The sequence below is a fragment of the Paramisgurnus dabryanus genome, chromosome 5 (genome assembly GCF_030506205.2).
Source record: "Paramisgurnus dabryanus chromosome 5, PD_genome_1.1, whole genome shotgun sequence".
NCBI classification, from domain to species: Eukaryota; Metazoa; Chordata; class Actinopteri; order Cypriniformes; family Cobitidae; genus Paramisgurnus; species Paramisgurnus dabryanus.
This window is the reverse complement of record NC_133341.1, coordinates 33,009,016-33,242,400: the sequence shown is the minus strand read 5'-3', so window position 1 is coordinate 33,242,400 and position 233,385 is coordinate 33,009,016. Positions and strand designations below refer to the sequence as shown.

The window sequence follows — 233,385 nt, the reverse complement described above, 5'->3', positions numbered from 1 at the left end:
TTCTTTAGCGTTACGAGATGTTTCGTGCAATGTTTTTATTGAGTAAATGTTAAAGTGTTGCATGACTTTGATCTTTATGTTTAATTACTGTAAGTTATATAAGGCAATATTTACACTTCACCCAACCAATATCTGTCAGAGTTTTTGTATCTCAGCCTGACGGGAATAACCCAATTAGTCACCCTTGGTTTAAAGCAAACAAGTGTGTCATTGACTAACCAACTATCATTTGCAGACGCCCTCCTTTTCCTTCATTTAAACAAAGAGTGTACACATTCAGCCCAGGCTTTACATTCATTCAGCTGGAAATTACAGTACAAGACAGATGTCAATGTATTTTTACTTCACAGAACACAGTACAGGTCATACAGAGACCCATCTTTCAGATTCCTCATTATTCAATTCGTTTTAGATTCTTCAGTCCAACTCATGAACATATGAAGAGTTTCGTTACAAAAATTTTTCAGAAATCTCGCTTTTTGGTTGTGCATTCCAATTAATATCAATTCAACTGCAGTTGGTTTGTCATGACTTAAACCTTCATAACTTCAAAAATACAGCTAAGTAGCACCATAAAACAAAAGAATAACATGATAACATAATAATAAACATGTTTTGACAAAAATTTTAAAAACGGAGTTATCTTGTTTTGCAACGAAACACTTTAATATATAAGTTTGTTCAAATGATTTATTAAACTTTGGATTTTGAAAATAATTCATATTTAATAATTTATTTGGTTGAAGTGAAAATAACAATCTCTACATTTAATTTCTACTTGATTGACTTGATCATTGTCTTGAATAAAATCTGTGAATTGGTCAGGAAGAAGGACTGGACAAACATCAGTATCAGGTATGAATTAAAGGCACAATATGTCATTTTCACCACTAGAGGTCGCTCAACAACGGCTGCAGCTTGATGACGCTGTTAAATAATTTTGACTCACAAATAATGTTGCTGGAAGATGTATTGAAATAAAGTTTTATAAACTCACATTGTGGCTTGATGGAAACAACAATAGAAAGGCGTGTAAGATGTTTTCAGTACTTGACTACTTTTGCATATAGTGCTGCGCAGATTGATCTGTGCATAACATCAAAGTATCACAATAGCTATAAAAAAATATTGCTTTTGTATCTCTCCCACGATAATTTGATGTCATACGGCGATCAATCTGCGCAGTGCCACATGCATGAATTCTGTGTTTTAGTTTGTTTCATTTACAGAAATCTGTATGGTAATATTAGAATATTAAAATATGATTGTAGGGTAACTCAGAAATGAAATACAAACCACAGACATTACATTTTGGTATAAAACGGCTTAAACTGAGACTAATCACACACTTACGTTTATATGTATTTGTTCATCTGATGCAAAGTATAAATATTCATTTCTGGACTGCATGGTGGAGTTCTGATTCTCACGGGATATTTTCAAGGTACATTAAATCCATTTATATTCTAACATTTTCACCTGAGGAAAACGATGCTCCAGGCGTTCAATGGTGTCCTATGGGAGATGTTTGAATCTAGAAGACTGCAGTATTTATAACCTCTTATCACAGCAGTTATCTGACATCACAGGTGCAAAGACACACGTCCGCCATCGCTGTGGCATGAGACCCCTGAGGGGAACCCTGCTGACATCACTCTGACACGGCCAACTCTGATTGGCTGAGGCACGCTTGTCAATTTTAGAAAATGCCCAGAAGCTCCCTCGACTAACTCGCTCAGATGTCTAGATGTCTTTCTCACTTCTCGAGGAATTACTGTCATACTTTTCTTCACCTCTGAGCTTCATACCCTCCCGATGAACTATGGGAGAGAAAATAAATGACAGCTAAAGGATTGTTAGCACACACTAGATTTTGACCTTTGACCTTTGAAAGTGATGCTGCTGACCCGCTGGCTTGTAGATCTCAGTGTAAATTCTAATAATAGTTGCTGATACTATATGGGGTGTGAAAATGTTTATTTTTGGAATGAGCTCTGTGTCATGTTTTCATAAATATATGAGGTTTAGATTTATTCGGTCTGATCCCTGGCAATAAAATCAACTAAGCATCACTGCTGATGTCTGCGAGCCCCCATGAATTGAATTGAGATGATGAGGTGTAATATTTCAAATGTGATCCTGTTGTGTCCTCATAACCTCTGTATGTTATTTTGAGATGGATGTTTTGGCTCGTGGTCAGTAAACTGTAGTTAAGAGAAAGGTTTACGTGCCGTAGGGCTGATGATGATGATGAGACCTCAGTGACCTTCATCAAACACACTCACATCCTTATTTCTCTGGAGACCACAGTTAGTGCATTTTCATAACTTTACTCAAATCTGTGTTGTTTACAATGTTTTCATTTTCTCACAAAGATATTTAATTATAGAGTTATTAACATTATTAACAAAAAATAAAACATTAAACATTATTTTTTCCATAGATGTGAAAAAGGAAATTGTTAGTTGTGTGGTCATATTTTACCCCAAAATTTAATAAATAAATAAATAAAATGTTTGAATTTAGAGTTCAAGGTGAAATGTGACCTGGATATTGTGTCTTCATGCTTTAGAGGAGTTTTGTGAGATTGACAGATACAGAAAACATCATCTGCTGACATTTTTTTATTGTCAAAAAAAGTGCATTTACAATGTCATATTCCTTTATTTAACAAACCTTTTTTACATGCATCAGCAAGAAAACACATAACACATGTAAATAGAGTCATCTTCTGTGTTTGCATTATATAAAAAAAGAACCAATAAAATTCCCAATAAAACCAATAAAAAAAGAAAAAAATAAGAAAACACATAACAATTTAGAGAAAGAAACAAACAAATAAAAAACAACAGAAGAAAAGGAACATACACACAAAATATAAGATATAAATAAATAAAGAGGGCACATAACCATTAAATTATAAATAATGTATATTATTTAACGTTTAGGGTTTATCTGCTGACGATATGAATGACAATTATATATTTTAATAATCATTTATAGATGTTTACCAGTTTGACTCTGTTATTTAAACACTGTCTTCAATGATACTGAGTTGTGAATTCATTTTTTATTTCAATTTGTGAAATCTTTCTGAATAGGAAAAGTGGACTTTTTTAGTTAAGATTGTAATGAGAAGTGTGTAATGTGAAACCAGACAGACACACTCATGGCACACTTGTGAGAAATACAAACAGATATCAGAGAGATTTTGGGTTATTTTGGGAAGCACTTTTACCTAATACTGTTGAATAATATTCCTGCTTACAGTATATATCAGTGACTGTTTTTCAGTATTGTACAGCATGCATCTTGCTAATGGATTCATAAGGTAAAGGGTTATTATTGGTCATTTTAGCACCTGCTGCACAACATTGTGGTTTTGTCAGGGACATATTTCAATTTTCCTGCACACAGAGCGCGATTATTTAAGTTGATGACAACAAAATTTGTGTGCATGTGCAAAACTAGACATTTGTGTTTGTGATGTGTGTTTCTTATTAAGCAGTTTGCGTGCAGAGAATACAGAAGTTGTCCTTCATTGATCAGCAGACTCTAAAAAAATGCTGGGTTGTTTTAACCCATTGTTGGGTCAAATATGAACATCTTCTGGGTTAATTTAACCCTAACCCTAATGCTTGGCTCATTCATTTTTGACCCAATGCTGGGTTAAAAATAACCCAGCATTTCTAAAAAATGCTGGGTTGTTTTTAACCCATGCTGGGTAAATATTGGACAGAACACGCTGCATTGTTGGTTGTCATTTTAACCAGTGGTGTGTACCTAGCATGCATGGGTTCAAATCAACCCAGCATGTTTTCGAGCGAGTAGTTCTTTTCAAGAGGTTTTGATGTGGTTTCACTGCTACACGTCTTTGGAATGCAGAGAGGATTTAGTGTGTTTGAAGCCTGATTTGAATGTGAAGACCCGAGGCGTCTGATGTCTTGCTCATGACCTCTATGGGTTAACTCGAGCCTCCAGCAAGTCATGCCCTAATGTCGCTCCTAGCGACAGTCACCTTTCCCATGGAGCTACACCACAATCCAACTACTGATGACCCCAGAAACTGACTCAAAGTCTTTTAAACGTCTGATCCTGTGCTTGCATGGAAATATATATGACTCTTTAATGCTCTCTTTAGGTTGTTTTCTTAAGGGTTAGATTCACTTTCTGGGCTTGCTTAAAAACTATGACGTGTTCATCTGAATGTGGCTCTGTGATTTATGAGGGCTTTAACACTTCTAACATAAATATCAATGAGTTAAGAGACAGTTTGTCATTTGGAGATGTTGGTGTATTTTACTACAAATTACTCTGGCAAAGAATGCCTGAAATAATTGTTTATTTACATAAAGATAATTATTTAGTGTTTTCTTATTGATTGTGATATTCATTTTTTCCAGTACATAGACCGGATGAGAAGTGCTCTTTAGATTTTAATTTGTCTGTATTCTGCATGGAGACATTTAGATGTCGTATCTTTTCTTTATCAGTTCAGCCACGTGTGAAGTAATTGTGTTTCAGCTCAATAAAACACCGAGCGGCACACATCGTGTTAGTTTACATAGCTTTAGCATCAATCTGTAAACTGTGTCGTGAGACATCTATCCATTTATTTGTTCTCTTGTTATGAAACTCCGGTTGGAAGAGTTGACCCTGCGTCTATAAAACTATAATCAGAGATTACACGCCGAGCTGCTTGTTGACTTTTCCCCGTGGGATGTTTGCTTTAGCACAATATGAAGCTATCATAACTTTAACAACCAGAGTTTTAATTTCACGTATCTGTCAGATCTACAGAGCACACAGAGAACAAGAGGGTTCGATTTTCCTAGTATAATAGTTCACAGCATTGAGACTTAATATAGCATGTGATTGTTTTGATATGTTTATACTATTGAATATAACCATATACAAAAATAAGATTTTTTACATGCAAAACTCACTGCCAACATTAGAAAGACTTTCACATATTCAATGACATTTTATTTAACCTTTTTATTATTTATTAGTAAATGTATCATTTTTCAAAGATACAGATCTATTTTTACAATCTATGGTTCTAACTCAAATGTGTACATATTTTGCAAGTTGGCTAATTTGTGTAAAGTGAAACATGATTTTTAAGAAAAAAAATCAATAATAAACCTTTTGTCACTCACAAGGACAAAAGCAAAGCGTACAAAACCGTATAAATTTAATGGTACGGATTCATACAAATTATCCACCTCATAAAAGACATTGGCATGAGATTGGATTGGATCTGTCTCAGACACACAGACATTGTCTTTATTTACAGATCTTGGCAGAAGTGTTTCATCTTTCATCCGCTTTGGCACAGAGCGGGCAGCCAATCACAAACTCTCTCAGTGTTGGCATCAGATCCCATCATATAGTCACTTTAAAATGAAGGACCGCCGGGAGTTCACACAGAGCTCCTTTCACTGCTCTGAAGGTCAAACAACATTTTCTTTTGCCTTGTGGCAATGTGAAAATTGTTGAAGGCAGATTTGTCTTTGAGGCTTTGAGAGTGAATGCTGGAACAAAAGCCTGTATGGAAGTCGCCTGCTTTTCAAATTGCTTTACATTAAGAATAAAGATTTTAACAAAGCTTTAAGAAATACCCATTCTGCATTGCCTGTGCTACAGACAAATCATTTGTAATCCTGTCTGTGAAACCCAGTCTATCACTGCATCCAAAACCACCTTCCATACTAGTAGGCGAAAAGCAGTAAGCAAGGCGACTACTATGTCCGAATTCATAAACAGTATAGGCAAAAAATACCCTGATACTTCCGGCAAGCTTTTGAAGTGTGCATTCGATGGTCCCAAATGAAATAATTATTGAAAATTTTTACTGAAAACAAGACAAAAATACTAATAAGAAAGTCATTTTGCCGTGCTATCCCTTCATCAATAGACAAGTTTTTATTTCTGCGAGTGATGCCCGGCCAAGATGGTGACAGCAGGCTCCGCCAACTAAAAGCTCTTCACAAACCTATGGGTGACGTCCATATTTTTAACAGTCTATGGTTTAAACGCTGCTGAAAACGCCAGGCGGACTGCGAGTGTAGGCGCTTGCCAGCTTTTTTCAGCTGACTGCTTTGGTTGCGATGATACTTCTGCTTTGTTTATCAATCGTCGAGCAATGCACTGGTTGGTTGTTGTGATATTTGTCCTGCCCCTCCTCCACTGTGATTGGACGGCCAAGTGAGAAGTGACATTGACGAACATTAGTGTTTCACCCAAAGCTGAATATTTTTCAACTCTCAGCACAGACAAAATGCGCCAGCGGCTGCCGTTTTGAAGTAGCGCAGGGCTTCCATTGGAAAAAATTGAAAACATACTTTGCTAACTCCATCATGTGTTTCCATCTCAGATGCCAACACAGGTCACTGACAAACATGCAGATCCTGAATGTGTTATGGACCCGTGTCAGACATCTTGAATATTTATGAAATCTTCTCTCAGTCTGATGAATGATGTCTTTAATGTAATTATTGTGTAATGTCATTGGGTGGGTTGGGTTTCAGCCTCATGTCCACACTAAAGCCTGTCTGCGTTTAAAACAATAAAATCATCAACAAGTGGAACAAAAGGCCAAGTGGCAATTCCTCATTACTGTGATCATATTTCCATGGCAAATAATTTGTAGCGGTATACCGATAGACGTGATTAACCATTTCCCTTTGTCCTTTCTTAAAAAAGCCTTTTTTTTTTCAATATGATCACAGTATTGTCTGCATGCGTCTGAACTGTGTTACTCGGGAATGCTGAGATCAGAAGTGCGTCTGTCCCAGTGCTTGGGATCCCATGTGCATGGTTTTTATTTTAGGCCAGTATTAAGTCCGTCTGCCTGGATGAACCACACCTCGCCTCTTTAATGAATTTAAACGCTTTCCCGGCTGTGCCCACAACATCCGACCAATCTATTGTCTGTTTCTGCTCCGACATTTATATTTAGCATCATAACTGAAGCATATGTGAGACAGACAAATATTCCCAAATATTCCCTGTAGGGTTAGCACATTTGTGTAAATCCTTTAAAATGTGGTCCCACAAGCAAAACCCCCCGATCACACACACACCAGATTATTATTTGCTGTGGAAAAACTTTTGTTAAAGCGATCATATGCCACATTTACTCTCTGATCCAACAGTGATTTTTATCAAAGATGTCTGCCACATATAAGATGAAGAAGTTATTTGTATGCATGGTTATCTAAATGCTCATAAGTAACCCTGAAACATCAGATCTGCGCTTCAGGCCCTGCAATCAAAATTGGTGTCACAAACTGCGAGTCAGTCTCATTCAGGCTGCGAGCGATTGATGAAAAACAAGAGGGTGGAGACACATCAGAGACATCAGCAGCTGTGGGCCGACATCGAGGGTCTTCACCCTCTCCTCAATGAAAAGTGCGGGGCTGAATGGATCTGTTCACGCTTTAATCTGAGAGACATTCAGTGATCAAGCAGACACCCGACAGAGTCGTGTCCTGAATGACGGGTGGTGATAGGACACACGCATGGATACGTAAAAATACAAAACCAGAGGAATATAAGATTATAACATTAGATGTTGGTTTATTTTTTTTATAGGATAATTGTTGATGTAGGGGTGGTTGATAAACCAGTAGGTATGATAAACCGGTAGAGAGTTTGGACTTCTCTATCTAGGGTACACGCTTACGTCACGTTGCTGTGTGCATGGTCACAAAAACTCATGAAACTTAACGTTCGCTGCTCGTTGAGCTCATAAGCATTTGTGCCGCTTTATTGCTCTTAAATATGTCAAATTTGCATCAAAATGGCAGTCTTTGCAATCCTCATAAACACGGCCATTTAGGTCTTAAGAGAAAGAAAATAACTGAATAAGAAATTGCATGTTTAATAGTATAGACACTTTGGTCTTAAAGGGGAAATTACCTAATATTGCTCCTGTCTGTCATTAATGTTAATCAAACTTTTTGTTCATTACTTTTCTCTTCATTATATCAGATCAGCGTACAAAACGCAGCATACTGTATCTATTATTAATGACAAATGTGCTCATTCTGAAATCTAAATGAATAATCATACTTTAAGTACTGCATGGTGTGCATCTTGACTTAATCACTTTTGTACCTTTAATAGCAAGAAATAGGCCTATGTATTTTTTATATCTATTTATCTTCAGTGAGCTTGACTTTTGTTTGTTTGTTTGCTTTTTTTTAGGCAGAAAAATAACTGTGTCATGATATATATCATTATAGAAAATGACTCATATCATGATATAATATTTTGATATGATATTTATAATATGTGCTGTGGATGGCATAAATCAGATCATTTGGTTTTGAAATAGTTCATATTTCCTACGCTGAAGGCAAATCCTAGCACGGATTTACAAGAAAAATCTGAAAGAGATGAAGCATCATACAAAAGTTTCCCAAATAAAAAATAATGAGAAGCTTTTTAGAAGAAACAATGCAGATATTAAAGAGATCTCATTTGTAAAATTGTGTATGAAACAGTGGATGTGGGTCTTTAGAGCATTTATAGGAGGATTATTACAGAAATCATATCTGAACTGTCATAGTTTTGTTTTCCCCAAATAATTGTTTGGCCATGACTATAAAGTAAAAAATCTTTAATGCAAATAAAATAAAAACAGTTGATGCCATAAAGAGCAAATAAAAATGGATGACAGCGCAGAATTTTTGACCTCAGAACTTCATATGAAGATCTTGTATTTTGAATAAATTTGAGCACAATTTGTTTAGATTCAACATTTACATTAAACAATGTATATATATTCATATAGCAGACACTTTTGATTGATTATATATATAACCTACAGCATTTAACTAATTTATGCTTTATACACATGCATGCACACAGACACACAGATGCACACATAGTTAAAGTAAACAGTGTAAAGTCAGGCATTTATCACAGTATTCTTCAGTATGATGTTAGAGATGCAGACGCAGCTGCAGAGAGTCATTATACATCAGATGCTGCTCATCTGTTAAGATGTGATGACAGATCATTGTCTCTTTCTTCTCATTTCTCGCCTGAATCACAATAACTGTGGATCAGTGTGAACTCATTCTGGCCTCAGGCACGACATTAGACCTCAATAACGCACCTGCCAACGACAACACACAATCTGTGTGCAAACACAAGAGGAAACACACATAAAAAACAATACCCCCCATAACACACACACACATGCACACACACTATCCACGATCTCTATCCATCCATCCATCCATCCATCCATCTAGCAGTTTTGATTTTTTATTTAATTTACTTTTTGTTGAAATGTTAAGACCAGGACTCCAGTCATCATATTTATCTGTGTATGTTCAGAAAGATTCTCATTGTTTTAAAGATGGTTTAGTGCAGGTGTGACCCATGGATGAAAGCTTGATAAAGTACAAATCATTTACAAAGAAATGCATTTATATTGACTTTTATGAAAATCCCAGACAAGTGCAAGTACAAATATATTTTAAAAATATGTTTTCAGTTGTCTGTAACAAATAAAGTTATAGTGATGATAAACGCTTTAAAATAATGAATATTAATTTGAAGAGAGTCTTCATCTTTCACATCAGTCAGTCATGGACTCTTTGTGTCTCGCTGTTCAATAGCGCCATCTACAATCCTGTGTTTCCATGAAAACTAGTTTGAGGTTTTAACTGCTTTATTTTATAGTCTGTTATTTGATCAGATCATCATCATCATCATCATTTTCTAATTCCACACTTATTGTATAGGATCCTGTAGGAAACCATCAATCTCCAGTCATCTTTAACACTGACACACATCACAAACACTTGCTTCTTATCATCCCTGCTGATGAAATGTTTCATCATATTGACTTTGTGTTTGTGATGAGAGGCAGATTTGTGACTGAACACTTCGATGACAATCTGTTATTACGATTCAGAAACATACTTCTGTCACATTTGAAGATGTTGTCAAATTAGGCACTTCATTCATTTCTTTATTGTTTCGTTAGTTTAAGTCACAAAGAGTATTTCTTCAGATTTAAACACATTTATTTATTGATTTTAGTGGTTAAAATCAAATGTCTGGGTGACAGAGCCGCCCAACTGAGAAAAGTTGTCAAATTTAAGCACACTTTTAAAAGTGACAGAACATTAATTATAAAGAAGGTTGAAACTTTACATCCTTTAAAGGGGCCATGGCATGAAAATCTGACTTTTTCTATCTTTCAGTGCTATGATTGGGTCGCCAGTGCTTATATCAACCTAGAAAATGTGAAAAAGATCAACCCAGTAACTTAGTTTTGGTAAACCTTTCTCTACAAGCACATGAAAAAATAGGTCGTTGAAATTTGGCTCTCCTTATGATGTCATAAGGAGCTCTTATTATAATAATACCACCCCTTAATCTGCACTATCCAATGACAGCGCTGCCATTTAGTGCAGAGAAAAATAGAAAATAATTCACAGCACAATTGAGTTTCAATTGCAACAAACTGCTCATTTGCATTTTAAAGGACACACCCAAAACACCACATTTTTGCACACATGTACAAAGTGTCAATTTTAACATCCTTAAATAATTTTTTTATATGGTATTTTGAGCCTCACATATGTGCTCTGGGGACACCAAAGATTTATTTGACATCTTAAAAAAGTCTTGTGCCATGGCCCCTTTAAAACTAAGATTAACCCATATACATGGTGTTTACATTTCTTATGTGTCAGTGAAGGGACGTCTGATATAAACACTGATCTGATCTCTCTGTGCAGCAGTTATAAGGAAAACTTCCGTTCCAGCTGTGAGCTTGATCAGATTCCCATCAGAAATTCCTGACATTCTTTGGGAATGTTGCTGGAGTTCTCTGGAGGTGAAGTATGTGGATTGTCTGCATGTTTGGTTGTCCGGCGCAGACCCCCTTCAGGTTCTGGGGACCGCCCGTCTCTTTCTCTCCTGTGCTCAGTCTTTCTCTCATGCATCTTCTGATCGGTGGTTGCCGGGGCGGCGGTCAGATATTCAGTTCTCCAGTAATGAACGTCTCTGAGCTGGACGTGAACGTCTGGATCAGACTGAACTCCGACAGGATTCCTGCTTACGAGTTCGTGTAGAGGTCAAAGGTGAAGTGTGAAACTCACTTTAAAGAGTCTGGTTGTCCTCATTATCCTGTGACTGATGTAATGAAGAAAATACTTGAACTCTACCCGTGGTTTGAGAAACATAAACATAACATTTCACAATTGAAGTATTTTATCTCTGCTGACAGTTTGTTAAGGTGTTTAATGATTTTATAATGCATACCTATATTGTTGCCTCCTGTATAAGGGTTTTCGGGGAGCTCTTAGGCCACAGTGTGTCTTGTTGCAGCAATGCTGAAGTTGGAGAACAGGAAGAATTAGCCCGACTCTCTAACCCATCAGACTTTTATTCATTTCCTCAGACTTCGCTTCGGTTCAGGAGCGGTTAGGAATATCAATAGCCGACGGAGAGGTGTGGAAAGTTCAATCACTCAATTGAAGTGGAAAGATCAGCGAAAACTTATTAACAACGATTCGTGGAAGAAAAACTGTTGCGAATTCTTATGAGATCGGCCAACCTTTCCCAAATCCGCACAAAGGCCACGTGGCGATAGCAAACTCATTGTTCATTTAAGGCACTTGTGAGTAAACCTAACAAAGGTCATATCCCTGAAGAACCAAGACATTAAATCTGCTCTATGTATTGATTGGTTTGTTATTAGTTGGGGAGAGTGGAGAAGAATCCATCTGTGTAGAAGAAGACCTGAGGTCTCTGTAATAAAAGGAGGATTTGGATCCTGTCGAAGAGGAATAACTGTTGACTCTTGATATAAAACTCTGTGGCTTGAAGTCATTTAGCAAAGATGAGTGAGATGAACACTGAATAACACAGATGAGAGGAAAGAGAAATTCAGATTTATCTTATGAGTTTCTATTTATGCATTTGGCAGACACTTTTATCCAAAGCAACTTCAGTGCACTTCAAGCTATACATTTTCATTGTGTTCCCTGGGTTCAAACCCATGACCTTTTGTGTTGCAAACTCAATGCTCTACCTTCATGATGTCATTGAAGAACCATTTTTGGGAAAGAAAGGTGATTTAAGCAATTTTGAGCGTGGCATGGTTGTTGGTGCTGGATGGGCCGGTCTGAGTATTTCACAATCTGCTCATTTACTGGGATTTTCACACACAACCATTTCTAGGGTTTACAAAGAATGGTGTGAAAAGGGAAAAACAGCCAGTATGCAGCAGTCCTGTGGGTGCCTTGTTGATGCTAGAGGTCAGAGGAGAATGGGCCGACTGATTCAAGCTGATAGAAGAGCAACTTTGACTGAAATAACCACTCGTTACAACCGAGGTATGCAGCAAAGCATTTGTGAAGCCACAACACGCACAACCTTGAGGCGGATGGGCTACAACAGCAGAAGACCCCACCGGGTACCACTAATCTCCACTACATCTCCAATACATATTTTTTGTAACTGGTCACCATTTCTGATCACTCTCTGCTATTTGATGATATCATGTAAATGTACAGTATTTATTCCCATTTTCTCATCCACCAGGCATTGCTTAGAAAAGTTATAGCACAACTATCCTGACTCATTCAAGGTGTATTTTATGTTAAAATATTTACTCAAAACATTGTTTTTTTAGTATTCTGACCAGCTGACATCACAACATCGGCTCAACCAATAGTGTGAGCTTAATGTGACCAATATCCAGAATATTGAGAACAGGTTATTGTGAAATGACATTTATGCAGTGGCTTAGTAATTGTACACTTTATATTTAAGTAAACACAACTTGAAAAAAATACATGATTGGAAAATTCCAGGTGAGATAGGAAGGTTGTTTGTTTGTAAGAGAGCATGATTTGGTGGTGGTATCAACATGCACATGGTTTACATTTCCCCAAATCCCACATGGATTCTTCTCAGAGAGCACGGGTCAATTTGTGAAGATACTGCAGGGGACAAAACAAATTCACAATATATGTTGCTGGGATTATTGTAATCTTGGATAAAGAAAACAGATTCTTGTTCAAACAGAAGTAATGCGGATAGAAGATAAAAATCAAGAATATATTGTAATACCAAAGCCAAGAAAGAGTAGTTTTAAACATAATTGTATGCAGCTATTCATCATTGTTCTCACAAAATAAGCTACAGTAACAAAGACATTGAAGAAACATCTGAACATCTGATAGTCGATGTCTTTATGAAGCCACATCTTTAACATTTCAACTCTGATCTTCTGACCTTCTCATCCTCAACTACAGCTTCTGCTTAATTCAATTCAAGTGAAAAGTCTGCGTAAATATTATCATAAACTTCTTCACCTTCCTACAGCGACAGACACGGCTGTGTTCACATGAGATGATGTGTCTGAGGATTTCTCTACATAATAAAAACAATGCAGGATTCATTCAGTCAACACACACTTATAATTCAACAGCAAACGCATGCGTGGCGTTAAATGATGATTTTTGTAGGGTTCATCACTTTGAGTTTCACAGCCTTATAGAAATAAATGATTATTTGTTCCGTGTATACATTTGTATGTATACGAGTTTTCTGATAAGAAATGCATGTTTTAATAGATTGATGCCTAAGTTGCAATAAGGTTAACTACAGTATGTATTTTAATATTTCTTAATTCCAATTTCATAAGAAATTGAACCTTTTTAGCTAGTTCACCTTTTCTTTTCAGAGAGATAAAATGTTGTATTGGACCATGTCTGTTGTCTGTGCAGTCTCTACTGTGTCTCTGATGGTTTAATAAAAGGTGAGATCTCTATGTTCATGTCATGTGACTCTCTCACCTCTCATAACCGATCACCGCGCTGGGGGCCCAGACAACAATCCCAAGATTCCATGTGCTTTTGTCCGGAAATCACAGACACAAACTGGGGGTCCGACGCTGAGCTGTGGAATTTAGATGAAAGACTTTGTCTGGTCCAGCAGGTGGCTGTGCTTACGTTTCATCAAAAGATGATTGCTTCTGTTTGCCCGTTGTTTTTGAGTCCACCAGTATAAGATGCCAAGTTTACAGGTTCACCAAGTTTAAAGGTCAATGTTGTGACTTATAAATTATAAATTATTAATATAGAAAATGTACAGTTCTCCTGGTGCCACACAATATACTCCTCAATTTATGGTGAAAAATGATAGCATATTGATGAACACAGTACAGTAAATGCTATTTTACTCTATCATGCACTTAGGAAGTAAATGCATGAATTACTGCATCATTTGTCTCCATCATATTTTTATTATTATCATGAGTATTTTATTTTATAATGCATTTACATATTTTGATGTTTTATGAAGGACTTTTATTTTGGTGTGTGATTCCTACTGGATATATTTTTTAGGTTAAATTTCAATAAAAGTCAATATGTGTCTTTGATAAGATTAAGAGTAATTTATGTTCAGATGTCTCTCACATTACATTCGTTCACATGACTTTAGATCTAAGAGAGATGTTTCATGTGAGTGTTTGTCCAATGGGATTTCTCTACAGATATTTTGTCCTCTCTGTCTAGGGTCCCTGGGTCCAAATATCTTAGCTTGATCTGCACCAGGAGAACAATGAGCTCATAACCGTTTTACTGAAGTAGCTCTAGAAGAAAGATTGAAAAGAGAGTCGGTTTTCTTACGCTAAAGCTCTGATGAGAACTCTATAAAGCGCTTGCCAACGTAGTCGGTTTCAATCCAAGTTTACTCCCTGCCAAAATCCCTCAGTCATTCCAAGTTTTTCATTTCTGAGCTTCCAGACCCGTAACCGTTCCCCACTTTTGAGCTCACGTGAGACGAGGGACCCTGGACTTATCAAACGGGCTTTTGTTCTCTCTGGCTTGGCCTGGGTCTCCGAGGATGAGAGATACAGTTAATATCCAGGGAAGTGGTCCTAATCGCCCCGTGCTATTACTGCACCTAATATCAGATGGGATGACAGACTTATTGATTTCAGAGACCCAGGTGGACACAGGTGACTTCTCCCCTCCATTGCTCTGATTTGATCTCCATCTCATCGGTTTCATGGCACGTCGGGCCCAACTCAAGCCATTACCTCCAGGACTGAGCTTTATCTCTCAATTGGACCTATTATTTGCATTAAACCTTTTAAAGGTGCTCTCTTTGGACGTAAAATAGTGATGATTGTCTTGAACTCAGTTCAATACAATACAAATCTCTTGAATATGACTGCATGTGTAGCACTAGTCACCCACAAATCTTGTGTTATCAACATCAGCTATAGCGTGTGCAGTTTAAGGGACTCGGCACGCTAAGTGTTGGCAAGCTCTCTCTTAAGCTATGTTAGCCTGCTGTCTGTCACCGGTGTTGAGATTGCCGGTAGGAACTTAATCATACGCCATTGTGCTTTCCTGTGATCTATAAAGAAACCCCATTGAGTTTTCTGTCAGTGCTCAGTTTGATATTGTGTCCATCATAATATTGATTCAGTAGGAAATGTAATGGCACATTGATTTCTTGCTGAAGGTGGTGAATGATAGACACACGTCCGTTCTGTATTCCGGTGTGACTCCATCAAACCTCTAAACGCTCGTTCTTAAGGCCGTTGAGGGAAAATATTTTTGATTGTTTTATGGCTGTTCAGAGAAGGGTATGGTTGCTATAATATTGATCTTCTAACCAACTTGGACAAAATGTGAAAACTGCTCAATCAGACTTCACCGGGAGAGACTCACTAAACTTTAATTACTTTAAAGTATTCTTTTTTACTTTGATAAGAAATATAGTTCATATTGAAATCTCAGACATTGTTGAAATCTCAGACATTACATCACATTACTGTAATACAAAAGGATATTTAAGACATGAAGATGTATTTATTTTCAGTATAAAAAATCTTTCGTTACCTGTAAACAACATTTTTGGTTTATATGTTGTTCTTGTGGTGAAATGTTCTTGACAGGTTTTATGATATGAAAACATATCATATCAAATAAATAAATAGTCATCCCTTGTCTTCATGAAATATTTAATACAGCGAGTATCTAAATAATAATCAGAGCATCTTTATGATTGACAGAATCTTTTAATATGAGTTCAGTTCAACTCTGACAGCTGATTGTATGATGACATGTACAGTATATAGCATAAGATTTGCAGTGTGATGTTAGAAGTCAACATGGACAGAGAGCGAATAAACACAGCTGCTTATCTTTTGATCTTCATACTTATTCTACAGCCGTATTTAGGTTTATTTGCCCTATTTTGTCATGTGAGCTTTTTGAAAGATAAACTGAGATCCAACATTCATACATAACAAAGAATCTCTTTATTACAGATTATAACTACAACACGTGTCTTTTAGATTGGGGAGCTATAAAAAATAATATCAACATTACCAAATTTCATCATTCTTTGGCAGACAGTTTTTGCATATATGTAATTGTACACTGTTATAATTTCAGTATTGTTTAAATGATTTTTCAAAGGCCCTAAACACATCACCTTTGAGAGGACAGGATCTTCATAAGTAGATTATTGCAGATGTTAGGGATCTGGGACAGTTACAAGTTTAAAACCCAGATAAATTTATAAACAGAAGACTGAAGACATTTGGTCTTTCGTGGTTTTTTTTAAAGACACATCTTAAAAAAAGGTATTTCTCTGATGTTGTCCAATTGCGCCTCCTAATGGAGATATTGTGTTTTTCATGGGATTTGAATTATTCCATGAAATATTTACATTTCTATGTCTCTTCCTAAATTGTCTACTTTTTGGTCCAGTCGTTTTTTTTTTATAATCACATTAAGAGAACCAAGTGTCTTGCCAAATTTACACTTTTCATACCAAAACAATTATCATAATCGACTGATAACATTTCAGAAATACACACAAAAGCACACACAAAGACAAATCAATAAAATGTATATTTTTCACCATCTGCTGTGATGTTATTCAGCTATTGTAATATATTACAATAGAGTATAATCCCAATAATAATAAATACTAAATAATAATAAAAAAAAGTTTTTATTTTATGTTAATCTTTTGTGTTCCCTGCTGAAAAAAACAATAAAACCATTACAGAAAATTCTAATGGTTTTATTGGGAATTTTATTGGTTCTATTGAAATATGGCCCAAAACACACTACAGTGTATTGTTTTTTGTTGGTCTCTAATGGTATGTATTGGTTCTATTGGTTCTTGGTTCTAATGGAATATGGCCCAAAACAAACTACAATGTAGTGGTTTGAATGGTAAAAGCTAATGGTTCCTATTGGTATTTTAATGGAAACCATTAGAAATTTCTGTAATGGTTTTATTGTTTTTTTCAGCAGGGTTGTGTTGAAAATGAGATTGTGATACTTGTTGTACCTTACATTTTAAATTCTGCATATCCAACAAGCACTTAAATAGAGCCTTTTTTAAATTGAAGTTAAAAATCAAATTTAATCTGGAAATAAACAGAAAGTATCAGGATTTTGTTAAATTAAATTAAGGGAAACATTTTACAGAGCGAATGCCTGTCAGTCAGCTGTAATGAGGGCGTGTTTGTTTACATTCTCTTTGCGCCACGCGACCTCAGCGTAATGACGTAAGAAGCGCGCTACGCTCCGGCTCGCGGAAGAGATGAAGCGCTTTAGCTTTCAGTGAAGCCGACAGAAATGAAGCGTTAAACGGTAAGAAAGCGATTTATTATATCGTGTTTGTGTGTGAAAACTGGGCATATTGATCTCTCTTATAAACAGCAGTGTTTGTGTCACTGTTTAAATCATTAAATATTCTTGATATGTGCTGATGCTAACTAGCCGTATAGCAGTTAGCCTGAATTCTGACAGTACACTGCTATAAAAGATAATAAAAGTCTAGATTTGAAACATAATACAGTTCGGTTCTGTTCTTATGATTTTTACTTGATTGTCCACAGGAAAGATTTTAGAGTCATTATTTATGTCACTGTTTTTTTTCTTTTAGTGCTTATCTGAATCTAGTAAAATACATCTCATAAATTCATTAAACAGAAACTTTCAGAATATTTTTGTCATTTAGCGTTTTGTTACATCATGTAACATAAACAATATTACCTATAATATTTTGTCTTAATTGTTACAGTGGTTATTTTGTGCGAGGGATGCACATTACTGTATTTGTTTTTTGCCCATTTCTTATATTATGTAAATCAGTAACATACAGAGACTTATCTATCCTATCTATTTTAGAGCTTTTCCAGGTAACCATGGAGACAGGGGCGAACTCATTCCATGTGGAGTTCCCAGATTTTTCCTGCTCGCTCCTAAAGAAATTAAACCAGCAGCGGCAGAGGGGTCAGCTATGTGACCTCATCGTGTCTATAGGTGGTCATCAGTTTCGGGCTCATCGGGCGGTGTTGGCTGCCAGCTCGCCGTACTTCTGCGATCAGGTCCTGTTGAAGAACAGTGCCCGCGTGGTGCTGCCGGACGTCATGCATCCGTGTGTCTTTGAGCAGCTCCTCCTGTCCTGCTATACGGGAGCGCTTTCTGTGCCGTCTGGAGAGGTCGTGGCCTTCCTCACGGCCGCTAGCTTCCTGCAGATGTGGCATGTGGTGGATAGATGTACTGAGCTGCTCGAGGTGGGGAATAAAAAAAACAGCGGTGGACGTTTTGAACACAGGTCATCTCCAAAAGATGAGGATTACACCACAGATAATGAGGACGATGGTCAGACTGCGGATCAAGGAGAGGATATAGCTGAAGATGGGATTTCAGTTCCGGTGCAAAGCGCAAGCTGCTCTTCTCCGGATAATCTGAGCAGCGAGTCGGATGCTACGGAAAACCAGTGCACAAGACCTGCATACATTCCACCGAGCATTATGGGACGCAGGAAGAAAGTGCACGTTAAAACTGAGAGGTCAGGACGAGAGGCCTGCGCTGGACTGTTTGCCAGCGAGCCCACGGTAAGCGATTCGGATCAGAACTGTCCAAACGCGGTAGCGGATTGTTTCGATGAGAAGTTGGTGAGCCGTCTCGAGGAGTGCCTGGATAGTAATTGCTCATACGAGGAACCCTTGGACTTCTACGGCACCTCCACAGAGGGCTTTTCACAGAGTGCGGATGAGATCTCCAACCCGGCATCCAAGGATAAACCGCAGCTAGATGTTGCTAAAGATGAGGAGGTCTCTGTTAACGTTGACAGCGGTCTAAAGGAACAGACGTGTCACTCGGGGTTCACTTCTGTGATGTATAAGCTCTATCCGTGTCAATGCGGCAAGAGTTTTACGCACAAAAGCCAGAGGGACCGTCACATGAGCATGCACCTCGGGTTGCGGCCGTTTGGTTGCGCCGTTTGCGGAAAGAGTTTTAAGATGAAGCATCATTTGGTCGGTCACATGAAGATCCACACGGGCATCAAACCCTACGAATGCAGCATGTGCTCGAAACGTTTCATGTGGAGAGACAGCTTTAACCGTCACACCTCCACTTGCGCAAAGGCCCACCAGACACGACGGGCCAGACTCGAATCTGAGTCCCAGATCTGCTAGTGCTCAGTTGGGAAACCCTGTCATGATAATGTCCATTATCAGAGCATCAGACGAGCACTGTATACAGCCACAGAGAATGAGTTTCTTTGCTTTTTATTTAAAACAAACTTCTTTTTTTTCAATTGAGGTCTCTGTGGAGTTACAATGATATCAGTGCCACAGGATTTATTTATGCCTTCATCTGAACTGGCTTCTGTTTTGGCACTGGCAACACATTCAGTTGTTCAGCTGTAGCGAGTGTTTTAAATCGGATTGTTTCTGCCATAAAGCTTCTAAGCCATTCTAATCCATTTATGCTCCAAAAGTCAACAGATTTATTAGGATTTCATTGGCATTCTTTCAGCAAATGGTATTAAAAGTTCTTGTAGTGATATTCATTTTGTCCACAAAAATGATTTATATTGTGCCATAATTGTAAAATAGTAAGAATGTTTATTTAAAAAAGTGAGTCTCACAAAACATGTCCAAAGATTTCACCCTAAAAATTTAGCAACAAAATAGTATTTTAATTAAAAAGTAAGAATGAAGCCCTTTGGATTAGCATTGTTTTATTAAATATATTACAATGAATCAGATTTTGCCTCAATATTTTCTCAGTATTGTAATGTCGAGATGTTTTATTTCTTTATATATTTAATAATACCATGCAGTGTAAAAACTTTACCATTTTAATGTATTTTTTTTTCAGTACAGTAATGTGAGGGGTTTCCTAACTGTTATACGTTTTTCTGCATATATATATTTGGGGGAAAATTGGACCTTGACAAGCTTTGTGAAATGTAATCATTTTTATAACATTTGATCTGAATTGGATTTCAGAGAGAGTAACACCTGTAAATATCATTCACCAGTGAAGTGAAACTTCATAAAACAGTGATTTATTTAAGAGTATAAAAGAAAAGCAGCTTGATGTTTAATTTGATCAATGTTATGTACAGTATGTGCCATGAATGAATGGTTGTTTTAATTGATCTGTTATCACAGTGATACAATTAACCACAAACCTCTTTTACAACATTACCTCAGATGTTTGTGAATTTTGTAGTTTTTGGATATGTTAAAAAAGGTGCATAGACCTAGTTTGAGTTTAGATCATTCTTAATTAAAATACATGCTCATTTTAATATAAATGTATATAAATGAAAGTGCTATAAGCTACAGCACTCTAAAATGTGATTTTTTTGCATTTTTAATAATCGCCTCAACAGCTGACAATCAGGTAGATAGATACAGTATGAATGAGGTTTTGCCTCAAAATTTGGTCAGACTTTACCTCACTAAAGGCATCAATGCTGTAATAGAATTACTATGATTTATTTTTGTTCGATTAAACAAGATTATACATTAAAGGGTGGTTTCCCGGACAGGAATTATCTTAAACCAGGACTATAGGCGTTAGTTTAATTGGGAAATATAACTAGTTTTAACCCACATGCCTTACTATAACATTACTTGTGTGCATTTTGAGGCAAAACAAAGGGCACTGATGCATTTTAAGACATGTCAGTGCAAGTTGTTTTCAGTTTGGACAGCTCTTACATTTATTTTAGTCTTTGACTACACTAATCCCTGTCCAGAAAACCACCCTATGAAATGTATTATTATTTAGGCATGCATTATGTTGTTTGCTTTTATTAACAAAGTTTTATAGAATTATATATTCTGGCTTTAAGTATGTAATTTGCTTAAATGTTTTAATACAGATTGGTTAAGTAGTATAACTGTAATTAATTACTGTAACATTTCAGGTCTGGGATGGAAAATCTTTGTGATTTTTTTTTTAATCAGCAGGTGAAGTTTTAGGATGTGGCTTTATTCATCACTACCTCAACTGGACTCATAAATCTGTGGATCAGAAAGCCTTTCTGACTGGACTACACCGTTCCTCGCTTACAGTAAAACCCTGTTGTGTTTTCTTCTTATAGAAGAACTGTGAGATGTTGTACAAAGATGTGTTTAGCAATAAATGTTTTATTTGTACTGGAGTTCTTGTTGGGTTGCACAAACAATAATTGTCCATCAAGTGAATGTATTTTGTTTGTTTTAAATGATATTTTAGTGCTTTCACCACTAGATGGCAGCCTCAATTTATATAAGATTAATAACGAATAAAAAACAACTGAAAAATCAATGCACTGCCATTGTGCCATGAATCTGCATTAAACGAAATAAATGCAATTTATAATAATGCAATTAATTTAAATACAATATATGTATACAATATATTTATAATAATGTAATAAAATAAGATAAAATATATTTATAACAATGCAATTAATTTAAATAAAATATATTAGTCTTGATTACTAGTCAACTCTACATTAATAATTAGTGAAAATGCAAGAAAGAATTTGTCAACCTTATTAAATAATATGTCTACATTTTAAAGAACAACAACCAATATTACATTCTGTAAAAACATTTTTTTTAATGTTATTATTTATATGATTTATTTATGAAAACGTATGGAAAGGTTTTATTATTATAATAATATTGAAGAAATGAAAGCGTGTGACATCCAGTCAGATGCACCTGCGCGTCCACTTCAAAATTCACATAGAACCGCTGACCCGCTGCAATTGGCTGCCGCTTCTTCCGTGGGCGGGGTTTGTGTCCGAAGAGGCGTATGATTAGTCAGTTTTCCTGTCCGTCAGATCAAAGGAACCTACCTGACACTTCCTGTCCCTTAAATGTTTCGCTTTATGTCAGCGTGACATTTGTGTATCTCTGCCATGTTTGTGTACATCTTTCGCGTATATGTTTATATTTATAAGACCTCACGCGCTGGATTATTTATCTGACGCACGATACACTGGATTATATGGGCAGCCGAGCTTCTTTAATGGATTATGAAATGATTGTTGCGTCTCCTCATTGATTTACATCAAACAGAAAGGTAGGCGAACTCTGTGTCTCAGTTTAGTGATGGGGATGTGTTTGTGGTTTGTATCGATAAGCCTGTGAAGTATTGATTAGATGTGGGGTGTGTGTCTGCACGTCATTAATAAGAGTTGGTAAAGGTGAAAGGTTAGAGCCCTGTGCGCGTGCACAGAGCGATTGTTACATGTTGCGCGTGAGCGAGCTGCTACTTCCTTTATGAACTGTATAGTGTTTCAGTGTGTTTGTTCATATTTGAGGTCTCTCTCTCTCTCTCTCTCTCTCTCTCTCTCTCTCTCTCTCTCTCTCTCTCTCTCTCTCTCTCTCTCTCTCTCTCTCTCTCTCTCTCTCTCTCTCTCTCTCTCTCTCTCTCTCTCTCGGGGCATACAGTATGCAACAAATCATAATATAAGCTAAAAACTGCACAGAATGTAATAATAATGCATAGAGAGTTTGTGTTGTTTAATATTACTATTCTTATATATAATACACTGAAAAACTTCTTTGTGTCTGGTTTAAAAAAGGCCATGTGTCCTCGAAACTTAAATTTCTTTCTATAACAAGGTGTTCATTCCTAATGGCAGAGAGCCAGAGCATTCCTTAATCCAGGAACAGGTGTAGTATTCATCTTATGGGCACGCTAGTGTTGTTTTACTCACTGTAATGCTTCACAAACTCAATTCATACAGGTGATCACGAATAGTGCAGACATAAATAGTTTAGTCATGAGTTGTAAGTTTCAGTTTTGTCTTCACTTTGTCATTCATCACATCCGTAAAATGCATTACTCAGAATTTTTTCCCCATTCACTCGTTCTCATGTTCTTCTGAACCTTTGTGACTTCTGAGGAAGACGAACAGGAAGATTTTTCTCATGTTAAAACCTGGACTGTTCTTTACAGAGCTAACGAATTTATGATTTGTATGACTCTTACATTTTTATTTCGCCCCTCTTGATGACTTTCTTTATTAAAATTAATTTATTGCTTGCTGGTATCAATTAAAAACATTATTATCTGACTGACAATCTTGCTCTATTTCAGTGATATTCTAGAAATGAGATCGTGTTTGCTTGCTGCTGCAGTCGCTACTTCCTTCTGTCGAGGTTTTTTGCCATTTTGGAGACATTATGGGTCAGTTTCCTGGACAGATTTGAGAAATAATCAAGGACTAGGCCTTAGTTATTTTATGACATTTAAGTAGTAATTACAAATAGGGCTGTCACGATTAAGAAATTTGGCTGACGGTTAATTGTTTAATAATAATCAATTCTTAATAAAATGGTCGGTTGCATAAACATAGTCGTGACTTGACAAAACTTTTTTGACTAACTTTTAACTTAAAGGTTTATGCAACCGGCCACTGGTCTATATGTAGACTTGTGTTTGGTAGCACAATGAGGGCAGATGAGGGTTTTTTCTCTACCAGGCACAGCCATCTGACATTACAGGAGCATTGATGGGGAAACTTCTCTTCTATAAGGTCATGCCCAGAGGCTATAATTTTATTTTTATCTCCCACACTCCCTCATAAAGTGGCTTCATCTACTATCAATTCTGAACTTCAATGTCTTCATGAGTCATTAATCTGTATGTGTTTCAATCTTTAAATGCTTCACAAATGTATTAAGTATCGGTCAGTCTTTACCATAGTAATTTGAAGCTGGTTGCCTGAAGCCATTTATTGGCAACTGGTCTGTAAAATAACTGTAGTAAAGTACTTAAGGGTTAGGGTTAGGCCAGGGCTGTCAGGTCATCTGGTGTGAAGTCATTGAAGGCTGGATTGTGGATTCATAGGTACCCCGTGAGCCGATGATGAGCCCTGTGTTTTCACGTTGGCAGGATCTCATCTGTACAGAAAATGTCCAGGTCATATTTCACCATAAATTTAAATAAAAATATTTCAAGTAAAAAAGAGTGCAGCATAATTTAAGAGAATTATAACTTGCTTTTGTATGTTTCCTGGTAACAGGTTTCTCTTCCAAAATGCAAATGATTCAATAATGAAATGGTTTAAATATTAAGAAGTACATATGGAGTAAATATGAAATGTGTTAAATTTCAAATGTTGATCTCTAGGTCTTCAGCTGTTGAATTAATGAGGTTGTATTTTTGTTTATATACACACTTCTGTTTAGGCGACTTGCTTTTTTAGGTGCTGCAAATGTCAGCCGAGAGGAGATCGGTATAGATGACGTTCTTGCCCCCCAGGGCCACACAGTGTGAAAATATACACAGCGTCAAAGCACAGATCGAACGTGTGTGAAACATTAGATTATGACCCAGTTATCACAATGCAGACATTTGATATGAGATCACCTGATGATTTCTGCTATTTCATTTTAATTGCAACCCTTATGAAGCCCGTCTAGAAGTCATTTAATATCACATTAACAGTGTATTTATTTATCACAGTATAGTCATTTCAACAACAGAAAAGGATTTATATGTTGGTAATAATGGCAATTTTTGGATTAAATGAAATATCTTTTCTCTTTATGGAATTTGATAATGGCAATAAGATTGAATCACACGTCTGGATTTGTTTTATGTAAAACTTTATGAAGCTGATAGTTTAATCTTTAAATTCTGATTGGACGAGTCATTTTCAAAGCAGTTTTAAAATAGCCGATACATACGCACACCTGTGACTGGACATCAATTATATATTACTAGTGTAGGTCATGATGTTACTGAGCAACCATAAACAACTAAGTTGTCTAGCAAACTCCCCTTTACAACAAGTTATTTGTGGACAATGTATAGATTGAAAGATACAAGTAAATGTATAGATTGATATATGGTCATTAAAAACAAAGAGTTTCACCTCAGTGTTCTCCTGTATTTCCCTTTGATGGTTTATCTGAAGTGTTGGGTGACATCAGATCTGCTGAGTGTGCTTGTGGACCGCAGTGATGTCATGGATTGAATCTCTGATGAGCTCTGTTCTGCATCTGAATCCCTCATGACTGAACACCATAATAAGCATGAGGTGTATTTATAACCGGTTGTTCACACCTTGAGGTTTGACTGGAAAAAGTGAGAGAGCTGAACCTCAGCTTCAATTTTTGAAGCGTCTCAGTACGTTTACATGCAAACAAATAATCCGTTTGTAATCATATTGATGGCTCAATCATATTAAAAAGCCTTCATGTAAACACCTTAATCAATTAAATTGACTGAGGACGATCGGATGCAAATTTGTATCATATTGAAGGGGGTGGTGTAGTCCGATCTGTGATCCGATCAGCAGGAGAAAAGTGCGCATGTAAACACGTGAATCATATTATTTTCTCAATCGGATGCAAAAATACATTGTGCACATGCGCAGAACATTTGTGCTTAAGTTCACGTCTTATTATTCCTCTTATGTCACATGATCCTCGTTACAAAATTGCAATAGCAAAGCAATGGCATCACGCATTATAAAGGTAACGTTAATGAGGTCACACGCTGTACGTTCTGCAGTGTTTAATGTGTACTTTTGAAACATTAGGTTACTTAAAGCAAGAAAATAGTGTTGTGCCTTTTGAAAAGTGTGTTTTCATTACCTATATCTGAAAACTTCTGAGAACAACTTTCTCCAACTTAGTTTTGACTTTTATTCAGAGATAAAGCGTGAACTCGACGAGAGATGCCGTCCGCAGTGTAGCATTGCCAACCAGTTGTTTTTAGTCTGCGGGTTAAAGATTAAATGATTTTGTTGATTAGTTATTGATTTTTGGCCTGTGAACAGTCATTGGGATGTTTTTGGGTTAGTTTTGAATGTCCATTCGCATGGTTTTGATTTTTACATATTCCTATTCATAAATATAAAAATCGCGGGCATTGGCCTTTCTTACTCACTCATATTAAATAAATTTAAATTCAAATAAAATTTTCATGACTTTCAGAGAATTACACAATATTAAACAAGACTACATTTTAAAACCCTAAAATGAATAACATTGCTGGATTCATTTAAAATTTTTCTAATATTTAATTTGTTTGACAGAGGCATTTTCTCCTATGCAATAACAATTACATCAAAACACAACATAAATTCACAAAAGATGTTAATTTTATTAATTCTCTGTAATTCACGTCTTTTAAAATTCATGCACTTGCGAGGAACAGCCCTTCATCCAGTGATCTTGAACCCAGTTTTCATCAGCGACCGTAAACGTCAAATCTCGCGTTTGTTATGAATTTAAATTCAAATATTGCGCCTCAAGAAGCTTTACAATTTCTTTACGGCAGTGATATCAAACACTCATTGACTCTTGCGTGCTACGTCACAGATTTACAACATTATTGTCTTTCAGTCGATGTACTTTTGAAATTTGAATAAGTTATTGTGATTACACTTGTCTATAATCTTAATGCTTTTTATTTCTTACAATACATGATTTTAATAAACTGTTTTAGGTAGGACTGTATAGACCGTTTCAAAGGGGGGAACATGAGGTGACGCGATAAGCATCTGGTCTGAACTTTACTTCCGGTTTCTGTTTGTTTAATGGTCTGATTAGTAGCTGAAACTGAACTCTTAAACAAATACCTCGTCGAAAATAACAAATGTTTTGGTTTCAAATTCCTAGGTAATCTATGTGTTGTTTATTTTGCTTGTTATATAAATAAACTACTTTAAAAGGACTTTTTTGTTATTTATTCTTCGCGGAGTTTACCGGAAGTTACGTGACGACCACGAAAGCTGCGTGTTTATGTTGTAACTGCTGAAATTGTCTATTAGCGGCTTAAAAGATTCTTTAAATGCTATATTGTAACAAAAATGTTACACTTTTAAACGTTTCTGTCCGTTATGTTGCATAATATAAAATGAATACATTTTTTATAAAAAAAATTATTTTTTGATTTTAAAGGGTTTGGGGTAGGGTGGTAACATTATTGCTAAAATGGTCAAAGAGAAATAATACTGCAATCTTAAATTTTTTTAAAGTTTTGTAGCTGTAAAACGTAATAATGCTATGAGTGAATGTTGCAAATAAGTCTACATTGTAAGCTTCAGCATCTATTTAAACGTACAAAATACGTTTTGTGTTTTTGAATGTTACATATTAATACTAGGTTGCTTGCTTTACATGAAGTGAGAAATATCTGAAAATGTGTCGCCTGGTTGTTACACAACAATATTCTGCTTCTGTGATCAATGTGATCCTGCGAGCTTTTCATGAGATCTCAGAGGAATCTTCTCTTCAGCAAACACTACACTATGACCTTCTGTCTTTATTCTGTCAACTGTGTTACGCTGCTGAATGTTTGATAAATTAAGAACTGTGGCCTTTGGTATAATGCATCCTAAATGGAAGTACACACCACATACAGTTTTCATTCAAATACAATTTTTATTTGATGGAGGATTGATTGTGATACAGTAAGGATGCAGTTGATCATATCAATGCCAATTGTACTTTTATAATCACATTTCGTACCATGGTCTAATCGCATTGTTTACTAATGTGTGCATACAATGACAATAAAGATTGATTTGATGATTCCTCCAAGTAACTTTGAATGCCATGTTAATATGGTATTATAATCATCCACTACCTTGGTACAATAAAAGTACCTTAGCAGTACTGTTACTGTTATGGTACTGCCAAAGTCCTGGTTTTCTTGTGACTTTAATATTTTCAGTAAACACTTAAAGACCCTGTGTGTGGGGGTTTATTTTGCATTATTCCCCAGCTGACTGCAGAGTAAATCTGACATCCAGGACAAAGTATATACATTAAGAAGTATAGCAGGACATCTCTGATTCAGTCCGCCACATTGTGTTCAGGGTTTGGTTTCCATGGGTGACCATCAAAGGCCATTCAGAAAGTCACAGCAGCAGGCAGCCGCCCCACATTCCAAGTGGTTTGCTGTTGCCATGACGACTCCGTCTCAGTGCAGGGGATTGTGGGAGTGATGAGGGATGAGGATTGTGTTGCCATGTATGATTCCTGAAATATAATAAAAGCGCTGGCTACCATCAAAATCTAAACTTTTGCAAATATTTCCATTTGAGTGTGGTCACTTTTTCCAAATGTTTCCCGTCATGAAGTGCGTGAATTACGTTTTCAACACCTCATACCAATATTTATCTGGTTTAAATCTTTAGCCTGCTTTCCTCTATGTGCTGAATATACTTCTTGTAGGGATTTGTACATTTGTGATGTACTGATACATGGATATCATAATATCATAAAGACATGGGATGTTGTGCATGGCAACGTGCTAAAAGATATTCACAGGATCTTCGTATGTTAGATTTAATGTTTTCCTGCCCACATGGTGATGATTACATCATCAGACAACCTGTTCAGCAGCAGTTACTACAGTTTGATGATAAGATCATTTCTTTACAATAACATGCACTTAAAACTGTACACTAAGAGCATATACACTACTGTACTGAGAGAGAGAGAGAGAGAGATTTCCATCTGCCTCCTCATGCACCTGCCCTGTCCTCTTCCTCCTTCACTCTTGCCCCTTCTTTTATTTTCATTCTCTGAATACCATCATCATACCGGGGGCAGGTGGAGCTGAACATCTAGACTCCCATACAGGATCCCTAAGACTTGAGCATGTCTTAAAAAAAAACATAATTAATACCAAACCAATTTAATCTTTTAATTGAGATTTAAAATCTCTTTTACCAGAGTGACCTGGCAAAGAAAGGCAGCAACAAATAACAAGAGTAAACAAATATACAACAAAACATAAAAAACACACTCAAAAATCACAACAACAATTTATAAAAACATAAAACACATAATTTGTTAAAAGCAGTTCAAACTCATTTAATGATGGAAGCGTGGTAAGCGTCAGGGTATTCAGTAAGTTATTCCAAGAAGCAGCAGCATTATATATAAAATATTTTTTCTCTATCTTTGCTCGAACCCTGGGAACGTTAAGATGCAACAAATCATTTGAATGAAGTTTGTAGCATTCTTTGAAAAGCTAAGAGATAAGTAATGTAAGACCGCAAATCGACTTATAATGTATGTATATGTATATTATGTAAAGCAATTCAGTCTGAATTGTGAGGATGAAGATAAGTTTGAGAAATAAAGGGCCCTATGAATTCCATTGGATTCCATTTTGTTCCATTTAAATTTTTCTCCATTCTGTAAATTAATAAATTAAGTTTAAGTAATCAAAATGATTAAACTTCTTCTACAATTCAACAATAGTATATTAATGGTTTGCTTTCAAAAGTACATTTTGGTAGTGTTTTAATATTTGGCTAATGTTTACAGAATTTCATAGTAAAATCCAACATTGAATTTTTTGTCAGACAAAGTGCTGTCAAATTTAATGAACAGTACAAATTAAACTTGCCTGATGGCCATTTAAAACATTATAGTCAGTAGAGCTGCAACTATCGACTATTTTTTCAACCGATTAATCTATCGATTATTTTTTCGATTAATCGAATAGTCTAATGATTTTTTTATACATATAATTCCCCAACAAATAATAAATGTAACATCTGTCATTAACGCTAACATTTTATTTAAGCATTTTCTTAATTAAACAAACACACAAACCAAAATTTTTAACATGAAAAATAAAGTGGCACTGAGGCATTATTCACCTTAAACAATAAAATAGGCATATATTAATATTTTAAACATTAGTTTATGATTAGTACATGCATTAACTCAGCATTAGTTCAGACTGAAGTAAAAATAAGTTCATTGTGATTCATGAACCCTTATATAAGATGTAATGGTTATATTATTACTGTTAATATTATTACTATTAGTAGTACTGCATTCTCATTTAACTTTAACATTTAACTTTTCTTAAGTTCCGGGTAAAAAACAAGTTCAGTTAGTATGATCTTCTAATATTTTATAAACAGCGTTTACGCCGCTGTTACTTTAAATAAACGCATGTCAGGAATACCTTACAAGACGAGCTTCTGTAATATCTGCGCACATATTCGCAAAAAAGACGTTCATTGGGAACTCCGCACTGCCAGCTGGCTTTCAGTGCACGCGGGCACATGCCTATCAGTTCTCAATGTGACAGTAACTTATTATTTCATAACTTCTTAATATAAAAACATGTCCTGCTCTTTATTTACTGTTTCAACATACTGCCCAGAAGCGATGCAATGTCACGTCTGTCAGGCGTCTCGCAGCTCGTATTAAACGAAGATGTAAACGCAGCTGTATTAAGCACAATATGTATTGATTCTATTGTTTATAGAGTAAGTATAAAAACTTACTGTAATAGTTCAAATTCTTACGCTGACGTCTCGTCATTTTGAGGTCGGAGAGCTCCAGGTTTTCTTCTTTTAAGATGATCATACACAGGTGTTGCGCTGCTGTGGTATGCCATTTCAGTTTTACACAGTATGTGTTTTATTTGGTCTCTGCTTAAAGTATTCCCACACTTTTGATCGCGTTCTGTCTGTTTGGTATAACACTTGTATCACCCGGTCGGAGCTGAAGCCGCCTTCATTTCAAAATGTAAACAGTGCGACGCATCGACGCATTTCCGGCAAATCGACGTAATTACGTAATCGACGTAATCGACTACGTCGACGCGTCGTTCCAGCCCTAATAGTCAGCCTGTGCATTTAACTCTGTGTTATGTGAGCAGGGTCTTAAATTTTAATATTTTTTATTTACGTTTTTTTTTTTTTTTTTGAAGACTGTGGTAGAGCCCGATCGATAAAGGATTTTGAAGGCTGATACCGATACAAATGTTTGTTGGTTTTCAAATCCGATATTCCGATTTATCGACCAATTTTTTTTTTTCAGAAACGCGCAACAAAACAATAACAGATTTCCCTAACATTAGTTATTTGTAGTTATTTATGAGTTTTAACTTAAATAAGATGATAATGCATTTTAAAAAGAAACTTGTTTCTTTTATTGTCTCGTGACCAACTCACCATGAACTCACCTAACCGTTGTTCTCTCTGCCCAACTCTGGCTGGATCAGCAGGTTGCAGGATGTGTGACGCGTTATACACGAGTGTTGTCAACAGGGAGGTTGTAGAGTGCCTCTTGTGGACAAACTATACAACGGCAACAGTCATGACATGGTTGAAGGCTGTTTCGTCCGTTCTTTCGTTTAAATATTTATTTATCGGACATTATGAATGCTGATACCGATAGTGTGGAAAATGTCTAATATCGCCCTGCCGATATATCGGTCGGGCTCTACTTTGTAGTCTCAGATGGTCTCATCGCCATGTTTTTCTCTCTTCAGAATGAATGTTTATAGTTGACGGTGCGTAATCGTGACCGTGTAGTGAAATGTTTCCAAACATGTCTATCATTTTATTTGCCAGTTAAGAATATCATGGCAACAAAGTCAAACTGATATTCGCAAATAAAGTATAATGGCTTGTAAAAAATAGTTTGTAGAAAATGTGCCGAGTAATTCCATTTTCTTGATTCCGTGATTCCAGCCATGTTTTCTGCATCCAAGAAATCATAAGGCTCTAGAAATATGAAGCAAGAAATCACTCTAACTAGTCCTTCTCATGCACTTTACTTTATTAATATACCTCTAGTCTAACTCTACAGTTGCTAAGCAACATGCCAACCTACTAGTGTATTAAAAGCAGAATGTTATAGAAATGTGCATTAGATCTTCATATCCAGCAGCTATAACACACACGCACACACACAGACAGACACATGCAGTGCAGGATGCAGCTGTGCCATTGCAAGTTTGTTCTAGTTTTAAGATCCTCTATCACTGATCTGTGTCGTATTAAAGTTTCATTTTGATGAGTCCAGGAAACGCTTGTCTTTCTGTAGCCGGGCAGGACAGTAAACTTATGAGAAAGATGAGTTCATTGTAAGGCATTAAATGAAAAGACAGAAAATAAATGTATTATTCAATCACTCTATTCTCACCCTTTTAATATCATTCACTGTATTTGGTGTGCAGTGTTTTAGTAAAGAGATGAGAGAGACAACATGTTACTGAGTCAGGTTCGGTGTGGAAAGAGTTTCATGGTACTGTGGGTCGGCCCATTTAATTACAGCACTACAGTACATAGCTGTTAGAATGAGAGAGTCAGATGAAGATTTAACAAAAGAGAGTAAGGATGAATAAAAGAAAAGAGAAAGAATAATAAGCAATGGAGGAAGCTCTTGTCACAGGCACTTTTACATTTCAGACAAGGATCTGTGCTGCTTACAGCAAAGACTTGCAGGACAGCATAGAGACTATTTTCCTGTCTTATATTGATTTAATGACCTGAACTCATTTTCAGTATATTTGTGTGATATAATTAGCATCTTTACTCTGTGGGAGAGTATCAGAAAAAATTTCTTAGTGGATCATCAGGAGATCAAACTTTACTCTATTAAAGTGCATTGGGTATTGCACACCTACCGACTTGAGTTATTTATTTTGTTATATAATAATAAATCATTTTCTTTTCTAATGCAGAAGAAAAACTAACATGTGTCTGTCATTGGAAGTGTATATGATATTAAGTTTTCACACCTGCCCTGAGCACAGATGGTGTCTCAAACCGAGGATGGCACAGAAACTGCTTTAACGCCTTGAAGAGCTGCAGTGATAATCTTATCATAAGACTGATATATGAGATTATTAACATTGATTCATGAGATGCTCAGAATGACACATATTAAGGTGTGTTTTTGAGCTGCATTGTTTTTGTTGCAGTCAATTGTGTGAAATGCAAACGCTCTCAAATTCAGCTGACTCGACATTGGGATTCACTCTGATTGGTTGATGTTTTGGCTCACATACTGTACAGACTTACAGATTATTAGTTATTATTTACTTTAAAGAGGAAATATTTCAGATTTAGGTCTGTATTTGTTAAACACGTTGACTTTGTGCACATCATTTTGTGTCAGATTTGCTCATTCTGAAGCTCATTAAATGCTTTTGGGTACTCTTGTCAGGTCAGATGATGTTTTACACAAACCTCAAACTCAATTAAGCAAAATGACTTTAGTTTTCAAATTAGCTTTTTTTACGTGTGGTTGTGCTGGTAATATTATTTTTATTAACAAGTAACAAGCTGTATTAAAAAGTAAAAGAAAATAGAAGCAGGTTTACTCTTGGTTTTAGACATTTAGACCTGAAGACTGTGTTTAAGACTGTATTAAAATAACTTGATGATCTTTCTGTCTTATACCCATGTGTGTAAAAATAATCTTGATCTAAACTGAAAATGAAAGTAAACTATATATAGAGAGTATTAATATAATTGAAATGATGTAAACATTAGAGATGCACCGATACCGATACTGGTATCGGGTATCGGCCTCGATACCACATTTTCTAAAGTACTCGTACTCGTTAAAAGTCCCCCGATACCAGGGATCGATACCACGGTCTGAGAAATGTCAATGTTGAGCGGCGTGTAAGGGGTTAATGCCTCTTGTGTTGTCCAAAGAGGCAGAGTTTACAACAAACTGGAAAACTAGTCCCTTGTTTTTTTGTTAAATTATATGAATAAAGCTGTTACCTGTAAATTTAAATCATGTTTTTTATTAAGTACTCGGTATCGGTATCGGCAAGTACTGAAATGCAAGTACTCATACTCATACTCGTATTCCAAAAAAGTGGTATCGGTGCATCCCTAGTAAACATTGAACAGTAGGTTTTGAATAAAGCAGGTTTTTCAGCTTCAGGAATCAGATTCAAAGTTTCCTCTGTTATGATAAAACACTGTACTGTCACTGTTGTTTATAACTTCTGTAAATGCTGACACCTGCTGGTGTTTTACTTTACATTTTACATTGCATGCTGAATTGGCCAAAACCATGCACTGTAAAAAAGGCAGCATCAAATCAACATATATTTTTACATGTAATTTAACAAATTAAGTTAAACAATTTCAACTTGTTTTTATAAGTTATGTCAACTAATCACAACTGTATAGCTCAACTTATGCTCCTGTATTGTTCAGTGGTAGAGCATTGCGATCAAGCTAAAAAATGTATACCTTGTAATGTCAGTCACTGTAAGTCACTTTGGATAAAAGCGTCTGCCAAATGCGTACATGAAATGAAATCGCACTTTTTTTTTACTGTAGTTGTATGTGTTTGTATGTGTATAGTTCATATGTGTGTTTTTGTTAATATTTGGCAAATGTGTATTAACTAATTGATGGCTTAACCCCTTAACTGGCGCAACCCTTTTTTTGAGGTGGTGGGGGGGTTTTCTTCTTAAAATTATACATGTATGTTTGTGTATTTATATACCGTATACACACAATTATTATACACGGTACACTCACATATATTATGTAAACAATTTTTTTATTCTGCAAACGATTAGTCGCGACTAGAAGACACTTTAACGTTTTTCACTGAAGAAAATATTAAATAAAAAAAGTTATAGCAGTTTACATTTACTGTAATAAATAAAAAAATCAATAAAGGATAGATTGTATACATTAAATTATCACAAAAAAATAAGGTTTTTGTTACACTTTTAATGGTTTTACCAACAACAGCCACTAGGTGTCAACGGTTTGCTGCATTCTCTTGTCACAAATAAATAAATTACTGTCACTGCATTATTATTAAGTTAACTCGTCAATTAAGAGAAAACGCTTCCCTGTCAATTACAAGTTTTTCTGGGAATCCGTATTTCTGCCATTATACACCAGACGATGCTCTTACCCAACTTATACAACCTGGAAGAAACCCCTCACGCCAAACAGTTCAAACTCAGTGTATGTTATGATCATCGCTCCAAATCGGATTTCTATCAGAAGTCTTTCACAAAAACTCAAGTATCTCAACTTTTACCTCAAAATGTGGTATTTTTTTAAGAAACCTACCCATATTTGGGAGGTGATAAAAAGAGAACAAATGAAGCTAGGATGAACAGGGTTTTTTGTATAAAAGCAATAAAAAGAGTCTTTTCTTTTTCCTTTTGATTAATTGTATGTTTATATATTTAAAGAAAAAAAAACATTCTGGAAATTAAACTTTTGTGAAAAACATAAAAAATGCTAATTAAAACGCTGGCAGGGAAGAGTTAATCACGAGGCAAAACCCTCACTATAGATCCAATAGTTTGAGGCCAGATGTTTATATTTTATGCTGAAAGAGCCAACATATTACTTTACTAATTGATCAGTTTGATAATGTTTGTCAGAATATCATTGATTTGGGTCTGTAAGCTCCTTTTAATAACTGTAAAGTTTCTCCTTATAATTGTGTGGTCCAAATATTCCTGTAGGTCTATTGGTAGAGTATTGTTGCGTTAGCAGTGTAAAAGTCAGGGGTTCAATCCCCATGAAACATACATAATGATAATGTATTGTGTGCAGTATGTAAAGTCACTTTGGATAAAAGTTCTTCCTATCCTAATATATAAATGTAAACACACATAGATGGACAGTGATTCACATGTTTTAGTTTGGCCACTAGAGGTCAATGCAGGTCTAAATGTTTTCTGATGTTCTTGATCACATGAGTTATAAACTTTTCTTTAAAGTGTTCATGCGTGTAATGTCCTAGCCAAGAGGATTTCTGGTATCACTTTATTTTGATGCTCCCCTTTTGACAGGAACGTTGCATGTTAACAAACTCTCATTAAAGTGTTGATATACTGTCTGCTTAAGATCACTTTATTGTGATGATCCACTAACAGTTATTATACTGATTATATGATTGTAAATAAATGATAACCCTTAACCTACCTGTAACAATCTACTAGTACTTAGCTTATGCTGTAATGGAAAATTTGCTGACATAACTAAATGTCTTAAAATTGTTTTACCAGATTTCTGAATGACCATTTTTTTTTAGTTTAGTAGTAATAAATGATGTGTGTGAACTGATCGAGCAGAGGAATCCTCTTTTCCATGATGTGTTTTTATAAGGAGGACTTACTCCGTGTTAAAGGGAGTTTGGGGCTTCAGGGATGAGGTTGGACCGTGTTTGACAGCTGGTAATCCTGGTTATTTATTGAGGTTTCTTATGTTGGGAAATGTTTATTTGATGAAAGTGTCAGCTCTTGGCAACAGTCAGTACCACATCATGAGATCTGAACATTTAGTTGGTCTGTCTGAGGAAAACATTGCTTCCTCAAACAGTGATGTGTCTTTCATATTAAATACATTTAGACTGAAACAAGGTCATATTAATAAGAAATGGACAGTCTTAGATTTAAAGCTGTAAGAGACATTTTATTGTAAAAGTCAAAATCTTTCCAGTCCGGTATGGATTTTTCCTACACTCCTAATACATCGGTCGGGAAACTGTACATACAGTACCAGTCAAAACATTGGACACACTTGACTTGAATGTTTATTGTGATATTAAAAATGTTTGAGCTGTACTTTAATGCTTGAACTGAATGATTTGGACCATTCAGTAAAGAAAATCCACTACAATCCAGCATGCATGGGAAACGACACTCTTTACAAAGTGTCTCTTGACTGAGCTGCAAATATAATGAGGGGCTTCAATTTAAAATATTTGAGTGTCCTGGCAAAGAACCCTGCAGGATTCATCTCATGAAGTATAACATAACTGTTACTGATTGTCATTTCTTCTCTCTTTCTCTCGTGCAGGTATGGATGAAAGGTCATATATGGGGTCTGGCTAAGGGTCACTGTTGGCCTGGCGTCTGAACCCCATCGGCTCAGCCTCCAGCATGTACCGTCGAAATGGCCTATCAGATGGCACCAGCATTAAGTCTGCATCCTCTGAGGTATCCTTTATCTCATCTATTTTAAGAAATAGTTTCTGTAAAAAGTAATATTTTGCTATAATATTTTAATAGAATGTAGGGATAATGTCGATTCACACACATGCACAGAGTTACTGGTCTCTCTTGACAGTTCTGCAGTCTGCAGTGGAAAATAGCATTGCTTTAATAAGTGTGGTACTGTGATTGACCGGCAGTACAGATGAGGTAATTCCTCTGAGAACTGGGAACCCTCCTGGCTGTGTCCTTGTTCCTGTCTTCTTTCATTACATTCCCAGCAGCACCATCTGTGCAAAAATACTGTGCATCAGACACAAATGGCGTGCATCCGACGAAAAATGGCGTGCATCCGACGAAAAATGCCGTGCATCCGACGAAAAATGCCGTGCATCAGACGAAAAATGCCGTGCATCAGACAAAAAATGCAGTGCATCAGACACAAATGGTGTGCATCAGACGAAAAATGCCGTGCATCAGACGAAAAATGCAGTGCATCAGACACAAATGGTGTGCATCAGACGAAAAATGGCGTGCATCAGACAAAAAATGGCGTGCATCAGACGAAAAATGGCGTGCATCAGACGAAAAATGGCGTGCATCAGACGAAAAATGGCGTGCATCAGACGAAAAATGGCGTGCATCAGACGAAAAATGGCGTGCATCAGACGAAAAATGGCGTGCATCAGACAAAAAATGGCGTGCATCAGACAAAAAATGGCGTGCATCAGACAAAAAATGGCGTGCATCAAATTATTAATACCATAGTGTTTTAATTGTTACTTCAATGGTTACGTTATTAATAGGACACGATACAGTATACCATCACAAATTATTATAAGGTTCTTCTGTGTATATTGTTGAATGTCTGAAAATCCATGACAGTACCACATCACCACATTACATCATGATAATAACATAGTATTTTTTAGATGTAAATCTAGTACTAATGTAAGTACATACCTTGCTGTATCTTAATGCACATTATTGTACACAAACACACACACCAGTCAGATCTCTGCTTATTGACGTCCACATGTGCTAATATCAAACCTCCGGTCCTGATTCTTTCATCATATCTGGTATAAATCAAAAACTCATCATGACAGCCTTCAGACCGAAGTACTTTTCCATGGAAAAAACTGTTCTGCTTTCGATGGCAGGCATTATCCATACTGTTATTGCTTGTGGTCGAGGTTCACACCAGAATACACAGATGACAGAAGAATGAGAGAACCAGCTTGTAATTTATTGAATTAATCCAAGATGATTACCAAAGAGAAAAGAAACAGAATATCTGTCATGAAACACTGTAGAATAAACAACGTAGGATTGAATTTGTCACTGTTTCTTACTTAAATATTTCCTGCTTCATATTGCTTTTGTATCACATTCAGGACAGTAAGAGTTTGGTGTCGGTGGACGGGCAGAACGCTGACTACGCCAAGAGCTACGATGCTGTCGTGTTTGATGTGCTAAAAGTGACCCCAGAGGAGTTTGCAGTGAGTAAAACTGTCAGTGTGAAAATGATCTGTCCTCAGGTGGAAAACTGGGGTGGTCTTTCGTTCTAGATGGTTTGTTGTGTCCTGTAATGATACAGCTCATTATAAATCTACTGTTCAGTGGAGACCTATCAGTTTGGAAACTCCATCATGTGCATACTTGATGTCTACGGCCTGCGTACTTCCTGAAATGCAACCTTATAAATAAGGTGAAATGCTCTAAGGATTATTTCACTTTCATAAAAAATTAATTTAGCCTTGTGATGTGCCAGCGTGATCTTGCATTTTACTTAATCACATCGAAAGGTCATGCATGACGTATAATAAGTGTGAGATAGGTATTTGCATTCTTTAATCCTTTACACGTTTCTAGTCTTCTGTTCAGTTTTACTGACCTGGCCACTTGATGTCTATGACCTTTTTTCATATCTCTCTCTTTTGCACTGTGCAAAATGAGCGGTAAAACTCGGAAACACATTCTGTTTTTGTCGAGAGTGCCCTGCACGCACAAGCGTGATGCCTACCTTCCATAGCAATGAATGAAAACATGTTATTCGCTTTGTGTCACTGCGCACCCACCAGCACCAGCGGGCACACTGGCACGGAGCAGAGCGAGACCTTCAGCCTATGTGCCGGGGCTAAGCCTGGGCACACCACTACAATAAATATTAAAGTAGTCAGAGTTTTCCTATAATATTCAAGAATGTAATGTTTCCTGAGGCTTTGTTATGCAGTAGAAACACTGATTGCATGATTTTGAGTTTGTTAGCACAGCTTGATGTGTAACAAGGTTTTATTATTACATCTCAACTGTAACTAAAGGCTTGAAGGACCCTGGCGAAGTGAGATTTCTCAACTCTTTCACCACAGTGAATTTTTATGATAGATGGCTTTCATTCAGCTTCCATAAATCAAATCCATAAGTCAGATCTGGAAAATGATCTCACTACGGTGATTAGACATTGTGGTCATTTTCTTTTCCATTCTTTTTCAGAGCCAAATTACCCTGATGGACGCCCCTGTTTTTAAGGCCATACAGCCTGAGGTAAGATATTAAAGTTTTTGTCATTTCACATTATTAGATTGTGCTTTGTTGTTTATCGACTGGTGAACACCTGGTGCTGAATGCTTGTTGGTCAATACAGTGTTCCTGCTTTATAAAAAACAACAACATGTTAACAGGTATGACTGTCCAGATAGATATGGTTTATATACTGAAAATTATGTGTGCACTTTTTAATTTTTGTAATTATTTCTTATGGGGAATAGGAAAGGCCTTATCCCAGGCCAGGTTATGAATAATGTTACTCAATAATGTTACGTCTATAACCCGGGCTCCCTGCCTGCATCCCTGTAGTTCCCTGCTTCGAAGGTCTAAGCTGAAATGCCCTTCTCGGATGCCCCTTTATACATCCTGGTCCTTTCGTCATCCCACCTATAACTTATCATCTCCCTATTTATGAGAATGAGTTTTATTCGCCAGGTGTGCACAAGCACACAAGGAATTAATTGTGGTTTTCAGGAGCTCTTGGTTCATACATCCATATGAAATGCAAACAGAAAGAACATTTTAAAAGTAAAACTAAGAAAGTAAGTAATAACAGATAAGTAAGATAAAATGAATACAGTAATAATACCAATGTGCTTCAGATGTAGTCACACTAAGACGTTCCCCATGGTGACGCAGCATCTCGTTCTCATGTTTGTTAAAACTAGTTCCTAATTAAACTAAGGTCTGGTCCTGGTTTAAGATAATCCCTGTTTGGGGAACCACCGTATAATATTTTAGTGCACTGTACTTTTTAAAGGTATTATTATTGTTTTAAAATTGTGGTTACACAATAGCAGTCTCTTTTGTGCTACAGCCATCTTCACTATCATATTACAGTAGTTTTATATTAGTGTCTGTATCTTATTTTAAGGCGTCATCTTATCCACTCTCTGTGTGTTAGTATGAAAACAGTGTTTCTGTCTATGTAGATTTGTTATTATTTCAGTTGCTAGACACCAATAAGAGAAACATTATCTGTTTTTCCACCCATTGTTTTGTGTGTGGCCTTCATTAAACATAAAATCACAATGCAGACTTTGTAAACAGTGTTTTTGTGTTAACTTTATAAGCAGGATTGCATCATTGTCTGTCCCTATGGAGTGAAAGTGTCTTTGTTGTTAGGATTGTGTTTATAATGCTGGAAGTGTAAAGCAGTCCTCTGTGTTCTCGCGCATTATTTACGATACTATAGCAAAGTCTGCAGTTAATTTTATTCTGCTGTTGTGTCGATGAGCTCATGTTTAGACAGTCAGTTATTCCGAAGGCCTTCAGAGGAACGGTTTTAAAATATGACAGTCTTTCATTAGTGATGTTTATATCCTCTTTACAGAAAAGAATAACAGTTCTGTATTAATGCAATCTTTTCCTGGATGAGTGATGCAGCAAGCGGTCCGGGTTCTCCTCAGACCGCAAGGAAACTTTCTGGCTTGCGATGAGACCACCTGCGTCCTACTTTCCTTTACTGCACTGATGTTGTTACAGTATTAACACAAATTACCTTCAATGTTTTTAAACGTACAGTACTTATTACTACCGTACTTCAGTCTATAAGTGTGTCCCGCGGCGTCTGTGCCTCCTCAAACTATGTGGCTTGTTGAGAAGAGATTTGTTTTATTTATGCCTGGTGTATAATAAATCAAGTAGTCATGATGACCTGTATTAAAGGATGAACTGAGTCATATCTACAGACCAGAATATAATGAAGCCCATTGTAACGATACCATGTATTGTTTCATTCAGAAGGTGGCAAACATCTTATCGACACATTGTGTCAAGAATACAAGATTGTAAACACAGGGTGATGTGTTAGATGTAGGGTTGCCAACTTTCTCACTTTGAATTACGGGAAAAAAAGATGGCCTGCCATAGCAGTATATGGTTTTGTGTACACAATGTATTGTTTTAAGCCATTAGTCAAAATGAGAGCTAATCTCCTAATTAAATATGATTATAAAACGGCCTCGTTCTTCATTCTAATTTGGTTGAAACACGTTCTAAGCCGTGATAAAATACCCCGGTAACCCCATGGTTCGAACCGCATTTCAGAAGTATCACTGTGCCACTGTTGCTACGTACTGATTTATGAACACCACAGTCTTTAATCATATTGTTAATTTTCTACAATTGCATGGTTAAGCTTCGCGGGGCTTATTGCTTTTATAAAACGATTACTTCATATGCATAGCAGGATTTCATAAAATAAAACACAAATAAGTTGTTATTATATTAGTACAAATATTACTCTTTCGCATAACAAAGTAGTTCCTCAGAATCAAGTGTGACTTAAACAGAGCGCAGTTCTCAACCAACACAGACGCAGCAAAGACACAATGAAAATATGATTAAAGACTGTAGTGTTTATTAATATAATTCAACATTCATCTAATTTATACATTAACATTTATATTGTGCAACTGTTGAAGTGATGATCAAAAATGCTTGGAAGCATGCTTAACTTTAACTCTTTCCCTGTCAGCATTTTTTTTTTTTAAGTTGCCCCCCAGTTTTAGGTAACCCATGGCATCTTGGGGCTTATTGCTTAAATTTATATCTCTTGCCTTGGCAACATACGGTAAGCTTATTAATAGTTTGTTAAAGGGGACATTTCACAAGACTTTTTAATGATGTAAAATAAATCTTTGTTGTCCCCAGAGTACATATGTGAAGTTTTAGCTCAAAATACCCCACAGATAATTTATTATAAGATGTTAAAATTGCCACTTTGTTGGTGTGAGCAGATATGTGCCATTTTGGGTGTGTCCTTTAAAATGCAAATGAGCTGATCTCTGCACTAAATGCCAGTGCCGTGATTGGATAGTCCATATTAAGGGGCGGTGTTATAATAATAATAATAATAATTCGAGAGGAAGCAAATTTCAATGAGCTATTTTGTCACTTGCTTGCAGAGAATGGTTTAACAAAACTAAGTTACTGGGTTCTTTATTAACATTTCTAGGTTAATAGACGCACTGGGGACCCAATTATAGCACTTAAACATGGAAAAAGTCAGATTTTCATGATATGTCCCCTTTAATTTACAGCAGGTACCATTACCTTTACTATATGTCTAAAACAAAACCCTTGTGACTCCCACACTACGGGTAAAAAAACGTAATCCCCTTCATGTTAATCTTATGTGTGACAAACTAAAACTAACATAGATTCTGTAAGCTGTAGTTTTGCAGAGTCAACATCAAAAACTTAAATTTAAAACAGACTTACTAGCTGTGAATCAGAAGCGCCAGAATTTCCTAGCAAAGTTGGAAATGCCTTGTGGCAGGTCTGGATCAGCGATCTCTTCAGAATTGAGACGGGGCTTTATAACAAGCCGATCTAATACATGCACAAACCGCTAAATAACCAACTATATAATAAATATATATAAATAACAGATTTATTAACATTTCTTAAACATATACTGATTGTTCTTAGGGGGGTCTGTGATTAAATGACAAGTGTTGTGATCGGCACGCTGTTGTTGCTTGTTCAGCTTCATGTGGCACCACAAGAACTGACAGGTAGATGACATTAAAATACTGCGAGAGCATTTTGATAGCAGTCTCCCCTGTATGATTTCTCGAATCGCGGGATCGTCATCTGCCTCTCGATTCTTGTGGCGCCACATAAAGTCGAATAAGCCTGTTGTATCAGTCATTGATTAAATCAGTTCAGCAGTCAAAAAACGAGACGCTGGAGGTCCCGTCCGGGACAAATCGATTAGCATCAAAATACGGGACGTCCCGGCTAATACGGCACAGTTGGCAACCCTAGTTAAATGAGAAGAATAATGTGAAGCAGTCACTTTTGATCGTGCATGCTTTATTTTGATCATTGAGTTACATGTGGTGATGATGACGGATAAATCCACACAGAGGTTCAGTTTCACACAGTCAAGTGGTGTCGTCTATAATAAGAGCTGAAGCTCAGTGTATATTTAAACATTTTGGCTGATTATTCACACATGGCACGTTATCTGACAGTCATTAAACACTGTTTGGATTGTGACTTTCTGTTGTAATGTCTGCTTCCACATTTTCAGACATTCGATCTTCTGGATGTTTGAAAATGTGCAAGAGAAACACATTTTATTATTCAGTATCATATACAAAGACTTGACGTGTGTATGAATATACTTTACAGTACAATACAGTACAGTTAATTTCTCAATAAATACTTTAAACGATAAACTAATGTGTATGTGAATAGATGTGTTTGACTCCTATAAGTTACATCTGGAGTCCAGTGAAAACTCAGCTGATTCTCTCAGAGCTGTGTTTATATTTAAACATAAATACATTTGGTGTTTTCTCTTTTCAAATAACAGAGAATTATGATCCCTAACAAAGAGTTTGTAAATTAAGTTGCTCAGAATTCAGTCCATAAAGTTTCAGGAATTCATCATTCAAATTCACATGTGTGGAAATCCATTAAGACTTTAATGTCCTAAATGTCGATGTGTTTCTGAACTAAACAGAAACATTTTAATGTAAACATCAGATAGCAAATAAGTAACATCCACATCTCATCTGCTGTCAAACATCTATAAACGCTCATCTCACATCTTGGTGTATCTAAAAATACACCTCACACCTAAAGAATAAAGTAATGAATGTAAAGAATAAAACACATTTTCCATTCGCTTGTCTATTTTTCCGCTCTCATGTATGACTGAATCTGTAAATGTTTGTGGGTTTTAAGTGTAATTGCAGTTTATTGAGCTGTTTAGACAGAAATAGGTTCATATAATGATGCTGGAAAACACATAAGCAGTCTTGGCAGAAGAAATTTGTTACGTTAAAACAAAAGAAACAATCGCGCCTAAAATCTGTAAGGTTTGCACACCTGTGTGTTTTTTTTTAACCAATTTATGACAATAATCAAAAGTATGAAACAACACATATAAGTATACTGTACAAATCCCTAAAATGTTATCGAAAAAAGAAAAAGCCCTCTTTGATTAAATTACAGCTCTCAACTTAAAGAGGTGCATTCTGGGATTTTACAAAAGCTTCCAGATCATTTTCATGTTATTCTCATGGATGTAGATGTGGGTAAATCACAATAGTTTCAGGGCCTTTTTACTCCTGGTCACTTCATGTGTTGTCTCTGATCGGGTAGCTATCTAATATGTTAAAACTGTTCCATTTACATTCGGCCACATAAATGCGTAAACCGACATCAATCCGATCTTCTATTTCCATGCAAAATGCAATTACACACTTCATTACTCCACCCAGAGCCGATCCTGGGCTTCTGGGGGCCCTAAGCAACTTTGTGAGGGGGCCCTGTCATCGTATTCATTAAAAAACATTCACTGTCTCTGCTTAAATCTAGCTATAAACAAAATGTTAACTAAAACTCGTATTATCTTATAGCTGTACATTTTTGCCACATGTACATTACTGTGACACTCATCAAAATACTTCCTATTTATAATATTGACACATGTTTTCTGAAAGCCCTTAATTTTTTACATTAGTACTTAGAAAACAAGAAGAGATGTAGATTATCAGGGAAATTTAAAATTATGAATAAAATAAAACCAAAATAGCTATCAGATAAACGGCATGCTCAGACTCCACAGATAAACTACATAAATACATAAATCATTCTCTAAATATGCAAACATTAGACCTAATGTGCATTGTTTTAAAATCCTAACAGGAATCACACAACATCTTGCATGATTAATTGTGTTTTTTTTAAACGTATGAAAGATTTTGTTTATTAATGTGTACAAGCATTTCTAATAAAACCGACTGGACTAAAACTTTGTCTATGGATTTGGACTGCAGTGTTTGCTATAAATCCATTGCATGGTTAGTCAAGACTAAATAGGAATTTTGTGTTGTTAATCTTTTTACCTCACCTTCATGGCACTTGTCTTTCCTGCTCCGGGTGGAGAGCTTTAAAATCCGAATGAAGACTCATGTTTATAGGCGTGTCAACCGCATGCGGAGCTGCAAAGATGGACTGACATCCGTAATTAAATGTAATCGTGAGATCAGACTGCTTGTTATAATTTCGAATGGCTCTCGCGGCACAAGGGGGCCCCCTAGTGGTGCTGGGCCCTACACAGCTCATGTAGCCTGCGTATTGGGTGGATCGGCTCTGACTCCACCTTTAGAAACTTACGACGATGTTTATGCAGCATAAAAGCAATTTGACAATCTCTCAAAGTTTTTTTCTCTGTTAAATATATGGAGTTTGTCATTGGACTGTTTTATTGGTTCTAGAAAGTTTTTTCCCCACTGTCGTCTGCCAAAAAAAGCAACCAGCGTGTCATTTTTGTTTGTTTGCCTCTCTTCTGACTAACGTGGGAGTGGCGTGCTTACATTTTGGGAGGAGTAAAGCACTGACATATGTGGCTTTATCAACCAGATGGATTTACACTTTGTCTGAAATGCGTCTTGAAATGCATCTTGATTTATATCCGTCTCACAAACGTTGGCATTTACACTTGGTCTTTTTACAATCGGATAGCTATCAGGTCAGAGAAAATGCATGAAGTGACCAGGTGTAAGAAGGCTCTCCGTGATTGTGATTGTTAGTGATTTTTTTGTAAAGCAGTCATCCAGCTGGCCACTTGAAATGTCTCATTTCTGTCCTGAAACATTTTACATCGTCCCTTAGAGCTACGTGACCTCTGATTCTGCCAAATGATTTCCTGCTGATGCAAATCACCTCCAGCTGCATCTGCTTTGACTGTCTTTACGGTCTCATTTACGTCTGTTAGGTCTTGGCAAACGTGTGTTTGTGTGTGTGTGTGTGTGTGTGCGTGTGCCCTGGCTCATAATGAACACGAGTCTAAATTCAGTGAAATTACAGTATACATTACAGGAGGTTGATGTAATGTCTGACCATCTCATAACCTCTGATCATCAATAATCTGGTGAATATAAGCAGATATCTTTCTACATTTTTGTTAATATAACCTTCATTACTAAAATTACATTTTGTAATTACAACAAATGGTCACCTGTCAGTAACAATCTGTAAATGTCTTTATCTATATAAAGTGATCTACATACATGCGTATGGTGTAGCGTCTGGGTTTGCATGTGCATATGGGCCCGGGCAGATTGGGGCCACATCCATAAAAGGATGATGTCATTGGTGCTGGTACTACTACAGGCATATATGGAGAGGTTTATTGATGGTGCAATATTTAAGTTGTCTGCACTGATTTCCTTTGTCCTTGCACGAAATTGGACATGAGCTTTTTTGAATTTCTCTCTGCTCTAATCATTTACCCAGGTGGCTCAATGTTCTAAGATATTATTGTTAAAGCCCATTAGGATGATACCCGCTTCACTGATGATCACCCTGTCTGGGTAACAACTGGCTTGACAAAGTGCTGTGTGTCAACTTTAGTGCCGGCATTCTGAAAATGAGTGTTAAAAACTGACCTTTAACCTCTTACATGCTTTCTTTAATTGGTTGGGTGCATTCCTGTTGTCCAAGCTCTTAAACTCACCTGTATGTCCTTGGGCTCCTCCTAGATCTTTTTGTTTGTACTTTTTATCCATTTTGTTGAAATGCAGTCTCAATATTAAGATTTCTGGTTTTAATTGTGGTGAATATGCAGGTGTTCCCTTTCAATACGGTTCACTTCGCATTGCGTCAGTTAGCTGACGCTATGGGGGGGAAACTCCTGTTTACTCCGTGACTGAAGCCTATTGGTTAACGTCTGTACAAAGTACAGACCAATGACGTTTGAACCCGCGCGCGGGAGGAACGCGTCCTTATATAAGCGCGGTTCAATCGTCAGGAGTTCATATTATTTCTCCTTCAGCGCGAACCTCTCGCTGCTCCGAAGAAAAAGAAGAAGCCTTACCTCGCCGTTGACAAAAGCCCTGCAGCGGAGTCCAGGCCTAGCGTCTTCCCCTGCCGTTTTCCGGCTGAGAACCGAAGATAGCAGAGTCCAGGTCTAGCGTCTTCCCCTGCCGCTTTCCGGCCGAGAACCGAAGATAGCCTTCGCTTGCCGTGGTACGAGCCCTGTGCAGCGGACACACGCCTGACGAGGTCTCCCCTGCGGCCGCCCGGTAAGATCAATACTTTTAATATAAAGCTATAAGCTAAAAGAGCAGACGCTGTTGTAATAGCGTCCAGCACAGCGGCTCGGTGAGCCTCTCTGCTATGAATTTCCTCCGAGCGCGTTACCGGTCTGGCACCTCCCACGCCGGGACCGCGCTTATGCTTTGGTTGTCTTATCCATGTTTCGTGCTCCCCCTGCTGTTCCTCTCTCGCCGGGATGAACACACGGCGAGCCATGAGACTAGATGGATGCATAGACAAGCACACACGGACTAACTCCCCCTGTGTTCTGTCACACCGCAACCGTTCATGCTTACAGAGTCCCTTCGCTCCTCTCACATTCAGTGGCGAGATCTCTGGCACATATATTAATCCCCCGAGTGCATCGGGTGATACCGTCACGACGCATGGCTGTTCTGTCTGTGTTGCTGCTCCCCTCTGCCGTTCCTCTCTTGTTGAGATGAACAAGCGGGGAACCGTAGACCTGGATAGATGCATACGACAAGCAAACACGGGCGGTCTGTCATAGCACAGCCACTCGTGCTCCACGCTCGCGGAGTCCCTCGCTCCTTTCCCCACAGTGGTGAGGTCTCTTAACGGCTTAGCTAGCACGCGGTATTACGGCTCGCTGCCTCTAAATGCAGCTGTCCAGTGTTCAACGATTACAGAGCTTCATGCCCCTCCCCTCCTGGAGCGGCGCGATCTCATTCGTCTGCTCGATAGGGCCGATTCGCCGCTATTGGAGCACCAAGAACACTCATTATAAGAGAGCTTCATGCCCCTCCCCTCCTGGAGTGGCACGATCTCATTCGTCTGCTCGATAGGGCCGATTCGCCGCTATTGGAGCACCAAGAACACTCATTATAAGAGAGCTTCATGCCCCTCCCCTCCTGGAGCGGCACGATCTCATTCGTCTGCTCGATAAGGCGGACACGCCTCTATTGGAGCGCTAAAACACTTATTATAGAGCTTTACTGGCCTGAGCCGATCTCACTTCAGATAGCTCATTCTTCGTCTGCCTGGTAATTTCTCTCTGGTTTAGACGGAATCAGAGGCAGAACGAATTTGTTTATAATATACTGAGGCCCGAATACCTCCCTTTATTCAGTCCCGTCCCATATCAGTGCGCTGAATATTGGTACATTCTTATATATATATACCCGGTTTTTCTGCCCTTTTAATAAACGGCAAAACCGCGGGCCTCACGGCAGACTTCCTCTCTGCGATGGGTTCAGTCTGACATTAAACCACCTAGACATACTACCCTGCTCCGTGAGCCGTTCGGTCACCGTCACTACTGAGGCTTGTGCACCTGAACGGCTGAGCTCTGGTCTCCGCAGCATAGCTGCATCAACAGAGAACGAAACTGTCTGGGAAAAAGGGGTTATGTCGCGCCTCGGCTGGACTGCCCTGAAATGTTTTCTGTGTGCTGTTTATCCAAACATACTGTGTAATACTGTCGGCTATGCGACCTCACTATAGTGGCGAACGGTATTTAATTCCTCTAAAAAGAGTAATTTCCGTGCTTACTATACTGTGTATTGACACCCACGGTTGTACGGTGTCTCTAAACACTTTATCGCCTTACTGACAAGCAATCAGTAATACGCACACACGGCCCGCTGTCCATAATTCTATCGACGCTAGCCGAAAAAACCCCGGTTTGGCCATATACTGTGTATTGACACCCCACGACTGTACGGTGTCTCTAACACCTTTCTGCCAAATTCGCTCGCAGCCCACCTCAGTTTCTCCGCTACGATGCTGATGGCGCAAACGAGCACGGTCTTACGGCTGTTATTCTCTCTTCCTAGAGAAAGGACAGCCCCAGACTTTTGCATGGCTCCAAGCGTTTGAATCGCGCCCTCTCCGGACGGCCACTCAAAGGCTTACAGCCAAGCGGTTTATGACGTTTTTCGGCCATATAGCTGATTTATATTAGCGGATCCGAAGACGCTCACACCTCCGCTCCAATACTCGGAGATATTAAGGGTAATATCAACCTCAAGTGAGCTTGCTACCCGCCACAATAAGTTTCAAAGCTTAAAGCGCGCGCACAGTCAGACGCGCGCGGCATCTCGTTTAAGACGGGCACACGTACCCCTCTAACGAGCCTCAGAAAGCTGAATATCGTGGCATTCTGTTCATAAGTCCACTTCAGTTTGACTAAGCAAAGGTCCCGCCCCGAGCTGACGGCCGGGAAGCTTGCTTAAGTTACACACTGCTGCATGAAGTGCTGTCATTACGAGCTAGCCCAGCATTTGCTGTGGGTTGAACACGCTTTACGACGGCAATCAGCCTTCGGCGCGTGGAACGCCGTTTGTCTCATATAAATCACCTTGTACTGTGAATACGGTACATTAAGAGGATGATTTAGCACTGCAGCACTCTCGACCGTGTTATTGTGATAATGCGGTCGGGCAATCTACGGTGGTTTCATTATTTACCGAACCAGACTGAGATCTCGCCCCCTGAACAAGCTGACGAGTCATCTCCTTTATAAACTCATTGCATCGCTTTATAAGCTATGTTCAATCAGAGTGATACGCATCTCATGCTTAAACTACCAATATTAACCCATTACGATGGGCGTGCGGAGATGGCATCCGTGGGACACGACCTACATTACGTGCCTTATGACACATTGACACAAGCTGCTAGGACCCCTTTCACGAGGCGTCCTTATGCACAGTCTGATCCATTCTGTCTAGTGACATTTGAAAGTCAATACCCCCCGCGAATCGTGGGTGGAACACTTTTCTCCTCACTACAGAGGCACGGCGGCTCTCTCCCCTACCTATATCTATGTGGCCGTGATAACAGCGAACCACGCTTTTACGACCGACCATTCATTTAATTCACAAGCCTGTCATCTCTCAGATGCGGACGGTGCCCGAGGCACAGCGCTCTGGAACTGTCCAAGGTCCTGGATGACAGATACGTCTGACGTACATCAGACGATCAGCTGTTCATCTGCGTCACAGATCACTCACTAGAGCACCTGTCAATACAGGCTATTTATGGATCGTTGACGTTATCACCTCCCGTGACAATTATGCTCACTTGTCTTAGAGCATGGGCATGGTCTTAGAGGTTTCTCATTTGACAATTGTGACACGGCCGGCTGGTCCCCGCCGTCCACGTTGTCAGTTTACAGCTTCGACATCCCTGCTTCGCGCACTACTGAGGTTTGTTGCATTAAAGGTGCGCCCATTAGCTCACCTGTATGCACGATATGGTTTTTAATTATATGCGTCCACCGTGCGCTTAGAGAAGCTCACATGCACACGCTATAACATTTTGGTATACAATAAGATGCGCTTGGTAAAGCTCACCTGTATACACAGCTGTGTTATGCTTTGTGACACATACATTGTTGTTCATCTGTGTACGTTCACGGTGCGTTGGGTGCCCACCGTTACGTTCATCAATCATATCTGTACACATTCACGGCGCGTTCTGTGCACTGATTTATCTATACGCATTCACGGTGCACTGAAGAGTTCACCCGTGTGCGCACAATTTATTATCAGAACACATGACGGCGCGCTCGAGAATCTTGCCGGCCTGTGCATTATAACACTCTGATATGCATTCACGATGTATTCAAGTGTTCACCTGTGCCCGTGCAATTTATAGTCAATACACATTTATGGCGCGCTTGGAAAGCTCACCGATCTGTGCACTATAATACTACATACATGCATCCCGATGCGCTCGAGGGTGCACCTGGGTTCACACTATTGTGGTATCTGTATAATCCCACGCTACGAACCGTTCTGCCGCATATTATAGTCAGATCGGCCGTTCGTGAGCTTCGCAGATCACTCACTACGTATGTCTGTTGCTAACAGTGGTTATTTAGATGGATCGTTGAAACCATCGCACTGGCTCACGCCCCTCTATGAGCTATGTCCTATATAGAGCCCACTCTGTGCGAGTTTGGCTTCTTCATGAACTTGGTCTACAGGGGTATCTATATCTATATTTGATATCTGCTACGCGGCCGGCTGGTCTTCGCCGTCTACGTTGTCAGATTGTACAGCTTAGACGTCCCTGCCCTACGAGCGCAGGTTCTCTCGGCTCAATCATGCACGCTCATGCGTTTTATGTGTACACCACGGTGCGCTCAGCGAGCTCACCAACGTGACTCTGAATTTACTTATCTCGCACAGCCGCGGCGCGCTCGGTACCTCGCCGTCTTGTGCTATGTTATGTGCCCCCGGTGCGTTTAAAACCCCACCGTGTGCGCGTCAACAATTTATATGGTGCTTACACATTTGCTTTTAAAGCTGTGAATATGCCGGGTATAGGGCCACACGCAGTGTCTCTCCGGTAAGGCACTTCAGTACGTTGTGTATGCACGGCGTGATGGGATTACGTTCCCCCATAGCGTCAGCTAACTGACGCAATGCGAAGTGAACCGTATTGAAAGGGAACGCTTAGGTTACTCACGTAACCCCGGTTCCCTGAAATAACGGGAACGAAGCATTGCGTCTCTTGCCGTGCTACAAACGTCTACGCAGCGAGTGTTATTCGGCTGCGCGCTTCAGTCGAATAATATGAACTCCTGACGATTGAACCGCGCTTATATAAGGACGCGTTCCTCCCGCGCGCGGGTTCAAACGTCATTGGTCTGTACTTTGTACAGACGTTAACCAATAGGCTTCAGTCACGGAGTAAACAGGAGTTTCCCCCCCATAGCGTCAGCTAACTGACGCAATGCTTCGTTCCCGTTATTTCAGGGAACCGGGGTTACGTGAGTAACCTAAGCGTTTTTTGTTAGTTTGCTTATATTCTAGTCCAAATGTTTATCTTTGGTTTTTCCCATGAGCAGTTTGTGATTGTGAAGCACATGATTGATTGACATTGAAGACAAGTGTTATTATGTTCTCATGCACAATATTGGATGTGATTCACTACATTTGTTCTTATGCTGATGAGTCTGGATTATTCAGAATAAAAGTCATTATTTAGAATATTTGGATTGATTCACGTCCAGACCATCTCCATATAAGGACTTCTTGCAAAAACTGAACCTTAGCCGATGATCACGCTGTATATAAACGTGTTTATGAAGATACTTTGGTGTTAGTGGTTTGAGCGGTAAACAACGTTTTATTTTTTGGGAATATTGTTACAGTAACATGAGGTAAAATACTTGATGACAGTCCAACCTGTTGAATGGATTGTATCCATATCCATAACAGACTTGTTTTCATTGAATACGATGAATGTCAATTGTTTTTTATCCTTTGTGATGGTAAACAAACAGTCTGTGTGTCATGTCTGGTCTTTCTGTACTAGAGAGTGTTGAAGAGATAAATAATAATATTTACAGAAGAGTCTTTGAATCTTTAGGTCAACAAAAAGTCCAAAGGGATCTGTTACTCTATTAAAGGGGACATATCATGAAAATGTGACTTTTTCCATGTTTAAGTGCTATAATTGGGTCTCCAGTGTTTCTATCAACTTAACAAAAATTTGTAAAAGATCAACCCAGTAACTTAAACCATTTTGGTAAACCATTCTCTGCAAGCATGTGAAAAAATAGCTGAAATTTGGCTCCCCTTGTGATGTCACAAGGAGATAATACCGCCCCTTAATCTTCACTATCCAACCACGGTACTGCCATTTAGTGCAGAAATCATCTTATTTGCATTTAACCTCCTAAGACCCAAGCTTTGGTTTGTCTTTTTTCACATTTCTTCCAGCTATTTTGGGGTTAGGAAGAACCAATAAGTATAATAACCAAGTATTTGTCTTTGAACATAAAGCAGTGTAATCGTCCACGTTTGTGTACAAGAGGTTTCAGTTACACAGAATTATTATACACAAGTATTATGGTGCAAACAACAAAAAATTGACAATAATAAAAGTGGCAATTTGAACATGTTATAATAAATGATCTACAGTATGTGGTATTTTGAACTTCACATACGCACTCTGGGGACACCAAAGATGCATTGGACGTCTTTAAAATGTCTTGTGAAATGTCCCTTCAACCTACATCACTTGTTTTATTGTGATTCATTTTGATTTAAGATTTATATTTCAGAAACATTTGTTCAACTTCATCATCAGCATTTTCATTTGAACGTTTTTTAATCATAAATATTTGTCTGTTGTTTTATAGGAGCTTGCAAGCTGTGGCTGGAACAAAAAGGAGAAGCACAGTTTGGCTCCAAATGTTGTTGCCATCACACGACGTTTTAACCAGGTGAGAATAGTCTGTCTCTCTCAATGTCTGTCTGTCTGTCTATCTGCATGTCTGTCTGTCTCTGTCTGTCTTTCTGTGTTTGTCCCTCTCAATGTCTGTCTCTCTCCATGTCTGTCAGTCTGTATGTCCGTCCGTCCGTCTGTCTCTGTCTGTCTGTCTGTCTCTCTCTCTCTCTCTCAATGTCTGTCTTTATGTCTGTCTTGCTGTCATTCTCAATGTCTGTCTGTCTGTCTTTCTCAATGTCTGTCTTTATGTCTGTCTTTCTGTCATTCTCAATGTCTGTTTGTCTGTCTGTCTGTCTGTCAGTCTGTGTGTCTGCATCTGTCTGACTTGGTCTTTCTTTCAGTCTGTCTGTGCTAATAATGTAATATTTTGTTCTCAAAGAAAAAACGCTTTTATACTACATTTTTTTATTTTAGTATTGTTTTGCCTTGATATCTAATATCTAAGGATTCCTTAAATGGTTAACTTTATGCAAATATGCATAAGTTATGTTTTGGTTAATGCTTTAAACAATAGCAGATAATTTGCCAATGCATTGAGAACAGTTCAGTACAGTCAAGATAAATGCTCTGAAGACTCTTAATATTTTATGCAATGTTACAGTTATAGCAGTATCGCCAGGTTTGTCAGTCACACATCGGTTATCTAATGAGAAACTGATCCGTCCCATCCCTATAGTATGCATCACGTGTCTAGATGTCGCTTTGTGCAACATTACAGTCTAGATCAGGGATTCCCAAAGTGTGGTACGCGCACCCCCAGGGGTACGCGAGCTGCCACCAGGGGGTGCGCGAGAGGAAAAATGTAATGGTGGTCTGTTTCTTTAAGTGGGATTTTTCCATACAATAAATACATTAAAAAATGAACAGTAAACATTTCCTTTGTAATCGCTTTTATTTTAAATAAAAAACTATAATTAATTAGTTTTTGATAGAAACGTAGAAGACAGCTGCTGTCTTTTTCTACGCACTGCTCTTCTGTTATGCACTGCAGCCGCTATATGCGTGCCAACTCGTTTCATTCATTCCATATATATTATAAATATGCTTAACTGACTGAAATCAGGGAAACTGTCATGTGGGACGTCTTATGATAAAGTTGTTAGTCACGAAGGAGGAGAGGGACCAAGAGAGAAAGACTTTTTTATGGCAAAAATAGAAATAATGAAATGTGACGAGACATGGGCACAGGATCGCGAGCAATGTGTTTTCATGCATGGTAACGAGACCGCCAATGAATTATATAATAAAATACATAAATACTTACTGTAGAGAACTTATTAAAAGCTTTCATTTAATTTTGTTTGAAACTTGAGCTTTTATAATGAATCTGCAAACTATTATACACTGTTGTGCGAACAGTAAAGGCTTTCGTTAATGTTTTTGATGGGTCTGCACGTGACGCACTGGTAAACATGAGGAAACCTCTCAGGCACGTGCAGAGGGGGGGGGGCGGTGGGTGCCCAAGCACCTGCCCCTTTACCCCTGGATGATCAAAGTGCCCTTTTTGTCAAGGCATTTTTTTTGTAATTAAATGCCCTTTTGTGAAGGCCTGCCCAATCTAACTATTAGTAAAATTAATAAAAAATAATTTAGACGCAAATAAAATTAGTCACATGATGACGTATTGACCTTTCATTGGACAATCTCTTTAGGGACGATCACTAGCTAGCTCACAGCGTCAACAGCGCCCACTAGGGTTGTGACAATTAATCGGTCAAATGCGCGTTTTCTCAATGAATGAATTTGAATGAATTACGGTGAAATGCAGGCACATCCAAAAGCCAGGGGGCGCTCTCGCTTAGAAACACCATTTGTGCCACAGAAGAAGTAGTATACCAAACACTATTCCAGGAAATGTCTAAAGGAATATTTATATCGCTGTTCTTCAGATTGTTTCAGGTATTTTCATGATAATAAAGAATATTTTAAATGATTGTGTTTGACGAGTGTTGCTTTTTTAAATGCACGTTATAAACGAGTCAAACTCGTAGTGATTTTAGATTGATAAGGACTTCCTACTGATCACGGAGCCGTAGTACATGCACAAGCTGTGCATGAAACACTGAATCGGAGCCTTACGATTCAGAATCGATTTCAGACAGGTCTTTTTAATGGGAGCGCGATGCATCGATGCACATCCCTAGCGCCCACACATGCACGACACGGTGCGCAGTACAGGGAGGATCCCCCTCGAGCCGGCATTGAACCGAAGCGATGCTTGTTATATTGTTATTATTTTGCAAGAACAACGTGAGGAGAGCATGCACAGCTTTTGTTTATTGCTGTCTGTGTGTATTAACATCTCTAGAACTTTAGATGCAAACAGGGCTCTCAAGTCTCACGCATTCGGAGGGAGACACATGCATTTCAGCCAGTTTACACGCCAGTGACGCCACACCTTGCATTTCTCACGCTGAAAATAAAACATTCTTCCCATATAAAAACAATGGATTAAGCAAAGGCAGGGACGTTCTCTGCCGGGAGTTCATACAGGTAGCTGTCTCGAGTTTTTAGGTGTGCTCAACTTCACGCAGCAATGCAAGAACCGAAACGCATATGACATCAAAGTACCGCGAGAAATATTCGGGAAATCATACGGAGGAGTTTGATTTCAAATTGCTCTCGAGCTGTTCTAATGTCATCCACCTGTCACGCGGAGGTTGTTGGAAGAGCAAGATCCGATGAATACGGTAAAAAAAACTCTTAATTTTTGTATCATATTGAATGTACGATTCCTGGACTCGACTTTGATAAAAGACAATGTGAGCTGATGTTGGGTAATATAGCCATACTCGTGCTAAATTATTAACTCAGTCAAAAACTCTCCAACTTTGCAACCAGTTTTAGTTTACCTGAAAATAAAGAAAGTACTAGAGTCTTTATGAAATGAATGAAAGGAGAGATGAATGTCATTATTTTATTGCCCTGTCATCATCAAGGCATCAAAGTGTGCAAAAACACAACACAAACACGATTCAAAACTAAAATATGTAGGCTACTCTCTTTGTATACAAATTTCGAACAGGATTAGAATATAATTATATTTTAAATATGACAACAAAAACACAAGACTGTAAACGTAATAATATCTTAATGTCACAATGCAATAATATCATATAATTTTAAAACTGCATACTGTTGACACACACAAACACAAAATGAAATGCACTGTAAGTCGTTTTGGATAAAAGTGGCTGCCAAATGTATAAATATATAGATATAAAACTCAGTCTATATAGATTTTTCTGTCTCACTCTATTTGCAAGGAAAATAAAGAAAAACGTTAGACTTAAAATCATCTTTCTATTCTGTATTACTTTATTATTTGTTTCAGTTGTGTGCTTGCGTATCAGCGAGCAAAGTGCCCTTTTTATTCTTTGAGCACCTGCCCCTCCAATTGTCTCTGCACGGCCCTGAAACCTCTCATATGTCATCTATTAGCTGATGGCAGTAAGTGTACGTTTTTTACCATAGTAAACTCGAATGGCGTCTAAATATCACAGTGGTTAAACGCATACACGGGGGCGCGCATCATCTACGCTGAGCGTAGTTTCAGATGTTGCAATAGGCGTAAATATTTTTCACAATGTTGGACGTAGCTAAGCCCGACGTAGGACTATTACACCCAACTTCTTAACGTCCGGCTAGTGCAACCGGCCCTTGGTTATTTGCGCAAGATTAAACATGAGTATTTATGGTGAGAAAATAAAGCTTTTTTGGATTTTTTTTAAAATGGGGATTGGGGGTGCGCCAACCCGGTTGGGACATAGAAGGGGGTGCGCAGGAAAAAAAGTTTGGGAACCCCTGGTCTAGATTGTAGAATGACTTAAAAGGAAATCTGAAGTAATTAACTTATTTCATGTGTCCTAGTTTAAGTTATATAAGCATTATATATTAACAAACCAGACAGGAGATAGGCCACTTGAACATTTATAGCATATGTTTAATTGTTTAAGTATTCGGTCAAGCATACTGTATGTGGAAACACCGTAAGAGGATTGCGTTCCCTGCAGCAAGTTTTCCTTTAAAGAAAATGGCATTGACCCACTTCAACACAGAATTCCTCTCTCTTGGCTGCTGATATCCCTGCTTTTATGACATCATTATGGCAAACTTGATGAGCTGGCACACGAGCCATCGGAAAGACGGACCACATTTTCAACTGCGTGTGTGATGCTTTAAACAAAGTCTCTGTCATTCTATATACATATGATGTAGATCGTTTGGAGGAACCCCAAGCACTAGATGTTTTGCTGAAAGATTTGTTGAAAACATCTGTAAAAATCCATGTAAGAAAAGAGTAGAAAATCTAAAAAGCACAAGTGAGGCTCTTATAGGCAAGAATATTTTGACAGGAACAATACTGTATGTCAAATCATTTCCAGACATTTATTCGTTGTGAACGTTGATCTACATTTAAAAACCCCAGTCAATGAGCTGAACTATATATGTCAGGGCTAGTCAACTGGCGGCCTTCCAATCATCTTTATCCGGCCCGCCGGTCATCTTTGTCTGATTTGAAATCAGCTTAAAAGTCACCTTTTCACTATACATGACGAATAACGGCCGAAAGGAGAGTCTGAAAGGATTTGCTTGGGATCCCATCCATCTGCAGATGTGTAATTTTCAGATCCGGTTTGAGCTTTTGATGCATTAAAAAAAACTTTTATGACTACACCGCATATGACAAAACACTGTGTGCAAGGTAAAATTATTAATCCTTTTTTCTTTAATTTTATCAACATTTGAATCCTTTAAAAATGATTGATTACTGATAAAGTAAATTATTAATTATTCTTAAATGAAAAGCTCTTGCACTGGAATGAGCTTCTCTCCCATGTTGTCAGGGATTTACGATTAAACTGAAATTACATTACTACTGCCTCTAGGGGGCCAACTCCGACAGTCGTGTCCTAATGTAGTGTACAATGGAAAGGTGGTTTAGTCTTTATAACTTCAAAATATTAAAAAAGAAATCATGAAGTGCAATTTCAGTCATTAGGATAAGACTGAATATATTTTGTGAATACTTGAAATATAAAAATTTATAAAAGTTAAAGAGTTATAAACAAAAGGAGTTTAAGAGCTCTGCATTACAGTTGATGCTATACAAAAATAAGGGTATAAAAAGTTACAAAAACAACATGAGTTATAACATATATATATAATAATATGTATAAAATTTAAAAATAGGGGTAAAAGTTTGGCTCGCATCATATTTACATATTTTATTCTGGCCCTCATAAAAGAGTAGTTGAAGACCCCTGATATGCAGCAAGTCATTGTGACCACACACACTTTATCACTACGACAAACCCTTCACGGCATTGTTACCACAGTTAGGTCCCCATCCCAGGATGAATCCCGGAATCCGTCCAGTGTTTACGCAGAAGAAACTCTGGCAGTTTTCCTGGGATCAATTCTCTGTGTGAAAGAGGTTTAAGTCCCTAACAGTCATAAAGACCTTAGCTTTGTCTCCGGTAGTTATGTATAATACATTTGTTGTGTTGTCATGTGTTTTTTGTCCTGTAGTAAATAATGTCTGCATTGATTAGTGAAGTCAGGTGAGCGGATACGCTACACAAAAACATTGTGGTCTGTCAGCATGGCAACCGAGCAGAAACTGTAGAGCTGAATGCCAGGTGATTATTTAGAGAAGGGGAACGGGAGCTTTATAGGGGAGACGATGAGCTCACCCCTCTTTCATGAAGGGGGTCGCAGCTCTGGGATTTGGTGAAATCCACTTTACAACCACTTAGGAAAAAGAGCCAATATCATCTCAGAGCCAAGACGTTTAAATGCTTGCACCTTGAGTCTCTGCAGCAGGTTTCTATAGGAGATTTGTGGAGAAGTGTAAATGATTTGATAGTGATGTCATCGCACACTTGGATTATCAAGTAAAGCTGTCTTCAGTTTTATCTTCAAACACTATGATACGTCTGACTGCTGTAGTTTAAAGTTTGTTTTTAAATTTTACTAAATGTATGATAATGTTTTTATGAAGAGAAAGAAGCGATGCAGGTAAATGGCTTTGAAAGGCGCTCTGTTTCCCTTTATACAGTAATGCTTTTATGGTTCTCCAAACCCGCATGACTTTATTCCTTCTGTGGAAATGAGGGAGATGTCAGACTGAAGGTCTAATCCGTTTTTCCATGCAATGAAAGTAAATGTATCCCAAAAGACAAAACGGCAGCACGACATTAAATCATTAAAGGAGATGAGGGGTGTTGTCCTCGAACTTTTCTGATCCAGCTTTAAACTCTGGATTTAAATAAAACTTTTCCGAACATAGATGGCACTATAATGTCTATCTTTATACAATATAGGATGCGATGTTTGAGGATTCAGGGCTAGCAAAATCGCTAGCCTGACATCCTAGGGCTATTGTGCCTCAGTCGGGCAACCAAAATGCATTTCCACCTTGCCCGTTGGACTATCTTGACTTATAGGGAGGAAAATTTGCATTCTCTCACAGATTTGGTTGGGTATTATGGTGTATGTAATTCAGGCATTCGTGTTTGAACCCACGCTCACGTTTACTTTCACTTTTCATTTTCGAATTTGCAAAGCCGCAAACTGTACAGGAGGCAAGCAGTGTTGATTTGTCATTGACGATCTGGATCTGTTGCGCGAAATTTGCTCCAACGTCGTCCTGTTAGTCATTAATATCCTCGCGTAAAAAATTATATTAGTTGACCTAAGTTGGACGATTAAATTCTTAATTTTCTTGTTTTGCCCAAACCCTGATGTCTGTGTTCTGTTTCTCCTCATACTGAAGGTCAATCTGTTTTAATCATTCATGAGTTTTTGTTTAAAAAACTGACTTTGTAAAGTGTTTCAAATCACTTCTTATCTTTACTTGTTGTGTACTTACCCAGTGTTATGTTTACTCGTGTCTTTATGTGCTGTTAAGGATGAATGTCAGGGGGCAAATTTATTTTTAAAGTTTATGCCTCGTGTTCTTCATAATGTGCTGTCAGGTCCTGTGGGTCGATGGAAAACGCTTTGTTTGCTCAGTGGGTTCGGTTCATAAATTTCTCATTTACAGACATGTTAACTGGTCCTCGGGGAGCTCTGAGCTCATATTTACAGGTAGTGAAATTGTGTTTATTTAGTCTTTTTTTCCCCCATTTTAACGTGTTAGTTGTATTTTTTTTGCAGATTTACTAATGCTGCATTCCAGACAACTCAGATTTAGGATATTTCCCACCTCAGAACTGGAAATAATGTCTGAATTAAGTAACATTAAAATTATTTTGTAACCCTAAAACATGAATGTTACAAATTATGTAATAATCAAAGTATAGTAACATTAAAAGAGTGCCGTTACAAACATCATTTCCGGGTCTTTTTGTTTTCATATTCACCCACTGATGATCAATTGAGAGGCGTGTTACTATTATAACTTGTTATTGTATCTTAACTGGTTGACCTTAATATTAGCAGCACAAAAGTTATTTTCAAGGGAACACATACTGATAAAATGTATCACCAGAATACAAATGATTTTAAATAAAATTTCTGCCAAATGCATAGATGTAAAGTAAATTAATAGTGCGGTTTGTGAAGGGCAAGCACTTTTATTTTGTTACTGTACATATTACAGTTAAAGGCTTTTTGGAAAGGCGTTATTCACCAGCTATTGTCATATCAGTCCCTTCAGAAAAGATTATGCGATCGCATGATTTAAAGCCTAATCAGCCAAAGTTTGAATATTTATGCGAGAGAAGCATTTTTTACAAATTGTCCACACTTTCGTCGCATAAATTACAGATTTCCGCGTGCAAAATATGCAGGGCTTGCATGATTTCATAATCCCCGCATTTTTGTAGCAAAAAGTCCTGTTGCCATGGGCACGCTATGAAGTGACGTAATTACGTGACGTGAACATCATTCAAAAGCTGCAAACAGTTTTTGCAAGTTCCCGCAGTTTCATTGCATAAAATTGCATGAATATGCCGCAATTTTGCCACATTTTTCTGGAAGGACTGTCATATACTGTACAGTATGCAGTACATGATGTTATTATTTCCAAATTTAACATAAATATACTTTTACCAATACATCTACTTCCTTAACATTTGTATGTGACATGAGAAACGTCTGTTTGTTTAATGTATTAAACCAGCCATTAAACCCACATCTTTTGGTCAGCGCTTAACATAACGTTCATGAACAAAAACAGATGTTAGACTGTATGTTGATGTATTTGTTTATTGTAATGTGGAATTGAAGTTTATTGATGTTGAATTCTTTTTAAACAGCTGTTTAGATAAATTAAGAAAGCAGGAAAGTATTGAAGGATTGTTGACGTCAGCTGAAAAGAAAATGAAATGTATACAGTTACTGTTGCTGTGTTAAATATACTTGACCTAATCATCAGAAACATTGTAAGATATCTTAATATAATGATTTTGTATTTTGAGATTATTCAGTCATATTCACATTTAGTCAAGCAGTGTATACATTTTCTGATAATGATGACATATAACCGAAGTAACTTTTGAGGAAATTTGCTGGCTTATCTGATTCTCGTTGTCTTGTACTTCCCAGATGGAGAAGTTTAAAACCGTTTGCAAGAGTCACAATCTGTCAGACTTCATCTGCTTATCTGTTTTTTATTTGGACATCAACTTGCGTCTGAGTCCCATCCGTATGCCCAGCGTTTGCTGTTCTATTATAATCAAACCACAGTAGATCATTTTTCATTGCATAACTTCATCTGACTTGAGGAAAAGTTTTTTTCTTTTCGTTTTTGTCCTTCACAAATGGATTTTCCATGATGCATAGTTTTGACTCCAGTTTGGAAAATCAAGAGTTTAAATGATGTGGACCTGACCTCCGCTGACCTCTGCTTTCCCCTCTCTCATTCCCTATTGAATCTGGAGCTCATATTTCAATCATTTTGATCATTTTTTCAGACGTCCAGAAGCTTTATTATCTGTGGATAGTCTTAGAATTGCTTTACAAGTAATTGAGCATTTCAATGATTTATACACTTCAAGTTCACATGTCTAGCTCAAAAGTTAACTAGTATATTCTTGTCTTAGTTATATTTGTATTGAAAAGCCAACTCAACTTTATTGTCACTACACAAAGTACTTCAGTGTAATGGAGGAGGGTTGATAATAAAATACTTAAGGACATCAGAAGAAAGTCAAGTTGTTTGAGAGATTCACAGAAATGATGAAAATGTTTATTTGGAAAGTAAATAATGTTGATTTTTATTTCATGTCTCTTAAGGTCAGCTTTTGGTTGGTACGAGAGATCCTCACCGCCCAGACGCTGAAGATTCGTGCTGAGATCCTGAGCCATTTTGTGAAAATCGCTAAGGTAATTTCTTTTCAATCTGTTTGGAAAATAACACACTTTATCTCTACAGACAACTATCACTATATCTGACTGATATTAAATAAACTTTATGTATTTGCAAAGATATATCTAAATTAGTTTTGGTGGATGCTTATCAGTACAATCAAATGGTGCACAACATTGAAGAAAAATGCAATGTGTAGTAATTTGCTTAAATGGGTCATAGCGTGAAAATCTTGTTCCATGTTTAAGTGCTATAATTGGGTCCCAAGTGCTTCTATCAACCTACAAAACATGAAATAAAACAGTAACTTAGTTTTGATAAATCATTCTCTGTAAGCATGTGAAAAAAGAGGTCTTTCAGATTTTGCCTGTTTTGTGAGGTAGGTAGCAAGGCCAATTACAATAATACCGCCCCTTAATTTGCATTATCCAACCACGGCACTGCCATTTAGTGCAGATGGAAAGAGAGAGAGAGAGAGAGAGAGAGAGAATAATTGATGGCACAATTGAGTTTCAATTGCAACAAACCATCATATCATCAGCTTATTTGCATTTTTAAGGACACACCCAAAACGGCACATTTTTGCTACTCTGGAGACCAGGGCCGGGTCTACGGGGGGGCTGGGGGGGCATTGCCCCCCCCAGATTTTCCTTCTGCCCCCCCAAAAATGTCCAGCCAACCTTAAAATAACGGAGTCTCTTTAAACAAAAAATATCTCCTTTAGGCAAGCGCTAGCGTTTACAGCTCCCGCCCACTATCGTCTGTTTAGCTTATTCAAGCCTTGGAGGTCTTTTCAGCAGTATTTAAGTCACAGGAAAGGTACTATTGTTCTCTATGACGGTAACTCAAAAATAAAACGCATATTTAGAATATATATCAGAAACAATGCAATTTAGTATTACATAAACGTAATAACCCAACACATATTAAATTAAAACTTTTTTTATAGTAAAACATGCCCAAAATAGCACCTTATCCTTTCTTAGACTCACCTCATTATTTATTCATTCAAACACAACAGCCAATGGCAAGTCTCCAGCGACATTTAATGTGTTTGTTTTAGACGTAGTTCTGTTATTAAAATTAGAATATGCAGTTTTGTTGTGGCATACTATATAGTAGATATAAATGATATAAGATGGTTATACAGTAAATATACAGTATTGTAACAGCTGAGCATCGCGTGCAGTTTTAAAATCACATTTTAGCGGTTTTGTCATCGTCAGCTCATCAGCTCGCGTTTGAGAAAAACTTCACACGCAAAAATCTACAGACTTTTAAGTTCAAGAGGAGCTTTCACTCCGCAAGGTCATCATAAGGTAAAACGTTGTATTTTATAATGTTGCGTATAATATCTGATTTTCTGTGTTATGAACAAAGCAGTGTGATTTATCTTTGGTCTCGTCGCAAATCACACTTACAGTATTTTAGGGCTTGTGCTTTTGTCTGGTGGTGTTATAGGCAAACAGGATAACCTTTGACGAATTTGTCATGCATGTCAAATTGCTTACATGATGCAACAATATATTATTTAAAGCGTTGTGCTTTGTTGTGATATTTGAGGTTGCTGCAGCAGCATGTATGATAGGGTCAGGAATTAATTACAACACAGCTTATCACATATATCACATTGAAAATACATTATTTTAAATCAGGAAAATGTTTGAGAAGTGGAAATAAAGTTCCAGTGTTTATTTAGAATATGTTGGGTAGGGTAGGTATAAGAATGGCTTTAATTTATCTATAAGTGAAATAATAGATTAAATGCAGTGTAAACATTAAAAAATATAGCTATATGTACAGCTTTGTATTCATATCACCTGCTTGCCTGATTTCATTAACTGTGACTTAATGTGTAAAACTACATTAAGTGTAATCATTATAACATTATAAATCATTAATCTAATTGCATCTACTTTTAAAATTTGAACGTGCAAAATGACATATAAATGGCCTTTTATTATAAGACATATGCAAAATAATATTTGATTGAAACATCCATAATTTTAGTGTATGAATCGTTTTAGTCGAGAAATGGCTGCCCACCCAAAAATCCTGACTGCCCCCCCAGTCCAGCAAGCCTAGTACCGGGCCTGCTGGAGACACCAAAGAGTTATTTTACATCTTAAAAAAATCTCATAATATGACCCCTTTAATAATGCAGCATACAATATGCAATACAGTAATGCTTTAAGTGACAGATTTACTAAACGGGGCATATTAGCATGAGAGGGCAATTTCAATAAAGCGCCATTGCAGGTGGAAATTTCTATAAAGTTAAAACAACTTTGTTTTGCAAGTCAGTTCAACCTACTTTTTTAAATTTTGCATAAAAAACTTATAAATTCAAGTTGAAATGTTTTAATTACATTTTTAAAGTTAAAGTAACATAAAAATGTATGTTGGTTTGTTAAAAATGCTACCAATTTTTTTACTGTGTGTGTTTGCTTTGTGTAATGATTATGTGTGTTTAAACATACACATGTATTTAAGAAACATTTACAAGTGTATATATATTTATTTATTTATATTTTTATTATATATAAACGTTTGTCTAAAACGTTTAACTATAAACTTCTGAAGTATTAAAACGGTTTCGATATTGAAAGCTATTGCAATGTGCATATTTAGTTTATTTTTGTAATTCCGATATGTTGTGCTAATCGAATGTACTGAAAACCATACTTTGAGCTTATCGCAATACAATTATGAAAATAATAATTCGTAAGGGATGCTTGTGAGAATGCAACTAAAATGAGATTTTAAACCTGAAATCTTTGAATGCATCATTTAGGAAAAGCTTTTACATCACATAAACACTGTTGATGTGTTGAATGCTGTTTTCATCAGATTTAAAGCTGAATCAGGACTTTTCCTTTCCTTCTAAAAACCTTGAAGTGCTCCTGATGCTTGTGGCTGGTCAATGTCTGTATCTGCTAACTACATTAGTTTAGATTGGATATTGAAAAATTATTATGTGATCCATTTTGAAATTTGGTGCTATTAAAATAGTTTGGCACAAAAAATTTTTTTTATATTTTATATGCAACATTTTTTTTCTCAGTTCTCCTCATATTTTCATGGCTGTATTTGAATAACTTTTTAGATATCCAAGCCAGTGTCATAATGTATGATACAGCGAACCATAAAATGTATTAAATTCACATCTGTATGGTTTGGAAACACTTGTCCTGCTATGGAAACATGTGAACCAGGGATTGTCAGCTCGTGGCCTACGGGCCAAATCTGGCACATGTCTGGTTCTTGTTCTTTTTTATGTGGCTCTGTGATTTATTCTGATGAAACTGCAGTGATGTCAAATACATCTGAGCTGTCTGTGCAAAACAACAGTTAGAGATCTGCTATTCATATTCAGCCTGAAACCTACCTGACCATAATTCATTGAGTTTCCCATCACTGTTTATATACACTTAGTCAAATATTATCTGTGATCTGAACTCGCTTAATAAGTGCCCAAGTTCAAAACAATATCAGGAAAATTAAACAAATAAAAGAGAGAAGGACAAACCCTAAAAGATCTGCCTGAATTGATTGGTGACATTGTGCTGGATGGAATAATGTGGGAGTAATGATGAAAGCAGGTGTTTGTTTCTCTTACTGAAGAACGCTGTTGTTTTTCGGAAGAAGATAATCTGACATCATCTAACGTAACTAACAGACAGTTTATTACACGTCTGTTTGTGTGGATCTTCTGCTTTTGCATAAATGAATACTGAATTTTATAATGAGATCTCATCTTGATTGGGTTAAATGGGATAAAAACACAAGCAGTTTCTCATTCTCAATTGAAATGCATTTTTGAGGTTCTGCACTGAAGTATTTAACCATGAGAAACATTTGTTTATTTTTCTGTAGAAACTTCTGGAGCTGAATAATCTTCATTCTCTGGTGTCGGTGGTGTCGGCTCTTCAGAGCGCTCCTATCTTCAGACTGAGCAAGACCTGGGCGGTACAACACACACACACACACACACACTTTACGTTAAATGCTTAAGTCAGTTTGAGAGAGTTTTGGTGATGCCGAGAGCCCTCAGATGTTTCCAGTGACATTGAACTTAGCAATAAAAAAACAAGAAAGTATTACATGACTAACGTTGCAGTCCATGTGTAGTGGTCTGTATATAATTTGGCTTTACTGTGGTAAACTGAGCTCTTGTGGGCACGGTTAGTCTTAAGAGAGCAGTAGAGCTGGTTTTATCCTCTCATACACCTGATCTCTCTGCTGCCAGCTCCTGCACAAATTTTCCTTCTCTGTCATGCCCAATAATTTTTGACATCTCATTACGGTTAAGCCTCCTGCGCACAGATCAGAGATTTCTTGTAAAGCTTAGAGGTTTTTAAAGTAACAACAAATGCTGAATGAAGAATATACAAGTCTCTAAAGTACTATAGGATTATGTTGTACTTAGAGAGATTTCTTTTAAAAAATCGTTAGCTGCTGGCATAAAAACATGATCTGAATCACAGATTGAATTACACTTGATATATTGGGCTTTCCAGACATTTACAGAAGACCGTTTTCTAAAACCATGTTTTGAATGAACTACACAAATGTTCTTTAGCAAGGAAAAGCTGTTAGCTGCATTAAATGATTGGGAAAGACAGAGTATTAAGTTTTTTGTCTCAGAGATACAAAACCGCCCCCAGATCTCAGATGGTTTAACGGGCAGAATATCTGCAGTGTCAGTACATCAGCTTTCCTGCACTGTATTTTTAGTAGACATTTTACTGGAAGTGTACAGAATGAAAGAATAGACCTGGAATCAGTGACCCTTATCACACAAGTTAAAAAAATAACTTGTACGACTACACCACAAGTGACATGTTGACCGGAAGAAACGTATTTCAGTGTTACAATCAAAACACTGTGTACAAGGTGAAAATTATTCATTCTTTTTGTATAACATTATCAGTAACACTTGAATCATTTAATTACTGAGAAGTAAATCATTAAGTATAAATATATTCGTAGATTAAAGTCTCTTGCTCTGGAATGAGCTTCTCTCCCATGTTGAAACAGATTTACGATTAAACTGAAATTTCCTAACGTCTCCCACTAGGGGGCGAACTCCGACAGTCATGTGCGAATGTAGTGTACAATGGAAAGGCAGTTTAGGCTATATATCTTTAAAATATTAAAAAAGTGCAATTTTTGTCATTAGGAGATAACTGACAATATGTTGTAAATACTTGAAATATATCAATTTATGAAAGTTAAAGAGTTATAAACAAAGAAGTTTAAGAGCTCTGCATTACAGTTAGTGCTATACAAAGATACATGTGTAAATTATTTACACTTGCACTTTTTGTGCAATGTTCATAGTTAAGCTATTAAAATTTGTCTCTTGCAATGTTAAACTGCATTTTTTTTTAAAATGATAATAAATAGGAGTTTTCAGTTATTAAAAGGCATTTTTGTATGTTTTTTTATATATGTGACCAGTCACGGAAAGTAGTGACACAAGTAACTGGGGCATTTTGAGTTATTTTCCAAGTTTCTAAGCTTTCCAACGATGTGTAACACATGGAAATCTGATAAGATTTGGAGAAGTTGTGGCCATTTGAATGTAACACATTCAAGAAAGAGAATGCTGAGAAATTTGAGAAGGAAAAAAGTTAACACTTTCCCTTTTCCGTGGCTGGAGAGACAAAAGGGCTCATTTACATCTCATTTAGCTAAGACATACCCCCTGTAAAGCCGTTTTGAGATAGGCTACAGATGTTCTAGCATCATATGTAGTATTTTATTACAGAAGTCCGAATGTACAACATGCAAAAATAAACAGGACTTTTACCTTTGTGGGGATCACAAGTTGAATCCAGTCTGTTTCAGATGTGTGAATCATCCAATGATTTTGGTCCACAAATGCGTATAATCCGTGAAATATAGATATATAGTCTATTGTTTACATCAGATTTCGCATGAACTTCTGGTAATACAATAAAATATACAATCTGAGGACTATTTACATCGTTACATGTAAGGGTATATCAGATAACACTCCTGCAAGACGTCAAAGTCTGCGAGAGCGAGTTGAAATTAAACTACTCCTTAGGATTTCTTAAGAGCTCTCGCGGTACTTTGACGTCATCCGACTGCGGCGCCCCATAAAGTCAGTGACGTGGCTGACGTACGATGCGGCTGACTGTTATTTGTTACGCCCCAGCTTCTTTTCTTTTTCTTTTGTTTTGTGCGCCCGAGCTTTACAGTCTGGGGAGACGCACACTATAAGTTTGAAAAAAATAAATAAAACTAAGCAAACTTGTCTGAGGAACAGGGCAGCCGCGTCACTACAGTCACGTGACTTCACGCTTGAGCCGGAAGAGAAGACAATGCTGAATAAAGTCGTAATTCTTGCTAATTTTGGACCAAACTGTATTTTCGATGCTTCACCACAATCTCACTGACCCACTGATGTCACATGGACTACTTTGATGATGTTTTTATTACCTTTCTGGACATGGAAACCGTACATAGATTTTCAATGGAGGAGACACAAAGCTCTCTGACTAAATCTAAAGTTAAAACATCTTAAACTGTGTTCCGAAGATGAACGGAGGTCTTCCGAGTTTAGAACGACATACGGGTAAGTCATTAATGACATTATTTTCAGTTTTGGGCGAACTATCCTTATTCAGTAGTCACGCTGTTCCCTTTGAGGGGGGAGGCGAAAACAAAAGCTTATACAGTATGTAAATATACACACAGACAGTGACGCCCCCTGCTGCACGCTAGAATCTCTGGAAAAACAAGCCGATTTCAACCGCAAAATGTACGCTTTTAAATATACATAAACTGCTATTTCAAACATGGAGAGGCTTTCTCGTGATCTCAACTAACAGATTCTGCCATAAAACGAAAAAACACAAATTTTGAAAAAAAAAAACTTTGTTTCTCATTTTCTGGAAACTTGTGCTGTCACTGGTTTCCGTGACGGGTCACATATATAAAAAAGTAACAAAAACAAAATAAGTTTTAACATATTTAATAATAATGATATATATAATGGGTAAAAGTAAAAAAGGAATATTTAAAAAAAATGCAGAACAGTTTGGCCCGCATCATATTTACATATTTAAAATCTGGCCATTGAAGAAGAGTTGTTGAAGACCTTTGCTTTATACTGTATGTTTTATCAAGCTGAAAGACTTTTTTGGGTGTCAAAAGTGCTGTTTTATGGACAATTACACCTTTAAAAACAGCTTTTAAACCAAGCAGACAAAACTTATATGAAATCAAACACTTCCAGTTTGCACCAGAATCTTAAATTGTGAAGACTTTTTGAAACACGTTCAGATCTCGAGTGTGTGGATCTGGATTATCTCTTATGAAGTCATACGGCTGTGTCTCCCATCAATATTTTGTTGTTTTGGACTTCATTTTTTGAAGTTAAGTATGTATCACATTTAAATCAATGCCTTTTTTGGATCTGAAAGTGCTTTGGCTTTTCAAGTTGGTTTTTCATCACAAGTAATCTGTGTTTTGTTGCATTGAGATGTTACAGTCTGTTAAATTATATGACAGTTTTTCTATTCACCGTGTCTTTGGTGTGTCCTCATTTATGTGTGCTTATGGAATTAAGAATTCCTCCTGTCAGTTTTTCCCAAGGTTAAACTATAATGTTTGGGATTTGATCAGTGGTTTGTGAGGCATGTATGTCATAAATTATTTATTCTAGGCCATTAATAAAGAATGAATTCTAAATCATTCTCCATTCGCTTTAATTATCTGGTCTTTCTCAGCCCAAATACTGATTTAATACAGTTTTTCCAAACGGCTTCATCTTGAGCGTCCAGATTTTAAAGCACTCAAGCGGTGACCTAACACATGATTGTATAAAATGATTGTTTAGTACTTTTTTTGCATGCCATCCATCAGAACAAATCTGACACCTGATGTTGGGTTGATAAAAAAGAAGAGTTTCATTTATAATGAAGATTTTGCAGTGATGATGGGCTTTTTAACAATCACACCGTTTTTAAGTTTCAGTTTAGAAATCTTTCAGTGAGTTTAAGTCATGCATGTGCTTCTTTTATTCCATTATGTTTACAGTCCATATCAGACCTCAGTCGTGTTTTCTTGTCTCAGATCGATGTGTGTTTACCCACAGTTTTCTGCAGTAGTCAGTTTATTTTCTCTCTTCATGTGGTATTTACTACTGCATACAGTATATACACGTTTTCAAGCTTTATACCCTAGGGACTCATAAACCAATGAGATGGCAGCTTTCTTGAGCTCACGAGTCATTATGAAGCAGACACATGTATGGAAAAGAGCCGTATTTACCGTATTCCCATTTCGCCTATAGATTTGTGGCTTGTACTGTGGAGCGAACTGGGTGGGCACATGGTGCAGTATAAACTATTAAACCCTTTTGGGGAAAGTAAGCAGGAATATATGATGTTTTGAAATCATTAGCGTTGTTTTTCTTCACTGATTCTTTAGGGTAAATCACACTAAATGAAGTCTTAATTGAACGTCTTGTATTTTTTGGTGCTGTTACTCCAAACAAACATGTTGACTTAAAGGATCTTTATTTCAGACCGAGTTTATTGTTGCATTTGTTTGCACATACGTGTGCACATAGCGATTCATGTACATTATTCTGTATGTTTCAGAGCAGGTTTATCTTATAGACCAGAGTTCTTCAACCTTTTTCAGGGTAGGGAGGGGAGGAGCAGGGACCCCCAGAACTTATATCGAATTAGGACTGTATTTATTATTATTTATAATAAATACTTTGTTATTATGGTGACGTTACAAAGAGACTTAATTTGTTTGTTTTTTTGTCATACTTGAATATATTTTATTGTGGGAACTTTATGGTTTTCATTTAAAGTTTTGTTTTGTATTCAGCATATTAATCCATTTTTGTTTGATACCTACTTTAATTTGCCCAAAAATATTATTTTGCATTCCAACAGTCTTTCGAGGACCCCCTGTAATACCACCACGGACCCCCACGGGGTCCCCAGACCCCCTGTTAAAGACCCATGTAATAGACCAATCGACCTGGACGTGCCAGTGTCCATTTATCTTACATCGAACCCTTTATGTGTGCGTGCGTGTACCAGGTCAAACCTCGTGCAACAGTTGCCTAAAAGTAACACCATTGGCTGGCTCTGTTAATTTAGCTTATTCATCCTCTCAGGTATGTTCTGTATGGTATTGGCTATCATGTAAATAACTGTTTATGTTACGTTAACATGTACGGACATCTATTCAGCCTGCTGTTTTGTGCCATTGTTTAGTTGAATAACTTCCCTTTTCCAGATAAAATATCTGTTCTTAAGCTTGGATTTTGTGAAATCATTTTCTAAATAAAAGCGACGTATAGTCCACTTCGACTTGTATATGTTTTTTTCCTCTTCAAAACGCATTTTTGACTGATGCGACTTGTACTCCCAAGCGACTTATAGACCGGAAAATACGGTATGTGTAATTACAGCTGTTCACTTCTGATGAGATATTAGTTTTAGTATGCGAGCAGGTTGGTTCATTCATTTGGGTTTCCTGTTAAAAATCCGTTGCATTTGGTCATTGGTGTGTTTCACCAGCTGTGCTTTATCCCCTCAGTGCTGCTTAAAATTGATTTGAAATCTGTGTCTGGGTTACTGATGTGTTGGGTTCAAGTCGTACCTCCGATCAGATGAGAGCGAACACTTGACAGCAGCTGTTTCCAGTTCAGAACCAACAGCTGAATCTATCAGTGAGGAGTGAAAGAGATGGACGGAGTTTCCAAAGCAAGATTGATTCAGATGTACAGTCGGAAAAGGAAAACGTCTTCCAAGTTTACACTTTCTCATGGATTTATCCACGAAATAAATGTGTTCCCTCTGGAGACCATCAAATCAGAAGCCAACAAACTTTTCACATTTGTTCAGATGTGTTCACAATGAAAACATGCTGTTTATGTGTGTCATGCTGTATTGAGCCCCGAGTCACTCACATTACTGTATTATACAGTATTAAAACATTTCATTCATTTCAGCAAACACATTTTTTATTTTAGTCTTTTTTTTTCATTTGAATATTTAAAATATTGCTTTCATAATTTTGCTTTCAGTAAAGCTGAACAAACGAGTGCTTTCTCATCTGTATGAATGTGTCGGATGATGTCATCTTAACTGAGATGATGTTTAATAGAGTAAAGTACAGTTTCAGTATACAGTAGGTCTGGGGTTTTCAAACTGGGGTCCGGGGACCTCCAGGGGGCCTCCAAGAGGTTCTAGGGGTCCCCAAAAACGTCCAGAGAAAAAGGGCAAAAACAATTGTACAATTATTTATTAGGTGTGTTTTTATCTCTTGTTTTACTACATATATCCCAAAATTGTTTATACTGTATTTGCTTGGTATCTTTCTAGTTTGTTTTCCTTTGATCTCACTCACTGGGTTTGTCAGGCTGTTATTCCTCATAAAGTTGCAATGAAACCAGGTTTATCATCAAAGTTGCTCAAGTACATATTTGTATTGAAAATGTTCAGCAAACTTCAGCTTTATACATCCAGAATTAGCCAATTTTTTTTTTTTTTTTTTTGTTATACATATTAAATAAGCAAATATATATTTTAAATTTAGGTAGGGGGTCCCTTGCAAAACGTTCATCATTATATTTGGGGCTCCTTAACGCATCATAATGTTTAAAACCCCGTGCTTTAGTTTATGATATATGATGTTCGGGACAATAACAGAGTTTGTTTTGTGTTTCTTCAGCTGATAAGCAGAAAGGATAAGGCCACATTTGAGAAGTTAGACTACCTGACCTCCAAAGAGGAGAACTACGCCAGGATGAGAGAGTACATCAGATCACTCAAGATGGTGTCCTGTATCCCTTACCTCGGTGAGTCTTCATACCATTTGGTTTTTTTGTCTCACAACTAGTGTTGTAGTACCCGAGACTTGAGAATTTTTTTCTTGTCTTGGTCTTGACTGTTTTTGCTCTTGGTCTCAGACTTAGTGGTCTTGCGGTTTTATTTCAAGACCACAACTGTGGGAGTTAAACTAAATTGCTGGTGCGTTGTCTGATTTATGTGTTAACATCATTAATGTAATTTTGATGTAAAACTTCTGGTTTTTAAAGGAATCATTGACTTATTTCATATTTGATTTCTTTTGTTAATGTTGTGCCAGTAAGACATGAATGAGGGTTTGTTAAAAAATAAATTTGTCCACAAAATTAAGGCCCAGAATATCCAAGATGTAATTCTTTCAAAACACAACTCAATGGAGTGCACAATGTAAACACACTTAAAACAGGAAAAATGCCTCAATATTAATACAGTAGGCCTACATGTTGTCCTATTTTACATTTTTAGTGAGTGTAGATATTAACAGAGCAGTCGCATTCATGCAAATGACTGAAGAATGAATAGCAAGTAATTTTTAACATCCCTTTGACTTATACACTGCAAAAAATGACTTTCTTACTTAGTATTTTTGTCTTGTTTTCAGTACAAATGTCTAAAAATTCTTAAATCAAGATGCATTTACTTGAGGAGCAAAATATAAATATAAATAAATGTGCTTTTTTTTAAACAATTCAAGAAAAACTTTCTGACCCCACTGGCAAATTTAAGCACAAATTTACTTTATATTTTTGTCTAAAACAACTTATTTTCTTGGCTCATTTTGCTCATGAAGCAAATGCATTTTGATATTAAGATTTTTTTTACATTTGTACTGAAAACAAGACTAATGCAGCTTTCACACAGGATGCGTTGCGCTGTGCTATGAAACGCATTCATTTCAATGGCTTTTCCTTGCGAGGACAATTTGTTGTTGCGTTGATTAAATCGCGAGCGCAGTGGATCACAGTTAAAAAAAAAAGTTCAAAATAGTTTAACTTTTGCACTCCATGACTCCCAGTGGCGAACGCAGCGCACACTGCGTCCTGTGTAAAAGGCGCATAAGTTAGAGTCATTTTTGTTCGTGTATAACTTGATTTAAATGCCAAAAGTTACATCATATTGTATAAAAAAACATTTGGTTAAAGATGGAGAAGAAGTGTTTCTAATTTCAGCTCATGAGGATTTATACTGAAGAGAGTTTAAAACGAGTCATGTAGTAAAACTGTAAACTCAGTAATTCTTGATGTGTGAATGTGCTGAGATGTTGAGAATTTGTTTTATGAACACACCGGGCCAAATTTGTGTAACGCTGTGTGATTTGTTCTGGATGTTTCAGTGTTTGTGGTTTATTAATTCCTCAGATGTGTTTTCCTCTCAGAGTTGGCTGGTATTTGGTGGTCTTTTTCCTGGTCAGTCTGGTCTGATGTGGTCTTGCATGCTGCTCTTCTTCACTATCTTCTGTTGTAATATCAGCAAATATCATAAACGTTTTTCCTTTCTTTGGGGAAGGGCGTACTGGAAAAGTCAATTGAAATTTCTGTAGTGAAGTGAGATTTTTTGTTTTTTCCCCACTTATGCTCTGCTTTATAGCTTTGGGTAAATCTTTTTATACCATAAGGACTTATAGAGATTTATAGAGCCCAGCATAACTGGATGCAGTGACGTTAAATGGTTGAAAATCCTGTAATCCTAATATACTCCGCTTTAGAGATTTTCATGGCATGCAATTGCAAACGGTGTGTAGATATTTAATAGTATCATCTTTATAATAACCGTTTTGAATTAGTGCCTGGAACATCTTGTGTGTTGTTTTTATTATCGAGACACATTTCAGATTGTTCCTGTGAATGCCTTGCCGTCGAACCCTGCACGAAACACTGAATTGAGTCGTAAGGTTTTCATTAACGCAGAGATTTTCAGTGAGTCCTGGAGACTCGGCGGTAAATTGAATCCAAACCTTCTCGCTTCTTACACTCATGTCCATGAACAGAAATAGTTGGAAACTGTGTCTCATATTCTTGGGCCTTTAGTCACTGACAGACGCTGTTCTCATTTAACTGAAATCAGGAGAACATGCAGGGGTGCCGTGTTAGACGTCCCATGCATTTGATTTGTTTACTCTTCAGGTGAAGTTACACGTGTGATTTCTTTATGATTGTATGAGAAGGCATTTTGCCAAGAACATTTGGGCAGTAGATCTTGAACAGAATGTGCTCAGATTTTTGTTTGTTAGCATGAAATGTTGGCCAGAAATGAAGTTTGTATTTTAAATTAGGAATTAAAGCACATGCCAGGTAACATATTTAGTTTGTGAACTCAATGCACCTGAAACGGTTTAATGCTTTGAGCATTTCCTTCCAAATACCTTTATAAATTGATCTGACCCAGCACGGCTGTCTTTCCAGTATTTACTCAGTTTTGTGTTCATGAAAGGCACTTTTGTGTTGTGTAATAGTCTGTGTCTGATCTTTATAACCTATCATTTTGAGTCAGGGTCTGAAGGGAGAATCAGTTTACAGTAAATAAAGACCGAATGATGACCTCTGTCTACCGACACAGACGATTTGATTTATTATTCCCTGAAACTGTACTACAGTGAGAGGAGCTCACCGGATCGGCAACACATCAGTCATAGGAATTGTTAAAGCAGCATGGACCTTATATTTTGTCCATATTTGGACAATTTTTTTCCCAGTTATTAACTTTACGATATATATATATATTTTTTATAACAAACATCTCTTGCACTGTTTTTCATTTATAATGAGATGCAAAAGATTGAGCTCCATTTAGCCCTTTAGAGCCTTGTGAAATTTCTGTCAGATCTTAAGCGTCTTTACGTAAACAGTAAAACATGCACGCCTGGACTTTATAACCCAATCTGAATCATTTGACAGTTTATCATCACACTGTAGCTGTACATAATTTATTGGAAAATTCTGGTAGACAGCACAACAACACTGTTACAGAAACACTCGCTCTTAGTTTATATGTACAAGAGGAATTCGGTTGAAAGGATCAGATTGAAATCATTCATACAAATATTAAATTCTTACACTATCATGTAGACAATAAAATAAAATACAACATGTTTTCACTTTGCAATGTCTCTCAAAGGTCTTGCTTTTGAAGTTCAATCCATCAATTTTGAACTTGAATTTGCTTCCCAAAATACAAACTAACATGTGAGGTGGTGCTTGGGTAATTTTTGCTGTATTTATTGATATATCAATGTACATTTTCATCCATTTGCAGTGAATATACGCTCCCTAGAATCTGACTTCAGATGTCTCTTTGTTGTCTACGTCTTAGGGCACCTTTGGGTGATTTGAACACAGCCTTTACATGAAGTCAATGCAATGTGAAAGAAATCAAACTAGAAGGTGTAAATGAGTGCTTTTTCTTTAAAGACCTCTTGAAATGAAAATGAGTTCACAGAGAAGTGATTCCCCTCCTCTCTTTACATGTAGCCTAATGCTGCATCCGAAATCTCATACTGTGACGGAATTAGTTATGAATTAAGTATCTACTCATCGACTGTTAAAGTATCTACTATATGGTATAAATATTGATAGTATAAATGAATTCGGATGCTCTACATCCACCATGTTGATGCATCATGTGACATACATCATCGTAACAAGTTAGTTGTTAACTGGAATAACATTAAAGGTGCAGTGTGTAATTTTTAAAAGGATCTCTTGAGAGAAATGTAAAAAACTATATTATCAGGGGTGTATAAAGACCTTTCTTAATGAACCATTATGTTTTATTACATTAGAATGAGATGTTTTTATCTACATATCTATATACACCGAGGGTCCCCTTACGTGAAAATCGCCATTTTGTGACGCCATGTTTCTACAAAAGCCCTTAACGGACAAACTTAATTTAAAAATTTACACACTGCACCTTTAAACTACCACAATTTAACCACAAGGGACAACTTTTTTATATATATATATATATGTATTTGCATTTAAATAAAGCCGAGTTACTGCTTTTGGACATTTCTTAAAGGAGTAGTCCACTTTAAAGATGTGGTCCACTGACTTTTCATAGTAAGAAAAAAAATACTATGGTATGTCAATGGGCCCCATCTTTAAAGTGGACTACTCCTTTAATAAAACAATGCCAACTTCTCTTCGGGGGCTCATGGGATAGTAAAGGGTCCATCAAATGAACACTTCAGGATTTTGCCGGAAGTAGTAGGTCTTCCGGGTACTTTTCGCATACTGTTTAATGGAATGCCATGTTTAATTTTTTTCTCACCTCGCCTACTGCTTTTTGCCCTACTATTTAGTATAGAAGTAGGCGGTTTCGGACACAGCCTCAATGTACTTGTACACTAATGGTAATAAAATCAGTGGCATTGGCCTAATTGCTGTCTGGTTGGTTTTGAGTAGCTCATGTTGACTAAATGCACCATCTTACGAGAAAAAATAATGTGTAAACACCTCTTACAATTGCTCAGGTCACATAATATATCATTAATGTAGGTACAGTTGGAGTGATATCTCATGCACATCACTGTTCAGCGTCTGTAGAGATCTTGGTTCTCCTGTCATGAGGAACCCAGCATTACTGGGTCTGTTTGAGTGTCCTTAAATTGTCCCTGTGATGTCCAGAGGCTTTGCAAACTCAAGTGTTGTGATGAAGTCATTGCACTTTCTTAGTTTTTGGTACATGTTACATTAAGAAAACATTAAGAAAAAATACTGAAAAAACATTGCACTTTATTAACTTTCTCAGCATCATCTTCTAATGGAAAGTGTTTGGATTTGGACGAATCATCATTGTGACTTTTTTCAGCGAGTATGATCCGCCACGAAACTCCGCCCAGTAAACTCCGTCCTGATAGCGACTGCGGTAATGTCCACCGCGGTACCACACGCCGTTCAGATTAGAGTGAGCACAAGCGTTGTACCACCATCCTCCCTTCTGATAGTGAGCGCAGTTACCTGTTGAAGAGAAAACACAAATGTTTGGTTTTGTAACGATGTACATTTAAACTCTGTTGTCATTGCTGTACGGCTGTGAATACCCGTGTATGCGTCGTGATCTCTGTCCAGGGTGGTGAACTGTTTCCCGTTGTGCCAAGTGAGAGAATCTCCAGCGTTGCCGTGGTAACGACCCACCCTCAGCTTGTAAAAGTCCGTCTCTGGCTCTAGGCGGAAACTGGCGTATTCGGCGAATGTCTTTCTGCCTGACCAGTCCTCAAGAGTCACCAGAAGCTTGTAGTTTGCTTGGTTGGTCAGCGAGTAGATGTTCTCCAGACCGAGCCAATATTCACCATCGATGTTCCCAAATCCTTGCTAATAGAGAAAACAAGTGTGATTATAAAATCTCTGCTTCCGGCTCTGATTCTGATTCAGATTTTTGAAAAACACCCAACATTCGCTTGTGTCTAAATTAACCTTTATCAGCTCTTTAACCCTGCCAAACACACAGACACAGACATGTGCTGGCTCTGCACTGTCTTTACATTAGACATCATTTATCATAAAGAGGAAGTTTATTTTGGCTACAGTATATCAAACACATCTGTTCATGTATTTAAATAGCTGTTAACAGACGGTCATTACACAAGATATCACGTCTGAAGACATGTCAACAAAGTAGAGTTAAATAATTCAACAGACCGGAGTCAATTATTCTGCTTATACTACGGTTACCTATGGAAGCCCATTTCCGCCACATATGAAAAATCATGCTCTGATAAATCATTATTATGAGATAAAAAGTCAAAATTATGACTTTAAAAGTTAAACTTTTATCTCACTTTTTTTATCTCATAATTACTTACTTATTCATTTAGCTGATGCTTTTATCCAAAGCGACAGAGGATTTGAGTCACAAGTCACAGTGGATTTGAACCCTGGTCTCTCACACCAAAGGCGAGTGTCTTATCCACTGCTCTATCACCACCCCATAATTTTGATTTATATCTCATAATTTAGAGTTTAAAGGTCGTAATTTTTACTTTTATCTCATAATATCGACTTTTAATACCATAATTATGATATACCAGATCTATTTATGATTATTTATTCTCTTATGTGGCGGAAATGGGCTTCCATAGTTGCCACACCACAAGACATTACATTTTTTATTTTAGTTATATATTGTTTGGCCAGTTTTTGCCTTTATTTAACTGTGAGTTTTAGGAGAGGACAGGAGAGTACAGGGAGGAGAGGGGGGTCTGGGATCGGCAAATGATCACGAGCCAGGAATCGAACTTGGGTTGCCGAAAGTGCGAAAGCACCACATGTTGGAGCGCTGCCCACTACCACATTGGCTCCGATAAGTGTTTTATTTAAAGGCATTACACAGATTTTTGTCCTTAAAATACCATTAATTTCTTATACATCTAAAGCCTCCGTTGCTAATTTCAAAACGTATTTGTTCAAATGAATTAAGTAAATTTATTATTTTGATATGAAAACTGTAATGCGTTCGAAAGACCTGGAACTAATTCACAGGTGTGTGTTTACTGAAAAATAATGCACACCCTTAAAATGTTTATCAGCCAATCAGAATGAAGCATTCAGCAGCCGTCTGTGCTATAATATATGATAACTCACCAGCTAAAACTTTACTTTTACTCTTCTGATCATTGCTTAAAGAAGAAATACTGTTGGCAAAATATACTGATCAGATTCTCAGCAATGTTTGAGTAAATCAAAACAGAAGCTATTTATTAAGTATTCCTTGTGGTCAGTTTTTACGATTTATATCCCCATTAAGTGGTTTTATAATCTTTTTGATAAACCCTCAGGAATCATCTTAAATATCATAATTATATGTTCATAAATATTTCATAAATACATAATTACACAATTTCATAAATTCTCTGTAAATATTATCATTCATTAACTTATTTTTATTCTTGGTAATTTTATCGTTTCCAAACTGTTGGGCTGAATGAATGTGTTGTTTCTTCTCGTTTCATCTGGCCTTGATTTTCATTCTGGCTCTGATGACATCAGTTGAGGGTTTTCATCAGACGATGTTTTTGTTGGTGTGCCTAAAACCAATAGAGCAAATTTCTGGAAAAGCCCTGGTCTTTGTTTGAAAATGTTTTCCAGCTTGTGCTGATATTTGAGTCTGATGTTCTGTGTGGGGTCAAAGGTTGTACGATGTCACAGTTTGGTAGGAAACAGATCGGTTTAGACGTATTGACAGAGATTCATCATCAATGCAGAATTTCACAGCATCGTGTGGGTCATTAGGTGAATTAACTATGACTAAGTTAGGCAGTAAGAACATTTTTGCTTTAATCTAGTGATAGTGAATCTAGAGAGCCAACATGGAGAGCCAGTTTGGTGTATCGCCTCTGTAACGTTAGGTACAGCACAGTGTCAGTCAATTTTGTTTTGTTGTGTTAAATAGAAAAGGAAATGTTCACAGATGACATACTGTAGATTATTATGTATTAGACCTGTAACTTTCCTTTTAACATCACTAAATACAGGCTGTGCACAAATAAATGTAAAATAAATTTGCTGTGTTGTAGGAAAAAAAATGATCAGACCTTATATGTTTCCCAGTTTCTAAAGAAGTTGACCGATCCGTCCATGCGTCTCTGGATGACGGTCCAGCCGCCAGGATCATGTCTCTGCTCGCACCAAACCTGCATTAGTTTGTTGATATTATCTGGTTTCAGCAGAAACATGCCGCTGTTACTGTGACCTTCTTCTTGAGCCTGCAGACAGTCTTTAAACGGTCCTGTATATAAACCAACAAAAAACATATTTAATACTGACAAACACCTGTTTACCTGTAAAACAAGACCTAGAATTAATTCAATAAATAGTTTCATCACTTTTGCATATTTCCTTATCTCTCACTAATCTGTTTAACTAGGATATTTTCATTATTGTCTTCATTTTCAATCCAATTCAACCTTTATTTCAGTTTGCCGAAGTTTATGAACCGTTTCATTAAAGCTGTAGATGTTATTGACCACAGTAAATGGACATATATTTAATAATGTTTGTGAACATTTACAATACACCTATACTAATGTAATCCTGTCTGTGAAATCCACACTCAAAAAAAAAAGTTTGTTCATTCAACTTAATTGAATAAAGGAAAACTTTTCTACAAAATTAGTTAATGCGTGTACAACAAGATCAGAATCAGTTCAATTAAACAAATTATCTTTTGTTGCACCAACTTTTCCACGCAATTATTTCTGGTCTGTTCAACAAGGAGAAAACAAGTTAATTTAAACAGAAAATGTCTTGTTAAACCAACTCTCAGTTTCTATATCATACTAATTAGCATAAGCACATGTTAGCATGCTGCTAATAATAATAATAATAACATGTAATAGATTGGATGAGCATCTGAGAAGAGACTGATCTCCAAACAGTCATTAACACATTAAGTCCTTATCGAGAGAAGTACATCACATCCACAACTTAACCACAAGCACCATTCTTCTGCACGATGGCACCAACGAATTTGAAAAAATATAACAAAAACCCTTCTAAATCAATCATATTAATGAACATTAAACACTATAAAGTCTTTCTCTTTACCTAAAAATGCACAAAATAACACTTAATTTTAAAAACGACTCTCCAAAGGCAGTTGCATGCAAAGCATGCTGGGAAATAAAGATCCATGGCCCAGTTAGTAATATCAACAAAAATCATTCATGTGCTCCCAACATAAAATTATTAAGTTAATGTAAGTTTTACAAATGTAAGTGGATTGAACATGATACAATTAAGTTGAGACAAAAAATAATAAAAAATGTGTTGTATTAACTTGTTTAATTTAAGTAAATTGGACAAAGTGCAAAACTATTTAAAAGGGTCAGTTTTCTGGACAGGTGTGCATCTTGAGACAAAACAATGGCACTGATATATTTTAAGATATGTTAATGCAAGCATTTAGTTTTGTTATTGTAGTAATAAGTCTCATAATCTAATGATAAGATGAGGGAGGAGCATCAAAGTTTGATTTCACTCATTGATTTACATACTCAGTCAGTATTAAAGATATCAAGGTTATATTTTCACAAAAATGTTCTTTACATTTATATAGGATGATTTTATGTAGAAAGCAGTAAATCACAAAATAATGAGGTGAAAAAACTTGAGGTGGGTGGGTTTTTGCAGGCAGAGTTACACATCACCCATCAGATGATGATGATGAAGGAGGCATATATCCACACGCGTGCAGTTGAGCACATTTATTTATCTAAAGAGCTTGAAATGGAGTGGATGAGTGATGCTGTACAGTCCAGGTACACTATGAAAGATTTCATTCAGATGTAGATGAACGTACATGGCATAAGGAGTGAGACGAGCTGGTTAAATTTGAAAAACATTGTGAAAGAGAGAATGAGTTATTGAGGAGATCCGCCTGGCCAAGACCTCTCAGAGTTTCCTGTGGCCCACAGCAGAGATGATTTTCTTATTTTTTCCACCAACACTATGAACAATGCTTTTGATTGGTTTCCAGTTTCAACATCTGCATTGTGCTCTTTATTGTGTTTGACATCTACCCATCGTGTTTAGGAGATTGTTGTAGTACTTTATGTCTTTTGCTATGTGCTTATCTACAATATATATTGTATGTGTAAACTGAATAGTTGGACGCAGCAACCACTTGCATCTAAAAGTGTTCGTGCTTAAAAGAAGAGAAACGTTTGCACGCATCCTTGCCCGCCTCATACCATTTAAGCGTGTTTCATGCACCGGTCTTATGCAATCGCTGCAGCTCCAAGATTTTATTTTCTCATCTGGACTTTAAACAGCCACGAGTTTCCAGCTCAGTGTTTGAGTCAATGTTGTTTTCATTATGACGCTATGCTCTCTGAATCTTTCTGGACAACGTCAAATTGCCCTTAGGAGATGGAAAGTCCTCTAGAAAAGACCGTACAGGCCCTCGCTGTGAAACCTGCTACCGAACGCTGTTTACACAATCTGTCCCGTTTCCTTGTAAAGCGTCTAATGAGTTTGTTAACAAGCTACGGCCCGAGGGCAGAATCACACTTTCAGATGGGATACTTGTAAGAAGTTATTGTTTTCATATTGTCTTTCCTCTAGGGGCAGTTTGTCTGCCAAATATCTGAATGTTTAAGGCTAATATACTGGGTGAAAGATGACCACAGACACAGATGGCACACAGCATCTAAATGCAGTGAGGCTCAATTTACTCTGTAAAACTGTAAGACACGAGCCATAAAACAAGACCAGTCTTTAGTAAAAGGAAGTATCAATTAAAGTGAAATAACATTCAGAGAGACAGGGCCAGTACTCGGGGAATAGACTCAGGGCTGTGATAAACCCTGGAGAGAGATATTGTTTTAGTTTCTTTGAACAGCAGCTGCTCAGTTCAGCCCTTCATAGATATTGATCTGTATTTAAAACCCCTTTGTCAAAGAGCTGATTGATAACTATTGTTGTGACACGTGCGCCATCACCATAACACACCCCTTACGGCATCGTTCCTGCTTTTTGGTCATGGGCGTGTCTGGGATGAATCCTGGAAATGTTAAATGTTATGGGAGTGATCATCAATTCCAGGACATGTTTGCGTTCACACAGAAGTCACAATTTTCTGCCAATTTTCTAGATCCACGGATTGTAGGCAACAGTTTACTTCCTGGGATTGGTGATGTAGTAAAGACCGAAATTATCATAATTCCGCCCACTTCGGACAAACAGCCTGTAAGTTAACTCCTGTTAGCATTGCATTGTGAGCGAATCTTTCAAACATGGTAAGGAGCGTCACAAACAAATTGTATAATACCAAATACACAAAATAACCTTGTTTTTAGCAATGAAATAGGTGCTCTTTAAGTTTAAAGTCTGGATGTAAACTGCACACATGTATCAGATTATAATGAGATGTGCAGATGTATTACCAGAGAAAACTCTCAAATTAATCAAAGTGATTCCAGGTTATAAAGAAATAAAGTTTAAACTCCCAAGAGATATCTCAGTTTTCACAGCTCTGTTCTGCTGAAACTCTTCAAATCTGATTTGACATTTCAGCGTTGATTAGGAGATTTTTCAAAACAGTCATGTATTATAGACCAAGACAAGTGCAAGAACTTTCTCTATTTGTGGGATAAAGTTGCTCATAAAAAGTTTTCCTACTGTAAAAGTGCAGTCACTGATGTGTAAAGAGCTTCTGTACCATAAATGCCGATGCATAGTTTTTTTTTTTTTTTTGCAACAATAAAGATTTTTTTTTTGGTAATGCTTTACAATAAAGTTGTATTTGTTAACATTAGTAAATGCATTAGCTTACATGAACTAACAATAAACAATACTTCTTGCATTTATTAATCTTTAGATCCTGTTAATTTAATAATTTTCTAATACATTTTTAAAATCTAAAGTTTTATCTGCTAACATTAGTCACCATGAACTAACATGAATAATACTGGCATAAACATTAACAAGGATTAATAAATGATGAAAATAATAATGCTTATTGTTACTTCACGTACGCTAATGCATTTACTAATCATAACAAATACAACTTTATTGTAAAGTGTTACCGTTTTTTTCTGGCGAGTCTTCTACTAAATGGTGTGAATGGGCGTATTGTAAAGTCTTAAGTTCAGTTGTTACAGTATGTGCTGTATTTATTGCGGTCGTGCTGTTTATTGAGGTATATATTCTGTTTAGCCTGCAGGAATCTGTTATAAGAAAGTAGTTTAGTAGCGTTTAAGTGTTTGGTGCAGACAGAAATCTTTTCTAATAGTTACCAGAGACTCAATTGAATGAGAAAGCAGGGATACACTCAAAAGGGATACATAAAACTTGGTTTTGCAAGTCAATTCAACCTACTATTTTAATAAGTTGACATAACTTATAAAAACAAGTTGAAATTGTTTAATTTAATTATGTTGTTTTGACAAAAATGCTGTATTTTTTGTTTACAGGGTGAATGTATTTGAGTGTGTGCATGTGCGTGCAATGCGTGTGTGGGTGTGTGTGCGCGCGCGTGTGGATGTGCGTGCATGCGTGCGTGTCTCTGCATACATGTTGTTGTTTTCCATTCTCAGTCATGTCTCAGTTATAGACATCCGCCCTGTAGCTCACACAACTAAACCAGACCCTTAAATTCAAACCACTAATTTATCTCTGTTTCACATTTGCACACTCCATCTCCCTAAATGGTTTCTGGAATCCCTTAGCTCAGATGCTAATCAAAAGGGTTTTCCTTCGAAGATTAATATGCACACAGTTCAGAAGAAATATTGCCAAATGATTATGCTGTAATGGACCAAAGGAGAGATTAACGGTCATATCCACATGTTTTCATGTTCAGCAAAACGTTTAAATTGTTTTCTTTGGAAGCACAGCGGAGCCTGATGATCTAACTTAACCGCTTTACATTATAACACACAGATTATTTATGATCCACAGTATGAACAAGACAGTTAAGCATGATGTAAATATCTTAAGAGTTTCAGGATGGTAGGCCATACCTGTCAATCCTGATGCATATACAATATACATCATGTGCCAATGGCGATTCAATACAGACACCTACTTGCTTTTTTTAAAGAAAGTGCTATAGGATATAATACAGGACACTTTAAAAGAAATGCAACTTGGTTTGCTTTTTGAAAAAAGACAAATGCATAAAGTAGCAAAAAGTAGCTTAGCATAGGGATGCACCGATACCGATACTGGTATCGGGTATCGGCCTCGATACCACATTTTCTAAAGTACTCGTACTCGTTAAAAGTCCCCCGATACCAGGGATCGATACCACGGTCTGAGAAATGTCTATGTTTGAGCGGCGTGTAAGGGGTTAATGCCTCTTGTGTTGTCCAAAGAGGCAGAGTTTACAACAAACTGGAAAACTAGTCCTTTGTTTTTTTGTTAAATTATATGACTAAAGCTGTTACCTGTAAATTTAAATCATGTTTTTTTATTAAGTACTCGGTATCGGCAAGTACTGAAATGCAAGTACTCGTACTCGTATTCCAAAAAAGTGGTATCGGTGCATCCCTAGCTTAGCATATTTGTTATATATACTAGTCAACATTTGAAGTGGATCCAAAAAATTAACCTAAGACAAGAACATGTTTTATTCAAAATTTTACGACAACTTTTATGAAAGGTTTTAGTGCTGCCTCACGATTGGTTGCGACTAATCGTTTACAGAATAAAAGTTTTTGTTTACATAATATATGTGTGTGTACTGTGTATAATAATTATGTATAAATACACACACGCGCATGTATATAATTAAAAAGCATTTGCATGTGTATATTAGGGCTGTCCCGGTTATGACATTTGACTGACGGTTAATTATCTAATAAATTGTGGCGATTATGACGATTAATTGCCTGTTTTAGGGCTTTTTTTTGTTTGTTCATGAAATAAAAATTTTACACATTGTTGTGAAAATTCTTCATAAGAAATAAACACAATAAAGTGTCTGAAAAATAACAAAAAAATGCAATTAAAACAAACTGACTATACCAGAATAGGCCTTAAATAGAGGCCAATCCTACTAAGGTCATATTAGTACTGGACCACATGTCTGTTCTGGCTGCAAAAAAAAAATTACTTATAAATTCCTAAGAATAGCATCTTTCACTTCCCTAAATTTGGAATTGCCGTTTTGGAAATGTATGTTTTACCTGGCAGTTTATACTTATCAAAGTTTTGCAGCATTTCTTTAAATGCAGTTTTTTCCACTGTATTGAATGGCTTTGCAATGTATCGGGTTACACTGTCAGTTAAGAAGCACCATCTGATACGGTCTCATTTATACAGGCCCTGCAGCTCCCCCTTGTGTTTTTAGAGAGATGTGCAATCATTGCGGTGATCTGAAATCAACGCAATGAGGTCAAATAATCGCAATGAGATGATTATTTAATCATTGTGACAGCCCTAGTGTATATACATGTTTATATTTATATATAATCTATATTGTTTATAAATATAAATATTTATTATATAAATATATATTTTTCTTAAAATTATACATTTATGTGTGTGTATTTATACAAACATAATTATTATACACCGTACACCCACATATATTATGTAAAAAAAAACTTTTATTCTGCAAACGATCATCGTGAGGCAGCACTAAAAGGTTTTGATCCACTTCAAATGCTGACTAGTATATATTAAGCAAAATTCATACTACTTTTTGGTAATGCATTTGACTTCTCAAAAAGTTGCCTTTTTTAAGTCTGAACCATTGAAGGACTCACCTGAAGGTTTATCTGTGGAGAAGCTGTGAGTTCCAGATGGCATGGTCGGTAAAGTCGGTGGGATGGCTTTAGAGTTTTGGTCGCTCTGGATTTCATTGTTCATATGGTTGGTATGGCGGTTGTAGGGTGGCGGGTGGAAGGGTCTGATCGCCGGGGCGTGTTGTATCGGAGGTGGTTGTGGTGGTGCTGGTCTGTGTTGGGGAATCTGGGGTGGCTGTGGCAGGTTTACAGGTGGCTGGTAGGGTCGCGTCTGTCGGACACCACCTCCACCACCGACAAAGCCTCCTCTCCGACAGTGTTCCTCGAGCTGCGTTATCAGGGCGCTCTGATTGCCGGCGAGAGACGATAAGTGATGGTATTTGTGTTCCAGGTCACGATAGCGCGCGGTCAACTGCTGCATTTCTGACGTGTGATTGAGCACTCGGTTCTCCAGCTGAGAAACCTCCAGAGCGTTGTCTCTCTTACGGATAATCTCGTGCAGCAGCTGCATGTAGAGCTGCGTGACGCGGGCGTTCATGTTGCGCGACTCCTTGCGCAGAAGCTTGACTTCGTTGATAATGCCGCCGTCCACCTCCACCAGCTGCTGCAGCGTCTCAATCTGACGCCTTTGTTTGTGAAGCTCTCCGTTCAGAAGTTCCAGCTCCTGTTTGTTCACGCGGTTCTCCAGCAGCTCTTCCGGTCCTTTAGAGTTCACGCAAATAGCACCTGTGGTCTTCTGCTGAGGGACGACGAAGGTGTAGGAACATTTATCACCCTGAGAGTCAGGAGAGCGTTTGGGTCGACCAGCGTACATGAACTCTTTTTCAAGTATATCATCTCTGCTTTCAAACTCCTGAGCGAAGGAGTCCGGATGAGACAGCGTGAGCGTCAGCAGGGACAGAAATAAGCCGTTCAAAGAGAGCGCAGCCATGATGTGTCCCTCTGAAAGAATATCAAACAGTATTTTAGCTCATTTGTCTCTGGAGTATTACATAATTGTTCGGAAAGTTCAACAGAAAAGACCCCAAGAGTTATTAAATGAAATCAACTGAGCCCTTTGCTAATAACACGTGCATTACATCATCCACATTTAAAACACAAGGCAGATTTTTTGGAAAACATTTAGGAAAACTGGTGTTTGTATACACTTTATTGACCTTTAATGTCATGCACACAAAGCTCTTTTAAACATTTGTCTACATGGGAATAGAAGATTGTTTCCTTCTTTAATATCACATCATTTTCCCATCCAGTGAATTTTGCATGAGTGACTCATAGATTTACACCCCACAACTGGAATGTGTTAAATTACGGATGGGAAAATCTGTCACACTTTGTGCTGTGTTATGTGTACAGCGTGTGTGTTTCCATAGCGATGGACGGATGGAGCGGTCCATGTTTCTCTTATTGTGTTCATTAGTGTGTAGTGAGTCCTAACACAACCATACACTTAACAAAGAGTCAAAAGCTGCACATACTGTTGAGGTCATAATGAAAATATACCACGGAAAATTCATATAACTGTTAATAACTGCAATCATTTCTCTCATCCTCATCTGTTATTAATATATGAGAAGTTCAGATGCAAAACCCAGGTGCGTCTGACATGTTTTCTGGTAAATGAGCGAGTGCTGCCTCACGATTAGTCGTGATTAATCGTTTGCAGAATAAAAGTTTTTGTTTACATAATATGTGGGTGTACTGTGTATAATAATTATGTATAAATACACATACACGCATGTATATAATTATACAAATATATATTTTTCTTAAAATTATACATGTATGTGTATATATTATGTAAACAAAAACTTTTATTCTGCAAACGATTAATCGCAACTAATCGTGAGGTAGCACTAAAATGAGCATTTTTATCAGACTTTTATAATGGATTCTGCCAACAAAAAGGTATTTCTAAATGACCTGAAGCCGGGGTTAATCGGATTTGAAGCAAAAGTATTTGATAAACGTATAATACATTCAGTTAATATTGACAGAGGTGGCATTTAGCAGTTTTTGCATCTGAGCTCCTCGGTTATTTTGCTTTATATCTACTTTATAATGCAACACATCTGACTCTGACATCACAAGCATTGTTTGTGCTCTTTCTCGTGCAAAAAACACGTGAGATTGTTTGATTTAATGTTTCTGACTTGTGGTTTTACCAAACACACAAACGGACATCCTGAGGCTTGAGTCATCGATGAAACAATTGTCCAGAATATTAACTCGATCAAGATTTCAAATTGTGCTTTTTGAACATGCTGAAGATGAGTCTTTGTTGCACTGAACTTGATTTATTGTAGAGTTTGATGGATTGAAGGATCAATGTGACTATGAGGATATGTAATTATCTCTGTAATGCTCACATTTCCTCTTACAAAAGAGCCTAATACGTACATAAGTACTCTCAACTCCCTCAAGATGTTTACATGTTTTTGTTCTGATCTGGGACACCATTGACTGCCAGTAGTAGGAGTAGGAAATACAATACGATTGTGAATGGTGCCCCAGATCTGTTTGGTTATTAACATGTTTCAAAACATCTTCATTTGTATGCAGCGAACAAAGAAATGTAAGCAGGTTTAAAATAACTTGAGGATCAGTAAATGATGACAGATTTGTCTTTTTTTATAAACTCTCCATGTGTTTGTCATTTTATTATAGCCATGTGTTAAATGTTTTAGCATGACATTTTGATCTATTTATGTAACTATACATGTAGTTTGATGGTGCAAAGCTTCCAGTCGAGTCTAAAAGTTGTTATTCCTGTAATTCTATCAAGATGTGAATGTAGCGTTACGTTGATGATGTCATCGTGAGCCGCTAGTGTCACATTTTTCTGGTTTTCGTCTCATTTTCTGGTTTATTTTACTGAGCGCTTTAACACAGTTTATTTTACTTTACAAAATGCATGTTTGTTTTTTGGAGAGCACCCTCGGAGGTGTCGTGTGGGCATAAATCCAACCTGTGGGATTCCTGTGGATGTCCGTGGGGAGGACATTCCGGATTACTTTTACATAAACAGCGATTGAATAATTGTTAACAGATCTATTGCATAACTATATGAAACATCACTGCAGTAATGCTTTAATAATCCTCATTGTTTATTTTTAAGACTTTTGTAAATTCAGACCAAACCTTATTCATTTAGGAGTTTATTGTATTTATTTGGGACGCGTGATACTGCGTCATGTCATTGCTGTTGTATAATTTAATGTTTAAAGTATAAAGGTCTGCATAGCATTTATACAGAAACATTACCAGTGAGAAACTTCTCATTTATGCGTTTATTTCTCATCTGTGTTTATGTAGAGTATATTGTCATGCATTTAAAATAAATTTGATTTTCAAATATAAATTTAAATGCATAATGTACATTTTCAGTATTTTTATTATAATTTATATAGTAAGTACAACAGACTATCAGATTGAACTTTTTTCTAATCATTTAATTGCATCCTCTGTGTGCTAACGTAGTTTAATCAGCAAATAATCCAAATAAGTCAAATATATAACATCAGCTGATGCCGGTATAAAGAGTACAACAGCAAAGAAAAGACTCTTACCAGGAGAAAGTCTTTGTGTTCCAGTCGTTCCTGCTGTCTCTCGCTCTTTCTCTCTCTTTTCTCTCTTTAATCTCTATCCAGGCAGATTGGATGCTGTGGTCCATGCAGACCGGAGGCATCACCCATCTGCCAAAGTCCCGTCTGTCCTGTCGTGTCCTGTCCTGTTCTCCGTCTCTCAGTGTCTCAGTTCTCCGTCTGTTTTTTAAGTTGTCTCATGTTGAAGCAGCATGTGTTCATATGAAACCCCTGCAAGTCATTCGGTATAAATGATCCTCTGTCTGCTAGCAGTTAAGTGTTCAATTAAAATGACACATTGATTTAGGGAACGACGTCCTTAACCCCCAGTCATGACCACTAGTCTCTCTCTCTTTTTCTCGCTCTCTCTCTCTTGTTCTCTCTCAGTATTGGTTTGTGGTAATGGTTTTGTTATTTGCTCCTCCTCTTCTCCTACTTTTGGCACAGATGACAGGACGGTCATCATTAAGGCTGTGATAAGATGCTTCACAGTAAAAGTGTGGCTCTGTGTAAGAGTTAGTCTCTGTTTCCATACGTTAGGGTTACTTTGCTTACAGAGTTTTAATATTTGGCAGTTTCTTCACGAATCACTTTTTGGTGTCTTCAATGTGTGTTATATTCAGAGTACCTATGAGCAATATGAATAATGATGCATGTCTATGCAAACACCTTACAAATAACATTCAGACATCCCAGCCCTCTCAAAGTCAACACAGAAGCTATAAAAACATTACAGCCGTTCTAGAGAGACGTAAACTCAGTGAAGGAAAAAGCTGCAAGAAATAAAGTTAAAGATGTCATCACATTTAAAAAGCCCCTGAGTTAAATAAAATGAAAGTTGAGGAAAAAAGCCCCTGAGTTAAGTTTATTTCTGGTTCTTTATTGGATTTCATGGTGATCGTGTTGGAGGTGATTGTAAATTTGCTGTTATGATTCAGACATTCATGTTTTCAGAAATATTGAGTATGTTCCTTGTCTTATCACTCTTTGGCGGCTTTGGATAAAAGCATCTGCCAAACGTATAAATATAAATGTGATGTTGAGAGCTTTAGTGTCGTGTGTGGGATAATTCAGATGTTTAGTGCTGGTGAAGGGTCAAAACCAGCAGAAACAAATGTGACCGAACCCTGAGGACCTCCCCCAAATACATGGCCTGTCAGGACAAACCTCCTCCTGCTTTACAAGAGATCTAAGGACCAGAAGATCATAGAGACGCTTTTGACCTTTTTTCAGAGCTTCACCATTGTGATAAATCGTTTTATTAGAAACACCACTTACATTTTGTTTTGCCTCTGTCGGATGTTTTCAGTTCAGTCTCTCAAATCTCCTCTTTTATTATGTTAGTAATAACAGCATCTTAATCTTCAATTAGAAAGATCACAGTCCCCTTAATACTCCCCTTGGACATCTTGACAATAACAGAAAAAAATCAAAGCTAGAAATGTTGTAACATTATGTGAAAGATTTATGTGAAATGTCTGTGGTTCAGATGTTCTCATTTGAGTCCCTAGTCGCTCTGTAACTCAATATAAATCTATTGTTGAAAAACAGCCTACAGTAAAATAAAATAAAAAACAATAAGTAGAATTTAATTAATCTTTATTTTGCAACTCTTTGCACTAATACTTTTTGAGTAAATTTCATGCATATACAAATAAGGTCCACATAACCAAGTTAAGTAAAATAACACTATAAAAGATTTGTGATATCTACTTAAACATTTTTGGTAACAGTATTATACATAACAGTTTAAAAGTAAAATTGCCTTTAAAAGTCTTTTAAAAAAATAAGTATTTTGTACTTCTTTGATGGAATCTTCCTGATTTAATCATGTAAAATGACCTTTTTTATTTATTTATTATTATTATTATATATATATATATATATATATATATATATATATATATATATATATATATATATATATATATATATATATATATATATATATATATATATATATATAATTATTAATGTAGTTTTAACACAAAATTATTAAGTTAATTTCCTTCTTACAAATAGTGCATGGAAAAGATTAATCGCGATTAATCGCATACAAAATAAAAGTTAATTATATATATTAATTATATATATATATATATATATATATATATACACATGTAAATGTTTCTTAAAAACGTACATGAATTTGTGTGTATTTATATAGTTACACACAGTACAGACACATATATTAGGCAAAAATGCACTTTTATTTTGTATGTGATTAATTGCGATTAATCTTTTCCCAGCACTTAAAATTAAGTTAAATTTACTTAATAATGTGCTCATTGAGATGTTCTAAAATTACTCACATTTTTATATTACTTTAACTCAAATCTTGGTTAAAAAAAATTAATTTTTAAAAATATATTTTACTCATTTTATTTGATTAAATCTACTAGGCACATCATTTTTACAGTGTAACCTAAATCTGCCTCACAGTTAAAGCGTTTTATTATGTAAAGTTTATTACAGAAATCCTGTGAAAGTCCTTTTGAAAGAGCATTTGGTTTAGAGACATCTGGACAACTGGAAAGTTTGACATCTGACAACAACTGGAAAGTTTGTCCAGTTTTCAACATTAATTGTAAAATATATCAATCAAGCATGTTCAAGAAAGTTCACAAAATTATTTTCAGCCAAAAATTAAAGAAACCTTTCATTTGTTTTTTGTTGAATTATGCATTTAGAATTTGGCCTTAATGTTACTAATAGAGCCCTTTTACATCAGCATTCTGGTGTATTTCCAAAAAAATGAGAGGGAGGGATTGTAGGAATTGATCAGATGATTAAAAGCGAGTGTCAGTTCTCAGAAAACATGCTAAACATGAGGGGAAGATCTCAATGATTCGCTGGAAAAACAAAAGGTTACATGATAACAGATAAGGAAGGATGTTTATTTTGAATGATGTTCACTAATGAATCATACACAGGAATCTTCAACAGGAAAGTCATTTTGACTTGACTAAAACATAAAGCAGAACATGCAAAGACACAACATACCATGTATTTAGTAAACGTTTTGTCTGTGTCTGTTCAGATGCTTCAGTACTTCAGTCTCTTTTAATGGGTGATGAGCAGAAGCTCAGGTCTTTTCCTCTGGTTTGATGCAATAATTTGGCCGCTCAGATTCTTCCATATTCTGTGTGTGGGATCATAGATTGGCAGATGATAATGTTTTTGTCCTCAGCTGTACAACAGGATGATGTAAGAGCAGACTTACAATAAATCAAAAATTACTGAGGAAATAACACAAAAACTGGCATCATTATAAAGAAGTGGGGGAGTCCTGTGTTTTAGGACAGGGGTCTGTTTAAGTATTCGTGTTATGTCAGTGTTAATGTTGGTGGTCCACAAGGAGCCACAGGGCTAAAGGGAGAAGTTTTTTCATGATCTGGTATTAGAAACTGGTGTATTATTGTTTGATCTATGCATCACTATCAAAAGTTTATTAAATGCATTGATATTTAGTCTGTTTTAGTAAACCTCTAACAGACAGTATTAAGCTACATTGGTTGGGAATTCATCATTGTTGTGGCCTGGTCTCCTACAGAAAAGCTATATGTTGCAATTATTCATGCATTTTCTATTCATGCATCACAAAGCAAATATTGTTCATGTTTTTGTTACCTTGTCACACTTTTTGCTGTCATGCAATGATGATGAGATGTGGATGAGTACATAATGAATTGTCATTTTTAGATTAACCCATCAAGACTGAGATGGCCTGCAGTGATAAATCTCTGATATTTATGCTGCCGTGTGTCCAGTCAATCTTTAAGTCTAATATAAACAGGTTCTTTTGAAGACACACAATGTGCCATGTTTATTCATCTTTTCTTCAGTGATCACACAGTGTCTCATCTCTCATGACATCACATAACTGGAGTCACTTATAGAGAGAGTCATCATGTGCTGTTTTACATAAACTTATTATAATGTCAACTTGTGCGCTTCCGTTCCACTCGCTTGTGATTCGCTGTCACATTTAGCAACTTTCCTTCCACCTAAAGTTTCTGCAGATTTATTATTAGATTTAATAAAAATGTTAGCTAATGTGATTTATGCTTTCTGTTACCAGTAAGAGTGAGAGTACTTTCAGCTTGGTTTACATTTATGCATTTGGTAAATGCTTTTAACCTAAACCATTTACAGTGTAATTGAGATATAGACGGAGTTCTGATGGATTTTGGGACTTTGAGATTGAGATGACTGTCGATGTCCCATCACCTGAATTCAGTGGTATGTGCATTGCTGGATAAAAACATTTGAAATTAAACTGTAAAAAAAAGGATTTGAGTTAAAATTTTGAGTGAATTCAAATTTTAAAGTATTAAAAATTTTTTTACACTTTTTTACAACTAATTTTTTTACGTTGAATTAACTCAAAATTTTAAGGCAACCAGGTAACTTAATTTTTTCAAGTTTAATCTTTTTACAGTGTTTAAATTTGATCTGTCTGCGATGTGAAAGTTTTGCATTGTTTCTAAACCTTTTTGAATTTTGCAATAGACAAGATTTTATTATTGGTGCATTGTGGTTTATAAACTGTAAGAATTTCAATTGTCATCATAGCTTAAGTTTCTTTTTTTCTATTATTTATTATTTCGAATAAAAATAAACTATAGACAAATAGTTATTCCTAAAACCTCATTCACACGGCACTTTGGTCCCAGAAAATACCTGCAAAATTGCCAGACAGATTTCTGTGTGAATGCAAACATGTCTTGTAAGGGACCTAGTAACATTCCTATAACATTCCCGGAAAACCCTCTGTGTAAACAAGTCGAGAAACAATGTCACGCATGTCATCGCAACAATGAAGTTATGGTTCATCCCTTTAAAATGAATCCATTTACCTTTTATAATCTCATCATAAACAAAAATAGACACAAGTTTTTTCTGTAGAGAGAAAGCAAACTTTTTTTAAGCAAACTTCAGACGCTGCAGAGAAAAAAAATACCAAGTGCAGGACTTTAAGCGCTTCACATGACTTTACAGTATCTGAGTGAATGCACGTACAGATTCCGGAAAATCATTGGCAGTGTGAATGAAACAAAAAATCGAATGATCCCGGACAAATCCCGGATGCATTTTCTGTGCATTTTCCGTAATGTCTGTATGAAAAGGATTAGAGAAGAAAGGAAAGTTTTTCAGCATCGTTCATTTAAGAAGATCTGAAGACAAACATTCATCTTTAAATATTTATTCTCATCTCATCAAAGACAACATTGTGCTCCTGTGTTTATGTTTTGACTGTCAGCTTGGCTGCTGTATTTCACCCAATAATTTGTTCTTTTTATGGTAAACACTGAATTATGCTGGGATTGTTTTATGAGCAGGGACCATCGTCCCCCCTCCATATGGTGAGAACATCATACTTGCTTTATTTTTATTGCTTTTCGACTGGAGTCTCGTGCTCCTGTTGCTTAAAGCTTCAGTGGTGTTAAATAAACTATAAAGAGGTGAAACTGGTGGCTGTAGTTTTACATCAATGCACCAGTATCCCCAACATTACTTTGGCTCAAGGGTTACTATGCCCAAATGTCCTTTAATGGTGAAAGAAACGTCCAAGCATGAAGTCACCTCATTAGCTAACGTGAACCCCAACAAACCGGCCATTATATTCATCTTCATCAACATCACCAAACACTGCAGCCCTTCATCATGAAGACACTTGAGAGATCGAACAGACTGCAGGCCGCTCAAACCTTTAAACAGGAATGAAATTGGCCCTTACATCATTTGTGTGCACATGCCAGGTTAATTCATTGCATGTGGATTATCTGGATTTGTTTATTTGTTTTCAGACCTGATGTGATACCTGACTGGGGTTTCTCTTTAGAAAATGAAAACATTCTTCATGAGTATTAGCACTTAAACTTAACAACAGATTAAAAAAAGGTTAATATTTAAGAGGTGGATTTGACAGCTATTGTGTATTGTGATTATACAATCCTTGAATATCCTAGATTATATGGGAATTATTTTCTGCCCACTTTGGGGTCCGAACACTACTAAAGTTGAAAAAATCTTAAAATCACCTCTGCTCCTCATTTCCTTCGGCTTTTATGAGCCACAACAGTTGTAACACTCATTGTGTCTTTCTGAACTTGTCAACACATCACATCAGAGACGTTTATACAGCTGCTGTCTCATCCTCACACCTGTGTAAATAGATGTGCTGACAAAAGAGCGTAGAGGAATAAAGCTTTGTTTGACCCTTTGAGCTTTAGGATGACTCGTTTACCCTAAAAGCGATGATTATAAGTTCAGACTTTGTCATACTTATCTGCTCTATTTGCAGATTTTTCTCGCTTTTACTTGTGTGCATTTTGAGGCAAAATAAGGACATTGATATATGTTAACTCTTTCCCTGCCATTGACGAGTTATCTTGTCAATTAAGAGAAAACATTTGCATAAAAATGTGTTTATCCATTATCCAATTTATGAAAAAAACTAAAGCCAAAATGTAATTTGCAAATTTTAAACTCTGTGTATTTTTCAATTTTCAAATTTCATCTTCTTGCTAAATACATTTAATTTTTAAAGACAAATACCCATATTTAGGAGTTCATAAGCTGAGAAAAAATCTAGATCTATTTTCCAGTTTTGTTTGTTTGTTTGAACGCAGAGGGTCTGTTCTTTCATTTGATATAATTGTATGTTTATATACTTTTTAAGTAAGGGATAATGTAGAGGCAGCCGGTAGTTATTGGGAAATAAGCCCCGACAGTGTGATCAGGACCCGACGCGAGGCGGAGGGTCTTGTATCACACTGAAGGGGCTTATTTCCCAATAACTACCGGCTGCCTCTACATTATCCCGCTTATTACACGGCTACGTACTTGTCACATAAGAAAAAAAACTGGACATGAATATGAATTTGAAACATTTTATTGGCATATTTGTTTTAAATTAACATTTTTATCCTTCCGCGAAACTTTGCACAGATGCATAAAATGATCGTAATACCTTATTAAGATCCTCTGCTTCATACTTGTCTGTCTCCATTTTTTCTCTTTTAGCCAGTCTTTGAGAAGTTTTAATGCCCATTCTGTATTTTTTTGTGTGTTGGCTTCGTAGCTGTCATGCTCTATTTTGTCAAGTTCAGTCTCAGTAAGCTCTCTGTGTCTTGTCGTGGTTGTCGAGTGTTTGTCACAAGATGGCGCCAAACAGACAGTAATCTTTATTGATCTTTATTGGCGCGGAGTGATTTTACTCGTGAAAGTAGTCCGGCTATGCGTTATTATTTTGGAGCGGTTATTATTTGAAAAGAACGAACCTGCAAATGTCTCAACTGACCAATCAGAATCAAGGATTCCAGAAAGCCGTGTAATAAATGTATAAGAAAGCATTTTGTGAAACTTTTGTGAAAATCACAAAAAATGGCGGGCAGAAAATGAGTTAAACGATTATTCTATTTTCATTGTAAAAAATCCAGATAATTTACTCACCCCATGTCATTCAAGATGTTTATGTCTTTCTTTGTTCAGTCAAGAAGAATTGAAGTTTTTTAAGGAAAACATTACAGGATTTTTTTAACTTTTCAAGTGGCAATGCGTGCGTCAGCCAATCAGATCACCTTATGCAAATAACCTAGGCAGAGCCAGCCAATTACTTTTATGGACGACCGGAGCATGTGTTGCGGCCACTTTGATTGGTTGTTGGCCACGCTTCAGACAAGCCTTCTGTCGATCCTTAACGCTTTCGCCCGTGTGAATGTACAGTTACAGTTTCAATGCAGCTTCAAAGGGCTTTAAAGGGACACTTCACCCATTTGCATTAAGCTTTGTATCGTTAGAACCCCAGTCATGTTTTTGAATGGTTGTGCATAATTTCCCCAGTTGATGCTGAGACAGGAGAAATACAGGTTTCAGTGTTGCACTTCCTTCTTTCAATGATGTAAAAATCATCATTTTCCATCATTGAAAGCAGGAAGTCTAATATCTTTGTTGAGGGAGTGAGACTACAAACACCCCTTTTCTCTGTCAAATAGGCACCAAATTCTAACTGTATGTTACATTTCGACTACAAATATGACATACTTTCAATAAAGATTAATTTTTCTATGGGTGAAATGCTCCTTTAAATGATCCCATATTACCTTATCCAGGTAAACCATCATAATTTTCTCATCTTGCACTAGCCATGTGACACGACAGTGCGACCTTACGTATTAAGCAATCACATTGAGAGGTCACGTGTTACATATGTGAAACGCACACTTGCAGATCATTTTAATCAATAAATGGATACAAAGACATTTATTAGTATCAATCCACATACAACAACGTCTGAACGCTCCACTTTCTCCACACTTGTAAACACTGGAGAGGTAGTTTCACATATGTCATGGGTGACCTTTCCACGTGATTATGTAATCTTCTTTATTTTTATTTCAGGGATTTTTAACCAGCATTCATTGTCAAAATTGTCACAATAGTTCTGAATTCATCCACCTGTCCTTTCATATATTCATGAGTCATCTGGGGTCTGGGAGTTGTGTGCATTGTTTCAAAGCTACCTTACAAAAAGAACCAAAGCTTTACATTATTCAGCAGTTTCTGTTCAATTCACAAGAAAATGTTGTCTTATGTTTGTTGTGCAGTGATCAAACTAAAGGACTCTGTTCTGGAGTATTCAGGGACAGACACAAACTAAACTAAACTAAACACAGTCATTTCTACCAGCTGTAGTCTAATCTGTGTATCATTAGAGAAATCAAACACAAATGTGGAGCACAATTAGACATTCATCTGTGGATCAGTGTGAGTTTATGTTGTCTGTCATTGTCTGACTTTTTCCACTGCAGGAATGATTGCATGAAAGATTATACGGATTAGACTTGATGAAGTTTAGATGTTGTCAACATGATGATTCACTTCAGCAAAATGTTTCATAGCTGTGAAATTACTGAAGATTTTATTATGCATAATCAACTTTTATTGAAAGTTTCTTAGAGACAGTCGTCACAATGACAGTTTTATAACTTTCACCAGTAAAGATTGCTCATGCATGCTGAAGTTAAGAACATTATTAGAGATGTGGGCTGCTATCACAACTGACATTCACGATGATGATGATGATGATGAGGAGGAGGATGTTTATTTTTTACTAATTCAGCCATGTCAATGTGATCAAACTGAAATGTTAAAGAAAACACTTCTGCATGAGTACAGATGGGAGGAAGGATTGTAAAACCGATTTCTTTTTAACGGTTTAGAAAAGTAAATTTAATGACAACAAATCCACCAGTCTTACGTGCTGGTGAGTGCAACTATATGTTTAATGTCTCTCACAGTCACATATATACATTCATACCGTACTGGTTGCAGGTAAATGTTGTAGGTATCTGGAATAAATGTAAACTCATACACATATTGGCCCAAGTCCGTCTGTTTGACTAGACACACGTGCTGGAAACAAACTTGGGCATGAAAGTTTATTGGATTGATTTACGGTTATAGGACAAAATCTGCCAAGCCGCAGTGCCCCTGCTCGGAAAGGTTGTTTATTTATTATGTTTTACTGTGGATGTGAAAAGCTGTAATGAGCTACTCGAGAGGTTAATCTGTTGTTCGACGAGCCACCGATCCGCGGTCTGGAACTCGTGCTGGTTTTGAGCGTGATGTTCGTGGTGACGTACTGCAGTCACATCCGGAGGTCATTATCTGAAGTTTTGCTGACTCTGCTGTGCTGTGGTGTCTTTGAGGTCGAATTAAAGATTATCAAGTAATTGTGATGGGGATAAATCCACTACAGATGTATTGACGGATGATTCTCATTGAAGAGAGAAAGATTTGTCACTTAAGTTCACTTAGAAATGATTTGACATAAGAGAGAGCAAATATTATTGGTTGCGGTCGGGTCAAGTGAACAGCTACTTGATTTTTTTTCTCTCACTGTTTTTTTTTTTTTGCAGGTAAACAAATGTTGGGAAATTATCGACCTCCGATATAAAATTTGTTAATTCTTACATATTTTGATAAGATGAATTAGAAAACAAAACAAGTTGCTGGTTGGCTAAAGTTTTTAAGATATTTCACGATAAAGATTTATTATTATCTGTACACAAGCTTTAAGGGAAATAATTTAACCATCCATTTGGCCTAAATGGTGGAAAACAAACAGCATGGCAAAGGATTCTTGCGTATTTAGTCTTTTCCAGTGCTTACTGATGACGTTTGCATTGTCGTTGCGTAATTTAGGTAGTTTTATCAGGCTCCAAAAGATTAAATCTCGTTGTTTATTATGCAAATCGGATTGATTATTACTTTTTAACAATTACAGAATTTGGGTGGATATCTGGTTATTCTGATTTAACCCTACTTTGTATTGCCTCTGTTCATTCGGCTACACATGTCGCTTTGAACTCACGCACCGGCCATTTATTAATATTTAATAATTATGCCCACGATCACAATCGAACCAGGCTTGGTCTCAAACTGACCGTCTTCTCCAATGATAGCTTTATATAATCGTGCCATAGTTTCCTATGCACACTTCGATAGAATAATATTGAAATAACCCAAGGTTGAGGCTCACCCGATTTAGAGCGATCAGACAACATTTATATGTTACTCTAAATGGAAATACACTATTAGCCTCCACGCATCTAATTTAACTTAAACTAATGCTAAGTGCTAGTCAGATCTCTAAAATCCTCAGCTGATGTGCCACTATGCACCAACGAATCTGGGATTTTAGTCCGGTACTAGCCTGATTTCAGTCATTGCGGTAGCGAGGATACATCGTAATTTACTAGTCATGTCAATATTTTTTATAGCAACACAGAATAGATCCAAACATAACAATTGATTAACCAGGTAGAAAGATCATAATTCAAAAGCCAATTCACAGATCAATTAAAAAATAAAACATAACAGAAATCAAATGAAAGAAAGGCAAGAAAGGATATCTGGCTACAGATTCTTCAAAGTAAAATAAAAAATACATGATGCTTTGTCAGACCCAACACCATGGGGTTCATTTCTAAATATAGAAAATCCCCCCGAACCCTTTACAAACCTTCCTTAAATATCCAGAGAGAACAAAGCTTTGTAATAATGATAGAAATTTGGTAGTGATTGTGAACTTAGGGGCTGTAACTATAGTGGGTGATTTTTCTGAGCTGAGAGAATGAGAGGGAGAGATGAGAAACAAATGTAAGTAATATTGGTGAGGTGTGGTGTTCTTGGAGGTAGTTGTGAATTCTTTGAGAAATATTTCAGATGTTGATTCAACAAGACTTGAATGTTTTTAGAAAATGGTTTCCTCTGGATTCAGCCATTTGGAGGTTGTACGCTACCTTTTGTCAGGATTTGGCACCACCCCACAAAGCTTTGAATATATTTGCTCGCAAGAGAGGTGGGTGTTTGATGATCACGATCCCTCGTGACTTCACGACAAAGTACAGTAGAACGGTGAAAATTGTACCAAATGAATGTTTCTAAATGTATCTTCACTTTGAGAGAAAAGATTGTTACCTAACTGTAATTGATTGGTCTTTTATTCCACACTACATTTGTTTTTGCCAGATCTTTGTATCATACAGTTAGATTTGGTGGCTTGCGAAAGAATCATTGCCTAACATTTCCAAAGAACAGTTGCATGTTTTTTCAGAATAAGCATGAAAATGTTTTAAAAAATCAATAAATGAATGGAAATGGGTTTAATAAATACTGAATAAAAAAATGAATTTAAAATGATTGGTGTGGCACCATTTTCACTGCTATATCACATTTTGCAGAGAAGTTATGAATTATTTCAATGCAATTTTGACTTAAAGCTATCTTGGACACTGAAGCCAATTCTTACTCAGGACTTAATTTTACTTTATTCCCAATTCTGCTCAAATTATTTCTGAGGCGTTCTCTTTGTAGTCCTGTGTTATCTGTTGAATATTCACACACGTATTGAGTGACATATGAGAGAGATTAGATTGAAATGATATAAAGTGAAGTCAGCGTGTAAGTGATTTATACATGAATCATTTTAAGATTTTGGTCTGTAGACTGTGACCTTCATCTGTGAGGATGATGAAACATTTCATTCATCATATGTACTTCATATTACACACTTGGTAGACAGATGACGTTTACCGCCCTACAAAAGGGGGTCTGCACGCCGAAAAGTTTGAGAACCGCTACACTGCACTACAGTCGTACTGTTATCTTGAAATCAGTCAATGTTTTTGTATGACGTGTGAGTTTGTGTGAGACACCTTTAGCATTAACACTTCCTCACACAATATATTCATACGTATAATCACGCACACTTACTTAAAAACAAAATTCCTGACTAAAATTCCTCATATTGTATTCATCTTTAAAGTCAGATGATCGTTCATGTGTATGTAATATTATGATACTGGTGTGTGGGCCGTTTATTCTCCGTCCCAGTAAACAGACACTTAGCAACATGATGAATACCATTCAGATTTCCCTGATAAATATAATAGTCAGTGGGATTTGAATGTGATGATATTTTGGCAGAAACCGTGGTTACCCTGGTGAGGTATTTCATTGTGGCTTTTCTTGTGTTCCTAACCATTTTTACACAGTGTACCCAGTATTTCTGCCTTTTAACAAAATAATAATAATCCTGCTCATTGAACCAATGAAAAGGTTCACCATACAATTGTCATATCATAGGCAGTTTAAAAAATAAAGTTTAAGATGAAACACTTTTACCCACACAGCATGGCATCTCTAGATCCATCTGTTTTGTGTCTTGTAAAGTTTTGTTTGATTACAGCCTCAAACCAAAAGATGACATCATTTCCTTTCCTTGTAAACATGTGTTGATCTGCTGATATTTGTATGACGGGACACACCGACGGGATCATTTCATTGTCTTATGTCAACTCAGGCTTTAAATTAAGAAAAGTGAATCGGTGATAAGAAATAAATATTTTGTGTCTGGATTATAAAAAGCACAAACCTGTTGTTTGATGAATACAGGAGTTTGTGTGATATCTGTGTTTTTATTGCACTGCATATCAATCGCACAAGTTTGTATTTAGCGTGATATTTATTTGCATTAGTTACCTGATATGCACTGTTAACCCCTTAGTTAAGTTTAGTGTTTGTGGGTTAAGTGCAAATGTATATAAAGTGTGTTTTGTATGCATGCCACAAACTGCAGATCATCATATGCATTTAAAACGTGTGTATCATATACACAAAAAGGTCATTTTTGCATATAAACAGCATGCCAAATACAAACACAAACTTATGCTATTTATACGCAGTACTAGGAGATTGTTTGAGTATTTTCTTTCTTCTGTATTAAAGCTGTCATTTTTATTTGATATTCTTTTATATGTATGGATGGCCACTATAGAATTTAGCTTAAAGATAAATTATCATGAAAAAGTTATGATTCTTACATTGTCATGTACAGTATGAATAGTCTGACTAGCAAATAGATTTTCATTAATTTTCAAATATTTTTGTTCTCGTTGTTTTCACTAGCGGTGCAAAAATCTATCATTTCACCTTTAAGCCTTTAAAATCTTTAACTTCATTGCATGACATGAATTCAGCGCATCAGAGCAAACGGACCCATGAGACTCCTCAGGGTTCAATCTGAGCTCAGCATGATCCCCATTAAAGTCAAAACATTGTCACTGTTTCTTCACATCATTAGCCAAGTACTGTAGATGCATCACTTCTGATTCAGATGGTTTATTAACGGTCAGTATTCATGAGATCTGTTTTGCAAAGACCAGGTTTGTCTTGGAAGATGTAAAAGCTTAAATCAAATCTCACCTCAAACACGGTTGTGTAATAATAGCAGCACACGTGTAGAGTTGAGATGATTTTTGCATTAGCAGGAGGAAATCTGATTTAATGCGACAGGTTGTTCAGCATGTGCTTTTAGATGATGTGTGTTGTGTAGAGGACTGATGTGCATTATGTAAGCTGGCACAGAGAGGCTCGTACCCAGGTTTTGTTTAGTCTGAACATCTGATCTGTAAGGATTTTCCTGGCGAAAGTAAAGGTGAACCTGACTAAGTAAACGCACACACACACACACACACACACACAATGTAGATGAAAAGTCTTTGTAAACACATACAGTACACAAACACTCCCACAAACACAGGAACAACACAAACTTGTTTTAGTAACTTGATGTTTGTTCGCATATTGTACAATAACATCCACATTTGAGAAGCAGCTGTGTTTTCATTATTGACTCATTCTGACTCAGTATTTGTGAATGTTTATTTGAGATTAGATTACAACAGTTAACTTTAGCCAAATAGCACCCAGAAATAAATATTCACCTTCATGTTGCTCCAAAAAACACAGACAGTATTCCTGTATGCTTTTAAATTAGGGCTGTCAAACGATTAATCACGATTAATTGTATACAAAATAAGTTTGGGTTTGCATTGTGTGTGCGTGCGTGCGTGCGTGCGTGCGTGCTTGTGTGTGTATGTGTGTGTATGTGTGTGTACTATATTTCATATATGTGTAATTTTTATGCACATTTAAATCAGAGGTAGACCGATTAATCGGCACCGATACTTCATTGGTAAAACAATCGACTATCAGCAAAAAATCCATGCCGATAGTTTTTCCGAGTGCATCACTTGCTTCATATCATTATAAAGTAATTAATTTGCTGAATTAGCAGAGAAACCACAGCAGGAACCTAAGTTTGTCGTCAAGGCTGACAGGACAATAATATTAGTAGTACCTCAAACAGTTACACAAAAATACATGCAGATAACCCAAATGTTTAATGTCATGATTATTACTATCGATTTGAATGAGTTTATATCCAGCTGGTTACATTTATCCATATTTTAAGTTAATAACTAGAAAACCCGAACTATATGCAGCTGTCGGCTACGTAAACCTATTTTTATTTATACATTTATTTCATTTAGCACATTTTCATGGTTCAGTACTGTTGTTTTATTACTTTTGTAATACATTTCAGCACTGTTTTGCTTTGAAAGTTATGTTTGTTTGTTTTATCCAGTATTTGTTTTGAAAACTATCGGTGGATTAATTGGTTATCTGCAATCAGTATCGGTAAAATCCACAATAGGTTGACCTCTAATATAAATACACACATACATGTATAAATAAAATAAAAATGGTCTCTTTTTATTTAGATATAATATAAAATATATACAAATAAAATATATATACACACACACATGTAAATGTTTCTTAAATACAGGGGGGGAAATAAGTATTTGACACATCAGTATTTTTATGAGTAAGGGGATTTCTAAGTGGGCTATTGGCACAAAATTAACAGCAGATGTAGCCATCAAGCAAAATATTGAATTCATACAAAGAAATCCGAACATTTAAGTATACAAGTTGAGTCATAATAAATAAAGTGAAAGGACACAGGGAATAAGTATTGAACAAATAAAGAGAACAAGGTGCAAAATGGCACAGAAACCCAGTAGATCATCTGCTGTATATACTTGAATGTTTGTGTATTTATATATACGTAATAATTACACACAGTACACACATATATTATGCAAACACAAACTTTTATTTTGTATTTAATTAATTGTTTGACAGCCCTGTTTTAAATGTGTAATATGAATGATTAATTGTGATGCATACATTATAACAGTGGACACTGGAGGGTTGACAGGCATGATTTTATTCATGCCATCTCTTGTGCTTTGTTGCTTGAATGGTTTAATAAACTAAAAGCAGCGTTTACTGAATCATTTATGAACTACCACTGATGTGGACAATTTATTGAAATGTCTCTCAACTGTTTACAATGAAGAAGATGCCTGATGCTTTAAAAAAACAACATGTCCATTTGTTGTGCTGAGTAATTCAGCCTGTATTTGATGTTTATTCAGAGCCCATAAATCTGACGTATATGTCTAGTTTACAATCCCTCGGGGTCAATTGTTCAAATAATCAGTTTGTAATTGTTAACAGGGCACCGATGTTGAGTTAGCGGTATTTTTCTGAGCATTGTTTTATATCTCGTCTGCTTAATGATTACATTAGATTGTACGAACTTCCTCGACGTCTGAACCCAGTCATGTGGTTTTAATACAAACATTGCTTTTTTTGGCCACATTTCTCTCTTTATAAATCACTGAAGCAGATCAACTCTGTGTAAGTAGAGGAATATCTGTACATTTTAATGATTTTATTCATCAGCATTATGATATTCATATCATACATATACAGTACATGCATCACATTACCAAACATGACTCAATCAAAGAATTCAGATTATAAATTAATTTAAGGCTATACCTTATACAAAAGCTACACCAGACTTCAAAAGATTTGTATTGTAGCAGACTCTTACAGTATGAAGCCTGGCATTATTAAGACATTTTCCTGTGTGATTCAACTGAAGCTTAGACGTTCTGCTTTAGATTTCCTATTCCTGCCACAGAAGAAAGTAAATCGGACAGGTTTGGAATAACATGAGGTTCAATGAACGATGATTATTTCCTTTTATGGGTAAACTATTGCTTTCACTAAAACTTATTTTAACATAATCCAATAAAAGCAACAGAAATTTTTTTATCAAAGCAGAGTACTTCAAAATAAAATGTCATATAGGAACAAACTCTTGATAGGTCAGTGAGCACGTGTTAAATATCATTTTTGGTTTTATGGTTATGAAAGCGTTAATAATATTGCTGACTGCATGATTTTGTGTTTTTTGGTTACAGCTGATCTCATGAAAAATGTGTTGCCACAGAAAGTATGACTTTCAAAACTTTATCACGGCATTTTATGTTAGTTACACGGCATATTAAAGGGCCCATATTATGCAAAATCCAAATGTGTGTGTGCAGGGTGTGAACACAACAACCAATGAAAAATCCACCCAATGCTTTTTTTAATCCCCATTAACTATAAAGCAGTTTCGATTTTCATGTTAATGTGACCTCACACTGATAAAGCCCCGCCCACGGCCACTGACTGTCGTGCATTTCCATATAGTTTACGCCCTCATTGAGTGACGCTATCAACCATATCTCATTAGGATGAAGTCTTTTTTCCATCTCACACTACTGTCTATCGTTCTCAAGTGAACCAGTACAGATTTAAAAGCCTATCTGAATTAAAAGCTGTACAATGAAAATCTTTTAGCTAATTCAGCGCATCAAAATGGAGGTTAAGGCACATTGCATTGTTGAATTTTTGTGTGCATGCAATCATATACCACAGTCCATGTTTCTGTGATTGTAGTTGGTCATTTGGGTATTCAGGGCATGCAGAAATGATTCAACATTATACATTTACATATGAGGACAAGTATGCACACCTTATCACTGAAGAGCACATGCAAGATATATCTACAAATGCATGGCTGACTCCTGAGATCTTTGAATGAGCAACACTTATCTCATGTCTCTGTGATTTATTTTTTTATCAGCTTGTTAAAACGCAGATAAGATAAGAAATTCATTTTCAGTTCAACTTTAAACACAGATGCATGCTGGGCTGAATCAAATTCTGAATTAATGTCTGCTGTCTGGATCTCATTACACATTTTATATATCATGTGCATCACAGCTTGTCTAATGCGACTCGTGCAAGCAGGTGTCATGTCATAAAGTCTACCACATAAACACAGAAGTTAAGAGCTCGGATGATACAGATTTTGGCATGTAGTGTAGTAGCGCTTTAATAGAATACAGAGAAATTGTGTAAAAACTCTGGTTCCTGTTTGTTTTTATTAAATGTTTATGGCACAACATTAGAGTCAGACAAATGTTTTGTTGCTCGTGTAAGAAGAGCCTGGCATTCTGCACAGGATTGTGGGTATTGTTTAAGTAATTTGTGTGAATGTTTTTTTGAGTTTTTTTTTTTTTGTTTTGCACACCACACAGGAATCTACCTGCTGGATATAATTTACATCGACTCCGCCTATCCCGCCTCTGACAGCATCATCGAGACACAGCAGCGGACTAATCAGATGAATAATATTCTCCGGGTGATCTCTGACCTCCAGATGTCGTGTACATACGGTCAGTTTATCCATGTGCTACTTTTGGCTAAAGTCTGGCATGGAGGCAATCCCAGAATGCATTGCTCAGGACAAAACTATGCTAACTATTAATCAAATTCATTCAGTAGAAAAATGAACAAACACATGCATGTATAATCTTTAACTTGGTATCCATTGCATTTTGTTTTTCAGACTTATCTATAGCAAAAGTCTTTCTTTAGCATATAGTTTTTAGTCTTATTAAACATGAACCCAGTATTGTATGTGTGCATGTGTTTTGTAAGTCAGACCTTTAGTGTGTTTTTCTCTAAATAAATAGTTTATTTGGTAAGGATCTTTATTTGGTTAAGACAGCAAGTCATCTGCAGGTTTTTAAACAGAATCCACATTAAATCTCTGAGTAACTAAAAGAGCTATTGTTAGTAAAACTAACTTTAAACCACACGATTAAAGTTATTTATTTAGGATCAAAATAAACCAATCTGTATGTAATAAAGTCTTCTTTTGGTTTGTATATACAGGTATGTAAACTAAACCTTTAAAAGTGACCAAATCTCTTAGTAATCTCCTTAATAAACAGTGATGCGACGAGCAGGCTGAAGAACTCGATGTGGATTTGCTTTACGTGTAGAAAGTCACACTACCTCACGAGATGATATCTGATGTTGATCTATCTGTACATGACTCTCATCCTTCTCTCCCCAGATCACCTCGTGGTCCTGCCCCATGTGCAGAATTACTTAATGTCTGTTCGCTACATTGAGGAACTTCAAAAGTTTGTAGAAGACGACAATTTCAAGTAAGTGGGGGTCTGGAGGTTTGAACGGCCCCTCAGGGGTCAAAGAGCTTAAACTAGTGTAGGAGTTGTAGTACATCTCTGCGTTAAAGGAAAGCTCCTATGATGAGTTTAGCAGGACGGTCGGTGGAGTAAAGGTGACCCGTCGGTCGTTCTGACAGCGTGAAGATTTAGGACTTGGGGAATAGGAAATTATTGCACGTGTTTTTTCTAGTCTGGACGACATGATGGGCGTCCCTAAGCATCTGACACTGAGAATTGATGGCTCATTTCTTTTATAAATCTGAGATGAGATTTTTGGGTGGTCAGCACAGCAAGCAGTGAAATCTTCATGTGATTTGGTGAAAGTTTAACCAACACAAGACATGTTGATTGTGCAATTAAATAGTGTGTTTTTATTAAAACCCCTATGTGATCTGAGCGTTGTTTAACCTCAGCAGGACACGCTGTAGCAACAATGAGAAATACTTTCACATAAATAGTCGTTCCACACCATAAATTCTTCCTTGTGGAGGTTCAGTCTCAACATTTTACTGCAGTTTGTAGGATTGTGAATGAAGTATGCCGTAAACTAATCAGATTTTTTTTGAACATCATAATCAGAAGCTCAGAAGAGAATGAAGTCACTGTGAACTTCTCATGTCGTCTCTGTCCACCTCATAACATCATTGACAGATGTGAAGTAAATGATACACTTAAGAGTTTATTATAGTAAGATTAAAGAGTCTTTGATTATTCTGAATTGAAATGTTTATACAGTAGAGTACTGTAAGTGATTATCTGTGGAAACACTGGCTTATGTTTTACTCTAGACACAGTTGAAGAGTTCAGACGCAAAACCCTCCCATACTGCAAAAATATACATTTTAAAATATAGAAAAATATATATGTGCTGAAATAAATGTGTTTACAAAAATATATTTTTATATAATTATAGTGTAATTATATTTTAAAGCAAATTAAATATATTTTCAACTGCAAAAATTATATTTTATACATACTTATATGTTTTATACTTGTATATAAAATAGATTTATTTATTTTTTGCCGTGTGGGTTGTAAAATTTCAAAGTATTTGATGCCCCTGAAATACATATTGAAATATATGTTAATATATGAAGGTTAAAACTAAATATATTTTCAAATTCAAAAATATATTTAAGTAAGCTTTACTTTGTACAAAATGTATTTAGCATATATTTAAAACATATTTTTGGCCAGAGAAATGGGCTCCGCCTGACATGTTTAGGTTCAGTAATTTTACTTTAAAGGCGGAGTGCACGATTTCTGAAAAACACTTTGGAAAAGGGAGTCGGGCCAACTACCAAACCACACTTGGGTGATTCTCCTGAAATTATGAGGTGTCATGAAACATTTTGATAAAAACGTAAATGCTATCAAAATAAGAAGCATACAGTTACAAACATCTCTTCATCTACTATTTTGCACATGATTTCAAGTGACATCAAACAAACCAATTTTGTTGTTTTTTCCACATTTAATGGAAAATTTTCATTACCGCAACGTGTCCATGGCTGGATTTGCGTTCTTTGACATGGAAAATTTATAATTAAAAAATCAAAGTTGTCCAAGACCAATTTTCTCATCCTCCGCAACAATTTTCAATCATTGTTTAAGCCCTCAAGGAACTAAATAAAAAAAATTGTTTTAAGGAACATAATTGACTGTGACACTCAAGATGGCTACCAGTTAAGCAGTTCTTATTTTATCTCCAGATAAAAGTTGAAATTTTGCACCTAGACAACTTTTTAGTTCTCATTACCGAAACATGAGTTTGTAAATGCATATATTTAATGTAATATCATGTTGCGGTAATAATCATTTTTGATAATGATAATCTAAAAAATGTAAATAATTTTTATATCCTCTAAAAATAATTGTTATAGTACGTTCAGACCTTAATCTTATATGTGCACAAAATTGGCTTCAAGGGCTTTTTAAGAAAAATCTGATGCTGTACATCTTCTGTGATTTCGTGAGAATCACCCACTTGTAGCCAATCAGCAGTAAGGTGTGGTGTGTCTATAAACATAATCGTTGCCTAGATATGTGTGGGGCGGGTCTATCAAAGGAAGGTCCAGATTCTATTGGGGTAGAGGCGTGTTTGTTTAGGTGATTTCAAATGTAAACATTGGCTTTCAGAGATTTTATTGCAAAACCCTCGAAGTGCAAATGTTTTCGGAAAAAAACTCCACTTTAAAAAAAAATCCACGCACTACTTTGGACAAGACATAGTAAACAAAAATCACTAAAGCTGCAATTAGAAACATTGCATCTCTGTTGTTTACCAGATTCTGCCAAAAAACAGGATTAATCAGATTTAAAGCAGATGAACGTATAATACAAGTCGAGTTACCGAGAGCACTTGGTCAATATCATTATCTCATTTTTAATGGTGGTGGTGTTTAGCGGGTTTTGCATCTGGGCTCTTCAGTTATAAAGTCACATATACTGTCTTAACCTGGGAAACTTGATATTGAGTTCATGTAAACACACGGATATCATCTCTGCCTGTGAGCATTGATTTGTGGAAGTAAACATTATGGGAAATAATCCAGTTTACAATCATTTTGTTTTGCTGATTTATTTATAAAGTTCAAACAAGGTTTAGTTTTTGCCTAAACGCATCTATCCGATCATGCTTGTTTTCTTGGCTTCTCATCAGCTTCACTTAATTAAAGAGATTTAACCAAATTTGTAGTGCAGTTTGTCCTGATGATGGATTATCAGTGAATGATCTCAGTTCTTCAGTCTCAGTTTTGTTTTGGCAACAGATGATATCCACATAGCACATCATGTTTTATACAGAGTCCCGTGGAGTTCAAAATACTTTGTTACCTAATCAGAGAAAAGACTGCGATGAAAAACGAGGCTTTACTAGATTTCCTACATTAAGCATGCCTGCAGTTTTGTTACTTATCGTGTATTTAATTTATTTATCACAGATTTATTTTCTTTCATTTGAAGATTAGGTTCATGGTTAGATTGTAGTAAGTAATCAGTCATCTGTGACAGGAGATATTTTTAAGTATCCGTGTGTAGGATCTCTAAACATCTGTAATTTGCGTTATTTGAGGTTTGCGCAGTCTGAATTCTCCAGGGTGTTTAAAGTGGGAGAGAGAGATAAAAACCATTGAAAGACCTCAGTGATTCTCGGCAGTTCTCGTGCGGTCTCCGTGGTGACGTTCCGTCTGTGAACCCATCACAACGCTGACCTCGTTACAACCTCGCGTGGCCTCGGAGGCACAGGGTGGACTTTTGAAGTTCATCCAGAGCTGACATCATCTCCTTCTTCTCTGACAAACCTCAGCCTCCCTCATCACCAGCGGCCGTTTTACTTCTGTCCCACTGCCAGACAAACATGAAAGAAGCAGGACTGCGGTTTGGTCGCAGGTTTTTGTGCATGGCACCATTACAGGTCTAGAAACGTCACGTGTGCACGTAATGGCTGCTTTTAATGGCTTTTAGATGAGCAGAGCTTTAATGTTAAATAAGGGATAACACACATCCAGACAGTTGTTTTATTCTCACCCTGAGGGGATTCATTTGCAATAACAACCAGCTGGATGTACATTATTCCACTTATTAAAGAGATAGTTCACCCAAAAATGACAATCCTGTCATCATTTATGCATCCTCATGTTGTTTTAAACCTGTTTGAGTTTCTTTATTCTGTTGAACACCAAGGGACATATTTTGATAAATGATGGGAAGCACGCAGCTGATGATACCCAGTGAGTATTTTTCCCTACTATGGAAGTCAATGGGTACAATCAGCTGAGTGATTCTCACAAAATTAGACTTATGAGGTGTCATGAAACATTTCAATAAAAAAGTAAATGCTATCAAAATAAGAAGCATACAGTTACAAACATTTCTTCATGTACTATTTTGCACATGATTTCAAGTGACATCATACAAACCAATTTTTTTCCCACATTTAAGAGGAACTTTTCATTACCGCAACGTGTCCATGGTTCTTTGACATGGGAATATTAATAATTAAAAAATCTAAAAAAATAAAAAGCTTCAGTGCATGTTATACTATAAATATTTACAGTAAAGAAACATGTGGTATTTGGTGATCATTGGTAAATGTAGAGACAATAATAAGGAATATAAATGTGTCCAAGACCAATTTTCTCAACCACCGCAAAAAAAAAAAAAAAAATGTTTTAAGGAACATAATTGACTGTGACACTCAAGATGGCTACCCGGTAAGCAGTTCTTATTTTTTCTCTCCAGATAAAAGTTAAAATTTAGTTTGTCATAGTACCTAGACGACTTTTTAGTTCTCATTACCGAAACATGAGTTCGTAAATGCTTATATTTAATGTAATATCAAGTTGCGGTAATGATCATTTTTGATAATGATAATCTAAAAAAATTTAAATAATTCTATAGGAAATATTTTTTAATATTTTAAATTCAGACCTTAATGTTATATGTGCGAAAAAAATTGGCTTCAAGGGCTTCTTAAAAAATTCTGATTTTGGACACCTGCTAAGTCTGGATTTTGTGAGAATCACCCATCTGTGTTCAATAGAAGAAACTCATACAATTTAAAACAACATAAAGGGAATTAAATGATGAGTAAAAGATCCCTTTAAATGGTAAATGTATATAAATAATTCATTTGATATATTCGTATTAGATCATTTATAAGAAATGCAAACCTTCTGTGATGAAAAAGCGATTATGTTCAGTAAGTTGCCTTTGGTTGAATCATTCGTGAATAAAATCCCCTATCTTAATAATTGCTTGTTTATACTGAATCTATTTGAAAGTATTTAGGTGCACGTGTCAATATGAGGTTGTGTTATTAATTACAGTTGGTTGTTATCTGGGACTAATGTTCCCACTGACCAATCAGAATCAAGCATTCCAAAGCATGATGTAATGATCTTTTGTTGTTTTCTATGTTGCATCCTGATACACACATCATGCATTGTTGTTATGGCTGCTTAATCCCAGCAGCTGTCTCACTGTCTGCATAAGCAGCTGTCTTAAACAGTGACATAAGCTGACTTTCCATCAAAAACGAGCCAATTTTCAACTAAAAATCCTTAAATTCGCAAAAAAAAAAAATGCTCATTTCATGTGGTTTTTTACTTATTAAAAAAAGTAATGGCAAATAATGGGAGATGGAGATGCATTTGCAGAATAAATTCTGACATAGTAAACATTAAACCCAGGTGACGGTTTAGATGGTCTAGTTGTATCAGTTGATGTTTTCTTTATCGTATATTGGGCTGGACGTCATCATAATGCCTTTGCTGTTAGTGCCTGCATCAAAAACTCTGCATTCCTTCTTCTGTGCACAGCATTCAGTTTAGCAATGACAAGCTGCACTGATAGTAAATTTATAACTTAATGCAGTGCTGTCTTCATTTTCTAAGCATGCCTTGTTTTATTTACTGTTGATTTACTAGATTACCAATGCCACTGTTATTCACTCGAACAACTTGGTGGAAATGCACATAATTCACATTTGTTTGTTTTTATTTTATTTGCGAATTTTGAAAAAGGTTTGGATGGAAACCTCATTATAGTGTCTGGTGTGACTCTAAAAGTCATTTCTGAGCCCCCAGTAAAACCAAAGGGAATAGGATAAATATGACCAAACAAGAAGCTTTGTAGTTAGTCATTTTGCTAAGCTTTGCAAGAGTTATTTAGTTTTTAGATGAGTTATTTTACAAGGGTTTGGATGAGTTATTTAGTTTTCAAACTTTCAACCCCTCAGCTGTTATGAATCTTTGGTCTCATTCATTAAGATTCTTGTTTTTGTGACCGTTTTGGGTTCGTGAAGACCTTAAGTGTTTGACAGAAGCAATGATTGATGTCTTTAATGTTCCTCTGGAGAATAAACACAAACACCACTTATCTGACTTCTAATAACTTCCCAAAAACACTGTCTCGTATAAGAGAAATCTCTCTTTTTTTCCTCCTTATAATTGTTAAAATAGTTATTTGGCTGTTTAGTCTTTGTTGTTCATGTTTTGTCATCTTTTTTATCTTTAGTGTGTTTACAGTAATAATCTGGTTGTCATTTACATGGGCAGATTTTGTCATTTTTGCAGATGTGTTTGGGTAAAGTCATCTGCAAGTATACAAATGATCTTAATTGGCAAATCTTTTTTAGTTGTAATTGTCAAAAAATGTGCAAGAGCTGCATTTAAAAAAAGCCAATGGAGAAAGAGTTCAGATCTCTTCATCAAACATCCAACAGATGGTGGAAATCAAAACCTTCACATCCAAAACCAATTTTTTGGTTTAATATACAGCGCATATTAGTGAGAAACTTGACTTTTGTATGGTGTGGTTAGTTTGACTGTTTCTTACTGTATCATATTTAACTACATTCATCTCAAACGTCTCCAGTATACTGCTGGCCAAACATGAGCTGCTTTTGAAATGTTGATTGCACCACCCTGAAGGTTTATGGTGTGTTTTTTGGTAACAATCTTGCGTGTTGTTTCCATTACAGACTGTCTTTGAAAATTGAACCTGGGAACAGTTCCCCGCGCATGGCCACGTCTAAAGAAGATCTTGCAGGTCTGTATGTATCACTATTTCTACACATTGCAGTTGCTGTTTGTATTATTTAAAAAAAAGAGGCTTTTTCTCTTGGGGTCCATCCAAGGTTTGCACTTAAATTAAAAGGGTCATTTTGTTTAGCTACGCCTTTCAGACTTTCACGTGCATGCGTTCTTCACGTGTAAAGTAAGATGCAGCACCGTGCTTTTATTCTGGCTCATTCCTGAACATCTTCACGAGTATTAAGGAAAAGATCCACACAAAATAAACTCTTCACAGTATGGGGTGTTTGAAGAAGTCCTTCAGAGCAGTTTAGGATGTAGCCCTGAATATTTTTCACCATGTGTGCTGTGGTTTAAAATGACTTACAGTGCAAACAGAGTCATTGTCAAGGTATCTTAACCCACGGGAGACATTCGGCTCTTCTGGACTTATGCACGGCCCGAAGTTATTGAAGGGCCTTTAGGGGCCGAGGGGGTCCGGATCTGTTTGACTCATTTAAAGGCCGAAGGGAACTGAAGTGGGCTGAGAAAACAAACAGTCAGTAACGACTCTCAGTGGATCCCTCATAATCCCAACACAACAAATCTGCACATCCCACCCCTCATGCTTATTTAATCCAGACAAACCAGCTGAACATCAGAAAACAACAGTGATGCTCTGAAGTTGTGCAACGCTTTTGAGCAATCCAATCGCCTCCTGGAGCTTCATCACTAGCTACGTTTATATGCAACCAAATAATCCGTACTGATGGCTCAATCATATTGAAAAGTCTTCCTTAATCTATCTTAATCAATACAATTGAGTTCGATCGGATGCAAATTTAGATTGTATTGAAAGTGATGGTGTAGTCCCATCTGTGATCCGATCAGCAGGAGAAAGTATGCATGTAAACGCATGAATCTTAGTATTTTCTCAATGGGATGCAAAAAATTTTGTGCTCAAGTTCACATCTTATATTTACCTCTTATTTACGTTGCAAATAAGTACAACTTTCTCCAACTCAACTTTGACTTTGTACATTTATCAAAGCGTGTCCTCAATGAGAGATGCTTTGCGCAGCGTGGCGTTGCCAAGTCCTCTGCTTTTTGTCAAACATCAGATTTGGGAAACTGTTTAAACTGTTTCAATAAGTTGATTTTTTTTGTGCGGGTTAAAGAAAAAAGGATTTTGTTCATTAGTTATTGGTATTTAGGCTGTGAATAGTCATTTGGATGTTTTTGAATGTCCATTGGGTTGGTTTTGATTTGTAAATCTGGCAATCCTGACTGTGCGCTCCTGAAGACATTTGGTTGGAAGGGCGCAAGTTCCATGGCGGGTTGCTATTATTATGACGGATTTACCAGGCGCACGCCAGGAGCGGTTCACAGCCGAGGAGACCGACGTTCTTGTAAGAGCAGTCAAAGACAGAGAAGTTGTTTTGTATGGGGATAGGAGAAACCCGCCCAAATCAGCGTAGGTTAAACAAGCGTGAGAGGAAATAGCCACAATTGTCTCATCAGCTGGCATCCCCAGGACGTTGCGCCAAGGGCTACAATGATGTCAGAAACGGGGGAATCCCAAGCTTGCCAGCATAAATCGGGCACGCCGAGTAACGGGAGGTGGATCTGCCTCTACACAGACCCCAGCAGAGGACATCGCTGCGTCCACCCTCACCGCTGAAAGGGTTTGGGGGCTTTGAAATCGGACCCAAGAAACGCAAGCAAGGTCCAACCCCAAAGTACTCTTACAAATCAAGTTCACATACATTAAGGTTTCTTATGAAAACATTTTAATCGTTATTTGCATGAGAATTTTTTAACACAGCCACACAATAAATAAAAACTATCACCACAATGCTCACCACTATGATTCCCCTTATCTCATGTGTTAATATTTTTTATTGTAACAATTTATGATTTGCAAAAATAACTGTTGGATCTGTGTAGATTAGATAAGCAAATTGTATGTGTGTTGTGCACGCTATACATTATGGTCAAGCATGCGCCCTTAAAATAGCATAATGAACCACGCGCAACGCGCCACTGACTTTAGACTAGTTTTTTTTGGTCAGTGGCGCAATTGTTTTTTGAAACTGCAAAATAGCATCAGGGATGGTTTGTGCTGGAAAACACCTTTTTTGGTGTGAACCGCACAGGGAGCGCAAGTTCATTCCCTAGTTTGCCGACGTGCGTCTGTGGAGGGAAAAACCCGCTGTGCGCCGGTGCAAAATACGAATGATACATGCGTCACTGACAAAGTCAATTGCACTGGGCGCAAGATAGGGCCCAAGCACTTAAACCAGCTGTTGCACTCGCATTTGCACGCAAATTCATACGCGATTTAACGCACCGGGTTTGTCACGTGCTGATTAACCGGTGGGAAAATTCTGTCACCGCAACAACCCTAGTTAATTCTTGACGGAAGTCTGAAGTGTGGCCGACAGCCAATCACTGTGGCCGCAACACATGCTCTGGTCTTGCATAAATGTAATTGGGTGGCTTGCGCTAGGTTATTTGTATAAGGCGATCTGATTGGCTGACGCATGCGTTGGCGCTTGAAAAGTTCAACTTCTGCCGCGAGCAACGGCAGTGATGCAACATTGATGGATCCACAATTTAGTTCAGCAATGCATGACGTCACCTATTAAAAGTAAATGAGAAGCTTTAACGCTTTTGGCTCATGTGAATTTACCGTTATTGTTGGCTCCTTACGCTAAATGTTAAATGCTCTCTCATTTGTTAGTTGCTTTAGATAAAAATTCATTTGCCTGAAATCTGATTTTGTCTGGGATGTTTATAAAACGTATTTCACATCCATTGATGCAGGAAAAAATTACCAGTTCTGTGTAAACTCAAATGCAGATCAACATTTACTATGAATAAATGTCTGCAAACTGGACTAAAAACCGAGATCAGGAAACTTCTCAAAATCGGTGCTGAACCTGAGTTCCTTCATCAGCTTATGTTCACATCAGAAATATCACAGTGTAATTCCCTGCAAACAGTTGTATACTTGCAAATTTCCCAAAAGTTTCCAAGGATTTTTACGCTATCCTCGATTTCTGCTTGTGAATTCTATAAATCTCTGGATGGTGAAAAAGACATCTCCCATCGTTCTTCTCTCCTTCATAGCATCTTCATGCTTCACCTTCATTATTGAAAATGCAACCTTTTACGTCTTACGGGAAAATCTTTTCAGAAAATCACTGGCAGTGTGAATGAACCAAAATCAAGACAAATCCTGGACACATTATCTGTGTATTTTAAAGGTGAAAAGGTCTTAAAGGGATAGTTCGGCCAAAAACAATATTAAACCCATGATTTACTCACCCCCAAGCTGTCCGAGTTGCATATGTCCATCGTTTTTCAAACAAACACATTTTCGGATATTTTATAAAATATTTTAGATCTTTCAGTTGATTAAATGTAATGTTACGGGGTACACCCATAGTCCACGACCTTCAAGTCCAAAAAAAGTGCGTCCATCCTTCACAAATTAAATCCAAACGGCTCCAGGATGATAAACAAAGGCCTTCTGATGGTAATCCGTGCGGTGTTGTTGTAGAAATATCCATATTTAAAGTTTTATTAACGTAATTAACTACCTTCCGGTAGCGCCGTCATCTTAGTCGCGTCCGCATTCAGGATGAGAGCTTACGCAGCCTACGGAGGCGACTCTGCTGCTGCTCTGTGCCCCCGCCCTCCGAATTTGTCATATGTCACTAAGAAAAGTGCGTACACTACGCTAATACTCTCTCCTGAATACAAAGGAGTCTAAGATGGCGGCGCTCTTTTTTTGGACTTGAAGGTCGTGGACTATGGTTGGACCCCGTAACATTACATTTAATCAACTGAAAGATCTAAAACATTTTATAAAATATCCGAAAATGTGTTTGTCTGAAAAACGATGGACATATGCAACTCGGACAGCTTGGGGGTGAGTAAATCATGGGTTTAATATCGTTTTTGGCCGAACTATCCCTTTAAGTAGCATTCTGGCCGACTACCTGCATGTATACCAAGCACATTTATATTGCAGCAGCTGCTTGACTTAAACATAAACTGGTAATGGCACTACATTGATCATGAACTGTTTACAGCCATAATTTAAACGTGTGTCATTTATTGGCTGTGAACAGAAGTTATGCGATTATTTGACTGTAACTTCAAAAACTAGTTTGTGTGTTTGTTGTCTTATGTCAGCCTTATAATGAACATATGGCTGTGCATTGTAAACACAGTACGGGCAACACTGTACACACATCGTAAAAGACTAGTTAAAGGTCTAGTCATGCGAAACGGCAAAGTGCAAAGCTTTTCCACGAATCAATCTGGGACACCGTCATGACTCTTTACGTTTCCATGTTCCTATAACTTCAGATATAGAGTCCAAAACCAAAGTCTGGATGTCATTTGTGAGATTTATGTGGTAACTTTCAGCCTCTCTCAGCATTTCAGGACAGGTTTAGTCTTTCAGTCGAGATTGCAGTGATGAGATCATTGGCCTTAACAGAACCTTTAGATTATTAAATAAAGATATTGTGTATATGACACATTTTTCCTCTATGAAACATTATAGTGGATGATCTGATTTAATGTAATATAATGATGGTCAGGTTCCATTTGGCTTTTAAACTTCATTCTTTCCTCCGACTCTTTCCTTTTCTCAAATGTCGTTGTGTGGTAGAAATCAATATTCAGCAAACACTACTGTTCAAAACTTAGGGTCATTTACTTACTCATTCTCTATTCATTTACACATTTTACAGTCTATAGCATAAATGTATCTATGGAAGTTATGTTGAAGGAAACATTCAAATTGAATCAAAACTTGCTTATATTTGATCATCGTCAGTGTAGTCATCCTTCCCATCTTTCAATTTATCAAAGTCATTTTATATAAATAATTTCTTGAGGTTTCATCCTTTTTTGTAAACATTTTATTCGGAGTTCACATTCACTCAAAAAAAGTGGTTTGTTCATTTAACTTACTTAAATTTATTTAATTAATTTGCACCAACTTAATAAATAAAAATTTTCGGTCATAAAAATATCTTGTATAATCTTAGTTCAGTTAGAAAAAAAACCTGTTTCCACCCCATTAGTTTTGGTCTGTTCAAGAAGGAAAAACTATTTAATTTAAACAAAGCATTTCTTGTTAAACCAACTTGATAAATGCCACTTTCTATTTCAATTTTGCATAAGCACATGTTAGCATGCTAATAATAATAACATATGATACATAGGATGAACATGTGAGAAGTGACTGATCTCCAGACAGTCATTAACACAGTTTGTGCTCATTGAGAGAAGTCCACAACTTTTCTGCAAGCCCCACTCTTTTGTACAATGGTAAACAAACATTAAAAAAAAATAACTCTTAAAAATCATTAAGATAAAAATGCATTAAATAACACTGTCGCATGCAAAGCATTCTGGGAAAGGGATATCCATGGCCCAGTTAGTAAAATCAACAAAAATATTTTTTTAAGTTAATGTAATAAAAAATAAGTTGGTTGAACATTAAAAATTGTGTTTTATTAACCTGTTTCAGTTTTGTGTGTGTGTGTGTGTGTGTGTGTGTGTGCGCGCGTGCGTGCGTGCGTGTGCGTGCGTGTGCGCGCGTGCGTGTGTGTGTGCGTGCGCGCGTGTGTGCTTGTGTGCGCGCGTGCGTGCGTGCGTGCGTGTTGATTCTGAGCTCTTATTGGCTGTTTTATCTTCATTATTCAGTGCAAGCCATCCATTTTGAAAACATTTTTAAATAATTGTTTTTGTAATGAAAGAAATGAATATGTTGGTGAAAAATGTTTTTAGAAATAAATCCAACTATTAAAGCAAACACCTTCAGATCAAAAGATTTATGAGAATCCTTTTACTAAAGTGTCCATAAACTTTTCAGAAAGGTTTTCCCTGTATGTAAATGAAATGCTTGTGGTCACATCGTCTGAGGGTTACATCAGCGTAAGAGTCAGGTGGATGAGATCTCAGTCTGTCTGTTATATAATCCACCATGTGAAGCACTGAACCAAACCGCAGGCCAAGATCACAACTTACAGCTGAGCAACACAGAAACATATAGTAAAACAAAACGTGTTAAGAACCGACTCCTATGTTTGTTTACTTGTAAAAGTACAGAGAAGGTGAACCCTAACATACTTCTCTCTCTCTCTGTCTCACAAAACACAGATGGACTTTACCAATACCTCACTTGGAAACTATTAATAGCTGGAAGCAAAAAGTGTCTTGTTTAAGTACAAGTGTGTTTGTAATGTTCAGACCTTAATCACACACAGACCAGATAGAGAGGGAGAGAGAAAGAGAGAGAGAGAGAGAGAGAGAGAGAGACAGACAGAAAGAGAGAGAGAGGGGATTTCTGTGAGCCACCCAACTTTATATCGCATTTCGTCCATCTTGACGAATCTTACAAATGACTTTAGTCTTTCTTTAAAGGCTTAATTACTTATTGAGGTTTGATGCTATTGTATTCACTTTAGAGAAAATAGGAAACAAATCCAGTGTTTAAACCACAAATCTAGTAAAGGATTAAACCACACTGTACACAAAATTATCAGAAGTAATTAATTTATATAATAAGAGCACTGAGAGATCATCTATTCTGGATACATAACCGAAGGTCTAAGATTCTGAAATATAACAGAATAAAATCATTTAAAACAACACGAGTTTGAGTAGATAATAACTTAATTGTCCTTCATTTGTGAATTTTCCTTGGAAATGTCGAGTTGTACTTTTAAAACATTTTGACATGTTAAATGTTTGTGGAAAATATTATAGAGAAATCTTATTCAATTAAAAACCCATCGGAAACAAAGCAGAAATTCTTTTTCAATGATTAAACTGTAATTTCCTCTTACATCACTGACAGATCATTGAGAGAAGATTCAGAAATGCATTGTACACTATAAAAAAATCTGTGGAAATGAGAGTATTACTGGCAGCTGTTTTCCAGTAACTTACTGTAGATTTTACATTGATGTTATTTAATGGCAACAGTTTGATCAAAGTTAAATGAACATGAAACATTTTCAGTCTTTATCTTCTACTTTATTACCCACAATGCACCCTGATTTTGAGGGTACTTTTTTATACACTCGCTCACTCACTATTTCCTTTTTTAAACTTGAGAGGAACACGTAACGATTAATTGATTGATACTTTATTTATCCCGAAGGAAATTTAAGGCACAATCTCCGCGACAGGACTCTCTGATGCATGATATTTGGGGCAGTGTCACTCATTTTTGTCCACTTTTTTATCATTTTTAGTTTTGTTAAAAGTTGTTGTGCAGTATTTTTGTGTTTAAAGTTAACTTCATCTAATCGCCTTTAAGGGACAATCCACTTTTTAAAAAATATTCTAATTTTCCAGCTCCCCTTGAGTTAAACACTTGATTTTTACCGTTTTGGGTTTCATTTTGCTGATCTTCGGGTCTGGCGCTAGCACTTTTAGGATAGCTTAGCATAATCCATTGATTCTGATTGGACCATTAGCATCACAATCAAAAATAACCAAAGAGTTTTGATATTTTTCCTATTTAAAACTTGTCTCTTCTGTAGTTATATCGTGTACTAAGACCGACGGAAAATTAGAAGTTGTGATTTTCTAGGCAGATATGGTGAGGACTATACTCTCATTCTGGCACAATAATCAAGGACTGCTGCTGTAACATGGCTGCAACAGGCGTAGTGATATTACGCAGCGCCCGAAAATAGTCCCCTGCTATTGAAAGGCCCTGTCCCAAATGGCAACACTTTCGTTCTCGTGGCCTTTAATTGTGCGTGCTCACTATGGGATGGAATGGTATGAAAATTTCATATCGTGATTATAGTGACCAAAGTTATCACGGTTATCAATAATATCATGGTTTTGTTCAAATAAGATGGAAATGTTCAAAAAATGATACACACACTGAAAACATTTGAACAAGTATTATACATGAAAATCACAATTTAATATTTCATGTCCCTGACATTATTTCTGTGGTAAAAATAAATAAATAAATCTGTCTAACAAGTTTAACGTGAATGAATACAATACATTATCCCTTAAATGCCTTCTTGTGCAAAAAAAACTATGTGTGATCCTGCTTCAAACTGATTCTGGCTGGACAGGATTTACCGCGAGTTTTCAAAATCACGGTAATCAAACACGATTCTAATGATAATTAAATTTTTAAACGGTAATACTAACAGTCAGGACACTTTACATTAATCGTGAAAACGGTTATCGTCCCATCCCTAGTGCTCGCTTAGTCTATAAGTCCGTAGGGTGTCCCATCTGTCATTTTTACGCTTTAAAGTGTGCTCATCAGCGCCCCCTTGATGCGGTCTCCGGTGAAGCCCGCACTGGAGCAGGCTTCACGCACTTTACCAACCCAGAAGTCCTTGCGAAAGAGCAATCAGACCAATCAGATGACGGATATGATGAGTTCACACTGACGGGCAACTTCTCTTCCTATTTCCAGCGTGACCCTCAAGTCTGTCCCAAACTACGACTCCGGTGCTCCCATGTGGACTCGCGTAAAGGGTCCCTAAAGTCTGCACGACATGATGTCATCAAAGTGTGGACTCTGACCGCAAGTCCGGTGTGTGCCATTTGGGACAGGGCCAAAGTTACTAAGGGGACTACTTTCAGGCGCTGCGTAATATCATTGTATTTACTTTTAAAATTTACTTTCCAGAAAATGTTCTTTAAATATATAAACTGTATATCAAGTGAAACAACAGGACTTTCAAACAAAAAAGGAAAAAAAATTCAACATAACTTCATTTGTTCTCTTTTTATTACCTCTCAAATATGGTATAGGTTTTTTCAAAAAATACCAAATTTGAGAAAAATATCCTTTGCAAAGGACTAAATGAAAACGTTAGTAACTTCATACATGAAGTTAGTTTTTCTATTTAGGTGTAGTTCAACACATTAACTATATACATGATACATTAAATCTACTGTGTTGTCTATATCTACTTTATCAGTATCTATTATCTAAAAAGGTCTGTGCTATCTTTCCTTAAAGGGGTCTTAGTGTGAAATTCAAACTTTTTTCATGTTTAAGTGCTATAATTGGGTCCTCAGTGCTTCTATCAACCTAGAAAATGTGATAAATATTAATCCAGTAACTTAGTTTGGGTAAGCCATTTTCTGCAAGCATGTGAAAAATTAGGTCGTTCAGATTTTGCCTGTTTTGTGAGATATCCAACCACAGCACTGACATTTAGTGCAGAGAAAGAGAGAGAGAAAAAATACTTGACCGCACAATTGAGTTTCAATTACAACAAACCACCATTATTGTGATCAGTGTTTGCACTTCATCGGCTCATTTGCATTTTAAACGACACACCCAAAAACGTCTCACTTTTGCTCAGACCTGCAAATTTGCAATTTTAACATGCTATAATAAATGATCTGTGGAGTGTTTTGAGCTAAAACTTCACATACGCACGCACTCTGGGGACACAAAACATTTATTTTACATCTTAAAAAAATCTCATAATATGACCCCTTTAAAATAAACAAACTGCTCCACCAATGATGCATGTTGATTTTTCTTATAGTGGATCATAGTTTTGTTCACTAATGCTTTGAAGAAGAGAAACTTTTCATTGTGCAACAGAAAATGTATGAGATGATGTGATGGTTGGACTGAAAACATGTGGACGCTGTTACTCTGGGAATCCTCTGTGTTTTCTCTCACAGGACACAATAATCATAGCAGTGTTGAATCTGTCTCCCTCAAGAGGACGAGAGAATGCTAACATTTATTTTATGATTTGATTTGTTAGCAGATCTCCAGCAACAGAGTTTATGTGTGTTTAGTTTTTCATTGAGCGTGTCATAGAGACTTATACAGTAAATCTCTCTCTCTCTCTCTCCCCTGCCCATCAGGTCCATCTGAGGTGTCTTTATCAGTGCGGTATAATCGACGGCCGACGTGTCCGGATGCTACAGTAGGGGTTCACATGCCCACCCCACCGCCCTCACGACACAGAAAGAGTCACAGTGTGGGCAACACGTGCGTTTCTTTATCATACAGTATATGAGGGGCCATTTCACCAAATCTGTGCCATTTGCATGTGGTTTATCTTTTTTCACACTAAATCTAATAACACAAATATTTTACTTTTCAAAATGAGTATCGGTCAATCTCAGTTTATTTTTAAACATTGAACATTACAATTGACATTCAGAGTCATCAATATCATAAAATATACAGAAAAGAAAATGAGAAAAGTGACTTTTGATCTCCACATGGCCTTCAGAAGATCCTGATGATGTCACTTCCTGGTCACATGACTAAAATGTGCATTTTATCTAAATATTATAACTTTTGAGAGTAAAAAAAAATATTTTAAGCAAATAATGCAAAAAATAAAGATATCTGAAGGTTTTTATATTAAAAGGTAAAGTATAGAGATACAGAGAAAGGATGGATACAAGGTGTTTTTTTCAGTGTTTTTATTAATGTTTTACATTTTATAGTTTAACTTTGGTGTTAGATAAATATGCAGGATGCTTTTCTTAACAATAAAATGTATTTTAAAGTTAGTTTTGTTTTTTTTGCATTTGTATACATATTATGACATTTAAAATAAGGAAAAAAATGGCTCCGACTCGGTGGAATGGCCCATTTATGCATTCAGGTTCTATAGCTGCAGGTGAAGATTTCTACTTGATATATCTGGATATTAAACATCAAGTGTGATTGACCTCATTCCTGTCTCTCAGTCTGATGATGTTTGGTGTGGTGGAGAGTAAAAGTGCCACATTTCCTATTGAGAAACCGCGTCACCTGTTGGATGATAGTGTCCTGGAGTCACAGAGTCCAGCCCGAAGCAATCCACACAACTCATCGGTGTCTAACGGCAGATCTTTAGGTATCATCACTAGCGTGACATGTGCCAAATATACAGTACAGTATGTACATTGTTATTGCTCTGGATTCTCATTGGTCTGACTATAATGATGTTTGTTTGTTTGTTTGTTTGTTTGTTTTCTCTTTGGCTTTATCAGGCAGCAGTCAGAGTTCATTTGGTGATGATGTTTCTCCAGGACTTCAGAGGTGAGTGTGTGGCTACATTATCAAATATCTGCACATGTTTAGCACTCACAACAGTTAAACAACCGTCTGAAAATGAATCGTTTTCCTGTCACTGCCAAACGTTTTTGTTATTCCATAAGATATCATTTAAAGCGCTCAGAGCTATTAAACATAATGAGATAATGATATTGATCGAATGCTCTCGGGACGTATTATACATTCATTAAATACTTTCACTTCAAATCTGTTTAATCCCAGCCTCGGGTCATTCAGAAATACCGTTTTGTTGGCAAAATCCATTAAACGCCACATTGATTTTTCAGCAAAGTCCTCTAAGTGCACAGAAGAAAAATTGGATTAAAAACAAAACAGAAACAGATTTCAATTGTTGGGCTGCAAGGTTTTTTTTACCTGATTAAATTAGGTTTACTAAATATATGAGGATATTTAGCGAATTTTTGAGACTTTTAAATTTATGTACAAAAGAATGATGAAGACGTTTTTGAGAGTTTTGACAAAAAGCATGCATGCACTTTGGCAGTACAATTTGTTAAATACCAATGAAACGACTTAAGTGACATATGTGTATTTCATTTACTGACTTTTCAGTTAATAACATTTTCATTGCCATTAAAGTGAAATTATAAACGCAAGAGCATGATGGAAAATCCTCATTTACAAGGGTTTTGCATCTGAGCTCTTTATTTTCTTTACACAATTTTATTAAAAAATGCCAACAATAGTCTTTACTAATGGATTGTATTTATTTCAGTTTCATTGTGTTTTTGTTTGATACCATAAGTGACATCTTCACTTATAAATGTAAACATCTATATCATATATGGTCATACCATGGCAAAATGCACATACAAACTACAAACCACAGTACATTAAGGCTGTTAAAGGAGTTCATCATTACAAATGCGTATGACTTCTGTGGGAAGTTATCTTATGTTTAAATGCCTGTTATGAATGCAGAAGGTTTGAAATCCAGAGCGTTATGTAAAGGATTTTTTTGTGCTTTAACATTTACAAGTCGTTTAAGAGTCTCTGTATAGCAGGACTCAATGTGGCACTTTGGACACTAAACTCATTGTGCAAACAGGGGGCGCATGTACGCCACTCTCGGCCCTAACTGGAGGCCTCCTCTTCACAACTCACCTCGAGGTCGCGTCCATGCCCACAGGTACAAACGTCTGACTGGGTCAAAAGTGTCAACCTCTTCATCCTCTGGGGCATCGGGTTCACCTGTCGCATGCAGTCTCTTTTCTTTAACGTTTTGAGTTTTCCTCTTTTTTCTTCTTTGAGCCAAAGATGAAACCTAAATGAAATCTTTTCTGGGTGAAGGGTTGCCTGATCGTTTTCTCAAACTCACACTTTCACCTCTTTCTCGGTGTGTGTGCGCAGGCGTGTGTGTGTGTGTGTGTGTGTGTGTAAGGTGAGAAGATGTGTCTCCTCTTCATCACATCCTCTGATCACATGTGGAAGCTGTGCTCTCTGTTTATTCATTCCATGATCAGAGAAACAACAATCTGTTTATCGCTTGGTTTTTATTAAACGGTTGTTTGGTTAAAGTTAATGTGAGTTTACTGTACAGTCCATCAGTAACCGAGTGGAGTGTAAGTCACAGAGGGTCCAGTGATGTCACCATCGAGGGTCCTTTAAAGAGAAAAACCCTGCTGAAGGAGGGACGAAAACCCAAGGTAAACATCAATGAAACTATAAATGCTAAAAGACTTTACATTAGTGTAACTATTATAATAAGTATCATGTTAATCTTTCTTCTGTGGGTGGGTGTGCAGATGTCTTCATGGACTCGATACTGGATCACACTTTCTGGATCCAGTCTGACCTTCTACGCATCTAAAGCTCTGAGAGTCACAGACAGAAAACATGTGAGGGCTTCAAACTTATTTTAAAGGTATATTCTGTATTGTAATGAATGTAACACTATATACATTTTCTCAAAACAGTACAAGTCATCACCGTGTAAGAAAGTGTCAATTCTGGACTGGATGGTGGTTCTGCCGGATGATCCGGAACAACCCAACATCTTTCAGCTGAATGATCCAGACAAAGGTAAATCTCTTATGTCGCTCTTAAAGGATACCCCGACTATAAACACATGTATGGCGTAAAGGGCTGTTTACATTATAACAATAACTATATCAGCACCAAAACCACCAGACAATAACTTTATGCTAATTCTCTCGCAAGGTGCATTACTCATGCAAATCATTTACCTCCAATGGCATTAACTAATTCTGCATATTTCCTTTGCATATTTAAATGCTGTTCTTGTTGCATATAAGCAACAGATGTCCTTCACACTGTGTTTTTTCATGTATGTATTTAAGAAACATTAACATGTGTATATATATTTATTTAGATTTTTATATATTCCATATTAAAATGATTTATTGCATTCTGCAGAAAAGGAGGAGTGGGGTTTATTGCGTTTTGGGAAGAAGGGAGAAAAGATGACAGAATAACACGGCGGATATCGGACTTTGCAGATAATTAAAAATTTACTTTTTAATACTGACCTGATACAATATTGATTTTTTAATGGCGTTTATCGCGTTTTGAAACCAAACTGTTGAAATGCACACAGACAGTAGGTGGCGCTGTGTGATCTTGACATCTGCATGCCTTTAAAAATACAAAACCATCAACGTTTATGAACCGGAGAGTAACAGAAATGATGAAGAATACAAATGAAAGATGATCATAATAAAGACGATCTGAGAAGTAAGAAGGTGAGAGGGGGTAGTAAAACATCAAATTAAAAAAAAACAGTAGATAATATAGTATTTTCTATAGTAAAGTACAGTAATAATTTGCAAAAAACATTACACGTCATCAACCCAGAAAGCATTACGTAATGGCGGCCTCCACAGGTTAAAAGGAGTATTACATGTTGGGATTTTTTGCGGATGTGTTTCAATGGATTTTAGTCATGGAAGGTAAATCTAAAGTATTAAAGCTGACATAACACACGCTGTTTCTGCATTTCTGATATTAATCTGGAGTACCTATGGAGTATGACATCCTTTATATCTCCGAAGAGTCTTTAGTTTAATCAGATTTATAAAAGAAAGATAAGCATTACCGAATCTTTCCGATAACGTACGAAAAAATGAAGAAGGAGGAGTTACTACCGCGGGAGGAGTGAGTACGAGTCATGCAACACTATTCAACACTGTTTTAACTTATGATTCACTAAATGTTCGTGTCATTTATATAATATGCATGCGCCTATTTCCAACATAAGACAGAAGTCTTACTTAACGCGTGCAACTCGTGACCCGGTTGGGAAAATCCAGCGCATCAAACACACACGCAAAACTCCGCTGCTACTCCGGATAATAAACTATATCCATTGTTTTCATCAGGCTGTATTTCTTTTCCTTACATCCAAAAACACACTTCTTCTTTCATGCCATTGTTGAGTTTTGAAATTAAACAAAGCTGTGTCACATGATATGATGTTTGCAAGTTCTAGCGTCTCCCGCTGATTGAAGAATGGGCGTGGTTTTCCGGGGGAAGTGCCCATATAAAGATGTGATGGGTATAGAAACCCCTGAAACGTCAGCTGGACCCGTTATCAAAAAAAACTTGTATGAACCCTGGCGAAGTGCATTCGGCACAGAAATACTCTGTAACACGCCCGACTTCCTTTTTGACACTTTGCCTACGTTTAGCATGAGGAAACAACTCTATAACTGTGTTAATATGTCAGAATGCTTGAAATACCATTGAACCATCCCTTTAAAACATACAAAGTCTTCAAAGTCGATGTTCAGCATCATCTGTGTGTTTGGCAGGAAATGTTTACAAGTTTCAGACTGGAGATCGGTTTTCTGCCATCATGTGGCACAGGAACCTACAGGAGGCGTGTCAGAGAAAACCACCTCAGGTTCACCTCACATTTCATTTCAAAAGTTACTCTTTATTTTGATTGACAGGTTGACAAGTCGCGCATAATGCTTTTTCTGCTCTTTAGATACCAGCAAATCTCATGTCGTTTGAGTAACCCGTGCATCCCGGAGATTATATTGTGCCAAAGGTCTACAAGAGGAAGAACTGAGCGTTTGGTTCAGATGAAGAATTAAGAAATAACAAAAACACTGAAGAATCAACTGAGCCAAACATCTCACGCCGTTCTCCTGAGCATCAGTGCCCGATCCATGAGCCACACACACACACACGTCTCAAAGATGTTTGTTACAGACTTACAGACACAGGAAATGAGGTCAGTGTGGTGGGAGGGGCTTTGGGAGGACACGCCCCCTCTGTGTTTTGTGGTCACTTCAGTGCTTTGTGCCAGTAGTGATGTGACAGAAGAGGTTTGAATCTGTGAGCCAAGAATATTGAATCCCTCCGAGCCGTGAACAAACAAACAACGCAACTCCTCCGAGAGTTTAGTCTGAAGCCATGAGCAGCTGAAGTTTAGCTGTGTGTTTTACATTCATGATGGATGAAGGTGGTCAACAACAGATGGTTGTGTGTGCTGAATGTTTGTTAGTCTGGGATTATTGTTTACATCCGAGATTCACTTTTAGCCCAAATGAAAGCTTGTTTTTGGCCCTTACGTTTTCAATTCAAACTTTTTTGATAAATGAAGGGTTTGACAAGAATACACCAGCTAAACTATTGGAAAACTGTTTATAATTATTAGAAAAAATACAAAAGTCTGCTATTTTTACTAATTGATCTTTAAGCCGTATACATTCAGCTCAGCTCGTATCACAAATATAAAAGTGGTTCTTTTGATTCAAGTAAATCTTCAGATCAGATCTGTGTTATATTACACCCCAAAATCAAAGAAATCAACGACCTTTTGCTTAAAAGTGACTATTAAGAGTTTTGTTGCCAAGTATGCTTATTTATTTATTCAATTCATATTACAACGAATAATCTCATTACTGTAATGTAAAATGATGTGTTATGTAAATTGTAAAGTATTTACACGTCATTGTATTATTTATTGTAAATGCTCATTTAGGAATCTGTTAAACAATTTTGAGAATAAAACTCAACAATAACGTTTGATCCAAATATAATTTCCAGATTTATGGAATTTAGATTTTGGGGTGCAATGTGATCTGGTAAGTTTCATCGTACTGCTGTCATTGATGTATAACAGCTCAGATGTTTGTGGACTTGACATATAATGTCGTCTGTCAGTTTTTATAAATGTTAAACATCTGAAACAGCATATGAAGTTTGAATGAACAGCATTGCTCATGTAAATGTATTTATCATACTGTAGTTTTTTCTGACTGATGGTTTTACTGAAGTTTGTGTCTTTATGTGTGTTTGTGTAATGAGCTCTTATAGAGATTCTGTACTGTATGTGCAACTGTAGATGAATGACAATCTGTGATACATTTAGCCAAAAATGAAAATTGTGTCTCACATCATGTCACATAGTGATGACAGAAATGTCATTTTTGGCTGAATTATTTCTTTAAAGTGAATTGGTATAAAATGCTCACAGTGCTGTAAGGATGGAAATATTTCTATTTCACAGTCTGACAGTGATTTAGTTATATGATAAGAGTATTATTTATCAGTTTTGTCTTGAATTAAGGGGAAAGTTTGTCTTTTATTTGTATATAACAACATACAGAAACAGTTGATTTAGTTTTTGCATTAAACCCAGAGACAAACATGTACAGGTGCACTGCATGCAAGTGTGTTTTATTTTCTGCTGTAAATGTGAGATTATAACTTGAATTGTCATGTACATATATTGCTAAATTATTTCTTGCCATTACGGTTAATCAGTAAATAATGTTGAGTCTACACTACAACCATTAAATGTCAGTGAAAGTAGCTTTATCTTGTAGTTTAATTTCTCATTTCATTCCTGCAGGACACACACATTGTTTTTTACATGATTATTATGATATCCAGAGGAGTTTGGGCTTTGTATTGGTGTACGGCGTCCTCTAGTGGCATTAACATGTCTGCTAAAACAATAACTAAAGATATGTGTGCATTATTTCTTCAAGTTGTTTTGCAGAATTTACTGACATGATTGAAAAGTGCAGATGAATGAACTGAAAATACTTTAAACACATTCAGCCGAAGTTTCTGGACTGCAGATCTTACTCTTTAGATCCATGTTAGGTTTCGTGTTTGTTTGTTTATTCATTTCTTTAAGATGACATCTTGTTTGCTAATAACACTTAATTTCTCACTTGACTTTTGATGATGTCTTTTTGCGTTTCAAGTCATAAGCACAGATTTTTTTCAAAGACCTGAAAGCTACATTTATTTTCTGTTTTATTGCCAAGTTCAAAATGGTAGAATCACGCACATCCAAATTAAATACGGGTGCAGGATCAAATAAATATTTAAGTAACAAAAGAAAGATCCGCACACGCATAATTGTGAATGAATCTGATACAGGATGAGAGTTGATATCTAACCTTTAACTAACCCATCATTTGAACTTTATCCTGCATGCATTCACATATAATAATCATATTTGTTGGTCTTTACTGACAACAAGACAACTGGTTTACCATTGACACCAACACTGAATGATGTATTATAATTAATGTAACCGTATATACAACAAAAAGAAATTGTTTCTAGGTTGCAGAAGTCAGATTCGTTTACCTTAACCTACGATTCTCTGTAAACTAGTTTTCCTTGAAAAAAACGTGCACATAACCTGGCTTGCTGGAACAACTAGTTATATGGAATGCTGGTGGAAAAAAACAACATCCTCCTTCTGTGTTTACTTCAGATGCCTATAATTCATTATGTTAGCATATAAGACGATGATTAAAACACTCAGAGAGCCTAAAAAACACAACACATTTATCTTCTTATTAAAGGAAATCACACAGAAGATCTGTGAGGAGGTCAGTAAAACACAAGAAGCCACTTTGTTGTCAGTGAATATAACTGAAGCATCTACCAATGAACAACTTAAACTAAAAATAAATATTTTTTATGTAACAAACAATAATGTTTTTTAAAGAATGACATTAGAGCATTTTAAATAAATTAAAGCATTTATTTTTTATAAACCATCTATAAAAAGCTCACATCTTTAAAAATCAAATAAAAAGTTCACAGAATGATCTTTCACACAATGAGCTACCAAACTCTCAATCATCAGCAGTTTTTCTTCACAATCATAAACATAAAGCTTTGAAAAAATATGTGTTATATGAAGTTTCAGTCATGATGTGTGTTTCACGGTTAACCTCAGGCTTCAGTGTGCGTGGTCAGGTTCAGACCGTTTAAAGTTCAGACTCCGCTTGAATCCATTCATTATATCCACCAGCGTAATGTCGAGCCCTGCGAGAGACACAAACATTGATCAGTGAATCCTCACATAAATTCTCATCATTTCCGTTCCCTAATTATGGATGAGGATTTAGATAAATAATTGTATGGAGATTGCTCGCACAAAAAAGTTTTTTTTTATCCAAAGTGACTTACTGTGCATTAAGAGGTACACATGTTTATCAGTATTTGTGTTTCCTTCAAACCCATGACCTTTTGCACTGCTAATGCAATGCTCTACCACTAAGCTATAAAGTTGCCAACCATTACTAAAGAGGTTTATAATATATGTATGTTTTCTTGTATGAAGTAAAAGTAATAAAAATGTATTGTATGGTTTTTTTAATGCAATAAGTGTCCCGCTGGATGTCCTCTGTGTGTGTTTATACCTGGTGTAGCCCAAAGCCCAAGCTGTTTCCAGTGCATCAAGACTGCGGCGTCCTCTCTGGCAGTAAAGCAAAAAGTCTGTGTCCTCTGTTGAAGGCTTTGGGACTCCATAGCGCTCTTTAAACTGATCTGGGTTCAGTCTTAGGGCCTGATCCACATCTCCCACTGCATAATAACCAATAACAACAAAAATTTGGTCATTTCATCACCTGTGTGTTGTTCTGAAACATTTTTTTATTTTGATGAAAACACTGCAAAAATGATTTTCAAGGAAAAAAATCTTTGTATTTTTCATCTAAATTCTTAAATGAAGATGCTTTTTCTTGATGAGCAAAACGACCCAAGAAAATAAGTCTAGTTTTTAGACCAAAAAAAAACAAATTTAAGTGATTTTTTTCATAAATTTAGTGTTAAAAAAAATTTTCAAGATTTTTTGCTTACCCCATTGGCATATTTTTGTTTGTTTTAAGCACAAAATCACAAAAAAAATATTTATTTTCTTGGGTTGTTTTGCTCATCAAGAAAAAACATCTTAATTTAAGAATTTGTCTTGTTTTCAGTAAAAATATCTAATAATTCTTAAATTAAGATGCTTTGTCTTGATGAGCAAGACATTGGCAGATATTTTTGCTTGTTTTAAGCACAAAATCACTAAAAAAATGTTTTTTGTCTAAAAACTAGACTTATTTTCTTGGGTCGTTTTGCTCATCAAGAACAACCGTCTTAATTTAAGAATTTTAAGATAGTATTTTTGTCTGGTTTTCAGTAAAAATATCTAAAAATTCTTAAATTAAGATGCTTTTTCTTGATGAGCAAGAAATTGGCAGACATTTTTGCTTGTTTTAAGCACAAAATCACTTAAATTTGATATTTTTGGACTTATTTTCTTGGGTCGTTTTGCTCACCAAGAAAAAGCATCTTAATTTAAGAATTTTTTGATATTTTTTAATGAAAACAAGACAAAAATACTAAGATTTTTTTTCTCAAAAATCATTTTTTTTCAGTGCACAAAAGAATATATTTTGATAAATGATTGTAAGCACAATGGTACCCATTGAATTCCACCATATTTGTCTTTCCTAATATGGAAGTCAATGCTTACAATCTACTGTGTGCTTATAATCATTTATCAAAATATCTTCTTTTATGTTCATCAAAATAAATGAATACATCTCATACAGGTTTAGATCAACATGAGGAGGAGAAAATTATGACAGAACTTTTAAACGTGTGTGTGCGCGACTGCGCGTGTGTACGTGCGTGCGTACGTGCATGCAGGTTTGGCTTTGTTTGTTAGGGACAACTTACACCACATAAAGACATTTGTTTTGAGACTTACGTGGAATATTGGCGGCCCCTGAAATAAACCCTGATTCAAGCTCATAAGGTTCACGCACATCGAAGAGCTGGACCCTTCCAGAGGATAACATGTGTTTCAACTGCTTATATGTTACTACAGCATCTGTAATACACAACACATTATTTCATTTCATACCTGACAATCTCATATGGATAGAAAACTACACTGGACAGTATTTTAGTGTATCAGTGTCCGAAAAAAATGTCCAGATAGTTGTTGTGGTCATGATCGGTTTCCCAGTTAGTTAGGTCATTACATCTCAAAGGAATATTTAATTCCAACTTATTTCATACTTAGCGCTAAAAAAAGATTTAAGACAATGATGGTGACACGTCAGATGATGCAAGACTATTAGACACAACTGTCTCCGGTCAGTGAGTCATTCACCCTACGTGCATCCATTCACATTCGCATACACCGTTCATCACATTACATTACATGATATCACATTACATTCATATATAAAGCTCAAGCGTTTACCTGTAGGACTCTTGTGAGATGTTTCAGTCCATAGATCGCAGTTTTCAGCTTCATTGCAGAATTCAGATTGTTCTGTGTTATCCGATAGTAACACGATCGCCAGCAGAGCCAATAAACCTACGTTCAGATGTTTAAACATATTTCCTGATCTAAAATAAAACACGCGATACAGGTTAAAAGTGTAATGACGTGTATCTTTAACGGATCGATACCGAAGCACTGGTCACAGTCAGAGATTGTGAGTCTTGGATGGATCAAACAGAAGTTTTATTGACCCGTACTGTACACAACTATGATGAAGACTCTACGTGAAGTTTTGATTTCTTCCAGGAGGCGCCGCGTGGCTCAAACAGCCGAATCCTCCACTAAGCTTCATTCTAAGTTCCGGACGTTTTTGAGACATTTTAAAAAGGCGTAATTAAAATTAAAGATTGACATCTGACATACAAACGAGGATAAATCCTACGAGTCTCAACTTATTTTAAACTGAAAATTTAAGCGTTATATTCTAGGCTCATCTTGCCTGACCAATCACAGATAGAGTATGACATATAAGCCCCGCCCACTAAGTCTCCCAAGTTTATGATATTCCGCCATTCTACTTCATTCTGTTTCTGTAAGAGGTCGCCGTTGCGTTCTCTAATTTCATTGGCTGTGGGACTCTCATGGAATCTCTCATTTATTCCATTATGTGTCTTTTGCGCAAAAATAATTATAAAACTTAAAATCAAGTGAGACATTTATAAATCACATCCTTTATCAATCTAAATCAACTTCTGATTTATCTGTAGTGTGGGGGCCTCGCGATTAAACCAAAATAATGTAAAGCGATAGAAACATAAAATATGATATGTTATACACACGTATTTAACACGAAATTAACACGTATACACAATTTTGGTTATTAGTTACGGTAAACAACTTACCCCTCTTCTCGCGGTAACATGGTACATTCCGTTTGCGCTGACAGCTCATTGTCATGTGATCTAAGCAAAATAAATAAATAGTGGTGCAGCGTCAGATCTGAGACAAAAGCAGAGAATAACACTAATATTTCATCTTAACACAAATCAGAACACAGATCGAGCACAATGGAGGGTCAAATGGTTGGAGGAACATCTAAGCCGAATAAGGCGACTAAGGATGTTCAGAAGCTTTGTGATGAGGTGAGAGACGATGTCAAATTAGCCAAATAACTTAGTTATTACTGTAATAATGATAAAGTGATGTAAACATATATTTCTGTTAAGCTTTTGCCAAGTTAAAGTAAAAAAAATTTTTTATACATGCAGCAGTTACCGGACTGTAACATTTCTTAAATTAAAAAAATAGGATTTTACCCAATTTTACTCTTCTTTTTTTTATTTTCATAGTGCTTTATTAGCATGACAAAAACTACATTTGTATTGCCAAATGTAATGCAACGTACAAATAGTGCAAATAAAAGCAAAAATAAAACAAAGTATATAGTGCAAAACTTACTCACTGTCTGCACGTATCAGTTGTGTTCGACTTCTTTTGGCGCTGCAAGAACCGACATGTAGATGACGTCAAAGTACCGCGAGAGCGATTCGAAGGCAAACTCCTCCGTAGGATTTCTCAATCGCTCTCGCGGTATTTTGCCGTAGGGTCTTGCATGCATCACATAGGCTAGCACATAGTTTCACTCAGATACCTCACCACACCCAAAGTCTCACTTCATCCGGTGACTGTTAATGGGCGTGTTTCTCTTGCGTACTTTACTATTTCGAAATATATTATTATCTTCTAGGAGTTTGTTAGAAAGTTCTTACACAAGTGCCTTTTGTTTGTAATTTAGGTGAAGCATCAGGTAGAGCAGAAGGCTGGAAAGAACTTTGCGACTTACACCGCCACGTCTTACACAACTCAGGTTGTGGCAGGAACCAACTTTTTTGTAAAGGTTAGTTAGCAGTGAGTGTTTTTTGTGGGGTAATTCTCTCATATCATTCACAACAGAAATATATCAATACAGGTCAATATGTTTGTTAAACACACATCTCTCTCTCTAGCTTCATGTTGGAGGAAATGATTACATTCATGTGAAGATTTATAAAGCTCTTCCTCACACTGGTGAAAAACCAAAGGTTACTGCAGTCCAGTGCTCCAAAACTCAACATGACGCTATTGAGTTCTTCTAAACTGTCGATCTATTCATGTTACAAAACTTTTATTCAGAACCCAATATATTCATCCACTCCAGTGTTTATGAAATTAATGTGACCAACACTTAAATTTCAATTTTTTGCTAAAATAACTGCACAGATTTATTTTCATTCCTAATGTTTTATAAAAGAAAAATATACTTTGAATTATTATTTTAAAAATGTATTTTAAATTTAATTTAGAAAGAAAAAATGCTATGCTATTTACTTTAGCTGTGTACCAAACCAATTTCCCGAGGAATTGAAATTGAGTTGAATACAAATCCTCATTGTCTGTCATCTCAGCATGTCATCTGAAATATTTGCTTATGTTTAAAACATTTGCATGTCCATTAGAGATATGATTTTGCAAGCATCAAATGTTGACTAACTTCTAGCATCACATTCATTTTGTTCAGACTTTAACAACATTCTGTATTAATAATGAAAAACTAAAGTCAAGGTTTGAGATTCTGTTTACTATGGGACTGGTTTAAAGCAATGTTTTTTTTTTAGCTGTTTCTTGCACTTTTGTGCAAAGACATGTAATGTAGTAAAAGAGTGTTTTTCTACAGTTTGTAACAGTAATAAAAATTCTAAAAATATTTGACATTTTGTGTGTGAATTTATTTTAAGTAATCACTACTGTTTATTTGTTCATAATAATTCAGAATTGAACCCATGATCTTATGCACTGTAAATGCAATTTTTTACCAAGTAAGCTGCTACAGTTTGTTTAAAGTTAAATGAATATTAACAAGTCTTTATCTTCACAGAATAAAACTAAAATAACAGCCTCATAAACTTTTTTCATTTTTTTCTTCAGATTTTGTTTCCCAGAATGCTTTTTATTGAAGTTGTCATTTTAGTTTTATTCTGTAAAGATTAAGGCTTTTTAATGTTTTATGTTCATTTAACTTTGAACAAATAAAATAAATTTGAATCTACAGTAAGTTGCTGGCAAACAGCTGCATAAATACAGTAAGTTACTGGCAAACGAAGGCATAACTACAGTGAATTACTGGCAAACGACAGCATACCTACAGTGAATTACTTGCAAACAGCTGCATAAATACAGTAAGTTACTGGCAAACGAAGGCATAACTACAGTGAATTACTGGCAAACGACAGCATACCTACAGTGAATTACTTGCAAACAGCTGCATAAATACAGTAAGTTACTGGCAAACGACAGCATACCTACAGTGAATTACTGGCTAACAGCTGCATAAATACAGTAAGTTACTGGCAAACGAAGGAATAACTACAGTGAATTACTGGCAAACGACAGCATACCTACAGTGAATTACTGGCAAACAGCTGCATAAATACAGTAAGTTACTGGCAAACAAAGGCATAACTACAGTGAATTACTGGCAAACGACAGCATACCTACAGTGAATTACTTGCAAACAGCTGCATTAATACAGTAAGTTACTGGCAAACGACAACATACCTACAGTGAATTACTGGCAAACAGCTGCATAAATACAGTAAATTACTGGCAAACGATGGCATAACTACAGTAAGTTACTGGCAAACAACGGCATAACTACAGTGAATTACTGGCAAACAGCGGCATAACTACAGTGATACTGTAATTTCTACACTAATTGTTTACAGTGCGTTTACACTTCAGTTTTTATTTAAATTAAGTGGGTAATTCTGCTCTCTGTGCTGTCCTTTGATAGATTTATTCGGCTTACAATCAGGTTATATTAGGCCTACTACACTATAGTAAACATTTGAAGTGGATCAAAAAATTTAATCAAAGTTGTCCTACATAACATGAACTATTTGCACAGCATGTATCTGATCTTAGTTATGTTATTTTCAGCATTTACTACTACATCTAAAAATGAAAAGTTGTAACTGTTAACATGCACTGACATGAATTTTATGTTTCTAGAAAAATGAGATCTGAAAGGGGATTTCCTTTTCATAAATGCAAATTTATAAGTGTGTTTCCGATTGTGTGTTTATTTCTCCCTCTCTTCAGCTGCATAGATGAGAGGGTGTGTACTTGTATCTAAAAGTTTATAAAGGCTCATAAATCTCTGCCTCCAGGTGCGAGGAAAATCTCCTGATGCCTAAAGCAAAACGTTCCCTTATGAAACCTGCTAAAGAAACTAACATCATAGGTGCATTTGTGGGGCGTTGTGTAGTCCCGCCCTCTTTCAGACGTGATTTACTCCTGAGTCATATTTATTTATTTATTTATTCCCAACGCCTTTTAGCATCTATGGCTTTATTAATGGTGAGAACCAGTTCACCTACAGTATGCACATGTTGGGGTAAGGAGCTCCAGTTCACCTAACCTGTATTCACCTAATTCCCAGAGTAAACTCATGCTGACACAGGGCGAACGTGCAAACTCCACACAGAAAGATGTCGTATTTAAGCATTCTGAAATGAATAATCAGGAACTGAAATCAATAACTGGGTCACACAAATATCAGTTCTATATTACATTAACATATAAATACAGACATACTTTAAAAACTGCCGTAGTTATGCAGCTCTTTGCCAGTAACTTACTGTAGATATACAACATTTTTAACATGCTTTGTAAAGAACAAACATGCATCTGCCTGCTACAAAGAAATATCAACATTAGCACGCGTTGGAAACCTTTTTAGCGAAAACCAGGAGACTTGGATTTCCTCGAGCAGTAGTCTTTATTGCAGAAAGCGATCTTCAAACAGAACATAAAGCCCGGGAGCTGCAGTAACAAAGTCTGACTTACAGTAGCCCTACATTGCATTTAAACACATTTTAGGGGGCAGTCCCCTAAATGGAAAACAAAGCACTCAACTTTAAACAAAGCATTGAAAAAATTAACCCTGCCAATCCTTCAGTTTCACAAACCCTTAATCCCATCAACATTACCATCTCACCCACCTCAGACCATTTCATTATCATAGAAATGGGTTCACACTTTTGACTCTTGGACCAAGCATAAGGAAATGGCCACCAACTTAAACAAAGGAACAAAAGGTACCCGGGCCACAGTTAACTGGCCAATTTCTTTCATATTGAGATGAGACAGGAACTTGCAGGAACCAACTTACATTATCATTTAGAGGACAGTGTTACTTGGCTTTGCTCTCAAACATAATGAACATATATATATACAATAACATAAAGACAATGACATTTATGATGAGAAGAGAGTTTAAGAAACTGTTATAGAGTACCTGTGGATGTACGTGATATATTTACAGTTTTTTTTATTCGCTTTGGTACTATCTTCACAAGTAAGGTGTACATTTTCAAAACTCTTAGTACAAAAATCCAAACTGATCACACTTGTAACGCAGCTAGTCATTCTTTCAAAACTGGATGTAATGCTTTCAGTAAGTTGCACATGTTTTCAGTCCACATAATCATTGTTTCAAATGCAAGATTATTGTAATATGTAATGAGAACATTTGGTTTAATCACCGAAACACAACGTTATGATCTTCTTTCAGTTTAGTACTTTTAACAATCAGTTCATCCAACAGCAAACAATGCAAGATACATGTTTCAAATCAGCCTTAAAAGTGCTGAAATTAATATGCTACAGTACTAAAAAAATACATATTACACAGTTTCACATTAGGCAATACACTTACATTACTTACATAATCTATAATTTCCAAAATATCCATCCTATGTGTAATCAAGTGAAGGATCAATGAAGACATCCTCTACAATCATTTGAGCAAATTACAGTAGTTTTTATTTTTCAGATATAATTGTAACATAGCTATACTTTATATAATGTAACTGGATGAAAACATAAAATTTAGTGCACACATTACATTACAGTAATTTGGATCGAGCCTGTCTTGAGCATTTGGCAGTAAATTTTCGTCCACCTCTTTGACCTCTCTGTGGGTGCCCATGCCCACCTCTTTGACGGATCCCTTGTCCACAAGATCTTCTTATTCCTTGCTGTCTGTCCTGCTCCATGTTGAAATAAATGGCCAGTGTTTCACCCCCACTTTTACAGTAAACTGTTTCTACAGGACTGTAATGACCAATTTTGGTTACCACTATGTAAAATCAATTTGCAATAAAGAGTATTTTATCATGTGTGGTTACACATAATTTATATGTTCGTACAAACAGAGGTTTTATTTCTGTAGTTCTCAAAATCCATATACTGTATATTGCTGAAATGAAAATATATAGGTTTACCAAATGGTTCAGTGATTAACCATTAAGATCAGTTGGATTTAGTGCTGGTCAAATGTATTTACGCAAATGAGATGAGAAGCATATCAAAAGTATTGTGAGCATTGCATTGTGAAAGACAATTACTTCATATGAAAGGTATTTCTTTGATGACACAATGATTAAGTGTGGTGAAAAAGTGAATGTATAATTTTGTGTGTTGTACTAAGTCAATTGAACATGTGATTAAATGTTTGAAAAAACTGACTATTTGATGATCTGCCTTGAGTTTTGTACTAACAGTTGTGAAATTTTACCACATAGTTGTGAAAATAGTACCAAAGCGAATAAAAAAAACTGTAACTGTTACTGTTACAAAACATGTTTCTATAATACATCATTTTAATAGCGGCTTTGAGTCATGAATAGGCCTGCACAATATTGAGGAGAAACTGACATTGCAATGTTTGTTTTTTGTAATGAAAAGCTCTGTTGTATGAGAGGATTTAACGTCTGCCTTGCCTTGCAGAGGCGTTTGTGATCATTTGAAACCGTTCTCATATAGAGTAACAAAGCCATCTGTGATGGATCACCTACTATGGCCGGTCAGTGGGTGTGGTTAGAAGGTTTATCATAAGAACTATGTTCACCTGTTCCTTCATCTATGTATAAAGCTTGGCTCTTGCTCCTTTTGGTTTGTTTTCCTTTCATTGAGTATTAATCTGTTAAACATCATGTGCAGAACAAAACCTTTAAATGATTATGTTGTTCATTTTTTAACATTCTTCTTTATGCTAATTTCGATTTTCTTATGAAAGTTGTTTTCTTTATTGTGTAGAGTGATTTGTTTTTGTATGGGTAGGATTTTGTTTATAAATTTGCTTTGTACCCAAAAATAAGCTGTGTATTTACGGTGTATTTTGTCCCTTAATATATCTGCAAAATATATTGTTTATATTAATTATCTGGCTAAAGGGCACACTAGTAATTGAGTATTGAGAAAAGAACAGTAAGCTTAAGATTTGGGTCTTATTTTTATTTTATTATTTTTACCCATGGTTGTGCCCAGTGTTGGGGGTAACGCATTACGTAATATTAGTTTTCTGAAGTAATGAGTAAAGTAACGCATTACTTTATAAATGTACACATTAATATTTGAGTTACTTTTTCAGTTTAATTAATTCTATTTAAAAATAAAATAATTTACTGAATTAAACTGAACATATTAATGTAGAATAACACACTTTGTGCTCCTGAGCCGGAACAGTTTGAGTCAGAAACGGAGATTGTAGGCCAGAGCTTCACATTTTTGTGATCATAAAAAACACCTGAAAGAGATCAAGTAAGAAAAAGTAATGCAAAAGTAACTTAAAAGGAACATTAGCATTACATTTCATGAAAAGTAACTAAGTAATGCAATTAGTTACTTTTTGGGGAGTAACTTAATATTTTAATGCATTACTTTTAAAAGTAACTTTCCCCAACACTTGTTGTTCCGCGGTTCATGACTGCAGCGTGAGTCGGAGGTCGGCAATTTAAAGGGGTTTTATGTAGTCTTTGGTGATCTTGTTTTTCATTTTGTTTTTCAATTGTAAATTCTTAATAATTATTTTCCTTTTTTATTTTCATTTCACAATATTTTAGTTTTTTATTTTGTGCACCCTATTGGAAATTGGTTTTGGGAAGGCATAAAGCTATGGTCTATTGGTCTATGGTCATTAATGAGTTTGATAGATCCTGGGGAAAGAACACAAGTCCAGGTTCTGATTAGAGAAATTGATTTCACCGTTTCTTCATTGTGGGATTTTTTTTACTTGAAAAGTTGCATAATAAAGTGCAGTCCAACAGGAAATTTGACACCAGCAGTGGCTCCTGTGTTTCTATTGACAAGAATCTTCACATTAATAAACAAATTCTTCTTGTAACAGTATCCATCCTCGCTATCTCCTCCTTTCATCTGTCACGTCCTTGAGCCAGTCTTAACACACCTGAAATAGTTTTCCTTATAAAAAAAATTCTTGATGTTCTGTGATGTAACTATTGCAGAGTCGTCCATTGCAATCTCGATGCTGAAACAATATATTGTGCAGCCCATTGCAGAGCAGTCTCTTGAAGTCATGTTATTTTAATCTTAAACCTAAAGCAGCCTCTTTTAAAACCCATTATAAATTTAAGAGAAAAACCCAGGGTTTAAACAATGCTCCAGGTTTAAGAATAAAACAGGACCACTGTACACCACATGTACATGTTTTGCTTTTCATGTTGTAAACTCTTCTGTCTTTATCAGAAAGCAAAAAACAAAAAGATGAAACATGCAGCTGTCGATTTCACTCCAACAACCGAAATCATTTTGATTTCCACACTTATAAATATAGGAACTACACATTAGGAAATGCACGCAATCGTGCCATATGATTGAGTCTTCATCTCATGTGAGTGGATATGGTTTTAAACAAATGCTGATGTTTTAAATAACAAAGGTTTGGTGTTGACTGTCAAAACCACTTGAATGACTCACAATAACAGACATCACACAAAATGTGCAAAATTATTCACCTCAAAGAAAAAAGAAGACTGAAAACTCATCTGCTCAGAAGAACAAACTGATTTATTCCTAAATTCTGCACTAAATCTGTTAAGAGTATCCTTAAAACCCTTTATAATATAATGATTCAGATACATCTGAGGTCCAGAAATGAAAACAGCAAACACATGAATTTCTCTCTCTCTTATATTATATACTTCTATAAATTAAAAGCACGTTCAAAATAATAGCTTAATAAAACTGCAAGCTATACACAAATCACAAGATCTCCAACAAACCAAATGCTTTTGTATAATGTACATATAATATAATATTGTATAATGTATTAATGTGAACCAGCTGTAAAGGCGTATGAGAAAAATCCTCTGGTGCTTTAACATGAGGTAAAACTAAAAAACTGCCCTGCTGTGATGTTTATAGTGAAGAATGAAAATCATGTAAAGCTTTCACAAACTCATTGTGTAGATCTGTGGGGTTGATGGGTGTAAATTGCTGACATTAAACTCTGTTTCGGGTTCCAGAAAGGCCCAGAGAGAGAGAGTGAAAGTGAGAGAGAGAGAGAGAGAGAGAGAAAGAGAGAGAGAGAGAGAGAGAGAGAGGGAGAGAGGCAGTTCTTCGTTTTATTAGCAGGTTTGTGTGCATTTCTGTCATTTCTTGCTTATTATTTATGTTTTCCAACCTAAAGCTTCATGGGCCACATATGGAAGCCATTTAAACAACCATAAACAAATGTAAAGTAATTCCTGATTTTTTTTTAAACCTTTGAAATTGAATATGCTTCCGTTGCAATTTAAGGAAGTTTTAAAAGGATATAACAGCATTTGAGAACTGCTCTGGTCAAGATCTTTAACTTTATTCATATATGTTGATATAAAGTTGATATGAAAAGCTTATAGTTCAGAGAGGGAATGTTGTCATATTGAGAGGGTCTGTTTTAAGTTCTTTATCATTCTTTAAAGTTATTTAGTACTTTCTATTTAAATTTTTAAATGTTAATTATAAACATTTTATGTTTACAGGATAAACATATACTGATAAAACATAACTTGTAATGCACTTTGGATATGCACTTTGATTTGGAAAAAAATTAAGTATGTACATAATCCATTCCAGTTAAAGTAATTCATGTTCTTTTACTTGTGATTATATTTTTCTTGCATAATCTCATAGTCCAGACAGATTCAGTCTTAATGCATTGAGTGTTAGGTGTGTGCGTGTGTGTGTGTAAGGGGCGTGTGTTTATATAATGGGGGTCTGCTCTATAAAAGGTCGGCCTGTGGGACTTTGTTCACAGAACTTGAGATTTATTCTTCCTCACTCCAGACTGAGCTCTGCAGTAGCCATGGCAACCATCCGGATGGGATTGCTGGGAGTTTTGCTCTGCACCCTTGTCGTCAACTCTGAGGTCACAACACAGGCAGACTTTGACATCAATGGGGTAAGAACACAAATAAGAAGAGAAATCAAAACTGATAGATTTGATTCACTTCATTTAAAGTTTTGACAACTAAATATTTAGAAATATTCCACACAGTCTGAACTGAGACACGTTTAATATTTTAATAGTTATAATTATCCTGATCTTTTCTGATTCATACTGATTTCTTTTAAATAAGAATGTTGGAGTTTGTTGGTGTGGTAATTCTTTACTCGAAAGGGTGTATTAGTTAACATTAGTAAATGCATTAGCTAATATGAAAAAATAATGAACAATATAAGGGCGTTTTCCCAGACAGGGATTATCCTCGTCCCAGACTAAAAGGGATGTTTTAGTTGCTTTAATTTAAAAACACCTACTAACACATCTTAACATATATCAGTGTCATTGTTTTGTCTCAAGATGCACAACCGGTTCTTTTTTGTAAGGTTTGTTTGTAAAAACTACTTAAAGGGATAGTTTGGCCAAAAATGATATTAAATCCATGTTTTACTCACCCCCGAGCTGTCCGAGATGCATATGGTTATTTTAGAAAATGTTTTAAATCTTTCAGTTAATCAAATGTAAAGTTACGGGGTCCACGTCCTCCAAGTTCAAAAAATGTGCATCCATCCTTCACAAAAAATCCAAACGGCTCCACGATGATAATGTTAACAGTTACGACCCTTGATTTTATAAATGTATTAGTAAATGCAGAAATTAACATCAACTAAGCTAAATAAATGCCATAGAAGTATTGTGCATTGTTAGTACATGTTAGCTAATGCATTAACTAATTGTTAACAAATACAACCTTATTGTAAAGTGTTTATTAAAGTTTGTTGGATTATTGTAAATTGGCATTTAGATGAAGTTTAATACGTCAAGGCTTAAAATTTCAATGTCAACTCCCTTTTTAATTTAGTTTTACATTGATACATTTGCAGGGACTTTTATCTAAAGCATTCAAGTTGTACATTTATTATCAGTATGTGTTTTCCATGAGTATCGAACCCATGACCTACAGGAACATTACATTATAGCAATATAACAGTTAAATATTATGGCAAAGATAATAATAGCAGAATTATTACACAGCAATAAAAATCCAAAAAACTCCTGTATAGCACAAAAGGTCATTGGTTCAAACCACAAAACACATTTTAACAAAATGTTACAAACACTGTAACTGCAAGTCGCCTTTAAAGACGTTTCTGCCAAATGCAAATGGACAAATCCATGCAAATGTCAACCTTCTTAAGAAAAGTCAAGTTTTTACAAAAAGTTTAATTTATGGGTTGCAATGAATTACCCATGCAAAGTCTGTTAAAGTTTTTAAATAATTTTTGTTTGCATTAATTTACATAGTTTTCCATAAATTTTAGAATTGTCACATCCATAATGCATACAAGTTTCCCTGATCTTAAAAAAGTATTTTTATGATGTCTGGACTATCAACTAACCATTTCTAACCAATGGTTCAATACATTAGTAATAAATGCATTTTTGATTGCAAATGTCATAAGACCATAATGCTAAAATTGCTTAAATGTAAATAAAGGTCAATTCAAATCTTTTTCAAAATATATTTTTACTTATTATTATTATACAAATTAAACAGAACCTATGGTGTTTGCTTAGACAACGCCACTAATGTTTTTGTGTATAATAAACACCAATTGTAGCAAAAACACCTAAACAAAAGTCACATCATTTGTGCTACAGCTTGTTGAAAAGCATGTGTTACAACTTTTGAAAGAAAGAAAATTTTTAGAAAAGTCAGAGGATTTTTACCTATTAGACCCATAAACGGGTAAAAATATATATGTCATGGACTTTTACAGGGAGCTGTGAAAGCTCACTAATGGGTTTTCTTGAAAACATGTAAAAATCTAAATAAACTCTGTGTGCCCTGGGAAACAGGTGACTGGGAAATGGTACCTGATTGGTTTTGCTTCAAACTCAGAGTGGTTTATCATCCGTAAAGCCAATATGAAGATGGGCGTCGCCACGTTCACCCCAAATGATAATGGAGACCTCGAGATGGCCTACTCCAGTCTAAAGTAAGACAGAAGATATTTATACAAACATCATTTATCTGTGGTGCACAAAGCAAAGATTGTTTTCCTTACTTGAACATTTTGTCTCTTTAGTCCTGATGGTACGTGTTGGAGAATGAATCATCTGGCTCAGAAGACGGATGTTCCCGGAAAATTCACCTTCCTCAGTGAAAGTGAGGGATAAACACATACATCCAGACCTAAATCACAGATGAGCAAATCTTACAGTAAAATATAAAAAAAACTATGTGTTTGTTCCTCAGACCAGGAAACTGAAAATGACATGCGTGTCGTGGATGTAAAGTATGATGAATATGTTTTGATCCACACAATCAAGACCCAAAATGACTCCATAACTCTTCTCAACAAACTCTATGGTAAGAACTTTGTGTTGATAGCATCAGACTGAATATCTGACAGCTCTGAGTCTCTTGTAGTAAATGAACAAATCCTTACTATAAAAATGAACCAATACTTAAAGGAAATGAAAAGTCTTATTATGTACCTACAATTATGTTGTTTCAAACCCATATGACTTTATTCTCTGAAACACCAAAGGAAAACGTCAGAGCTGGCCAGTTGCATAAACATAGCCGTGACGTTAAGATTGCGTCTGTCTGAAAAACTAGCAATTAGTTAGGGCTAATCAGTCTTATTATTTGTATTTAAAGTAGACCAATCTACATTTCTATGTAACATACTTAAAATAATTATGATCAGTCTTGAAGAAAAAATTCATGACTAACTTTGTCTTAAAGGTTGTAATGGGGATGGGGACCAGAGGCTGTAAAACTACTAAAAAATTATTTAAAAAAATCTTGTATGCTATATCTATAGTTAATCTGAAAGCTTTGTGTAAGAAACAAACTTCAATATCAGATATTGTCTTCACTTAAAGCGTAACTAAACCCTAAACCAACTTTTTTAGTTAATGATCTGTAAGAATCATTAACTAAAGTTCACGTAATCAGTGTTTCCTTATGAACCATGAGCAGCACATTTTATTGTATTTCTCTCCACAGTACTGACAATGCTTGTCAAAAACACAGTGACTTATAACTTTTGTGACTTATAGTCAGTCATTAATTTTTTGTTTTGTTTTTGTGTGACCGTACATGTTTGACTGTGTTTAATGAAAGGTTTAATAGCTCATGTGAGGTTTCAGTACTGTGTTATGTTGTGTTACAGGCCGTACCCCAGACCTGGGCCAGGACGTTTTGGACAGATTCACTGAGTTCTCTTTGGATCAAGGCATTCTGCTGGAGAACATTGCCGTCCTGCCTAAAAACGGTAAAGAACAAGACCTGAAATAAACACAAAGAGAAGTGAATGCTTGGCAAACACAAATCCACTGTACATACATGTGTGTGGGGATACCTGTGCTTCAAAAACAAACCTTAGTACAGTAAACTTACAGAAAACCCAACCCTGACTGTAAAATGTTTTATGTTTATGCTACAGCGCCCCCTTCAGTGCATTTTAAACTGATTTGTGCATACAGAAAACACACTTTTGTCTGACCTATTAATACATATCTACAGAGAGGAAATATTTTAATATCTCAATATCATTTCTCTCTAGATGATTGTCCTTGAGCTGTAAATGTGAAGATCCTATCTGAAGCTTTACCCATCTGAAGACTTCTAAAACATCTCATTTAAACTCCAAGTACATCTCTAAAATATTTTCTTTAGTTTGTGCTAATAAAATCTTTTGCAAAACTTATCTGTCTCATGTTTTTAGTATTTAAAACTGAAAATCAGACCACACACTGCAAAAAATTATTTTCAAGAAAAAAATTATTAGTCTTGTTTTCAGTAAAAAAATCTAAAAATTCTTAAATTAAGATGCTTTTTATTGATTAGCAAAACGACCCAAGAAAATAAGTCTAGTTTCTAGACCAAAAATATCACATTTAGATGATTTTGTGCATAAAACAAGCAAAAAAAAACTGCCAATGGGATGACCAAAAAATCTTGAAAATTTTTCTTAAACCCTAAATTCAAGAAAAATTCAAGAAAAATTTGCTTACTCCATTGGCAGATTTTTTTGCTTGTTTTATGCACAAAATCACTTACATTTGATATTTTAAAAACTAGACTTATTTTCTTGGGTTGTTTTGCTCCTCAAGAAAAAGCATCTTAATTTAAGAATTTTTAGATATTTTTACTGAAATCAAGATTTTTTTTTTCTTGAAAATCATTTTTTTGCAGTGCAGATTATCTTGTTGTAAATAAGATCAAAGCTAAACTGACAGAAACTGTTGCAACAAACACATTCACAACCGCTCTTAAACATTTCATGCATACAATGAAAACTAAAGACGACACTCGAGTTTAGACATTACCTTATTTTACACAATTTAGAAAAGTAATTGGTAAAAATAGTATACTATTAATTAAGTGATAGTCTTAAAATTAACATTATTGATAAAACTAACTTTAAGCTTCAACTTTTTAAGAACCACCAGACAAGTGTTTCAGGTGTGGTCTTGAAAGATTATTAAATACATGTAAATCATAAAACTCTGAATAAAAGTGTCTGCCAAACAATAAAATCCTGTCCCAGACCCAAACACAAACGCTTTTGGCATTCATGAAAGGTTAAAACCCTACTGAAAAGACCAGCTAAAACCAGCATAAGCTGGTTGACTGTTTAAGAGGGGTTTTGGCCAATGTTTTAGCTGGTCATCTAACCCACCTGCTTAAAAAAACTACACCCCTCTAAAACCAGCCTGCTAAATCTAGGTTTATGCTGGTCTTTAGCTGACACTTTTATTCTCATTCATGTATCCACGCTGAATGCAGGAAAATACATAGCCTTTTATTTCCTTTTTCTCTTTTTTAAACAAATGTGAAGATACATCCATGACAACACAAAGTTCTGACTCCTGAAATGTTTACAGCGTCTCTCTTTCTCTTTACAGATCTGTGTACAAAACAATAAGTTATAATCCCATAGAAGCCTACTTACATTTATCTATACAACAAAGTTTAACCGGTGACCAAATAAATATCTGCAGTATAAAAATGATGACAGGGACAGGAAAGATGAGGAAGGGTAAGCGAGGGTCCTGACTGATGGCATCAGTTTGGCAACGGTGCTGTGTTTTACGATGGATAGAGGCTGAGATCTGAGGTTATATAATCCTTCAACTTCATCTGAACAAACACATGATGAGCTGAAGATCACATCATACATCACAGATTTGGGGAACTGTGAAGTAACGTTAGATATAAACCCAAGACTTTGCCTCTTCCACTTGATTCTTTTTTGTCAGTTTTTATACCAGTTTTGAAGCGTGCTATTTAAATCTGTTAAATTAGTGTAACTTGCATACTTTCTCCATGACAGACTAGTGCATACTCTGAGCAAGGTCTGATGTTGACTATAAGACAGTTAGGAGGTGATGTGGATTTGCTTGGACTGTCCATGAATGCAGTCAAACAGTACCATCACTAGATTATAGTCACTCAAGAGTCACTGGTGAACGGTTATTGGCATCGGTAAAAACCAGACAGTTCTGTTAACCATACACACAGAAACACAAACAGATCTCATTGTCTGTAATCTCAGTTATTTTTTACATAGTGCCTGTCGTGTATACTGATAAGATACTGATGTGTTTAGTAAGATTATGAAGAATATTTCTGATGTACTGAAAGTTACAGATATACGGTCAGAGTTTGTTTCAGTGAATCTCACAGATAAACACATCCAGGTCATATTAAAATACACACACGCACAATCAAACCCATTTAAAGACATGATAGCGATGAGCAGATTACTGTAATGCAATAATGCTTCATATTTTTACAGTGATTCTCATTATTGTAACAACTTTACCAGATTTTTTAAATGTTATATAAGATTTTACTAGAGGTTGTTTTGATTTTCCTAAAATTTATATTTTGTGGTGAAATACGATCAAGACGTGTTTTTGTGAGATTCATCATTAAATTTTCTATTTCATTTAGTCTCTTCTGTGGTCCCATACACACTGCAAAAAAAAATGACTTTCTTGCTTGGTATTCGTGTCTTATTTTCAGTGCAAATATCTAAAAATTCTTAAATTAAGATGGATTTTCTTGATGAGAAAAATTATTTAAGATATAAGTAAAAAAACATAAAATGTAAGTGAATTTGTGCTTAAAACATGCAAAAAATCTGCCAATGGGGTAAGAAAAAAATCTTGAACTTTTTTCTCAATTCAAGAAAAAAAATTGCTTACCGAACTTGCTGTTTGCCAGTAACTTACTGTAGATTTAAATTGATTACTGGCAACAGTTTGTTCAAAGTTAAATGAACATTAAGAATAAAGCTATAAAATAACAGACTCATGCAAAGCATTGTGGGAACCAGAAATCCTCATCAACCTTTTTCTGTTTTTCCTTCAGATTTTGTTTCCCGCAATGCTTTGATTGAGGCTGTTATTTTATAGTTTTATTCTGTGAAGATAAAGACTTGTTTATCTTTAATGTTCATTTTGAACAAACTGTTGGCAGTAAATAATATCAATTTAAATCTACAGTAAGTTATTGGAAAACAGCTGCATTTTTTGTTTGTTTTAAGCACAAATTGTAAAAACTTATTTTCTTAGGTCATTTTGATAATCAAGAAAATACATCTTGATTTAAGAATTTTTAAATATTTGTACTGAAAACAAGAAAAAGAAAGTCTTTTTTTCAATGCATTCATTCATAATGCACTGCAAAAAATTATTTTCAAGAAAAAACATTCTTCGTATTTTTGTCTTGTTTTTAGTAAAATAATTTTTACAATTCTTACATTTAAGATGCTTTTTCTTGATGAGCGAAATGACCCAATAAAATAAGTCTAGTTTTGAGAGCAAAAATGTCAAATTTAAGTGATTTTGTGCATAAAACAAGCAAATTTTTCTTGAATTTAGTGTTTAAGAAAAGTGTTCAGGATTTTTTGCTTACCCCATTAGCAGATTTTTTGCTTGTTTTATGCACAAAGTCACTTAAATTTATATTGTTGATCTAAAAACTAGACTTATTTTCTTGGGTCATTTTGCTCATCAAGAAAAAGCATCTTAATTTAAGAATTTTTAGATATTTTTACTGAAAACAAGACAAAAATACTACGAAATGTTTTTCTTGAAAATCATTTTTTGCAGTGTGTGCAATACATTTAATATACATGATCAAAGTTTACCAAACATTAAAACCAGCAGTTTTGTGTATGCATTAAAGGAACAGTTCACAAAAAATGACATTTAATCACATTTCATTTGTACTTTTTTTTTTTGAGCTCTGACCGCCCGTCGTCATCATACTGAAACAAAAATAAATAAAATTGAACCTGCATGAGTTGAATTTTCAAGTGAACTATTCCTTTAAATGCTTTATAAATACAGATCTGAAACTATCCATAGTCTCTTACTGCCTGACAAATATGCAAAGTTTCTTGCAGTCTTTGTTTATAAGTTTATAAGAATATTTATATACCAGATTAACCCTGTCCTGACTCTACTAAATAAAACATTGTTTTTAGTTTCGATGAAAAACAGTCTGATATCTTTCCAACACTTCTAGATGTTTCCTCCATGTCCACATTTTGCAACCCATAAAGACAGCTGTCAATCATGCTGATAAAGTGCAAAACTGAGCCACATGGTCATATATCCATAAAGCATTTTAGAGCGGTTGTATATGATATCAAGGTCAAATGTTTTCCATGCTCGACTACAAACTGCATCTCTAAAATGCTTGAGGAATATAAACACCTGATCCACAGTTCATCTGTTAGGTACGAAAAACCAAATCGAATTCGCTAAAAAACATAAAATACAAACACACGAGCATAAACCAAATTTAAAGAAAGCGTTCACTCAGAAATGAAGCAGTGTCATTATTATTTATGTTGTTCTCATGTTCTTCCAAAACCAGTTTGGCATCATTACAACATTTTTGAATTTGGACCCAAACACCTTATCGTCTGACACAAAATACTTTCAAAATACTTTTAAGGTGATTCTTCTCATAATACAGGTTTGGAACGAAATGAGAATCCGTCAATCATGACAATTTCATTTTTGGGTGAACTTTTCCTTTAATGTGGGGAGGTGCGAATGCATTCTGTGCACTAGATTCAATCTCACATACAGACACAACAACACACACACACACATATGCAACTGGTTGCCAACACGAGGGATGCTGATTTAAAGTACGGGCTGTTTAGTGTCTTATACGGCACATAAAGGAAGATGAGGAAGAGGAGGATGCTCATTCTGTGGGCACCACGTCTTTATGGTGTCTCATAATGTGCTGGTTTTTCTCCGAAGGTCTTCGGAAGCCCTTGGAGCAGTACTGACAGCGATGAGGATAGTCTTTAGTATGAATGGAAATGACGTGTCTCTTAAAGCCAGACGCATCTCCCGTGCTGTAGTCGCAATACTGACACTGATACACCCTACGCTCCCGTGGACCCTTACCCGCCGTCCCACCTCCCTTCTTTACCGCCGCGCCCCCCGCCGCCAACTGCGCCGCCCCTATAGTCCTCTTTGGGGTGCTTTTTTCTACGGGCGGGGCTTGCGGCTGGGTTGGCGGCGGCGTCGGCGGTGACGCGGGTGAGGTGGGTGACGCGGGCTCCTGCGGCTGCTGTTGTTGTTGTTCCTTGGTGTGGACGGAAAGAATATGGCGGCTAAGGACAAAGGGGTCGGCGATCTTAAAGTTGCAGTGACGACACTGATGCAGTTTCTTGGTTTTGTGAGACGCCGAGTGTTTCTTAAGCTCGGACGGCCGATGGAAGCCTTTTCCGCAGACGGCGCATTTGTGCGGGTAGTCCTTAGTGTGCACGGAAATAATGTGCCGTTTAAGGTCGCTGGAGTTGGAACTGCGATGGTCGCAGTGGCTGCACTGGTGCCCTCGAGCGTCCTCGTGCGTCGCCGCGTGCTGCGTCAGCTCCTCCTCTTCGCCGAAGGTCTGACCGCAACGCTCGCAGCGGAACGGCAGTTCGCGACTGTGTTTCGTTTTCACGTGCGTCTTCAAGTTCGACGAGTCCGCCGATTTATAATCGCAGTACGCGCAAGAATACGGCTTTTCCCCGGTGTGCGTCCGCATGTGTTTCTTTAACTCGGACGGATGACGGAAACCCTTACCGCACTCCACGCAGATGTGCGGGAAACTCTTACTGTGGACGGCCAGCAGGTGGCGATTGAGCAGGCCCTGCTCGGCGGTCTCGTAATCGCAAAACTTGCATTTGTGAGTCTTGGTCGCAGCGGCGGGAGAGAGCGGGGACGCTATGGCCGTAGGCGATTTCTGTTCCCGGTGATGGTGTTGAAGGCGATGGGAAAACAACGCGGCTTGCTGGTGAAACTCTTTACCGCAGGTCTCGCATTCGAAGGGAGCTTTGTTGCTGACCGCGTGAACCTCCATGTGGTTGTGGAGACTGGCTTTTTTGTTAGTGGTGAAGTCGCAGTCGGTGCATTGGTACTTTTTGCGAGTCAAGACGTCCTGGTGGTGGTTGCGAGTGTGTCGCTTCAGGAAGCCGCGGGATTTGAATTTCTTACCGCACAGCATGCAGGGGTAGACGGTGAGAGGCTGTCCGTATGGACCGATGATAATCGCTGTAAAATAAATGAGAGAAGACAGTACAAGTTAATCTTAGCAAATGAGACGTTGCTGAAATACACTTGAATAAAATGTTTTTTTTTTGTTAATAATTAGGATCCAAAGACATTCAATATTGATAACATGCTGATAAGTACATGTACTGCACGTCATCTGTTTTAAAAGCTAATGTACATCTGAAAAATGCAAATAAAAAGCAAGCAGAAATATACAAATTCAGGCACTTCAGGTGAGATGTGATGCAGTGGTACCTGTCTGGACCTGACGGGGTTCAGTTCGCCTCTTGTTCTTGCCGTGCTGCCGGTTCAGTTTGTCCAGCGCGTCCGATTCATCGATGTGCAGTAATGCGCTCGCCGCACCGTTACGATTCTCACAACCCTCGTGATCCGCCGCACCTGAATATAAAAGACACACAATCTTATTTGATTGGAAGAGTAATGTTGTGATTGTAGTGTATATGAAAAGTTTAGATGCAAAACCCTCTAAGTGCGTCTGACATGTTTTCTTGTAAATGAGCATTTTTTCATCAGACTCTGCAAGCAAAGTGGTATTTCTGAATGACCCGAGGCCGGGATTAAGCAGATTTGAAGTGCAAGTATTTGATGAACATATAATATGTTTCGGTTAATATCATTTAGTGCCTTTGGCATCTGAGCTTCTTATATAATCAATAAAAAAAAACTGTAGGATGATAAGAAAACTCGAATGGCAGTTCACAGATTTACTCCAGAATATATAAACAACACATGCACTGTATGCAGAGGTGGAAGTAACGAATTACAACTACTCACGTTACTGTAATTAAGTAGTTTTTTCGTGTACTTGTACTTTTATGAGTAAATTTTTTAATCTGTAATTTTCCTTGTACTTAAGTACAAATTAAGGTAAGTAATGTACTTCGCTACTTTGAAAATAACATTCGTTACTAAGTACTTGTAGAATTTGAATTAAATTAATATTCAAATCTTTGACAGCATTTGGATATCCAATAGAATAATTGATTGTGGGCGGGCCAATAAAAACCCATGTAAAAAGCCTGGTTTCTGGAGAGCTATTCAATCGATCCTTGCGCGTCCTTCACTGTGACGTTGTATTTAGTGTTTTTAATGTCAAAGAACTTTGGCGTTATGGACGCTGAATTAATTAAAAATTCCGAAGAAATACCGGATGATGAGTGCCCATGGCCGCACCTGGGAATTGTTCACAAACAGAGGAAGGAAAGGAGACAGCGTGTAAATGTATCTGCAGTGATTTCGGCTTACAATACTTCAGCGTCTAATCTCAAAAAGAAGACTTATAACCATATTTATGTGATCGTTTTCATTTTTAATGTTGGGTAGACCTCACGATAATGTGACTGAAAACATCACTTGAAACATGAGCTTCAGTTACCTAGGTGACAAGCACATAGACCGTAAAAAAGGTTTAGCATTGTAAAATGGCGCTCAAAGTTAAATTTCATGTCATTGTCAACATTGTATTATTCATATTGAATCAGTGTTTTAAGCTTATAAAAATAAACAGTCTAATAAGGACTCTTTTATCAAATTCGTCTGTTGCCGCGTCCCACAGCAGTGTTACTGCACTGACAGCCTGTCTAAATTACACATATGTCAGTGCTAAATCATAAATGCTGATAACTTTTGAAATATTAGTAGTGTACTTTTTCAAAGCTTTCTTGTCCAATAATATATTCTAACTCTTTTCCCCACCATTGGCGAGTTATCTTTTCAATTAAGAAAAAAACATTTGCATAAAAAACGTGTTTCTGAAGATTTATGTTAATGTGCAATACCGCGATTGTCCACTAGAAAGCGGACTTAACCAATTTATGGATAAACTGAAGCCAAAACGTTATTTACTAATTTTATGCTTGATATTCGTTCTGAAACTGATCTCTAACTAAATTCCTTCACAAAATGCAATTGTTTCAGCTTTTTGCTAAAAAAAATGTGTATTTGTAAAGAAAAATACCAATATTTAAGAGTTTATAAGCAGGGAAAAAATAGGATGAAACGGGTTTTCACTTTTTTTATTGTTTGTTTGAAAGTAGAGGGTCTGTTCTTTCATTTGATATATTTGTATGTTTATATATTTTTAGAAGAAGATTTTCCGGGAAAGCATTTTGTAAAACTTTTGTGAAAATCATAAAAAATGCTGGCGGGCAACTTTTCGAAAAATGGCTGGCGGGGAATGAGTTAATGTAAAAAAAATCTGTTTTTAAATAAAATAACCCAACAAGCTTATTTATGTTGCATCATAATTCATTAATAATAATAACATTAGACCATTTTTATAACTTGATAAAAATTATATGAAGAAACAATATGAAATAATATAGCTGCTGTTAAAATCATTTAACATTCTTTAAACAGACAAAATTCCTGTACTATGTGTTTGTTCGTATAAAACACAAATCGCCTGTTTTTAGTCCATTCATATTTCTGATTTCATTCAATGGATTTAATGTTTATTCAATAAATATCACCGGCTAAAAAGTAATTTGTACTTGAGTAGTTTTTAAGAGGGGTACTTTGTACTTTTACTTAAGTAAATTTTTAACACCAGTACTTTTACTTGTAATTGAGTATTATTTTAGCAACTACTTGTACTTGTACTTGAGTACAAATTTTCAGTACTCTTTCCACCTCTGACTGTATGATATAAATCGTGTATTTGTGTGTGAGTTGTGTTGTTATAATGTACAATGTGCTGACCGTATGCAGCGGCCCACGCTACAGGCATGAAGTCTTTGCTCAATGCTGTGCTGTCATACACTCGGTCATGAGACACCGGCTCTTCTCCACCAACAAGCACCTCCATATAAACCTCATCGGAGAGCTTCGACCCTCCTGCACACAAAACACACGAAATCAAAGCATAAACCACTGCTGAAAATATTCAACAATACTCTGAATAACGCAGTAATATTCATATTCTCCATCAGTCGTGTTTTATGTCACTGTCACTGGACCACAGGTGGGACGTTTGGCATTACATATTTAAAACAAGAATTTCTTAGTTCTAACCAGTACACATCTTTACAAACTAGATATCATTGGAAAGCTCTCAGATTGAGGTTTTCATATTAAAATTTGCAAAAATAATTATATAGTATGAGCAATTTTCTAAAATGTCACTGGCCAACAGGTGAGTCCAAGGTGTTTTCACACATATATATATATATATATATATATATATATATATTATTAGATATACCTGAAATAGTCTTGACAAACTATATATTGTTGTTGAAAAGCTCTACAAATGTAGTTTTCATATTTCAAGGCCATTTGATGATAAAAAAATTGTAATGATAATTATTCTGTTAAATGTCACTCCTGTAATTATTATATATTCATAATTTCAAAATCCCATTTTAAATCTTCAAAGATCTTGACAAACTATATATAATTGAAAAGCTGTAATGCTGCGTTCACACCAGCCGCGGTAGAGGCGTCAAGCGTGAGTGATTTTAATGTTAAGTCAATGTGAAGACGCGTTAACATGTGTCTGGATGTCTTGCGGCACGAATAAGGTGTTTAGCGCGACATGGTAGATGCGATTCGGCCTCATTCGTGCGTCTAGTTGGCGCGAATGCCATGAATTGAGCATTGCCGCGAGAAACACGAGAGTTGAAAAATTTGAACTTTGGCGGAAAAACGTACCTCGTTAACCAATCAGGAGCTTGCTCTAGTAGTGACGTGATTACAGGAATCGAGCAGAGTCGCAGAAGCCCCTCCCATGATGCAAATTTGCGCGTGAGTGTTTCGGTGACTAGAATTTCACGCGCGGCTTTCACATGAGAATGAAGCGAGTAAACTCAAAATGTTTAAGCGGCCAACTACGCCTCCAACGCGTCTGGTGTGAACCCAGCATAAGACTGTAGTTTTCATATTTCAAAACCTTTGTGACAATAATTTATTAATTTGTGATTTGTGAGTACTAGCTACACCTAGTGGCCAATGTTGGTAAAACCATTGAAAGTGTGCAAAAACCTCATTTTTGTGATTTTAACTTGAAATTTGAACTTCAAAAAGTAGTTGAGACTTATGGCTTAATTTTTGTAGCATTCTGGGAGTATAAAATTTTTATTTTATGGGTTTTAAATATAAAAGATATACTTTATTGCATTGTTTTTATTTTTTTATAAATTTAAACTACTATAACTATTTTATTTTGTTAATTACTTTAGTAAAAAACTTTAAAGTGTCTTCTTTAAAAAGAGAACAAGATTTTGCTTTTAGACAAAAGAATGACAGAGTTAAATTAATTTAAAGGTGCGCATCACCTTTTCACCCCCACAGTCAAAAAAGGGGGGCGTGAAAGTTAAAGAGTTAAATTACATAGTTTCAAAATCTTTGTAGTTTTTTTATCAAAATATAAAAGTCACACAAATAAAAAAAATTAAGTATACATGTAGGGCGATGATGATGTTGGTTGAGAAGCCCTTAAAGTATCAGAACAAAACCTGCATTACAAATCATTACAATTTTCACTTGTTTCTGCATTGCCAGCAAGAAATCTTTACAGGAACATTGAGTATTTAATGTTATATTATCATTTAATCTGATTTCAACTTTATTTTCTCCTAGGGGGTTTTTCACCCCGGGGAGGCAGCCTTTTTGGGCTTTACCTAGCTTCCTCTTCTATACGTTGCTTTAGTAATACGTGCAATTATAATATTGAGTCATAGCCGCAGCAAATTTAACTGCTCATGCTATCATGTATTCTGTTGTGCTATCTGTCGTTTTCTGTGCTTTTCACTGCTTCTATTTATGTAAAGCTGCTTTGAAACAATTGACTTTTGTGAAAAGCGCTATATAAATAAAATTGAATTGAATTGAATTGAATGAGAGTTGAGCTTTTAGTTTTTCCTCACCATCAGTCTGTGTATGATGGCCGTCTCCTACAGACATGTAGACCATCTTCTCTCTCAGCGGCCGTACGACAGGTTCAGCCAAAGTGACTGTCTCACTCTCATCCAGGTCCACTGTCTCACCTAAAAACACACAGACACAGACCGACTTCCCACTATAAGCTCAAGATGATCATTATATCTAATGGTCGAGAGACACTGTACATGTGCATTAAACACAACTCACTCACCGAGATCATCCTCCCCTGAGTCTGCTTTAAAGATGTAAACTTTAATCACTTCCTGTCCGTCCTCGTCCTTCTCCACCTCCTGATCATCAATCGCTCCCTCAACTGTCACCTCCTCTCCATCACCTGACACCATCTTACCTGCATCATCCACTACAGACAGAGAATCAATCAATCAATCAATCGATCGATCAGAGGATGTAGTACAGTGCGAGTGAGCGACTTACAGGAGATCATCAGGTAGTCTCCACAGCTGTCCGAGTCGTGTTCTTGGTCAAGCCCATCTTGCTCCCTTCCCTCTGCCACCAAAACATCCTCAGTCATCTCTGCCATGGCAACACCGTCATCCTCTTCCTCCTCACCCTCCAGTGACATCACACAGGTCTCCACGGCAACGCCCTCGTCGTCATCGCAGTGCACGTATTCGGCGACCACGTCCTCCACCGCATCCTGGATGACGAGCTCATCGGAGGAGAAGCCCTGGACGGAAACTCCCTCCCCATCCACCTCTGACACCAGCACCGTCTCCTGCAGCTCCACCACATACTCCTCCTCACCTGCACCTCCTTCATCTACACACAAACACATTGATGATGATGATGATGATGAGAACTCATTCTAAATTAATAACACAAGTTTGCAGTTACTAATATAATGTGACGTCCAATCTGAATTGCTATAACTGAGAGATGGACTGATATTATTATTTTTAACAAGCAACATGATACATACTGTTATTATATTACAAGCTTCTGTAGGACACCACACACTTCCTTAAATTCCTTAAATGCAAGTTGGTTTGAATTAAAGTATCCGCCAAATGCATAAAAAATATTATGTTAATATTACATTTCTGCTTACTGAAATTGTATTAAACAAAATATGTTAGACATCAACAATAAAACCCTATTATGCATTCATTTAATGTTGATTAATACTCTATTTTCATTTAATTTTGTTAGGTAAATAGTTATTACATAAAATGTTAAGTAACACCTCCATGTGTTAATAATATTGCAAAAAATACATGGCAATGGCACTGTTGGGTAATAGAAGGCCCGATGTTAAAGAACAATACGACATTAAGGAAAAAAGCTGTGACTATTAGCGTCTCTTCACCGGCGGTTACTGTGAATGTGTGTCATACAACAGTGACAGCATGATAATCTCTTTATAATCAGACTAGTAGCCCAGTCCTAATAAAAAGGTCACATTAACCATCTTAATCGAAAATAATTAAGACAAATCCTATTTAAATTTCATTCAGATTGTAAGGGGTCGTATAAACCGTTCCAAAAGACATGGAAACACAAGATCGTTTTTAATTTTCAATTTTGATTTCTATTCAAACAATTACTAAAACAAAATAATTATTGTGCAATTAAAATAGAACTTGTGTGCTGCTGGACCAATGTGTTTGCCTACTGCGGTGCTTCCCAATCCTGGTCCTCGAGCATCCCCTCCCAGTTTTAGATGTCTCCTTATTTAAAACACCTGATTCAACTTATCAGCCTCCTTCCAAAATGGTAAACATGTCCCCCTAACAAGCTGATGAGTTAAATCAAGTGTGTTAAATAAGGAGACATCTAAAACTTTCTGCCTCGAGAAACAGGATTGGGAACCACTGGCCTACTGCAACCCCAACTTAATAAAAAGGTTTAATAAATGCATGTTTTCAAAATCACTGAATAAATGTGATTTTTTTGCCCATAACCAAGTAGCCCTATACTAGGTCGGACTGAAAACAGACGGGCTATTTAGACGGCAATGTTTTTAACTTAAATTGTGACGTTTTTATGTGGTTTGCCTGTTTGTTTACACGACAGCTGCGTTTTGGGGTCGTGAAATGCAACCCTTTAAAGACGGGTTTGAAAATGGAAGTTTTTGAAATCGCAGCCTTGTCGTCTTCGTGTAAAATACAAAAGCATAAATCTGTGGTAACGGTGATGTCACGCTCATGTGTTAATTCAGTCTATAGGCATGCATGAGTATAACCATAACAACAATGGGCTTTGATTGTGCTGCTCAATATACTGAGTTTATTAAAGGTGCGGTGAATCAGTCTTTTATAGTGTTTTATACTGAGGTCTACTTATGACGTTTGTGTGGTTTTTACATTCAAAAACATCAAAAGCAATAAGTAATCGACAATTTTGTACCCTGGTTTTGAGGCTGGCTGGAAAAACGCTCTGTTTTGATGGGTGGGCCGCACTAAAAACTTGGAAGTAAACACCCACAGCTTTGATTGGTTAACAGTTTTTCAGCATAAACTAGCCTTCAATCCTCCATCATTACATGTGAGCAATTGTTTTGAAAACAATGTGAAAAAATGGCAGCTGGAGGGATTATAAACCCATTGAGGCGCAAGATGTTTTATGCACAGGAGATGATATACGTAAGGAACAATTGACAAAAATTATTCTAAAATAATGCACAACCAATGTGTAAATAATTCAAAGGATCGGAGTCAATTATTCCTCTTATACCACGGTTACCACAAACTTTGCTCTGGTGCCAATTTTTAAGACATTTGAACGGTTAGGTGTACGGTTTACTGAAGAATAATCAACACCCATGAAACATTTCTTAGCCAATCAGAATAAAGCATTCAACAGACCCGTGGTATAAATAAATGACAATGCATATGGGTGAAGGAGGAAACAACAAACGCGACAAGCCTAGAAATGACCGTAAACAACATGGTAGACGCGCATCAGAATTTAAATGGCTTGACTGTGTTTTCAAACCGCAGCTGGTTTGACCACAGTCACAGCAATACCAAAAATACGTCAACGTGTTATAGCTTAGGTCCTTATCACTAACTTTGTGGTTATACACGGATGTACAGGACATATCAAGCGATCTCTAATAAAGCAATATTGACACATAGTACTAGTGTTTACAAATCCAGCGTGTTTTACCCAAGTGAGCTGAAACTTCTTTAAAAATAAACTTCAATCACACATTTCTAGTCTGGAGGTCTCGTGGCGCGAATGAGGTGTTTGGGGCGGTGCAGAAGATGCGATTCCGCCTCGTTCGCGCGAATGCCGCAAATTGAGTGTCTGGTGCGGTACGTGTGAATGGTGCCAATTTGCAGCTGACGCCCAAGTAGAAAATTTTGAACTTTGGATGAATTTCGCGCCGTGTTAACCAATCAGGAGCCTGCTCATCACTCATTCAACATGAAGGAACGCTTGATATTATCCATGAGCAGACACCCGGAGCTATACGACACAAGTTCTTATTTCTATAGAGACGGGAATAAAAAGGACCTCGCTTGGAAGAGTGTTAGTGAGGACATCGGGCAACCTGGTAAGTTGTAATACACATTTCACTTTTGAGTCACGTGATGTTTATCGACCCGCGCCATTAATTTTCCCCCTATAGTAAGGTTACCAAATACAAACCGGTAGCTCTCTGGATAAATGCACAATCAACATCAGCCATCCTGCAAAAAGACAACCGCATAGCACTTGCCCCTCCCTTAAGAATTAATAATAATTTTAATGCTAAAAATTAAAATTAAAATTTCCGTGCTTCTACTTCGCTCTAGTGCATGCGAATGCATTTAAAATGTTCAAGCAGCAAACTAGGCGCAGTAGACGCGTTTTTGACGCCTGAAACGCGGTTGGTGTAAACGCAGCATTAGCAGATCCATGTAAATCTTTTTGACAGCGATGTCAAAAAAACTTTTTTCATTTGGTACCTGCCTGAAACTGAGAATTTCTGCATTTGTGCAATGATGTAATGACTGACTGAAATAAGAAATGTTGATGTAAACGTAGCTGTGTGTATTCAGTATGAGTGATGGGTGTGATGTGTTTACCTGAGCCATGCAGTATAATCTTTGGCTCTTGGGAGCGGAGCGCAAGTCTGGTGACCTCCTCAGTCATCGTCTTTACTCCTCATTGGCCACTGCACAACTGATGCAACACAAAACAAATCAGTTAAATCTGACAACACAATACATCCAAGTTCTGCTGTATTTAGTCAGGTTTGACAACACCGATGCCTTATAAAACTGTAAATACAGAAATAAGTTATTCGAGCCTTGTCTGTCAGGACTGATGAGGGGTCAAAACAATGTCACTGACTGTCATCACATAAACACGCAATGCATTTTTAATATGCATAGACGGAGAGGAGGAAACGCGTGCGTGATCAATGATTGACGCAATCAGTGCTCGCGCGTGCCTTTGACTGCGACAAAAGGAAATGCACGCAACGCACTGCTCGTGCGTTTTCATTGTTGCATACGATGCAATGCATTACAATCTTTGCACAACATGCAATGCATCATGCGCGGAGAGGAATGCGCGCAACGGCGTGATGCATTCCCACCCCCCGTGCGGGGATAAACGCGCTGAACGTTTGCTAGCTTGAAACCGGACATGAACAACACAATTTCCCTCCTTCCCCCTAAAACAAAACCTGCCCGTGCGCGCCATTTTGACACATAATAACCCAATATGCATTTTATTCTCACGCGAACGCGCGTACACATGCAAACACGAGCACTTCCACTCTAACAAAGAGGTGCATGGTACCTCCCGCCCGTGCACGCGAGAGCCATTTATAAACAATAACCCACCCTGCTGCGCGAGGCCTCGACGCGGCCTGCTAGAGGCCCGGGGGCCGAGGCCTCGCGTCTCCGGACGTAACGCGCCACATAACGCGACATAATAAGCACGAACGACACACAAATCTAGCATGGCTGCGCGACGATATCGACCGTTAAAGCCCGTGCGATCTGACGCCTCGGTAACGGCTCGCTCACCATAGATGAACGCGCAGTGCGGCCTCCAGATTTCCGCAGGCAGGCCGTCGGGTTTCCCCAGACTCGGGCAGGGCTCGATCGGGAGCTCGCGGGCGCTGGGCGGGCCGCGGAGTGCGCAGGGAGGGCGGAGCTCCGCGCGCAGACGCGCCGCATCTCCGCCGGAGCGCGGCACGTCACTGCGCCAGAGCCGCAGGAAAACGCGGAAGGCCGATAAAAGATTCTTATCCGAGCAAAAGCACAGCTAAACGGCTTCGATGTGTTACAAATAGGTCATATATAAGCGATTATGCGACTCTATGAGTGTCAGAGACGCGCGCAGTGATATTGGTTTTGTGTTTGCTTGGTTTTGGAAGCTATTGGTTATATATGAGACCGGGGAAAGTTGTCACAAGTCTCACAACATTACATTGATGCATTTGGCAGATGCATTATTTATCCAAAGCAATTACAAATAGTTTTTTATCAGTGTTCCCTGGGTAACCCATGGTCTTTTGCGCTGCTAACGCAGTGATCTCTACCAATTGATCCAATAAAGATGCGATAGATTAGGTGTGTGTGTGTTTGTTTCACACTTAAAATGTTTTCAATTAGAACCATTTTTGTTTGGTTTGTATCCACAAAATTTCCCTTATTTGTGTATTATATTAACAGCTTGGTAAATAAGTGAGCAAAATAAAACCACTAATATATCAAAGGCTAATATAATTCAAGTAGATCACAAATATAACATCAAGAAATGTTGTCACATGCCTTTAAAAAACATAAACATTGTTGACAATCAGCAATTTATAGTATATATTGGAGTCTTTTAATTTATGCTCTTTTATAATTGTTTTATTATTTCATTGTAATTACATTTTCAGGGCATAGCTCACAAAAACTGGCCTGTGATTCAATAATATCCATACATAATCTCACATAAACATGAACAGTAGATGCATTGACCCTTAAAAATTCCTGTCACCCAAGCATGCAATTTTGGCTAAAACAAGGCAAAATTTGGGCTGCTATCCTGCCAGTGAAAGTCTAATAGATGCCGTAACTGTATCCCAAGAATAGACAATGCTTATACTTTTTGAAAATGTAAAAGAAATGAAAGCAAAACCTGTTGACTTTGCTTACATGATGGAATATATTGTAGTACATCTCCAAGTTATTTTGGCAAAAACGTCATGTAACCCCATCTGTTTTAGGCAGGCGTATTTAAAGCGCATGCTTGAATTGTGCATTTTAGGTTGCAAGGCGCAGTCAAGCACAATATGCACAAATGTTGGTTGTGCATAATTTTGTTTCATGCATTTTAAACGCAGTACTGTATGGTTTTCATCCGCACCTACGTATGCAATGACTGTCCTGCACAAATGAGCGATAGATCAAATATAGAAACAATTCTGAGCCTGATGTGTCTGAATTAGGTCTTGTATTTGTCTACACAAATTCAGGAGCATCAACATCATCTGTATTCAGTTGTTTTGACCAATTACAGAGTTCCTCAGCTTCTTCCTCCCATTCAGAATCAGATGAGCTGTCACCATAGTCTTCAGTCTGAACCGATGGCAGAATGATCCTGATCTCATATTTCTCAGCGGTGCTCTTCTGGTTATCTGTCTTATAGCTATTAATGTTGTCCATATTCCTCTCTTCTTCTGAGACCTGGGTGTAAACAGCACACAGGGTTTGATCCCACAATGAATTTAAATAAAGAAGCTGATGTATCCTGCCGTCTAAGATGCACCAAAAACTATTTAAAATAATTGTTTTAATTTAAATAAAGTCAAATTTAGGATGACCAGTTAAACACTTCATATGCATTTGTACCTAAAATCCAAATTTCATCGTCAATTACTATTGACAATTTGACAACTCTGGATTGTTGACAACCTTGGACTTTATCTTTAGATATGCCCAAAACCTACATCTGTATGGAAATGATGAAGTGTATGAGAATAAAACAAACATACTCTCTCAGCATCGCCTAGGACATAGAGACGTCTCATTCGAGCTGCAGTAATCTTGGCACGTGCGGAGCACCGTGAGGACAAACCTCTGAGGAAAATTCAGTTATGTTATGAGTAAAAAACATCTCTGTCAGAAGCATACTGCTTTTATAAAATGGACAATATGACAAATTATAGTTTCCAATCATTTTTTAAGATAAGAAAATACACATCCAGGTAGTTAATGTGAGTAAACTCCAAACCTCTGAGAGAGTTGTTGTCCAGAGAAACGTGAATGTCCCCATGACCGACCCTTCTTCAGATTCCCAACACATGGACGTTTCATGCCTGACTTTACATCGTCTCTGATGTTTCGTGAAAGGACCTTCAGAGACAGAAACCTCCAGCCGTTTTCCCTGCCTCCAAGACAAGCAGGAAGCTCATCCAGGTGGCTGGAAAACTGAGGAGGAATGAATGAATAACACAAATGCGATAGTTCACAAAATGACATTTACAATCAGCAAGTGTGTTTTATTCCCACCTGTATATAATCTCTGACGCAGATCACATCTTGTGGATCAATAATGGCTCTGCTTCTCTCGTGTATCTCATCTACTGACATGAGATCCATGAACGTTCTGTTTCCCATCATTCTGCAGGTGTCTGATATGGCCTGTTTAAAACCAGAGTCATTCAATTCTTTTGTCTTCAGAATAAATATATATGATCTATTTTTCTGATTCAAGATTGGACCTGGTTGGAGGAAGTGAAGAGTTTTTTGCCAGAGAGATACTGTCCACCAGCACCAGTCTGGAAAATTTTGAACACAACTGAAGGTGGAAACTGAGGTCCTGCAAACCTGAGCACATGAGAACATCAGTCATAAATTATTTTAAAATAAAGGAAATCATTTAAACTCTATAATATTTATGAAAGATGGACAGGGACAATCCCAGCTAACAGAGAAAAGTTCTAAGAACGTTACTTAAACGTTTCTAATGTTCCCAAAACCCTTCTGCCAACATGAAAAGTGTCCAGTTTTTTTAATGTTTCTTAGTTGTATGAACGTTAATGATATGTAACATTCTATCATTTTCAAATGTTGTGTTTTAATGTTCACACAAAGTTTAAAACAACTATATTTCATTTTTTGCTTGTTATGTAAATGATAAAGAAACATTGCATTTTATTAGTTTTAAACTGTTATAAAATATTATTTGGTAAAAATATTGCTGTAGAAAACAATTCACTTATTAGGTTTAGATGTTGATTGTTTATTTAATGAAGTTTATTTAACTAAGTTTGGGAGGAGCATGTTCATGTGATCCAACCAATCAGTGCAAAGAGGTGCCTATAAATAGCAGTCCCTCACCTCTGTCCCGTGACAGATTTTTTGCAGCATCCCTCCTCTACCCCATCACCTCACTCTCATCTTGATTCATTTATCACGGTTAAAAAACTCTGGGTTCGGCCTAAATTCCGAGCTTCTCCTCGGACAGCACGCCAAATATGCTTGATCTAATTCCCTATCGATTACATGTTAATGCGAACTCTTGAAAAGTCACCATTATGGTGATCAATGTTTGTTTCAGAAACATTCTAAGAACTTTACAAAAACTGGACACTTTTCATGCTTGGCAGAATGTTTTTGGGAATGTTGGGAACGTCCAAAGAAAGTTCTTAGACGTTTTTCTGTTAGCTGGGATATGACAAAGATTTCTCATTAATGTTCAGTGGATCTACACAGAAAGTCTCTTTAGTCCTGCCTGAATCTGAGTCTGCACTTCAGACTGGGATCTTTCAGAAGATCTGCTTCTCTTGGACTGAGCTGACGCAGAGCTCCTGCTGTCAGACACTGCTCCTGATGATAAAAGACAACAGATTAACAATTTCACTTACAGTGAAAGTGCTGAATAAAATAATAAGTATCAGTGTAAATGTTAAACACTGACTGGTGCAGAATAATTTTTCGAATAAAATCTCATCTCACTTTACGTTTACGATGTTTATGGCAATAAAATGTCAAGTGTAGCATAACTTACAGCTGATCGTATAGTATTCACGAGGAGTTTAAAGAGTTTTCTGTTCCTATATGATCTCCAGTATGATTGAATTCTTCTGGCATAATCCTCATACACCTCCATTGTAGATCTAAAAAAAATTTGCTAATGAAAATAAAAGACTTGTAAATGTTACTTTTTGTTATATCTATGCAGCTTAGATAATAATATTACACACGTTTGTGTTTCTTCATTCATTCAATGAACATTTGAAGTGTCTGATGCTCACTGTTGAAAAAAATCTGTGTTGTGGTTGCTAAGCAACCAATGAAAGCGTATGGGAAAACGACATGATAATACAGTCAATAAAATTGTAAAAACCTAAACTGACCTGCTCACAAACTAGGTGAATGATAAAATAAGCTTATATAGTTGATAAATATGACTAAAACTAAAAAAAAAATAAGTGTACAAAAAGCGCTGGCTGTAATGCGCTTCATGAACACCAGATGGCGGTAATCGTGATCGTGCGCTCGCGCCTCTCAGCGGTGAAGAAGACGATAGGAACATGTACAAGGTGAGGAATAAAAACTTTAGTCTTTGGTCTGTTACGCTTTGTCGTGTCGGGACGTCCTTTAAAATCGGGCGATCCTTCTATAAGTGCACTATACAGTCTTAAATACACATTTACAAGGAGTTCACTTGAGTTTATGTGATTAGAAAGATGGTTGTTGTTTTTGTAGCTTTTAAGAGCGCATCCGAGGACAGGAAATACAAGGGCACTGTACGATATAAGACAAAAGACACATTAAATTAATTGTGTATGCTGCTTATTTTAACGAAAACACTACAATACACCTATAAAGATTAGAGTACCGCTGTAAATATGTTAATAAATAAATGAATGATTTAAATTCACTTGTATTGTTAAAAGTTCAATATGTTTACGGCTTTATTGACTGTGACACTGCTATACTGCTATATATTCAATGAAACTACAGTTGTAAACATGATCACTTCTTTTTATAAAGTTTGTTTTTTGTAAAAGAATTAAAAAAATGTACGTTTGACATAAACGTACGTGTGTAGAGTGACAGTTGCGCCACGTTACCGCTCAGGTGCAGTACCACGAGTGAACGCTAGATGGAGACAAATACCTGACGAACAACAAACCTAAAAGCTAAAAACCTCTGACGAACCTATTGTTAAAAAGAAGTGCATTGCTAATATTCATTGTGATGATCCTTTTAAATCTAAACAATTGCTGTATAAGACTGACCTCAGCATTGTCAATAATAAAAATGGCACCTGCGGGTTCTGTGGTTGTGTTACTAAGGAAGCTGAAGAAACCTTCAATGTCCTCAAACCAACTCAATGTGGGCAGTTTGAGTCAATTTGTGTTGGTTTTACACTACTCTTGCTTTAATAAGAAACATACAGCATGTGTTGACAGTGACTACAGACTGCCTGCTTCAGATAAAGACACCATTGTGACCTGTAATGGGAGTTTTGGATGAGTAAAGTGCACCTGACTGGTTTATTTATGCCCTCTGTTTGTATGATGATGGTGCTGTGGGTGATCTGATAGGTCGGAGGGGTCGCAGGAGTCTCGGGTACTTTGGGTTTACTGTCAGCCTCTGTGCTGGCCGGCAGCAGCAGTGAAGATAAACCCGACACATCTCTGAATGTGGATGAGGTACAAAAAACACCTCACACACAATCAAACCAAAGAATAAAGTAATGATTTTCCAGAAAATAATTAATTTAATAGACTGTTGTAAGATAAAGTTGTACACTAACACAAAGACCGCATGTCTTTTGCAGTTGTCTCTCTACACGACACCACAGCAGAAGTTCAGATATGTGGAGCCTGAGAGAGGTCAGGTGGAAGAAAGTGTGGCCACAATGAGAAGACTGGCAGAGCCTTATACCAACTGGTGCCAGGTAACACCTGTAAAATCAAACTCAATATTACTGGGTATCAAATCAGCTGGTGGTGATAACAGCAAAACAAACCCTGACCGTGTTTGATGCGAGGAGGGATTGCATGCATGTACATACAAACACATGTTGCCTATTGCATCTGCTTTGCATGGCACTTCTGCATAACCAGAACAGAATTCATTCTCAATACTAAAACCCAAAAGACTAGAAGTTCACTTCTTTATCACGGACCAACCAATAAATACCAAGTGATTTCTTTTGTGTGGATATCTCAAAGGAGAAGACTAAATCATTGTGTTTATAAATAATACAATCCAGCTTAATTTGACTCTATTACCAATGACTGTCTTTATTTAACATCAGGTGTCTGTGTCAGAGCTGCAGTCTGTGTAATCTGATCCATTTCTTTATTTATTTGATGGTTTTTAAAGTCTTTTCTCTTTATATGTGTTTTACTCACCCTTAAGTCATCCTAGGTGTATATGACTTTATTTCAGAGTTATATGAAATCATTTCCTGGCTCTTTTCAGTTTTATAATGGCACTGAATGGTGCCCCATTGGCACTGGTTGTTTTAAGGAAAAGCTTTTTAGAGCCAGGATCATATTTAATATGAAAGTCATATATAACTTGAATAGTATGGGCTTATTTTCATTTTGGGGTGGACTTCTCCTTTAAGATCATATTTAATGGACTGCAGCTCTTTGTTGTAATCATAATTTCTCACATTTTAAATATTAATAATTTGACATTCAGTAATGATTTGGTTCCTCTCCATTATGGTTCTGATTTGTCGCTGGGGTTCTGGGCTTCAGCAAACAACCGACTCAGCCAGAGAGAAAGTTCAGGTACCAATGATTACCAACATAATAACACTGATCACTGTGTGTGTGTGTGTGTGTGTGTGTGTGTGTGTACATCCTCATTTACATTAACCTCACTATCATTCAGCTGCACTGAGGAAGTGTGAGAAGCTTTCTGCTTGTGCATTAATGTGCATCTCTGAGTTTTATTGAAATCTAAATGTGATGTCAAATCTGGGTTTATTTGAAAACCACTCATCTGAATACACATTGAAATGATGATACTATTTGGTTTAGGATTGAATCATTGTGTTAGGAAGACGTCCTGAATTTTATTTCCGTCTATTTGACATATAGTGTCATTAAACATTATAGTGAATTACTCGTATAGTGATCTCAAGTCAATCTCTTCCTCCAGTGTGTTTTAATAACAAAATGAAAGAAATGATCTTGTAATATCTTTGACATGATTGTCACTGCGTCCTCGCTTTTCAGCTGAATTTACTCATGAGTAAAGAGGACACACTGACCCACATTTAAAAGCAGAACAGCTTTTTACTGAAGATCTTTATAAACCCAGACTCGACCTCTGGACCTTCACAGTTTCTGCACTGATTCGGTAGATCATTTGTGGGATGGCTTAAGGGAATGTGAGGGATTGATTGTCACGGTCTTTCTAAGACATGAGGAAGTCGAATCTACTTCAACAGATTACATCACAGACCTGAACTTCTTACCTTCGTCTCATGATAGCCAACAGACCCATCTGAATAAAGACATACGCTGTTATATCTTTTCTCTATCATTCATTGTGCGTTTATGGCTCTTGATAAAGATGAACTTTTATAAAGCACCAAAACCTAATGGAGATTATAAACTTATACTGATTCCCACCAATAAACCTTTGGACTGTGGAGAGTTTTAAAGAAATAGTTTACTCGTAAAAATGAAAGTTATGTCATCATCGGTTGCTCTTATCACTCTTATGGCTTTCTTTGGTTTATTGGTCAATTTGGCATTGTTACAGCTGAATTAAAAACATAAAAAAATGAATTATTATGCTGTTACAATGTGGCATCAGTATTAATAAACCAAATAATTCAAATAATAAAGTTAAAAATAAACAAATATTTATGATCTTATCTCTAGATAAAAATATATTAAAATGATAAAATCTTGAAAAAAATATATATTTTAAAGATAATTCACACGTAGCATTTACTTATGATTCATAATATTAAACACAGAATAGTATTGTGAAAGTAATATTCTTTTATTGTGTTGACATTGAAACCCAAGGGTGTCTATGGAGCAGTGAAACCCAGGTTGGACAGTACCGTACAGTTTGGTCAAAGTAAGTGAACGCACACACACATATGCAGTAAACTCACATATAAGCTCATTTAAGTGTTAAGAGCATTTGTATAAACACAATAAGTGTAAATAAAACAATGGCATGGCATGAATGAAGTGACCCTTTTGTGTTGTAATTTAGACGGTTATGATTACCTGAAGAACCCACCGCCTGAGTTTTACCCCAGAGCAGGTGTCATCGGCTTTGCTGGAATTCTCGGTCTTTTTCTTGGAAGAGGTATTATAATGTTTAATATTGTCTTAAAGGGGACATTTCACAAGACTTTTTAAAATGTAAAATAAGTGTTTGGTGTCCCCAGAGGACCTATGTGAAGTTTAAGCTTAAAATACCCCACAGATAATTTATTATAATATTTTAAAATTTACACTTTGTAGGTGTGAGCTAAAATGTGCGTTTTTTTGGGTGTGTCCTTTAACATGCAAATGAGCTGATCTCTGTAATAAATGGCAGTGCTGTGGTTGGATAGTGCAGATTAAGGGGCGGTATTATTATAATAAGATCCCCTTCTGACATCACAAGGGGAGCCACATTTCTATGGCTGCCTAACAATTAGATGTGACTAATCGTTTGCAGAATAAAAGTTTTTGTTTACATAATATTTTTGGGTGTATAATAATTATGTGCATATTAATACACACACATGCATGTATATACTCAAATGTATATACAGAAGCAAATATTTGTATATGAAATGTATAAACATTTTTATATTTAGGGCTGGGAAAAGATTAATCACGATTAATCGCATACAAAATAAAAGTTGCCAAAAAAATTTTTTTTGGCATAATATATGTGTGTGTTGTGTGTAATTATTATTTACATAGTAATACACACACATTTATGTATGTATTAAAGAAACATTTACATGTGTATATATATATATATATATATATATATATATATATATTTTTTTTTTTTTTTAAATATATTCTATGTTATATATATAAATAAAAAAATTTGATAAATAAATTAAAAGAAATCTGACATGAATATGTGTGTATGTGTGGTTAAATATACACAATAATTACACACACATATATTATGCAAAAAATAACTTTTATTTTGTATGTGATTAATCACAATTAATCTTTTCCCAGCCCTAATTTATATATATTTATTTTTATATTTATTTTATTTTTTTCTTAAAACTACATGCATGTGTGTGCATTTATATATACATAATTATTATACACAGTACACACACATTACCTAAACAAAAACTTTTATTCTGCAAACGATTAGTCGCGACTAGTCCTACAAATTTCAATGAGCAATTTTTTCACATGCTTGCAGAGAATGGTTTACCAAAACTAAGTTACTGGGTTGATTTTTTTCACATTTTCTAGGTTGATAGAAGCACTGGGGACCCAATTATAGCACTTAAACATGAGAAATTTTTAATCAGATTTTCCCTTTAAGAAGTGTTTAGAGGAGCATTAACTGTATTAAAGTGTTATTATTTAAGTTTTTAATGATGTTGCTTATCATGCCAAGTGTAAGTCATTGCTAACATGTATGCCATGGCCAGTATGAATGGATTATACAGCTAGAAAGGGTACAAATATCATCTGTTGGTTTATTCTTCATGTAATTCACATTATGCTGCGTGCGTTTGACTGTGACATTATTATTATTAGCCGTTGAATTTGTGATTTGTGGATGATGTCCTCCAGGCTCCAGATTGAAGAGACTGATCTACCCTACGGGATTCATGGCAGTGGCAGCGTCTCTTTATTATCCACGAGAAGCTGTGACCATAGCAAAGGTGTGTCTGCCTTTATTTTTTAATAATAGCGATTCTCTCAGTGTGACTGTCAACCCATCGCTGAATGATTGACAGGAAGGGTGAGGTGAAGGGTTATGATCCATAACATCAGCCGAGTTGAAAACAGCAGCTGTAACGCATTCCCGAACATAAACTGAAGCTCATACTGTGAACACATTGGTTTTTGTTATTACACGTGTATCTGTTTTGATCGTGGACAGTGGAAAGTGGTCCACACCTCTCACACTATCTGTTACCGTCATGTGTGCCGGCGGATTGAAGTCCTGTCAACACGCATCATTAGAAAAACAAACACTTTAGATTCGAGTCTGTATGTGGTCAGATATAATGATAGACACTTCCTGAAGACACAGCAGGGGTCAGTGATTAAAACAATATAAATGATATTAGGTTGGAATAGTTTCCACAATTGAATTGTTTTTAGTGGATGTCTAATTTCAGCTCCCCTCAGGTTAATAAACGTTTTAAAGGGCACATATTATGTCCATTTTACAAGATGTAATATAAGTCTAAATTGGGTCTAGAATGTGTCTGTGAAGTTTCAGATCATTTGTTATCATTTGGGTAGTGTGTACTTTAAATGCAAATGAGTTACTGTTTGTTGGTGAGGGAGTGAGAAACTAAGTGCTTTTAGTCAATAATAGATCTCATTCCTGTGAATACAGTCTTAGACAATAGTATACTTAGCCACAAACACATTTAGAAAAGCTTTTGGGTAAAATAAACCAGTCAGTCAGTGGCTGTGGGCGGGGCTTTGTTAGTGTGACATCACATTAACAAGAGAATCATGTCTAATGAGACTGCTTTGGTTTAATGATGATTAAAAACGAAGGAGTGGGTGGATTTATTACACCTTTAAAAGTGGATTTTGCATAATATGTGTGTCCTTTAAAAAATGAAGTGTCTATATGTGTAAATGCCTCTGGTAAACTTTAATAACCCTTCCTCATCGCAGGGGACAGGGGACACGGTGTACGACTGGGCTCTGCAGGCTTATGTAGCTGTGGAGAAACTTTTTAAAGATAAACCCAAAGATCGACAGAAGGTCAGTGTTGTTTTTCGCTTAAGCAAACTTTCTCTTTTTTTACTCATACACCGCTGATAGGATTTAATGTAATATTGTTTTTGTGTAGGCTAGTAAAGAAGAAAAGAAATCTGGTGGAGAAACCAAAGCTTAAGGTACAAAACATCACAGGAACTTCACATCATTTATCTACCAGTGATAAACATCCTGAAAATTCACTTAAGTTATTGTAAATGATTGTATTCATGTGTTTAGTCTGGGATTATTGGCAGGCACAGAAAGCATTGTCATACAATGCTGTGAGACATACAACAAGTATTTCTACGCCTAACTACAAAATCTTACTTAGTATTTTGCCTTGTTTTTAGTACAAATGTCTATGAATTCTTAAATCAAGATGTATTTTCTTGATAAGTCAAGAAAAGTTGTTTTTAGACAAAAAATTATCAAATTCAGCAAAAAAATCTGCCAATGGGGTAAGAAAAAAAATCTTGAAATAAGTTATCTTTTTTCTTAAATACAAAATTCAAGATAAAAAAAATATTACCCCATTGGCAGATTTTTTGCTAGTTTTAAACACAAATTCATTTAAATGTGATATTTTAACTACATTAGATAACATGAAGTAATGAACTGCACTTATACGGCATTTATTAATCTTTGTTAATGTTCATTTCAGCAATTACTAATACACTGCAAAAATATATTTTCAAGAAAAAAATTCTTGTCTTGTTTTCAGTAAAAAATATCTAAAAATGTTTAAATTAAGATGCTTTTTCTTGATGAGCAAAACGACTCAAGAAAATAAGTCTAGTTTTTAGACCCAAAATATCAAATTTAAGTGATTTTTGGATAAAACAAGCAAAAAAAAAATGGGGTAAGCTAATTTTTCTTGAATTTAGTGTTTAAGAAAAATGTTCAAGATTTTTTTGCTTAACCAATTGGCAGATTGTTTTATGCACAAAATCACCTTTGATATTTTTGGTCTAAAAACTAGACTTATTTTCTAGGGATGTTTTTCTCACTAAGCAAAAGCATCTTAATTTAAGAATTTTTAGATATTTTTACTGAAAACAAGACAAAAATACTGGTAAATATAAGATAAGATTTTTTTTTTCTTGAAAATTATTGTTTGCAGTGTAGTTAACTAACATTAACAAAGATTAATAAATACTGCAACAAATGTATTGCTCATGCTCGTTTGTTCATGTTAGTTAATACATTAACTAATGTTAACTAATGAACCTTATTGTAAAGTGTTACCAATATATCTTTATTGAAGAATTTTTAGATAATTGTACTGAAAACAAGACAAAAATAAAAACTAAGAAAAAAAGTCATTTGTATCAGATTATATTTGACAGGCTTTATGTGAAATCTATAGATCACCTGACCTCACGACAATTCGTACATTTTTTATGAGGTGGCTAGAATCATACAAATGCATACAATTATCTTAAAAAAAAAAAAAAAAAAACACTTACACACCACACCCCTAAACCCAATGTCACAAAAAGTGTATGAATGTGATCGAAGAAATTAGCCACCTTGTAAAATTGATATGAATTGCCATGAGAGAGTGTTGACAGTATCTATGGTCGTATCATTTAAAACTTTACTAAATTGCTAAATGTTTTGCTGGAACAATGTGTATTGTTAACTTTCTGCTTTAACCCAAATACTTTATTTAGAACATTGTGTCTTTCTTTTGGTTCTCACAGTACTAAAGTTCATTGGGTTCTGTTTGTAGGTTCTCACCTATCAGGATGTTTCTGTGACAATGTGACGCCATCCAGGATCTCCGTCCTTTACTTATAAACCTGTTTTTGCACGAGCAGCTTCCTCTTTCATCAGAGAGGAGTTAGTCAATGTTTTAAACTTGAAAACAAACTACTGCAGTTGTATTATAAAGGCACTTGTGAACTAAAATAAATATATTTCATGTGATGTTTCAGTTTGATTTCTCAGACATAATCTAGGAAGGAAGGATAACCAGCGTTGGTTTTATCAGCGTGTTGAGAACATTCTGAACTTCCTTGTCCTTCAAATGTGGAAGTCTCGATGTCATCTGCTCATAGTAAAGCGCTCTCATGTGATTCAAACATGTCGTATGTGTGCCTTGAGGAAAAAGTTTAATTTTGTTTATTAAATGAGCTTAAAATCAAAACTGACCTTTGGTTGAACTATATTATTGGATTTATTCATTATCACACATTTTCTTTCCTGTCATCAGATTTAGATTTTTTTGTATCATAATACAGAGGTACAGAAAAATGAGTTGTGATGCTGTTTCAGGTTGACTTTACTAACAAAAGAAATTTACCAAATCCTTATGTTTATAATAAATTATATTGATTTGGGTTTTATCTTTTTAAAACATTCAAGATTCTTAAACACCCCACACAGATAAAAGTCACATCATTAACATCGTAACCAAACAGTGATTTATTTCATCTCAAAAATAAACTTCAAGACATTACAAATGTAATCTTTTTTTTTTTATTCATGAACAATATAATTTACACAGCATTGAGGAATATTAAATGAAATCAACATTGTCTGTCGCACGGATGTCTACTTAGAAGACATCTTGAGTAGGTTGAGCTTGTCGATCTCATACAGACGCCATCCCTCCTCGTGCGAGAGGTCAGAGGCGCCACGTCGCTTATAAAACTCGATGGAAGATGTGTTCCACTCAGCCACAATGAAGTGCATCCCGCTACATCGAGTCTTAACCGCTGTCTGTGGGAAAGAAAACGGGAAAAAAAACCTAAGTAAAGAAACTACTTCTGGGTTTTATTTTCAGACTGAGGAAATATGATGCATTGGGTACTTTAGATGATGATGCAATATCTGACGAAAACAGAATCTGAAACCACTGGCTGTCAAAATGTGTAGGTTTAACAATGTTTGTCTACAGGGTTCCCACAGGTCATGGAATTTCTGGAATTTTATACATTTTAAATCAATGGAATATCAGGGATTTTTGTTTGTTGCTTTAAATTTTAGTTTCCATCATCAAAATGTAATTCTGTTTATTCATTTTACACATTTAAGCTACATTTTTATAAACTTATGGCGTACACTACATTATCCAGGCTTATGGAATGGCAGACATACCGGTCATGGGAATTTAGCTTTTTAGTCTGTTGAAAGTTGGGGAATTTGACTTAAAGGGACACTTCACCCATTTGCATTAAGCTTTGTAGTTAGAACCCCAGTCATGTTTTTGAATGGTCATGCATCATTTCCTCAGGAAGTCCAATATCTTTGTTGAGGGGGTGAGACTACAAACACCTTTTCTTGGTCAAATAGGCACCAAATTCGAAATGTATGTCACATTTCGACTACAAATATGATGCACTTTCAATAAAGATGAATGTTTCTATGGGTGAAATGCTCCTTTAAAGTGGGAACCCTGTGTGTAATGTGTAACATGCAGTGTGCAAACTCATTATAAAGTATTTAGATAAATCATTATTTAAAGTGAACACTGGTGTTAAAATCCACAACTAGACTTAAAATGAGAAAATATTTTAGATTGCAACTAAACCAATAAACCAAACCTACTGTGATGATAACGCTGACACAAACACAAATCATTACATTTTTATTGTGATTTCTTCCTATAAGAATTTGTCTTTTTTGCCTTTCGTGATCAATTTTGTATGCCCCAAGTGTAATTATAATGCAATTATTCATTCAAACTGATGTGCGTGTCAGGGGAAGATTTATATCATATTCATATATTTTTTACCTAGTTAATAACTGACTTTACTACTAGTTTAAGTTTGATGTTTTTTTTTTGAAGTATTTTTGAAGTGGTTTTTTACCTCACTGAGCATCCTGAGGATTTCAGAGCCCATCCCATAACCTGTAAAGACACAAAATACTGATTAATGCTTGAAGTCGTATGTATTCCTGACATCTGTAAGTGTTTACAGCTTCATCCAGTACCTCTGAACTCTTTCATGACATAGAAGTCCTCCAGATACAGCAGCTTCCCAATCCAGGGATCATAAGTGAAGTAATACATTGCAAAGCCAACCACTGTATAACCTGAACACACATAATAACAACATACATAAGAATTTCTATTGTGTTCAGTCTGAACGAGTCACAGTGGAAACAAAGTTAAAATGGACAGTGAATCATGATCAAGCCACGCGTGCCCAGTATCGGGAAGAATGGCGTCATCATCTAATGCGCATCTGACACGTCACAGGCTCACAGCAAAAGACGAACATTACAACATTAACTTAATTCATTTTGAGATTTAAAACGTACATTTAATGTTAAATATGTGACAAACAGTGATATATATATATATATATATTTGACTTGCCCTCTATAGATTGGCTTTCTTTCGGTACTTCTGCCACTACGCAGTGATAAAACGGATGATCTCCAAAGCCGTCCTCGAGTAACTCTAAAAAAATAACAAATATTTATCATATAAAAATGTTTTCAAGTGATTTATAATAGATATATTTAATGTTAAAGGCTGAATTAAGGTTTTAGACGTACCTTTCTCGGTTAGGACAACCTGTTCCTCCATTTCCTCAAATTTCGCAAGTTCCTAAAATTAAACACCGATAACGTTAAATGTGTCAAACTCACTTTAAAACTAAATTAAACTTCCGACTGATATGAAATAAAATCTGAAATGTTGCACGCATGCGCACACCGTTACCTTTATGAGTCGCAATATATCAGAGACGTCTTTAGGCTCGGCTTTCCGTAATATAAACTTGGCCATTTTCTTCTTTTACTCTTCTTCCCTTTTCTTACTAGTCCTCGGTATGTGAAATGTAGTAAGATTTGTTTCTTCATTCGACTGTAGAGGTTCTACCCTCAGCAGAGATTTCGGGTTCTTCACCCTATCACTCAACTATTACATTCAAGCTGAAGTCACAAGAAGCGCTCTGCGGGCACGCGCAGTTCTGACCTGTTTTATATGCGTCGGGCTGTGGCGTCATCGACCGGAAGCACTGAATATGGTTTACAGTTCACTTACTGGATATCTTGGGTATGACGCGTTCATCACATCAGCAAGATTACCAGTACAAACCAGATCACGGGGGAGCGAGCGAAAATATATTTGTTAATGAAATCTGGGGCATTTTCTGTTGGTTATGATTCAGGTACAATAAAAAACAATCATATACATAAAAAGAGTAATGTTAATTTTAAAATTAATCTTAATCCTTCTTAAAGAAAATTAGCCATGATTTTTATGTAGTAACCTAGTAACCATGTTTTTTTTTTGATCGTTTGCATATAAAAGTTTTTTTACATCCTATATGTGTGTGTGTGTGTGTGTGTGTGTAATTATGTATATAAATTAGAGCTGGGCATAGATTAATCTAGATTCATCTCTTGCAAATAAAAGTATTTTTTGCATAATATATGAGTTTGTGCTGTGTGTAAATATTATGTATATGTAAACACACACACACACACACACACACACACACACACACACACACACACACACACACACACACACACACACACACACACACACACACACGCACACACGCACACACGCACACACGCACACACGCACACACGCACACACGCACACACGCACACACGCACACACGCACTCACGCACTCACGCACTCACGCACTCACGCACATACATATATATACATTTAAGGAATGTTTTATTTAATATAATTTTTTATTTATATATAATATATAAATAAATATATATACACATGTAAATGTTTCTTAAATACATACATGAATGTGTGTGTATTTATATATACATAATTATTACACACAGCACAAACTCATATATTATGCAAAAAATACTTTTATTTTGTATGAGATTAATCTAGATTAATCTATGCCCAGCTCTAATATAAATACACATTCATGTATAATTTTAAGGGGAAAATATGTGTATATATTAAGCATGCATATTTATATATAATATAAATTCTATATAAATATCAAAATGTATATACATATATACATGACTGTGTGTGTATTTATATATACATATTATTTTATATATACATATATGATGTAAACAAAAACTTTTATTCTGTAAGCGATTAGTTGACATAATCGGTTCTCCGTTAAGACAACATGATCTTCAATTTCCTAAAATTTTAGTTCCTAATATGATACACTTGGTTTAATCTGTTCAAACTCACTTTACAACAAATTGACTTCAGACTGATATTGAATGAAATCTGTGAAATGTTATACACATGCAGAACGGTTTGGTTTTACAGACAGGATTTAGATTAAGACAGGATTAGGCCTTAGTTGAATTAGGACTTTAAAGTAGAAAATCACATGACAGGTGCGCATCTTGAGACGAAACAATGGCACTGGTAGATTTTAAGTTTAAAAGTTGTTTTCAGTTGAGACAGCTCAAGTGTGTTTTAGTCTGGGACTAGACTTAAAGGAAAACACCACAGTTTTTCAATAGGACAACTCGGAGGTATCGTACACCGGAAGTGCACATTAAATAGCGCGAGCTTAGTCAGATAGCGTCTACTTCAAAATGCAAAATATACGTTAGCAGCCAATGTTAATCGTTAATGATTTGGGACAAATGTGATGCTATTTCATGTTAAACTATGTGAGTGGCGCTCTGTGGCGCGACAGTCAAAGCTGGGCGCCACGGACAGGCGCCACCTGTCGCCCCCCGGTGTGCGTATACTCATAGAAAACAATATGTTTGATTTTTTTAGAACTGCACGGCGCGGCGCTGTGCTGCGCGTCCGTTGTGCGACCACCTTTAGTTGGCAGCACTTCGACCTCCGGCGCAGTAACATCATCACTCCTGACTACTCCCCCTTTCGCTCAAACTTCCATCAATAGTACTGCGGCCGAGGTCAAAGTGCTAATTATTTGTCATGTTATTTAAAGAAATATTTATATTTATTTTTTGTGTAATATTAAACTATACCTGTGTGTTATTAGTTTTAAGCGGTAGTTATTTGACAAGAACAAATCTTGCAATGTTGTGGTTGGCCAATCAGAATCAAGCATTTTAGAGAGTCGTGTAATAATTGTAATTAAACTACAGCAACTTATCAATGAAAACCATTTTAAAGGGCCCATATTACACTAAATCCACTTTTCAAGGGGTTTGTACATAAATGTGTGTTAGCAGTGTGTGAACACAACCACCCTACAATGAAAAAAATCACCCACTACTTCCCTTTTAATATCCATTAAATATGCTATTTCTCTTGTAAATGTGATGTCACACTGATAAAGCCCCGCCCAAAGCCACTGACTGACTGGTTAACTTTACTCAAAAGCTTTTCTAAATGTGTTTGTTAGCATGTTGTTGCACTAATGCAGCGAAAGATACCATTGTTTACAGAAATCAGATCTATTTTTAACCAAAACCAGTAGCTCATTTGCATTTAAAGGTACACAGCACTTTTTTGCTAGCACCCAAATAGGAGCATTTCGGACATAATAAATGATCTGTAGGGTATTATAAGCAGAAACTTCACAGACACAGACTTTATCACGTAAAATGGGCATAATATTGGCCCTTTAATAACAAAAAACACATGGTTATACCGTTTTCATTTATGTAACATCATGGTTATTCGTGATTTTTCAGTGATTTGCCTAAAAAAATCCTGATCGGAGCACCCTTGGATAACTTAAATGTTGTGCTGTTGTGTCTTATCCATGGAGAAAGGGTGTATGTTTGTTAGATGCATCTAATATGAGGTCAATTAAAAGTGACATATGGCAAACGTATGGTAACCCATATCGAATCAGCGACCTTTGGGTTACTCTGTACAACTCTGTACCCGCTGGGCCACGACTGCACTCACAAAGTGAAAGGTTATCACAATTTCTCCTTGCTATTCAGCATCTTCAGTTTTGTCCTGTTTTTCTGAATGGGCTTTAATCATCAGTACTGACTCATTCACATCCGCTCCAAGCAGGAATTCCTTACTGGGAGACCTATAGGATGAAGACAGGATTCCTGTGAGTCATTATCAGAACCTACCCAACAAAAGCATGCTTTCATGTTACCTAATGTCTGGAAAATTGGGTGTTGTGAAGTTTGTTGCATGAAGTTTGCAGCTGCAGCTGTGTACTGCAAGGAGGTGCATGTGTCTCGTGAGGAAGGAAGTGGGTGTTATTTTTGCAGTTGTGTGTTTCCTGTATTCACGACAGCAGTTTCTAAAGCGTGACAGAAATGATCTTTCTGTTGGCTTTGAAAGTATAGGAATGTTTTATACTCCTACAGTTGCATAAAATTGACAAATCTTTCTCTGTATTGGCCACCCTCATCCAGTTTAGTTCATTGAGCTTTAAAACAGATTAGCAGAAACATGACATATACACAGACCCCGGTTTCACAGACAAAGCTTAAGGGTATAGTCCTAGACACATTTTGAGCTGTCTGAACTAATAATAACTTGCAATGACAGATCTTAAATAAGCCAGTGCCATTGATTTGTCTCAAGATACACATCGGTAACATATTTCTCTAGGGCATATTAAACTTAAGCCCTTGGCTTTTACTAGGTCTTGTCTGTTAAACCAGGTTTAGCTTAAAGGTCACATAACACATTGTTTCTGCTCATCTCATGCTAATCTTAAGTATCTATATAGTAGTATTACTTCCTTCATATCTCAGAAAAGTCTTTAATTTTATTAGATGTATAAAAGACAGATCAGCACCCTGCTGAAAAAAACAGCATCAAACCAGCATGGGAATTATGCTGGTCTATGCTGGTTTAGCTGGTGGTCACAGCATACCAGCACCAAAACACAACATATGCTGGTATGACCAGCATGGGATGCTGGTGCTAATGCTGGTTTAGCTGGTGCTAATGCTGGTTTGGTGCTGGTTTAGCTGGTGCTAATGCTGGTGCTGGTTTGATGCTGGTTTAGCTGGTGTTCACTAGCAAACCAGCACCAAAACACAACATTTGCTGGTCTTGCTGGTATGCTGGTTTTTTCAGCAGGGCACTAGCGAATGTTTCTGGAAAAGCACAAAATCCAAGGAGCATCCAGCGGGAGGAGCGATTCACCACAAAGCAACACACACAAAACATGATCCCACTATCTCTGGATAACTCATGAATCTATCAGGGCTCTACCTGTAGGCAAATGCCTAGGGCCTCAGACTTGGAGGGGATGCTCCATAACCACTAAATCTATGTGGGCTATAGGCTGAGTTCGACTTTATGTGGTGCCGCAAGAACCGCAGGCTGATGGCATCAAAGTATCGCGGGAACGATTGATAAGCAGACTCCTCTGTATGATTTTAATAGCCAAATTTAGCCTAAAGGAGGCCTAATTTTGCTTTTTTTTTTAAAGATATAGTTTGTGAATGAGAGCAGAATGCAATTTAGTCAGAAAGTCTGATACTGTTCAAACAGAAGTGTCTGTGAATTCACTACATTATGTTTTTTAAAAGCTTTCTAGCTGTTTATTACAAAAAATAAGTTTAGAATTTGATTGTACTTTTTACTTAAAAAAAAACTTGGAACCGGATTGCAAGTTAAGTAAGCATAGCTTCAAGTGGAAGATTAAATCCATGTCCAAAGTATTTAGGATGTTTGCAGTAAAAAGTATAACGCTGTTAGTTTAATCAAATCAGAACAGTAATCTTAATTTAAATTCTTATGTTACATTAGTAACCAATGATTTATATATTAACTGAATATAACACGTTAAACTAAACTGATATTCGTAAATTTACTCAGAACAAAATGTTTATTTACTAATAGGTGATTACTAAGTTAACCTTAATTTTCCTTTTTAGTTTGCTTTGGTAAAGTGAACTTTATTACAGTGTAGACACTAGCACTAGAGCTGTGACGGAAATCTGCTGTGTAAGCAAACATTTTCAGACTTACACATCCAAATAAATATGATTGTTAATCCTAAAAATGGTGTAAACAAGTGCATATCCCTCACTAAATAGTAGATATAATGATGTAATAATTATTAATAGCAATTTTACATTTTTACTATAAGGTATGTTGCCATGATTGATTGGTCCCATCACTTTTTACAGTGTTGTATGTATTTTAAAATCTAATTCATTCCTGTGATGGGAAATTTTAATTTTAGCATCATTATTAGTCTTCAGATTCAGAAGATCCTTCAAAAATCTGTCTAATATGCTGATTTGATGCTCTGGTAACATTTCTTATTGTTATTATCATTAATGTGGAGCTTAAGACATATAACACTGCATATCTTTGTTAGATATGTGTTTTGTTGTTTGATTAACATCAAGAAATTAGGTGTCACTTTCAGTTATAGCTCGAAACCATATGATGATGATACACAACTCATTTCCTTAAGATGTAACGACTGTTTTCACGAGAACATTTGTCAAACTATACATTTATTCAGTATATGTGTTTCCTGCATGACCACCCCTACCTGTCTAAATGCAGTTTTTTTCACATAATTGTATGGGGGTATGTGCAAGGATGAGTGAAAGAGAATGCAGTTTTGTGTGCATGTGACTTACAGGAAATAAGAGATAAATCTATACATTGTTCCCTGGGAAATAACCTTTAGTGCTGCTAATGCAATACAGTCCTATAGAAATACCTTTTTCTATACTTCTGCAGAAGAGAGAACTTTAAAACCTGTAAAACTACTTAATGACTCAATTCATTTTAATGTAAAACCAGCATGATCATATTTTCAATCAAATGTTATCTTCTATAAATTCTTCATTTCATATAGATATACAGTATTATGCACAATACTTTTTTAAATAAGCATCCATACAGTGTTGGGGGTAACGCATTACAAGTAACATGCATTAAGTAATAATAATATTACTTTTCTGATGTAACAAGTAAAGTAACACATTACTTTATAAATGTACACATTAATATTTCAGTTAGTTTTTAAAAAAACGTAATGTGAGTTACTTTTCAGTTTAATTACTTTGATTTAAAAAATAATGTACTGAATTAAACTAAACATAGTCACGTAGAATTACACACTGCATGCGTGCATGCCTGAGCAGGAACAGTATGTGAGTCAGAAACAGACATTTTTGCGATGGAGGAGATATGCATTTTCTTAATGCAGAGCTTTTCAGTCATAAAAACACCTGCAAGGACTGAAAGAGATCAAGCCTCAGCCAAGTAAGAAAGAGTAACGCAAAAGTAATTTAAAAGTAACATAAGTATTTCTTTCCATGAAACGTAATGCAATTAGTCGAACAAGACTTTCTTCTCATTACATCCAAAAACACACTTCGTCTTTTGTGCCATTATTGATTCATTATTCATATAAAACAAAGTTATCACATGCAATGATGCCTGAATCAATGCTAATGAGCGTACTCGTTCTCACTCTTATTGACATGTGGGCGTGCTTTTCCAGGGGAAGTGCCCATAAAAGGAATATGGGGTCATTGATGCATAACGGGTACCCATGTTTGAAAAAAAAACTTTCCAAAACTTGTAGGAAAGAGGAGGCGAGAGTTTGGCCCATAAATATGCTGTCAAAAGCTGCTTTTTTGACACTTTGCATTTGTTAAGCATGTAAATTGCAACTCTTAAACTATGTTAATAAGTCAGAATGCATGAAATGGCATTAAAACCCATAACAGAAAGTCAAGAGAATGACATCTTATACTGTATTTACTGGATCAGAAGATGAACAATCATGCGCTGTGTATAACTGCCCTCATATAAATTAAATGAGAAAGAGAATACACACATGTACGACATAAAACATTTTTATTGTTTCCTTTTTAATTTAAAAAGATTTATTAAAGACATTAAACCAAATAGAAAGCATCTGATTCATAAATTATTTAACGGTTGTTTTTATCACTATACTAATATTTGTAGAGAATTACACATCTGTCCACTGCAATAAATGAATGCATTTGTAAAAATCTTTAATGCATCACTTTAAACCATGTTGAAGTTATATTAAAACACAACACACAATGCTTTATATGGAATTTTATGGAAAACCCTCCAACTGAACAACCCTGAAACATCTTCTCATGTTTACTCCTCATCCATCATCTTCATCAGATTCTGTTTGTCGATCTTGAAGAGCCTCCATCCTTCTTCCAGAGAGAGATCTGAAGCTCCGCGCCGCTTGTAGAAGTCGATGGAGGGTTTGTTCCACTCCGCCACGATGAAGTGCATACTACTGCAGCGCGTCTTTACTGCCGTCTACAGTAAAAGATTAAAAAGATTTAGTACAAGATATACTGGAAGATTGGAGCGTCATATAATCTAAGATGATTAACCTGCGAGTTAATTATTAACACACACAATATACACTTTGAGCTTGGCCAACTACCGTAAGTCGGAAAACAACTGAAGCATTGCTTCCTCGTGTGCTTGCATGAAACTTTGAAAGTGAAGACAAATACCTGACTCAGTTTCTTCAGGATTTCAGAACCAATTCCAAATCCTATGCGGGAAAAAGATTTAGTGCAACGTGTTTTTAAATCGAATGTTTACATAAACATACAGGATAACATTTTACCTCTAAAATCCTTCATGACATAGAAGTCTTCCAAGTAGAGCAGCTTCCCAATCCAGGGGTCATAGGTGAAATAATACATGGCAAAGCCAATGATCGCATGACCTGGAAAAAAGATGCTGAACAATCACTAATGTTTCATTTAAGGTCAAATAAATTTTTTTAATCTTGGAAATCACAGAAAAGAAAAAGTTTGCATGGTGATGGACACCATTGGCTGGTTTGTAATTCGCTTTGGTTTAATTTTAGGAAGCAATTATTATTGGCATCACAACCCTTTCATACATTCCAGATCCACAGATTTCTTGGATATGTCATTCAATATTACGTGAATTTGCACATTCATACCAGTAGGGCTGGGAATCGAGAATTTGTTCATGAAACAAAGTAGGACTGAGTGAAATTTTGGTGATATGGTTGGAAAATGAAATATTTTCTTATGATAACTCTGTTGTCATTACATTGTCCATACTTTGTTCCTTAAAATTGGATAAGGAAATGGAATTTTTGCCGCAATTCCCATCCCTAGTTTCCGTATGATCCGTTAGGTGGGAAGTTGTTAGTATCGGGTATGTTTTTTTTGTGTGTGGTGTAAATTTGGTATTGTTCCAGGTGTTGTGGGCCTTACCTCTGGTATATTGTTTATGTTACACTACTGTAATCGATCTTTCAGTTACCTCCCCGCCCACCCATGTACACAGCCACAGGCAATGTACACGGCGAAGCAAGAGACTGTAGCCTGAAGACAATAAATTACAGAAGGGGGATTTGACAAAGCACTTTAAAAAACAGCGTTTCATTTCACCAATGATATTATTTACTAAGTTTAACCTGTCTTCCTTCTTTAGCATTTATGTGGTTTATATGAACGCAAAGAAAATTTTCTTAAAGGGGGCATATCATGAAAATCTGACTTTTTATGTTTAAGTGCTATAATTGGGTCCCCAGTGCTTCTATCAACATAAAAATGTGAAAAAGATCAACCCAGTAACTTAGTTTTGGTAAACCATTCTCTGCAAGCATGTGAAAAAAAATCGCTCATGTGCATTTTAAAAGACACACCCAAAACATTTACGCTCACACCTACAAAGTGGCATGCTATAATAAATGATCTATGGGGTATTTTGAGCTAAAACTTCATATACATATACATATACTGGGGACACCAAAGATTTATTTGACATCTTAATGTCCCCTTTTAAATGGTCTTTTGCAGTCCTTTTCCCAACATATAAAGAAAATTGGTTTGTGCACCGCATTCCAAATCGTCAGATATTTTCAAAACCATTTTGGAAAAGAGCTGCATGAAGATGGGACCCAGCAAGCAAAAGCCATCATTTCATCTTATCTAGACCATATAGTCCGGTATGAGTAACTCGCTTATAGCCGAAATAAACTTGAATTTGGTTACGTGTCGTTTTTGCCAAAATAACTTGTAGGCAAAGTCAACAGTAATTCCAAGGTGGGTTTTTATTCATTTTATTTTATTGGCATATGGTTAGACATCTGGTACATTTTTACTTGCTGCCTCTCCATTACCCTTTAAATTGCACAAATTGACATTGCAAATTAAAAATACGGGCAATGAAAACATGTCCAATATCTATTGTAAAAATAAATTACGCTCGCATGAGGTGCTTTTTCAGGCAATTCAGAAACAGTGTATTTTGCAAAACTGCAATGAAAATAGTTTATTCGCAGTTTCAGGTGATCTGATGCAAGTAATTCACATAATCATTATTTGAAGATGACGCTGTATGAACTAAAACCTCCCAGCATCTCCTCAATCCGTTTCTGCTCCCAAGTATAAGAGGCTTTTCATGCCAATAATGTTTTAATAACACTCCTACATCTCTTTTGATATAAAATAATGTCCTATCACCTCCAAGAAACACCTATACATTTCCGCTCCTAAGGCTTTCCTTGGCAATAATGTTCGTATAATATTCTTACATCTCCTATGGTTAACAATAATGCCTCCTGCACTGGATGTGATATTAGTAAACCTACCAACATCAGTCAACGTGATCGCAAGAGCAAAAACTATGTTTCAGTCGCATATCATCAGTTAAAGGGGCACAAGACTTTTTTAAGATGTCAAATAAATCTTTGGTATCCCAGAGCACATATGTGAAGTTTTAGCTCAAAATACCCCACAGATAATTGATTATAGCATGTTTAAATTGACACTTTGTAGGTGTGTGCAAAAATGTGTCATTTTGGGTGTGTCCTTTTAAATGCAAATGAGCAGTTTGTTGCAATTGAAACTCAATTGTGCTGTCAATTATTTTCTCTCTCTCTGCACTTAATGGCAGTGCTGTGGTTGGATAGTGCAGATTAAGGGGCGGTATTATTATAATAAGGGCTCCTTATGACATCATATCAAATCTATTTTCTCATGTGCTTGTAGAGAATGGTTTACCAAAACTAAGTTACTGGGTTGATCTTTTTCACATTTTCTAGGTTGATAGAAGCCCTGGGGGACCCAATCATAGCACTTAAACATGGAAATAGTCAGATTTTCATGCCATGGCCCCTTTAATGGAAACATTAAGAAAATAAAGCTAAAGTTTTGCTCAAATCTATAATGGAAACGCAGCTGCTGACAGCCCCAATATTGCCCTGTTTCAGCCTAAATGTTTAGGCTTTGTTAGATGTCTTTTAAATGCAAAAGTGCTTGCTGGGTAAAAAAAAACAATGTTGTGATGGAAAAAATTCAAACCAAACAAACCAAGTGTTTGAAGTGTCATTTCTCTTGGCATTTCTGCAGAATTTGCAGAAATAACACTTCATCTGTTTGACTTTGACCTCAGACACAAATTCAAACTAAAGCTGTTCAGGATGTTCAGACAGAGCTGTGATCTGATAGCATCAAAGCGTGTTTACACTTTTCTGAAAGTCTACCCAGATGTCATATTCAAAGGTGAACTGAAAATTACCTTTTAATGTATATAGTAAAGCAAGGACACTGCTTACTGTTAGCAAACATTGCATCATTATAAATAGAAACACATTTGGTAACTCAGATGTCCGTGGGAGTTTATGCACTTTTGTCTCAACCTCAATCGGAAAAAAAACAACAACAGAAGATAACCGTGTACTAACCGTGTCACTATTAGACATGGGGTTGGTTTAGTCTTACCATCAGCGGTCTGATGCTCTTTGGCCACTTCAGCCACTATACAGTGATAAAACGGATGATCTCCAAAACCGTCCTCCAGGAGATCTACAAGAACAAGTGTGAGATTATAAAGCACATCACACAGAGAGGGGCTTCAAATACCCCAAAAACCAAATCCTACAGTTGAGGGAAAATAACAATTGCATATTATTCATTTGCTTTGGACAAAACTGATGATGATTCATGCATGAAACATTTACCTTCTTCTGTTAGAATAACTTGATTCTCCATTTCTTCATACTTTGCAAGTTCCTAATGTAACAAATAAGATTTAAATGAGGTAACAAAATAAGCAACATTTGAAATCTTTAATGTTAATATTTTGCAGTTTTACCTTTATGAGTCGCAGTATATCGGAGACGTCTTTGGGCTCGGCTTTCCGTAATATAAACTTGGCCATTTTCTTCTTTTATTCTTTTTTCCTTTGCTTAGTAAACCTCTGTATGTGAAGAGTAGTAAGACGTGTTTCTTCATCCGCATGTCAGAGGGTCACCCTCAGCTATAGGCTTGAGTTTGGATCTCTCCTGCTTGAAAAGGCATCCAGAGTTTGATGTGATGAACACAGCTGATGTACTCGAAGCCGGATGCTTTTCTGTATTTATTGATGCACTGAAGGGGCTGAAACACGCAGGCCACTCCTACTGTGATTCGGTTTGTTTGTGACTTGTGTGTTGGGCCGTTCCTAAATCTATAGAGGAAATGTCCCCCTAAACCACCCAAAAGCAGTGTGGGTTAATCTTTAACCTTCTGGAATATTCACTTTTCATGTAATGCAGCAAACTCACAACAGCCCATGAGATTTATTAAAGATTCATTCAGACAACTTAGATCTGTTTGAATCTTATTTGATCTGTTTACTTAATTACCCATTACAAACCACCTAATTTAAAAAAAAATTGCATTGATAAACCTAACATCCTTGAAAAACGAGAAGAGACAAAGTTAACCCCTTAACCGAAAAGGTGAAAAGAAGGTGTTAAAGAAGACACTTTTTACGGAAATGTCTAGGTGAAAATATTTAAAAAAAATGTTATAGCAGTTTACATTTATTTTAATACATACAAATAATGCAATAACGTTTATATTTTATACATAAAATTATCAAAATGTGATGTTTGTGTTACACTTTTAGTGGTTTTACCAACAATGACAACTAGGTGTCAACGGTTGCTGCGTACTCCTGTCACAAATTAATAAATTACTGTCACTGCATTATTATTACTGCTAAAAGGTTTTGAAATATCAAACTACATTCTTGGACCTTTCCAATGATATAAAGTTTGTTGTGATAAGATTAAAATTTAAAGGTGCAGTGAGTAAATTTTAGCGGCATCTAGTGGTGAGGTTGCGAATTGCAACCAACGGCTCAGTCCACTGCTCACCCCTCGCTTTTGAAACACAAAGAAAAGCTACGGTAGCCACCACCGGACAAACATGTCATTGTCGGAGACAACTTAGGAAAAAAAGTTTGTCCGTGAAGGCCTTCTGTAGAAACATGGCGGCACAAAATGGCGACTTCCATGTAAGTGGACCCTCTGTGTATGTAGATAAAAACATCTCATTCTAAGATAATTAACACATAACTGTTCATTAAGAAAGGTCTTTATACACCCCTGATAATATAGTTTTGTATATTATTTTGCATTTCTGTCAAGAGATCCTTCAAAAAATTACACACAGCACCTTTAAGGCAAAATATTGAAGTAAACAGCACCAGTTAAAGGGTTAAAGACTCTTTATGTGTGCTTTCTTGTAAACACAGAAGTGTTTGTGTGTATGATATCAGGTCTGAGCTGTGCTTCAGGAAGCTGATGTTTTGTGTATATTTTGCCATGCGTGCTGTCGTGTGTTGGCAACACAACTTTGATGACTTATAGCTGATTTGACTTTCTGAATCTTTTCCATGCATTTCTGATTTCCCCCACATTTTAGTTTGAAGACATAAATAATCATATTAGAAAACGTCTTGATGAATTCACATTTTTTGGCAGGTGACATCAACAGCTGGCTTATATTTGCGGAAAACTTTCCACTGTTTTCGCACATCACCTTTGACCCAAACATGTGACTGACCTTTGGTGCATGTAATACCAAAACACAAACTAGTACAGTAAAATCAAGTCTCTGGGTTGTACAGCCAAAATGTTTCATAACAGCTATTACAAGGTGAACTGTTACGGATTAATCTATATTATGCAATAAAACATAAATGGCTAACTACAAGGATTAAAAAGTCTTTAAAGTTCATTAACATTTGTTTTTATCTGCCAAAAGGTTACAAGATGCAGTGGAAGGCTGCTAACAAACTTGACATTGGCTAAGGTTATTTTATTTCAATCATAAAAATTTATTTTACGAATTATCCAGTCATTTGTGATTACAGGGCAAGGATTTTTATGTAGGTATATTATAGCTACAATTCTTAAATGTAAAATTTCATCTTTTATGACTGTGGGAATTCGTATATGAGAAACATCAGTAACAATACATAATATTTTAATACATATGTATCAATGTAATGTTTTTATTGATGTTAATTCATTGGTTTGCACTTCAGCCTCAATGTCCAGGACAGGGTCAAGTATCAGAACCTTATCTAAACTTATAGATAAACAATAAAATACTTTCATGTTAAAAAAAAAAGTTTCAGTTCGGCACCTTTAAATGACTGCATTCAGTTTCTAATCAAGTTTTCTTTCACTTTAGAAAACAGAAAGCTGATCTGACATCAGTATCAGGGATGTGTGACATAAGACCAGATCACCCTCTAGTGTCAGACAAAGACACAACCAACATAAACTACAGGGTCAAAACAGGGTTATCAAAACTCTCCTTTTATTGTGCGAGTACACAAACAGGAACCACACAAATCCAAGTGCCTTACGTGAAACATTAACCTCAGTTGAGTTTATCGAAGTACTTCAGTTTCCCCGCAGGGTCTGGAATAATCTGTATGGAAAGAGAAAAGATATAAAAACACTGTAACTGATCATGCATGTGTAAAATATCCAAATAAACTCTAGGGATGTTAGGGGTAACACGACGAGAAACAACAATATTCTTCTTTTAAAGAATAAAATACATTTTATGTGTGCTCATATTTAAAGAGCCAGTCAGATCCAGTATCAAAAAATGACCTTTATTGCATTGTGTCATGGAGCTGTCCATTGTGATGTGCAAAGTTGTTAACCCAAAAAGTGCACGATAAATAAACTATTGGCTAACTAAAGTAGGGAGTCTGAACTGCGTTTACGAGTCATCTCATATTCGAATCTCCGGCCTGTTGTCAGTCTATGACGTATGAAGGCAATACTTTGTATAATCTCCACCTACAGTCTTGCCCACAAAAAATGAAAAGCCTGACCTGGCCACAGACATCATGTCAAGAAGACACTGTGTTTTCAGCTGTAAAGGCAAGTTTGTGTTGTGTTCAATACCAAAGAATGAAGATGTGAAGAATCAGTGGTCAAAAAATTACTTTATCAAGGTGGTATTTGCTAAATATTTGGCCATGAAAGATGGTTCAGTACCCTTTATTTGGACCAACATGAGTCTCCTAACCTGTAAGTATGATTATTACATTATGTGTTTATTCTCTGCAGTGTGTTCTGAATGTCAAGTTTACTATACTGTAAGTCATGATAATAGGGATGGGACGGTATGAACATTTCATGATTATAGTGAACAAAGTTATCACGGTTATCAATATTATCATGGTTTTGTTAAGAACTGATACACACACTGAAAACATTTGAACACGTTTTATTTTTGAAAATCACAATTTAATATTTCATGTCCCTGAAATTATTTCTGTGGTAAAAAAAATAAATAAATCTGTCTAATAAGTTTACCGTGAATGAATACAATACATTATCCCTTAAATGTCTTCTTGTGCAAAAAACTATGTTGCATGTGCGCGCCTGCGTCAAAATGATTCTGGCTGGACAGGATTTACAGAGAGTCTTTAAAATCACGGTTGTAAGGATAATTAAATTTTAAACGATAACACTAACCGCCAGGACATTTTATCAGGTTAATCATGAAACCGTTAATCGTCCCATCCCTATATACTAACAGTGCTTGTTGCAGAAAAACTACTGTTTACGGTTTAGCTGTGGCCCGGTAAGCTTACATACTCGCTTTCATAAGTGTAGACTGAATCTTCGAACGGCTTCGCATGAATCATTTGGGGTAATATTACATATATATTTTGAGAAAATGACAGTGCTTTTTGACCTTGCATGCATTTAAGGGTTGTGCACGCCAAAACTTTTATAAAACGCCTGGAGGACACCGGATGCCAGCTGTTTTTTCAGCCGAGCACCTTTTTAGCTTGATACTTGAGCTGTGAGCCGGTTGGTTGTTGTAATAGTTGACCCGCCCTTTCTGCACTGTGATTGGACGGCCGTGTGAGAACTGACATTGATGAGCGGAGCTTTTCACCCAAAGTAGAATCTCTTTGAACTCTCGACGCTCAGCACCGAGCGCGGGCTTATCTGAAAATTATGGAGTTTCCATTGGAATCAATTGAAAACATGCGCGGGCCGCGGGCGTAAAAGCTTTGGTGTGCACTAGTGTTGTAGTCAAGACCACCTAAACTGAGACCAAGTCAAGACCGAGACCAAGACAGGCCGAGACCAATTCAAGACCGAGACCAGTGCAAGTCACTGCATTAAAACACTTATGATAAAATGTGGAATATGCATATGATTAGACACTTCTTGTCTTTGTGTGTGTCATCAGAGAAGTTGATAAAATAATCAAAGGCATTGCAGATATGTGGGAATTTGTCTTTGTCTATAAGCAAATAAAAGTGAACAAACACTTAAGAGCTGAAATCAACTTTACAATTTATTCTGAACTGTCTTTCCATGGCTTGCCATCCACTTAACACAATACAGTTGTTTTTAGTAACAAAATTAGAAAAATTGTCATTGGGAGAAACTTAAACAATGCCAACATCATATGCCAAACATGAATAAACTGCATAAAATTAATGATACAAAATAAATTTGTGATGTGGCAAGCTCGGTTTGATTTTATTTCAAGTTGTGGTCTTGAAATAAAATTCTGAGACCTCTTTGTCTGAGACCGAGACGAGACAGAGTAAAAAAACGGTCGATTCCAAGACGAGACCAAGACCTTTAAAAAGTGGTCTTGGTCTCAAGAACTACAACACTAGTGGGCATGCCCCCTTAAACCAGTTGTTGGGAACTCTTTAACAATATTAGATAGCTTAGAATTTGGACCTGACTTTAATAAATTTTTTATTTAATTGAATAAATTGAAAACCGTCGATTATTTTCAATTTTGCACTTTTTCTTTGAGGAACTTACCGTATCACTGCCAGGCTTCCAGCCAGCTGGACACACTAACACCAGAAAGACAAGAATTAGTCAAGCAAACCAGATAATGTCAGTAAGTTTTGGATAAATTACATCTCTGTGTCAGAAGTAAAAGTAAATGTCACACCTTCTCCGTGTTTATCCGTGTATTGGAAGGCCTGCACCAGTCTGAGTGTTTCATCAACAGAGCGACCCACTGGCAGGTCATTCATGGTGATCTGTCGAAGAACGCCTTTATCATCAATGATGAAGAGACCTCTGAAACACAAGAGAAGAAACAGAAACATTTCCATGTCACTAAACAGACATCTGTCCATGCTCGTCTAACGTTTCAATCAAGCACATGCACACCAGCACAAAACAGATCAGAACGCTGTGCCATCATTTAAATTAGATCACATAAACAACAGCGGCGTGCCGGGACTTCTTAAGAGACGCTTAAGTTTGCCAGATACTCGCTTAAACTCATGTGTAATCAGAGTTTAGTGTTAAGCGAGTGTCTTGCGAGTATCGGGTCTCTTTTATCATAAACCCTTTGAACGCTTCTGCAGCAGGCACATATTTTGACATGATGCGTGAATCACATATGTTCACATGACGTGACGAACACATATTTTGACATGACGAGCAACACAGGACATCCCGAAACATATTTTGAATTCCCACCTCCTCGGAAGAGAAGTCACGTCAACCCACGAACCCAATCCATATAGGACTTAAAAAAGAAAAGGGCTTGTTCTTCCTCTGGATCTGCCCGTAGTTCCAGTACCTGAGTGTGTGTCCTTGGTCCTCAAGAAAGACACCATAGTCCTTTGATATCTGGTGTGTGAGGTCAGAAAGAAGGGGGATTTTCATTGGTCCAAGACCCCCTTGCTTTCTAGGTGTGTTGATCCTAAAACACACGTACAAGTAAGTCAATTTTTAATGCTGATTTAGCTGTAGTGTGTGATGACCCAAATCCTGTAATCTACTACCAGATCAAACAATGCACAAATATAATCCAGGTGAGCTCTCACCAGGCCAGATGGGTAAACTGGGAATCCACTGAGCAGGCCACTACCTCAGCGTTAATGGCCTGAAACTCATGCACGCGGTCACTGAAGGCGATAATCTCAGTCGGGCACACGAATGTGCTGTGGATTAAAATAACACAAACACAAATATAAGCACCTGATTCAGACATTGTATACAACATCATTTAGCATTTGCACCTCATTTTACATCCTAGACAGCAGACGACTCTGAGCCAGATTCACACCGGATACATGCCAAGTCAGCATCTCTGGTGCAGATCCGGTGCAGATCTGGCCCATAGTTGTCTGCTGTCAAGGATGTGATATACAATAAGACTGTATTTTAAAATGTGGACACTTCATAGTAAAACGTAGGCAAACATAAATCTGTTTCTGTAAGTTACTTGTGTAAAAGCTTGATCACTATACAACAAGTAAACTGGGTCAGTTTGTACTCGATGTTGACTTTAACTTAGACAGGTGCTTGATGTATTAATTCTTTCAAATTCAAAGGCTGGTGTGGTCAACTCACAAATCCAGAGGATAGAAGAAGAACACCAGGTATTTTCCTTTGTAATCGGACAGTTTCAGCTCTTTAAATTCTCCATTGATGACAGCTGTTCCCTCCCAGTGTGGTGCTGGTTTCGAGACTGGAAAAAAATCAGAATGTCATCATAAGTCCAGAATTAATTTATGCTTCCAGTTTGAGTATTTGCATGGACGCAAAAGGCTCGTGTCTCTTTAAGAGACTCATCAAAATCCATCAATCAAGTATGCAGGTTTTATTTACAATGACGTGTCCTTAAAAGCTGACCAGTTTTAAAGTAAACATAGAGGCAACTAACAGTACGATCTTGAAATAAAGCAAATATTCATTTGACAAATGAAAAGCTCCATAATAACTATTATAAACTATGCTAATGCGATTTTTATTAGCTTGCTGCTAAATCATCGCATAAACTGCCGTACAGCAGATGTAACATTTAATGCAACCGAAGATTTAAGTTATTTCTCTCACAAAATTAGCGTGTACAGCAATAATTAAACATGAATTTCAGTTAAACTACATTATATTCTTAAAATAAAGGCTAATGCTAACAAGATGATGCTTGTAGATCCTGACAGCTGTTTGTGCAAAACAATGCAGTCACTAACAATAAAACAACTGAAAAAAATTTTTTTTTTAAATGCACTTTTCATGCATAAATGAGAAAAGGGACACACTTTTGGCTTTGCTCAGGTGTAGTGAATGATCAGAGACAGGTACGCGGAAAGCTTCTCCGGGATACACGTGTCCACCAGCATAATTATAACACTCCTGTTCCTTCTTTCCATTCACACCCTCACAGACCACCGACCCGAGGAGTAAAAACAGGCTGAACAGGGCGCAGACACACTCACTGCGACTGACATCCATTGCTGAGTCTTGTAGGAAGCACGTCTATATCGCGTTATATTATTATGAACTGCGCAGGCGCGGCGTCGAATCTGATCTTCTGCAGCTGTACTGAGAGAGAGCCAATAACATCTATGTGTATGATATAAAGATCTTACATTTTCTGTTTCCGCGCGCCTTTCTTCATTAACTTCTATTTTACTATTTTAATTTGATTTAGAATAAATTTGCACTTCAATTTTATACAATCAGAATATGTGCTGATTTAATCATTTTATAATGCTTCAAGCATATTTTATTTCTTTTTCTTTGTTTACCTGAACCTTTATTATGTGCTGACATATGTTTTTCTGAAAAAAAAATAGTTTTTTTAATAACACGGTTGAAATTATTATTATTATATTATTATTTTATTGAGTAAAAAATACAAGAATGTCTGATTTCATTCGTTTTTTAGGATTCACTTTTGCTTTTTTCCCCTTATTTGCTTTTCTAGGATTACCATTTACTTTCGAAATTATAGTGTATTGGGATATTATGTATAAAAATGTATGTGTAAAAATATATGATATATGTGCTGCTATATTACTAGTTTAAACACCCTTCTGTTAAATGAAAATATATTAAGTTAGACACTTGCTATGACATCAAGTAACGCGAGAGTGAGTCAAAAGCATACTGAGACAACTTGCTCTCGCGATACTTTTATGTCATATGTTGATTGATTTGCGCAGCGCTGCATGAAGTCAAACACCCTTTACGTTATTGTTATTTCGGTCCTCCGGTCTCGCCGTGGCGCTGTGGTTACGTTTATCCGTTACTTCCGCTCTGTTGCCGCTGTTGTTCGGGATAGTCCCTACTGGCGGGAGCTCACCGGATAAACCTCTCCAAACCTAGGAACTAGTTAGTATTCAACTACCAAATCTATTAATATGGTTTCTCACTGCTTTTAATCTCTGTTGAAAGTTAAACAGTTTATGAATCAGTCATTGTGCGACTATTTCCTGTTAATGCGGTTAGTGACTTTTCTACCTTACTGAGGCCGCTACAATGTAACCCGCGTGTTCATAAAATGTAGTTATTTCTAGATTAATTGCGCTGTATTCAATCTAGGTATTTAAAGGTTGTGTGAGTTCCAAAAGTATTAATGCATGTAGTTGTTTGTTGGTTTATAGAAACGTGAGATGGTGAGTTAGCACATGAGTTTAACGCGTGAGTGCCTCGAGCTCATTGTGTGCGCGTATTGTCCTGCATTGAGACACTTTTGGTATTTTAGGCGGCCCACAACATTAAAAACGGTTACAAATCGATCAAATAACTACTTTAGTCTAATGATGTGAATGTGTACGATTAGGGGATTGGGGATTGGTTATTAAATATCTTCGTATCAAACGATTTTGGCATTGCGAATTTGAGGGTTATCACGTTAGTGTATTTAAAGGGGTAGTTCACACAAAAATGAAAATTCTTTCATCATTTTCTCACTCTCATGTTGTTATAAACCTGTATAAATTTCTTTGTTCTTATGAAGATAATTTGAGTAATGTTTGTCAAACAGTTCATGAGCCACATTCACTTCTTTTTTCCTACAATGGAAGTGAATGGGGCTTACAAACAGTTTGGTTACAAACATTCCTCAAAATATCTTCCTTCGTGTTCATCAGAACAAAGACATTTATACAGGTTTGTAACAACATGATAATTTTCATTTGGGTGAGCTACCCAATTAAAGGTCTGGCACAGGTTTGGCTATACTAGTGCCATATTTTCAAAATGTGACCCAGGCTAAAGTCTCATCCTACTTGGTCAATATTAAAGAGATCAATATTATATTTTTACTTAGGATGATTTCATGTCCAAAAAAAAGACTTAAGCTGGATTTTCACAGACAGTGAGTACAGTTAATGATAAAACTGCTTTGTGAACATTGTCTTAAGAAGGTCTGGACATTGATCACAGTGTTTGTTAATGCACAAACCACAAATATGTAGACATTAATACCGTTAACAGCTGTTCTTTTCTGTATCACAGCAAAGGTTTGTCGGTACTTGAACCTATTTTAGCAACATGGGTGACAGCGACGATGAGTACGACCGCCGGCGCAGAGACAAGTTTCGCCGGGAGAGGAGCGACTATGACCGCTCCAGAGAGAGAGAAGACCGAAGGAGAGATGACTGGAATGATCGGTGAGAAAAGTTATTTGGCATGCACTTCAAGCCTTACCATTTGATTTCACAGGGTTAGGGTTAGTTTTATGTTATTGGCCTAAAAAATTAATTTAGCACAGGGAGAAAACAGGACGCAAAATAATTCATGAAAAATGCAAACCATACAATCAGTGAGAACACTGACGGCTGTGGCAATGATCAATAGAAACATTTTGACCTGTGATGTCAATAGCATTAGTCTTAGTAGTTTTAGTACTTTTGCCTGTTTTTTTTATGCTTGTTTTGTGGTTGTCGTTTACAGGCGGCCTTCGGCAAGAGAGTGGGACCGGGGCCGTGAACGCCGCAGCCGTGGCGAGTACCGTGACTACGACAGAGGAAGACGAGAGAGATTTTCCCCTCCGCGTCATGACATGAGCCCGCAGCAGAAACGCATGAGGAGAGACTGGTAAGATGTTTTCTTGGATATTAAGAGATGACGGATGTAAAAAAAGAGAGGCGCCTTCACATTACATTTCTTTTTACCTCTATCGTGTGCTTTTCCTCAGGGATGACCATGGAGGTGACCCATACCACGGTGGTTATGATCTGGGTTATGGTGGTGGTGGGCCCAGTTACGCCCCTCCTCAGCCATGGGGTCATCCTGACATGCATCTAATGCAGCCACATCATGGTATCCCTATACAGGCCAGGTCAGGATGAGGAAATAACTTTCTGGTTTATTTCTGTCAATTTGTACTGGATGAATGGGAACAATGGCTGTTTGGTTGAAATAGTTATATATAGAATATTGTCATACATCTTGGTTATATTGAAACATTGTCTTCCTCTTCCTTCCTCTCTTGATTTCCTCCAGGCTGGGAAACATCCACGATATGGATCTTGGCCCTCTTCCTCCTGTGATGAAGACCTTTAAGGAGTTCCTGCTCTCTCTGGATGATTCTGTGGATGAGACGGAGTCTGTCAAACGCTACAATGAGTACAAGATTGATTTTAGGCGTCAGCAGATGCAGGATTTCTTCCTGGCCCATAAAGAAGAAGAGTGGTATGATTACATCTGATGTTCTTGCTCTACAGTTTTGTGTTGCTAATGTTTCTGCATGGATTCACAAGGTGGCACAATAGAATGGGAAGCATATCCTCAAGTATTTGGTCATAGTTTTAAAACCCGTTTTGTGGGGCTGGGCGGTATGGCGGTATATTCTGTCACCTCGAAATAAAATGTCAGTCGTAACAGTTTTTTATTGTGTAAATGAATGGGCGTGGCTAACTTGGCACTGTTACATCTTATACTGCGTATGGCAGAGAATTTTTAAATATTCCACTTATAACGCATAAACAAGTTTTTTTCTATTATTTCATAATAAGCATCAGTGAATGTTCATGCAAAAGTCTCTCAAAGCGCACACAAGGAGCTGTGCCGGCTAATAAATAAAGCACTTCCCGCACATAATGCTGGTAATTATTGTAAAGTTTTTTGAACTTTGAGCAAGTACTAAACTCGTACTTATATCATTGATGCGTGCGCAGTTGTTTGACGTGCTATTTGCTCATAGTACAAACATCTTTGAATAGAAAGACAAGAAGGAGACGCAACCATTAAATTGCAAGTCTAATGCTGCGTTCACACAAGCTGCGGAAGAGGCGTCAAGCGCGAGTGATTTCAATGTTAAGTCAATGTGAAGACCGTCGATGCGCGTCTGGAATCGCGTCTACTGCGCCACGCTGAACGCCTCATTCGCACGTCTAGTTGGCACGAATTGAGCATTGCCGCGGGAAACGCACGAGTTGAAAAATTTGAACTTTGGTGGATAAACGCGCAACGTTAACCAATCAGGAGCTTGCTCTAGTAGTGACGTGATTACAGGAAGCGAGCGGAGTTGCAGAAGCCCCTCCCATGATGCGAATTTCCGCGTGAATGTCTCAGTGACTAGAATTTCATGCGTGAATGAAGCGAGTAAACTCACACTAGACGTGAATTTGAAGCCTCAAACGCGGCTGGTGTGAACTCACAGTAATGCTGCATGCACATCAATCGTGAAGCATCACATTCCTTACTCTAAATTACTCGCGGGATTTAACTTAATTTCATGCAAATGTTTTGCTCGAAATGAATATTTTCAACTTGCACAAAGATGCGTTTGAGGCGAATAGCGCATGTTTTCGCAGCAATGGTGCGGCCCAATTCGTGTCGTTCGCATCGCCCTGTGTGAGTTCGCATCTTTCCATTGACTTGTATGTAATTTACCCGCGCAAATTATTGAATTCGCGTTTTGTAAATAAAAAAAGTGAAGAGGGACCAGACCACTTCAAAAAACACTCCATGATCCTCACCTCACCTGTCATTTATTATCTCCATATCTAAAGATTTCATATACAGATATTTTTCCTGTCTGGTTTGTGCAAATTCATCGTTTGACATGACTATTTTTAATGTAATGCAGGCATAAATCCAATTAACAATGCATACTATATCTTCAATAGTTTAATTTAGTTTGATTTAAAAACAAGATCCTTTTATCAAGACTTTAACTTTGCATTGCTAACTTTTTCTATTTTTAAAACTGCAGTGAGCATTTAGCTTAAAGCTAATTAGTGAGTGGAAATTTCCGCAAATTTGTATATTCTAAAAACAGTTACCGTGAAATAAAACGACTCATTTCGTGAAATGGAGTTTTGGTCATACCGCCCATCCCTACTGTTATACTATTTGTTTAAGTTAAGATATATCTGTGAGAACTTCATACAGGCCCCATGGACACATTTAAGACATCCTCATTTTGGGATCAGTCTGTGAAGATATAATCATGCTTTAAAAATGAAAGATTCCTCCTTTCAGCTGAAATATTGGGGCATATTTGATAGTTTCAAGACATGGTAGTGATTATTTTAATTCTGTGTCCTTTAACAAATAGATGAATCCTGTCAGATACTTGTTTTGCTTGTTTATCTCCACAGCGATTGGTTGCTGCTGTTTTTAATATTTATCTGGGTTTTTTTTTTTTTTTTTAGTTAACAAATTAACATTCTTCTTCCCTCCAGCAGTACAAGGTATTGGAAGATGAGAAAAGCTCTTGGACCCGACACAGGAGTCGCTGTTAGTCAGTCAGGGTTTGCACTGCGCACAATGCAGATGCCATTAGAAATCAAGTACCAGGGCTCTTAGTCAGACAGGCGAGCATTCAATATCCAAACCAACCTCCGTGGCCACGAACAGGCATTTTATTTTATTTTCTATAGTGTGATGCCTTTCTTCCCCTTTTTACTTTTTCATTTTTTGATATTTGGATCAATCAGAATCCCCAAAACGCAGAAATCGTGTGCGTGCACACGTGCGTAAACACCTTTGAGAAGACTGCTCTCAGTGTAAATGTGTTGTATTGCGGGGAAGTCATCAGGTAAATTTTAGTGCACACAATGGACAATGTGTTTCACTCAACTGTTTACCTTTTGTTTCTTGATCAAGTTTATTTCCCCATTTTTTTTTCTTTTGTCTACTTTGGTGGTGAGTGGATTAATTTATTACACAAACACACTTTTTAAATGCATAGGTTTCGGCAACACCGTGAGTAGCAAGACTGACAGATGTGCACTTCAGCTTTTATATCCTTGTCTTTTAAAACCTAGTGAGGTGTCAAATGCTACACTATAGGCCTGGATTTACACTGCAAATCTTGATGCCCAATTCCGTTTTGTTGCGTGTATTTGATTATTTCGAAGACCCGCTTACATCATCTTTTAAAAGCGACTTGAATCTGTTATCTGCATATACACCAAAAACTTGGCTAAGCATAAGAGGAAGTTGCAAGGATATGCAATGGACACAAACAAAATAATTATACAAGATTATAGATCTGTATTTCTGTAATAAGACCTAAAAGTTTAGCATTACCCCACTAAGTGAAGCCATCGCCCTCTATTGCGCTGCTAAAAAGTCATGTGATCGCAGGTGGTGTCCACCTTAGTTGACGTCATTTGCCAGCGTTGCATTTTCAATGATGTATGACACGTCTCGAGATGGGTTGTGGCTAGAAAGGATACAGCCATCTCGTAAAAATCTCGACAATGTTTTTATCCTGATCCTACCCCCAAATTTCATTCAATTTTTCATGAATGGGGCCTGAAACCAATCGTATAGCGAATATCGTAATCTTTGCATTTTTTTCCTGCTTGCACGTTTGTGGGTCACATCCGATTTGTGCCACATGTAGGAAAACAATCGGAATTGAGTCACTTCAAACATGCAATGTAAATGCGGCCTAAGTGACAGATTTTGTATGAACTACGAAGAACACATGCTTAGGATACAGTACCTTAACATGCTGCATATGTAGACGGCTCACTAGATTTTAGGACGCATTCACTGTGTTATGTGGGCTGAAAGTTGTGTGGGATAAGCAGTTTTAATATATGACTTCAGATTATCTGTTATTGACATATATTATAAATAAAAATGCAGTTGTTGTCTTGAAAGATTAAAGTTTTCCTGTCTTGAAAAAGTTGCTAATGTTCTGTTTTCTTCCACATCCACCCTGTTTGTCCCCCTCTCTTTCTCTCGGCTCGGGGTGTCTATCTATCAGGTTCCGATCGAAATATCACCCGGATGAGGCTGGGAGGCGTAAAGCTGAAGCCCACAGCGCTTTGCAGAACAGACTTAATGTCTACATGTATCTCATGGACAATGGCTGGTTTGAGTCGATCACTCTGGACATAGAGCGTGCTCCACAAATCACCAAAATTTTAGATGCAGGTACGCAGAAGTGTATTTGTGTGACAGCTTCATGAACGTTTTTAATAGTTTACAAAATGTCACTGCTACTAATAAAGATATTTAAAGATAATTGACTAAGGAACTGTTTAGACAACTTCACCTTTACGGTTTATCCCAACCCAAGTAAGCTTATGTCTTATATCTGTTCCTCCTAGCTGTGATAAAGATGGAGGGGGGAGGAGACAATGACCTGCGCATCCTCGATCAGCCGAACGAGGAAGAGGAGGAGAAAGAGAGAGAAAGGCTGTCGTCCGGAGGGCCGGGGTCTGAACCTTCCCGACGGGATGAGCCCAGACCCCAGGAAGTTGAGCGCAAACCTTCTGCTGAAAAAGACAAGACTGTGCGTGTGAATATGATTACAGGGCAGATTGTTTGTGTGGATGACGTTATCGTGATCTCTCTACGCGTGTGTGTTTGTAGGGAGAAGGGGGCGATGGGGCTGAGAAGGACACGAGTGTATCTGCAGCAGGAAGTGAAGGAGAGATGAAAGAAGAGACTGAACCAGCTGCTCAACCAATCCCGGAACCTAAGAAGGTAAGTGTGTTTTTCATTCGTGCTAGTCATATAAGCAGTATTCACTCTATATGCTGATTGTATTTGTGTGCTTATTTATCTCAAACCATTATATTAGCGGATTGATTTAAAACACCGATTCAAGGGTTTGTTTGGCTCTGAGTAAATTACAACAATCGCCCTTGTTCTGCGTTCACACCAGCCGTGGTAGAGGCGTCAAGTGCGAGTGATGTCAATCTTAAATCAATGTGAAGACGCATTGACGGACGTCTTGAGGTCTCACGCGAGTGAGGCGCTTAGCGCGGCAGACGCGAGTGAGGCGCTTAGCGCGGCAGACGCGAGTGAGGCGCTTAGCGCGGCAGACGCGAGTGAGGCGCTTAGCGCGGCAGACGCGAGTGAGGCGCTTAGCGCGGCAGACGCGAGTGAGGCGCTTAGCGCGGCAGAGGCGATTACGCCTCATTTACGCATTTAGTTGAAAATGTGAACCTTGGCGGAAAAACGTGCCGCGTTAACCAATCAGGAGCTTGCTCTAGTAGTGACGTGATTACAGGAAGTGAGCGGAGTCGCAGAAGCCTATGGAAGTCCAAGCGAGTAAACTCAAAATGTTCAAGCTGCAAACTAGACATGGTAGACGCGATTTTGATGCCTCAAATGCGGCTGGTGTGAACCCACGGTTATAAGCAATTTCTGAGTGAAACCATAAATATCGGATACATCATCCAAATGTTTTTGGTGTTTTTCTACACTTGGTCTCTCTCCAGCTGAGTAAGAAGAGGAAGAGGAAGCACAGCGGAGACAGTGAAGATGAAGCCAGCGCATCAGAGAGCGAATCTGATTCAGACTCTGACTCAAACTCGCACTGCTCGGAGAAACCTGCCGAGAGAGAGAAAGAGCCTGCTGAAGAGGGAGAGGAAAAGGAGGAAGACAAGGAGGAAGATGAAGAAGAAGAAGAGGGAGAAGGTCAGTGCCTTTGTCTCTTGGGTTTAAGCACAATGTGATTCCTGGTTAACAGTAACGATGAGATTGTTTACTCGCCTCATTCAGCTGCCGACGGGAAAGAGCCGGCTGACGAGAAGCAGAACGAAAGAGAGAAAGACAAGGAGAAGAAACCAAAGGACGATCAGCCCCCGAGACCTCGGCCTCTTCACAGGACATGCTCTCTCTTCATGAGAAGCATCGCTCCAACAATATCTAAAGCGGAGATTGTTGCTGTAAGTGTGCACGCATGTGTAATTACTGACGATTAATACTGTTAGTGTATGTCAAGTGCTGCTGTTGATGATGAAACATTGTTTTACCCCACAGCTTTGTCGACGCTATCCGGGATTTATGCGTGTGTGTTTGTCAGAACCACAGCCGGAGCGCAGGTAGAATACCACAATCACAGTGTTCTCATTATTGTTTAACATGTCCAGATGACATGCTTTAAAGATATTACAAATAATTTTGCAATGCTGTGCTTAAGGTTTTTCAGGCGTTGCTGGGTGACGTTTGATAGAGGTGTGAACATCAAAGAGATCTGCTGGAACCTGCAAAACATTCGGGTGAGTTTGAAAAGAGAAACACTGTGGATATTTTAAAAACATGTCCTCCCCTGATTCTTTTCTTCTGTGTCTCTCTGTCACAGCTGCGGGACTGTGAGTTGGCTCCCGGAGTCAATCGGGATTTGGCGCGCCGCGTGCGGAACGTCAACGGAATCACTCAGCATAAGCAAGTCCTGCGTAACGACATCAAACTGGCTGCCAAATTGATCCACGCCCTGGACGATAGAGAAAATCTCTGGTGTGACAAACCACGAGAAGAGATGCCCACTTTGGAGGTTCCCATACTCGTTTTAGTCTAAAAAACAATGTTAAAGAGTGCTGACGATGATGTTTTAAACTAAAATTTGGTTCTTCATTTCTTATAGCTTCCAGCTCAGAATCCAATTCTGAAGAACATCACAGATTACCTCATTGAGGAAGTGAGCGCTGAAGAGGAGGAGCTTCTGGGCAGTGTGGGCGGAGCTGAATCTGAGGAGGCAGCTAAAGAAGGAAACCCTACTGAGATTACTGTGGAAAGAGATGATAAACTTGTCACGGTTAGGAAATTAAACTCATTATCTTGTTTATCTGTTTAGGACAAGCTTGTTCCAGTTAAAGGGTCAATAATGAATACTACGAGGAACATATGTTCATGTATTGCCTTTATGCTGATTTTGTATGCAGCATAATAATAATAGGTCTCATTTGCTAATCATGCGTATGCACAAATTTGTGTGTGAGCTCATGATTCAACAAAAAGTTTCATATCCAAATTTCTTCTAAATGTATGGAAAAAATCAAGAACAATGAATACCACAAGTATGCAATAAGCATGTTGGTAGGTAGACTATAATTTTAATATATGTCTTAAAGGTGCAGTGTGTAAATTGTAGCGGCATCTAGTGGTGAGGTTATGAATGGCAACCAACGTTTCAGTTCACTGAAACACATAAAGCTACGGTAGTTGCAACCAGACCAACATGTCATCGTTGGAGACAACTTAGTAAAAAAGTTTGTCCGTTAAGGGCTTCTGTAGAAACATGGTGGCACAAAATGGCGACTTCCATGTAAGGGGACTGTCGGTGTGTTTAGATAAAAATGTCTCTTCTAAGGTAATATAAAAATATAATGGTTTATTGTGAAAGGTCTTTATAGATCCCTGAAAATATAATTATGTATTTTATATTGCATTTCTGTCAAAAGATCCTTATAAAAGTTACACACTGCACCTTTAAATGTCTTTATTGCATCCCATACTCCTTTTTTTAACTAATGTTACTCCAGTTGATGCACAGCACATGTGGCTTCCTCCACCGACAGCAAAACCTCTCAAATCGAAAATGCAAAGCAAAACATTACAGATAATAAATAACATCATGAATTGCTTTTCGAGCTCTTTTGCTTCGGTGGCGAAATGCTTTAAAATTTTCTGTGGACTAACGCTGCAATGCGGAAAGCCCATATGACGCCACGTAATGACGTTATGAAGTGACGTGATGACGCCACGTAATGACGCTATGAAGTGACGTGATGACGCCACGTGATTACGTTATGAAGTGACGTGATGACGCCACGTGATTACGTTATGAAGTGACGTGATGACGCCACGTGATTACGTTATGAAGTGACGTGATGACGCCACGTGATTACGTTATGAAGTGACGTGATGACGCCACGTGATTACGTTATGAAGTGACGTGATGACGCCACGTGATTACGTTATGAAGTGACGTGATGACGCCACGTGGTTACGTTATGAAGTGACGTGATGACGCCACGTGGTTACGTTATGAAGTGACGTGATGACGCCACGTGGTTACGTTATGAAGTGTCGTAATGACGCCACGTGATTACGTTATGAAGTGTCGTGATGACGCCACGTGATTACGTTATGAAGTGACGTGATGACGCCACGTGATTACGTTATGAAGTGACGTGATGACGCCACGTGATTACGTTATGAAGTGACGTGATGACGCCACGTGATTACGTTATGAAGTGACGTGATGACGCCACGTGATTACGTTATGAAGTGACGTGATTAGAGCCCGACCGATTTATCGTTTTGCCGATTTTATCGGCCGATATGAGCCTGTCGCAGATATATCTGTATCGGCGTATAAGCCGCAGATATGAAGCCGATATGAACGTTCCTTTAGAAGACATTAAATGCTTTTGAAAGATGTAAGTACTTGTTTGTCCAGCAGAGTGCGCCCTACTGGTTGCTAATGGTGACCCAGGTCACTCACTGTAGTGACACCAGCCAACCCCCCTTCACTTCAGTCAGTCTCTCAGTTCAGGTGGAGGCAGCCACGCGGTTTCTTCACAGCATTTTACACCTGGTATTAAGACGCGCTTTGGTCGATTGGATTATAAGTGGGCGAGAAAGACACATTCCGGTTTACATTTGGTGTTTTTAATCCGTCTCTTTTGTCCACTTGTGAGTTGTTTAAAACGCAAGCGGAAGAAATGACGCGAGGCGGAGAAAGTACGCGCTTTAACTGATGCGAAGTCTGTGGTAGTACAGCTGCTTGTGTTGTTACTGAACATGCTCATTTCAAAGCAATTGATTAAATAAGCTCGCGCAACTTTACACCCTCGCTAAATTAAAGAGGCGGAGAGATGACGCTTTAGTTTAATAAAAGTTTAAAGTACCGGCAGAACACTGTGGATTCGTGTTATAAAAACAGTACATTAAACATTAGCCTACATCATTATGTTGTCAGCAAGTCAAGCATTGTCGTCTTAACGGTAAGTTTCTAATTAATTTGTAAGTACATACTGTAAAGCTAATAAACAATGACTTTATAAGTTTCCATTTTCAAAATAAGCCCAATAGAACATTATTCTCGTCAAAACTGACAATCATTTAAGTTATATGTATTTTGTTTTGTTTGTGTTTTAAAGTTATTTATAATTAGTCAAGTTAACTGTTTTGTGCACTTATATTAGAATCATTTTGGATAATAAAGTTTATTGTTAACTTGTAAAACCCACCTGCCTATATTACATATCTTTGTCACGTCATTTTAAGTGTTTGATCACCACATTTGTGAGTGATCATTGCAAAAAAGTATTTATATATAGTATACTCTGTTAATGTATATAGTGTATTATATGTACAGTAGCCTGCTGTAGTATAAAATACTGTAGTATATGTGTACTGTACTATAATATACACATAAAGAATATCGGCCGATATATCGTTATCGGTCTTTTTTAACTCCCTAATATCTGTATCGGCATCGGCTCCAAAAAATGCATATCGGTCGGGCTCTAGACGTGATGACGCCACGTGATTACGTTATGAAGTGACGTGATGACGCCACGTGATTACGTTATGAAGTGACGTGATGACGCCACGTGATTACGTTATGAAGTGACGTGATGACGCCACGTGATTACGTTATGAAGTGACGTGATGACGCCACGTGATTACGTTATGAAGTGACGTGATGACGCCACGTGATTACGTTATGAAGTGACGTAGGGATGCGCCGATACCACTTTTTTGGAATACGAGTACGAGTACTTGCATTTCAGTACTTGCCGATACCGATACTGAGTACTTAATAAAAAACATGATTCAAATTTACAGGTAACAGCTTTAGTCATATAATTTAACAAAAAAACAAGTGACTAGTTTTCCAGTTTGTTGTAAACTCTGCCTCTTTGGACAACACAAGAGGCATTAACCCCTTGCACGCCACTCAAACATAGACATTTCTCAGACCGTGGTATCGATCCCTGGTATCGGGGGACTTTTAACGAGTACGAGTACTTTAGAAAATATGGTATCGAGGCCGATACCCGATACCAGTATCGGTATCGATGCATCCCTAAAGTGACGTGATGACGCCACGTGATTACGTTATGAAGTGACGTGATGACGCCACGTGATTACGTTATGAAGTGACGTGATGACGCCACGTGATTACGTTATGAAGTGACGTGATGACGCCACGTGATTACGTTATGAAGTGACGTGATGACGCCACGTGATTACGTTATGAAGTGACGTGATGACGCCACGTGATTACGTTATGAAGTGACGTGATGACGCCACGTGATTACGTTATGAAGTGACGTGATGACGCCACGTGATTACGTTATGAAGTGACGTGATGACGCCACGTGATTACGTTATGAAGTGACGTGATGACGCCACGTGATTACGTTATGAAGTGACGTGATGACGCCACGTGATTACGTTATGAAGTGACGTGATGACGCCACGTGATTACGTTATGAAGTGACGTGATGACGCCACGTGATTACGTTATGAAGTGTCGTGATGACGCCACGTGATTACGTTATGAAGTGTCGTGATGACGCCACGTGATTACGTTATGAAGTGACGTAATGACGCCACGTGATTACGTTATGAAGTGACGTAATGACGCCACGTGATTACGTTATGAAGTGACGTAATGACGCCACGTGATTACGTTATGAAGTGTCGTAATGACGCCACGTGATTACGTTATGAAGTGTCGTAATGACGCCACGTGATTACGTTATGAAGTGACGTAATGACGCCACGTGATTACGTTATGAAGTGACGTAATGACGCCACGTGATTACGTTATGAAGTGACGTAATGACGCCACGTGAACATCAACGAAAAGCTGCAAGAAGTTCACACAATTGCATTGCATAAATTACATAAATATTGTGCATTTCCATCACATTTTTTAAGAAAACGTGTTGCAAGATCAAGGATTTTTGCCCGCAACAATCACAAAAAACTCAGCGTTTTTCTGGAAGGTATTATGCATATTGCCAACTTTGTGCACATAAGAACAAGCATAAGAACGAATTCATGTGCGTATGCACGTGTTGTGTATTAGGTGGAAAGTTTTCGTGAGTAGTTCAAATATGGAAATTGTACGCAATTATTAGTAAATGAGACCCATTGACTTAAGTGTAATGCTTTAAAAAAAATAGACTTAAATGAGAATATTTGTATTTTTTCCAGGTGCTTGATCGTCTGCTCTTTTACCTGCGTATCGTACACTCTATTGATTATTACAACACCTGCGAGTACCCGAGTGAGGACGAGATGCCCAACCGATGCGGCATCATCCACGTCCGCGGACCAATCCCCCCTAACCGCATCTCTCACAGAGAGGGTGAGTAATCCTTGACTAGTGGATTAACATGTGTTACACTAGTAATGTCTGTACTTCATCAGCCATTGACTGACTTTTTTAAATGCTGTTCTTAGTTTGATGTCAATATAAATCCTGCTGCTGAGAAATTTTCCTTGGTTTGACTTTATCCCTGTCATATAGTGGCAGACTGGCAGAAGACATTCGAAGATAAAATGGGACACCTGTTCAGTGTGAAGGAAACTTTATCTGAAGACGAGGCGGGAAAAATGGGCCGCAAAGACCCAGAGCAAGAAGTGGAGAAGTTTGTGTTGGCCAATACGCAGGAGCTGGGCAAAGATAAGTGGCTTTGTCCACTCAGTGGTAAAAAATTCAAGGTGTGTGATTAAAACAGGATTTCTTTAAGCCTTTTCTTTCAAAACATTAATGAAAATATTTTTTCTTAAATGAATCAAGGGCCCAGAGTTCGTGAGGAAACACATTCTCAACAAACACGGCGATAAGATCGAGGAAGTAAAGAAAGAGGTCGTGTTTTTCAACAACTTTCTGATGGATGCAAAAAGACCTGCAATCCCAGAGATGAAGCCTCCACCCCTTCCAGGTCCCGGACAGGGTAATGCACCTGTCAATCATATTGAAATGAACCGTAATAATGTAATCAGTGGTTTAGCATTAAAACTAACTCTAAATTTTCATTGTGTTTGTTTTTAGGAGTGCTGTCACCAGGAGCTCTTCCATTCCCACCCCAGGGTCCTCAAGGTTTAATGGGGTTTGGCCAACCAAGACCTCCAGTGATGGGCTACGGAGGTGCGGGTTTGTTAAAGATAAATTGTGTAGTAGTAAGCAGAAATCAATCAGTCAGTGTGGTTGCAAAACTATTTTTGATATATTTTTGTTACTTATTTTGCAATAAAGCACGTGATGCCTAGATCCTTTATTTCCTTCTTGAAATTGTTAAATGTGTGGCAGCTGTTCTGCATTAGTTTTGTGTGCGTAGGCATTTATATATTTTTTTAAATTTGTGGCACATTTTGTTTGCCAAAAAGCTTTTATGTGTCCGCAATGTTCAGTCCAGTGTTTAATATCTCAGTAAACGTTTGTCATATAAGCACTGATGTTATTTCTACATGTTATTTCCAGTCATCATTGTTAGTGGACACATGAAAGGTACATTAAGAATTTTTTTGGTTTCACAGGTGGTCCACCTTATCCCCCCAACCAGTATGGTGGAGGAGGCAGAGGTAACTACGACAACTTTCGTGGACAAGGCGGTTATCCCGGGAAACCGCGGAACAACCGGTGAGGCAGTTGTTAGCATTTATTCTATCCAACACCTTCTTAAAAGATTTGAGAACCTAGAAGCAAAAAGTATATCTGCTAGTAATGTCCCAGTAATCAGTTGTTCTCTTCTTTCCAGAATGATGCGCGGGGATCCTCGTAATATCATTGAATATCGCGATTTAGACGCTCCAGATGATGTGGACTTCTTTTAGAGCTTCTTTTAATTCTTCACATTTTAATCTTCGTGTTTTTTTTACAGTTATCATCTTATGTTTGTGCATTCATTCCAGAAACGGCCCATCTCTGTCCTGTGTATGTTGTGTACACTGTGTTATGGAGTGGGCTTGTGGGCCGTTTTCTTTTTGCTTCCAATAAAAAGTTTATTTGGATTTCATTTGTGTAATGTATTGGTCAGCGATTTAAAATTTTAATTAAAGGCGGGGTGCATGATTTTTGAAAAACACTTTAGAAAAGGGAATCAGGCCGAGTACCAAAACACACTTTTAGCCAATCAGCAGTAAGGGGTGTGTCTACTACACGACATCATTGCCTGGGTTGCGTATGTGTTTGGGCGGGTCTATCAAAATAAGCTCCAGATTCTATTGGGGTAGTGGCGTGTTTGTTTAGGTGATTTCAAATGTCAACATTGTCTTTCAGAGATCATGCACCCCGCCTTTAAGCCATTAAAGCAGTGATAAATCTTTGTTCCCTCAAAGGAATCTTCTGGGTTCAATGCAGATTAAGTTTAGCATCCATGGCATAATTAAAAATTATTAAAGTGTAAATGAACATTGTAATAAATTGTCAGGTTTACTAGCAGAGATGTATAAAGTACTAGCGACCCAGACTTGAGTAAAAGTACAAGTGCTCTATCAAAAAAGTGACTTGAGTAGAAGTTGAAGTGCTCTTTAAGCACAGCACTTAAGTGGAAGTACTAAAGTATTAAACATGCTTTGTACTTAAGTATTGCAAGTAGTTTATTTTAAAATATACTACTCAAGTACTGAAAGTAAAAGTACAAGTATTGTGTAATGTAGTTATTAAAGAAAACAGTCAAAAGTTTGAATATAATATTGTTTATATTATTTCAAATGTTTAAGCTAAAGGACACTTACAATTCCAATTGGCTGTAGCAGGAGTACAAGGACATGAATGTTCAGATAATTCAGATTAATTTAACTGATATGGCGATAGAGAATTCAGAATTAATGAAATATTAGTCGATAAAATGGTAATAGGTAAAGGTACAAGGTGTTTCATTGAATTTAGGTTTCCTTCTTTCGCGCACACTCGCCCTTTCTTGCGCATTCTCTCTCTCTCTGTCTTTCTCGCGCACTTTGGTTCTCTCTTCGCTTCACATTTGTCAACAACCCTGGCTCATATTTGTGAGTGAGAGGTTGGGAGGGGTCGCCCTTTACTATCTCCAATTGGTTCAGACCACCATGTGACCATGATTCGTAACATTTGAGAGTAACGAGTAACTATGCAGCACATAAAAAATGTATTGGAGTAAAAGTATTAAACTCAAAGAAAAAATGTACTGAAGTAAAAGTGGAAGTAGGAGAAAAAAATAATACTTCAGTAGAGTACAGATACTGTCTTTTAGTACTTAAGTACAGTAGTGAAGTAGTTCTACTTCGTTACTATACATCTCTGTTTACTAGTTACAGTAGTTAACTGTTACCTGGTCATGACACTGAAGGACTAATATAAAAAATATGACAGACAAGGTTGGTAAATTAATTCTTTCTTACTATTTTAATATTAACACACACATTGTTGTGTAAAAATTGTGGTTGAACATTTAGCACTTAAATGTTTTTTTCTTCTTGAAATTAAGGATTCAGTATACATGATGAATTATAGACTTTTATATTTAAAATTAAATTGCTGGATGGTTCTCTTCATTTTTTTTATAACCCCTTATGTAATCTTGCTTAGAAAACAGTTTCTGTTCGTTTTTTTAATATGAATTACTTTCACTTCCCTAGCTTTGTATACTTTGCAAGCTCATCACAATTAAAGTTGCCACACCTCATATTAAATGGGTCATTAATATGATTAATGATTATATAGGTGCAGGTATTTTGCTGTCTAGTCAATATTTTTTCAGCTCTTTTAAATGTTTATTTGTAACTATTTTAATGAGTTTGTGTTTCTTGCAATGGATCAGAATGATGATGTTTGTAAAAATATGATTTCCTGTTGTCAATTCTGTTACTTTAAAACTCTGTTACCAATGTAGAGTAACTGTGTTGAACTGTCAGTCACACACACATACATGACTGTCAACACTGTTACTCTACCTTGTTAACAGAATTGACACTAATCTGGAAAAATAATAACTTTGGACAACCCATCTATTTGATTATATAATCACTTGTGTGTATAAACCGGGAGGATGCAGACCCTCAGAGCATGCGGTCCGGAGTCAAGATTGAGCACTGATGAAAAAGGATACACAGAGATGTCTAGCTTCAATAAAGTAGACAAAAATACAATCAAGATGTGTAGCTCAAGGCTAGTTTAATCCAATATCCCCAATAACAAATGCAGAATTAAAGGTTTGGGTGTCAGAAATATATTTGGAAAGATGGCAAAGAACGTTTTTGTCTTCTCTGATAAATCCTATAAATTAAGTCAATTTTCATCCGCTCAAACTTTTGCCAAGTAAAAGATGTCCTCAGGGCAACATATTGTGTTGACCCACAATCTTTGTAAGTCAATAAACACAACATTTTGGTTAAGTACAAAGTTATTTTAAAGTATGAATTAAAACATAAAGGGGACACTATTGTAATAGAAAATAAGTACATTTTTTGCTTTAGTTGCCTGTGTTTTAATGCGCCCTTTACAGGAAGAGCAAAGCTCCTGCAACAAGAGCTTTAGTAACTTGAGTTCACTTGCATTTTTGTAAGTTGTAATATTATATTTTTATTGTGTATCCATCTGATTCATCCCATCATGTCGTCGCTGTCCTTCCGAAGTCTTGTATCTCACTTTACTATATCATTCAGATTATCTGATTCTGTTTATTAAATCTGAAAATGGTTAAAAGATGTTATTTTAGTTGTCAAATATTATTTGAAAAAGTGTACACATTTTGTTGCACTCAATTAACTTTACATTAACTTGAAGTTGTAATTTCTAGTTTGCATTTTTAGGACACCAAAATGCCATTGTCGTGTAAACCAGCAGCCAAAACCCATAAAACCTGGTTTTGGTTGAAAAAGTTATGTACACAGCTCCTTGGAGAAAATGGTTGTAGTTGGGATAGAAAACAATGGTCAAGTCAATGGGGACTATTTTTGGGTGAACTACTTCAAGTCTAGTCCCAGATTAAAATGCATGTTTGATCTTAACTGAAAATGGCTTGCACTGGCATAAGGTGCAGTGTGTAATTTTTAGAAGGACCCCTTGACAGAAATGCAAAATAAAATACAAAACTATATTATCAGGGTTGTATAAAGACCTTTTTATAATGAACCATTATGTTTTAATTACCTTAAAATGAGACGTTTTTATCTACATACACAGAGGGTCCCCTTACGTGCAAGTCGCCATTTTGTGCCGCCATTTTTCTACAGAAGCCCTTAACGGACAAACTTTTTTACTAAGTTGTCTCCGATGATGACATGTTTGTCCGGTGGCAGCTACCGTAGCTTCTCTATGCATTTCAAAAGTGAGGGGTGAGCAGTGGACTGAGCCATTGGTTGCAATTCACAACCTCACCACTAGATGTCGCTAAAATTTACACACTGCACCTTTAAAAATATATCAGCGCCATTGTTTTGTCTCAAGATGTACACCAGTAATTTTTTGTAAGATATCTTTGTAAAAATTGCTTAAATAACTAAGGCCTAGTCCTGGATTAATCTAAAACTCGTCAGAGAAACTTCCCAGATATGTTTATTATGCGAGAATAGAGAATTAGGAACTGAAAGTTGTGCTATGCTTTATACAGAAGTGCCTTTAATAGAGCTATCCAGGGTCATAGTGTGACGAAATGTCCAATAATATTTAAGAGAGGTGTTGCTGTGGATCCTCAGTAGAAACACTGGGAACATTTGTTTGATGCTATGATGCATTTGAATAAAAACGAAGGTTCTGAAGAAATCTTGAAAACGGAGATGGATTATGAACGGCCAAGACCTCAGAAAGGTATATTTATTATTAATATACTAAATATTAACTAGTTCCAAAATAATTTCAATAAAATGATATTTCACTTTTATCCTGTATGATTTTTTTTTGTTAATTAATGTTCCATTTTGAAATATTTATTCGTCTTTTATTCGTGTTTTTCTTTGGAAAACATAAATTCCAAAACATATCATCATAATTTTTACTTAACTACATTACATCAGGGCTCCAGACTGCCCCCAAATGGTGGCATTTTGCCCCTAAAATTTGAGAGTGTGCCACTGAATTTTACATCCAGTCGCACATGTGCAACAAGTAAATTTGACCTTATTTTCCAAAAGTGCACAATAAAATGTGACACTGAATTTGAAACAGCACATTGTATTTTCTGCATCTATCATCAAGTATTTATTAGTAATACAGTGGAAATTAGAAGAAATGTGAATATTTGGTTAGCATGTTGATTAACGGTGTGTGCCCCTAAATTTTCTGGTTGCGCCCCTAAAATTTTCAGTTGGGGGCCACTGTGCTCCTAGTGAAAAAAGTTAGTCTGGAGCCCTGTACATAATTTCAAGTTTTGGGTTTATACTTAATATTTAAGTACATTAAACATCTAGTAATTTTTTGTACTTTTACTTAAGTAAAAATTATTTTCTTTTACTCAAGAAAGTAAACGTACACAATTTTTATGTATTTAGACATTAAATCAATTTTAATATGCAATATATAACGAATACACAGTATGATTCTATGCTTTAGAAAGTAGTGAACATTTTTTAGTAAAGAAAAGTAAATTTTTCCCCAAGACAAACACTCTGATAAAGCACAGATGCTTGGAAAATGTAACTAAAATACTTAAGTATTATACACCTCTGAATTTTTGACCATTATTTCGACCTTACTATAATAGTTATGTTCATTTACTTTATATGCTGCTGATAAAATGCAAGATAAAATATAATTGTATGCATAAACTAAATAAAAATTTCTAATGATGCTCTGCTGTTGTTTAGATGTTCCATGTGGCAGGCGGACCGGTATCCTTGTGCTTCTGGGAACGGTTGCCATGGTGATTTCCATGATCATATTATTTGTCATTTGTAAGTGGATCACACACTTTGATTGTTCGATTAATCGTTTTTTTTTTTGTCGATTCAAAATCGATTTTCAAAAAGCAGAATCGATGTTTTTTTTCATATTTATTTCCGCAAACATTGAACGTAAGATAAACGTTAATCTAATTACTAGTCTTCTTCACTAGATGTCACCCCCTTTTTTGCCTTGCGCGATGTTACCAAGGAGTAAGAGGCGATTCATTTATTTAGTGCTTAAAATGGTGGTTTCAGGTGCTTCATCAACGTTGATGCCACCTTTACATAAAAAGTCAGAGGTATGGAGCCATTTTAGATTTCGCAAGCAAGACGACAACGATAGTGTTGTGGATTTTAATGTCTTTTTATTAATTACCCACTTGTAAACTGTTGTTCACTGTGCTTTTTTATTAATATAATTTGTATTAAATCTATATTCATTGAGTTGAATCGAGAATTGAGTATAAAAACCGACCCGAGAAGCCGAATTGAAAATTGAATCGAGAATCGAATCGATTTGTTAGCTTGCGAATTGAAATCGAATTCGATCTGGAACATCTGAATCGATACCCAGCCCTACTTATTATAAAACATATTGCAGTGTTTTATGAAGTGAGTTTAAAAAACAGTGCAACATGTTATACAAATATTGAAGCACTAACAAATTGTACATATTCTTTTGTTAGGTGGTGACCTGGTTAAGAGGGTTACTAAGGTGGAGAACTTACATGTAAACAAATCTAGTGATCCAGTGACCAATGGTTAGTATCTTCCTTTCTGACAGTTTTTTTTTAAACAAATTGTCCTGAAGCATCTTTAAATAAAAGATTAATTTAAAAACATTGCTTAAAGAATTATTCCACTTTCATAAAAAAATTGTCTTGGTTACATATGGAGACGTCATGTCGTGATCGACGATACTGTACTCAACAACTCAATAACACAAATAAGCTGTGTAAAAGGTTTTATTAATTATAAACCTAATTTGTATTTCCAAAATCCAGAAAAGAGATTGTCTGATATTGAAAGGTTGATGAACAATCTTAACTCATCATTGATCTTACTCACATCCAAACAAGATGAAGATCTGAGAAGACTCGGTAAGACTTTACTCTTTGTAACTTTTTCTTTATAATTTTCAAACTAAACTAAGACATAAATGTGCTACACTGATTATTGGCTGATTTACTGGTAAAAAAAAACTTTTTAGTGTGTAATAACTAATTGTTTATGAAAAGGTCACATGGGGGCTTAAAAATCCAAACCCTCCATTGGCCCCTCAATTGACTTATTGAAGACATTTGCACACTATATAATAATATAATTACACTAAGATCTAACTCCAAATGCAAATCTGACTAGAACTATTTTTAAAAGACACTTTATGTCATGGTTCTGCCATCGTGTCCTTTGTTTAATCTAGTCTTGTGGCAGAATCATGACAGACCCATGTTTTGTGTGGGTTCACGTGGTCTCAGTATTGGTTTATGTTCCCTGTGTCTTGTCTCTTTTACCCCGGTCCCTTGTTAGCCTCCTCATTATTGTTTCATTTATATCACCTGTTCCCCTCTTGATTTGTGTCTATACGTGTCGTGTCTAGTGTCTATACGTGTCGTGTCTAGTGTCTATACGTGTCGTGTCTAGTGTCTATACGTGTCGTGTCTAGTGTCTATACGTGTCGAGTCTAGTGTCTATACGTGTCGAGTCTAGTGTCTATACGTGTCGAGTCTAGTGTCTATACGTGTCGTGTCTAGTGTCTATACGTGTCGTGTCTAGTGTCTATACGTGTCGTGTCTAGTGTCTATACGTGTCGAGTCTAGTGTCTATACGTGTCGAGTCTAGTGTCTATACGTGTCGTGTCTAGTGTCTATACGTGTCGTGTCTAGTGTCTATACGTGTCGTGTCTAGTGTCTATACGTGTCGTGTCTAGTGTCTATACGTGTCGAGTCTAGTGTCTATACGTGTCGTGTCTAGTGTCTATACGTGTCGTGTCTAGTGTCTATACGTGTCGTGTCTAGTGTCTATACGTGTCGTGTCTAGTGTCTATACGTGTCGTGTCTAGTGTCTATACGTGTCGTGTCTAGTGTCTATACGTGTCGTGTCTAGTGTCTATACGTGTCGAGTCTAGTGTCTATACGTGTCGAGTCTAGTGTCTATACGTGTCGAGTCTAGTGTCTATACGTGTCGAGTCTAGTGTCTATACGTGTCGTGTCTAGTGTCTATACGTGTCGAGTCTAGTGTCTATACGTGTCGTGTCTAGTGTCTATACGTGTCGTGTCTAGTGTCTATACGTGTCGTGTCTAGTGTCTATACGTGTCGAGTCTAGTGTCTATACGTGTCGTGTCTAGTGTCTATACGTGTCGTGTCTAGTGTCTATACGTGTCGTGTCTAGTGTCTATACGTGTCGTGTCTAGTGTCTATACGTGTCGTGTCTAGTGTCTATACGTGTCGAGTCTAGTGTCTATACGTGTCGAGTCTAGTGTCTATACGTGTCGTGTCTAGTGTCTATACGTGTCGTGTCTAGTGTCTATACGTGTCGTGTCTAGTGTCTATACGTGTCGTGTCTATATGTGTCGTGTCTAGTGTCTATATGTGTCGTGTCTAGTGTCTATATGTGTCGTGTCTAGTGTCTATATGTGTCGAGTCTAGTGTCTATATGTGTCGAGTCTAGTGTCTATATGTGTCGTGTCTAGTGTCTATATGTGGCGTGTCTAGTGTCTATATGTGTCGTGTCTAGTGTCTATATGTGTCGTGTCTAGTGTAGGGCTGTCACTTTTGAGAAAAATCTAATTCGAACGGATTTCGAATATCATGCAATGTATCCGAATATATTCGAATATCTAGGCGCCGCCCCCCACGCGCATCAAAAACCCACCGTAATGGAGATTCAATCACAAAATTATTAACAGTGACAGTCATAAACAGGGTTGTCTGGATTACTTTTTACTTAATGTTTGAAACAGCAGGTTATCAATTTATGAATAACAAACTTATATATATAAAAAAAATGATTCAGAACAGTTACAAACAATAACGTGACAACTTAGCAGCAGGAGTATATAGACAGACGCAAACGGAATTCGCGCCACAGATTTCGGCAGAAAACTCCGCGGAATTTCGCGGATTTAATGCCCATCATTGACAAGCACACATATCCCGCGCTTGAGCGTGTTTGTGACCAGAACTGTCATTGACAACAAGCACACATAGAAAGCCTATCCCGCGCGTTTGTGAGCCGTCATTCACAAGTACATTAACCCTGCGCGTGCTGTTTGCTTGCCCGTTTTCAATGATAGAGAGCACAAACCCTTTGTGATGAACCCCTTGAGATGAAATTAAACTTATAGATGAGTTAATCAGATCTCACTTGACTCTGTCGTCTATGTGACGCGCGACAGTCAGCACATGATCATTTAAAATCCGTTTACAAGACAAATGCTGTTGTTGTTTAATATGAAGTTTACATTGCGTTGTAAAAATGATTAAATTATCTTCATACATGCTAATTTCATAATGCGAACGTATTGACACAAGCTTTTTATTCTGCTATAATATTTAACACTATAAACAATATGTCATTTTATATACAAACTATAATTCTATCTTGACATGCACATGAGGATCATTTTAGTCCCATTTGATTCCCTCTCGTGCGCACAGTTGCTGTCGCCGGTCTCACTCTCAGCCTCCTTCCTATTATGAGGTGTTACTGTAAAAAATGCGCTACACATGGCATTTAAAAAACCGGATGGTTTATTTATAGTTCGAATACGGATATTTCACGTCATGTTCGAATGCATATTCGAATATCGAATAAAAAGTGACAGCCCTAGTCTAGTGTCTATATGTGTCGTGTCTAGTGTCTATATGTGTCGTGTCTATATGTGTCGTGTCTAGTGTCTATATGTGTCGTGTCTAGTGTCTATATGTGTCGTGTCTAGTGTCTTTATGTGTCGTGTCTAGTGTCTATACGTGTCGTGTCTAGTGTCTATACGTGTCGAGTCTAGTGTCTATACGTGTCGAGTCTAGTGTCTATACGTGTCGAGTCTAGTGTCTATACGTGTCGTGTCTAGTGTCTATACGTGTCGTGTCTAGTGTCTATATGTGTCGTGTCTATATGTGTTGTGTCTAGTGTCTATATGTGTCGAGTCTAGTGTCTATATGTGTCGAGTCTAGTGTCTATATGTGTCGTGTCTAGTGTCTATACGTGTCGAGTCTAGTGTCTATACGTGTCGAGTCTAGTGTCTATACGTGTCGAGTCTAGTGTCTATACGTGTCGAGTCTAGTGTCTATACGTGTCGAGTCTAGTGTCTATAGGTGTCGAGTCTAGTGTCTATACGTGTCGAGTCTAGTGTCTATACGTGTCGAGTCTAGTGTCTATACGTGTTGAGTCTAGTGTCTATACGTGTCGAGTCTAGTGTCTATACGTGTCGTGTCTAGTGTCTATACGTGTCGTGTCTAGTGTCTATACGTGTCGTGTCTATATGTGTCGTGTCTAGTGTCTATACGTGTCGTGTCTAGTGTCTATACGTGTCGTGTCTAGTGTCTATACGTGTCGTGTCTAGTGTCTATACGTGTCGTGTCTAGTGTCTATACGTGTCGAGTCTAGTGTCTATACGTGTCGTGTCTAGTGTCTATACGTGTCGAGTCTAGTGTCTATACGTGTCGTGTCTAGTGTCTATACGTGTCGTGTCTAGTGTCTATACGTGTCGTGTCTATTGTCTATACGTGTCGTGTCTAGTGTCTATACGTGTCGTGTCTAGTGTCTATACGTGTCGTGTCTAGTGTCTATACGTGTCGTGTCTAGTGTCTATACGTGTCGTGTCTAGTGTCTATACGTGTCGTGTCTAGTGTCTATACGTGTCGAGTCTAGTGTCTATACGTGTCGTGTCTAGTGTCTATACGTGTCGTGTCTAGTGTCTATACGTGTCGTGTCTAGTGTCTATACGTGTCGAGTCTAGTGTCTATACGTGTCGAGTCTAGTGTCTAGTTTATTGTTAAGTGTATCCAGTTTAGTGTCACAATTTAGTCCTGTCTAGTTTAGTGTTCTTAAGTCTTCCTGTTTATGTTGTTTTGCCCCCTCGTGGGTTTTGTTTTCTGTTTATCACATATTAAAGTCTTTTTGTTCATCCACTGCTGTCTGCATTTGGGTTCATCCTTCACCTTCATAACACTTTATTACCTTCATGATTAATGTACAAGATTCATTTCTCTGACAAAAGCTGTTTATATGAAATGAGCCAAATGTCAGAAACAAACATTTTGACTTTGAATATTTGTTAGTAGTTTGAAAATAGCTGAAAAATCTGTTTTGTTTTTCAGAAGAGAGACTCCTAAACAGTCTGAATGAACTGAAAGCTCAGATTAACACCAAATTATCATCAGGTATGTCGGGCATTCAAGCAAATATTTGTTTATTAGTCAGAAAATTATCATTTCTGGACACCGGTTGCATCTGATTGAAGTAAGGTTTTTTTTGTAAAGAAATTAACATTCATTTTATTGTAAGAAAACTTAATTCAATCATGTTAAACTGATGTACATAATACAATGACTTAGATTCAACAACTTTTTTTAAATGTTGTTTTAAACCGGTGTTTTTTCACCTCTGATGTGCTTAATTTCTCACAACATATCTGTATGTCTCATGTCTTTAGCTGCAGATAAACCGGTATCTAACTGTAAAACTGGCTGGACACTGTATAATAACAGCTGTTATCAGTTCTCCAGTTACAAACTCAACTGGATGCAGGCGCGAGATTACTGTGAAAAACAGGGAGCATCGCTACTGAAACTCGACGGGAGTGACGAAGAATGGGTAAGAAAAACACAAACACACACACACAGTTTATTGTTTTTATGTTCTCATAGTTATTTCTCTCTCTAGGAATTTGTGACACATACGATCGCAGAAGTCCCTCACTGGATTGGTCTGACGGAAAAGACCACAGGGCAGTGGAGATGGACTGATGACACTCCTTTCACAAATGTCAAGTAAGGGAGTACTCACACTATGCGTACCGCACCGTAATCCCAAGTACGTCTGACCCCCAAAGTCTGGTTCGTTTCTAATTAAAAGGGGAGTTAACTGATTTGTTTATAAATAGAACCTGAATTAAAACTAAAAACACAGAATACACTTTTAATTATGGCTTGATTAAGTTAAATAATTTTTTTCTTAAAAACATAATTTTAGAAAAATCTAAAAAAGCAGGTGTAGCCAGCGTGTATGGTGTTTGGAATACTTCGAAAAACTGAATACATTATCGAAGCAATACAGTAGGTTCAATTGATTTGACGCTTCGAAAAACTCTGTTTCTCCCATCACTAGGCCTAGTGGTGTTTGGATATTTTACTGCAAATATCTTAAAAATTGTACCTTTAAGCGAACCCTGGTACACAAGCAGATAGAGCTGGGAAGATTACTTGGGAATTATATTCAGTTACTAATTACAAATTACACATTTTGTGTAACATAATCGGAGTACTTTTTGATTAAATTTAGATTACATTTGAGCTATGTTTGTTTGATGTCACATAATATACTATTTTGACATACAGTAAAAAGAGCAAGAAAATTGATTCCAAGTGCATTGACATTACATTTAAATAAACATCATATCAGCAAAAACATTATTTTTTAAAATACTTACTTCTGAACTTTTTTGTGTGTTTGCTCATCACACACACACGCACACACACACACACACACACACACACACACACACACACACACACACACACACACACACACACACACACACACACACACACACACACACACACACACACGCACGTTTTGGTTTCCATGGTTTTTGGGGACATTCCATAGACGTAATGCATTTTATTCTGTACAAACTGTATATTCTATTCCCCTTACCTGCCCCATTCCCTAACCCCAACCATCACAGGAAACTGTCTGATACCTTAGATTTTCAAGAAACATCATTCTGTTTGATTTATTAGCTTGTTTCCTCATGGGGACATCAAAATGTCCCCATGAGGTCACAAAAACACTGGTATTCCTATCTTTGTGGGGACAATTGGTCCCCCCAACGTGATAATTACCCGGCCGCACACACACACACACACGCACACACGCACACACGCACACACGCACACACGCACACACGCACACACGCACACACGCACACACACACACACACACACACACACACACACACACACACACACACACACACACACACACACACACACACATTCTGGTTTCCATGTTTTGTGGGGACATTCCATAGATGTAATGCATTTTAAACTGTATATTCTATTCCCCTTACCTACCCCATTCCCTAACCCCAACCATCACAGAAACCTTTCTACTATTTCACATTTTCAAGAAACATCATTCTGTTTGATTTATAAGCTTGTTTCCTCATGGGGACATCAAAATGTCCCCACAAGGTCAAAATCTTTGGGGACTATTGGTCCCCACAACGTGATAATTACCAGGTACACACACACACACACACACACACACACACACACACATACACACACAGATTCTGGTTTCCATGTTTTGTGGGGACAAAAAAAACATTGGTCAACCACTAGTTACTACCCACCTCTGGTAAGGACTGGCAAAAATTCCATTAGGTCTGTCCTAGAAATGTGCCCTTCATTTTCTTAGGATTTTTTCAATTAATTGTACAAATCACTAAAAATGACTGCCAACAGCCAAGCAAATTTTGACAACCAGTTAATATAAACAGCTAATAACATTTAGGATAAATGCATAAGTGTCTCTCACATGTCTTATACCACATTTGGTAAACATTGGCCTGAAGATGGCGCTATATTATAATTTGTATGTCATGAATAGAGTTGGTTTCTTAAAGGTGGCGTGTAAATTTTAGCTGCATCTAGTGATGAGATTGTGATATTGCAACCAACAGCTCACCCCTTAATTTTAAAAAGCACCTATTTCATTGCAAAAAACAATATTTTGTATATTTGGTATAGTACAATGTGTTGGCGTGGTTTATGGTTAAAAACACATTAATTTCCACATACCGTACATTTTTGTAGCTCCAGATTTCACTCTCTTCCTGACACGCACGGATTTGAAAAGCTCTGTGTCCCTGATTGGCCTTTACAAACACATATGGTAGCCGCCACAGGACAAATATGTCGTCGTCTGTTTGTCGATGTAGTGATGAAACGCTCTGTAGAGCAGTTTGTCTGTTTAGGGCTACTGTAGAAACATGAGAGCGACTTCCATGTAAGAGGACCCGCAGTGTATGTAGATAAAAACAATACAGTTTTTTAAGGTCTTTATACACCACTGATAATATAGTTATTAGGGGTGAAACGGTTCTCGGTAAAGAATCAAATCGTCCCGTTATCCTCCCACGGTCCGGCACGCATGAGCTTCGCTGGGCACTGTGTTTGATTCGACCACCCATTTCTAATACAGTTTAGTGAAAAAACAACGCATAAAACTGCTAATGTATGGTTCTAAATAAGCTCTGCGTGTGTTTACGTGAGAGTACCTGTCCAATCAACTCGAAGTATGCAAATCTGTTGCCAACCTCACAGTTCCTCCTCACACGTTGGTGTGTGTGCATGTGTGTGCTGCGGAACGTTTAGTGCAGCAAATGAAGGAGAAAAGACGCTATTAGAGGCACCGCCAGCTTCATTTAAGTCTAATGCAGCAGCGATGCTCAGGAAAACGTGGACAAAACTGTCAAATTCGCAAGTGCCGTATGCTCAAGGCAATACAGCTACTATGACGAGTCGCTTATTGCGCCGTTATCACCAGGGTGTTGTTGATAGCACGCGTGACCTTCTTGTGAAAAAACTTGAAGATAGTGGCATACTGTAGAATTTAAAAAGTAACCCACTGATCTAAGCTATTTTATGTTCATTCTGAAGTGCTCTGTATGTTGGTACGTTACATGTAGTATAATGCAAGTACTCTTAAGTGAAAATGTTGATTTTGAGCAGATGTTAAAAACCTGCTTAGGTTTTTATTTTTGTAAAGAAGCCTGTTGAAACCAAAGTGTTAGGTGTTTGTAACCCAGTAAATATTTTTTTTTGCTTTAAATTTGACAGTAGCCTTTTTCTCCCCATAAAAATACACACACCGAAACGTACCGAAACCGTGACCCTAGAACCGTGATACGCACCAAACCGTGAGTAATTTGAACCGTTACACCCCTAATAGTTATGTATGTTGTATTGCATTTCTGTCAATATACCCTCCTAAAAGTTAAACAATGCACCTTTAAATGTGCATATATGGTTCATTATTGATGTTAGGTAAATAAACATTACAGTTTTGTTTCTATTAATGTGATGCCAGGCTGTGCAGTGAAAGGTGTTTTTATGATTTATTTGCAGACTTTGGCATGAAGGACAGCCGGATGACTGGAAACACCATGGAAAGGGAGAAGGAGGAGAAGACTGTGCCCATATATGGCGGAGTGGGAAGTTAAATGATATTCACTGCAATACAAAATATAACTTCATTTGCAAAACTGAACCTGAAAGTAACTGAAATACGGCAAGATGATCTGAGATGAATAGTTCAGGACATCAGTTCTCTGACAGTGAATGGTGTTTTCATCCTCTGGACAAAAGCAAAATCCAATGTCCAAGTTCCCTTGAACCTTTGTTACTTTGATTTACTTCTTTGAGAAAATAAAGGAATAAATAAAATTGTTTAAATAAAAGAATTCAAGTCATTAATTAAAACTGTCTTACTGTACATGTAGCCCTTGAGTGTCTGAGGGGGTTTTCTTGATATTTAGTGATCAGGATACACGATTATTCAGCAACCTGTTTAAAGGTGCCAAAGTATGCTTTGAAATAATCTGTTAAATTGCTCTGATATCTACAAAGAATATGTAGATCTAGAGACAGTTTTTCATGTCCATTTACAACCCTAGGATTTGCCTTTATAATGAAATGGTCTATTATTACCACATATGAAAGGGTCATGAATAATAATGTTGAGCTCTGCTCTGATTGGCTGTTTCTCAGAGCAGCTACTTCAGTAGCTCTGTGTGTGTGTAAACAGATCTTATGTTTGAGTCTGTATCAGATTTTGAGGAATAATTAATTGTTTGGAGATTGTTAATGGACGTTTCTGAGTGCTAAGTTTGTGTTTTTTTTTCAGCAAAACGTAACTGGAACTTCAATAGTAGAACTTCAGCCTAAATGCTATAGCATATAGCACTTAATTTAATGTTAATTTAAACTTTACTCAAGTAAAAGTACAAGTAACTAAATAAATAATTACTCAAGTTGAAGTAAAAAGTATGCAATGAAAATAATACTCAAGTAGTGAGTTACTAGTTACTCATGAAAAAATAAATCTAGATATGCACGCACGCACGCACGCACGCACACACGCACACACACACACACACACACACACACACACACACACACACTACAGTGCCCTCCATAAGTATCAGAACTGTAAAGACAAGATTTTTCTGTTTGCTGTGGAGACCAGAAATTGGTAAGATAAATATCAGAATGTCAGAAGTTTAGAATGTCACATTTTATTAACCTTTGTTTATGTTTCAACACATACGTATGCTTTAACAACAAAGAACAACAGCATTAAATGCTGACTTATGTGTGTTGGACACAAATGCACATAAGTGAATCAAACTGATCCTACACATTTTATGCTTTTCATGTGTAAACAATCAGGACAGAGCTCAGTGACCATTAAAAAAATTATGTGACAGATTCTGTATTTTTGTCTCATGTTCATCTTTTAATGTTTAGACATTTCTTGACTCCACAACAAACAGATGAATACTTATGAAGGGCACTTCTACAGTATGTGTTAAACTGCAACATACACAAACAGTACAGAAAAAAAGAATACAAACACAGAATAGACAAGCATTTCAAATTAACAAATTAACTCTAGTCTCATGTTGATGTAGCTAATATCA

General features: G+C 36.7%; 14 protein-coding genes across 21 annotated transcripts; 7 read left to right on the top strand and 7 right to left on the bottom strand.

Moving 5' to 3' along the window:
- Positions 1-17,594: 17,594 nt before the first annotated feature.
- zbtb43 (zinc finger and BTB domain containing 43) lies at positions 17,595-21,495 on the top strand. Its single transcript, XM_065251178.1, has 2 exons — positions 17,595-17,672; positions 18,213-21,495. The coding sequence occupies exon 2, from the start codon at positions 18,230-18,232 to the stop codon at positions 19,508-19,510; it is 1,281 nt and encodes a 426-aa protein (XP_065107250.1). The 5' UTR covers positions 17,595-17,672; positions 18,213-18,229; the 3' UTR covers positions 19,511-21,495.
- A 674-nt stretch (positions 21,496-22,169) lies between these two features.
- Positions 22,170-134,041, top strand: LOC135732823 (ras-specific guanine nucleotide-releasing factor RalGPS1). 2 transcript variants are annotated; one of them, XM_065251175.1, is made up of 20 exons: positions 22,170-22,406; positions 36,916-37,055; positions 38,447-38,551; positions 39,546-39,596; positions 53,776-53,859; positions 63,108-63,197; positions 67,057-67,149; positions 73,915-74,041; positions 109,688-109,825; positions 110,512-110,605; positions 117,111-117,178; positions 127,048-127,174; positions 127,888-128,036; positions 128,173-128,221; positions 129,306-129,386; positions 129,798-129,903; positions 130,003-130,095; positions 130,174-130,279; positions 132,028-132,119; positions 132,207-134,041. In XM_065251175.1, exons 2-20 carry the CDS (start codon positions 36,999-37,001, stop codon positions 132,234-132,236), a joined length of 1,740 nt encoding a protein of 579 aa, XP_065107247.1. In that variant the 5' UTR covers positions 22,170-22,406; positions 36,916-36,998; the 3' UTR covers positions 132,237-134,041. The 2 variants fall into 2 exon arrangements, with proteins under 2 accessions (XP_065107247.1, XP_065107248.1); XM_065251176.1 differs by lacking the exon at positions 129,306-129,386.
- On the bottom strand, positions 76,959-92,188 carry angptl2a (angiopoietin-like 2a). Its single transcript, XM_065251174.2, has 5 exons — positions 91,809-92,188; positions 88,261-89,181; positions 81,583-81,776; positions 79,093-79,363; positions 76,959-79,009 (listed from the first exon to the last, which is right to left on the bottom strand). The coding sequence occupies exons 2-5, from the start codon at positions 89,168-89,170 to the stop codon at positions 78,810-78,812; spliced, it is 1,575 nt and encodes a 524-aa protein (XP_065107246.1). The 5' UTR covers positions 89,171-89,181; positions 91,809-92,188; the 3' UTR covers positions 76,959-78,809.
- Positions 134,042-135,215: 1,174 nt separating the features above from the next.
- Positions 135,216-138,020, bottom strand: LOC135732824 (thiosulfate:glutathione sulfurtransferase). Its single transcript, XM_065251177.2, has 4 exons — positions 137,739-138,020; positions 137,238-137,360; positions 135,901-136,063; positions 135,216-135,523 (listed from the first exon to the last, which is right to left on the bottom strand). The coding sequence occupies exons 1-4, from the start codon at positions 137,875-137,877 to the stop codon at positions 135,466-135,468; spliced, it is 483 nt and encodes a 160-aa protein (XP_065107249.1). The 5' UTR covers positions 137,878-138,020; the 3' UTR covers positions 135,216-135,465.
- Positions 138,021-138,747: 727 nt separating this feature from the next.
- Positions 138,748-140,505, top strand: LOC141282195 (cystatin-B-like). The gene is made up of 3 exons (XM_073814741.1): positions 138,748-138,904; positions 139,558-139,659; positions 139,769-140,505. Exons 1-3 carry the CDS (start codon positions 138,830-138,832, stop codon positions 139,895-139,897), a joined length of 306 nt encoding a protein of 101 aa, XP_073670842.1. The 5' UTR covers positions 138,748-138,829; the 3' UTR covers positions 139,898-140,505.
- Positions 140,506-147,189: 6,684 nt separating this feature from the next.
- Positions 147,190-151,803, top strand: LOC135732819 (lipocalin). Of its 2 annotated transcripts, XM_065251171.2 has the most exons (7): positions 147,190-147,236; positions 147,930-148,044; positions 149,947-150,086; positions 150,177-150,256; positions 150,347-150,460; positions 151,272-151,373; positions 151,665-151,803. In XM_065251171.2, exons 2-7 carry the CDS (start codon positions 147,949-147,951, stop codon positions 151,676-151,678), a joined length of 546 nt encoding a protein of 181 aa, XP_065107243.1. In that variant the 5' UTR covers positions 147,190-147,236; positions 147,930-147,948; the 3' UTR covers positions 151,679-151,803. The 2 variants fall into 2 exon arrangements, with proteins under 2 accessions (XP_065107243.1, XP_065107244.2); XM_065251172.2 differs by lacking the exon at positions 147,190-147,236 and having other exon boundaries at positions 147,465-148,044.
- A 1,090-nt stretch (positions 151,804-152,893) lies between these two features.
- On the bottom strand, positions 152,894-167,803 carry LOC135732818 (zinc finger Y-chromosomal protein 1). Its single transcript, XM_065251170.2, has 8 exons — positions 167,565-167,803; positions 166,614-166,710; positions 163,015-163,359; positions 162,791-162,940; positions 162,564-162,683; positions 160,399-160,533; positions 157,933-158,076; positions 152,894-157,677 (listed from the first exon to the last, which is right to left on the bottom strand). The coding sequence occupies exons 2-8, from the start codon at positions 166,678-166,680 to the stop codon at positions 156,335-156,337; spliced, it is 2,304 nt and encodes a 767-aa protein (XP_065107242.1). The 5' UTR covers positions 166,681-166,710; positions 167,565-167,803; the 3' UTR covers positions 152,894-156,334.
- Positions 167,804-168,398: 595 nt separating this feature from the next.
- c5hxorf58 (chromosome 5 CXorf58 homolog) lies at positions 168,399-171,650 on the bottom strand. Its single transcript, XM_073814740.1, has 6 exons — positions 171,544-171,650; positions 171,268-171,362; positions 170,255-170,360; positions 169,765-169,961; positions 169,526-169,610; positions 168,399-169,217 (listed from the first exon to the last, which is right to left on the bottom strand). Exons 1-6 carry the CDS (start codon positions 171,643-171,645, stop codon positions 168,993-168,995), a joined length of 810 nt encoding a protein of 269 aa, XP_073670841.1. The 5' UTR covers positions 171,646-171,650; the 3' UTR covers positions 168,399-168,992.
- Positions 171,651-172,020: 370 nt separating this feature from the next.
- Positions 172,021-180,481, top strand: apooa (apolipoprotein O, a). Of its 3 annotated transcripts, none has more exons than XM_065251166.1 (10): positions 172,021-172,078; positions 173,090-173,197; positions 173,326-173,445; positions 174,260-174,292; positions 175,547-175,601; positions 175,743-175,838; positions 177,296-177,387; positions 178,364-178,453; positions 178,542-178,587; positions 180,183-180,481. In XM_065251166.1, the coding sequence occupies exons 1-9, from the start codon at positions 172,070-172,072 to the stop codon at positions 178,584-178,586; spliced, it is 648 nt and encodes a 215-aa protein (XP_065107238.1). In that variant the 5' UTR covers positions 172,021-172,069; the 3' UTR covers position 178,587; positions 180,183-180,481. The 3 variants fall into 3 exon arrangements, with proteins under 3 accessions (XP_065107238.1, XP_065107239.1, XP_065107240.1); XM_065251167.1 differs by having other exon boundaries at positions 180,154-180,481; XM_065251168.1 differs by lacking the exon at positions 174,260-174,292.
- Positions 180,482-180,853: 372 nt separating this feature from the next.
- On the bottom strand, positions 180,854-183,376 carry LOC135732817 (diamine acetyltransferase 1-like). Its single transcript, XM_065251169.2, has 6 exons — positions 183,126-183,376; positions 182,960-183,011; positions 182,778-182,861; positions 182,390-182,491; positions 182,266-182,306; positions 180,854-181,174 (listed from the first exon to the last, which is right to left on the bottom strand). The coding sequence occupies exons 1-6, from the start codon at positions 183,189-183,191 to the stop codon at positions 181,007-181,009; spliced, it is 513 nt and encodes a 170-aa protein (XP_065107241.1). The 5' UTR covers positions 183,192-183,376; the 3' UTR covers positions 180,854-181,006.
- Positions 183,377-190,138: 6,762 nt separating this feature from the next.
- Positions 190,139-194,689, bottom strand: sat1a.1 (spermidine/spermine N1-acetyltransferase 1a, duplicate 1). Its single transcript, XM_065251165.1, has 6 exons — positions 194,437-194,689; positions 194,303-194,354; positions 194,064-194,147; positions 190,925-191,026; positions 190,809-190,849; positions 190,139-190,605 (listed from the first exon to the last, which is right to left on the bottom strand). Exons 1-6 carry the CDS (start codon positions 194,500-194,502, stop codon positions 190,435-190,437), a joined length of 516 nt encoding a protein of 171 aa, XP_065107237.1. The 5' UTR covers positions 194,503-194,689; the 3' UTR covers positions 190,139-190,434.
- Positions 194,690-196,920: 2,231 nt separating this feature from the next.
- prdx4 (peroxiredoxin 4) lies at positions 196,921-201,931 on the bottom strand. Its single transcript, XM_065251164.2, has 7 exons — positions 201,685-201,931; positions 200,993-201,110; positions 200,464-200,580; positions 200,217-200,339; positions 199,575-199,705; positions 199,439-199,473; positions 196,921-197,051 (listed from the first exon to the last, which is right to left on the bottom strand). The coding sequence occupies exons 1-7, from the start codon at positions 201,875-201,877 to the stop codon at positions 197,001-197,003; spliced, it is 768 nt and encodes a 255-aa protein (XP_065107236.1). The 5' UTR covers positions 201,878-201,931; the 3' UTR covers positions 196,921-197,000.
- Positions 201,932-202,663: 732 nt separating this feature from the next.
- srrt (serrate RNA effector molecule homolog (Arabidopsis)) lies at positions 202,664-217,614 on the top strand. 2 transcript variants are annotated; one of them, XM_065251162.1, is made up of 20 exons: positions 202,664-202,759; positions 203,888-204,042; positions 204,326-204,469; positions 204,570-204,713; positions 204,878-205,066; positions 208,602-208,771; positions 208,948-209,132; positions 209,213-209,326; positions 210,067-210,265; positions 210,350-210,516; positions 210,611-210,672; positions 210,771-210,849; positions 210,933-211,124; positions 211,215-211,385; positions 215,807-215,960; positions 216,123-216,316; positions 216,396-216,552; positions 216,651-216,746; positions 217,136-217,238; positions 217,357-217,614. In XM_065251162.1, the coding sequence occupies exons 2-20, from the start codon at positions 203,924-203,926 to the stop codon at positions 217,430-217,432; spliced, it is 2,715 nt and encodes a 904-aa protein (XP_065107234.1). In that variant the 5' UTR covers positions 202,664-202,759; positions 203,888-203,923; the 3' UTR covers positions 217,433-217,614. The 2 variants fall into 2 exon arrangements, with proteins under 2 accessions (XP_065107234.1, XP_065107235.1); XM_065251163.2 differs by having other exon boundaries at positions 202,740-202,871.
- Positions 217,615-221,244: 3,630 nt separating this feature from the next.
- On the top strand, positions 221,245-232,175 carry LOC135732811 (asialoglycoprotein receptor 1-like). Of its 3 annotated transcripts, none has more exons than XM_065251158.1 (8): positions 221,245-221,381; positions 222,377-222,463; positions 223,141-223,215; positions 223,459-223,554; positions 227,777-227,839; positions 228,118-228,272; positions 228,342-228,448; positions 231,812-232,175. In XM_065251158.1, exons 1-8 carry the CDS (start codon positions 221,300-221,302, stop codon positions 231,966-231,968), a joined length of 822 nt encoding a protein of 273 aa, XP_065107230.1. In that variant the 5' UTR covers positions 221,245-221,299; the 3' UTR covers positions 231,969-232,175. The 3 variants fall into 3 exon arrangements, with proteins under 3 accessions (XP_065107230.1, XP_065107229.1, XP_065107232.1); XM_065251157.1 differs by having other exon boundaries at positions 228,112-228,272; XM_065251160.1 differs by having other exon boundaries at positions 228,112-228,272; positions 228,342-228,491; positions 231,812-231,951.
- Positions 232,176-233,385: the final 1,210 nt, after the last annotated feature.

What these genes read in the sequence shown, in the direction of transcription:
- srrt (XM_065251162.1), top strand. Translation starts at nt 203,924, where the DNA reads ATGGGTGACAGCGACGATGAGTACGACCGCCGGCGCAGAGACAAGTTT. An exon ending in GCCCATAAAGAAGAAGAGTG is followed by an intron (nt 205,067 to 208,601) that starts GTATGATTACAT and finishes TCTATCTATCAG; the next exon opens with GTTCCGATCGAAATATCACC. An exon ending in AGAAGAAGAAGAGGGAGAAG is followed by an intron (nt 210,266 to 210,349) that starts GTCAGTGCCTTT and finishes CGCCTCATTCAG; the next exon opens with CTGCCGACGGGAAAGAGCCG.
- LOC141282195 (XM_073814741.1), top strand. Translation starts at nt 138,830, where the DNA reads ATGGAGGGTCAAATGGTTGGAGGAACATCTAAGCCGAATAAGGCGACT. An exon ending in TTCAGAAGCTTTGTGATGAG is followed by an intron (nt 138,905 to 139,557) that starts GTGAGAGACGAT and finishes TTTGTAATTTAG; the next exon opens with GTGAAGCATCAGGTAGAGCA. An exon ending in GAACCAACTTTTTTGTAAAG is followed by an intron (nt 139,660 to 139,768) that starts GTTAGTTAGCAG and finishes CTCTCTCTCTAG; the next exon opens with CTTCATGTTGGAGGAAATGA.
- LOC135732824 (XM_065251177.2), bottom strand. Translation starts at nt 137,877, where the DNA reads ATGTTTAAACATCTGAACGTAGGTTTATTGGCTCTGCTGGCGATCGTG. An exon ending in ATCTCACAAGAGTCCTACAG is followed by an intron (nt 137,361 to 137,738) that starts GTAAACGCTTGA and finishes TGTGTATTACAG; the next exon opens with ATGCTGTAGTAACATATAAG. An exon ending in AGGGGCCGCCAATATTCCAC is followed by an intron (nt 136,064 to 137,237) that starts GTAAGTCTCAAA and finishes GTTATTATGCAG; the next exon opens with TGGGAGATGTGGATCAGGCC.
- LOC135732817 (XM_065251169.2), bottom strand. Translation starts at nt 183,191, where the DNA reads ATGGCCAAGTTTATATTACGGAAAGCCGAGCCTAAAGACGTCTCTGAT. An exon ending in ATATATTGCGACTCATAAAG is followed by an intron (nt 183,012 to 183,125) that starts GTAACGGTGTGC and finishes GTTTAATTTTAG; the next exon opens with GAACTTGCGAAATTTGAGGA. An exon ending in AGAAAGCCAATCTATAGAGG is followed by an intron (nt 182,492 to 182,777) that starts GCAAGTCAAATA and finishes ATGTGTGTTCAG; the next exon opens with GTTATACAGTGGTTGGCTTT.
- LOC135732818 (XM_065251170.2), bottom strand. Translation starts at nt 166,680, where the DNA reads ATGACTGAGGAGGTCACCAGACTTGCGCTCCGCTCCCAAGAGCCAAAG. An exon ending in AGACTACCTGATGATCTCCT is followed by an intron (nt 162,941 to 163,014) that starts GTAAGTCGCTCA and finishes CTCTGTCTGTAG; the next exon opens with TGGATGATGCAGGTAAGATG. An exon ending in CCATCATACACAGACTGATG is followed by an intron (nt 160,534 to 162,563) that starts GTGAGGAAAAAC and finishes TTTTGTGTGCAG; the next exon opens with GAGGGTCGAAGCTCTCCGAT.
- sat1a.1 (XM_065251165.1), bottom strand. Translation starts at nt 194,502, where the DNA reads ATGGCCAAGTTTATATTACGGAAAGCCGAGCCCAAAGACGTCTCCGAT. An exon ending in TGTCATGAAGGATTTTAGAG is followed by an intron (nt 190,850 to 190,924) that starts GTAAAATGTTAT and finishes TTTCCCGCATAG; the next exon opens with GATTTGGAATTGGTTCTGAA. An exon ending in TCCTGAAGAAACTGAGTCAG is followed by an intron (nt 190,606 to 190,808) that starts GTATTTGTCTTC and finishes CTTTTACTGTAG; the next exon opens with ACGGCAGTAAAGACGCGCTG.
- LOC135732811 (XM_065251157.1), top strand. Translation starts at nt 221,300, where the DNA reads ATGATGCATTTGAATAAAAACGAAGGTTCTGAAGAAATCTTGAAAACG. An exon ending in GATCATATTATTTGTCATTT is followed by an intron (nt 222,464 to 223,140) that starts GTAAGTGGATCA and finishes TTCTTTTGTTAG; the next exon opens with GTGGTGACCTGGTTAAGAGG. An exon ending in TGAAGATCTGAGAAGACTCG is followed by an intron (nt 223,555 to 227,776) that starts GTAAGACTTTAC and finishes TTTGTTTTTCAG; the next exon opens with AAGAGAGACTCCTAAACAGT.
- apooa (XM_065251166.1), top strand. An exon ending in CTTATACCAACTGGTGCCAG is followed by an intron (nt 173,446 to 174,259) that starts GTAACACCTGTA and finishes TCTGGGCTTCAG; the next exon opens with CAAACAACCGACTCAGCCAG. An exon ending in TACCGTACAGTTTGGTCAAA is followed by an intron (nt 175,602 to 175,742) that starts GTAAGTGAACGC and finishes GTTGTAATTTAG; the next exon opens with ACGGTTATGATTACCTGAAG.
- angptl2a (XM_065251174.2), bottom strand. Translation starts at nt 89,170, where the DNA reads ATGGCTGCGCTCTCTTTGAACGGCTTATTTCTGTCCCTGCTGACGCTC. An exon ending in GAAACTGGGAAACATATAAG is followed by an intron (nt 79,364 to 81,582) that starts GTCTGATCATTT and finishes TTTCTCTATTAG; the next exon opens with CAAGGATTTGGGAACATCGA. An exon ending in AGATCACGACGCATACACGG is followed by an intron (nt 79,010 to 79,092) that starts GTATTCACAGCC and finishes TCTCTTCAACAG; the next exon opens with GTAACTGCGCTCACTATCAG.
- zbtb43 (XM_065251178.1), top strand. Translation starts at nt 18,230, where the DNA reads ATGGAGACAGGGGCGAACTCATTCCATGTGGAGTTCCCAGATTTTTCC.
- LOC135732819 (XM_065251172.2), top strand. Translation starts at nt 147,853, where the DNA reads ATGGGGGTCTGCTCTATAAAAGGTCGGCCTGTGGGACTTTGTTCACAG. An exon ending in ATGGCCTACTCCAGTCTAAA is followed by an intron (nt 150,087 to 150,176) that starts GTAAGACAGAAG and finishes TTGTCTCTTTAG; the next exon opens with TCCTGATGGTACGTGTTGGA. An exon ending in ATTCACCTTCCTCAGTGAAA is followed by an intron (nt 150,257 to 150,346) that starts GTGAGGGATAAA and finishes TTTGTTCCTCAG; the next exon opens with ACCAGGAAACTGAAAATGAC.
- LOC135732823 (XM_065251175.1), top strand. Translation starts at nt 36,999, where the DNA reads ATGTACCGTCGAAATGGCCTATCAGATGGCACCAGCATTAAGTCTGCA. An exon ending in GTAGAAGACGACAATTTCAA is followed by an intron (nt 110,606 to 117,110) that starts GTAAGTGGGGGT and finishes TTTCCATTACAG; the next exon opens with ACTGTCTTTGAAAATTGAAC. An exon ending in GTCTAACGGCAGATCTTTAG is followed by an intron (nt 128,037 to 128,172) that starts GTATCATCACTA and finishes TGGCTTTATCAG; the next exon opens with GCAGCAGTCAGAGTTCATTT.
- c5hxorf58 (XM_073814740.1), bottom strand. Translation starts at nt 171,645, where the DNA reads ATGGAGGTGTATGAGGATTATGCCAGAAGAATTCAATCATACTGGAGA. An exon ending in AAGTGCAGACTCAGATTCAG is followed by an intron (nt 170,361 to 171,267) that starts GCAGGACTAAAG and finishes TCATGTGCTCAG; the next exon opens with GTTTGCAGGACCTCAGTTTC. An exon ending in TCCTAGGCGATGCTGAGAGA is followed by an intron (nt 169,218 to 169,525) that starts GTATGTTTGTTT and finishes GTTTACACCCAG; the next exon opens with GTCTCAGAAGAAGAGAGGAA.
- prdx4 (XM_065251164.2), bottom strand. Translation starts at nt 201,877, where the DNA reads ATGGATGTCAGTCGCAGTGAGTGTGTCTGCGCCCTGTTCAGCCTGTTT. An exon ending in ACACCTGAGCAAAGCCAAAA is followed by an intron (nt 201,111 to 201,684) that starts GTGTGTCCCTTT and finishes ATTTTTTTCCAG; the next exon opens with TCTCGAAACCAGCACCACAC. An exon ending in GGAAGCCTGGCAGTGATACG is followed by an intron (nt 197,052 to 199,438) that starts GTAAGTTCCTCA and finishes CTTTCCATACAG; the next exon opens with ATTATTCCAGACCCTGCGGG.